General features: G+C 54.6%; 4 protein-coding genes across 24 annotated transcripts; 3 read left to right on the plus strand and 1 right to left on the minus strand.

Moving 5' to 3' along the window:
* Positions 1 to 2,292: 2,292 nt before the first annotated feature.
* ASXL2 (ASXL transcriptional regulator 2) lies at positions 2,293 to 60,643 on the plus strand. 3 transcript variants are annotated; one of them, XM_085057271.1, is made up of 12 exons: positions 2,293 to 2,486; positions 20,894 to 20,976; positions 30,234 to 30,342; positions 31,511 to 31,658; positions 41,586 to 41,698; positions 45,091 to 45,226; positions 47,624 to 47,761; positions 48,802 to 48,965; positions 49,727 to 49,823; positions 50,620 to 50,725; positions 51,887 to 52,535; positions 54,090 to 60,643. In XM_085057271.1, the coding sequence occupies exons 1-12, from the start codon at positions 2,430 to 2,432 to the stop codon at positions 56,253 to 56,255; spliced, it is 3,966 nt and encodes a 1,321-aa protein (XP_084913397.1). In that variant the 5' UTR covers positions 2,293 to 2,429; the 3' UTR covers positions 56,256 to 60,643. The 3 variants fall into 3 exon arrangements, with proteins under 3 accessions (XP_084913397.1, XP_084913396.1, XP_084913398.1); XM_085057270.1 differs by lacking the exons at positions 2,293 to 2,486; positions 20,894 to 20,976 and adding an exon at positions 25,279 to 26,055; XM_085057272.1 differs by lacking the exons at positions 2,293 to 2,486; positions 20,894 to 20,976; positions 30,234 to 30,342; positions 31,511 to 31,658 and adding an exon at positions 34,749 to 34,867.
* A 3,960-nt stretch (positions 60,644 to 64,603) lies between these two features.
* On the plus strand, positions 64,604 to 183,419 carry DTNB (dystrobrevin beta). 15 transcript variants are annotated; one of them, XM_085057279.1, is made up of 23 exons: positions 64,604 to 64,707; positions 65,278 to 65,344; positions 67,006 to 67,105; positions 76,526 to 76,593; positions 78,044 to 78,124; positions 79,741 to 79,954; positions 82,744 to 82,829; positions 87,068 to 87,222; positions 88,141 to 88,246; positions 90,528 to 90,694; positions 96,457 to 96,581; positions 110,761 to 110,838; positions 119,061 to 119,156; positions 124,788 to 124,875; positions 127,552 to 127,637; positions 129,518 to 129,631; positions 131,483 to 131,579; positions 136,907 to 136,927; positions 168,767 to 168,920; positions 173,111 to 173,200; positions 176,439 to 176,492; positions 180,178 to 180,210; positions 182,429 to 183,419. In XM_085057279.1, exons 4-22 carry the CDS (start codon positions 76,527 to 76,529, stop codon positions 180,180 to 180,182), a joined length of 1,884 nt encoding a protein of 627 aa, XP_084913405.1. In that variant the 5' UTR covers positions 64,604 to 64,707; positions 65,278 to 65,344; positions 67,006 to 67,105; position 76,526; the 3' UTR covers positions 180,183 to 180,210; positions 182,429 to 183,419. The 15 variants fall into 15 exon arrangements, 13 of the variants coding, with proteins under 13 accessions (XP_084913405.1, XP_084913408.1, XP_084913407.1 ...); XM_085057282.1 differs by lacking the exon at positions 67,006 to 67,105 and having other exon boundaries at positions 182,351 to 183,419; XM_085057281.1 differs by lacking the exon at positions 67,006 to 67,105 and having other exon boundaries at positions 182,411 to 183,419.
* Positions 183,420 to 186,133: 2,714 nt separating this feature from the next.
* LOC146440557 (uncharacterized) lies at positions 186,134 to 191,585 on the minus strand. Its single transcript, XM_085057292.1, has 2 exons — positions 189,636 to 191,585; positions 186,134 to 189,436 (listed from the first exon to the last, which is right to left on the minus strand). Exon 1 carries the CDS (start codon positions 190,874 to 190,876, stop codon positions 190,061 to 190,063), a length of 816 nt encoding a protein of 271 aa, XP_084913418.1. The 5' UTR covers positions 190,877 to 191,585; the 3' UTR covers positions 186,134 to 189,436; positions 189,636 to 190,060.
* DNMT3A (DNA methyltransferase 3 alpha) lies at positions 190,555 to 227,649 on the plus strand. Of its 5 annotated transcripts, none has more exons than XM_085057273.1 (23): positions 190,555 to 190,658; positions 197,712 to 197,887; positions 201,534 to 201,638; positions 207,613 to 207,937; positions 210,363 to 210,409; positions 211,303 to 211,449; positions 216,237 to 216,452; positions 216,534 to 216,692; positions 216,779 to 216,886; positions 217,443 to 217,599; positions 217,806 to 217,958; positions 218,155 to 218,199; positions 218,685 to 218,764; positions 218,879 to 218,991; positions 221,148 to 221,331; positions 221,549 to 221,633; positions 221,900 to 222,045; positions 222,317 to 222,407; positions 222,516 to 222,664; positions 222,776 to 222,861; positions 223,330 to 223,399; positions 223,644 to 223,762; positions 223,843 to 227,649. In XM_085057273.1, the coding sequence occupies exons 2-23, from the start codon at positions 197,819 to 197,821 to the stop codon at positions 223,982 to 223,984; spliced, it is 2,796 nt and encodes a 931-aa protein (XP_084913399.1). In that variant the 5' UTR covers positions 190,555 to 190,658; positions 197,712 to 197,818; the 3' UTR covers positions 223,985 to 227,649. The 5 variants fall into 5 exon arrangements, with proteins under 5 accessions (XP_084913399.1, XP_084913401.1, XP_084913402.1 ...); XM_085057275.1 differs by having other exon boundaries at positions 207,616 to 207,937; XM_085057274.1 differs by lacking the exon at positions 190,555 to 190,658 and adding an exon at positions 194,456 to 194,983.
* The last annotated feature ends 3,437 nt before the right edge of the window (positions 227,650 to 231,086 follow it).

Consider the following 231,086-nt stretch of genomic DNA (forward strand, 5'->3'; position numbering starts at 1 on the left):
GTATTTGAGGGAAGAAATGGGGATTTCTGTGTATTGTCCCAGAGCACAGCAGGTTCACACTGAGGGTGAGTCTTGTCACAGCTGAGCTCATGGCAGGGAGGGCTCTGTGTTCATCTGTTGCCTTTCCCAATGGGAATCATCAATCCCTGATTCTTAATTAGGTCACAGTCAATTCCATGACTTTTGTGAAGATCCTTGACACTGGGAGTAGACAAAACCATGGGATGTTGTACCACCCCACACAGAAGGGAAGATAAATCCCTTTGGAGGGAGCAGATGTCCTCAGCTTGTCATTGGCAAAACTCAAGGTATTTCCCTTTTTTCATTCATTGTCATTAGTTGTTGCTTCACATTGTTTAATTTATCATTAATGACTTATGTGTGGCTTACCCACACAGCACTGAGCTGTCAGAGGTACCTCCTTTCCAGTGTTCTCCAGCTGTGTCCCAGAATTGTGGTCTTCTGTGTATTTTCTTTGCTTCCTCCCTGTGCATTTCACTCTTCCTGTGCCCCAGCTTGTGGCACCACTCAGCCCTTGGATTTCCAAACAAAGCAGCTCAGCCTCCCTAAGGCCAGAATCAGTCAGAGAAACCTGGAATCACAGAGCTGATCAGATATTCAATATCTGATTCATTCTATATTAAACATCAGCTTTAATAACACAACTGTCAGGGAGCACGAGGAGATTCTGAGCTGAATGTGGAACAGGCTGTGCTTGGAGCACCCTGGGATAGTGGAAGGGAGTGGGACTGGATAATCTTTAAGGTCCTTTCCCACCCAAACCAGTCTGTGATTCCATGATTTTTTAAAAAATCCCTCAACCCTCTCTAAATTAATCCTTTTTGGAGCTTTCAGTGTAGCAGAAAGTGTAATGGCTGAAGTAGAAATCGCAGCTAATTTGGGATATTTTGGAGCCGTGGCTTGGGCACCAATGGCTCACTGGGGTCACACTCATTTTTCACACTCCTCTATCTGAATTTATCTCCTGAAGCTGCAGGAGAGGAAGTGAAGCCCAGTTCATTGTGAGGGGATCAGCTCATCCCTGAGGGAAAAGGAAGGAGCTGTAATATAATAATTATTATATTACAGCTGTCCCAGCACTATCCCACTTTGGGGAAACTGGGGGAATCTGGAAAGGGCAGGGGGACAGTGGTGGTGCTGATTTGAGCTCTCTGAACACACACAGGGTTTGGTTTAGAAATGAGACATTGTTTGTTCCACACAGAATGCACCTTGGAGGTTTCCACAAACCCACACCAAGGAGTGAAAATGGCAACATTTACACGGTAATGTTTTCATAAATCCACCTATGTAATGCAGGGCTGCCACCCACCTAATGCATATTCATTGAGCAATCTCGTGCAATACTCATTTCTGTGCCTGCTTGGCTTCTTTTGGGAGCTCTGGTGTCCTCTGGGGAGGTGAGGTGCCCTGGTTCCATTTTAAACAAAGCTCACCACGGGATTTCTTGCCAAGCAAGATGTGTCTGCTGCTCTGGGCCACAGCTGGTGAACAATAGTTACATCCATACTTCTGTTTATGACACACCAGGAGCCGACACTCAACAGGAAGACCCCTGACTGTATGATAAAAGCCCAGGTGGCCCTTTGAGGGAGCTCAGGCTCCCTCCCTTGAGGCTGTTTCAACCATAGGAAATACCCTGTTTCACAACCCCCGTTCTCCATGACTCCCTGGGTGAACTGTTCGCCATTTCTGACTCTTGAGATGTCACCATCGGGGTCACTGCGGGATTGGTGGGCAGCTGTGTCTGTGAGGGAATGGCTGTGGTTGTGAGGGAATGGCTGTGGTTGTGAGGGGATGGCTGTGGCTGTGAGGGGAGAGCTAAGGCTGTGAGGGAATGGCTGTGGGTGTGAGGGGATGGTTGTGGCTGTGAGAGGGGAGGTGTGCCTGTGAGAGGGGAGCTGTGGCTGTGAGGGAGCCGCCGCCATCTTTCCCCCTCGGGCACGGCGCGCAGGGCGGGCTGCAGGAACCGCCGGCGACCGGGGAGAAGGAAGCGGAGGCTGCCGGTGGCACTAGGTGGCAGCGGGCGAGGGGTGCTGTTGACAATGGCAGCCGGGCCGCTGTCGCAGGGGGGGACAAATCCCCGCCACAGCGGTACGAGAGCGCCGCCCCGAGCAGCCTCGGCCGCCATCTTTGCTGGCCCTCAGGCGGCGCCGCCATGTTTGATTCGCCGTCAGAAAGGCGGGAAGGCGGCTGAGGGGAGGTGGGCGTGGCTTCCCCAGGCTCCTCCCCCCGCTCGCTGTGGGCGGGGCGGGCAGGCGGGGTCACATGACCGCGGCCCGTGCGCAGCCCGAGCCAACATGGCGGCGGCGGGCGCTGGGGCTGCTGCTGTCGGCGCTGCCCGCGCTTAGGGGCCACAGCCCGGCCCGCCGCCGCGCCCGCCGACACCCAGCCCCGCCGCGTCCGACATGAGGGAGAAGGGCCGCAGGAAGAAGGGCAGGACCTGGGCAGAGGCCGCCCGGACGGTGCGCGGGGGGGCGGCGGGGCGGGTCGGAGGCCGCGGGGCGGGTCGGGTCGGGGCGAGCCCGGCGGGGCGGCTCGGCCTGCGCTCTGCCCGGGGAACGGAGCCTTCCGCGGGCCCGCCCGGCCCTGCCGCCGCTCCGCACGGCCGGGGGGCTCTGTTCGCCCCTTCTCCGCTTGCTTCACGCTTCCCGGCAGGAATTTCCCGGGCAGCGGCGCGGGGGAGGGATTGCCGCTGGAGTTGCGGTGCTGGATGAGGGTGGAAGTCACGGCCGCGGCCCGGCGACAGGCGCAGGGCTTTGGTGTGTTTGCCTGCCGTGCGGCTGCACTCGGCCGGGTGGGAGCTGCTGGGTTTCCCCAGAGAGCGATTCCCTAAAGAGTGGGTTTTTAACCCCCGTTTCGCGGTGTGACAGGGCTGCTGCTGGTTGCTGCAGGCAGTCCCTGCGCTGGGCGGGCGCGGAGGGTGGAGAAAGGGGAAGTTCAGCAGTGGGACAGGAGTGAGAGAGGAAACGCCACAAGTGCGACCTGCGGGAGCTGGGCTGAAAGCCTGAGCTGGGAAAGCTCAGCTCACCCTTCCCAGGTCGGGATAAATCCCCCTGACGAGGAGAGGGAGGAGTTGGGCTTCTGAGAACCCTCCTGGAAGAGGGATCTGTTCAAACAAGACTTGAAAAGTCTGGCTGGGAAGCAAATGTAAATAGAAACCTGCGGCTGAGACTTGCCAGGGATATTTTAATAAATAAATTCATTTGGACCTTGTGTTTACAGCTTGAAAGGCATCAGAATAGCTGCTGTGTTCAGGAGATGCAGTTGGAGATTTTAAGAAATAATTGACTAACCCACAGGCGAGCACTTTGGTGTTGCTCTGCGTGTGTTTTTGTGTATAATTTTTGTCAGTTTTTGTTGAAAGAAAGGTGAAAGGATCTCCAGTGGAGGATAGAAGTGGGACCAGCTCTTGTCCAGCCTCTGCTGTCCATCCATTGATCCCTTCCAGAATCCACTTAAGGGCTAAACCCTGTATTTAGCAAAGCTGCACTGAGACCTCTCCCATTGCCCAGAGCCAGGGCACAGGCAGACAAAAGCAGGAAAGGATGAGTAAATCCCTGCCAAAACCCTAGCTTTGGCAAATATTTCTATCAGTGTGTTCAGCAGGAGTGTTGAAGGACTCTGGTCAAACTCCAGCTTCAATGTCCCCTGAGTTTCCCTGTGTTTTGGGGTTGAGATGTGGCTGTGGTTCTTGTCCTGGGTTGTGTGCCAAGGTTGGCTCTGTGAGGGGTTTGTAGGGAAAATTGTAAAACCATGGTAAGGAATGAGCAGCTCTCAGGTGTCTTGTGCTCCTGATTTTGGAGATCCCCAAGCTCAGGGATCTCCCCTTGTGTCTCCAGGTGTCCCCTCTGTGTGGGAGGTGTCCTCACTGAGCTCTGGGGTGACCCCAGGAGTTGCTGGGCTGCAGGAGACACTCCTGGGGAGTCCTGGAGCTCTGTTCCTCAGCTTGTCACAGGATCAGAGTCATCCAGCTTGGCAAATCCCTCCCAGCCCATGGAGTCCAACTGTGTCAGATTGTGTCCCACCTCATCCCCAGCCCAGAGCACTCAATGCCACATCCAGGAATTCCTTGAACACCTCCAGGGATGGAAACTCCAAACCTCCCTGGGCAGCTCCTGCCAAGGCCTGAGCACCCTTTCCATGGGGAAATTCCTGCTGATGTCCAACCTGACCCTGCCCTGGCACAGCCTGAGGCCATTTCCCTTGTCCTGTCCCTGTTCCCTGGAGCACAGCCTGAACCCCTGGCTGTCCCCTCCTGTCAGGAGTTGTGCAGAGCCACAAGGTCCCCCTGAGCCTCCTTTGCTCCAGGCTGAGCTCCTTTCCCAGCTCCCTCAGCCACTCTGGGAAATTCCCAGCTCTCTGCACAGCAGCCTCAGGTCATCCCAGCTGGATTTTCTGGAGCAGGTCTGTCCCTTCTCTGCCTCTTCTCTTGCTCTGTCACCTCTCCAGTGGTGCTCACAGGCAGCTAAACCAGCATACAATTCTAGCTTTTTACAGTGAACTCCTGGTGCTGATCTGTTCTTGTTCCAGTTTGGTGTTCCTAGGCAGAAGTTTGGGATTTGGTGTCCTCCAGTTCTGGGGAGGTGATGGGAATGTGAGGTGGGGAGAGCACTGAGGTAATTAATTCTTGAATTAACTGAATCCATTGAAGAGCTCAGAGGTGAGACATGGAAGTGAAGCCTTGCTGTGGGAGCTGTTGGGATGAGGGAATTCCGTGGGACTGCAGCTGTGCTGTTTGTAGGGCTGTGGGGCTGCTGAGAGGGGCAGCAGAGCAGGGGGGGGTGAGGCAAGGGTCCTTGAGAGGGCAGGAAATTGCTGTTGATAAACAAGCTTTTCTCACTTCCTGCCTCACTGGCTGCCTGTGCAGCTGCACAGGGCTGGGATCTGCTGCCTCTGGCCTGTGCCAGTGGAGCTGCTGCTTGAGCTGCTGCCAGCCTCAGGTTGTGCTCCTGCTGTGCCAGGGTCTGTGTGTGCAGAGCCAGGGGGATGCCAGCAGCTCAGAGTTGTGGCTCTGGCAGGCCAGGGTGGTCAGAGAGCTGAACTGCTGCCTGTGCTGGCAGGGAGAGCAAATCCTGACTAGGGCTGGCCTTGGTCTGATGTGGGATGTGTTGTCCTGCTGCATCCCCTCTGCCCTGTGCTCAGGTGAGAGCAAACCTGCAGAGCTGCTCCAGCCTGGGGCAAACAGGAGGACCTGGAGCTGCTGGAGAGTCCAGAGGAGGCCATGGAGATGTTCCAGGGCTGGAGCCAGGCTGGGAGAGCTGGGAATGTTCACCTGGAGAAGAGAAGGATTCAGGGAGAGCTCAGATCCTCTTCCAGAGCCTAAAGGGGCTGGAGGAGAGCTGGAGAGGGACTGGGGACAAGGGATGGAGGGACAGGACACAGGGAATGGCTTCCCACTGCCAGAGGGCAGGGATGGGTGGGATATTGGGGAGGAATTGCTCCCTGGGAGGGTGAGCAGTCCCTGGCACAGGGTGCCCAGAGAAGCTGTGGCTGCCCCTGGATCCCTGGCAGTGTCCCAGGCCAGGCTGGACAGGGCTTGGGGCAGCCTGGGACAGTGGAAGGTGTCCCTGCCATGGAATGGGATGGAATGGAATTGGCTCTAAGTTCCCTTCCCACCCAAACCACTCCATGATTCCATGCTCACCACTGTCATATCCAGTGGGTCCTCCCAGGGCTCAGGCTGAAGGTTCCCTGCTTTTCCATTGCTGCACTTGGGCTGTGCAGCAGAGAGCTCTGGGGGTTGTTCTGACTCCTCAGCTTGTTGCTTTTCCTCCCCCTGTGTTCAGCACAGTCCTTGGGGTGCAGCTTCCTGAAACAGAGGGGGAACAGCCGAATGCTCCATCCCTGCTCTGCCCTGGTGGTGTCACAGGCTCTTGTCCCCATCCCCACCAGCCATCCCATTCCTGCCTGCAAACCCCAGCCAGGCTGTGGTGGTGCTTTGTGCGTGAGGAGGGAAGTGTGAGCTGGGATGGGCTGAGGCTGAGATTTGGTGTTTGTTTTTCATGGGAAGTTGCTGTGAGTGACCTGAGGAAAGAGTTTCCTGCTGCAGTGCTGAGGAGCTGGGGCTGTGTGGGAGATGAGCTCTGGAAATGCTCCTTGCCTGGGTCACCCAGGGACACAGAGTGCTTCAGTGACCTGTTTGGGATGGGCAGAGAATTCTGCTGTAGGGAATGCAGAATGTGCTTGAGAATGCCAGGCTGGTTTGGGTGAAGAGACCCTAAAGCTCATCCAGTGCCACCCCTGCCATGGCAGGGACACCTTCCACTGTCCCAGGCTGCTCCCAGCCCTGTCCAGCCTGGCCTTGGACACTCCAGGGATCCAGGAGCAGCCACAGCTTCTCTGGGAATTCCATCCCAGCCCTCCCCACCCTCCCAGGGAACAATTCCATCCCAGTATCCCATCCATCCCTGCCCTCTGGATGCCCTGTGTCCTGTCCCTCCATGCCTTGTCCCCAGTCCCTCTCCACCTTTCTGTTGACTCTTTTCAGGCACTGGAAAGCCACAGTTAGATCACTCTGGAGCTTCTCTTCTCCAGGCTGGACAATCCCAGTTTTCTCAGCCTTTTCTCATAGCAGAGCTGCTCCATCCATTTGATTACCTTGGTTCCTCCTCAGGACTAACTCCACCAGCTCCATCTCCTTCCTGACTGTTCAGTGGGAAAAGTCTGAAGGTTTATGAAAGCTCAGCACATCAGGCTCTCCCTGGAGAACCTGGGATTGGGATTTTCACCTCTCAGTGAGGTGTTGAACAAGGTGGTGCTGCAGAAGATTCAGGGATTAATCCCAGATTGTGGAATGAACCGATAGCTGGAGCTGGTAAAGGCTTCTTGGATGTTTATTTTTTTTTTCTGGAGGAGATTGATTGTTGCTCTGTTGGGCTTTTTGGTGGTGCTTTGTTTTGGTTTTAATGCCCTAGGGATTTTCACAGCTCCTTCCCTGTTCCCAGGCTGTTCCCAAGGACAAGTTTCCAGGATAGACATGGAGCAGTGGTGAGGGTTGTTCTGTCACAACCATAAAATGCCTTTGCAGAGGTTTCTGAAGGACAGGGACAGCGCAGGTGGTGGCAGCTCTGGGGACTGAGGCACTGTCTGGTGTCCTCCCAGCTCCCTGTCTGCTGGCCAGGGAATCACCTTGGCTCTGCTGCCAGGGAAACAAACTCGTGGCTGCACAGGGCTGAGCAGGACTTGGCACAGACTGTGTCACATGTTCATGGAGAAGGGCACTTTGCTTCACTCCTCACTCACCCACAGCCCTGATGGGCTGCAGCTCTTGGGTGTATTTCTCCTGAATTTTTTAAAGCTTTTCCTGAAGGGTTTCTGTGCTGGGGCAGCTCTGGGCTCCTTCTGACAGGAGAGACCTGGAGGGGCTGGAGAGTGTCCAGGGAAGGGAACAGAGCTGGGAAGGGAATGCAGAGTGTCCAGGGAAGGGAATGGAGCTGGGAAGGGGCTGGAGAGTGTCCAGGGAAGGGAATGGAGCTGGGAAGGGAATGGAGAGTGTCCAGGGAAGGGAATGGAGCTGGGAAGGGAATGGAGCTCCAGGAATGGCTGAGGGAGCTGGGAAAGGAGCTCAGCCTGGAGCAAAGGAGGCTCAGGGGGACCTTGTGGCTCTGCACAGCTCCTGACAGGAGGGGACAGCCAGGGGGGTCAGGCTGTGCTCCAGGGAACAGGGACAGGACAAGGGAAATGGCCTCAGGCTGTGCCAGGGCAGGGTCAGGTTGGACATCAGCAGGAATTTCTCCATGGAAAGGGTGGTCAGGCCTTGGCAGGAGCTGCCCAGGGAGCTTTGGAGTTTCCATCCCTGGAGGTGTCCAGGGAATTCCTGGCTGTGACACTCAGTGCTCTGAGGACAAGATGGGACACATTTGAGCACAGGATGGACTCAAAGGTCTCAGGGCTTTTCCAACCTCAGAGATTCTGGGATTCTGTAACTTCCCAGCAATACCAGCAACTGCAGGTGTGAGCTCAGCTTGGTCCTTTGCCACCTGCATTTCTGCTCCTAGAACTTGCAGTGAGCCAAAAGCCGCTTTAAGCTCACCCTGGGCATCTGTGGCAGACAAATGGAGGCTTAAAAATGGTTCCTGTGTGCAAACAGAACTTGTGCAGGATGAGGTGGAGGTGTAATCCCCTCTAATGGTTGGAGCAAACCAGCAGACTACAAAATCCTCCTTCCAGTCACCATAATCCAATTATTGGCCTGCCGTTTTAAACACTTAATTTCCAAGTTCCTTTGCTCCTGCTGGGAATTTTAACCTCTTGAGGGGCTCTGAGAGTTGCTGCAAACACCATCCCTGCAGCTGTGCTGTGCAGGTGATTCCTCTAGCTGGCTGGAGCTCAGTGAAGCCCATTTTTGGGGCTGGCAGTGCAGTGCTGCCCGAGGTGGGTTCACTTAATTGCTGTTACAATTACAATTAGCAATACACCTATTTTAAGAGCTACCCCAGGGCCTGGCAGTTGGCTTGGCAGAGGAGCCCACCCATCCCAGAGTGGCAGGGAGTTGGAGAAGTGCTGGAATGTTGTTTCCCTGTGCGGAGCAGGGTGGGGTGGGTGTGTGTGTGAGGAGCTGAGGGAATAGGGAACAGAGGCTGTGCCAGCTGGGGAATCCCCAGGCCTGCCCTGTGCCCCTCCCAGCAGGATCCCAGCTGGAATCAGGGCAGCTCGTCACTGCTTCCATGTGCCAGGAGAGGAATTCAGTGCTGCTGAAGGGTCTGAAACACGTTTTCTGTGTTTCATAGAGTTACAGAGTGGTTTGGGTGGGAAGAGACATTAAATCTGATCTCATTCCAGCCCTGCTGTGGCAGGAACACCTTCCATGGCCTTGGACACTTCAGGGATCCAGGGCAGCCACAGCTTCTGTGGGAATTCCATCCCAGCCCTCCCCACCCTCCCAGGGAGCAATTCCTGTCCTTGTAGAAAGCAATAAATGTGCTGTGGGTGTGGATTTCACCACGGAGCTCAGCTACACTTTTACCTGGTCTGTCTCGTTCATTTAATTTCAGCAGGAGGGGTTTGGATGTGAGGTGATCTGGTTTGGATGTGAGGTGATCTGGTTTGGATGTGAGGTGATCTGGTTTGGATGTGAGGTGATCTGGTTTGGATGTGAGGTGATCTGGTTTGGATCTGAGGTGATCTGGTTTGGATCTGAGGTGATCTGGTTGGGATGTGAGGTGATCTGGTTGGGATGTGAGGTGATCTGGTTTGGATCTGAGGGAGCTCCTCTGTCACACTGCATGAGCCTTGAAAGCACAGGCTGTGCTCTCCTCCCCAGGCAGCTCAGAGCTGCACCTCTGCAAGGCTGCCTGAGCATTTCAGAGCAAGGTTTTTGCAGTTAGAATGTCTGAGAACCAAAGCCTGTGGTGCTTCCTGGATATAAAACCCCAGATCGATTGTGTTGGGAGGGAATTTGGAGATCACCTTGTTCCACCCCCTTTGCAGCTCCTGCAGGAGGTGTGAAAGGAGCTTTGGTGAGTGAGAGAAATGGAACATCAGCCTCTATTCAGTGTGCTCTCAGGCAGGGTTTTGCTGTAAAAAGAGGGAAATTCAAATTGTGCAGAACCCCTGTGTGATACAGGCTGACTTGTGCACTAAATGTGATTTATTTGAGTACAAATACAGAAATTTGGTGTGAGGTGTTGCTGCCCAGACTCCCCAGGGCTGCCTGCACACCATGCTGTGGCTTTGGGCTTCAGTCCTGAGCTGCAGCTGCAGGTGTTCAACACACCAGAACCGGATGCTTGAGGTGCAAATTTGGTTTTTTCTATGATTATCAGGTTTTCTGCTTCTGTTTAGAGGAGCAAAAATAGAGGGCTAAGAGCAGCTGGGACATTGAGTCCAATTCCTGTAGTCCCTAAATCATCTCTGCTGTCAGCAGTGGCGGGATGTTCTTGGATATGTGATCTGAAAGAGCCTCAGAGGGACACAGTGACAGTGCTTTCAGTGACACTGAGCAGCCTCTCCAAGAAAATCTGGGGGTTGGATGATTGTGCTCATGTTCTGTGGATGGAAGCAGAGCAGTGGAGCTGCTGTGGAGCTGAGGAGGGATGAAAATTGGGAGGAGTAATAGGATCCCAGAATGGTTTGGGTTGGAAGGAACCTTAAAAATCATCCTGGAAGGGAAACCTTCCACTAGACCAGGTTGGTCCATCCACACTTCTTCTCCCAGGGAACAGGGACAGGAAAAAAGGAAACAGCCTCAGGCTGGGCCAGGGCAGGGTCAGGTTGGACATCAGCAGGAATTTCTCCATGGAAAGGGTGGTCAGGCCTTGGCAGGAGCTGCCCAGGGAGGTTTGGAGTTTCCATCCCTGGAGGTGTCCAAGGAATTCCTGTCTGTGGCACTGAGTGCTCTGGGCTGGGGACAAGGTGGGGATTTGGCACAGGATGAACTCAATGATCCTGGAGGGATTTTCCAGCCTGGGATTATCCAGGCATATGGGTTACACACTTACATGAGTTTTAATTGCAACAATTTGTTTTTCTTCACTAAAATGTATGAAACAATCGGGTGGCAGCAGGCTTGGGGCTCCTGGCCAGCTTGGGGAGCTCCCTGCTCTTTTATCTCCAGGTGGATTTAACTGGAAGGAGCCAAGAGCAAAGCCAGGGCAGCAGCTGGAGTTCTCCCAAACCTTTGTGACATGAGCTGTGTGTCTCCTGTGGACTCTGATTGCTGCTGGCTCTGCAGCAGCTCCATGTTGGAGCATCCAAAGGAATCCTTGCTTTAAAAAAGCTCTTCTGTTCCCTCTGATTCCTGCTGCTCACAGCAATCCCTGATGGCATTATAGGGATCCAACTGGAGGGTCTGAACTTGTGAGCTTCTCTCCTTGGGACACATGAAAGCTTTATTTCCAGGAGCACAGCTGGGAGCTGTGAGTTCTCCTGAAGCTGTTCTGAAGTGCTTCATGGATTTTAGACATAATATTCATGTTATTGATATTCTGCTAACTGGATATCCATCTCAGGGATATCCTGATGACTGCAGGAGCCTGAGAGCACAACTTCCTTGTGTTCCACTGGACCCTGAATTCAAAATTGATTTCACAAGATCACTTGGTAAAAATGATCCTATTCCTTCTTCTGGCAGGTCCTGCAGTTTGTGTCCTTTCTTTCCTCCTTTCTGTGTGGGGAAGTTGGAATTTGCTCTCCAACCTCTTACAAGGAGCAATAAATGTTCTTCCTTCTGGCTTGCAGAAGCTTTTCCTGAGCTCTGGAGGGCTGGAGCCAGGCTGGGAGAGCTGGGAGTGTTCACCTGGAGAAGAGAAGGATCCAGGGAGAGCTCAGAGCCTCTTCCAGAGCCTAAAGGGGCTGCAGGAGAGCTGGAGAGGGACTGGGGACAAGGGATGGAGGGACAGGACACAGGGAATGGCTTCTCACTGCCAGAGGGCAGAGATAAATGGGATATTGGGAAGGAATTGTTCCCTGTGAGGGTGGGGAAGCCCTGGGATGGAATTCCCAGAGAAGCTGTGCTGCCCCTGGATCCCTGGCAGTGTCCAAGGCCAGGGTGGACATTGGGGTTTGGAGGCTTTGAGCATAAAGCTGATCCATTGGACACCTTGCACTGTGCCAGGCTGCTCCAAGAACTGCCATGAGAACAGTGTGGAGTAAAGGATTCACTGAGGATTAAAGTCTCCCTGAGCTCGATAATCTCAGTTTTAAAGCTTTAACTCACCCCATCACTGCAGAAGTGTGCTCCTCTCTCACACAGAGTCTTTCAAAGGCAGTGACAAGTTCAGAGTCTCTCTGCTCCCCTCCTGCAGCTCTTCCCATCTCAATCTGCACATCCCAACCCTTGCTGGAAGGCTGAGCCCCAGACTGGGGCAGGAGGCAGCTGAGAGAATTGTCCCAGCTCAGCAGTTCATCCTTCAGCAGGCACTTCTCATTCATGTGTGACTGGGGTGGGTTTTGTTGTCCTGAATAACCACGTGTGGCTGTGTGGCTGTGTGTGCCCTGCTGCTTTGGGACACTCAGCAACTAACAGCCCTCTGGGGAGGCACAGCACTGCCCTGGCTCTTCAGTGCCTGGCTTGGTGCTTGGAGTGCTTCAAGTGTTGGCTTTCCTGGTTTTCTTGTGCTAGGAGGGCTTGAGGGGCTAAACTTCCCAGAAACTTCCCAGAAACTTCCCAGAAACTTCCCAGAAACTTCCCAGAAACTTCCCAGAAACTTCCCAGAAACTTCCCAGAAACTTCCCAGAAACTTCCCAGAAACTTCCCAGAAACTTCCCAGAAACTTCCCAGAAACTTCCCTGAAACTTCCCTGAAACTTCCCGAAACTTCCAGAAACTTCCCAGAAACTTCCCTGAAACTTCCCTGAAACTTCCCTGAAACTTCCCTGAAACTTCCCTGAAACTTCCCTGAAACTTCCCTGAAACTTCCCTTCTGCCACTCACTGCTCTTGCTGTGCAAATAGAAATTCTGCAGTGAAGGTTTTTTTCTGTTCAAAGTTTTGGGTTGTAGATGAGCATTTCAATAGCAAACTGATTTTATTTACAGTTTCTACACAAAATGCACCTCCCAAATGTGCTTCAAATGCCATTTACTGTGACATTCAGGCCACTGAGGCTTCCTGTCCATCTTTGAGCTGCTATCTCCTCCAGGCCTGGGGACAGCCACAGTGTTTCCCAGCCTTAAAAGGAAGGGATGAGTGTCCAGGCTTCTCCTCTGCTCCAGCAGGGAGGGAATTTGGGAGAGCAGAGGGTCAGGTTGGCTCCTGTGTCCTCCATGGCCACCTGAGCGTGGCAATCCAAGGGTCATCTTCACCTTCAGGGCACTGCATGTGGCACTCAGTGCTCTGGCCTGGGGACAGGGATTGCCCACAGGTTGGTCTCAGTGATCCTGGAGGGTTTTTCCAGCCTCAGGGATCTGGGGTTGTGCCAGCCCTGCCCTGCTTGGCCCCAGTCTGCAGTGCCCACGAGGGTGTGAAGCTGCTTGGCAAACACAATCACAGAGCTTTTCGTAATTAAACCAAGAGGTGATGCTATTTTTAGCTGGGATTAGATCCCTACTCCTGTTTCCCACTCTGCTGGCACACTGGGGAAGGAGCTGAGAGGTGTGCAGCACCTTCCAGCCCAGCTTGGAGCCTTGGGGACCTTGAGGGGTTTGGGACAAACCTTGAAGGGTTTGGGACAAACATTGAGGGGTTTGGGACAAACCTTGAGGGGTTTGGGACAAACATTCCTGGCAGAGAATTGAGGGAAGCAAAGTGTCTGAGTTCAGCAGCAGTGTTGGCTTTGCCATGCCTGAGCCTTCCTGCAGAAATCCTGGAATCCTCCCAGGGCCCTGCTGGGCTGCCTGGCTGAGCTCTGCTGCTTTTGGGGATTTCTTGTGGGGTTTCTGTGCAGATTTGGGACTCTGACCTCTTCCCTGTGCTAGCTGTCCAGCTGCATTCCTAGGAGTTTGCCAGTTGGGGTTGGTGGTGAGCTCCAGCCCTGTGCTAGCTGTCCTTGCAGGGCTTGAACTCAACCATTAATTTCATTCCAAAAATACCAATTGGGAGCTGAAGATTTGACAGCTCAGTATGCAAGAAATTGCTCCAGCTTTGCCTGATTTGTGTGTGAATCCTGAAAAAATAGAAATATATTTATATGTACATATAATTAGTAATTGATAATTCTCTCTTGCTGATAATTGGGACCTTCCCCTGTCACTTTTAGATCCTCTAAGCCCCTCAGCCTTCTCCCACCTTCAGGGTTTGTTTTTTTTGCAAAGGTCACTCTTTCATTCCCCACCAATTAATTTGTGCCACTCTCCCACCTCCTCCCCACGATATTCCTGAAGGGATGTTGTACTCAAGCCCCACTTCAGAGGTGTTATTCCACCTTATTTTCTGGTCTCTAAATTCAGGGATCTAAATTCCACCGCCAGAAGTGCTGAGTTGCTTTGTAGGAATGTAAACTCCTGGTTTTCCCCACAAAAATCCATCCTAGACAGCAAACCTCTGCTGGCCTTTGAGGTTGGTATAAATCCTGTTGGCTTCTTTCCAGCTGAGGAGTTGGACTCGATCCCTGTGAGTCTCTTCCAGCTCAGGATATCCTGTGATTCTCTGGAACTGTTTATTCTCCACTTGGAGCTGGGCTTGTCGAGTAGCTGGGTGGGAGGTTTGGGAGTTGCTGGCAGCTCAGGGCAGTTTGTAAAATCATCATGATGTCTTTTGGATGGACAAGTTTGCCACTGATCCCGAAATGTTCTGTTTGAAGAAGCTTTGAAATGAAACATCACAAATACAGGGAATTTGGAGGGCAGGGAGAGATGGGATATTGGGATATTGGGATGGAATTGTTTCCTGGGAGGGTGGGGAGGAGCTAGATCCCTGGAATTCTCCAAGGCCAGGCTGGATGGGGTTTGGAATACCCTGGGATGGTGGGAGATGTCCCTGAACATGGCAGAGATGCACTGGTTGGGCTCCAGAGACAAATCCACACCAGCACAGTGGGAAACATGGCCTTTAATGGCTGCTGATGACACAGGATTGTCCATCCCTCCCTGACCTCATTTCTCTAAAACCTTGGGCAGCATTTGGCTAATGGGATGAGTGGAGCAGATCCTGCAATCTGGGTCAAGTCCTCCATCCCCCCCGTGGCTCCTGCCGTGTTTTCTCAGCTGCTCTGGGGTGACTGAGCAGGAATTTCACATCCACTGGGGCTTTTTATAGCTGACCCACTTCTCTGGCAGGTTTGCATTGCAGGGGATGATTCCCTGCTGGAAGGAAATGTGCAGCTTTGCTGGTGGCTGGAGCTGCAGCTGGAATTCTCCTCCTGGGGATGGCTGAGGGCTCTGCTGGATGTCAGGCTGAGGTGGAACCAGATGAGCAGGTCTTGCTGCCTGTGTCTCCAGAGAGTGTGCTGATCCAGGTGGAAACTCCCCAGCTGCTGTGGATTCATGGATTTAGGAAGTTTTGAGTTCTGTTTGCCCCAGTGTAAGTGATGGTTGTGTTTACAGCAGTAGGGTGTCTGATTTTAAATCCTCCTTTGCACAAGGGAATAACCAAGAGCAAGAATTCCAAAGTGCATTTTTACAAACTCTTGCTGAAAGCATTCATGGGCTGAGGTGTTCCTTCAAATCCAGTCTTGGGGAATCTCTGGATTAAACATTGATGGGCTGATTGCTGCTAAAACAGCCCCAAGCACTTCAAACACACATTTCCACAAGGCTTTTGATTCTGAATTAAAATCCACTGTCAAATTTACGTGGGTAGAGCTTGGATCACTCAGAGCTGTCCTAAATGGAATAGTGGGACAACTCTTTCTGCTGGCAGGGCTGAGCTGAGAGCTGCCTGTGTGCTGGACTGGTCTGGATTTAAATCCCTCACTGAGGGAGTTGTGAGTCACTGTCCTGCTGTCACTTCACTGGGATGTCCTGCCTGTCCCTGCAGTGTCCTGAGGGACACTGAGCTGCTCTGCAGCTCCTGGGGAGCCATGAACCTCCTGCATGTGAGTGGAGAGGTGGATTCATCCCCCATGGGAAGTTCAGAGGATTCCCTGTCACACTGTTCATCCCTCTTAGCCCAGCAGTCAGCACTAGACATTGGGCTTTGTTCAGCTCTTGCTGAATTTGCTAAAAACCCAGCATGGAAAGTGGAAGGAAGGAGCTCATTCCCTTCCCTGGACACTCTCCAGCTCCATTCCCTTCCCTGGACACTCTACAGCCCCTTCCCAGCTCCATTCCCTTCCCTGGACACTCTCCAGCTCCATTCCCTTCCCAGCTCCATTCCCTTCCCTGGACACTCTCCAGCCCCTCCAGGTCTCTCTTGTCAGGAGGAGCCCAGAGCTGCCCCAGCACTGGAGGTGTCCCAGCAGTGCCAGCACAGGGGACAGGCACTGCCCTGGCCCTGCTGCCACCCCAGAGCTGGCACAGCCCAGGGGCCACTGGCCTCTTGCCCACCTGGGCTCATGTCCTGCCACTATCACCAACACCCTCAGGGCCTTTCCAGCCCCTCTGGAGCTCTGCAGGGTTGCTGTGGCCAGCATTTCCCTCTCTGTGGCCACTTCCTCTGCACTGTTAAAGCCCCTCTGTAGCTCAGGTCCCTTTGGGTCAGTGTTTTGGGGTTCTGGGTTGTTTTTTGGGGTGAAGCTGTGGCAGTTCCCATGTCCAGGGCTAACCTGGAGCTGTGTGGAACCCTCTGGTGCAGAGTGTGGCTTGCAGTGCCCAGGGTGTGTTGTGGTGCAGCATTGCTGTCACTGCAGGAGCTCCCAGGGACACAGAGGGAGAAGGGCTGTTGGTTCCACTTGGAAAGATTTGTGGTGGAGATGACATTGTTTTGGGTTTTTTGGTCGATGCCAAACTGCTCCCAGGTCAGGCAGCCCTGGGCAGTGGTGGTTGGAGGCTGCTTGGTTTGCTTTGAGCTTTCGCATCCCTCCTGTTTGCAGTTAACAGCAAGACCAGAGCATTGATTATTGTGAATATCTGTTGGGATGGTTTCTGTCCTGTCCCCCCAGAGTGCTGGGGAGATGTTGCAATCGGCTGACCTTGAACCTGGAAGCAGAAAGTGCACTTTGAGCTGAGTTCAGCAAAACCAGAATGTAAGGGAGGAATTGCTGAGGTGGGAAAAGCTTTCCAAGGCCATTGAGCCCAGCCATGATGTACAATGAGGAAATGGATTTTCTTCTGATGATCCTGGTGTTCTGGAACCAGAAAACAGGGTTGTCAGGGTTGGAATGAGATGATCTTTAGGGTTTCTTCTGACTCAGACCATTCTGTGATTCTTGGACCAGGACAGACTTCAGAATGCAAAGTGATTTAACTATAAAAGAGGTAACTGTTGCAGAGAGAACTCCACTGGCCCAGGGTGCCCAGGGAAGCTGTGGTGCCCCTGGACCCTGGAGGTGTCCCAGGCCAGCTTGGACAGGGCTTGGAGCAACCTGGGATAATGGAATGGGATGGATTTTAGGCTCCCTTCTCATCCAAACCATTCCAGGATTAATATTTTTTGTTTCCAAGCTTGTCTCAGTTGGTCAGAGCTGAGTTGCCTCTCAGACTCAATCCTGTGGCACAGCAGGGTTTTATTTATTTACACACAGAACTAAAAATGACTCAAGTGAAAGATCTGATATGGGATTAAAAGGGCAGAAGAGAGGGGAGAAGGTACTTAAGGTGTATCTGTTCTTTCAAGGTGTATCTGTGTTGTTGAGTCTCTCTAATCCTCCCTGCTGGTTCTTCTGGATCAGCTTGTCTGGCAGCACGGAGGGTTTGCTGCAGCTGGAGGTGTGAACTGCTTTGTTTATCTGAGAGCTGAGAGCTAATATTAACCTTGATTCCTAAAGAGCATGAGATGAGCTGGCAGCAGGGCAGTGCAGACTGGCTGGGGATCCACACTGCTCCTTTCTGGGTGTTTGCTGTGCTTAACATGAGCAAATTCCATCCTGGGGATCCAAACTGCTCCTTTCTGGGTGTTCCCTGTATTTACCATGAGAAACTTCCATCCTGGGGATCCACACTGCTCCTCTCTGGGTGTTCCCTGTGCTCAACACCAGAAACTTCAATCCTGGATCAGCACACAGTGAGCCAAGACACAACAGCTGAGTGAAACACAAACCCTTTAGGGTGGGAAAGACCTCCAGGATCATGGAGTCCAGCTTAATGTTGGAGTCTGTGCCTTGTCCTCTGAGGTGTGTGGGGTTTGGGAATTCTGGGAACCATCTGGAAACATGTTCTGTGTGCAGCACAGGGGTCACTGAGGGCAGGAGAGACCCTGAGGGGCTGGAGAGTGTCCAGGGAAGGGAATGGAGCTGGGAAGGGAATGGAGAGTGTCCAGGGAAGGGAATGGAGCTGGGAAGAGAATGGAGCTCCAGGAGAGGCTGAGGGAGCTGGAAAGGAGCTCAGCCTGGAGCAAAGGAGGCTCAGGGGGACCTTGTGGCTCTGCACAGCTCCTGACAGGAGGGGACAGCCAGGGGTGTCAGGCTGTGCTTCAGGGAACAGGGACAGGACAAGGGAAATGGCCTCAGGCTGTGCCAGGGCAGGCTCAGGTGGGATATTGGGAACAATTTCATCCTGGAAAAGGCTGTCCAGCCCTGACACAGCTGCCCAGGCAGTGATGGAGTCCCCATCATGGAGGGACCCTGTGAATGTGGCACTTGGGGACATGGCTCAGTGGTGGCCTTGGCAGTGCTGAGGTATGGATCATCAGATTGATGATCTCTGTGGGCTTTTCCAACCCAAATCATTCTGTGGTTCTAGGAATCTCCTGGAGAGCAGAGACACCTGGCAGAGCTGGTTGATCTCCCCAGTGTGATTTCCTCACCCTGCTGAGCTCAGCCACAGCCCAGAGCCCTGGGGAGGAGGAGAGGGGAAGGATTTCCTGGCAGAAGCATCCTGGGGCAGGCAGGGGTAGAGCTGGAGGAGCTTTTCTCCCCCCTGGCCTGCCTGCTGAGGTTCCCTGGTGGAACACAGACTTTTCTCACTCTTTGGTGACAAATTAATAAAATGTGGTGTTGCTGCTCTGCTCTGCTCTGAGAAGGATGGAGCTCATCAGGAGGGAGGGAGAGTGAGGATAACACAGTAGCCAGGAGGAAAAATGCAGTTTTGTGTGGGAGAAATAGCCAATGCCCTGAGTTCCCTGTGAATGGACTCAGCACTGCTTCACTTCTCTCCTGGTTTTGCCACCTGCAGTGAAAAGGTTGAAACCACCGACAGAAATTGAGATGTCCTGAATTTCTGACCTTCTCTGGGCTCCCAGAATGAGCTTTGGGATCCAGCTGGTGGTACAGTGAGCTGTGTCCTGGGCAGAGCTGTGTGAACACAATTTAGGGGTGATGGAAATTAAAAACTGCACTGCTGTGGCTCAGATCTCTCTGCAAACACCTCAGTTTTGGGGTCAGAACACTCTCAGTGGTGTGTGAAGTTACAGTAGAGCTGGAAGTGAGGTGGGATGAACCCCTGAGTGCAAGAAATCCCAGTTACATCTTACAGAGGAGCTGTGGCTGCCCCTGGATCCCTGGAAATGTCCCAGGCCAGGCTGGATGGGGTTTGGAGCAACTTGGGACAGTGGAAATGTCCCTGTCATGGCAGGGGAGTGGGATGGGATGAGTTTAATGTCCCTTCAACCCAAACCATTCCATGATTCTGTGAAAATCAGCCTTTAACATCACTTAACAAGAGATTTTCCAGGATGAGGCCATCAGCTGGATCTTCCAGAACTGCAGCTGGAGCTGAAGGCAGGGATTTGTTCTGGGATCAGGGAGATGCTGCAGCTCAGCAAGGACCTTGCAAAGCCCTTTCCAGGGAGCTGGATTGGGATAACCTGCTGGTTATGGGATAACCTGCTGGTTATGGGGTAACCTGCTGGTTATGGGGTAACCTGCTGGGTATGGGATAACCTGCTGGGTATGGGATAACCTGGTGTTCCTGGAGGGAATGAGGGGCAGGAGGAGCTGTGGTGTCACTGAAACTGCAGGAAAACCAAAAACCCTCCAACAACATTTTAATGTTTGAGAGTCAAGGCATTACTTTATTATCTGGCCAGGATGTTGTTCTGGCCATGATGTACCACAGAAATCACCTCATCCACACACAGCCCAGGTGTGCAGAGAGAATCATTCCATCACACAGCATTTTACTCAATTTTTCAGATATTTTATGCAGTAAAAATACACAGAAATGTATTGGGTCAGTGTTCATTGGTGCAGAGCTGAGCAAACCCCCAGTATTCAGTTTCCATTGGATCTGAATCTCCTCGCCTCTGATGTCAATTAGATTTTTCATTCTCCAATTCTCCTCTCAGTCCTTTCCTGCCCAGATGTCTTCAGCCCTGCTGGAGGTGCTCTGGGGTAGCTGCTTGTAGATAGTCACTGCTGTCTGCTGATGTTCTGCTGAGAGCTCTTCATCTTTTGGGTTACTTTATCATATCTTTTATCTTATCTATCTTCATCTTTATCTTTATCTATCTTGATATCTTTATCTTTTACCTTTAGCTTTGGGTTCCTCCAGTCTGTTGATATGCTGAGTTCACCAGACCTCACCTGGCAGAACAATGCCCTGGAAAGAAACCTAAAATTCCTTTTTTTGTGGTAAAGACAAGCAGAACCCTTTGACTGAAGTTACACAAATGTTTAAACTGGGATATTTTCCATCAGTGGGTCCTGCAGTGCTGCTCAGCAGAGGAATCCAAAGTGCTCCTCTCCTTCTGCAGAGTCACTGCTGGCTCTGTGCTGCACCCTTGGGTGCTTTTGGGCTCAGCCTAAGCCAGGCTGGGGTTTGCTGTGCTGAGTTTGGGTCAAAAAGCTGCTGATGAAGAAGGAAACGAGGCATTTCCTGCCCATCCCCCTCCCCAGCACAAAAATGGCCTAAAATATCCCAGTGACGTGGGGTGAGTGGCATCTGCCTGCTGCAGCCTCCAGCAGCTCTGACCACTGCTGCAGTTGTGGTGTTGCTGTCATTGCCTGGCAGGGAGCAGAGGGATCCCCAGGAGCTGGGGGAGGGCTGGGAATTCCACAGAGTTTAACAAAAACCCATTTTCGTGGAGCACATTTAGGAACTTTGAGCCTGGACTGTGTGCTGAGAGTTCCAAACAGCCCCAGCAGTGTCAAACCCCCTGTTTCCTTCAACACTTTCAGCCACACTGCTCAGTAGCTGTTCCAGCCTAAGGATTTGGGGTTTTGGAAGTGTGTCTGAGAGTTCCTGCAGCATTCCAAGTGGAGTTCCTGGCTGGGGAGCATTTAATCTGCAGGGAGTGCTGTCTGAGGGCAGCAAAATGGAAATAAAATTGGCAATTGCACTGAGAGAATCCAACCTCTGGATTCTCTTTGCTCTCTGAGTCCTTCAGGGGGTGGAGGTGAGGTGTGGAAGGTGTGTTGTTCTTCCCTTGGAGGATTCCAAACTATTCAGTGTAGGGTTTGGTGGAGTTGAATATAAATTCAGTTATTTAATTCCTCTCAATCTGCTCTTGCTTGCCAGGTCCTGGAGAAATATCCCAACACACCCATGAGCCATAAAGAGATCCTTCAAGTAATCCAGAAAGAAGGACTTAAGGAAATCAGGTGAGTTGAGTACACCAGGAAAACCCTCTGATGCTCTGGTTCCCAATTTAGTGTAGTTTTGCTGTTAATCCCAATCTCCTGAGGGATTTTGGGAGTGAAATGTTGCAGGTTTGGAGTCTGGATCCCATTTGCAAACAGCTCTCAGATTTCAGTTCTCAGTTTCCCAGAGCTTTTCCCCAGTGAGCTCTAGGAAATTGGGAATTTTCACCCAATTCCCAGGTGTGCAGGACTTGGCTGCAGCTCTTTTCTAGGATAACCCTGAAGCTTCAAGCTCCAGGCACTGAAGAAAACTTAACCATTTTTTATTTCTTCTTTAAAAAAATATAAAAGAATAGTCAGTCTGACCTAAGCCAAAACTCAGAGTTACCCAGGGAGCAACAAAGCAGCCTCAGTTAAAGATTATTGTATAGAAAGCTTAATTCCTGGTGCTGTTTTCCTCTGTACTGCCTGGAGGGGATGTGATTATTCCTTAGGGATATTCCTGAGCCCCAGAGCAGCCTGGTGGGATGCTGGGCAGAGCAGGGACAGCTCCATGGTATCATCTGGTTGGGATATGGAGCAACTCCAGTGCAGCTTAATTAACTCAGCTTAATTAACTCAGCTTAATTCCAGAGGTCTGTCACTCCCAGGGAGGAGTGAGGGACAATAATCCATGTGAAATACAAAATATTTCTTGTTTTCTAAAAGTGAAGAAAAGGAGAGAGGGATAAAGAGGATTGGCTGGGCCTGTTCATCTATTTTGGAATTAAGCAGCCAGCCTAAATTTGAATTAATTCTGTTTTCTGCTGCACTTTGCCAGTCTTTTCAGCAATCCATCTGCTTTGCAGGAAACAGTCAAGGGTCCAAGTGCAGGAATTGTGTTGTTCCAGCAGCATCTTCCAGTGGAGCTGAGGATGGCACAGTTTGCTCTGGGAAATTTGGGATTTATCCAATCATAGAGACACCAGTGTGAGACATCCAGGCAGCTCCAAGGGGCCAAACTGCACTTTTGTGCTAAATATGGTTAATCCAAATTCACAAAGTGCAGCTCAGAGTCCTTGTGCACCCCAGGGCTGGAGATGGACTGGTCAGGGCTGGAGATGGACTGGTCAGGCCTGGAGATGGACTGGTCAGGGCTGGAGATGGACTGGTCAGGGCTGGAGATGGACTGGTCAGGGCTGGAAGTTCACTGGTCAGGGCTGGAAGTTCACTGGTCAGAGCTGGTGGCAGAACACAAGGCCAGCAAACACCCAGCACTGACCCTGATGAACCCTTTTAGCAAAATTCAGTGTTTTTTGGGCAGAGCCTCAGGCAGGTGGGACCCAAAAAATCCAGTGTGTGGCTGGTCAGGGCAGGTTTTGGACCAAAGAGCCAGAAAAAGCAGAACAGAAATGCAGCTTTGCCTTTCATCCTCCTCCAGCTCCTCCTTCCAGAGCTGATCTGGGCTGAGCCTGAGCTCTGGATTTGTTTTTTTGTCTGAAGGAGCACCAGGATCTCCAATCCCAAAGGTGTTGGTGGGCACAGCCAGCAGGAAAACTCAAATTTCAGCTCTTCCCCTTGGCCACACTGGGGTGCTGGGCAGAGATCTTTGCTTTTAAATACTTCATTGGTGTCAAAAAGCTTTATTCAGGTGAAAAGCTGAAGGATTGTCACATTTGAGGCAATTAAATTGGAATCAATGCCAGGATTTGTGGTTGGATTGGGGTTCTGGTTAATCCCAGCCCATGGCAGGATGGGTTTAGCACAAAGCAGCTTTTATTGAAGGAAAAATGTTGAAGGAAAAATGAAAACTGCCAGGTGAGCATGTGGAGCTCTGCAGGTTTTGATTCCTCCCAAGTGGAAGTTCTGGGAGCCTCTGGGTGACACCCTGAGCTGATCTTAGTGCAATTGGCTTTTAATAATCCAAACTGCTGGTTTATTTGGGAGCAAAGGATTCCCACAAAGCACCTCCTCCTCCAGCTCTGCCAGCTCTGACTTTGGGGTGTTTGTTGTGGGTTTTACCTCCTCATCTGCAGCCTCAGAGCCTGGGGGGTGATGGGAGGGTGAGTTAACATCACCTTCACATCAGGCTTTGGAAAATCCCTGATAAAATAAATCCCTGATGCTTTCAGTGAGCTGCAAACAGCTTGGGAAGTGACAAGTGGCTTTTCCAGAGGCTGGGAATGAGCACAGGGAATGGGGAGCCCAGCTGGGGTGTTTTTGCTGTTTGCCAGGGTAATTAATCCCTCTAATTAATGATCCCTGGGATGTGCTTGGGCAGGAGCTGCTCGGGGGGAGAGCTGAGAGGATTTGGAAGCTCCAGGGTAGGTGTGGAGAGCTTGGAATTGCAGTTGAATGTGGAAAAAATCAGTGATCGAGGGATTTCTGCTACCTGCAGGACAATTTGGGGGATTTTTGGACAAGATCAGGGCTTTCCTGAGATGGTTTTGTGGCAGTGCAGAGCCCAGGGGGATCCTGGCTGAGCTCACCTGTACTTGGGATTTTACCCTGTTACTCAAGGAATTCTAGCAGTGACATTTCTAAAGTGACATTTCCAAAGTCAGCACTCTGAGGAGTTTTGGGATTGCAGTCCTCAGACATCCCAAAGCTAAAACTCCATTTTTTTTTTGTGATCAGCCATCCCACTTTCCCCAGTTTCCCTGCTGGGAGGAGCTGCCCTGCTCCATGAATTACCTGTCCTACCTGCAGGTCACTGCTTGCAGCCCCAGTGAAATCCATGGAGGAACACCCAGGGCTGGGCAGAGTGCCCAGGGCTGCCTCCAGGACCTGCCCAAAAAAAAAAAAATCCAGATTTGTGATGTTATCTCTGCTGCCATCAAGGCTTGAGGAAGGCTGGGCGTGTTTGGCAGTGCCAGGGGAGCCTTTGAAGGTGTGTGGGATAATAGCTGGGAATATTCCCTGCTCTGGGATTCGGGGGGTTGGTGGCACTGAGAGTCAGCAGCAGGGAATCACTGCTGTCTGGTGGGAAGTAGGTTTTTTTTAATCACTATTTTTAATTTGTTGTTGGATTTCCTTGCTCTCCCTGGGTGTGTTAAAATCAGTGGAACAATATCTAATCAGTGCAACAATGTCTAATCAAAATGAACTTTTTTTGGAAGATTTTTCTGCTGGATTTTGCTCTCAATAGCTGTGGATGTTTGGTTTTCCTTGGATTTTATGCAGAGCACCATCTGACCAAACCCAGGAGCTGCTTTTGTCCAAATAATTGTTAAACAAGGAAATACAGCTGACCACAGGTCAGAAATCAGGGCAGGCAGGTGCTCTGACCACTTGAAATATCCACAGAATTTCTGACCTAAACCAAACCAGACTCTTGAACCACTTTTCTGAGGGGGAAAAGAGACAGAAGTCAAATTTCTCTTTGGTGTTTGGACTAGAGAAGGAATCAGAGAATCCCAGACTGGGCTGGGTGGGGAGGAACCTCAAACCTTAATCCTGAAGGGCAGGAGCACCTTCCACTGTCAGAATTTCTTACTCACAGCTGGGATTCTGTGGCTCTTCCCTGATGTTTTACCAGTGGGAAAGGAGAATTTGTTGGAAGCATTTGAGTTGTGGGATGGATTGGTGTTTATCTCAGAGTTCCTTTTGGGATTTGGGCTGCAGCAGGGAGTTCTGCAGGGAATCCCTGCAGCTCTCAGGGGGTTTGGCTTTCTCTGGAGCAGCTGAGGAGTTCCCAGGTGATGTTTGTGACTGAGCTGAGCTGTTCAGAGCTGCAGGGACGTTCAGGATTTGTCTGAAGCTTGGTTTAGTCTCCAGGTGAGATCTCTGCAGGAGCTCTGTGGTTCAAGCACAACTCAGAGCTGTTCAGTCCCAGCTGCAGGTTAATGTTCAACAGGGTTTGTTTGGTGTCACCTCTGGCCACTCCTGGCTATCTCAGTGTTCAACATTTCCTGCTCTGAACCATAAATAAATACATTTATTGTGTGGAGGAGAAGCTCAGCAGGTGACTCCATATCCCTCTTACAAAGGTATAAAATCCATAATTAGCAGAATATTCCCTTCTCTCATCCCAGCCCAGCCTGGCTGTAGCAGTTTTTGGTAAAATTGCCCAGAAGGTTTCCTGCTGTGCAGGATGTTCACAACTGCAAGGAGCAGTGTGGGATGTCACCCTCTGCTCAGGAGGAACCTGAGAGTTTGACTTTCCCTCCTGGAAAACACCAGAGCTGAGGCCTCAAAAAACACCTCAATCTGGAATTTCTCTTCAGTGCAAGCTGAGCTGTTCTGTAGCAGAAATACAGACAGGAGCCCAAAAATGTGGGAATTTTAACTGCAGGCCCCAAAAACCTCAGAGGAAGGAGCTTCACTGTTGATTCCTGCTGTAAAATCAGGAATTGCTGGTTGACATTCCCTGAGGATGAGGATGAGCTGTGGAGCTGTGGAGACCATGCTGAGGTGATCCTGGAGGTGCTGCCTGCAGCTGGAAAGGGATTTGTTCCAGCCAGGGCTTGGCATTGCCCAGTCTCTGATGTTCCTGCAGCTCAGATCCTCTTGTTGGGATAACAATTAAATTAAAGCTGTTAATTAGTCCAATTTCAGTGTCTCCTGAACTCCATCTCCAGCTGCACTCCCCTTGATCCTGAGCCCATTCCAGCTTTTGGGGCATCCAGCAGCTCCAGGAACCTCCAAAATCCTGCAGTGCAAGCAGAGATCCCACTGGGAGAGCTGCTGTGTTGGGCTGGTGCAGAGTGAGGCACTGCAGGTGTTCCAGGGCTCTGGGGAATATTCCAAATGTGCTTTATTTGCAGTTTTGGGATCACCCCTGGGGTGAGGAGACTCCTGCTTCATTAAACCACTGGAATTTTGGGGTGCAGGGCTGCTGTATCCCCTGGAATTGGGATCAGGGCTGAGGAGAATAAAGGAGTAAATTCCCATTCTGTGGTGTTTCCACATGGCAGACAAAGCTCATTCAGGTGACAGAACCAGCACCTGGCAGGTGTTTCCCTCCTCACCTGGGCTCAGGATTGTCCCCAAAACCTCTGGATTGTGGTTGTGGTGGGAGGGAGGAGGGTTGCTGTGGGTTGCTGACAAACCCAATGTCTTGCTGAAGTTGTTAAAGGAGTGTTTCTCTCCTTTTTTTGGGCTGCACTCCACCTGCAGAAGGTAAGACCAAACCCAGCACTGCTTGTTCCCAACTCCTAACCCCCTCCTGCAATTCCCTAATGCAGAACTCCCAGCTTTCCCTACTCCTGGGAGTAACCCTGGTGTAACTTTGCCCTCGCTGTGCTTGCTGGGAATGCCAGCTGGGAATCCTGGGGCTTGGGAGCTGCTGGCTGTGCATGTGGGTTTGTGCTTCTTGCCTGGGGCTGCACGGGGGGAAAGGAGCTGCTTCCCTAACCCTGCTGTGTCCTGCTGCTCTGCTGGCATTCCCAGCCCCTGGAGCTGGAATGTCCTGAGTGGAGCAAAGAGCTGCTGGGGAGAGGGGAAATGGGAAATCTCCCCCTGAGCAGAGTCCTGGCAGCTGGGTGGGAAATGATTGGCTTTGGCTGGAGCTTCCCTGGGGCTGAGTGACCTCGTTGGGGACAAAGCAGGACATTCCCAGAGGGTTTTCCCTGCCCTGCAGCTCCCTGTGCCTGCAGGATCCTGGTGGGGAATCGATCCAGGGGGATCCTGCTGGGATCTGCTGGGCAGGAGAGCAAAGTCACCTTGGGAGAGAGAAATCCCAGTGGGATGAGCTGGGAGAGAGCTGGAAAATCCAAATACATCCTGAGGGAGGGGAGGGTTTGGCCTCAGTTTAGTTGGTGAATTGGAAAAGTCACCTCAGTCCCTGAGGAATGGTGGGAAGGGATATTGCAGAGGGATTGCAGTGGGAGAAGGGATGCTCCAGAGGGATTATAAAGTGGGAATGGATATTCCTGAGGGATTGCAGAAGAAGGGATTCTCCAAAGGATTGCAGAAGAAGGGATTTTCCAAAGGATTCCACAGTGGGAAGGAATGCTCCACCTCCTTCCTCCCCTTCCCCAGCACACTCCTCACCATAACCTTCCTTTCCCACTCAAACCTCTTTTTCTGGAGTTTGAAATGTCCTGGTGAGATGGTGGCTGCAATTTGGGAATTCTGGGATGGTTTGTTGAGGTGTTGGGTAATTCAGGGAAATCCTCAGCAGGGCAGAGCTCAGAATATCAATTCCTTGTGCCTTGGGTTGGCCTCAGAGCTCCTCTTCCCTGCAAACACCACCAGAAGTGGTTTAGCCCTTCAGCAGCCACAGTAAATCAGGAATATTCCTGTCCCTCCAGCACAAGGGTTGTCACCTGCTGGAGATCCCCTGGGGAGCACTTTGCCAGCTCACTAGGGGAAATGTGGATATGGAAAAAGGTCATTTTCAGAACAGCAGAAAGATTTAGAAGTTACCAAAACCCCTTGCTCAGTCAACAATGTAAAAACATGTAATTTAGGTGGAAATCACAGGTTTGTAAATTCCACAAATCTCTTAAATTGGTTTTTTTAGTCGGATTAGGAGGGAATCTTGACTAATCCACCACTTCCTGTGGCAGGCAGCATTGGCAGAGATCCCTTTTATTTGTCAGTGACACTGGGTGATGGTTAAATGTCATCATCCCACTCCTTCCCACATCAGTTCAGTCAGGTTTGCTCTCCACTCCCAGGGAATTCCCAATTGCAATAAAGCTGGGATAGCACAGGCTGGGAGTGCATCATGAAAATACAGCTGGAAGCACTTTCTGCTCACAGCACAGCCCTGAAATCCATATCCTGAGCAATATTTGCATGGAAAAGCAGCTGTGGGTGTTGGAAATCCCAAATCTGGGATTCCTGCCAGTTGTGTCCTGAGCAGTGTCCTTGCCATCCACTGCAGGAATCCTCTGCTGGAAGTTTGGCCAAAAATGACTTTTGTTAGCATTGAATGATGAGATGTCAGTTATTTCTGGGGGTGGAGGATGTCCCAGTCAGCTCTGTTGTGTCAGGAACTGATCCAGGTTTGATCAGGGAAATATTCCTGTGGGGTGGAGAGGCAGCTCCATCCTGCTGCAGTGGCTTTGGGAAGGACAAAATCCCAATATCCTGGAGGTGCCTGGAGTCACTTCCCAGTGCTCAGGTGAGATTTGGGATCAAACCAACCCAGGCAGACAAAATCCCAATATCCTGGAGGTGCCTGGAGTCTCTTTCCAGTGCTCAGGTGAGATTTGGGATCAAACCAGCCCAGGCAGATTGGGGAAATCAGCCTCAGCATGAGCCAGGCCTGCTCTTCCTGCAGTTTCTGGCATTTTGATGGAATCCTGGAGTGGTTTGGGTGGGAAAGGAGCTCAGAGCTCATCCCATCCCAGCCTGGTGATGGAGCTGGGATGGACAGAAATTCATCTTCTCCATCACCTGCTTCTCCAAGGGCTGCTTTGGAGTGGGAATTGCCAGTGTGTGTTCCCAGGAATGGCCTTCACTATTAAAATAAGAAAAAAAATAGTTATAAGAAAAAATTAATATTTAAAGGTATTTCCAGTGCTCTTTTCTTGATAAAATCAAGGGAATCTGATTCCTGGGGCTGCTGCATTTCAAGTAGCCAGAGGTAGACCAGAAGACAGGGAATGGGAGAATCAGGGAATGTTGGGAATTCTGAGCTCAGGGGCAGCAGAGACCCAGCAGGAGATGAAATCCTCCCATCCCAGCAGAACACCTCTCATCTCCAAGGATAAACATCATCCCAAAATCCCGTGGGATGGATGGATGGATGGTGAGCAAACTGCCAGGGCTGAGGGTTTGGGATCCCAGCTGGGATCCAAGGAAAACACCCTGAATTCTTTCCCTTGGGATCAGGCAGGTCCAGCATGGCTTGGGATTCACCCAGGCTCTGGGGGAGCAGCTGGGCTTGGTTTAATTTTATTTTTGGGGATGGTTTGGATGGTTTGGTGGGGTTTTGTCACTTTGGAGGTGCAGCTCAGCTCAGCTCTCCTGTCCCCCTGCAGCTTTGGGGACACTGGGCAGACTGGGAATTGCCACCCTGCAGCCAGAGTGGGCTGTAAAGTGAGGGATGATCCTGGAATTAGGAATTCCTGATGGAACTGAGTGCCCACAAGAGGCAGAAAGGATGGGATGTGACAATGCTAATTCCTCCCAAATCAGACCAACTGAATTTCAGAGTTAATTGGGATTTGTTGACTGATTTTAGCCATAATTGTCTGCTGAGCTCTGGCAGGCTGGAGCAGTGCCAGGGCTGGGGGAGCTTTCAGGAGATCCCCCAGAGCCAGGCAGGAGCCTGGAGATAGCAAACCTGGGAAAAGAAGGAATAAAAACTAGGGAGAAGCAGTTAAACAGGGAATCAGTTCTGTAGGAGCAGTGGGGATGCCAGAGGAGAAAAGCTTTAATGAAGATGGTTCTGCCAGAGCTTTGTTCCTTGGGAAGCTTCCAAAGTGTGGCTCTGGACACTCTGGACTCTGTGGAATGCTTGGATTAACACTGATACCCTGCCTGGTGCAGATTTGATCCAGGATGAGCTGGGGAGGCACAGCTCAGCTCCCTGGCACTGCTCTCCTCCCCTCCCTGGGGCTTCCCGGGAATGGGAGGAATTCCAGGTGATCCCTGCTTTTCACAGGCTGGGAAAAGAGTGTCAAATCATCAAATCCCAGGGTGGTTTGGGCTGAAGGGACCTCAGAGCCTGGGTTTGCTCCTGTCTGCAGCAGGATGGGTTAAAAAACCAAACAAAAACCAAACAAAAACCAAACAAAAGCCCAACAAAAGCCCCTCCAACAGTGGAGAAAAGATGAATCTCCTGTTTCTGCTCTCCTGGCTGGGATTGCAGATCTCCCCTCCTCCTCCCAGGGGGAATTGCACAACTGCTTTCCATTCCTCATCCCACAACCCTCATTCCTGGTCCTTTTTTTGGGGGAAAAAACCCTCAACACAACTTTCAATCCCTCTGGAGCCAATCCTTAGCTCCCCAAACCTGCTCTGAGAGCAGAGCTTGGAAACTCTGGGATTACTTTGGGACTCTGGGAATTTCCTGCTTTTCCACAGAGCTTGGAAACTCTGGGACTGTTTTGGGACTTTGGGAATTTCCTGCTCTTCCAAAGAGCTTGGAAACTCTGGGAATACTTTGATGTTTGAGAATTCTGGGGAGCCTGAACATGTGGGTTTCTGTTTGCTTCTCCCTGGGATTGGAGCCTCCATGGACTGATTTCCCTGTTGCTTATTCTGGCAGCTTCACCCTGTATTCCCCTGGGGAATAGGATTTGGCTGTGGGATGTCTGGCTGTGCATGTAGGGCTGGGTGAGGGTTTGTGGTGTCCCCAGTGTCCCCAGTGTCCCCTGGCACTCACAGGGTGTTCTCTGCAGTGGGACATCACCCCTGGCCTGCCTGAATGCCATGCTGCACACCAACTCCCGGGGAGAAGAGGGGATTTTCTACAAGGTGCCAGGTCGGATGGGAGTTTACACCCTCAAGGTGAGTGCCTGGCAGCTTCCTGGGGGCTTGGAAATGGTTTGGGGCAGGATTCCAGAGCCAGTGGGGATGGAAAAACCCTTTTTGATGGAAAATTATGGGTTGTGGAATCCAAGCTGTGCCAAATCCCCACCTCATCCCCAGCCCAGAGCACTGAGTGCCACAGCCAGCAATTCCCTGGACACTCCAGGGATGGAACTAAACCTCCCCTGCCACTCTTTCCATGGAGGAATTCCTCCTGGCATCCAAATATCCAGGATAATCCCAAAAAAATGATTATTCATTGGCAGCACAAACAATCCCTTTGGATCTCAGCAGCTCCTGGGTGTGAAGGTGCAGCTGGAGATGTTCCTTTTTACCCACAGTGCAGCTTGCTGATGTTAATTACTGTCCCAGAAATGAAAGAGTAATTAAAATGGTAATGAAATTTCAACCCTAAAAAGGGTAACTTCCTCTTCAGTGCTCTCAGCTTGTGTCTGGAGATGTCAAATCACCTTATCCTCAGTGTCAGGCAGAGAGCAGAAAGGGGCAATTGTCTGGTTGGCATCTTTAAAAATAACCTCTATTTTAAATACTAGAAAAAAGTATTCCTGATTGGGTGTGGATTTGTCTCTGGAGCCCAACCAGTGCCACCTCTGCCATGACAGGGACATCTTCCACTGTCCCAGGGTGTTCCAAACCCATCCAGCCTGGCCTTGGGCACTCCAGGGATCCAGGAGCAGCCACAGCTTCTCTGGGAATTCCATCCCAGCCAGGAATCCCTTCCCAATATCCCATCCATCCCTGCCCTCTGGCACTGGGAAACCATTCCCTGTCTCCTCTCCCTCCATCCCTTGTGTTGGAATTGCTGATCAGGGATGAGGAATTCAGGGAAAGGCAGGTAAGGAATCACCTGGGAGGTTTTGATGGGATTTGGGTTCAGAACATCACCTGCATTAAGTGTTTCTAGGAGTTATTAAATGTTTCTAGGAGTTATTAAGTGTTTCTAGAAGTTTTTAAGTGTTCCAGGAGTTTATTAAGTGTTCCAGGAGGTTACAGAGTGTTTGGGGCCAGCAGTGAAGCAGCATTAAAAAATCCCCAATCAGTGAAACAAAGCCGTGTGGCTTTCGGGGTTTTGCTGTGGCTGTGAGTGTCCCTGTGCCAGCAGTGACTGTGCTGTGTCCCCTGGCAGAAGGACATCCCAGACGGGCTGAAGGAGCTGTCAGAAGGCTCAGAGGAGAGCAGTGATGCTCAGTCTGACTCGCAGAGCTCGGAGCACAGCAGCTCCAGCAGCGACGGCTGCGCCAAGGACGGCAGGAAGAGCAGGTGGAAAAGGAAAGGTGAGTTTGTGTTTTGGGAGGGATGGTTTGACCTGGGTGGGGAGGTTTGGGGGTTTTTGTCATCACTGCTGCCTCAGAAGGGTTCCAAGGATTTCCTCAGAAGGATTCCAAAGGTTTCCTCAGAAGGATTCCAAGGATTTCCTCAGAGGGATTGAGAGGATTTCCTCTGAATGATCCCAAGGGTTTCCTCAGAGGGATTGAGAGAATTTCCTCAGAAGGATTCCAGGGATTTCTTCAGGATTCCAAGGATTTCCTCAGAAGGATTCCGAGGATTTCCTCAGAAGGATTCAGAGGATTTCCTCAGAAGGATTCCAAAGGTTTCCTCAGAAGGATTCCAAAGGTTTCCTCAGAAGGATTCCAAGGGTTTCCTCAGAATTATTCCAAGGATTTCCTCAGAAGGATTCCAAGTTTCTTCAGAAGGATTCCAAGTTTCCTCAGAAGGATTCCAAGCGTTCCTGCTGGTGCTGTTGCAGGTGGGATGGCCTGGTGTGGGCAGGGGACAGATCCCTGTGACAGATCCCTGTGACAGATCCCTGTGACAGATCCCTGTGACAGATCCCTGTGACAGATCCCTGTGACAGATCCCTGTGACAGGTCTGTTCCAGGCTCTGACACCTCCCAGGTCAGCACACCCTGGAGCTGATGCCTTAAAGCTGATAAAAATGTGAGACAGACACAGCAGTACAGGGAAAAAGGGAATTACCTTGGGTTAATAGGTGCACAACTCATAAAGGTGGAATCACCCTGAGAGCACACTGTGTACAATGTGGATACAAATTTATGGACCTCACAAATCAGCATATCTACCTGAAATCCCCCAATAGGAAACTTAACAAATGAAGTAATTGTTCCCCTATTCTAATTACCCCTCAAGTGAGACTCCAGCCTGGTTTACACAAACATGTTCCAGAGAGGAGCTCTGGCCAAGGTTGGAGCCTTTAGTTTTGAGGTAGTTATGAATATTTCATTTTTTTACCCTGGAGAATCCCCAAACCAAGCTAAATATCAGAGTACAAGGGTTATAACCATGTGGGGCTGAGGTACAAGGAATGTTTGTGAGGGGTAAAGGAGAGGGAAAGGGTATAAAAATGTATAAAAATGGTATAAAAAGAAAGCACAAATACCATCAGGCATCAGAGCTGCCAGGCTTTCTCTGCCCCCTGGGTCAGCCCTGCCCTGGAGCCACAGGCCAATAAAAAATTGTGTTATGTAGAGTTGTAAGCATTGAAAGCACCAGGAAAGTACAAAATGTTAAAAAAACCTTAAAAATTAAACTTGACTCCAAATCCATCCTTTGACAGGAAAGCTGTCTGGCTGGAATATTTTCATTTCTAACAGATCCTCTCAAAATGTTTGGTCAAAAAGGAGTTTTTGGCTGCTTTTTCTACACCTCCAATGTTACAATATTAAATAAAAACTGTGAGGGGATTTAGGTATCTTTTGGAGAGAGTTTTATGTAGAAATACATGTAGAGATTTGAGATAAAAGCTTTATGTACCAAAGGGCTGGAAAGGCAGGAGGAACCCAGGTGAGAAAACATGGAAATCTTACCCTGAAACAGCTGCCAAAAGAAGCCAAAACAAGACAATGTGAAGAAAATACAAATACAGAAAAGGATCTTTGCTCCTCTCTGAGATCTGGGATTGCTGGCTTTTCCTGGGAATGATTTTTGACCCTTTAGCATAAAGTCCTGTTTTATGGGTGTTAATGCTCTGCAAGCTGTGAGCATCCAGTGAGGAATAAATCAGAAATGATGGGGAAATTAGAACAGCAGCTGTGGTCAGTGTTGTTCCTGCTGAGTGTCCTGTGTGTGAATAACTCTGAATTATTGATGTAAATCCCATCTTCACTCACTCCAAGGAATTCCCAGCTGGATTTCTCCTTCAGATCCCTTTCAGAATTCCATCTGAGAGCTGTTTTCCAACCTCAAGGATCCTGAGGTTCTGTAAAATCCAACCAATCTCTGCCTGAAGCATTTTTAAATCCCCATCTCTTCTTCAGGCACTCAGTGCTGTTTTAGGGTGATTTTCAGCAGTGGAACACTCAGTTCTCTGTGCTGGAGCAGCTGCACTGGGGAGCTGCAGTTTATCCCAGAGAGGATATAAGAGTTGTGCTGGAAATGTCCAAGGCCAGCCTGGAGGGGTTTGGAGCAGCCTGGGACAGTGGCAGTGTCCCTGGCCATGGCAGGGTGGCACTGGGTGGCTTTAAGGTCTTTTCTTCCAACCCAAACCATTCTGGGATTCTCCAAAGCCTGCAGGGAAGGTTTTGTTTCATTTTCAGTATTTCATTTCCTTTATGCATCTGCAAGGATTCTGTCCGTTTCCTCCTGCAAACGCTGCAGCTTCATGATCTTGCTGGGTATAAAAAGTAACATTTAATATCCAGAAAGTTGCCAGGAAGAGCAGAACTGAAGCAGAAGGTGAATCAGCTCAGTGCCAGCCTGGTTCATCACCCTGTCCTGCAGTCAGGGAGCAGTGGAGTTGGGAATGAGGGAATCTGCAGCCCTGGCAGGAGCCATCCTGACTCCAGCCTGGCTTTGGAGAGCAGGAGAGGCAGGGTTGGTGCTGAACCACTCAAGGTGTTGATCCTCAAGGTCCTTCAAGGCTTTTCCTGCTGCTTTTGCTTTCCCTTGCTCCATCTGTTTGCTCTTTTCAACCAGCAGGGCATCAATTCCAGCTAGGAAGATTCCTCTGGAGCTGTGGAGCATCAGCCCTGGAATGCTGCACTCCTCCTGTGCCATGGAACACCCAAAAACCTCCTTCCTCTTCCAAAAAAATCCCAGATTTGAGCTGGAGAACATCCCAACCCCAGCCAGAGCTGTCTGACTGCCAGCCCTGTGTGAGGCTGAGGTCAGCAGCATCCCCATCCCTCGGCATCCAGCTGATCCCAAGGATTTGGGGATTGTTGTGCTCGTTCCTGCAGAGCCTGGGCAGCAGGGCTTTGCTGGGAGAGCTGGCAGGCAGCAGGGGATGCAGAGTGGGGAGCCCAGGGATGTGCTGAGCTGGCCCAGGCTGTGCTCATCCCCACTGACACAGGAAGTGTGTCAGGATGGCAGCAGCTGCCACTTCCTTATATGTGCAAAACCAAGTGCTCTGGCAGCACAAAGCAGCACTTTGATTTTGGGAGGGAGCACAGAGCCCTGGTGCCTCTGCAGAGCCCATGGAGCACAGGAATAGTCATGGAGCAGCTCTGGGCTGTGCCCTGTGCAGGTAAGGGGAGGGAAGATCTGCCAGCAGAGCCTTTTGGGGTCACACAGCCCTCGTGTGGTGGGGCTGCAAGTGGAGCAGCTGCTTGGTGTCATCCCTGGGGTGTCATCCCTGGAGTTTGGGGATAAAAACAGCTTTTGGAGATGCAGGGCTCCTGGAAAAGGCCTCAGTTCAACATGGGAGGCTCAGGTTGGATGTTGGGAATAATCCCTTCATGGCAAAGGTGCTCAAAACTGGCACAGCTGTCAGGGCAGGGGTGGAGTGCTGTCCCTGTGGATGTGGCACTTGGGGACATGAGGCAGTGGTGGCCTTGGCAGTGCTGGGGATGGTTGGACTCCCTGGTCTCCAAGAGCTTTTCCAACCCAAACAGTTCCATGATTCTCAAGGACTCCTGGGGTTCTGTGGTGTTTTAAACCATGTGAGGCTGTAGAAAAACCTCCTTCAGGTGCTTTTGGCAGCATCTCACCACTGCTGGGTGGCACAAGGTGCAGGAGGTGATCATGAAACAGCTGCACTTCCTCCAGCAAAACCCAACCCAAGTTTGTGTGTTAAAAAGGAAAAAAATGAGAAAAAAAAAGAAACAGTAAAGCCAACCTTAAGGGAAAAGGGAAAGCAAGCTAGGCAAGACTCTGGATAAACCTTCTCCAATGACCAGCTTGTGTGAATCTTTGCACAACTGAGGAGTCTCTCCTGGCTCCCAGAATTCTGTTTGACCAGCTCAGTGTTCAGAGTGAAAAATGTCTACATTTGGTGTCTATAAAATCTCAGGTGCTGAAAAGAGGTTGGAAAATTTGGGCAAGGTTGGAATAATTCATGAGCAAAACCTCTTGTGGAGTGGGACAGGGATGGGAAATCCCTGCAGTGATTAAAATCTCCACTGTGCCTCCTGCAGTGCCCTGAGCTGGAGAAATGGGAATAATGGATGAAACACTGTGAGGAACTGGAGAATTTTGCATTTTGGCACAGAGGAAATGCCAGGTCACAGCTGGAGGGTGACACCTGCTCTACTGGGACAGCTTGGTGTCCTCCAAGGGCCAAACCTGCCCAGCCTGCCACCCTCCAGAGCAGCTGCCAGGAAGATGAGAAAGAATTCTGTTTGGGTTCTGTCACTTTGTTTCTCCTGCTGAAGATGAGGTGGAAATATCAATATCAGCTTTTCTAAATGCAGCAATTCTGCCCCTGCATGTGACTGGGGGGAAGAGACTTCCTGAGGATCCCATTGTGCAATTCAGGAGGGATTTCAATGCACAGAAATGTCCTTTTTCCCTTTTTTAGTTCATTGAGCTTCTCTGCAGACCATGGAGTCCAACCTGTGCCTGATCCTCACCTCATCCCCAGCCCAGAGCACTGAGTGCCACAGCCAGGAGTTCCCAGGACACCTCCAGGGATGGAAACTCCAAACCTCCCTGGGCAGCTCCTGCCAAGGCCTGACCACCCTTTCCATGGAGAAATTCCTGCTGATGTCCAACCTGACCCTGCCCTGGCACAGCCTGAGGCCATTTCCCTTGTCCTGTCCCTGTTCCCTGGAGCACAGCCTGACCCCCCTGGCTGTCCCCTCCTGTCAGGAGCTGTGCAGAGCCACAAGGTCCCCCTGAGCCTCCTTTGCTCCAGGCTGAGCTCCTTTCCCAGCTCCCTCAGCCACTCCTGGGGCTCCAGCCCCTTCCCAGCTCCATTCCCTTCCCTGGACAGCCAATTCCCATTTCCCTGTGCTGAGCAGTGCCCTGGCTGAGCTTTGGGCACAATCTCCCACCTTTGCCAGCTCTGTCCCTTTGGCCCAGGGGCTGTTTGGGCAGCTGGCAGTGTTTGTGTCACTCTGATCTGTCACCAGCATGTCACACCCCAGTGGTGGCAGCAGCTCCATGCAAATGGTGTCTCTGATGGGACTTGTTTGTCAAAAATGCTCTGAGTGTGATTGAATTTCCTGTCCAACTGTTATTTACAGTAGAAGCTTGATGTATAAATTATATATATATATAAAATGTACATGCAAATACAGAGTGCTGTGTGGTGACATGAGGAGTCCTCAGAACCATTGGGGGATTGCAGGGTTGGCCTGAGTGACCCAAACCAGCCAGGGGGGTCAGGCTGTGCTCCAGGGAACAGGGACAGGACAAGGGAAATGGCCTCAGGCTGTGCCAGGGCAGGGTAAGATTGGACATCAGCAGGAATTTCTCCATGGAAAGGGTGGTCAGGCCTTGGCAGGAGCTGCCCAGGGAGGTTTGGAGTTTCCATCCCTGGAGGTGTTCAGGGAATTCCTGGCTGTGGCACTCTGGGCTGGGGACAAGGTGGGGATTTGGCACAGGTTGGACTCAATGGTCCTGGAAGGATTTTCCAGCCTCAGTGACTCTGGGATTGTGGGATTTCTCCTGCTCTTGGCTGCTCAAAGCAGCTTTGCCTGTAGCAGCAGCAGAGTCCTGACCTGCAGTGACCTCCCAGCCCAGCCACCTTCACCTCTAGAGGCTCTCAGCAGCACAGAACCCACTTTTTACTGTAACTCCTTCCTGTGGTTCTCCTCTAGCAGGAGGAATCTCCCAATCCCTGTTTCCAGGTGATGTCATTCCCTGGAATTCCTGATGCTCTGAGCTCTCCTAAGGAGCTGCAGTTCCCAGTTGGGCTTCTTGGCAAGGATTTCTCCCAGTCAGCTTTGGTTGTGTTTTCATCACTTGTGGGAAATGAGGCGAAGGACAGGAATTATTCATGCTGCAGACATCTCTGCCCTCACTGACAGCCCAACACTCTCCCTGTGCCCTCAGGATTTTGGCATCTCTCAGGCCAGGAGATCAGAGAGTTATGGAATATTTTGGGATGGAAAGGACCTTAAAGCTCATCCAGTGCCATGGCAGGGACACCTCTTACTGTCCCAGCTGCTCCAAACCCCTTTCTTGGACACTTCCAGGGATCCACAGCTCCTCTGGGAATCCTGTGCCAGAGCCTCAAACCCTCCAGGCAAGAATGAGTTAATATCCAGTGAATTACTCAATAGTTAAAGAATTAGTTAATAGGTAAAGAATCACTTCATAGTTAATCTTTCCCTCTCAGAACCCACAGCAATGTCCTGACTTTCAGAAGCACCAGAACTGCTGGCTGTGGGATTTCCCTGTCACTCCCTCTGTTCCCACAGCTGGGGAAATCTGTGCTGCTGTTCCCCCCTTGGGCAATCTGCTCTGAGAGCCTTTTGCTCCTGCCAGACTCCACCTTGGGGGCTCTGCTGTGTCTGTTTGGGGACAGGGAGAGTCTGACATGGGCACAGCTGTGGGTAGAGCAGAGGGAAAGGGATATGGGGTTGGTGCTGTTCCCGGCTGTGGTTTGCCAGAGGTGGAAAATCAGTGTTGAAATCTGAGTTTTGGACTCTGCCTGGGACTGAAATGTGAATTTTGGACAGTTCCATGGCACTGAAATGTGACTGTTGGACTCTGCCTGGGACTTAAATCTGAGTTTTGGTCACTGCCTGGGACTGAAATCTGAATTTTGGACACTGCCTGGGACTGAAATGTGACTGTTGGATATTTCCCAGCTGTTTTTGCTGCACCTTTGCAAACGAATGGAAATGAGGCTGGGGAGTGAGCTGGAGCTGCTGCTGGCAGGGAATTCCACCTGCAGGCTTTGCTGTGATTCCTGCTGTATTTTTTATTTTTATTTCTTTTTTACGAGAGTATTCCCAGGAATGTGCTGAGCAAGGCTGGCAAAGGCACAGAGAAGGTTCTCTCTCTTCTCTCAGTGTCCATTTGGTGTTGCTGTTGTTGAGCCAAACAGGTGAATCAAAGCCAGGGAGCCTCCAGAAAATCCATTTATTGCATTTATTCTCCTTCCCAGTGGATTTGCCTCTTTCCTGCTTCCCCAGTGCCTCATTGACCCTTAAATGGATGGAATCAGTGAATCCCAGAATGGTCTGGGTGGGAAAGGATCTCAATGATCATTCAGTTCCACCCCAAACCATTCTGGGATTCTGTGATTAACCAGAGACATCTCCACTCTCCTCCAAGTGTGTTTTAATTACTTCCCTCCAAGTTTTTCCATGTCACACATCTGCATCCCATTTAAAACTGGGATATTTTAAGCTCCTGACTGCACAGCTGGGGAGGAAATTTCTATTTTTAGTTCAGCTTGACTTTCCTTTGAGCCCAAAGGAGTCAAGTGCAGCTTTTCCTTGTGGAGCTGCAGAGCCTGAGGAGGTGAAGCACTGAGATCCTCTGCAGGGAATTCTGGGGAAATGGATGTTGCTGCTTCCCCTCCTGCCCACATTCTGGATTTCTGTGTTGAGGAGAATTGTCTGACCATGGGTTTGGGGTTTGCACATCTGGTCTGCAGCCCTTTGGGCCCTGCAAGGTCTCTGAGGTTTCTCCCCTCCTCTCTTCCAGCATCACTTCTGCCAATTCTTTGTTTTTAAACAATAGCCAAACCAAGTTTTAGGAGCCTTTTGTCGAAATTCTCTGGAAGTTTGAGGAAACTCTTTAACAACAGATTATTTTTGCTCCCAGTTCTCTTTATCCAATGTTGAGAGAATCCCAGGGAGTTTGGGATCTGCTTTGCCTCTCAGGGGCTGAGCAGACTCTGAACTTTTCCAGCATTTATTGATCTACATTTCCACCCAGAGCAGGACACAAATCTGGGTTACAAACATTGCTGAGGTTGTTTCCAAGCAGGGACAGAGTTTGCTCTGGGAGCTACATCAGGGTTTGGGGTTTTTGGCCCCTGCAGTGGTGATTTTTGTTTCCAACTCATCCACACCACACAGGAGAGGTTTTTGTCATTAATTGTTCCTGATCAATTAACTTTTGTAATGAATTGTTCCTTGTTCTGTGTGTTTCATTGGGATGTTGGTCTCTGCTGCTGCATTATTCTGGGGAGGTTCCCTTCTCCTGCTGTTAATTAGGATCTGCCTCGTTATCTCTTGGCTCCTCCTCTGCCTCATCCTGCTCAGAGCTGATTGCTGGGAAGTGTTAATGAATTAATTAATTCATTGGGCTCTGTGTGACCCCATTGATTATCCCCCATGGGACAAACCTCCCTGCAAACCTTCCCTGGTAGGTTTCCCTGATCCCACAGGGGTTTGTCATCTCCCCAATCCAGGGGTGAGACGTTCAGGAATTTCCTGGTTTTTGTTTTTAAGAGAAGAGAAAAATCCAGGGAGAGCTTGGAGAGCCTGAAGGGGATTGAGGAGAGCTGGGGAGGGTTTGGGACAAGGGATGGAGGGACAGGAGACAGGGAATGGCTTCCCATGGCAGAGGGAGGGCTGGGTGGGATGTTGGGAATTGGGAATTCCCAGAGCAGCTCTGCTGCCCCTGGAGTGTCCAAGGATGGGTTTGGAGCACCTGGGAGGTGGGAATGTCCCCAGATCCTGGATTTGGGACATCCTGTGCCACACCAGCAGTTGGAGCAGCTGCTGGTGAATTCCCATCCTAATTAGCTGCTCCTAATGAGGCTCTTGAAGGATGAAATCACCTGGAACTGGAGCTTCACTGCAGAGACTCCATCTGCCTTGGGCTGAATACTGTCCATGTACATTTACATCTACACTATCTATATCTATATTTTAAATTTTATTATTAAGATTATTTATATATTATTAATATATTATTATAATAATATATTAATAATATATTATTAAGATTATTTATATCTATATTTTTATATTATTTATAGTTTTTAATATTTATGTGTATATTTATATTTACATTTACATCTACATCTACATTATTTATATCTATATATTGATTTTAATTTTCATATTTTTATCTTTATATTCTTTATATTTATGTTAATGTTTGTACTTAGATTTATATATATTTAGATTTAGATTGTTTATATTTATATTTATATATTTTTATGTTTACATTTACATCTACATCTACATTATTTATATCTACATCTATATATCTATTTTTTATTTTTATTTTTTAATTTTTATATTGTTTGTATTTATGTTAATGTTTGTATTTATATTTTTATATATTTAGATTTAGATTGTTTATATTTATATTTACATATATATTTATATTTATGTTATCATTTACATCTACATCTACATTATTTATATCTATATTTGTATCTATATTTTTCTTTTTTTATGTTATTTATATTTATGTTAATGTTTATATTTACATCTATATTTACATTTACACTTATATCTATATTTATACTTACATATATATTTTAATATATATTTTTATATTTCCAGTCATATTGTTATTTAGATATATTTATGTACATTTGTATTATCTATGTTTATGTGTATATGTGTATTTATATGTATATTTGTATTTGTATTTATATTTATATTTATATGTATATATTTTGTGTTTACAATTACATTTTCATCTACATTATTTATAGCTATATCTATATTTTTTAATTTTTATTTTTATTTTTATATTATGTATTTATATGTATATGTACATTTGTATTTACATTTATATTTATATTTATATATTTTATTTGTGTTTACAATTACATTTTCACCTACATTATTTATTTCTATTTCTGTATTTATTTTTTATTTTAATTTTAATTTTTATATTATATATTAATATGTACATTTATAATTACATTTATAATTACATTTATATTTATATTTATATTTATATTTACATTTATATTTGTATTTATATTTATATTTATATTTACATTTATATTTATATTTATATTTATATTTATATTTATATTTATATTTATATTTATATTTACATTTCTATTTCTATTTATCTCTTTCTCTCTCTCCCAGTCTCCTCCCGCCTGGCCCCTGCCGCCTCCCCGCAGTGCAGCTCTCCCTCTCCCTCCCTCCCAGGCAAAGGTCTCTCCTCCTCCCAGAAGCACAGCAAAAAGGCTCTCAAACAGGTGAGCAATCCTGCAGATCCTGGCAATATTCCCTTGGTTTTCCCTAAAAAAAATCTGGTTTTTAAATTATTACCCTAGAGAAAAGCTGTAAAATGTGATTTTTTTTTTTCTTTTTTCCCCAATCCTTTGAGGAGTTTCTGTGGTTTCTGCTGTTGGAGGAAATGGGTTTGGTGAATTTAGACTTTGGGGGAAAAGAGTTCAGTGAATTCTTCCCCTGGTGGGGAATTCCTGCAAATCCAGAGGGAGGGAAAGGGATGGGAAAAGCAGGAATTCTGGGGATGCTGCCTGGGTGGAGAGCAGGAATTCCATGGATTCTGAGTGTCTGGAGAGAAGGAAAACAAAACAGGAATTCCATGGATTCTGAGTGTCTGGAGAAAGAAAACAGGAATTCCATGGATTCTGAGTGTCTGGAGGAGAAGGAAAACAGGAATTCCATGGATTCTGAGTGTCTGGAGGAGAAGGAAAACAGGAATTCCATGGATTCTGAGTGTCTGGAGGAGAAGGAAAACAGGAATTCCATTGATTCTGAGTGTCTGGAGGAGAAGGAAAGCAGGAATTCCATGGATTCTGAGTGTGTGGAGAAGGAAAGGAGGACTCTCTGCCTTTCTTTGCTCCTCTCCTGGCTGCTGAGGACACAGCAGGAGTGACTTTTCCAAGCCTGTGGAATGGGAATGCCTGGGAATATCTGGATTCTGTTCCCTGTGTCCTCAGCAAGGCTGGGAGGCTCTTTGTGCTTCAGATTTGCTCCTCCTGATGAAAAATTCCAGCTGGATTGTTCCCTGGATTCCCAGGTGTTTCCCCACTGCACTGTTTGGGTTCCCAGGATCCTTGGGAAGGAAATGCTTTTTCCAGGTTGGATTTATTCCTTAGGAAAGGGAATGTTGTGAGGAGTGAGGGGTGAAGAGATTGTGGATATGGAATCACAAATCCAGACAGGATTTGCCTCTTCCCACCCAACCTGGCTTTTCCCAGTCACTCAGGATGGCATTCCAGAGGTGTCCCTGGAAAAGGATCTGCAGGGAGAGAAATTACTAATTAGTGACCTAATTAGGGCTGTAATTGGGGAGAACACACAGGGATGAAGGATGAACTGGAGTTGTGCTTGCAGCCCTGGGGAGCTGAGGTGATGCCAGATTTGGGAATTTTCTGTTCCCACGTGGCTGTTTGCCCCCTGGGAGCTCAGGGTGTTGCACTGCAGCCAGGTTTTCCTCTGAACTTCCAAGCTTCCACTCTCTTTGAATCCCCAGAAAATTGCTTCCCACTAATTGAGGGGATATTAATTAAGGAACAGCCTCTGTGTGTCCCTCAGCCCTCGTTAATCCTGGCTGGCAAACATTCCCTGCAGCATCCAAACAGCTCTTCCCTTCCAAAGTGGCTCAGGTTTTCCAGAGAAATTGTGGGAATCCCTGGAAATCCCTGAAGTGTTCCAGGGCAGGTTGGGCAGGGCTTGGAGCAGCCTGGGGTAGTGGAAGGTGGGATGGGAAATTATAAAAAGGAGCTAAAAAGAGGAAATTGGGATAGTGGGAAAGGGACAGGACTGGAAAACACCACGTTAGGAGTGAAAGGGGAATGAAAGGAACTTCCATGTCCTTCATCCTGTCTGGGCTCTGGATTGTTGCTCAGGGGCTGCTTGGGCTCAGCTCTCCCCTCTGCAGGAATTCCAGCATTCCTGGAGGGAAGAGGGAGTGGATTTCTGAGGGAGAAGTGGGAATGGGAATGGGGCTATTCCAAAAACCAGGATTTAACTCATCCACACAGCAGAGCTCAAGCTGAGCAGTAGCTGTGCCACCCCCACACCCTGGAGCAGGGGATCAGGCTGCATTCCCAAAATCCTCTGGAAAAATCCCACCCTGGAGGTTTGCAGGGTCTGAGCTGGAATTGGCTCATCCCCCTGGAGAGGTGGAGCAGTTGGGAGAATCCATGGGAATCCATGGAATGTGTGCTGAGGCTGGGATTCAGAATCCAAGGATTGCTCCAGTGCTCTCCTTGGATCCCTCCAGGCCACTGAGGGATCTCCTCCTCACCCAGCCTGAGGTGAATAACTGGAATTCCCAGGATCAGGGAAACCCTGAGTGCTGGGAATGCAAGGAGCCTCTGGAATTGTGGGATTTCCAAATCATTTGGGTTGGAAAAGCCCTCAGAGCCCCCAGAATCCAACCATCCCCAGCAGGGTCAGTGCTTCCCACATGGTCACTGCTCCCTCTGCTTCTCTGAAAAGCTTCCCTGAATTTATTTGTGGGTTTTGGTTATTCCTGGAAATGCCAGCTCTCTTTATCTCTTTGAAAGCTTTTGCCCTCAGTGACAGGAGGTCAATTCAATTTGGCTGTTTCCACCTGGCTGAATCTTCTCCAGGCTCTGGGAGAAGTGGCTAAATAGGAACTATTTGATGAAGGGAAAAGAGGATCTGAGGAGTCCCTTGGTTATCCCAGTCCTGTTGCTGTCAGTCTGCCTCAGGTGTGACAGTCAGCTGGGCTGTGCCTTCTGAGCAGATCTGCACCTTCCTGCAGGGACTCATTCCCTCTCCTGGGTCTGACTGGGTTATTGTTATTGTCCTTATTGGAAATATTGTTATTTAAGCTGGTGATGATCCCTAGTTAACAGATTCATTCCCTCTCCTGGCTCTAACTGTGTGACAATTATTATTGTCATTATCATTAATATTATTATTTATTGTTATTCATTGTTAATGTTATTATTTATTATTTATTGTTAATATCACTATCTAAGCCAGTGACAATCCCCAGTTAACTGCCCCCCGTGCAGCACAGCATATCCTGTCACTCCTAGTCTGAAATTCCATGGAATTCTTCATCTGTTGTCATTTCTTCTGCTGCTGAGGTCAGCTGGGTTTGGATTTTGGTTTTTTGCAAGCAGCAACTTTGGGTTGCAGTTCAACCAAACCCCTCCTGGCTGAGTCCCTTTGGGGCTCTGCTCTGATCGGTGCTTCAAGTCTTTTCTGAAACAAAGCCTTTTGTTTTCTTTTCTTTAGCATTGCATTTTTGTTCCTCTGCTAATTGAACCTCCATCCCTAATGGGCAGTGTCTGCTGGAGGGATTTGGGAAGCTGCTCTCTCCAGGAGATGGGATGAACTCCAAATAACTGAAATTCTTTGTGGAATTACCTCTGGAGCCAACTGCAGCCCTGGAATCCTTTCCCTGTGTTTCTCTGGAGATCCTTTTCCCACAAGGAGGATGTTCTGTGACAATGAACTCCTGCAGAGGCAGGAGACGTTTGTTCCTAGTAGGGTGTTGGTGTTTGATCACTTTGTCACCTGTGTGTCACCTGTGTGTCACCTGTGTCACCCTGAGCAGGCAGTGGGGATGTGCTGGGGAGCTCAGGGCTGATTTAGGATACCAAATCCCAGTCCTGATGTGGTGCTCTGTGTCCCTCAGGCCCTGAAGCAGCAGCAGAAGCAGCAGCAGCAGCACTGCAGGGCAGGAATGGCTCCAGGAATGGCTCCAGGAATGGCTCTGCCCTCCAACCAGCACGTCCTGCTCAAGGCCAAGGCTGCTGCTCCTGGCAAATCAGGTAAGTGCAGCACTGGGATTGTTCTGATCCATGGCCTGGAGGGGAAATGATCCTTCTGAGGGTTCTGTGGGTGCTGAAATCATCAACTGCTGACTGCAGGGCCTGGGTTCTGTCAGGGAGGCACCAGGTGGGGATGGAGCTTGGATAGACCTTGAGAGATCTTGGATAGACCTTGGATAGACCTTGGTTAGATCTTGGATTGGTGTTTGGTTGTTTGGGTGTTGGTTGTTGGTGTTGGTTTTTGGTTGGGTGTTGGTGTTTGGTGTTTGGTGTGGTTTTGGTGTTTGGGGGTTTGGAGAGATTTTGGATAAACTTTGGATAAACCTTGGATGTTTGGAGATTTCTCCTGGTGATTCTGTATGGGAGTTTCTCCTGGTATTTCTGTCTGGGGATTTCTCCTGGTATTTGTATTCTGAGATTTCTCCTGGTATTTCTGTTTGGGGTTTTCTCTTGGTATTTCTGTTTGGGGTTTTCTCTTGGTATTTGTGTTAGGAGATTTCTCCTGGTGTTTCTGTTTGGGGATTTCTCCTGGTATTTATATTCTGAGATTCCTCCTGGTGTTTCTGTTTCCCAAAGTGGCTGCTCACCCTGCAGGTTTGGTTCCTTGTCCTGTTCTCACCTGAAAGGGTTCCCAGAATTTGTGCTGTTGGAGGTGGATGAGGTCACTGCTCTGCTCTGGCTGCTCCAGCAGGGCAGGAGCTCTCCTGCCAGCACCACATTGTCCATGGAATCCCGAACTCTTGGCAGTAACTCCCAGAGTGACTGATTGCCCTGGTGATGTCCTGGTTGTGCCACCTGAGCCACAGAACCTCAGAATCCCAGGCTGATTGGGGTGGGAAAGGAGCTCAGAGCTCATCCAGACACCTTCCACTATCCCAGGGTGCCCCAGATCCCAAAAAACTGCATCTCCAGTCCCAAATCCCAGCCTTTTCCAGCCACTGAGCTCTCCAGCAAAGCCTGTGCTGTGGGTAATTCATTAATATTAATTACTGACCCCAGCCCAGGCCCAAGCTGGCAGTCCTTCAGCCAAGGAGCTGTGCTGGAAGCAGGGAAAGCTGCCTGTGGAGAGAAGGAATTCTGCAGCTGCCTCCTGGTCATTCCCTGCCAAAGAGGCAGGAAGGAGCTGGGATCAGGCAGTCCCTGCTGAATTCCCTGGCTCAGGAATTCCCAGGACAGGCTCAGTGTCCCAGACAATCCTGGCAGAGCTCAGCATTCCACACTCACTTCCTGCAGGGATGTGGAACACTTCCAGTTAGTGCCAACCCCTCTCCAAGCCAGGGGAATTCCCAGTGTCCTCATTCCATCCCTGCTGTGGATCAGCCAGAGAGGATAACTGCAGCCTCAGTGTTGGCATTAAAAACATCTTTATCCTGGGAGCAATTATGGGAAAGTTCCACTGAAATGCCCTGAGCAGGGTAAGGGTTTTCCTGGAGCCACGAGGAGCTGGGAGTGCCTGGGAGCTCCCTGACCCTCAGGCTGTCCTGGGCAGGATCTGGGATTCATTTCTGAGTTCATTTTCTCCTGTTCAGACTCCAGTGGTGCAAAGGCCACAAACTGCCAGCCAGTCTTGCCCTTCCCACCTTAGGATGCTCTCCTCAGGCTCAGGTCAGGATCTTCTCTTGGCTCCAGGCTTTCCCTGGAGTTCCTTGGCTGGTTCCAGGTGGGATCAGTGTTCAGCAGCCCCACCAGGCTGCAAATCCATCCCTAGGGAGGTTCTTGTGACACGAGTGGCTCTTGTGTGTTTTTGTCCATGAAATCCCTTTTCCCAATCCCTGTGATGCTGCTCAGGGACAGTGGGATGTGTGGAGAGCAGGAAATTAAATGGACAGGTGGGGAGGAACAACATTCTGGTGGAAAGCAATGGAGATCCCACAATTCTGGGGGTTTAGGCAGAGCTGGGACAGCTTGGGAAGGGAAGGGAAGGGAAGGGAAGGGAAGGGAAGGGAACAGGATGGGAAACTCTCCTGAGCATTGGGAAGAGGAGGAGAATTCCCCAGGATGAGCTGATGGAACAAAAGGTGTGACAGAGGGGAGCAGTTTAGCAAGGATGTGTGAGGTGTGGAGAGATTTCCCTGGCAGGAGCTCTGTTAACTCTGGAAGTGCTAATGGGATCCTGCCTGGGTTGGATGTAGGTGGGAAATAAATTGGGATTGACTGAGAATAGACTCAAAGCACTCCTGATGTGCCTTCCATGCCTTTAATTTGGGATGTTCTGGTGGCTCCAAGGGGTCTCCTGCATTCAGCTGTTGGGCAGCAAGTGCTCCAGGAGCACAGGAATGTCTGTGGAGGAGTTTCTGGAGCTGCAGGGTGGGTTTGGGTGTTGGACAACCTTCATTCCACGCAGGAATATCCTCCTGCTGTGCATCCCTGTGTTCCAACATGTCCTTTTCCCTGCAGGCTGGGAAGGGAAGCAGGCAGATGGACATTCCAGCAGCCCAAACTCCACGTCCAGCTTCTCCCCCTCAGTGAAACTGGAGAATTCCCTGCCAGGGCTGGGCAAGAAGCCATTCCCAAGATCCGACAGGCTCCACGCAAGTAAGGATGGATTTCCCAGCTTTTCCAAAAGCCTAAAGGAGCAAAATGGAGTGCAGGGTGGTAATTCCATTGCTGAGGGACTCTGGAAGGAGCTGCCAGTCTGCTGGGAATTGATTGGGATAAATAATTCAATTTTGCCATCTGCACATCAGCCTTTCCCAGTGCTCACCAGCAGGGATTTCTGCTGGGATTCCCAGCTGTTGGGGATCACAAAAGGAGCTGCATTATTTATGGGTTTTTTAATGGATTTACACACTCTGATAACATAGAAAAGGAAGAAGAAATTCCTTCCAGGATCTCCATCCCTCAGGCCTCACTGGATTTGGCTCCCAGCCCTTCACTGGAGTCAGAGCTTTCTCAGCCCTCCCAACCTTCCTGGTTCCTTTTGCCTAGGGTGGGATTGACCCCAGTGAGCCCCAGGGAACCCAGGAGTGTTCTTATAGAATCAAGGAATGTCCTGAGTGGGAAGAGACCTCAAGGATCATCCAGTCCAACTTCTCTCCCTGCCCAGACACCCAACAATCCCACCCTGGGCATCCCTGGCAGTGCTGTCCAAACTCTCCTCAGGCTGTGCCCATTCCCTGGGCAGCCTGGGCAGTGCCTGACACCCTCTGGGGGAAGAACCTTTCCTGATCTCCACCCTAACCCTGCCCTGGCACTGCTCCAGCCATTCCCTCAGTCTGAGCTCTCTATCCCACATCGTGTTGGGGGAAAACAGACATTTCCACAGAGCTGGAAAGTCCAAAAGAAATCCCCAGGAGCAATCTGACCTTGACTGGAGCTTTGAAACAGAAAATTGCTGTGGCCAAAAGGAGCTGCAGAAATGCTCCTGAGAAGCTCTCCTTGCCAGGATCCCAAGTGAGGTGCACTGAGTGGGTTTGGAATGTTCTGTGCTGGAAGGATCTGCCAGGCTCTGTTTGTGGCTGTGTGTGCAGAGATCAAAGAGGGACAGAATGGCTTCCTGGGTGGCCCTGGGACACTGCTGTGGGACAACCCCCAGAGCAGAGCAGTGAGGCTGAGGCAGCTGTGCTCCATTGCAGGGCAGCTGAAGAGAGCTCGCTGTGCTGAGATCGATGTGGAGACTCCAGACTCCATCCTGGTGAACACCAACCTGAGGGCTCTGATCAACAAGCACACCTTCTCTGTGCTGCCAGCCGAGTGCCAGCAGCGCCTGCTGCTGCTGCTGCCCGATGTGGACAGACAGGTAGAGCTTGGGAAAGTCCCCTGGGGCTGCTGCACCCTGCAGGGCTGCAGGGAGCAATTGGGGTGGAGATGCTGGGGTGGTACCCTGGGTGCCCATGGGGAGAGGGGCAGGGGGCTGGGGGAGAGTGAATTCAGCTTCAGGGGGATGTAATTGTGGCTTTCCAGGACCTGGAGGGACCAAAAGGAAAGATGGAGAGGGACTGGGGACAAGGGATGGAGGGACAGGACACAGGGAATGGCTTCCCACTGCCAGAGGGCAGGGCTGGATGGGATATTGGGAAAGAATTGTTCCCTGGGGGGTGGGCAGGCCCTTGGATGGAATTCCCAGAGAAGCTGTGGTGCCCCTGGATCCCTGGCAGTGTCCAAGGCCAGGCTGGACAGGGTTTGGAGCAACCTGGGACAGTGGGAATGATCCCAAATCTTCCAGAACTGTTGGGAGAAACAAACCCCCCAGCAGCATGTTTTTAGTGTCACCCACTGAGGCACTGCTTTGTCCTGGCTGGGGGAATTGTGTGACAAAACCCCACAGAGCCTCCCCAAGACAAAACTTGTTCACCACAACCTCCTGGGTTTCACCAAACCAGCTGGGTTTGGGCTGTTGGTTCTCCCTGGAATGAGCTCCAGGCAGCATCCCGAGGGTGTGGGCAGTGCTGGACACTGCTGTGCCCAGGGGGGACACTGGCACTGCCCAGGGGGGACACTGGCACTGCCCAGAGGGACACTGGCACTGCCCACAGGTGACCCAGGCTGTGTCTCTGGCAGGTGGGGGCAGATGGACTCATGAAGCTCAGCAGCTCTGCACTCAACAACGAGTTCTTCACCTCAGCTGCCCAGGGCTGGAAGGAGAGGCTGTCAGAAGGTAAAGCTTCCCCTCACATCCCCACGGCTGGGGAGTGCCTGGGGAATGGCTGGAGGATATTCCTGCAGCTCTGGAGGGACTCACTGCAGGCTTTGAGCCAAAAGGAGCCCAGAGCTGGGGGGTTTGAGGTCAGAGGGGCTGCAGGAGGAGTTCTGTGTTGAGCTGACAGAGCAAATCTCTGCAAGAGGTGAGCAAAGAAGGAAAAAGGTGTTCAAAATCTTCTGAAGTTTTGAGCTCTGAAGTAGAGCTGTGGCATTCTGGAGTTGTGGCACCTAAACACAGACACTGCTGAGGGGGCAGAGAAGGGAAATGCTGTCCCAGAGCAAAGCATGGTGTCACCAGCACTGGGTGCTCAGTGCTTTGAGCTCAAACTTTGGGTGTTTACTGCGATATTGGGGAAAAATTCTTCCCTGTGGGGGAGGTGAGGCCTTTACTAGGCTGACCAGGCTGTTCCCTCTCCTCCTGTCCCTGTTCCCTGGGAGCACAGCCTGGCTGTCCCCTCCTGTCAGCAGTTGTGCAGAGCCACAAGGTCCCCCTGAGCCTCCTTTGCTCCAGGCTGAGCTCCTTTCCCAGCTCCCTCAGCCACTCCTGGAGCTCCAGCCCCTTCCCAGCTCCATTCCTTTCCCTGGACACTCTCCAGCCATTCCCAGCTCCATTCCCCTAACTGCCCCCTTGCACCAGAGTCCCTGGGGCTCAGGGAGGTGCAGCACCCTGGGCTGTCAGGGCTCCTGGTCACTCTCCTGTGCCCCATTGTCCACCCCTTTCCTGCCTCACAAATCCCTTTTGCATCCCACAGGAGAGTTCACCCCAGAAATGCAGCTCCGAATCAGGCAAGAAATTGAGAAGGAGAAGAAGGTGGAGCTGTGGAAGGAGCACTTCTTTGAGAGCTACTATGGGCAGAGGTGAGAGCTGAGCTGTGTCAGGAGCTCCTGCTGGGCTTTTCCATCCATGGACACTGAGTTTCATCAGCCCTGACCCCTGAGGAAGCTCTCTGGCTTCACCTGGTTCCAGGAAATGCTGGCAGGATGCAGGTCAGGCATGAGGGGTTTGCTGCCCTGATGCCTCACACTTTAACCAGTGCAGGCTGTCTTTGGGATTTGCACCTCTTCCCACTCCTTGCTTGGAGTAATTCCCACAGTTCTGCTGGGCTTTGGGCTCTGGAGGCCCTCAGAGCTGTGGTGGCCAAGCTAGTCCCACTCAGGGTCAGCCACTTCATTCCCACACAACCTGCTTAAACCCCCAGATGTGCAAAACCTTCATTCTGTGGCTCCTCTTGCTTCAGGATTTTCTCATCCTTTGGGGCTACAGGGAGGGTTTTGGGTTTCTGAGGGAGTTACTGAGAAACCTGGACAGGAACACAAACGTGGAAAGAACTGATGAGGGATTTCTTGTCCTGCATTGTGCCAGGTTTGTGTTTTGTCCTCACCCTGCAGCCCCTTTGCCTCCCACTCCTGCAGGGTGTTTTAACCCCTCTTTGTGGCATCCCATGGTGTGGTTGGGATGAGCAGGGGCAGGGGATGTGTCCAGACAGGCTGTAGGACCAATTTCAGGGAGGCACCAGGCTGGGAGTGCAGCTGAAAAAGCTTTATCAGCCACCCGACCCAGGTCCATGCATGTGGAAAGGTGACAACAGGCACAGTCTTGGAGCTTTAGGGGGACAGGGGACAGCATGGAGGGGACATGTGCAAGAGCAGCACCTCAGTTCCCTCCAGCCCCTAAGGATTTGTGGGGTGCGAAGCAATCCAGAGTCACTGGACCTTCATGGGGTCATGTTTGGGGAAAAACCCAATGTGACAGATCGTGTGCAGCCTGGAAAATTGGTGTTTGGAACAGGGCTGGAGCTACCTAGTGTTCCATTGAGTTGGTTTTAATCTGTGATGCTGATTTCTGTTTCCTGTGGAAGGATTGTCAGCAGGGAAGGTTCTCACTGACTGTGGCACAGAACTGGGTGCAGGAGATATTTATTTTGGGAGTTCATTTACAGAACCCTGCCTCCATTTCCCCAGGATGGGCTGGTTCTGCAGGGATGTTTCACAAAGCAAACCCTCTGTTTCTCTTGGCAGTTCTGGGCTGAGCCCCGAGGAGTCGGAGCGACTGACAGCACAGCCCGAGGCAGAGCCAGCCCAGCCCTGCAGCCCCTCAGCCCCGCAGCAGGAGCACAGCACATCCCCATCGGAGCCCAAAGCACAGCCAGCCCAGGGCTCAGCTGGGAGAAAAGCAGGAGAGGAGGGCAGAGAGGACCCACAGCCCAAGGCAGCCTCAGCCTCCCCGGAGCGGCGGGCGGTGAGAACCGGCGAGCGCTCCGTCCCTGCCAGAGAGAGAACCCACGGAGAAGCCCTGCAGGAGAAACCCCAGAGTGCTGCCAGCCAGAAGCCTGAGGAGCAGAGGAAGCCTGGGGCAGGGAAGGAGGGGCCAGGGAAGGACACTGTGGGTGTCCCCAGCAAACCAAAGAGCCCCGAGGCGGCCGAGGGAGCGGCGAAGGCGCAAAGCCCCGCGGCAGCTCTGGACACGCCGCAGAAGAAACCCCCCGGCAGTGAGGCCATGGAGGTCGGCGTGGAGACCCTCAAGAGGAAGTCAGAGAGCAGGGAGGAAGCTCCAGGCAGCCCTGAGAAGAAGGCCCGGCTGGTGGAGCCCTGCCAGCACCAGCAGGCGTTTCGGAAGCAGCCCTTTCCCGGGCCAGGGGCAGCAGTGCCTCGGGTGCCTCCGCTCAAGGTGAGCCCAGCAGGGACAGAGCCACGGCCATGCCTCACCTGGGCACTCAGGAGCCACTGAATGGTACAGAGCTCTGGGTGAAGGGACCTTAGAACTCATCTCGTGCCACCCCATGGCCTGGGCAGGACACCTGCTGCTGTGCCAGGCTGGGAACAGGGAGAGCTGCAGAGGCTCTGCAGGGCCATGGTGACAGAGGTGCAGGGAGCCTGGCAGGTGGGGACATGCAGGGCAGGAGGAGTGGATGCCATCCAGAGCTTCCTGCAGCCAGCCCAGACACTGGGTTTGGATCCAGACCCTCTGGCAGCACTGTCTGTAGTGCAGCAGTGCCAGAGCTGGAGCATTTTGGGGAACATCTCAGCTCCAGAGCCCTTTGGCTGCTGAGGCTTTGCAAGAAGCCACCTGGGAAAGGAACCAGGGAGTTGTGTCCTGCTTGGATGGGCAGGGGGAGGCAGCAGGACAGAAACATTCCAGGCTTTGGGATCCCTTGGGTTGGAGAGCCAGGCCACAGGACCAGGCAGCTGCTGCTGAACCTGCTGGTCTGAGGCATTAGACAGAAACTTAATTCCTGTGTTCCTGTAAGTCCTAGGAATTCTTCTCCCCTGTTAATATCCTTTTGTACTAAAAGGCTGCAAACTCAGACCTTTAAAAGCAGCTCATCGTTCTCACCATGTTAATAAGAACAGCACAAAGGCAGGAAATCATCCATGAAGTTGTCAGTGACACAGAGCTGGGGAATCTGTCCATAAAAGAGGTCTGGAATATTGTGCAGGAAGGAGGGTTGGCCAGCCAGGGCAATAAAGGTGGGATTTAATTTAACAGCAGAGTGAGTGGAAGGTGATTGTGAACAGTTTCTCTTGCAAAGCAGGGGAAAATAGGGACAGAAATGTCCCCAAGACATGCCATTCCCCAAAAATGAAGTGGTGGTTGATCAGTGGGATCCAGCAATGCTTTTATGGATACAGAAAATCAACATGACCTCAGATAAACTCTCTGAGATCTCTGCAGAGGGAACAGGGGAACACCAGACTCAGTGCAGGGCTCAGCACAGGGAAAGTCAGCTGGAATGTTGGGGGAAATGTTTTGGAAGGAAAGAGTAAATTATTTTTTCTGCAGCTCAAGGGATCATTATGGCTTTGTACAAAGGCACTGAGGAGGGTGAGGGTGGAAGAGCAAGGCTGAGTCGAGCAGGATGGTGACACCTTTCAAAGGACAGAAATGACAGCAGAATCATGTGGAACAGAGGGACAGGGGCTGGCAGGGCTGAGCTCTGGGTGAGCCCTTCAGGGAGGGAGCCTGGGGGCTCTGGGGTGGAGGTGTCCAATGTTGTCACTTCGAGAGATGAGCTCCACTGTGAGCCACAGGGTTTGTACCACCCTAAATCTGCCTGGGGGGCATCCAAGGGTCAGATATGGGATCCCAGGGGAGGGAGAGGAGGGGTTTCCCCAAAGGGATTTCTCCACAACCACAACCAGTTCTCCAAGATGAAATTGCAAACACTCCAACCTGTGGGTCGAACGTTCCCCATCTCAGCCGTGCTTTTCTCCTCTCTTGCAGATCCCCGTGTCCCGAATCTCCCCGATGCCATTTCCTGCCGGCCAGGTCTCTCCCAGGGCACGATTCCCCCTCTCCCTCGGCAGTCCAGGCAGGACAGGCGCCAGGACCTTGGCCGACATCAAGGCGAGAGCCCAGCAGGCCAAGGCGCAGAGGGCAGCGGCCGCAGCCGCCGCAGCCTCGGCCGGAGGGGCAGTGCCAGGGCCGGGCCCGGGAGGGGGGAGACCCCCGGGCAGTGGGGGAGACGGGAGAGACACCCCTGGAGGCACCCAGAGCACAGCTGGAGCCAACACACTGCAGCTGGCAGGAGCTGGAAGCGGGGGAAGTTCGAGAAGGGTTCTTCCCCATTGCCAGGGCTCTCGTGCCCCAGTGGAGAGCCAAGCCCCGGAGCAGGGAGCTCCTCGCCATCCTGCTGGAGCACAACTACAGCCAGCTGCCCCCGCGGCAGCCCCGGCGCTAGGGAACGGCGCGGGGACCGCGCGGGGGACAAGCGGCCCGGGGTCCCCAGGGGCTGGCAGTGGGGAGCAGGCAGGGACAGCCCCTCCTGCCCCGGCCCGGGGGGCTCCAGCGGCTGGGAACGGAGCTGCCAGCGGAGCCCCGGGAGCACCCGCGGCCTCTGACGTTTCCAAAAGCAAATCTTCCCCTCTGGTGTCCTCACTGCCACCCGCGGGCCCTGGAGCCCAGGCTGGAGCTGTGGGCACACCCGTCCCACCCTCCAGCACCTCCTCAGCAGCACCCAGCCTTAAATCCCCTCCGGGTGGAGCCTTGCCCAGAGCGAGCTCCAGTATTCCTGCCAACAACCCTTTGGTCACCCAGCTGCTCCAAGGCAAGAGCGTTCCTCTGGAGCAGATCCTGCCCAAGGCGCTCACCAAAGCAGAGATGAAAACTGTTCCCGTGGCCCCTCAGGAAGAGAAGGGGACGGCGGGGAACGGCGCCGAGGCAGGGGACAGACCGTCGAGTTTACTCCCCCAGCAGCTTGGGAAGTTCTTCTGCCACACCAGGCCTCTGCCTCACATTCCAAGGACCTTCCCGCTGCCCTCGGGAAAGGAGCCCAGCGCTGAGCAGCACCAGTGCCACGAGGCGCTGAGCAAATCGACGCAGGAGCAGATCCTGCAGACTCTCATCAAGAGGGTGCAGAGGCAGAACGTGCTGCCCGTCCTTCAGCCCTCCCAGCTGAACCTGCCGCACTCAGGGTTCCCAGCGGAAAACACCAGCCAGAGATTCATGCTGGGCTTCACGGGCAGGAGGACATCCAAGCCCGCCATGTCTGGGCACTACCTGCTCAACATCTCCACCTACGGCCGCGGCTCAGAGAGTTTGAGAAGGAGCTTCTGCCTGAACCCCGAGCCCCGCCTGGGGCTGAGCAGCCCTGCCGACGCTGCCCAGGCAGAGTTGGGGGAGTGCGAGGAGATGGGCGGCCAGGGCAGCAGCAGCAGCGAGGAGGACGCAGATGACGAGAGCTCCGGGGATGAACGGGAGCGCGTCAACATCAAAGAGGAGCCCCAGGTGGCACAGGGCTCCGGGCAGGGGGAGAAGGAGGAGGAGCAGAGCTCACGCTGCACCGGCCCTGCGGATCGCGGCGCCCTGGGGACAAAGGCCGGGAGGGCCGAGGCAGCCCCGGTTGTCCCCAAGGAGAACTCACCAGCGCTGGACGGCACGGCGCTGGCCCGGGGCCTGCTGCAGGCGGCACAGGAGCAGATGGCCCACGCCATGAGGGGCAAGGGCAGCACGGAGCTCTTGGGGCCCCCGGACTCTGCGCAGCCACAGCCCCCTCTGCTCCCCGCCCCGCACCCCCCGAAGCTGGCTGGCGGCGCCGGGGCGCAGCTGCTGGGGCCGAGCTACAGCGGCACCATCAACGTCTCCACCTCGCCCGACGTGCAGGGCTCGCTGATGGGCGAGTGCAACCAGCTGGCCAGCTCCATGGGCAACGTCATGTCCTTCTCGGTGACGGTCACCACCATCCCCGCCGGCCAGGCCGTGAACTCTGGCGGCCACGGGCAGAGCCTCCCGGTGCAGGCGTTCGCCGAGGAGGGCGGGATGGAGGATCCTCCTTCCAAATGTTACTGCAGGTTGAAAGCCATGATCATGTGCAAGGGCTGCGGTGCCTTCTGCCATGACGACTGCATCGGCCCCTCCAAGCTCTGCGTCTCCTGCCTCGTGGTGCGATAACCGCAGCGTGTGGGAAACACTGTGGCTTCCTCTGGGGGTCGCTTTGGGAAGTATCTTGGGAAGAAACAGGAATTTTACTGCCTTGCACAAGAGACACGTTACTGAATCAGGAATACAGAGTAGAGTCCTTCTTTCATTAACGAAAGAGCACCTTCTTGTACAGGGAGTCGAAATCGCGCTCGACTACGTGAATTGTGACAAGAGTTTGCACTTAAGGAATTATGTAAATATGCCACATTATTTTGTTTAAAGATATTTTTTCAATCTTTTAGGAGGTAGCGTTTGACTTGTACTGCAGTTCCAGTAACCCCAGCCTGCTCTGAGCACGTTTGCTGAGCTCTGCTCTCCCCATCAGTCGTTGTTGGAATTCTCTTGGCAAAGGGAATGGGATATCCAAGTCCAGCCCTGTGTGGTGATGGAGCACCAAGGCAGAGCCCTCAGTGGGTTCCCTAGGCTGCTCCCAGTTCAAACCGTGGGGAATTGGGAGGCACCATGAAGTCGTGCCAGCCTTTCCATCCATTGCCTTTCCCCGTGAGCTGGCCGTTCCCAGAGGGCTCCTGGGCTGTGCAATACAGGCTGGTGTTCCTGGTGTGCAAATCCACCCCTCTCCAGTATCCCAGCTGAAGGGAGGTGGGGTCTGGTGTGCTACTGGTGGAACTGAAAGAAGGAGCTGTCCTGACCATGGGGTCACTGGAACAGCTCAGTCACTGGGGCTGTTGGTGACCCACCGAGAGCAGAGGTCACACAGCTGTGCTCAGCCTGGCAGGACTGGGCAGCAATCTGCCCTGCTGGGCATTCCCTGTGAGCTGGAGCTGCCATCCCACGGCCCAGAGCCAGCAGGGGACAGGTGAGGACACAAAGTGTCACCCTCAGTCCTGCTGTGCTCTGGGAAGCGTTTTGTGCTCATCCAAACCCCCCCCATGGTCAGACATCTCCAGTTTCTAGCCAAGATTTTCTATTTCCTGGGTGTAGGGAAAGGCAAAGGAGTGTCTGCCTGGGGCTCGCTGGGCGGCTCTTTGTGTTTGAAATACCGAGTTGGGCCCAGCTGAGGGAGGGTGGGCTGGGGCAGCCCCTCGGAGCTGAGTGGGGACACGGCTGGTGCCACCTGTCCTCGCTGTCAGCTCCTGGATTCCTTCATTGGGTTGATGGAAACCCTGTGTTCCCAGGAGCTGAGGATGCTGACAGAGCACGAGTCACTCGAGGGCTGTTCCCTCCTGGGGTAGGCAGAGGCCTTGCTGCAGCCTGGTCAGGGAACAGAGCTATGTATGTTTTTGATGGAAAAGCACTGAATTCACTTTTAATCCAAAGGCCTTTTAAAGCTGAAGCAATATTCCCACAGCAGTGGGGCAGCTGAGTGGTGCACGGGGTCCTCAGCCTTCCCTTCCCCTCTCCTTTGTACTACTGCTCCCCTCCCCTTCTCCCTGGGAGCCTGGCACTGGTGGTGAGGAGCAGAGAATTCCCTGGGTGATTTTCCAAGGATCAAGTGGCGCCCAAGGCTGCCAGAGCTCCAGGAGCATTTGGACAATGCTCTCAGGAATAGGGTGGGATTGTTGGGGTGTCTGTGCAAGGTCAGGAGTTGGACTCTGTGATCCTTGAGGATTCCTTCCAGCACAGGATATTCCATGATTCCATGATTTAGTTGGTGATGATAAGGAAAAGGGAGATGCAGAGTTGATGCCGTGGTGACAGGGAGCAGCAGGAGCTGCAGCATCACCTGCTCTGGGTTCTGGCATCTTAAATTTATTGCAGAGCAGTGACCCCCACTGTCGTGATTCCACATCACTGCTTAGGCATCCCGTGGTGAGGAGGATTTAGGGATTAGAAATTAACTCGATTTTTTTCAGTCTAAAACTGAAATCTCAAAAAAATTGCACAAAATTGTCCCCATGAGCATCTTGCACCTGTGGTGGTGGTGGTGGTAGCCCAAGAGCCCCTGCCTGTGTGTGTTCCTGCCACTTCCAGCTCATGTTTGGGAAAAGGAATTCCTGCATTTCTGTAAACTTTGGATGCAGTGTAGGCTGGCTTGGACCTGAGAGCAGGATCTGTTCATTCCTCCCTCAGGCCTCATCTAGACAGGAGGGACATTCCTGTGATCCTGACAGGCACTTCCATTCCTGGCTGGGACAGCCTGGCAGTCTGATGTGCAGGTTGGTGCTGGTTGAACAACAAACTGACCAAGTGGTTCTTGCCTCAGGAGAATGAGAGGTTTCCCTGCACACTTGGGTCAGTTCTGCTCACTCCTTGCCTCCTCTCTGTTTTTCCAGGCTGCTGGAGAGGGGGAAGCAGAGGATGAGGAGGGAGCTGAGACCCTGAGCACTCACAGGCATTCCAGCTGCTGCAGCTGCTGCTGGAAAGGTTCTTGCAGAGCTCCCCTGGCATTTCCCAAACTGTCAGAGCCCCAGCTGTGGCTCCAGCTGGTTCCTCCCATTGGATTTCCCCTGTGTCCTCTGCTGAGCACGGATCTGGGTTGCTGTGCCCTTTCCCTGGCAGTGCAGGGAGCTGCTGTTCCCACAGGAATGTGCCTGTCTGGTGTCACCATCCCGGGATGGTGATGTTGGCAATCGGTGACAGTGGGGCATTGGTGATCCTGGACATGGAGGTGGCCCCAGGCTGGCACTGGCCAGAGCAGGATGGTGTTGGTGACTTGGGAGTTTACACCTGTCAGTGCCTTAGTTCCATTTCATGGATCAACACTTTGCTTGGGCTACTTTTCTTCCATTTCTTCTTAAGGAAATCAATTCTCTCGGTGCCCATCTGAGGTTTGAGCACTGCTGGTACAGCCTGGTGGAGCAGAGGGCACTCAGTGTGAGGAAATCATTCAGGATTGGTGTAATAATCCCTGGAACTACTCCCTGGAATAGGGATAAAGTCCTGGGATTTCCCATGTGCTGCAGCTGGGTGTGGGATGATGGTTTCACAAGGGGGAATCCTGCAGCCTGGGGTGGGATCAGCCTGCCCCACAGCCCAGGCTCCTTCCCATCATCCAACCTTCCCCCAGACAGTAATTCCACCTCCACAGGATTTATCAATAAAGGCATGTCGTGGCAGAGTTTAAACCATTAGACTTTGTTCCCCCAGGAATGAATTTAACAGCACTGCAGGGAATGCCAGCATCAAAAATCCAGGATTTCCAAAGGCTGATGTCAGAGTGTTTGCGGCAGGGAAAGGAACCTGAGCGAGGGAAGAGGTTTCAGTTTCCCTTTTCAGGAGACAGAACTGGAATTAGAGCGTGACCAATCCTTCACTTCCCCATGTGAGGGTTGTGGCACCGAAGGCGCCAGCACAGCTCTGGGGGTTCAGGTTTGGAGCCAGGTCGGGAAGGAATTCTTTGTGGAATTTCACTGAAATCTACAGGAGAGAAGAGGTTTGGAGCAGTTGCACTGGTTGGGGAGTTGGATCTTTTTTTGGTTGCACAAAACAGCTGCTGGGGCAGCAATTCCTAGTCAGGTCGTTAACGGGAGGGATCCTCAGGAGGGATCCTCAGGAGGGAGGCAGCAAAGACCATCCGGGGTGGGAGGGTGGATTGGGAGCAGGTTTGGGGCTTCTCTCCTCGGGGAGGCTCAGGGAAGGGGTGGAGAGCAGGACCAGGCTGGGGTTTCGCCCTGCAGGATCCCACAGCGGGAATGTGGGAGGCTGTGGGGCCATGGGAGAGCCCCAAATGATCACTTTGATTAGCACAGATTCATTGCAGGGCTGGGAAGAGCATTGTGGGGCCCTGAGGAGTGGACTGGGTACTCTGGGCTGTGTGTCACCTGTGTGCCACCCGAGTGCCACCCGAGTGCCACAGGGCCAGCGGCTCCAGCGTGTGCCGGGAGGGAGAGACCCGCAGTGCTCCCTGGGTTGTTTTTAATGCTTCCGTTTGCTATAGGTGCAGAGCGAGTCTAAGAGCTTACAGTAATATATTTTAAGTAATATATATTTTAGTATGGGTAAAGAGCGGGCAAAGCAGGGGTTGGGAGGAGGTGACAGGGTACCGGAGGGCAGTTCCTCGGCGAGGCCAGCGGGGGTTACTGCAGCACAACTGAAAAGATTCAGTTCCTGCCGTTAATGCAATAAAAATGGGAATTCTCACAAAGAAGCAATCCAATACTGTTTCCCAGAGGCTTTTCCTATGTGGACAACAGGCCTGTAAACACAGTTCCAAAAATCCTAAACCTTTGTCTTTTGCCTTTTTAAAAGGGACTTCGATTGGGCTTGAGGGTCTGTACAGCAAAATCGAGGTGACACCATTTGAAAATGTATTTTTACACAAATAATATAGAAAAAAAAATCATATTTTACATAAGAATTTTAAGTATTTGAAATATGTGTATATATATACTGTATGTACTTCGTATATGCTTTATTTTACATTTTCAATGTATTAAAAAGTATTTGAGCTGGTTGGATCTGAGATGTAATAATGTTGAAAACACAAAAACAAGGGAAAGGAGCCTGGGGGGAGAGCGGGTGGGAGCTGTGCAGGGAAGCACAAGCCAGGAGCAAAGGCTTTGGGGAAGGTTTTACAGTTGGAGAGCCTTCAGGACACTTCCCAGTCCAATGTCCTGCCTGTGCTGCCAGAAATCATTCAGTTTCCTTGTGACCACCTGGGATGAGCCACGTGGGAAGAGGAGGAGCTGGGATGGATCCTCCCTGTAATGATGATCCTGCTCAGCCAAACCAAACCCACAGCGACTGGGTTTGCTCCAAACCTGGAATGGGAATAAATGGGTGGATTCTCTACAGAATCATTTAGGTGGGAAAAGACCTCCAAGCTCATGGAATCCCACCTTTGACCAACACCACCCTGGGGGAGCTTCTCACAGTGCTTACAGGGGATTTGGACACCAAACTTCCACCAGTGATTTCATGGGAACTCCAGCAAAGCAGGGGATTTCTTTACTTTGCAGGGCTTTTGGTGAAAATCCCCCCGAATGGGACTGAGTTCCCATGGGGATTGGAGTCCCACCAGGGCACTGAGCAGGTCGGGGGGTCTGAGCAGACACATCTCCATGTGCTGCAAATCCCAGCTCCTGCTGGAGCTCTTCCTTGGGCCAAGCAGCCACTCCTGCCTGCTCTCAGGGTGCCCCTTTGGGAAGCAGGAGGTGCCTGGCCCCAGCCTGCCCTGGGAGTTGTTTCCTGTTTAAGGTACATGGGTACCTTCAGTGGGTGAGATAAAATAAAAAATGGCAAAGCATTGGAGCTGCTGCACTTCCAACCAAACATTCCTTATTGCCCTGGTACTGCTGCATGTCCCAGCCCTTCCCTCCCAGTTCAACACTGAACTGAACTCCTGTCCCTCTCAGTTCAGACTTCTCCAATCCTGCATTGTGGATTTTGTAATGGAAACGCCAGGCTGAGAACTTCACCTTTGGATGCCTCTGGGCTTCTCCAGGATGTGATCCCATGGGCAATGAACTGCAGCTACCACAGCTTCCCCATGGATGGGATTTACCTGGGATGGATGGGGTTTTACCTTCCTTCCCCACAGTGGGATTTACCTGTGCTGATGGATGGGATGGGATGGGATGGGATGGGATGGGATGGGATGGGATGGGATGGGATGGGATGGGAGCTCATGGCACAGGTTTTAATGTCTCCAGCACTGTCCCAAGGATACACCCACAAAGTGACTCCAGGGCACTTCAGCCCCTTCCAGCCCACCTCATCCCTGTATAAAATTCCACCTTGGCATCTCACTCAAGGGGATCCCAGGGCTGCTCCCAACAGCCCATTCCCAGCCTGGCACTGGAATATCCATGCCCTCAGGACATGGCAGCAGACAAAATCCTTCCCTGTGGCTCATGCCCTACCATGGATTCTGTTCCTCCCACAGCTCCCTCTTCGGGAATGAATGTACAATCCTGTAGTTCCTCAGCACATGGACAAACATGTTTCACTGTCATGATTCATTTTCTGCTAACTGAAAACATTTGGGGTTATGGCCTTGAGTCCTGCTGATGGTGGTTTGCAGGGATTTCCTTTGGCCTGTACTTCCTGGCTCTACAAGCTGTGGACATCTGTTAAATTTTCTTTTGGCATATTTTAAGGAGAAAACTTTGGTTTACTACTTAGCCTTAATAAATTCTGCAGTTCCCTCACTTCTTGGGGTTCCAAGACACTTCAGGAGCATGGAACTGTAGAATTGGGGAAAAGAAAGAAACAGGAAGAAACCTGAATCAAGTGATAGGAACTTGATTTTCCTTAAACTGAGAGATTTAGGAAAACTGGTGTGTAACCAATTCTCCTGACAGGAACACTCTGAATGCACTTAACAGCTCGGTAAAATCAGCAGCACTGAGGAATGTACAAAAGCCTGGGATTTCTTTTCCCCAAATACATTAAAAGTATCAACAATTCTGTATTTCAAGTATGGAAGGGGCTGGAAACCTGCCAGTGGGAATAATCCACCCTAGCCCTCAGGTGGCAGCTTGGTGGCATCACTAGACTTTAATTTATCCTCTTTTTTAATCCGTGTGACTAATTAATGGCTCTGTCTCATTGTTAAGTAAGTAAAACCCTTTTTTTCCCCAGCCAGGCCGAATTCCCCTGGGACCCTTAGGAAGAAGGAGGATGGGCACAGCCCACAATTAGGGCAGAGCGAGCTCCCAGAGTCGGAGGCATAAAGAAATCACCAAAGCCATGGCACCATCTGGTGTTTTTCCAGGTTCCAGCACTTCTCCCTCCAGCCCACGGCAGACGGCTTTTCCAAATGCTGCTTTGGCTGCTGCTGGGTTTAGGATGCGAATGCAGCCAGCAGGAATCACCCTCCCCACCAGCCCTCCCTAACTCGGTTCCAGTGCCACCCGTGGGCTTCACTCCGGAATTCCGGGACAAATTCCCTGTCACTGGCACAGACAGCTCGGCATGAGCATCGGCACAGCACCAACCACAGCGTCCCAGCAGCGCTTTTCCCTCTCCTTTCCCTATTTCCTGACCAACCATCTCCCTCCCACTCATGCAAACAGAGCGGTGCCTCCTCTCCGCACTCGCTGTAGGAATTCTCCTCCCTTCCAGCAGGCGCAGACAACACTGAACAGAAGGATCCGTGGCATTTCCACACGGGGCAGAGGAGCCCGAGACAGCTGCTCGTCCTGCCGGATCCTCAGGAAACGCCGCCGGGACCGCTTGTGCTCCCGCTGGCTGCCAGCAAGGCGAGCTGTGCCATCCCGGATTGCCAGGGAACAGTGCTATCCAGGCGGATGGCCACCCCGTGGAACGGGGATTGCAAACACGCGTGGTTCCTGCGGCAGGAGCTGTGAGCAGCCTGCCCTGGGAACAGCGACATGTCCTCCAGGTGCTTACAGGGCTAAGCTGTCCTCCCAGTCCATAGAAACACAGAGCCGTGGAATGGTTTGGGATGGAAGGGAACTCAGAGCTCATCCAGTCCCATCCCTGCCATGGCAGGGACACCTTCCACTGTCCCAGAGTGCTCCAAGCCCTGTCCAGCCTGGCTTTGGACACTGCCAGGGATGCAGGGGCAGCCACAGCTTCTCTGGGCATCCTTTTCCTCCCAGGGAAGGATTCCTTCCCAATATCCTATCTATCCCTGCCCTCTGGCAGTGGGAAGCCATTCCCTGTGTCTTGTCCCTCCATCCCTTGTCCCAAGTCCCTCTCCAGCTCTCCTGCAGCCCCTTTAGGTACTGGAAAAGGCTCTGAGCTCTCCCTGGATCCTTCTCTTCACCAGCTTGGCCATTCCCAGTTCTCTCAGCCTGGCTCCAGCCCTCGGAGCTGAGGGGAAGGAGCTGAGCAATGGCTGTGGCTGGATGCTGAGGGAATGGAGCTGAGGGGAGGGCAGTCGCTCGCAGCTGTGAAAGGATTGTTCTGAAGGACGGCGTATTGCTCACAGCTGTGAGGGAGTGGTTGTGGCTGGCATGATGCTGAGGGGGTGGTGCTGAGGGATGGCTGTGAGGGGATGGTGCTGACGGGATGGCCATGGCTGATACGGTGCTGAGGGATGGCTGACACGGTGCTGAGGGGATGTTGCTGAGGGATAGCTGACACGGCGCTGAGGGGATGTTGCTGAGGGATGGCTGACACGGCACTGAGGGGAAGGTGCTGAGGGGATGGTGCTGAGGGATGGCTGCAAGGGAACATCCGTGGCTGACGCAGCCCCCAGATTACCCGCCCCGCTCCCCTCACGCATCCCCATCCCCTCAGGGCGGGCAGGGGGCGGGGTCACCCCCTCGCCGGCTCGCGCTGCGCCTGCGCAGTCCCGCCGCGCCCCGGGGTGAGCGCCGCGCGGCGCGGGCGCGCTGTGGCGGGGGCGGGAGCGCGCCAGGCTGCGTAGGTCGCCGATTGGCTGCGGCGCGAGAGGGGGCGGGGTCTGGCGGGCTCCGATTGGCGGAGGCCCGCGCGCCCCCGGCGGAGGCGGGCCCTGATTGGCCGGGGCGCCGCGCGGCGGCGGCCGGGACCGTTGGAGCGCTGAGGCGGCCCGGGCGGCCCTGGAGCCGCGGGAGCTCCGCAGGCACAGGTGGGAGCGGCGGGGCGGCGGGCTGAGGGGCGGCCGGGCTGAGGGAAGCGGCGGGGCTGAGGGGAGCGGCGGCGGGGCGGCGGGCTGAGGGGAGCGGCGGCGGGGCTGAGGGGAGCGGCGGCGGGGCGGCCGGACTGAGGGGAGCGGCGGCGGCAGCAGTGGGGCCGCCGGGCTGGGGCTGGGGCGACGGTTTGGCCGTGCCCCGGTGCTCCCACCGACCGCGGAACAGCTGGCGGCAGGGACCGCAATGTGCAGCTCCGTTGCCTCGGAATGAACGGGATACCCGCAATGTGCAGCTCCGGTGCCTTGGAGTTAACGGGAAACCCGCAATGTGCAGCTCCGGTGCCTTGGAGTTAACGGGAAACCCGCAATGTGCAGCTCCGGTGCCTTGGAGTTAACGGGAAACCCGCAATGTGCAGCTCCATTGCCTTGGAATGAACGGGAGGCTCAATCAGGGCAAAAGCAGCACCGTGTTGTAGCTGTGAATTAAGGGGGTGGAATTCTTCTGTGGAAAATCGCTGCTTTCTTGGAGAAAAAACCCCTCACTTGGTGTTTTCCCCATCTTTTTAGGTTGTCGTTTAAATGTTTGAAGAAAGAAAGTGGAAGTTGCCCTGAGAGACTTCTCAGTGTGATTCAGGTAATGTGATCTGTTGGGACTGACTGACTATTGCCCTTAAAAACTTGTGGTTTGGATGTTCAGTTGCCTTTTTCTTAAACTCACATAACCGATACTGACGTTTTTCGTTCATGACAAACTTGTATCATGAAGCAGTGACTTCTACATTTTCTGTTACATTGTGGACATGTAAAAATATTCCTCTGTGAGATGCAATCCTTAATTTAGAACTCTGACAGAATTACATTGTTGTGCAACACACCCCTTGGCTGGGGAAGAAGTTATGGCATGGCTTGGGTGGGAAAGAACTTTAAACAACATTTAATTCCATTCCCCATTCTAGTGCTCCATCCAGCCTGGCCTTGGGCACTGCCAGGGATCCAGGGGCACCACAGCTTCTCTGGGCACCCTGTGCCAGAGCCTCAAACCCTCCCAGGGAGGAATTTCTCCCTTAGGTCTGATGTAATCCTGTGGAGACCCAGCAGAGCCTCAGGGGGCTGCAGAGCCCTGACATGGTGCTTTCTCCTTCCAGAGGGGTTTGGTCAGCCACAGGGCTGTTTTGGAATTGCTCTGAACTGTATGAAAACTCAGGCAAGACAGAATCCAAGTCACTGCAGGGTGGTCAGGAGTTGTGTGTTGCTGCCTTGAACAGTGGTCTGTGCTTTCACTTTCCTTTCCTGCTCCAGTTCCTCAAATTCTCCCTCTCTGGCTGATGCTGGGTGTCCAGAGAAGTGTTCCAGGCCAGGCTGGATGAGGCTTGGAGCAGCCTGGGACAGTGCAAAGTGTCCCTGCCATGGCAGGGGGTGGCACTGGATGAGTTTTAAGGTCCCTTCTCACCCAAACTTTAATCACTCTGTGCTCTGTCTGCTCTATCTGCCCAGAGACAAACCATCCCACCTGCCTGAACAAGGGGTTTAAAAGGTCACAAGTTTGAGTTCCAGGTTTCCTTTGACCCTTAAACCCTCCCTGTGCTTCCATGTGTGCAGGGTGCTGCTCCAGAGGTGTCTGCCTTAGGCCTTTTCCTTGTCCATGTTATGCTGTTAAATCCTCTTTGGTTTTCTGCTTGCTCCCATCATCACACTCAGGATTCTTGTCTCGTTCTGGAGCTGTTTGGTGCATCCCAAATCTGCTGCTGGGGCCATGGTGAGTCCCAAGGCAGCAGCTCCCTGCTCCAGGGTTGGGTGGCCAGAGTTGGTTCCTGGCAGTTTCAGGATCCCACATTTCAGGGGACACATCCAGGATCCTGGGAGCTCTGTGGGACACCCCTGATTGCTCCCTGCAGCTCCTGTGTGCTGAATGCAGCAGCTCTGCCAGTATTGTCCCAAACTCCCTGGGTTTGGAACAGCCTGGGGGGTTTTTTGGAGCAGTAAATGGTTTAATTTGTTGTCTGTGCTGCAGCTGATGCAGTCAGACCTCTGCTTTATCCCAGCACCCAGTTTGGTTGTTCCAACAGTATCACACATTTCAGGAAGTGCTGGATGGTAGAGAGGATTTAGGAAGGAGCCATAATCCAGGGAAAAGGGCTTTTGCAGCAACAGGAAAGCATCACTGCCCACCAGTTCAATTATATCCCACAGGTAAAGTGGCAGTGATGATTTCCAGTCCTCTGCCCAGGTGGATGTTATCAGTTGGACCATCCTCTGCCCAGGTGGATGTTATCAGTTGGACCATCCTCTGCCCAGGTGGATGTTATCAGTTCCCTGCTCTGGATCTGTGACAGTTTTTGAAGAGGAAAGGAGCCAAGTGTGGAAGTTTGAAGCAAAGCCTTGGGGCTGAGCCAAGGTGAGCTCCACACTCAGCTGGGCTGCGTGGGCTGCTCTGGGGGAGCTTTAGAGAGCCTGGAGAGGGATTCAGATAAGGTGATTCAGGTGCTAAGGATTTGAATTCATCATATTTTGATGAAGTTAATTGGTTTCCTCTTGGTACCAGGGAGAAGCAGTCATTGTTTTGTTGTCTCTGTTTGGTTTAGTGTTGAAACAGATTTCCACTGATAAACTGTGCCTGAATTTAAATAGTTTCATGGGCCTTTCCCAGTCCTGTGGGCTTTAAGGACTGAAGTATTTTAACTTCTCAGCTGTGCTTAAGTAATACAGATTTATTAAAAGACTTATGCTAATGAAGACTTTTCAGCAGCCTGGATCTGGAAGGAACAGTAGGAAACCTTATGATATTCTGTCTGTTGTGGGAGTTTATTTGGCCAGGTGTGTCTGTGGAAACAAATGGGATTAGGACAGCAGGTGCCAATTCATCACTAAATTTTGAAAGAATTGGATGTCTGAAGGATGTGTTGTGATTGCAAAATACTTGAAATCATAGTAACTCTTAAGTAGTTCCTGACTGCCTGCAAGGTGGGATATTCTTCAGTCTTTGTCAGTGCAGCTTTTAACTTTTAGGTCAAAGGTTGGACTAGGTGGTCTTGGGGGTTTTTTTCCATGCTCAGTGGGTCTGTGATTTAGGAGGTGGGGGGGAAAAGGGGTGTCCTGGCATAAGCAAACAGGGAGGGAGCTGAGGCCCTAACTTGATTTTTAAAAAATTAATTTTTTTAAACAGCAAGTGGCAAAGCTAAGGGATACAAACTCCAAGTTTTACAGAAGGCAATGGCAAAGTGTCATCAATTAGACTTTTACTTCTGGCTTATTTAGTTCTTACAGAAAGCAAACCCTTTGTTGGTGAGCACAGCTGGTGGGACTTTGGAGTGGAATGCCAGGTGCTGAGGAATCCCCTGAGCTGGGATCTCCTGCAGGAGGGCACTGAGTGTTCCCTCAGTGAGCTCCTGGGCTTACTGTGAGTTATCCTTGGTTTATTTCTGAAGAGAATGATGCCATCCAAGGCAATCCCGGGGCAGTAGGGAGGCACTGAGGAGCAGTTTGGGTGCAGCCAGGCTTTTGAAGAAGGTGTTGTGTGTGTCTGGCAGCTCAGACAGAACTCAGGTTATCAGGGCTCTGTGGGTGTTCAGCTCCCATTCCCTGGGGCAGTGGCAGAGACTTTTAAATGCAGATTAATGGCAGTTCCTGGTTCTGTACTCTTCTACCCTTTCAGTAACACCTAACACTTCACAAGCTTAGAGTTATTTTATTTTAGACTTGTGAAGCTGGTGAGGAAGATTTCACGTTGTAAGTTAATGTAGGAGGTAAAATTAAAGAATTAAAGCTGGGCAAGCTGTTTTATCTTGAGTTCAGTTGTGGTGAGGAAAGCAGTTCAAGTTCCCAGGTGTTTCTCACTGCCTGGAATTTCCCTCCTGCCCAGGTGTGCCAGGGGAGCACTGAGAGCTCTGCTTTGGTTGCTGGCAGTGCTGCCAGGTGTTCTCCCTGCTCTGCTCCATCTCCAGGCTGGGTTCAGGGGCAAAAGGGCAAGCATGCAGCTCAAAATAATGAATATTCTCCTAATAATGAATATTGCACTCAGGTGCAGAGTGCTGTGCTCTGTAAGCACTGCTGGGAGCTGCAGGGTAAGGTGGAGAGGGAAGGGTTTGCCAGGTCCACTTTGAGGCACAGAATGCTCAGAAATCCCCTCCACTTGTAGCAAAAGGAGTCTTTGCTTCCTGAGAGGGAGTGGTAAGCTCTTAATTAGACTACTTCCAACTTCTTGCTGCTTGGAAATCCTCCTGTGATATTTCATTTGTCTTATCCAACAGGAGCACTGCTTTATTTTAAGGAAACAATTCCAGCTGCTGGATTTGCTCTTGTTTGCAAGGTAAATCCCAAATACAAACATTAACTTCAGCCTCCAGACCAACAGGCAGGTTGTAAAAACCCATTTCTACTCCTCAGGCTTTGGGACAATAAAAGAAAATGAGAGTTTGGCTCTCTGGTTACTCCAGAGGAGCATTTGAGTGTTTTGGGCACTGAGTGTCCTGACAGCTCTGTGTTTGCTGGAGAAAGCTCTGACTCTGCCAGAATCTGTGCTGAGACACTGTGTTGTCCTTCAGAGCCTAAACGATTCCCTGGGGGCTGAAAATGGATATATAGAGCTGTGAACTTAAAATAACACCTTGGGAACTGGGCTGGAACCTCCAGTGCCACTGTCACACTTGTCACTCTCTGCAGCCTGACCTGCAAATTCCTCAGGGCTGGGACTTCTCTCTGTTCTGGGCACTGAACTGACACTTACAGATGTGAAGTGACAGAAACTCAGATGGTTTGGAGCTCTACTGGGTTTGAACTTGTTTTATTTTGTCTGGAGGGAACCTGGAGTTTCTTTTTAAAGCACTCTTAAAAGTTGTGGAAGGTTTTCAAAGAGACCTCTGATAAAATATTGTTACTTGTTCCATCTTTGTTTAACTTGAATCCAATACAAACTTCACTCTCTGACCAGGTGGGTAGGTGAGGTTGTTGGGCTCACATTGGGGTTTAGACCAGATTTTTGGGTTTTTTTTTTCATGAAATCACAGAATCATTTTGGTTGTAAAAGTCCTTTAAGTCCAACCTGTGCCTGATGCCCACCTCGTCCCCAGCCCAGAGCACTCAGTGCCACAGCCAGGAATTCCCTGGACACCTCCAGGGATGGAAACTCCAAACCTCCCTGGGCAGCTCCTGCCAAGGCCTGACCACCCTTTCCATGGAGAAATTCCTGCTGATGTCCAACCTGACCCTGCCCTGGCCCAGCCTGAGGCCATTTCCCTTCTCCTGTCCCTGTTCCCTGGAGCACAGCCTGACCCCCCTGGCTGTCCCCTCCTGTCAGGAGCTGTGCAGAGCCACAAGGTCCCCCTGAGCCTCCTCTGCTCCAGGCTGAGCTCCTTTCCCAGCTCCCTCAGCCACTCCTGGAGCTCCATTCCCTTCCCAGCTCTGTTCCCTTCCCTGGACACTCTCCATTCCCTTCCCAGCTCCATTCCCTTCCCTGGACACTCTCCAGCCCCTCCAGGTCTCTCTTGTCAGGAGGAGCCCAGAGCTGCCCCAGCACTGGAGGTGTCCCAGCAGTGCCAGCACAGGGGACAGGCACTGCCCTGGCCCTGCTGCCACCCCAGAGCTGGCACAGCCCAGGGGCCATTGGCCTCTTGCCCACCTGGGCACACTTGGGTTCATGCCCAACCTCTGGCAGCAGCACCTTCAGGGCCTTTCCAGCCCCTTTTCCCCCAGTCTGGAACATTCCATAGGGTTGGTGTGACCCCAAAGCAGGACCTGGCACTTGGCCTTGCTGACCCTCAGCCCATGGATCATCCAGCCTGTCCAGATCCCTCTGCAGAGCCTCCCTGCCCTCCAGCAGGTCATCCATGGAGCTGTTGAGCAGCACTGAGCAGCACTGACCCACTGCTGCTCATTCCCAGCTGGATGTGCTCATCCCCAGCTTGATCCCAGCCAGGTTTTTCCCAACCAGGTTTATCCCAGCTTGATCCCAGCCAGGTTTGTCCCAGTTAGGTTTTTCCCAACCAGGTTGATCCCAGCCAGCAGTGTCCCTCCCTGTCCATGCAGTGATTTTCCACTCCAGCAGCTGCAGGCACTGAGGAGGCTCTGGGCTGTGCTGCCACATGCCATGTCCTGCATGAGCAAACCAGATGGCATCTTGTGCCTTGGAAAAACCTTGCAGTCCCAGCAGAAATGGCAGAGCATAGAGGAGGGAAAGCTTTATGCTTTAATACTCATTTTTTCCCTAAACTACTGGGTTGCCTGCTCATTTTTAATTAAGTTTCCTGTGTTACATGGGCATGTTTTGGTGGAATCTTCCAGAGCAGCCTTGGATCCACTGGATTTATAGAGGGAAAAAAAAAGGAACCATTGACTTATTTAGAATTTCACTGCAGAGTTAAAATCACTGAGGAGTTCTAATCCCTGGCCTGGCTCTTAGCCAAGTGGGTTTTTCCTTACACCCTCCTAGGCTGGAGTCAGTTTGGGTTTGTAAAGATCTTAACAATCATCTGAGCCCAGGAGATGTGAAAACATCCAGAGAGATCCAGACCTGTGGGTTTTGGGGAAGCTACTGCTGGAAGGTGCATGTTGGTTCCAAAAGATGCTCCTGGACTTGCTGGAGGTGCAGAAATAACATTTTAGAGTCTTTTTCATACTTTTGTGCAGAGTTGCTTTTGCTTCAGTTACTTATCCTATAAATGATGCAAACAGAGTTGAAAATTTTAAAGCTAAATTAGAAGAATTGTCAGAAATGGTTAAAATGAGCTTTAAAAGGTGTTGCCAGTCTACTTGAATAAAGGTTTATCTTTGCTCTTGCTGGGGTTAGATGTGTCCCCTGAAATCACTTCTAGATCACTTCTCTTCCCAGGAAGAGGCACAGGGGAACAAAGCAGTATTTTTGATTAATTTTGGATATTAATGTTTGTCTGCTGAGGAAGGAGATTCCAAATATGAACCAAAGGAGGATGGAAAACAAAGAAACGAGTAAGAGCATCAGATATTTTGGACAGACAGAGGGAGAGGAGGGAATTAAATCAGTCCTTGTGGGGTCCTTGTTCACTTTAGGAAAGAAAAGGAGAAAGTACTTCATATTTTTATTGAAATCAAAGATGAACAAATAGAAGCACCTTTTCATTGTGAGTTTAATTTTATACTTAAACAAAACATTTCTGACAGTTCAGAAATTATTTTAAATTATTTCAATCAAGTGTCAGTTGAAGCCAGATGAGTTCAGAAGCCCAAAGCAAGGAAATGCCAAACCAGATGGACACCAGTAACTTTTTCTGCCAGCACAGGTATGCCCTCAATTTTCATTCAATATCTACATCCCACTTGTGTTATCAATTAAAGTTGTTTTTAAGAGTGACTGAACTGACAAGGGAGGAAATTTCCTTGCTGCACCAGGTGTAGTTGTTCCTTCTAATCAGAAAAATGGCAGAAAGTCACTGAACTTCCTTTTTTTGTCAGCTCAGATTAACCTGTGCCCCAAACTGGTTTTCTGATATATTTTATTTGCAAGTTATTTCTGACCATGAATAGTTATGGACACAATTTTATCCTCATGAAGCAACTGCACTTTAATCAAATCTTATTTCTGCTATTGAAATGCAACACCAAGAATCTGCACCAAGTCAAATTTAATAATTGGTCAATGAACTTTTCTTTCTCTCTCCTTGTCTTTGGCTGCTGAGGCTGCAGTGCAAACCAGTGTCTGGAAATGCTTATCAATTATCAGATTTAATAATTGGTGAATGAACTTTTCTTTCTCTCCTTGTCTTTGGCTGCTGAGGCTGCAGTGCAAACCAGTGTCTGGAGATGGTTGTCAAGTGCTTAAGGTCAGAACCTCCTTTGGAGTGTAGCTCAAAGGTGAAAACACAGATGCAAACCAAATGGATTTCAAAGCAAACCAACCAATCTCTGGCTCATGATGTCCTGAGGCTGGAGCTGTGCAGGATGGGGAGGCTGACTGAGCCTCTCCCAGCAGAGGAGGAGGAGGAGGAGCTGTTCTTAGGCCGTTACCTACAGCTGATGAGCTCCAAGAAGAGCGAAACCTGCTAAGCAAGGTCCTGTAGTATTGGCCTAAAACCCTGCAGCACCTGGGCAGGAGAGGCAGAGAGCAGCCAGCAGGGCTTTCTGGGTTCCCAGGGCTTCTCCTGAAAGGGAGAGCCCTGGCACAGAGCAGGGGGGTAGAAATGGGGAGAGAAAAAAGGTATCAAGCTAGAGAAATCAGAAAAACGTGAGTTTGTTAAAGATGTTTTAGATGGTGGCTGAGTGTAGGATTTTCCACAGCAGCTGGTGTGGAATTGATAAATTAGCTTTTCCATTCTCTCTGTCAATGGGTGCTCCTGAGGCCATCCAACTGTTCCTGTTGGAAGGCAGAGAAGGTGAAAGGGTGAAGAAAAATGATAAAATTCTGGAAGTTTGCATCAAACATACTCAGCTGCAGTTTTCTAAGGTACTACCTAGTTTTCTGCTTTAAGCTGAACGTTATTTTTCAATAATTATTTTCAAATAGCTGGACTTGCCATCCCTGGAATGTCCAAGGTCAGATTGAATGGGGATTGGAGCAACCTGAGACAGTGGAAGGTGTCCCTGTCACTGCCGTGGCAGGGGTGGCACTGGCTGCACTTTCATCTCCATCTCCAGCCATTCTGGGATTCTCTGTGTGAGTTGTTTCCCCACTCTGTGCTCATGGAATTCTCAGCCACCTCAGGAATTCTTGGCTGCCACATCATTCCAGCCCATGATGTGTTTCCTGGCACTTTGCTCATGGCTTGTGCTACAAACGTTTAAAAAACAAGGCACAGCGAGCAAACCAGCAACAGAAATCCCAGAGCAAAACCCAAACTCAGCCTCCCCACCCCCCTGAGAGATCCCAACCCAACAAACCAAACGAGCTCAGGCCAAGCTGCTGCTTCCCTTCTCTGTTTTGGGAGCTGAGCACTGTAATTTGCATCCCAAACATAGTTGCAGTTCTTGTGGGTTTGGTTCATTCCTGTTTTGAACTTGAGAAAGACTTCCCATCCTTCTTCTTCTCAGCCTCATCACCGAGGGATCCTGCTGGATCTGATGGCTCAGGGATTAAAAACAGGTTTGTCAATTATTCTGATAGAACCTAATTTCCACCACTTTTCCAAATATCTGCCAGTGATGTGGGAGTTGATCTCTTTTCCCAGGTGACAAGGGACAGGAGAAGAGGAAATGTCCTAGAGCTGTGCCAGGGCAGCTTCATGTTGGATTTTGGGAACAATTCCCTCATGGAAAAGGCTGTCCAGGGCAGGGCTGGAGTCCCCATCCCTGGAGGGATTTAAAGCCCTGTGGATGTGGCACTTGGGGACAGGGACAGTGGTGGCCTTGGCAGTGCTGGGAATGGTTCTGAGGCTTTTCCAACGTTAACAACTCTGTTTCTATTCCCTGATTCTCTCTCTGCTCTGTTCAGAACAGCTCTGCTCCACACAGATCATTCCCAAGGTGCTTCCCCCTCTCAGACTGGAGCAGGAAAGAAGCAGCAGGGGCAGCTTGTGAATCCAAAGAGCACCTTTGATGGGTTTGGTGAGCAGTTCAGAGCTGCTGAGCTGTTCCCCCAGGGAAGGAAGAGTACAAACCTTGTCCTTTTGAGACAGGCAGGGGATGGCAGGAGATGCTGAGGCTGCATGGTGAGTCCTGGGAGGAGTCGATGGGGAGCTCAGCCTGGAGCAAAGGAGGCTCAGGGGGACCTTGTGGCTCTGCACAGCTCCTGACAGGAGGGGACAGCCAGGGGGGTCAGGCTGTGCTCCAGGGAACAGGGACAGGACAAGGGAAATGGCCTCAGGCTGTGCCAGGGCAGGGTCAGGTTGGACATGAGGAGGAATTTCTCCATGGAAAGGGTGGTCAGGCCTTGGCAGGAGCTGCCCAGGGAGGTTTGGAGTTTCCATCCCTGGAGGTGTCCAAGGAATTCCTGGCTGTGGCACTGAGTGCTCTGAGTGGGGACAAGGTGGGGATCAGGCACAGGTTGGACTCGATGCCCTTGGAGGTTTTTTCCAGCCTGAAGGATTCTGGGATCATGGAGAGAGCTCATCCCTCATTCAGCTCTCATTTCAGAGGCAACTGGAGAGCTCAGTCACTGCTTTTCCTTGCTGAAAGCACAGAGGGTAACACTTAACTCCTTTGAAATGCTAATTGTTCCTGTCTTGGTCACTCTGACCTCCTTAACCGTGAATTCTGTGTGGCAGCATTGGCTGCTGTGTCCCTGGAATGACCTCTGGAGTGATCCTGGCACCAGGACAGTGCCCAGGCTGCCCAGAGAAGCTGTGATGCCCCTGGCAGTGTCCAAGGCCAGGCTGGACAGGGTTTGGAACAACCTGGGACAGTGGAAGATGTCCCTGTCCCTGGCAGGGTGGCACTGGATGGGCTTTAAGGTCCCTTCCCACCCAAACCATTCCATGATTCCATGACTGAAGTGTCTGTAGGGAAGGAGGTGGAAGTCATGGTGCTGTCAGGTGCTGAGAAAGGGTTGGAAGCTGGGGTGGGATGAGGAACATGAGCCCAAAGCCCCAACTTTTACAGGTCTTTAAAAATGCCACCCAAGCTTTCTCCTGTTAAAAAATTATCAAAACAAACACAGCAGCAAGTTGGTTCTATGGTTTTCTAAAGTAGGAAAAAAAAAGGAAATTCAAGGTATTTTCAGGTCAGAGCCCATGTGCTTGTTTCCCTTTTAGAAAAGGAAAGAGGCTTTGGTGGGTTTCAAGCTGTGGGGAGTTCAGCAGGAAATTGGGAGCAGTGCTGGATGGAGCAATGTTCCTCAGGGCTGTGAGTGAGTGCCAAGGCACGACTTGGTGTGCCTGCTGACATTTGAGGCTGCTGCAGCCTGGGCTGAGGAGGCTGAGCAGCAAGCCAACTGCCTCCCATAGCTTTGGATGGGATTGGAGAGGAAGTGGTTGGGATTTTAATCTTTGGACAGTCAAAACCCGTATTTAATGGGTTTTAAACCATTAGTTGGTGAATTTGGTAACCAAAGAATAATGTAGCAATTAATTGCATTATGAATTAGATTTTATACTGGTACTGAATTAACTTGCCTTTTTTTGCTTCAGTGGACTGAAATTTGGCATCTTGTAGGGTTATATAAATAAGTCCTGAGAGCTGCCAGTTGTCCCTGTGCCCCCTTACCTTGGGGTACAAACTCCTCCCTGGTGCTGTCACAAATTAATCTGTTCTCCTGGGAAAGGGAGGCCTCTGTCACCTAACTGGTTTTATTTCCAATTTATTTCGTTTTAAGTTCTTTACTTCCCTGACAAATCCCGTTTGACCTCTGGCATTGGGGTTTAAAGTTAAATGAATTTTTATGAGTTTTCTGTAAAGCCAACATTCCCCCACACCCCAAACCCCCAAAAGGGAGGTTTTTTCCAACCTAAAGGGTTCTGTGATGCTGCAGTTGTTAACCTCTGGCAGCCAGGGAAAGGAATGGGATGAGTTTGTTCCTCCTGAGCCCCAAAGTCTCTCAGAAGCACCTTTTTGGCTCAGCTGCTCCTGGAGAGGCCTGACTTGCTCTGAGTTTTGCAAACAAAATCCCTTGGAACACCAAGGAATTCCTTATGGGATATTTCTGCATTAATGCAGCTCTGAGCTTTTCAAACTGAAGCAATTAAAGGGTTCAGAATTAATGTTTCCTGTGCTGTGCCCCACCTTGGAAGGTGCTGACAAACCTGGAGTGTGTGTGTTGTGGAATGAGATAATGATGGAGAGATGTCTTTGTCCTGATTTCCCAGTTCCCAAACAGAATCACTCTGTTTCCACTGAGGGATAAAATCATATTGTTCACAGCAAGTTGCTCTGTAGCAGGAATTCTAACACAAACAGTGTTTGCCATTTTTGTCTCCAGAATGATTGAGGAGAGTGGGAAGAGGAGGAGGACCATGGCAGAGAAGAGGCAGCTGTTCATGGAAATGAGTAAGTAGGAAATCTGAAGACATCATGTCACTTATTTTTCACTGTGACAGCCACACCACACCATTCCCATCTTGTCCCACAAGCCCCATGCAGGGAGAAGCATCCAGGGTGCTCCTGGGGCTGCTCAGGAGGAGAAATGCCCAAGGGGAGTCACAACTGCCTGGGAAGATCCTTCATTCCTAGGTTTTGGGAAGCTCCTTTCTCAGGGCAAGTTCACATCTCTCATCTGTGCCAATACCTAAAGTTTGTGGACAACTGTTAAATCAAATAATGACAACTGACAGAGCACCTTTGGCCTTAAAAAAGATTAAAACTGGCCCTGCAATGCTGGTGTGCCTCGAGGAATGGTTTGGAGGTTGATTTGTGCAGTCTTGTTCTCTGGAAGGGAATTGTTAAGATTTTGTATTTGCATGGCATCACCTTGTTCTGCTGTCCTGCCAGGGCTGAAGGGAATTCCTGGCTTAGGCCAGCATGTCCTGAATTCCAGGGATAGACTGAGGGAGGTCTGACTTGATATGAGATCTTTGCACTGTTTTCTTTCCAGAGCAGCATTATTATGGAATCATGGAGTGGTCTGGGTGGGAAGGACCTTAGAGCTCATCCTGTCCCTCTGACACCTCCCTCTGTCCCAGCCAGCCCAGAGCTCCACCCATGTGCTTTATAAGCATTTTATAATTTCAGGAACACTTTCATTCCTGGCTTACTTCTCTCTGCCCTCCCATGTGGCACCAGGCTTGGACAGTCCCTCCCCAGCTCCCATGGTGTTTGGGGTCACAACCTTGGCCCTCCTTGGCTTGCAGAGGCAAATTCCAGTTGTTTCCCAGCTGGATTCCTCCTCTCCCACTCTCCTTTGCCTCTGTCCAGTTGTGCTCTGAGAGAGGTGACTGAACTGTGCTGATGGAGAATCTCCAAGGATGGAAAAGAGCTCTGAGACCATGGAGTCCAACTGTGCCTGATTGTGTCCCACCTTGTCCCCTGCCCAGAGCACTGAGTGCCACAGCCAGGAATGCCCTGGACACCTCCAGGGATGGAAACTCCAAACCTCCCTGGGCAGCTCCTGCCAAGCCTGACCACCCTTTCCATGGAGAAATTCCTGCTGATGTCCAAGCTGATACCCTGGAGGAAATCTCAGAACCTTTCCCAATGGCAATTAGCTCATCTCCACCAGAGTCACTTTGGTGCCTCAGGGCATCACTTTTATCTCATCACTTCCCATCTTGTGATCTTTTAGTACAGAAATCGACCTGCTGAGTTATGGCTTTGACTGAATTGCTAAAAACATTCAGAATTCTTGTGGTTATCTCCATCCGGGGTGTCTATTTGGGGCAGAATCCCCATGTGTGCTGTGCTGGGGATGTGTGTGAGGAAACACTCATTTCCCAAGTCCTTCTCCCAGGTGAGCTGGATGCTGCAGAGGGAAGCAAAGCCCCAACCCTTCTGTTTGTTGCAGGAGCTCAGAACTTCGACGTGATTCGGCTCTCCACGTACAGAACTGCCTGCAAGCTGCGCTTCGTGCAGAAGAGATGCAACCGTGAGTTGTGTGCAGCTGGAGCCCCAAACCCTGCTCTGCATGGCTGCTGCACATCTGCACCCAAATGCATTGCAGGGAGAGGGGAGCACTGCTCTGGTACTGACAGCTGCCACTCAAACAGAGATTTATTACAGAATTAAATACAGAATTCAAACAAGGCAGCGATCCTTGCCCTGTACTCTGTAATATCTTCACCTTTATTCTTTATGAAATGTGAAGTCCAAGGGCAGCTGTGGTGTTTCATTGCCCTCAGGGCTGGATGGAGATGGTCTCAAGCTGTGTGAGGAGCTGTTCCTAACAGAGCCCTGGGGGCACAGGGAGCACAGGGACAGTCCCTGTGCATGGAGCTCTGTGGGGACACAGTTGACACCAGTGACCATCACTCTGTCATTTCACACCACACTGGGCAGGGCAAGTTCTCTGCTCTGCTGTGGGTTGTGACCCAGAGGTGAATCCCAGGTGAGCACTTTGTGCTCTGCCTGTGCTGAGCTGGACACAGCAAAGAGCAGAGCAGGACAAGGTGTGTGGGAGGAGATCCCTAATCCCAGAGCCAGGAGGGATGTGTGGGCTGAGGAAGGTGCCCCACTTGTGCCCTGGGCAGCCTTTGCCACCCCTGGACTGGGGGTGAGGCTGGCAGCTCTGGGCTCAGGGGGTGGGGATAGCTTGGCTTTGGTCCTTGTGGGGTGGTTTGTGTGAGAAATATAAAACAAATTCAAAGTAAGAAAGACAGAAACTCCCACTGACTGCAGACCCTCCTGTGGGAGATCAGGAGTGAAGCTCACAATGTCCTTCTGGACTGCTGGATCATGTCTGGGTGGCTGCTGATCCTCAGATGTCTTCTCCACTCTCCTGCAAACCTTAAAGCTTGGAAACATTTCAAAATACTCTTTCATGTGGTTCTGCAGATCACTTAACTGTGGTTTGGAAAAGGTTTTCTCCACGTTGTTAACACTCCTTAGATAGGGCAGGGAAATTCAGGGGAATGCTTTGGAGCCCCAGACCTGTGTTTATAAAACATTCTGCTCTGGGTTTGGGAACTGGATCAGCTGGAAACAGCCAGAGTTTAACTGGAACATCAAGTTCCTCCTTCAGTACTCCACGAGTCAGCATGATGGTGTTCAAAATTCCTGTAAACAGTTTGGAGTATCATAAAAGCCCAGAATGGTTTGGGTGGAAGGGAACTCAAACCTCATCCAGTGCCACCTCCTGCCCTGGCAGGGACACCTGCCACTGTCCCAGGCTGCTCCAATTCCTCTCCAGCCTGGCCTTGGACATTTCCAGAGATCCAGGGGCAGCCACAGCTTCTCTGGGAATTCCGTCCCAGGGAGCAATTCTGGCTGATGTCTTTCAGTGTCTAACTCTGCTAACACACTGCATGCTGGGGGGAATGGCTCTGCTCCTGCAGGAAGTGTTTCTGACACAGCCAGGTGTTGAAGGTGCAGTAAAAGCCACCTGAGGTGTCTGGGCACTGCTGTGTCCTGAGAATGACCTCAGAATCTCTCACTTGGTGTACAATAAACCAAAGGAGAGCAACCAGTGTTGAGCAGCAGTGCCATCACAGTGAGCTTGGCATGCCTTGCAGGACAGAAGTTGATTTTTTTCTCCTTTGTTTCTAGTTCACCTCGTTGACATCTGGAACATGATTGAAGCCTTCCGAGACAATGGCCTTAACACGTTGGATCACAGCACAGAGATCAACGTGTCCCGCCTGGAAACCATCATCTCCTCCATCTACTACCAGCTCAACAAGCGCCTGCCCTCCACCCACCAGATCAGCGTGGAGCAGTCCATCAGCCTCCTCCTCAACTTCATGATAGCAGCATATGACAGGCTAGTATTGCCTCCTGGGTCCTGCCTGGGTTTTCTCTGAGGGAGATCAGTGGGTGCTGCTGCTGCAGCAGTGCTGGGATCAAGCCCTGCTGCTGAAGGGAGCTGGAGCCTCCTGGGATGGGTGTGAGCTCTGTTCTGAGCTGGGCCTGGAGTGAAACCCTGCTGGGACCTCCTGGGGGTTTAGCAGTGCTTGGAAAGTGAATGTGTTTTGTTGAATTTTGCTCCAAAAGACCCTTTTTAAAGTCAGCTTGTTTGGGCAGTGTGTTTGCAGCCCCCTTTAACATGCTGTGACCCCACAGGGCTGATTCTCATTTCCTGCCTGCAAGCAGTTGGGTTTCTTGCTCAGGGTTCTGTCCAGGCACTTCACTTTTGAGTTTCTCTCCCAGCCTTTTCCTGCAGGGTTTGCTCAGCTGTGCCTTTCTGTTCCCTGAGCAGCAGCTGCAGCTCCTTGCTGTGCTTGGCACTTTTACTTTTGCTTTTCTCCTTCTCCAAATCAGCTTTATTTCAGTGGGACTTGGCTCCTGATTTACCCCACGGAGGGGATTTACCCCAGCACTGAATGTGCCAAAATTGTTCTGTTTGTGACGTCCAGACTTTGATCCTCTCCTGATGGGACAACTTCTGATTGTCCCCAAACAGGAGCTGGGTGTCTCTCTGTCCCACAGACAGTCCACACTTGGGGACAGTCCCTGTCTCACTGAGGACAAATAAACCCAACACGAATCTCAGAGCAGTTTCTGTGGCAGCAGAACCCAGTGGGGCTGGTTTTAGTTGAGATGAGTTGTAAAGCTTGCCTGAGGGTTTAGTTATTCTCAGCTCCCAGTCAAAAATCCAGGATTTAAACCCAGGAATGGTCATGTGTGGAGGAGCTGCCTGAGAAGGTCGAGGTTTAGTTAGAGGTTTTTATCCCCCACTTTCCCCAGCCCTGCAAGCTCTGCCTTGGCTGAGCCCCAGCAGCACTTGGATCCAGCTCAGCCCAGCAGCTTCTCTCTGCCTCCTGAGCCTGGCAGGAGGGATTGAGGGAGAAGCTGCGATGTGGGAGAGCTGGGAATGGAGCAGAGCAGGGCTGAGGCTCCCTCTCCAGGAGCTCAGCAGCACGGCAGGCAGGGCTTTGGTAAAAATGCGCGTCGTGCAGGAGTTGCCTGCCCGGGGCTGCAGGAATGCAGAGTTCTTACAAAGGTTGCTGGTGGCACCATGAGAGCCTTTACTGTTCCCCCAGACAGGTACAACCCCAGAATCCTGGAGGGGTTTGGGATGGAAGGGACCTTAGCAATACCCAGTGCCACCCCTGCCATGGCAGGGACACCTCCCACTGTCCCAGGCTGCTCCAAGCCCCATCCAACCTGGCCTGGACACTGCCAGGGATCCAGGGGCAGCCACAACTTCAGCTCTGGTGCCTTTCCTGGGAATTCAGCCTACCTGGGTGCCCCAAGGAGGAATTCAGGGCCTGATTGTGGTAGAGAGGAGGTGGTGGGAGAGCTGGCACAGCTGGAATGCTGCAGAGATTCAAGATCATGGAAAGGTTTACCTTTTTTCCTTCAGGTGGCAATTCAGATGGAATGGCACAAAGGGTTGGGCAAATTCCTCAGCAAATGCTCCTCTGGCAGACTGCAGGGAGGAGTTTGGGGCTTTTGGTGATTTATAAACACAGTGTCAGTGGGGCACCAGGAGAAAGCTTTCCAAGGTCTGTGTCCTGGGAGGAGACACTGATGGCTTTGGGCTCTGGTTTTTCTGGGCACAAATTCAAAGCTGAACCTTCCTTTGATGTAAAATTAATGTCTATTGAAGAGTAAAAGGGAAGAGGCTGTGAGGCTCTGGCACAGGGTGCCCAGAGAAGCTGTGGTGCCCCTGGCAGTGTCCAAGGCCAGGCTGGACAGGGCTTGGAGTGACCTGGGACAGTGGAAGATGTCCCTGCCATGGCTGGGGTGGCACTGGATGAGCTTTAAGGTCCCTCCAACCCAAACCAGTCTGGGTCTTGTCCCTCCAAAGTCCCTCTCTACCTCTCTTGGAGATTCCCTCCAGGAGAATTCTGGTTTTCCAGATCTCCCCACACTCCTGTGTTTCCCCCATCACTGTATTTTCCATGCCAATACAAATCACCTTTCCAGCACAGGTAGTCACAGTTACTTGAAATCATTTGGATTCTGTTTCTCATTTTTCTGTCACTCTGAGCTCAGGTGGCACTGCTGGCACTGCTGATCTTTCCCTCCCCATCCTCCTGTGCTGGGTGGCTCTGACCTCCTTCCCATTGCAAGAAATTCCTGCTGCTGCTGCTGGCTCTGAGCCCAGCTGTGCAGCACAGCAGCTTCACTCACCTCACGTGCAGTTAAACCTTGTTCCCATTGTCCCTGTGCCCTGGGTGTCTCCAGGATCTCACACAGTTCTCTGCTCCTGCCAGCTGTGGTGGTTTTAGGATGAAAGTTGTGTTTGAATGTCAAAGTTGAGTTAAGGAGTAAGAGCTGAAGGAGCTAACAGGGTAGCAGAGGAATGAATGAGGAGATTTGCAGTGAGCAGATGTGTTTTGCTGGAGCCATGAACCAGTTTGGGATGGACACACAAAGGGCAGAATCTTCATCCCTGAGTCTCTCCTAATCTGTGATCAGACCCTTGTTAACCCTTCCAGTGCAGTACAAATGCTATCCCTGAATGTTGCATTGAATATTTGGGGCAGATCTCAGTAATTAAGGCATTTATTGTTATTATTCCCATGATTTATGGTTTCCTCCCCAGGCATTAGGTGTGTTTGGTTTCCATTCCCTTGGCAATCCTCACGTGTGTTTTTCCCACAGCGAGGGCCACGGGAAGCTGACAGTGTTCTCAGTGAAAGCCATGCTGGCCACCATGTGTGGGGGGAAGATCCTGGACAAGCTGAGATGTGAGTATTCCTGAGGAATCCCAGTGCTGATGGGATGTTTCCTTCCATGTCTCTTGGTTGTATTAAGTTCTGGAGGCTTTTTTTTTTTTCCTGATTCAGTGGTGATTTTTTTTTTTTTTTGCTGATTCACTAACCTGGAGCTGTGCTGGGAATCTCAGAATTCCAGAATCCTTCAGGTTGGAAAAGACCTCCAAGGTCATGGAGTCCAACCTGTGCCTGATGCCCACCTTGTCCCCAGCCCAGAGCACTCAGTGCCACATCCAGGAATTCCTTGGAAATCTTCAGGGCTGGGGACTCCACATGTTTTGTTCCATATTCCAGCTCCTGCTTATCCTGAGCCTGGGGCTGAGGAGGCTTCCCAAGCCCATTTCTTTACTTTGGAGCTTTTGGGCATTTTAAATGGAAAGTTTAAGGGCTGACTTTCCAATAGGAATATCACAGTTTGTCACCATTTCCCTGCTTTGAGGATGTTGGAGGCTCCTGTGAATCTTCTCTTTCACCTGAGCCTCTCTGCACCTTCTCACTGTAATTCCAGCTTCTCAGGTGGAATCCTGGGATGGTTTGGGTTGGAAGGGACCTTAAAGGCCACCCAGTGCCACAGGCAGGGACACCTTGCACTGTCCCAGGGTGCTCCAAGCCCTGTCCCTTCCCCTGAGCCCTGCTGACTCCTGGGCAATTCCTTTCCCCCTTTAAACTGCTTCCCACCCCAGATCCTGCTGGACAAGGACATGGAGCAGAATTCCTCAACCTGGGGAGAAAACTGGTGCTGAAAGAGTGTTGTATAAAATCCTGAGCAGCATGGGGAATAGCAAACAGCTGTTCCTTCCCTTCCAGCTGTCCCTTCCCCTTCCAGGACAGGAACTGGACTGAGCAGTGGCAGATGGAGAAGCAGAGGCCAATTGTGCTTTGAAACCCACCACACCCTCTGGGAAAGTCAAACACTCACAGCCCTCTGCTGCTCCTGGAGCCACTTCTTGACCCATCAAAGGCTGCTGAGAGCCCAGGGATCTCAGGGAGGGAGGAACAGGCAGGGAATGTTCCTGCCCAGGCCATCTGCTCTAGGGAGGAGCAGCCTTCTCATCTCCCTGCCTCAGCTGCTCCCTGATCCTTGCTTTTCTCCTAGCATTGCAATTGTGCTGCTTTGGTTTTCCCCTTTCTCTCCCACTTGACCATCCCAACCTCCTGTTTCCAGGCCCCTTGTCTGGAAGGATCCCAGCCCAGCCTCCCTTCCCTGAGCAGGCTGCAGCACGAGGCTCTCAGGAAATGCTGGGAGTTGCATTTTCAGTGTTTTCCCATCCCATGATCAGTGGGAGCTCAGTCCCTGCTCTTGCTGGGGACAGGCTGATGTCCCAGGATGTCCCCATGGCTGGTGGCACAGAGGGTCTGGGAGGTTCTGTGGGGCTTTTCCTGCCTCTGGAAGAGCTGATTTCCTGGGATGTGCTGCTCCATGCAGAGCAGCTCCTTGTGCTAGGCAGGATCAGAGAATCCCAGGGTCACTGAGGATGGAAAATCCTTCCCACACCATGGAGTCCAACCTGTGCCTGATCCCCACCTTGTCATAGGGCACTGAGTGCCACAGCCAGGAATTCCTTGGACATCTCCCACCTCCCTGGGCAGCTCCTGCCAAGGCCTGACCACCCTTTCCATGGAGAAATTCCTGCTGATGTCCAGCCTGACCCTGCCCTGGCACAGCCTGAGGCCATTTCCCTTGTCCTGTCACTAGTTGCCCTTTGGAAGGATATCATTATATCTTATTTTTTATCATTTCCAGTTTCACTGCTAATTCCCCATGTGGAAATTTCCCCCTTTGACAATAAACCTATTTTTTTCTACTGCAAGACAAACATTAGTGGGGTTTGGAGGGTTTTTGATTTACCCTTGGCAGAGGCTGATCTGTTCTATCTCATTTTCAGTTGATTTCCATACCTTTAATTTCTCTCTCCTTAGGATCACTTGACTCCTGCAGCCTGCTCAGCTCACATGAACGTCCTGAGCACACCCAGGAGGTGTCAGTCCATTTTAAATACAATTTAAATTTAATTGTGTCCATTTTCAATACAATTGTGTTGTGTTCTGCCTGCCCCACCCTGCCAGATTCATGACAGACCTTCAGAATCTGGAGAGATTCTGCTCCAGAATGGATTAGGAATCTGGAATTTTGGCTCCCTAATTAGTTTTGGTTGTTTCCATTGTTTTTGTGTGCATTTTCATCCTGACCTTTTCTTCCACGTTCAGTTTTCAGGTTAAATCTAATTTTTCTGGCTGGCTTATTTTCCTGAAATACAGAAATACACAATTTTAAAATTTTTTTCTTCTTCCCCTGCTTTTTCCTAATATGTTTTATTTTGTACCGTTATTCAAGAGACCTTGAATCAAGTTGAAGCTGCTCTGTTTAGTCAGTGATACAAATTCCAGGTGGCTTCATCCCTCTTAACTTAGGCATTGCAGATTTCTTCCTGAGCTCATTCTTTCAGGAAATTGGAGTAATTTCTCCAGTTTACTAGAAATATACCTTTCTGAAAGTGGCTTTTTTTTATGAAGCTAGTTTTGATCACTGAAATGAAGGTTATTTTCTGCCAGCATGAGTTTTTTGATGTTTAATTGCTGATGGTGCCTGAAATAACAGCAGAGAGGGTTCAGAGCTGCTGAGGAAATCTGGGATTTGTCACAACTTGGGGAATTCTAGGCCTTTTTGGTGAGATTTTCCTTTAGGGATTGCCCTGATCTGGGAGTGCATCAGGGGCTCAGCTGGCTGGTTGAGAGATCTGTTTTCCAAGGAGACTTTGGTTCCCAGGTCAGTTCTGTTTTCTGGGACATCATGCTCTTGTCCTGCTCTCTGCATCCCTGCTGGGATTTGCCTTTCCTGGGACATGAGAGCTCTGTGGGGAGGGGATGGATGAACTCAGAGCCTCAGGAGATTCTGTCCATCCAGAGAGAGGAGATTGGACAGGGATTGGAACATCTGGAGCAGGATTGGAACATCTGGAGCACCTCCTTCCTCTGCATCCATCCCTAAGACATCAGGGAACATCTGTTCAGCCCCTTTGGGTTTCAGGAACACCTTTGCCCCCACAGAGCTGATTAAAAGTGTTCACACACATCTTGGAATCCCAGAATGGTTTGGGCTGGAAGGGACCTTAAATCCATCCCACTGCCACCCTGCCAGGGTAGGGACACTTTCCACTGTCCCAGGGTGCTCCCAGCCCTGGCCAGCCTGGTTCTGGACACTGCCAGGGATCCAGGGGCAGCCACAGCTTCTCTGGTCACCCTGAGCGAGGGACTGCCCACCCTGCCAGGGAACAATTCCTTCTCAGTATCTCAGATCTAAAATGGAATCTGATTCTCCTTCCCACTTGCCCACCTGTGCTGTACCTGGGGATGAGGTCAGTGCTGTCAGCTTCTGATGACTCCTGGTGAAGATGGGAAGGAGAGTGTGCAGGGAAGGGAATGGAGCTCCAGGAGAGGCTGAGGGAGCTGGGAAAGGAGCTCAGCCTGCAGAAAAGGAGGCTCAGGGGGACCTTGTGGCTCTGCACAGCTCCTGACAGGAGGGGACAGCCAGGGGGGTCAGGCTGTGCTCCAGGGAACAGGGACAGGACAAGGGAAATGGCCTCAGGCTGGGCCAGGGTAGGGTCAGGTTGGACATCAGCAGGAATTTCTCCATGGCAAGGGTGGTCAGGCCTTGGCAGGAGCTGCCCAGGGAGGTTTGGAGTTTCCATCCCTGGAGGTGTCCAGGGAATTCCTGGCTGTGGCACTCAGTGCTGTGGGCTGGGGATGAGGTGAGGATCAGGCACAGGTTGGACTCGATCTTGGAGGGATTTTCCAACCCCAGGAATTCTGGGCTGTTGGGCTCCTGCCATCCCCCATGCCCTCAGTGTGCTCCACATTTCCCTGCAGTTCTGCCAGCTTTGACTCTGCCACTGTTAACAATTGGTTTTCATTTTTGGAACCTTCTCTGGGGGCTTTCAGTGGTTTCAGGTTCAAGGTCCATTCCTGTGGAATTTTCCTGCCTCTGCTCCCTCCCTGTCCCTGTTCAAGCACTGGCAGGAGCTTTTCCCTAGACTGGGTGAGATGGGATGGAGGAAACAGGGAGATTTGTGGGAATTGTGTGGATAAATCCTGTCCTGGTAGGAATGAAGGTCAGAACAAAGCACAAAGAAACAGCTCAGGGTGCAAAGAGCTGCACATTTCCCCACAGTGCTCCTGTATTTACCAGGGGGTTTTATTGTATTTTCTTACAGATATTTTCTCTCAGCTCTCAGATTCCAACGGGCTGATGATCTTCTCCAAGTTTGATCAGTTCCTCAGGGAGGTGCTGAAGTTGCCCACGGCAGTGTTTGAAGGTCCTTCCTTCGGCTACACCGAGCACTCGGTGCGCTCCTGCTTCCCTCAGCAGGTCAGGAGAATCCACAATAAACCCTTTGTTGCTTCCCCTCCTTGAAAGGCCACCCCTGTTCCCCATCACAGCACCAGGAATGACCCATTGCTTTTCCAAAACATTTTTTGGAACATTTTTCCATGCTGTTTTTGCTATTTCCCTGTGATTTTTCAAAGCTTTTTCGCTGGTTTAAGATAATTAATTTCAGCAAGTTGCTCCCTGGATCTACTGGATCATGCAGAAATTTGTCTCTAATCTGGGAGAATATTAAATGAACACTTGCTGTACACAAGTTATTTTTAAATCCACTGCAGTTGTGTTTTAATTGTTCCAATGATTTGTTCCTTGTTTGACGTAAATAATATGAATAATCCTTAAATCAACTGTAAACATGAACTTGATTGGTCTTGGGCCTAAAATTAAATGTTTAGACTCTGGGCATGATGATGCTCCAGAAGAAATATTTCTGCAGTATTTGATGTGAAATTTATAGCAACTAAATATAAGTTAATTAGCAATTAGCATATTTGGAATACAACGCAGTAGGAAACAGCCTTTGATTTCAGAACCAATGAGGTTCCAGATTTGCATTTGATGTTGGGAAGGAATTGTTCCTGGGAGGGTGGGGAGGGGCTGGGCTGGAATTCCCAGAGAAGCTGTGGCTGCTCCTGGATCCCAGAAGTGTCCAAGAATGGGGTTTGGAGCAGCCTGGGACAGTGGAAGGTGTCCCTGCCATGGCAGGAGTAGAAAAACATTGTTTTTGAGGTCCTTTCCCACCCAAGCCAGTCTGGGATTCCACAATTCTATGACAGTATAGGAAATATTCCTGCTATGCACAGGTTATGTCACAGAGAGGTTTGAAGGCAGGAGTAGCCCTTGCTGTGTAAAATGGATGTTTTTCTCTACAATGCAGGTGTCTGTGTGCTCTCTCTGCAGAAGAAGGTCATGCTGAACATGTTCCTGGACACACTGATGGCTGATCCCCCTCCCCAGTGCCTTGTGTGGCTTCCCCTCATGCACAGACTGGCCCATGTTGAAAATGGTAATTGGAATTCTTTAATATTGGAATTGTATTTCATATTGGAATTGTAATATTTTCCTGCTGGGGACAAAGCCCAGGGCAGAGCTTTGCTCACACCTGGAGATGTTCTGTCCTTGCTCATGTCACCAACACCTTGTGCCTTCAGCAGTTCTGTCCCAGAGCTGGCTGGGGTTGGGCACTGGCTGTATGAAAGCAGCAACAGTGCAAAACCAGTGGGTTTTAGAATTTTAGCATTTAGTGGAGGAAAAACTACATTCTGTGAATGTTCTTGAGGCTGAGGAGCAGCTGAGGGAGCTGGGAAAGGAGCTCAGCCTGGAGCAAAGGAGGCTCAGGGGGAGCTTGTGGCTCTGCACAACTCCTGACAGGAGGGGACAGCCAGGGGGGTCAGGCTGTGCTCCAGGGAACAGGGACAGGACAAGGGAAATGGCCTCAGGCTGGGCCAGGGCAGGGTCAGGTTGGACATCAGCAGGAATTTCTCCATGGAAAGGGTGCTCAGGCCTTGGCAGGAGCTGCCCAGGGAGGTTTGGAGTTTCCATCCCTGGAGGTGTCCAGGGAATTCCTGGCTGTGGCACTCAGTGCTCTGGGCTGGGGACAAGGTGGGACACAATCAGGCACAGCTTGGACTTGATGATCCTGGAGGGATTTTCCAGCCTCAGTGATCTGAGATTTTTAAATGAATTTTTTGGGAGGCAGTTTCCTGGAGTTGAATGATGCCCAGAAGGTGAGGAGGTTGATCAGGTAAAATGTTAGGTGAAATTCAGGGAAAAAGGGAATTTGTGCATTGATCCTGCAGTTCCCTGGCAGCAGCCAGGAGCAGGAGGGACCTGCTTGGCTGCTCCACTTCACTGGGGAGTTTCCCATCCAAAGCTAACCTTTGGCTCTTGCAGAAAAATGAAAACAAACAAACAAACAAAAAAACCACAATAAAACCCTACAAACAAAAACCTAAACAAACAAAACCCACAAAAAACAAGATGACAACAACAGAAAATTAAAAATGCAAACAAAAAAACAAGAAAGCAACGAGAAAATCAAAACAGACAAAAACCCCAAAATAAGAAAAAACAAAACAAAACCCCTGCAGCCAGCCCAAACAGTTTCCATCTAATAATCCCTGCTCCTGCTTGTTCTGATCTTCTCCTTATCCCTCATTTTGAGGCTGTGCAGTGTGCAGGACATGGAGTGCTGTCAGTTCTTGTTGTTCCTTGTGGTTTCTGTTATCACAACGTTGTTATTGCTTCTCCACATCAGGATATCAGTGTTTGCATTCTGTGCTGCTCCTGTTCCCTTTTATCAGCAGGAACCTCTGCTGCCTGCAGAGCCAGGGGGGAGAAGGGACAGTTCTGAAAAGGTGGGGAGGAATTTCATGGAGCCAGGCTGGGAGAGCTGGGAATGTTCACCTGGAGGAGAGAAGGATCCAGGGAGAGCTCAGAGCCTCTTCCAGTGCCTAAAGGGGCTGCAGGAGAGCTGGAGAGGGACTGGGGACAAGGGATGGAGGGACAGGAGACAGGGAATGGCTTCCCACTGCCAGAGGGCAGGGTTGGATGGGATATTGGGAAGGAATTGTTCCCTGGGAGGATGGGGAGGCTCTGGTTCTGCTCCCTGTGCCTCACATTTCAGGAAGCATTTGCCCCAGGAAGGTGTCATCTCCTCACCTCATTCTCACATTCCTCTTTGGTTTCTTCCAAAGACTTCACTGGAGCAGGTCTGGGATTGTCAATCCATGGGTAGAACAGGGAAAAAGCATTTATTGGTGTTTTAACCCAGCTCTGATGGTGCCTCTGCAGGTCAGAGCAGTTTGAGTTCTCTGGATGTTCAGACTCAGAAATTCACTGGGAATTCCTCACTGGAAGCTGTGCAGATGCAGAGGGGAGGAGCAAAGGGTCAGAGAGGGTTTGGAACAGGAATTGGCCTTTCTGAGGAGGAGATTGGGGCACAGGGATCTCCCCAGGCACAATGCAGCCAAACCCACCTGGAGTGATGCAGCTTTGCTGCTTCCCTGCCGTTCCCACGAGTTCCCTGGGGAATTGTGTGCCCAGGGAGGACACATCTGGAGAGGGAACAGTCAGATGGAACTGCTGTGTTATCATCAACTTCACCTTAGGGTCAATGGTGCCAAAATTCCCTGCCCTGTGCTCAAAATCTGCCCGGAATAACGAGTGCTGAACAACCTGGGGGTGCTTTGGGAAGCTCCAAATGCATGAAACCAAACGGGATGTTAAAGGTTGACCTGAAATGAATCAGAACTTTTCCTTTGTTTGGTTTTTTCCCCCTCTGCAAGTCTTCCACCCCGTGGAGTGCTCGTACTGCCACTGTGAGAGCATGATGGGCTTTCGCTATCGCTGCCAGCAGTGCCACAACTACCAGCTGTGCCAGAACTGCTTCTGGAGGGGCCATGCCAGTGCTCCACACAGCAACCAGCACCAGATGAAGGAGCACTCCTCCTGGGTGAGCCTCTGAGGGGGGTGAGGACATTTACTGTGGGTGAAGGGCCCTCAGTGTGGGTGTAAGGGCATTTACTATGGGTGAGGGCACTGATGGTGGGTGAGGACATTGCTTGTGGGTCTAATTCTCCCCAATCAAGCCCAGAGACACTTCAGAGACCAAGTCAGAGCAGTGGGTATTTGCTTTATTCGGTGCACTGGATGTGTGGGGAATTCTCTCCCCCGAACACACACACCTCAGTACTTCCAAAGGCACAGTGTTATAGGTAAAATTCATGAATATTCATTACATTCCCCAGGATAGGAGTGCTTATACAAATTATTTCTCATAAGTCATTAATATTATTCAGGAATTTATTGTGCTTGGCTTCAAAAGGAATCTTTTGCCCCCTTTTGTCTGGATAAGATTAAGGAAATCCACAAGGCCAGAACTGTTATCAGCCTTCAGCCCTGGATGGGCACTGTGCTGGTGGAAGGGGCAAAAGATCAAAGAAATAAGGATGATTGAAGTGTAAATAGATTTGGGTTTTCTATTTGACCACTCCTTTCTCAGGTGAGGGCACTGATGGTGGGTGAGGGCATTCCTCGTGGGTTTTAGGGCCTTCCTTGTGGTTTAGGGCCTTTTTCCTGGGTGGGAGCATTGCTGCTGGGTGTAAAGGCACTCCTTGTGGGTGAGGACATTGCTTTGTGGGTGTGAGGGCATTCCTTGTGGGTATAAGGGCCTTTTTCCTGGGTTAGAGCCTTCCTCGTGGGTAAAAACCTTCCTTTTGAGTGAAGGCCTTCCTCATGGGTGTAAAGGCATTGCTCCTGGGTGTAAGGGCCTTCCTCATGGATGAGGGCATTGCTTGTGGGGATGAGGGCATTTCTTGTGGGTTAGGGCCCTTTTCCTAGGTAAGGGTATTGATTGTGGGTCAGGGCCTTCCTCGTGGCTTAGGACATTGCTCCTGGGTAAGGTCATTCCTTGTGGGTTTTAGGGCCTTCCTCCTGGGTGTAAGGGCCTTCCTTGTGGGTGAGGGCATTGCTCATGGGTGCAAAGGCCTTCTTCATGGGTTAGGACATTGCTCGTGGGTGTAAGGGCATTGCTTCTGGTTTAGGGCCTTGCTTGTGGGTATAAGGGGCATTGCTTGTGGGTATAAGGGGCATTTCTGGTGGGTGAGGACATTCCTCCTGGGCAGCTGGGGCTGCAGCAGCCACTCTGGGCTTGATGCCTTAGAGCTGGTAAAAATAAGAGGCAGACACAGCAGGATAGGGAAAAAAGGGTATTACCTTGGGTTTGATAGGATTTTAGGTGCTCAACTTGGCAAAGGTGGAATCACCCCGAGAGCACACTGTGTACAATGTGGATACAATTTGATGGAGCTCACAAATTAGCATATCTACCTAACATCCCCTAATAAGCAACTTAACAAGTGAAGTAATTGTTCCCCTATTCTAATTACCCCTCAAGTGAGACTCCAGCCTGGTTTACACAATCATGTTCCAGAGAGGAGCTCAGCCAAGGTTGGAGCCTTTAGTTTTGAGAAAGTTATAAATATTTCATCTTCTGCCCTGGAGAATCCCAAACCAAACTAAATATCAGACTACAGGAGTTATAAACATATAGGGCTGAGGTAAAAGGAATGTTTGTGAAGGGTACAAGGAGAGGGAAAGGGGATAAAAATGTATAAAAAGGGTATAACAAGAAAGGACAAAGGCTTTTTTGAACCCTCATCAGGCTCATCCCTCAGGAGTGGAAGTGGTCTGGAGCAGAGCTGCTCAGTGAGGTTTTCCCAGTTCTCCAAATCCCAAAGGATATACAAACAGGGCAGTTCCTGGCTGTGGCACTCAGTGCTCTAGTCTGGGGACAAGGTGGGGATCAGGCACGGCTTGGATTCAGTGATCCTGCAGGTCTTTTCCAACCTCAGTGATCCTGGGATTACACATAATGTTGATTTGTTGCAGTGCTTGTTCTGCCCAAAAAGCCAAACCAGTGACCATGTTCTGTATTGGACAGGAACTTTACCCTGTGGCATCTTTAAAGACTGTTATTTTGACAATACTACATTTTTCTCTTATTCTCCTGCCAGTTGTAAATATATGCCTGGAAAACTTTAAATTAAAAAGCCTTCCAGAGATGATCTGAGCAATACCCTGCAGTTTGATGGCTGGATAATAATCACAGCTCAAGAAATAATAGACAATTTTAGGGACAAAAAGCTATTTTATGGCAAAGGATTAAGCCCAACCTTTCACTTATTCAAAGAGAAGTTGAGATGATGATAGGATTATAATTAATAGTTATCTTCATAAGGAAAAGCCATTATAGCATTACTGGTTCATTTAGAAAATTGGGCTGAATAGCAGGCAGGAGTTGGGAGGCAAAGGAAAATTCTATTGTCCTTTTTATAACTGTGTGGGTAATAAACTTCTGGAATGTTTAATCCGAGCTAACAGCAGGTTATTATTCCCTTAAATGCTTGTAAATCCAGTTGGGGGTTTTGAATACAAAGACAGGTCTAAATCACAGAAATATTGGAATGGTTTTGGTGGGAAGGGAGCTCAAAGCTCATCCAGTCCCATCCCCTTCCACTGTCCCAGCTTGTTCCACATCCATCCTGGAACATCCCAGGGTAGCTCCAACTCCACTCCAGGGTTTCCTTTTAATGTTTTTTTTTTAGCTTCCCCAAGTATTGCATGTTAATTTTATGAGAAATGAAATTGAGTCTTAATTTATAAAAATAAAATATTCTAGTTTTGGCTTTGGGCTGTGCTGGTGCTTCAGGGAGCTCCTGGTGAGTTCACTCTGCAATAACTGCTGAGTGTTATTGCAGGGAAACAAGAAATGCTCTTTCCTGGCTTTTCAGTGCAGCCAGCAATAATTCAGATACTTGTTATACTAACAAGTATCTCCATAGTTATGATTAATATGATCAATAGACTTATTAATACATTGTTTATATAAATATTATTATTATTTAGATAGTTATAGCTTCTTTTCCCTGCAATTGAGGTACCTTTGATAATTTTTTATACCTGTAGCACTGAGATATTTTATATATATCTGTATATTTAATATAGTGATTAAATAAATTATGCAACCACAGTGATTTTAGATGGATTAGTTCAGGTAAAACACTGTTTTTAAGGAGGTTTTGCAGCATGAACCTGCTGCTTGTTGGGGTCTGTTTGGAGGGATGAAAACCTTGAAACATTTCCCAAATTTTGGTTTGATTAAAGAGCCTCAGAGAGAGGCTGTGAGTCACTACACCCAGCAGGAGCCACACTGCAGAGGTTCCTGCTGGAAGGCTGAGGGTTAGGCAGGGTTTGCTCTGCTCTGGAACACTTTAGCAATCTGTCACCATAAATTCCAGGATAAAACATCCAGGGCATCCTGAGCTTGTCCCTGGGATGGGTTTGGGGTGTGTCAGCCTCCTCCCTGCTGGAAATAATGGAATTTTGGGGATTTCTGTCCCCTTCCCCGTGCCTTTGGACACCCATGAACAAACCCAAGGCTTGGCCAGGGGATTGCTGACATCCCTGGCTGTGCTGGGAAATGTTTCCATGGAATAACAATCAGATCTAGAGCAAACTCAGCCCCTCCCACCTGCAGCTCTGCTGGAAGAGCTGCTGAGGAGATTTTGCTCAATCTTCCCTATTCCTGCCTCATTTAATTTCTTATTTAGATGCCCTAAAGTAATGAAGGTGTTGTGAGGCTGTTTGTGTCCAGCCCAACCCAAGGATATCCCTGTCCCCATCCCTGTCCCCATCCCTGTCCCCATCCCTGTCCCCAGCACGTTCCCAGCCATGTGCAGGGACACATCACGTGGGGATGAATTCCAAGTGACCTGGAAATCCTCAGAGTGGGACATTTCCCAGCAGAGGGCATGCAGACACCAGGAATGGGCTGCATGGAGCTCCACAGCCCTATGGAATGCTCCAGGCTGGGAAAGAGGAGCTGGAAAACTGGAAACTGCTGTGCTAGAGGCTGGACATGAGCCCAGGTGTGCCCAGGTGGGCAAGAGGCCAGTGGCCCCTGGGCTGTGCCAGCTCTGGGGTGGCAGCAGGGCCAGGGCAGTGCCTGTCCCCTGTGCTGGCACTGCTGGGGCACCTCCAGTGCTGGGGCAGCTCTGGGCTCCTCCTGACAAGAGAGACCTGGAGGGGCTGGAGAGTGTCCAGGGAAGGGAATGGAGCTGGGAAGGGAATGGAGCCCCAGGAGTGGCTGAGGGAGCTGGGAAAGGGCTCAGCCTGGAGCAAAGGAGGCTCAGGGGGACCTTGTGGCTCTGCACAGCTCCTGACAGGAGGGGACAGCCAGGGGTGTCAGGCTGTGCTCCAGGGAACAGGGACAGGACAAGGGAAATGGCCTCAGGCTGTGCCAGGGCAGGGTCAGGTTGGACATGAGGAGGAATTTCTCCATGGAAAGGGTGGTCAGGCCTTGGCAGGAGCTGCCCAGGGAGGTTTGGAGTTTCCATCCCTGGAGGTCTCCAGGGAATTCCTGGCTGTGGCACTGAGTGCTCTGGGCTGGGGACAAGGTGGGGATTTGGCACAGCTTGGAGTTGATCTTGGAGGTTTTTTCCAACCTCAGGCATTCTGGGATTTTACTTTATCCTGTGCATCCATCCCAAGGTACTATAAACCCTGTAAATCCATGGACAGGAAAACCTCCTCACACATGAGCTCTCCAAAAAGAGTTTCTTGTTATCCTCTGGTCATGTTGCTAAAGCCAAAACTCCCAGAGCTGGGAACTCTTACTGGTTTATTAATTTCTAATAGTTTATTGCACTGGTAGTTAATGGTACTAATTGTTAGTAATTGTCGGTTACTGGTGCTGCTTGCTGTAACTATGGGTGTGACTCCTGTCCTGGGGAGCCCAGGCTCTTGTTGGAACCAAAACTGATCTGAATTTTAATTTGAATGTGACTTGAGAATTTATCCTAATTCTGTTTTGGAATGTCATACAGGAGCAGTAATGAATTCCACAGGAGCAGTAATGAATTCCACAGGATTAATTAGCCAGGGGTTGCACTTTCCTGGAGTGGCAGTGAGTGAGAGCAGCAACAGGAGCTGCCAGGGCTTGGTTCTGTGAGGGAATTTGGGAAAGGAGATGAAGAAACTGCTCCTTCCTGCCTGTCCCAACCCTGTGTCCCACCTTGGCTTTGCCTGCAATGCACAGGAATTTGGGAACTGACTCCTCTGCCCTCCCCTCAAAATACACCCTCTGTGCTCAGAGAGTGAGTGCAAAAATCCCTTAATGGGATGGGATTTCCCCTGAGCTTAATTCCTGATTGAACCCCCAGGTAATTGGTTTGTTTCTTAATCTTACATAATTTGGTTAAAACTTTCAGTTTTCAATAGTAGAGCCCTTTGAAGCCTCCCAGAACTTGTTCCTCAGGGCAGGAGAAGATCAAGTGGCCATTCCTGGGTATCCAAGTTCTGTTGGAGGAGTTGCTCTCCAGGGTCACCAGGCCTGGCTGTGGCACTCAGTGCTCTGGGCTGGGGACAAGGTGGGCATTGGGGACAATTCTGCTGCTTCACAGGATGGAGCTGTGAGCTGATAATTAAAGATTCCAGAACCTGAAAGGAATTAGGCTGCCTGGGGAGGTTCAGGTTGGACATCAGGAGGAATTTCTTCCTGGAAAGGGTGCACTCTGCAGGAATGGTGTAACAGAATGGGATATTTCTGGGTGCTCTGTCCTCTTTTGACCCTTGTGTCATTTCTCACACCTCTCTCTGATCACACCCTGCTCTTGCCAAGCCTCACCTGGCTCCTGTCGTTGTTCCCAACCCCAGAAATCCCCGGCCAAGAAGCTGAGCCACGCCATCAGCAAATCCCTGGGCTGTGTCCCCAGCAGGGAGCCACCGCGGCCACTGTTCCCCGAGCAGCCCGAGAAGCCCCTGGACCTCTCCCACATTGTGTGAGTATCTCCCCAGCCTTCCCTCCTCTGCTCTGGGCCTGCCTGGGCTGGGATGAGGGACAGGAAACAGCCCTGGGCTTGGGATGAGGGGCAGGAAGCAATCCTGGGGTTGGGATGAACATTTTGCAGTGCTGTGTTGGAAATGTTTGTCTGGAAAGTCGTTGGAAGGTTGTGTGGAGTCTCCTCTACCAAGGGAGGAGCTGCAGGGGTTTGGTGCAGGCCTGGCTGTGTCCTGCCTGCAGCTCTGGCATCTCCCTGTCCCCAGCAGTGACCCCCATCAGATCCCCAGAGTGTCCCCAACACCTCTCCCTCATCCCTGTGTTGGATCAGACTGTAAATTAAATTATCTAAACAGAGCAATGCCAAAAACACTGACTTGCTGACACCAGCAGGGCTCACCTGGAGCTGCCTGGGCTGTTGGCTTTCCATCCATGTCCTCCTGCTGTGGCTCCTGCTCTGTGGCATTGTTGTCACCTCACTGTGGGGCTGCTGGGATGGTTTGACTGGAAAACCATCTTTGAAAAACCATTTAATGGAAGACCATTGCTCTGCTGTTGGTTTGAGCAGCCTGAGGTGACTCTGCTCCCCCAGTTTGTTGGTTTTCACCTTGAAAGTAAAAACTGAGAGAAAAACCCAAACAAACTGAAGTCAATCTCCAAACAAATCTGGTTTAGTGTCCTGCAGAGGCTGGAGAAAACTTCCCATCTGTAGGTGAGAGTGAGGAGGAGCAGCACTGGGATTTGATTTCAGGGAAATGGAGAACTCCCATTTTCATGAGTATGGAGCCATTTGCAGGTCTGAGAGTGAGGGGAGTTGATGCTCCTCAGGTTTTGTCTGACATCAGGAGTACCAAATTCCTCTGGAGGTTTCTGTGTCCCAGTGAATGGAGAACAAGCTGTTGGGATGTGGATTTCCTTCCCCTCTGCCCACACCACGTCAGGCTGTGCTGCTCTGCCCTTCCCACACCCTGATGGTTCCATTGACTGCCTCTTCTGCTCACTCCTTTAACAGTGTGGCATTCCTTAAGGAAAAGCTGGAGGCTAAATTGCCAAAATGTTGGAAAGGTGAGACCTGCAGAGCTTCTCGTAGTGTGGCTTCCTGGTGTGAGCAGTGTAGAGCTCCAGAGCTGCCTGCAGCCTTAGTTGCCACTCTGGGCTTTTCCCAGCCCAGCTTGGAGCTGATTCCTGCTTTGCTCTGTGCTTTTTCCCTCCAGTTCTTACCTCCCTGAGGATTCCCCACCTTTCTCCATGCTTGCTTTGGTGGTGTGAGTGAGGGATTGATCTGATTCCATGGAATTATAAATTCTGTTCTGGTTTCCTGGGGGTAATTGCCCTCAAATTGGGCAGAATTCAGGGCTCAGTTCTGCCTCTGTTCATTTCAGAGCTGGAGTTGGTTCTCCTAAGGAATTAATTCACTTCTCCAAACAAATGGATCATCAGACCCCCTAGGACAGGGCTGTCCATTGCCCACAGCACTGTCTGTTCCTTCCCAACTTCTCATGGCTTTTTCCTTTCCTTATTTCATAGCCTTTTCCTTTCCTTATTTCATAGCCTTTCCCTTCCCTACACTTCACTGCCTTTATCTTCCCAATCCAGCACTGCCTTTCCCTTCCCAGCTTCTCATGGCTTTTTCCTTCCCTACTTCATTGCCTCTCCCTGCCCAGCCCAGCCCTGCCATTCCCATTCCCAGAGGTGATGGATGGAGGGTGCAGCTGGCACGTGCCAGGGGCTGCAGGGTGCTCAGGGCAGAATCCCAAAAACCCAGCAGGAATGGATGGCCCTGGGGACATGCAGGGGACAGGGCTGGACACCTCCTGCAGGGACATGGGGACAGGGCTGGACATCTCCTGCAGGGACAGGGACATGGGGACAGGGCTGGACATCTCCTGCAGGGACAGGGACATGGGGACAGGGCTGGACATCTCCTGCAGGGACAGGGACATGGGGACAGGGCTGGACAGCCCCTGCAGGGACATGGGGACAGGGCTGGACATCTCCTGCAGGGACAGGGACATGGGGACAGGGCTGGACACCTGCAGGGACATGGGGACAGGGCTGGACATCTCCTGCAGGGACAGGGACATGGGGACAGGGCTGGACATCTCCTGCAGGGACATAGGGACAGGGCTGGACACCTCCTGCAGGGACAGGGACATGGGGACAGGGCTGGATAGCCCCTGCAGGGACATGGGGACAGGGCTGGACATCTCCTGCAGGGACAGGGACATGGGGACAGGGCTGGACACCTGCAGGGACATGGGGACAGGGCTGGACATCTCCTGCAGGGACATGGGGACAGGGCTGGACATCTCCTGCAGGGACAGGGACATGGGGACAGGGCTGGACACCTCCTGCAGGGACATGGGGACATGGGGACAGGGCTGGACAATTCCTGCAGGGACAGGGACATGGGGACAGGGCTGGACACCTCCTGCAGGGACCAGGAATGCTGCCCGGATGCTCCTGGCAGCAGCTCAGCAGCTCAGAGACATCTGCTCTGTGCTGACAGCTTTAATTAAATGTTAAAATTGCCCTGAAAAGGCCAAAGTGTTGGGAAATAGAGCCTGATGGTCCAAGGACAACTGTGGGAACAACAGACACTGGCCTGGTGCAGAAATACTGGAAGCAGGTGATTTATATCCAACAGCAAATCACATGGAAATCAAGGGGATGTAGGACAAAAAGGACTGCTGGGGTTTTACATAAGGGACATGAGGCCTTTGGGGCTTCTGTGATAGCACTGAAAGAAAAAAAAATAACAATAAAGTCCTCTCAGAGGGTTTTTAAGTGTGAGAGGGGCTGTAGTGAGTGGAGATTTTCTGGTGGAACTCAGAAACTCCAAACAGGAATTGCTCTGAGTCCCAGACAGTCTCTATTGGGTGTCAGGGACCAGGGTTTGATTGTATTTGATTCATGTAAAGGAGAAACAACATCAACACCTACAGATAAATGCTGGGGGAGGGAATCTGGAAAAGCTGAGATCAGCTCCAGCTGAGTCAATAAAGCATGAAAATATTAATAACTAAGGGCAGTTTAACAATACTTGGCCAAAGGATCCAGGGAAAACAAGGCTTGGAAGGAAAAAAAAACCAGCTGTGCTCTTTGAGGGAGAGAGGAAACACAAAAATTAGTAGCAAAGAATGTAAATAAATGTGAGAAGTTGTTGGTGAGTCCTTTCCAGGCTGTGGTTTGGCAGAGGGGAAATGATTGTGCAATGAGCTGGTGGTGAGAGACTCACCTTCCTGAGGGGCTGGAGAGTGTCCAGGGAAGGGAATGGAGCTGGGAAGGGGCTGGAGCTCCAGGAGTGGCTGAGGGAACTGGGAAAGGAGCTCAGCCTGGAGCAAAGGAGGCTCAGGGGGACCTTGTGGCTCTGCACAGCTCCTGACAGGAGGGGACAGCCAGGGGGTTCAGGCTGTGCTCCAGGGAACAGGGACAGGACAAGGGAAATGGCCTCAGGCTGTGCCAGGGCAGGGTCAGGTTGGACATCAGCAGGAATTTCTCCATGGAAAGGGTGGTCAGGCCTTGGCAGGAGCTGCCCAGGGAGGTTTGGAGTTTCCATCCCTGGAGGTGTCCAAGGAATTCCTGTCTGTGGCACTCAGTGCTCTGGGCTGGGGATGAGGTGGGGATTTGGCACAGTTTGCCCTTGATGGTTTCAGGGAATCCTTTCCATCCTCAGAACCTCAGATTCCGTGAGGTGACCCAGCAGGATTGCACTGTCTGTTTTCAGTCCCAGCTGCACTTTGAGGTCATTTCCCCATTTCCACTCTGCTGGTGGCTGATGTGGCTCAGACACTGCAGAGCTCCCGAGCCCTGGCTCAGCTCTGGGTGATGTCACTGCCTGGGGACACAGGGATGAGGTCACCAGGGCAGCCTGTGACACCTGCAGGGCAGTCAGAGCTGCCAGGGAAAGCTGCTCTGCTGAACACTCCAGAAGAAGGTGCCTCGTGCCAGTGGGGCACAGCCTGAGGTCACCCCAGCCTGCAGGGTCCTTGCTGCGGGGTTTGTTTGGGGTAATGACCATAATGATGCCATAATGTGTTAATTATGAGCACTGGAATACTGAGGAAACAACAAACAAAGCTCCACCCAGACAGGAGATGGGGAGGAATCTGTGGCTTGGGGTTTGGAACGAGATCAGCAGGAAGGTTTCTAACAACCCAAACCATTGTGGGATTCTGGGATTCCATGGAAATTGTTTCTCTCCTTGGCCTCAGTGTGGCTGCCACAGGAAAGGTGAGGAGGAGGTTTTCCAGCAGAGCCCTGCAGAGTTCTGTGCCATCAACACTCATTTGCAGGAGGAGCAACACATTAAATAAAGGGGAATGGGAAAATAATGGGAATGAAGCCAATGGAAGGGGAAATGTGCAGGGCAGAATGGCTCAGCAGCAAGCTTTGGAGGGCATTTTGGAGGTTTTTTTCAGCTGCAGTTGGCTGAATGTGCATTTTCAGGGTGGTTTTGTAACTAAGGATGGTGACAAGAGCCAGGACGATCAACAGGAGAGGCTCCCTTTGGTGGTGGATCCAGGGCAGCCTGGATTTTTGAATTTATTTTGAACTCTTGTTTATTCATTGCCACAGCTTCTCTGAGCAACAAAACGATGTTTTTAACGATGAATGTAAGGAAATAATAGTTAGAATTCCCCAATAGTGCTGGAAATTCCACCACTGAAGCTTTACCACCAGGAGAAGAAAGTTTAAAATCCACTCAGAATTCCAGTCAGGCTGATGTTCCCTGTGTGATGGAAGCTCCTTTATCTCAGTGTTTCTCACTGCTTTAGGAGATATGAGAAATGCAGTCAGAAATGGCCTCAGAGTCAGTGATATTGTGGATCCACTGGAGCCTCAGATGTACATCCCTGAGGGAATGAGGGATGTTGTCACCTCACTGCTTCACTCACATTTCCAGGAATAACTGAGAGTTTCTGAAGCCACCTTCACCTGCATTCCTGCAGCTGGGCTGGGTCAGTAATAGAAAAAAATGGAAATTCTGCAATTTCCTGCTGGTTTGGTGCATTCTGCTTCTCCTCCCTGATCTCCCTGCATCCTCCTGCAGGTTGTAGCTGTTCCTGTGCTCCCAGGGAACAGGGACAGGACAAGGGACATGGCCTCAGGCTGTGCCAGGGCAGGGTCAGGTTGGACATCAGCAGGAATTTCCCCATGGAAAGGGTGGTCAGGCCTTGGCAGGAGCTGCCCAGGGAGGTTTGGAGTTTCCATCCCTGGAGGTGTCCAGGGAATTCCTGGCTGTGGCACTGAGTGCTCTGGGCTGGGGACAAGGTGGGGATTGGGCACAGCTTGGATTCCATGCTCTGGGAGAACTTTCCCACCCCCAGGGATTCTGTGTCCAGGTGGGAATTTCCTGGCTGTCAGCAATTCCATGCAAATCACATTTGGGTTTAGCTCACTGACAGTCACTGTGGAACTCACAGGCTCTCCTTTTCCTGGCGTTACAGAGTGTGTGATGAACAAGAACACCTTTTTGTCACATCCTGGTGAGGCAGAGGTGGTGTTTGCAAGGATCAGTTTTGCTGGGAGGAATCCTTTCAGGAGTTCCATCACCACAGAGGGATGTCAGGAGGTGCCATGGCCCTTTTCCCCTTGCTCTGCACCCACCTGACACAAACTTCTGACATCAAATCCTGGATTTAAGGTGCTGTGGAGGTGGCACAGGGTCAGGTGGGATATTGGGGAGGGGCTGGAATTCCCAGAGAATCCCTGGAATGTCCCAGGCTGGACAGGGCTGGGAGCAGCTGGGGACAGTGGCAGATGTCCCTGCCATGGCCCTGTGGGGTTGGTTTCTCCAGGAGCATTTTCCCCTGTTGCACTGCAGGGCTGAGAGCAGCAGGGCTGAGCTGAGCTGAGCTGTTCCTGCTGTGCTGCAGCTGCCCTGATTCTCCTGATTCTCCTGATTCTCCTGATTCTCCTGCCAGAGCACAGCTTGGCTGGGCTTTGAGCTCCTTGCACGTTTCCATGGCAGGCTGTGTGCACAGGGCTCTGCTGGGAAGGTGGCTGATGATACTGTGATGATATTGTAGCATCACCCAGCAGGAACCCCCAGTGCTGGGATTTAATTCTGGGGGGGTTTGTTTTGAATTTATTTGGAATTTATTTTGAATTCTCGTTCATTCATTGTCACATTCCTTTCCTGGTGTGACAAGGCTGCTCTCAGCAGCTCCTGGCTGTGACATCACCCAGGTAGAGGATGTGGCCAACACTGATTTCATAACCATTAACAGCCTCTAATCCCTGTATTTACAGCCCTGGGGCTGGAAGTGAGCCAGGGACAGAGCACAGAGCATGGGTCAGAATTCCTTTTGTCCTCCAAAGGAGCTAAGCCCTGGTTTTAATCCTTAGGCTGAAGCCAAACAAGTTCCAGTTAGGAATCTTCTGATCAAGGCAGAGCTGGAATAAACAACCTGGAGAAGTTGTTGGAACTTTTCCTCTTTGGTGCCATAAATGCTCTGGAAGTGTCTCTGCCAGGGAAGGGGTTGGAGCTCCATGGGGATTTCAGGTTCTTTCCAGGGATTGGAATCCAGTTGTGATTCTGTTACTCAGACTTGTTGAAATGGGGTTTCACACAAACCTCAAGAGCTTCTCCTTGCTGGAGGTTTGGGTGTTTATTTGCTTGGTTGGATGTGCCAGAGGCCTCATTTCATGGGGCAATAATCTCTATTCTAGCGGCAATTTATGAATCATTTGTTAATTTAATGGGAGGAATCCTTGCCTGGGAGGGTGGAGGAGGAATTCTTCCCTGGCCCAGGATTCCCAGAGAAGCTGTGGCTGCCCCTGGAGCCCTGGGATGCCCCAGGCCAGGTTGGAGCAGCCTGGGGCAGTGAACTGGGTGGGTTTGAGAGAACCTCGATGTTCCTCCCCTAAACCCCAGCATTTCAGCTCAGGGTGGTGCTTTCTTCAGCCAAAAGAAAACCTCATTTCTCTTGATGAATATTGGGTTTGGAGGAGCAAGTTTTGTAATTTTATAAGAATTTATTTTACATTAATTTTTTAATTAATCTATTTTACATTAATTTATTTTATATTAATTTATTTTGTATTTTATTTTACGTTATTTATTTTACATTATTTTCTATTCATTTATTTTCTATTAATTTAATAATTTATTTTCTATTAATTTATTTTTTATTAATTTATTCAAGGGAAAGAATGTAATGAAGTACACAGTGGTGGTCAGTCACAGGTTGGACTCAATGATTTGGGGTTTTTTCCAGCCTAAGCCATTCTGTGACTCTGTTTTTGTTTGTTCGTTAAAAAACTTCTCGCAGGCAGCTGCAGGCTGCTGGTGCCTCCTGCCTCCAGCAGAGCAGAACGGGGTCGGTTTTAAAAACACAAAAACAATTACAACTTGAGAACCAATGAAAATGAGAACTTAGAGCCAAAACCGGAAAATCATTAAAAAATGAATAATAATATTTAAAAACAATAAAATGTGAGAAGCTTTGAAGAAGCCCTAAGTGCCGGGAGCAGCCCGGGATTTTGGGGATGCTCTGTGGTACCCGGAGATGCGTCACGTGCCGCCCGTTGCCATGGAGACGGCGCGGAGCGGAGCAGAGCATCCTTCGGGATGGAGCGGCGGGCGGGGAGCGGCGCCGCAGGTCTGTGCTCTGTCCTGCCCTCTCCTTCTCCCTGCCACCTCCCTGTCCTCTCCTGTCCCTGTCCTGCCACCTCCCTGTCCTGTCCTGTCCCTGTCCTGTTCTCCCCTGTCACCTCCATGTCCTTACCTCTGTCCTGTCCCTATCCCTCTCCTGTCTCTGTCCTTATTCCTGTCCCTGTCCTTATCCCATTCCTGTCCCTGTCCTTATCCCTGTCCTGTCCCTGTCACCTCCCTGTCCTGTCCCTGTCCCTATCCATCTCCTGTCCCTGTCCCTGCCTCTGCCCTGTCCCTGTCCTTATGCCTGTCCTGTCCCTGTCCCCTCCCTGGCCTGCCCCTGTCCTTGTCCCTCTCCTGTCCCTGTCCCTGTCCTTGTCCCTCTCCTGTCTCTATCTCTCTCCTGTCCCTGTCCCTGTCCCTGCTCAGCCCCAGGGAGGCTCCTCCGCTTTGTCCCGGTTGGGATCAGAGCAGGGTCGTGGGAGTTGCCAGGACCTGTGGGAATGGGGACAGCCTGGAATGGGAACAGCCTGGAATGGGAACAGCCTGGAACGGGAACAGCCCCTGGAACAGCTCCTGGAACAGCTCCTGGAGCCACGGGGAGCCTCTCTGAGAGCTCTGTAGGATCGGCTCTGGTAGCTTTGTGGGATCGGCTGGGAGCTTTGTGTGATCAGCCCTGAGAGCTCTGTAGGATCAGCTCTGATAGCTTTGTATGATCAGCTCTGAGAACTTTGTAGGATTGGCTCAGGGGTTTGTGGGATCGGCTCCAAGCTTTGCAGAGTCAGCTCCCAGGTTCGTGGGACAGGCTCCCAGGTTTATGGGATCAGCTCTGAGGATGCAGCAGGGACACAGGATTGCCTTGGACAGGAATGCAGGAACGGCGTGGAGGGATGGAGGAGCCACCTGGAAAGGGATGCAGGAGAGCTGGGAAAGGGATGGAGGAGCAATGTGGGCAGGGATGTGTTTGGGGTGTGTTTGGGATGTGCTCAGGTTGTGCTTGGGATGGGTTTGGGATGTTCTCTGGATGGGTTTGGGATGTGCTCAGGGTGTGCTCGGGATGTGTTTGGGATGTGCTCAGGGTGCCCTCAGGGTGTCTGGCTGGGCAGCCTGGCACAGGAACACCCCAAACACTCCCTTTGCCTCCCCGGTGAGTCAGCCCAGCCCAGCTCAGCTCAGGACACAGCAAAGTCCTTGGGAAGTAATTCTCATCCCGCGCTGTGTGTACAGCGAGTTGCTGTGGATCCATCCTGCATTCCCATCCTGCATTCCAGAGGTTTCCCAGGACACCTTGTAGGATCAGAGCAGACAGAGGCACAGTGACCTCTGCCCAGGTGCTGCTGCTCCACTTCCCAGCTGGAAGAGCAGCTGCTCTGTGCCCTGCTGGACATGTGGAACTCACAGCAATTGCTGTTATATAAAATCCAGAGTGCTTTGAAACTCTGCAATCTATGCAAGAAATTGTGTTTATCATCACCATTTACCATCACTGTAGTCCTCAGGGATTGATTTCCCTCAGTTCTCATCTGTAAAATCCCAATTATCTGTTCGCATTCTCATGTTTGTGGTTGTTTTTTAACTTCTCTTTATGTTTCATTTATTTCTGACCACCTGAACAGAATCACCTTCAACTCTTATAAAAATGACTACAAACCCTGTAAAATTACCATTGAAATGTGTCATTCCTGCTGCTAAAATCCCCTCAGTTTGCAGCTTTGCAGAGCACAGAGATCAATCCCTGAGCCTCCTGCCCAGGCACATCGTGCCTCTCTACCTGCCTCCTTCTGTCAGATCCAAACACGTTGGAAATGCTTCCCTTTGGCAAACATTCAGGCTGCTATTTTTGGATTAGACGGTTTTTAACCTACATTGTTGGTGGATTAGAAGTTGTTTGTGATTTTTCTCTGCCTGCCTTTGTCGGGGTGGCTTTGGGTTGGTTTGCTCTGAGTGGCAGCAGGAGCAGCAGGCATTTCTCATGCCCTGTTGAACAGTCTTAAGTGCAGGAATGGATTGTTTTCTACTGTTGAACAAAGCAGGAGTCAATCTGCCAGATTTCCTTATTTTCATCTTGCTTTTCCTGGAAGTTGCTCCCACGATTTGCACTGGGATGAGGTGATGAGATCCACATTAGTACCACACTTGTATTTATTCCCTTTTTCTAGGGGAAAAGGTTGCTGGCTCAGCATCCCCACGGCTGGGTTTGCCCTTGCTGCTCTCATTGCAGGAATGTTGGATGCTATTTTTAAACAATCCCTGATTTTTCCCTACAAATGCCCTGTCAGGAAGCAGTGAGTTCCAGGGAGGAGCTGCTGGCAGGTGTTTGTGCTTGGAACTGCAGAGAGGCTGAGCAGGGAAGTGGTCATTGCCACCTCATTCCAGCTGCAATCCAGGAATTCTTTGGGAATATTCAGTCAATCCCTCACTGTGGTGTTTGAACCAGAACTCCTGGAGGAGCTGAAGGAGCAGGTGAGGCCTGCAGGGGTTTTGTCCCCTGCCTCCCAGGGACACCACAAACACCTTTCCCTTCTCAAGTTCATTCCATTTGCAGAATTAATTGGTTTGCACAGCCTGGAAATCCAGGTTACCCCGATTTTGGGATTGTTCCTGGCTCAGAAAAGAAACAGAGGAAGTCCCAGCAGCCCAGAGCTGCTCTGTGCTGCACTTTGAGCAGATTCTCTTTATTGGACAGGAGAAAGGAGAGGTAACAATTTCCCCCTTTTTGCTGGAGGTTTTTTGAGGGTTTTATTGGGGATTTTTTGGGGATTTCAGAGGTAATTTCTGAGCTCAATGCGTGTTCTCACTGTGGCAAAGCCTTTTGCTCTCAGGGTTTCCTGATGGAGGAAGTAAGAGAGGAGGAAACAGAGGAAGACTTGAAATTCTCTGTGCAAAGGAAAGAGGTGATTTCTTATTTCTTAATCCAGGCTGTGGGATTTCCTGTGGAGAGGCTGCTTGGGAGTTTTCCCCTCGTGTTTTTGGGCAAAAGAGCTCCAAGCACCACCTGTGTAGTGTTCCCACAGTTATTTCCTAACTCCAAGTTCATGGAGTAGCTCTTCACAGATATTTGACCTCAGCCACAAGGACAGCAGAGATCAGAAGATTTCTTTGCATTACAGCCTGTGCAAAGTGGAAAATCCCAACAGAAAGTCAGGTGTTTTATAAAAGAGTTTTTAAAAGATTCCAGTTAAGAGCTCACCAGCCCTGGCAGCTGTTCTGGGCTTTGCTGCACTTCCCTCATTTCCCTTCCTGCTCTCTGGGTTTGGTTTTGTCTTTGCTTGTTCACTGTGCTTTGGTTTTATTGGAAATAAATCCAATTTGTGTGGAGGTTGCCATCAAAGCACCACATAATTGGCTGCTAAAGAGGAGGTTTGGGATTACAGTTCTGCCAGTGAAAAGAATATTTTTCCAGCTTTTAGCCATTCCTCTGCCTCTTGCCTGAACCATCCCTGCTTTTCAGCCTCCCTGTGGAATTGCAGCTCCTGAAATGGACTGGGATCACATTGGTGCTGGGGAGAGCTGAGCACACAGCACCCCAAATTCTCCAGGTTGGCTCAGGGCTGTTCTCTGGGGTTCCAGCATCACCCCAGGGCTGTTCTCCAGCTCCAGCCATGGCCCTGGGCAGTCATTTTATCTGAGATTCATGGGATGTCCTGAGTGGGAAGAGATCCACAGGGATCCTCAGTCCAGGTGGACATCCCAACAATCCACCCTGTGCATCCCTTGGTCTGTTTTCCCAGGATGAATCCAATTTGTGTCCTTGCTTTGTTCATTCTTTGGGAAAGGCTTATCCCACCCCCACCTCTCCCCTTTCTGGTGTGAGCTTTATTGTTCATTATCAGCTCTTGCATTTTCCAGTCTGTTTTTCCCTTCCTTGCCTCGGTGCCTCCCAAGGAACAGGGTGTTGATCCTTATCCTCCACCCTCGGGAGGAGGGAGAGGCAGCAGAGATGCTGCTTTAGATTGGAATAATAAATCCAGAGCTGTGGTTATGGGTTTGTTATATAATATCCAAGCACAAAAGAAGCTGCTCCTTCATTTCCACCTCCTTTGTGATCCCTTCTGAGTGCATGGAGGGATTGGATGGGATTGGATTGTTTCTGGGGTAGTTTGGGGAGGTGGTGGAGTTTCCATCCTCGGGGATGGGAGAATCCTGTTGGACATCCTGCTCTGGCTTGGCCAGGGAGGGTGGATGAGGTGCACTCCAGAGGTTCCTCCCAGCCTCGAGGATCCCATCACCTGAAATTCCCAACAAGAAGCTGCAGAAATTCCAAAATCATCGTTTCCATTGTGGTTTTGTGCTCCCTGTGTGAGGTGGGGCTGAGCAAACCCCATCCTTGGCACATTCCTGGTGGGCAGCTCTGTATCCATGGGAAAAGAGGCTGCAGGATCCAGGGAATGAGGCCTCGATGGCTCTGCTGCCAGGGATTTTTGGGATGTCTGTTTGCCAGGGCAGCACTCAGCTCTGAGCTGTGCCATCCACACTGGGAATCCTTCCTGCCTTCCAGGATGGAATTCTCACCTGAATGCTCCCTGGAGTCATTCCTGCCTCCTGTGGCTCCCAAACTGCTGCCAGGGATTGCTTGGGAAAGGAATTGTTGGACAGGAATCTGTGCTGGAGCCTGCTGACCCTTCCATGCCTCTGGGGTTCCTGGGGAGGCCATCAAGGCACAAAAATGCCTCTTCAGTAGATGAATCCAGAAGATTTTGGATTTAAATATTCAATTAAATAGTGAAAAGCTGATTTTAATATTTTTTGGTGTTTCCAGGCTGTTTTTCAATGACTCAGGAGTGTCTCAGGTGGGCAAACCCAGTCATGTCCCTTTGGCATGTCCCTTTCAAGGCAGTTTTGGGGAGCTGGGGCTGAGCTGTGCTGCAGGCTGAGCTCACAAAACAATCCCTTCTCCTCCAGGGCTCCTGTGTGTTTTGATTCCATGAATAATTCAGTTTTTATCCTCGTGGTTTCCCGAGCCAGGCACGTTTCTGTCCTGTTGTTCCAGCAAACACAGGGCCATCCTGACAGGTGTTTTCCAAAGATATTCCCTAAAAACAGATCAATGGAATCCTCAAGAAATCCTCAGGCCTGGGAAAGGCGTTGTTGGATGTAGTGAGAATGTGGAATCACAGAATTGTTTCAGTTGGAAAAGATCTCTGAGTTATTCAAGTCCAACCTTTGGTGTTCACCTTGGAATCTTTTATCCAGATGTTCCTGAGTTTTTTCCTTTGTTTTTATCCCTGTTAGTAAGGATTGAGCTGGAAAACTGGGAGCACCCTGGTGGTTACAGAACCATGTGGAAACGTGCAATAATTACACTAAAACCAGATTTCAAATGGGGAATTAACACCCATTGTCTCGTTAAAAAGAGTCATAAAAAACACTGAGGAGGTGTTTGTGTGTTTAGGGAAATCATGGATCTCTCCCAAAGGAAAATCCCAGCTCTTGCCCTCCAAAATGGGGCTGGAAAATACCATTTGGGCTGCAAAAGCTGCTGCTCTGGCAGGTGTTTGTCTCAGAGCCACACTGGGCAGTGCAGGGCAGGGAATGTTTGGGAGACAAGGAGGGTTTGGCCATGGAGATGGGAATGGAGAATTCCTGGTGCTCAGCCAGGGAGAAGTAACTCGGAGCTGAAGGGGAGGGAGAGTTCTGTTAATGAGCTGCTCATGGCCATGGATGGAATTCCAAAATTCCACTGCTGGACTGCAGGGAGTTCCTTGTCCAGAGGAGCAGGGAATGTCTCACAGCCACATCATCTCTGGGTGAAATATCTGTTTGGAGGAGCATTAAATGCACATTTGTGGTTATTTCAGGGCAAATCTGCCCTGAGTGAGGATGGGAAGTGCTTTTCCCTCAAATGCTGCCTGGAGAAGGAGGCAGCAGTTCCTGGGGGGAATTTGGGCTGTGATTTGAGGTGTTTCACATCCAGGGAATTTCTCTCCGTGCTTGGTTGATTCCCTCATTCCTGGGCTGTGGGGTGGAATAAGGTGGGAATGAGGAGTCTGAGGACATTCCTGGTGTCTGAGGGAGGAGCAGGATTTGTGGGAATGTTGGGAAACAAAGGCTGGGAATGGCAAACCCTGTGTGCCACACAGTGCTGGAGCTGCCAGGGAGGAATTCCAGGATTCACTGGAAGGACAGGGATGGATGGGATATTGGGAAGGAATTCCTGGCTGGGATTTATGGGATCCATCCATTCCTTTAGTCCAGCTGCCTCACTAAAATAGTTGGAATAGTTGGAATAAAAAGGCCAAGCTCCTCAGGAGTTGGGTGAAGCAATTCCTGGTGCTGCTCCTGACCTGACACAGGACACAGGGATGAGCTTTTCCCAAGTGCTGGGTTGTTTCCTTGTTGTTTTTCCTTCTCTCTAACAGTATCCTGTTTATCCTGGATTTATTCCCTGATTTCCCTGCTCTCTAACAGGCTCCCAGTTTCTCCTGCATTTATTCCCTGATTTCCCTGCTCTCTAACAGGATCATCCCAGTTTCTCCTGGATTTATTCCCTGATTTCCCTGCTCTCTAACAGGATCCCAGTTTCTCCTGGATTTATTCCCTGATTTCCCTGCTCTCTAACAGGCTCCTGTTTCTCTTCCAGCCCCCCCAGGCCCGTGGCTAACATGAACGAGGCCATGGTGACCCACGTGTCCTCCGGAGCTCCCACGCCAACCAAAAGGTACAGGAGCCTCAGGCTCGGGGTTGTTCCTGGGGAAATGATGGAATATTCATGGAATTCTCATGGTTTAGCTCTGCTGAGAACCCCAAATCCCCCTGGCCCTGCAGAGCAGGGTGCAGCTCTCCTGAGGGAAGATCCTTGGCAGGAATCCTTCTGTTCTCTCCAAAGAGTGATTTTGGTTTGTCGAGTTGATGTTGTTACCTGAGGAAACACCCGAAGAGGTTTTGGCTTTTCCTTGTGACTGGAATGCTGGAATTCCTTCCTGAGCTGGGAGAGGCTGGTTTGTGTCCTGGGCTGCTCCTGTGGCCTGCAGGGCTGCTGTTCTGCTGTCACCTCTGATGGTCACACATTCTCCACCTCATCTCAGAGATGTTTGGGGTTGGATTTACAGTGAGCTCTGTAATTCAGTGTAATTCAGTGTAATTCACACATTCTGAGTGTGAATCCTGCTCTGGATTGGGGCTGTCAGTGCACAAGGAACCCCTGAATGGTGACTTTCCTGCCCTGCTGAGGTGGCTCAGGGGGAGCAGTGAGGTGCAGGCTGTGCTTGGCAGAGCTGGGGATGAATAAATCGAATATAGGATGAATAAATAGAATATAGGATGAATAAATTCCTGCAGGGAATGAGGAGCTGAAATGGCTCAGTTTCAGTGGCCAGGGGTGCTCCAGAGGCAAGGCAGAGCCCACATCCCCAGCAGCTCCAGGCAGAACTGAGATCCATGGATTTTCCTTCTGCTTCCCTTGACAAAACAAGTCACCTCTGTGGGTTCAGAGTGCCTGGACTGAAATTCTCCCCAAAACTGCCTGTAAATCCTTCTGTGGGGTTTCTGCCATCACTGCTCTGTGGGCATCTCTGGCTCTGGGGATCTCAGGATGCACCTGGACAAGGAATCAAAGATTTCCTATCCTGCCTTTGCCAGGAAAGGTGGGAACAGACAATCCTGGGATTGTCTGCCAGCCTGGGCTGTTCTGGTTGATCCAGGAGGAATTTCCCCATGGAAAGGGTGGTCAGGGATTGGCAGGAGCTGCCCAGGGGGGTTTGGAGTTTCCATCCCTGGAGGTGTCCAAGGAATTCCTGGCTGTGACACTCAGTGCTCTCAGTGCTCTCAGTGCACTCAGGACAGGGTGGGCATCAGGCACAGTTTGGAGTTGATCTTGGAGGGATTTTCCAGCCTCAGGGATCCTGGGATTTCAGGATTCTGGCTGCTGAGGGTGCTCTGCACTCCTGTCTGTGGCATTTCCAGCCTCAGTCACTCCCTCTCACCCTCTGTGGCCCCAGAGCAGGTGGGAGCAGCCCTGGGGACTCAGGAGGAGCACAGAAATTCCAATCCTTGGCTCCTGCCTCAGCTTGAAGAGTCTCTGTGAGTCTCAGCATGTCCCCACCCGTTTTTGGGATCATCTTTCCCAGGGTTTTGAGCAGAGCCTGGAGAGATGGGAGCACTGCTGGGTCATCCATCACCCACCCTGTCAGCAGGAGCAGCACTGCTTTGTCTGCTTGGATTTCCTTCCTCCAACCTGCAGAACATGCAGCTGGCAGCTCTTGATGACAGAGTGAGGTGAGGGAGGAGAAAGGGGCTTTTCCCCCTCGGAAATTCAGTGTATTCCTGTTTTGTCAGCTCCATCTGCCTGATTACAGTGCTTCCCCAAGATTTACTGCAGCTTCTCTTGCCCCAGGCCAAGGCTCATCACTGGGTGAAAGGAAGGAGCTCATTTCATTTCCCCTGCTGGAGGCTCTGGCACATCCTGGCAGCTGGAATGGCAGCTGGAGGGGCTGCTCTGGGGAGCAGGAGGGCTTGGGAGCTGCAATTCAATGGCTGGAGCTGCTCAAAGTGGCCACTTGTCCCTGGGCTCCTCTGGGAAAGCCAGCTTTGTTCCTAAAAATACAATATATAATTTATTACATATTTATATATAATATATATAATATAGTTTTTATATTAAATATATGATACATATGATATTTATACCGTAAGAAATGATGGCTGAAAATGCAGAAAGTTGCATTTTTGCCTGTGAGGGACACAGAATTCATGGTGAGGACTGGCAGGGTTGGGCTCAACCCATCCCTGAGTGTCCTCAGTGCTGGAAAACACTGCAGAGGCATCAGCAAAGCACAGCAGAGCTTTGAGATCTCCTGTGATTTACAGTGGGAGCCAAAGGTCCTCTCCTTCCTAAATCTCCATTCTGAAGAGCATTTTGGGTTGTTTATTCCTTCATCAAATGTCCTTCCCTTGTGCTGTGAGATTCCAGGTCCCACCAGGACACTCAGGCAAGGGGAAGAGTTTTCCTTGTGCTTTGCTTTCTTTCCCCAAAATCAGAGCAAATATGGATCAAAGTGTTTGAAGGCAGTTTGGGGGGAAGAGTAAATGGACATCTGGAGGGGAATTTGTAGGAGAAGAAAACTGCAGAGGAGAATCCAGGGAGAGCTCAGAGCTTCTCCAGTGCCTAAAGAGCTTCAGGAGAGCTGGAGAGGGACTGGGGACAAGGGCTGGAGGGACAGGACACAGGGAATGGCTTCCCACTGGGAAATGGGAGATTGAAATGGGATTTTGGGCAGGAATGAGGGTGGGGAGGGGCTGGGATGGAATTCCCAGAGAAGCTGTGGCTGTCCCTGGATCCCTGCAGTGTCCCAGGCCAGGCTGGACAGGGTTTGGAGCAACCTGGGACAGTGGAAATGTCCCTGCCATGGCAGAGGTGGCACTGGATGAGCTTTGAGTTCCTTTCCCACCCAAACCAGTGTGAAATTCCATGATTCTCTGGGTGGTTTCAGCCATTCCTTGCCCCATGGAGCCCCAGGGACAGCAGGACAGGACAGCAGGACAGGACAGGACAGCAGGACAGGACAGGACAATCCCAGCTGCTCTGGCACTCCTGGGATGCTCTGAACACAGCCATTCATCAGCACAGAAAGCTCTTTGTGTGATTTCCCTGCTGTTAAAAACATGAAAATAACCTCCCTTTGACAAGTGTTTTTTCGGAGCAATAAGCCTGAGCTGAAAGAAGAGGATTTTAATGCCTGAATTCACTTTTTCTTGTGACCTAAAAAGCCCAAAACAAGCAAAGCAAAGGAGTCCTTCCCAGTCTCCTGTTCAGTGTCTCTGTCACTTCCAGCCTCCTCATCCTCAGCTTCCAGGGGGAAAACATCCAGAGGGGCTCAGAGCTCAGATCCACCCTGGCAGAGCTCTGTGCCATCCCAAAGTGCTGCAGACAGAATGGGGTCAGAGAAAGGATTTCCTTGCAGGAGCTGAGCTGGGGGAGCAGCAGAGCCACCTCAGCTGGGCTGTCCCCACCCTGGGCTGGGACAGGGCAGGTGTCACATCCCTGCAGGGGAAGAGTTTCCCAGCCCAGAGCTGAGGGATTCCCAGCTGGAGAGGTGAATTCCCAGCTTGGGGCAGAGGGGAGCTGGGAGTTGTGTTTGCAAAGGGGATATTGCAGTGCAGCTCTGATCCCAGAATTCCAGGATCAGTGGGGATGGAAAATCCCTCTGAGACCATCCAGTCTGACCTCATCCCCAGCCCAGAGCACTCAGTGCCACAGCCAGGAATTCCCTGGACACCTCCAGGGATGGAAACTCCAAACCTCCCTGGGCAGCTCCTGCCAAGGCCTGACCACCCTTTCCATGGAGAAATTCCTGCTGATGTCCAACCTGAGCCTGCCCTGGCACAGCCTGAGGCTGTTCCCTCTCATCCTGTCCCTGTTCCCTGGAGCACAGCCTGACCCCCCTGGCTGTCCCCTCCTGTCAGGAGCTGTGCAGAGCCACAAGGTCCCCCTGAGCCTCCTTTGCTCCAGGCTGAGCTCCTTTCCCAGCTCTTCCAGGGCCTTTCCCAGCTCTCCAGCCCCTCTGCCCCAGCCTGGAGCATTCCATGGGGCTGTGGTGACCCAACTACACCAAACCCCAATATTTCTGTGACCTTCAAAGCCAACGAGGCCTTCTGAACCAATGAGATGTTCTGTCTCCTCTGTAACACCAGGCCAAGCCCATTAAACCTTATTTGCTTTAGCTAATTTATTTTAAATCGCTTCAGGAATGGATTTTTTCCCTCCTGTTGTGGTCACTGTGCTCTGTTCTTGTCAGTAATTCTGTTCCCAGAGACAACTTGTCCCCAATTAGGGTAATTAGGTGTCTTTCCCTCTCAACACCTCACCCTGGTTTGTTCCCTCAGCAGCTGAGCTCAGGCTGTGCTTTGGAGAATCTTTTACCTCCAGGAAAGAGCTGAATGTAGTGAATTCCAGTTCTGTTCAGGAGGATCCAGGGAGACCTCAGAGCCTGAAGGAGCTCCAGGAGAGCTGGAGAGGGACAAGGGATGGAGGGACAGGACACAGGGAATGGCTTCCCTGCCAGAGGGCAGAGATGGATGGGATATTGGGAAGGGATCCTTCCCTGGGAGGAAAAGGATGCCCAGAGAAGCTGTGCTGCCCCTGCATCCCTGGCAGTGTCCCAGACCAGGCTGGACAGGGCTGGGAGCATCCTGGGACAGTGGAAAATGTCCCTGTCCCTACCAGTGATGACCCTGGATGGCTTTGAGTTCCCTTCCCAGCCAAACCAGCCTGGAATTCCTTGGTTCTGTTAGTTATTAAAGCCAAGGAAGGTTTTAGGGTCAGGAGGTGACACTGGTGTCCCTCAGGCTCCATGGAATAAATCAATCCCTCTGCACCTGAGCAGGAGGGCAGGGAATAAAAACAGCTCCTCATCCCTGTGGAGAACAAACCATTTATTGCTTATTTCCTCATGGTTCTGGATTAGTTCTGACAAATACTTCTTGCAGTTGATCTCTTGGTAAAAATGCTCCAAACTGCAGCAGCTTGATTTTTGTGAGTCCTCCAAGCAAACCAAAGCATCCATCAGCTGCTGAGTCCCTGCTCTCCCTCAGGATGGAGGGGAATCACTGATTTTCCGTGGATTTCCCATGGATTTCCTATGGATTTCCCGTGGATTTCCCGTGGATTTCCCGTGGATTTCCTGTGGATTTCCCGTGGATTGGCTCAGAGCTGCTGCCTCAGCCCCAGCTGGTATTTCCAGCCAGCCAGCCCCGTGTGATTCTGAGCTGTGTGGGTGCAGCAGCAGCAGGAGAGCTGCAGGAAAGGGAGGAAAACATCAATATTTTGCTGGCAGAGGGAGCACATGGCAGGTGGGATCCCACGGGATCAACCCCCAGCTCAGCACTGCTCACTTCCTGCCTCTGATGGTGACACTGGGATGGTGACAGTGGGGGGCTGGCATTCTCCAGAGGGGCTCTGGGGGGACTTTGGGGCTTTTCCCAGAGCCTGGAGGGATCGCTGGAGGTGGTGGGGAGAGGGAGGGGAGGAGTCAGCCTTGGGGTGGGAGGGGCAGAGGCAGGGAGGTGGCAATTCCCAGGTGATCTCAGGTGATCCAGAGTGATTCCCAGGTGGTTCCCAGGTGATCCCAGGTGATCCATGGTGACTCCCAGCTAATCTCAGGTGATTCCCAGGTGATCCAGGGTGATTCCCAGGTGATTCCTTAGTGATTCCCAGGTGATCCCAGGTGATTTCCAGCCCAGCCTAGGTGATTTCCAGCTGATCTCAGGTGATCCAGGGTGATTCCCAGGTGATCCAGGGTGATGCCCAGCCCAGCCCAGGTGACTCCCAGCTGATCCCAGGTGATCCAAGGTGATTCCCAGGTGATCCAGGGTGATCCCAGATCAACCCAGGTGATCCCAGGTGATTCCTCAGTGATTCCCAGGTGATTCCAGGTGATCCCAGCCAGGTGAGCCCTGCCTCAGTGCTGTGGCTAACTCCATCCCCGTGCAGCAGCAGCAGCAGAGGCACAGCAGCACTGTGGTGTCCCTGAGGTGTTCCTGCTCCTCAGGAAGGTGCCAGGGGATGCTGCAGGGCACAGGGAAGCTGCAGGGACACAGGGATGCTGCAGGACACAGGGATGTTGCAGGACACAGGGATGCTGCAGGACACAGGGAAGCTGCAGGACACAGGGATGCTGCAGGACACAGGAGTGTTGCAGGACACAGGGAAGCTGCAGGACACAGGGAAGCTGCAGGACACAGGGAAGCTGCAGGACACAGGGAAGCTGCAGGACACACTGTTGTTTCCCATTTCCCACCATGACATCCATGCTGAAGCCTCAGGGCCTCACTGCAGGTTTGGGGTTTTCCTGCCCTTCCAGCTGCTGGCTGGAATTCCCAGAGGAGCTGTGGTGTCCCTGGATCCCTGGCAGTGCCCAAGGCCAGGCTGGGGGGGGTTTGGAGCAGCCTGGGACAGTGCAAGGTGTCCCTGAGCATGGGACAGTGACAGGGGGTGGTTTTGAAGGTCCCTGCTGACCCCAAATGTTCTATGACTCCTGAATGTCTGGAGGCAGCTGAGGGATGCTCTGGAGGGGGTTGGGCACTCCCAGGCATCGAGAAACAGGAAAGGAAAAGCAGATCCAGGCTGGGAAGTGTCCAACCTCACGTTAATTTAATAGAACTTTTATTTCCCTTCCCAAGCCCAGGAATGCTGCTGATTATTGCAGCTATTGCCCTTCATTTCTGATGGATTTTTAATGAGCCCTTGTGATGAGTTAGAAGGGAATGTGGGAACCTGTTGTGGCCACAGCTACAGAACACTCCCAAAATGAAGCTTTTCAGCATTTGCTCAAAGATTCCTTGAATTTCAGTGGTGAATTTCGGTGATGAATTTCAGTCTCCTCCTCACACCCCCTGATTCCACAGGCTGCTCCTTGCCCGGGGGCTCCATGTAAAATTCCTTTTTACCTCATTTTCACAAGGTCTGGCTCTGCCTCTGACGTGTTCCTGCACATAACTCAGGAGAAAAGGGTTTGTGTGTCTAAAAAAAGGGGATTGTTTGCCTCAGTCTCTCCAGGGGAAAGCAATAAATGCCCTGTTTAGAAAAACTCCTGAAGGAGAAACTTGCTGGGCGTGGGAAGGAGGAGCTGACTGCAGGTGATGGAGGGAGGGAGCAGCTGGAATATCCACCAGGAGTGACAAATGGAATTGTGCTACACTAACAGTGATGTCTGCCCAGGAGACATTGCCCAGGTGATGGTTTGGTTTGATCCCACAGTGCTCAGGAATTTCCACCTCCCAGGGGAGATTCTCCTCTGCCTGTGGTACACAAACCACCCCCTGGATCTGGAATGCAGCAGAGCTGACTGGCTGTGTCTCCCTGTGGCTGGAGAAGGGAAGGTTGTGCTTTGTGTGCAGCGGCTGGGCTAAAAAAAGAACAATTCTGCTGCATTTTCCTGGGGTTTGCTCCATTCCCTGACACCCTGCTGCACAAACCAGCACCTGGCAACTGGATAGCACAGAAAAACAGTCATTTATTGCTTATTTAGTCATGCTTCTGGATTAGTTCTGACAAATATTTCTTGCAATCGATCTCCAAACTGCAGCAGCTTTATTTCTGTGAGTCCTCCAAGCAAACAAAAGCATCCATCAGCTGCTGAGTCCCTGGCAGAGGCAGTGCTGGAGACAAACCCCTCATCTGTCAGATGCCATCACTTCCCTCCTGCTTTGGCTGGTTTTTGGGGCTTTGGGGGCTCTTTGCCCACAGGAAGGTTTGGGTTGTTTACAGACAGAGCTGTCAGCCTTGGCAGGAGCTGCCCAGGAGGTTTGGAGTTTCCATCCCTGAGGTGTCCAGGGAATTCCTGGCTGTGGCACTGAGTGCTCTGGGCTGGGGATGAGGTGGGCATCAGGCACAGGTTGGATTCCATGGTCCTGGAGGGATTTTCCAGCCTCAGGGATTCTGGGATTTTGGGATTCCAAGAACAGGGAATGCTGTTGGGGTTGGATTCTCTCATTCCTAGCCTTGCTGGCTCTGGCTGTGACTTCCTTAAAGATCAAGGATCCTGCTGGGAATTCCAGGAGCTCCATAGCTGGACTCATGGAATATTTATAGAATTCCAGAATCCCTCAGGCTGGAAAATCCCTCCAAGGTCATTCAGTCCAAGCTGTGCCAAATCCCACCTTGTCCCCAGCCCAGAGCACTGAGTGCCACATCCAGGAATTCCTTGGACACCCCAGGGATGAAACTCCAAACCTCCCATCCTGCCAGTGCTCAGATGTGCCTCAGTTTCCCCCTGAGCTGTTTGCCCCTGAGCATCAGCAGTGTCCTCATGTGACTCACACAAACCACTGACATTCTGAATGTCCCCATGCTGGTTTTGGTTTGTCCCCTTGGTTCAGTGCCCATGGCTCATCCCTGCTCTCATTCATGTTGTTTTTTATGTTGTTTGCTCCCTCCCCTGCCAGGTGCCAGCAGAGCAGCCCTGACCCTGACCCTGACCCTGCCCACGAGGAGCACAGCCTGATTGCCAGCTTTGTGAGGCGCCTGCAGAGCAGGGCACGGTCAGTGCCACCACCCCAGGGGACACCCAGAGCCCTGGGGACACGCAGAGCCCTGGGGACAGTGGGCACAGGGAGGGGAGGGCAGCAGTGTGCCCTGGAACCTGCTGGATCCCATGGCCATCCCACCCTGGGCACCCCTGTTGGAGAATCCCTCACAGAAACCCTCTTCCCATTCATTAACCCTGTTTTAATTCATTCACTTTGCTCTCCATGACCATTCTGGACTCTCATCTCTCGCCAGCTGGATGCTAATTTCCCCCTGATTTTCCTCCCCAGGCAGCTCATGCCCAGCTCTGTGCTGTTCTTCTGAAGGAAGGAGGAGGATGAGGATGAAGAACTCATCCCTGCTCTTTCTTCTCCTCCCTTCTTTCTCTCCCCAGCCCCATCCTGGCTCTGCCTCTGCTGCAGGATCCTTCCAGCCCCTCCATGCAGCCATTTCTGGCTCTGCCTTTCCCAAAAAACCTCATTAACACTTTGAAGAATTAATTCCTTTTGTCTCAGCGTTGCTGTTTGTGCACATTTGTATTTCATGGCTCTGTCTGTGCAGGATTTCCCCTGGAGAAAGCTCTCCCATTTCATCCCAGGACACAGCCAGGGCTTTCAGTTTCAGCTTCAGCTCCACTCATGGACCCAACTGAGCTGTGGCTGTGCAGAGCCAGGGCTGGGCTGGGAAGGAGAGGCAGGGTTGGGATTTGGGGCTCTCTGTTGCTCCCTCTAGCCTCTCTCTCAGCCCCTGGACAGTGTTTTTAGAGCTCTATTTCCTCCCTCTGTCTCACAGAAACTGCTGTTCCATGCTGTGTGGATGAAGGGATCTCCTGGAAAGGCCAGCAGGGAATCACTGCTCTCACCTGCAGCAGCTCAGAGCCCAAAATACTTTCCACAGGACTGTAAAACCCAAGGAATTTCAGACTCACCTTCACTCAATTACTGCATTTGGACACACAGAGAAATCTCTCTCCAGAATGCATTCCAGGCTCCTTGGAGGGAATGTGACAGGCTGTGTGTGTGTCCCAGAATCCCAGAATCACTGCCAAGGTCATGGAGCCCCAGCTGTGCCCAGTGCCTTGTCCCCAGAGCTCTGAGTGCCACATCCTGGTGTCCCTGGGACACCTCAGCTCACAGGTGCCACCAGAGAGCCACTGGAGTGAAGCTTCCCAAGCCCTGCAGGCCTGTAAGGAAATCTCTCAGTGCTGTTGGCAGAGCAACAACAGCTCCTGGAGGAGCAGAGGAGGGAATTGTTTAAATCCTCATTGCATCAGGCACAGGAGTGTCTTCCAAGGCAGCACCAGAGGCTGGGGACATCTGTGCCCCTCTGTCACTTCTCTGGGTCTTCACCCTGGAAAATGTCACACAACAGCATCCTTTGGCAGCTTGGGGGATTCCAGTGGCTCCTGCCAGCCTGGGCCAAAGGCTCCTGGTCCTGGAACAGTCTGGAACATAGTCTGGAATAGTCTGGTCTGTCCTGTCCTATCCTATCCTATCCTATCCTGTCCTGTCCTGTCCTGTCCTGTCCCATCCACTTACAGAATCCCAGAGTGGTTTGGGTTGGAAGAGACCTCAAAGCCATCCCATTCCAGCCCTGCCATGGCAGGAACACCTCCCACTGTCCCAGGCTGATCCAAGTCCTGTCCAGCCTGGCCTTGGACATTGCCAGGGATCCAGGGCAGCCACAGCTTCTCTGGGAATTCCATCCCAGCCCCTCCCCACCCTCCCAGGGAGCAATTCCTCCCCAGTATCCCATCCATCCCTGCCTATCCCATCCACCCCTGCCTGATGGGAAGCCATCCCACAATCCATCTTCCTCTCTCTCGCCCATCCTGCTGCCAATCCCGTTGTCCCAGCTGGGATTTCTGTCAGGATTCCCCAGCAGGGCAAGGAGTCCCAGCTTTCCCTGTGGTGCAGGATGTGTTTCCATGATCCTCCAGGCAGGATCAGATCAGCTGGGCTGAGTTGTCCCTTTCCCTGTCACCTGCTGTGTGACTGGCTCGTGTCCTGTCCCGCTGGGCTGGGCTGGCTCAGGCTCTGCCCTGGCACAGACACCTCGTGATTCTTGGCTCACACTCATCCCAAGCCAACTCAATTTCCTCCTCTGGCTCCTCACCCTGTGCTGCTGCTGCTGCCAGGAGGGCAGAGCTGGTGCTCAGCCCTTTGCCATTCACACCTCCATGCCATCCCTCCCTGACTCCTGGCTGAGGCTTTGGTGGATTTGGGTCTCTCCCAGTGTCTCAGCACCCTGGGGCACTGTGGAGTCTCTGCCCATGGCAGGGCTGGAATGGGATGAGCTTTAGGGTCTTTTCCAACGCAAACCATCCTGCAGTTCCCTGTTCCATTCTCTGCCTGTGTCACCTGCATGTCACAAGCTGCAGCTCACAGGGATCAGAGGGATCAGAGGCAGAGCTGCTGGGCTGACTGAGTGCTGTGGGAGGAGCTCAGCGTTGGCAAAAGTCACCTGAGCAGTGTTTTTAGCACGGGGAAGGAATTCTGTGTGAGCTCTCTGAACTCTGCCATGTATTCTCCCCTCACCTCAGCTCCAGGTTTATTCTTCCCCTTTACTCCTTTCCTGTTCCTGACAGCTGTGAGTGTTCACTTGTAGAAGAGGAAGATCCAGGGAGAGCTCAGAGCCTCTTTCAGTGCCTAAAGGGGCTCCAGGAGAGCTGGAGAGGGACTGGGGACAAGGGATGGAGGGACAGGACACAGGGAATGGCTTCCCACTGCCAGAGGGCAGGGATGGATGGGATATTGGGAAGGAATTCCTGGCTGGGATGGAATTCCCAGAGAAGCTGTGGTGACCCTGGATCCCTGGAGTGTCCCAGGCCAGGCTGGACAGGGCTGGGAGCAGCCTGGCCATGACATGAGCTAGAACTCCTCTTCCTTGTCACCTGTGAAACATTTCCACAACAAACCCAAAGGGATTATTTTTTCCTCTATAAATTACAAGTTGTTTTCAAGAAAGCCAGAAATTGTCAATACTTATTTTGTAAATCACTCAGATGAGAAGAGGTGGCAGTTCCAGGAGTTGGGAGATAGCAGATAACAGAAAGGGTGGGAGGGAAAAACTCTTACAGACAGAACTGCAGAGCAAAGCTGCAGGAAAGCAACAAGGAGTTCAGAATGTGGGAAGGGGAAGGTTGTTGTCCTTTTAAAAAAAAAAAAGGACAATAAATCAGTGTGAAGGTGTCTGTGAAGCTCCTCAAACCTGCTGTGAAAGCTCTGGTTTGTCTTCTCTTAAATCTGTTTAACTCAGCTTTCTCCAGCTCCTGCCTTTGCTCTGTGCACTGGGATGTCTCCAGGACTGAATCCAGCCGAGCACAGTGCAATTCCTGCTGCAATTCCTGCTGCAATTCCTGCTGCAATTCCTGGTCATCCCAGCCCCACCTGTGTTCACTGTGTTTTTATTCCATCCCAGAACCACCTGGCCAGCTCCAGGGGCTGGGAGACTTGGAGTTGTTCAGTTTGGTGTTCCTGAAAAGAGATGAAATCTGCATTTCTAAATAACCACCTTGGCAGCATAGCTGGTGAACAAAGGAAATACAAATCCTTGGAATGAAGCTTGAGGGAATGCAAATTGTCTCCCGAGGTGGGGATTTGGGCTGGGAGTCATTTTTGTGGTGCCCCAGGAATGTGTCTGCTTTGATTTGCTGAATTTCCCTCACTGCCTGTGGATCCCATCAGGAACCTCAGGAATGGCACTGGGAAGCTCTGTGGCCTCAGGGAGCAAATTCCTCATTCCCACATTGTTGTTCCCATTAAATACCAGTTTGGGTTCCTCCACCTGACCCTTGAGGAGGGAGGAGGGATCTCTGCTCACCCCAGGGACAACCAGCAGCTCCCAAACCCAGCGCTGGGTGTTGAATTAAAAGTTGCTCTTGCAGTTGTCATTTCCTTCCCAGCTCCTCGAGGCACCAAATCCAGCCAGGAGTGGATCTCAGCATGGTCTGGTTTTGGTTAGAACAACCCAAAAATCCCCAAATCCAGCCAGGAGTGGATCTCAGCATGGTCTGGTTTTGGTTAGAGCAACCCAAAAATCCTCAAATTAATCTGGGAGTGGATCTCAGCACGGTCTGGTTTTGGTTAGAACAACCCAAAAATCCCCAAATCTAGCTGGGAATGGATCTCAGCAGAGTCTGGTTTTGGTTAGAACAACCCAAAAATCCTCAAATTCATCTGGGAATGGATCTCAGCACGGTCTGGTTTTGGTTAGAACAACCCAAAAATCCTCGCTAGTCCCCCAGAGTGGTTAGAGTTAAAAAGGGAATTATTTGGGGTAGCAGCACTGTATTAATTATGTCAGTAATTAACTGAGGTGAGGTGTGGTGTGAGATCTGAGTGAGACTCAACTGCTGCCTCCTCCCACCCTGCTCTGTCCTCTGCTTTTCCTGTCCCTCTGTGCCACCTCAGGCTTCTGTCACCACTGCTAGAATGCAATCAGTAGTGCAAAAAATGGGTTTTAACTCTCATTTCAGCAGCATTCCCAAGGCAGCTGCAGCCTGGGATCCTGGGCTGCTTGGGGAGCAGCTCATCCCTGCCAGGGCCTGGGTGTAAGTCAGGTGTAAATCAGGTGTAAGTCAGGTGTAATTTAGTGTAAGTCAGTGTAATTCAGGTGTAAATCAGGTGTAAATCAATGTAAGGCAGTGTAATTCGGGTGTAAGTTGGTGTAAGTCAGTGTAAATCAGGTGTAAATAAGGTGTAAGTCAGTGTAAATCTGGTGTAAGTCAGGTGTAAATCAGGTGTAAGTCAGGTGTAAATCAGTGTTAAGTCGGTGTAACTCAGGTGTAATTCAGTGTAAATAGGTGTAAGTCCGTGTGAGTCAGGTGTGTCAGTGTAAGTCAGGTATAAGTCAGTGTAATTCAGGTGTAAATCAGGTGTAAATCAATGTAAATCAGTGTAAGTTGGTGTAAATCCAGTGTAAGTCAGTGTAAATCAGGTGTAAATCCAGTGTAAGTCAGGCTGGCTCACTGAGTCCCCCTGCACTAACCCCACGGTTTGGGTGACAGAAGTTTCTCCCACAGGCCAGCAGGTCTCTCCCTCTCCCTCTCCCTCTCCCTCTCCCTCTCCCTCTCCCTCTCCCTCTCCCTCTCCCTCTCCCTCTCCCTCTCCCTCTCCCTCTCCCTCTCCCTGCCTTGGCTCCTCCTGCATTCCCAGACAAAGATTTCCTCCTCTGCCCTTCCTGACCTGCAGTGACCAGCAGGTTTGTCCTCAAGAGCCTCAGAAACAAATCCATCTGAGCCCAAACCAAACCATTTCCACATCACAGCTGGAATGGTGAATCCTGGAGGAAAAACTGCTTGGAAGGAAGTCTGGGGAGTGGAAGGAATGGCAAAGGGAATGGTGTGGATTATTTCCAGTGGGAATTTTGTGTGGATTATTTCCAGCGGGGCTCTCCTCTCTCCTCTCTGCTGTCCCTGTCCCTGAGTGTCCCAGAATGCAGAGCTCAGGTCTCTCCTCTCTGCTGTCACTGTCCCTGAGTGTCCCAGAATGCAGAGCTCAGGTCTCTCCTGTCCCTGTCCCTGTCCCTGGGTGTCCCAGCAGCAGAGCCCAGGTCTGTCCCTGTCCCTGGGTGTCCCAGCAGCAGAGCTCAGGTCTCTCCCCTCTCCTGTCCCTGTCCCCTGCTCACTGTGTTTGTCCCCGCAGTGTCCTGGACAGTCCCGGCCGGCTGGACGAGGAGCATCGCCTCATCGCCAGATACGCTGCGCGCTTGGCTGCTGAGGCCAGCAGTGCTGTAAGTGAGGAGCTCAGCTCTGAACCTCCCCAAATTATCCATTCCTGCTGCTCCAGAGCCTCAGGAGGCTGCTGGTTTCCCGGGAATCCTGCGCTGTTGGGAACGGGAAAGGGAGAAGGTGGTGGGAAATGAGTTTGGGGGAAACAGATTAGTCCTGCTAAGGGTGGAGCAGAGAGAGATGTGGATAGCTGAGGGAAACATCATGGAGAGAGCTGGGAGGTGGAGTTACTCCAGAGGGAAAGGAAGGAAGGGAGGGAGGAAAAGGAGGAAGGAAAAGGAGGAAGGAAAGAAGGAATGAAAAGGAAAGGAAGGAAGGTTTGTGTTTGCAGTTCCTGATAGAAGAAAATAAGGGAAACACAACCATGTTGCCAGCTGGTAAAAATCAGTGCTGCTCTGACAGCAAATGGCTGCAGGAGCACCATAAGGATTTGCTGAAATTCCCTGGAATGTTTGCAGGCTGGCTGGATGGATGAACTCCTCTCTTTGCTGGTTTATCCATAGGGAAGGAAAGGAGAGTTTGCAGGAAGCATCTCCCACATTCCTGAATTTCCCTCAGGGCGTGTTTAGCCAATGACCTACCTTTGGCAGAGGATGTGAGCAGATATTGGGGTAAAACTTGAATAAAACCAGAATTATACTGCTGAAACACTTTCAAGTGTCAGTGCCCACTCCCTCTGTGCAGTTCATGTCCAAAGTCATTTGGTTCACCAGGAATCTTGAAATATTGAGAGGACACAGTGCCAAGTTTGAGGTTCAGATGGAAAAGGAGGAAATTTCCATGTCATCCTGTAACATCCCAGCTGGTGAGACAGTAAGTGCTGAGTCACTGTCACGCTGGAAGGTGCTGGAAGAACTCTTAATCATGACTTGACTTCTGGTAGAGACAAAGTGCTTTGGAAGCTTCAGGAGTCACAGGTTGGGGCTGAGAGGACTGAGCTGTTAAAAACCCACAAATCACCCCAACCTGTCGTGTGGCCTTGGCAGGGTGAGAAGTGGAGCAATGCTTTGGGTGTCCAGGGAGCAGAATTTGAGTTTGCTGAGGCTCCTCAAGGAGCTGTGAGAGATTCCTGCTCTCCTTTCCTAAATCCCATCCTGGAGCAGTGCCAGGGACTGATGTGGGGCAGAGAGAGGGAAAGGGGAACAGTGCTGTGTCCGTGGGGATATTAAGAAATAAAGAATTTTATATAAAGACAAAACCTTGGAGCTGTTCCTGCAGGGCTGCTGCTGGACAAATGTCCCTCCTGGTGTGAGTGACACACCTGGGGACATCCCTGGGGAAATCCCTTGGCTTCAGGGCTGCCTGGGACAGAAATGTGAGGCTGATCTGGGAATTCATCCTTGGAATCCAGGAGTTCATCCTTGGAATTCAGGGCTGCTGCTTCCTGAGGGAGAGGAGAGGAGAGGAGAGGAGAGGAGAGGAGAGGAGAGGAGAGGAGAGGAGAGGAGAGGAGAGGAGAGGGAAAGGCAGGAGGGCACCATGGGCAGAGTGAGGAAATCAACAGAGAACAAAATCCAAACTTGGATTAAATCACAGCTTTCAGGATCACAGCTTCATCTGTTTGTCTCCCTCTGCTGCTCTGCTCACACTGTCAGCCTGAGGTGAGGAATAATCTCCCATTTCCCATCAAGTGTCAGGCAGGGATGGCACAGATCTGCTTCCCCTTCAGAATCCCTTCCAGATCCATGCCAGATCCCCCGTTATTAATTATTTAATACAGTGTTTAAATAAAGACTGAGTGATTCAGCTCTCCTGTTAGGTAAATCTGAAATTGATTCTTGGATCATTTCTCCTCCTCCTCAATAAAGCAGGTAAATGAGCCATTTTTGTCTTTGGGGTTTTTTTTAGTATTTTTGGCTGACATTGTTGACTCCACGAGGTGTTTATAGTAAAGCCCCTTGTAGGAGTGGAGTAGAGGGGATTCATCCCTGGACATTCAAGGGACACCTCACACTTTATCCCATGGCCATTGTCACCTCCCACCATCCCAGTGCTCCAAGCCCCATCCAGCCTGGCCTTGGACATTTCCAGGAATATTTGGCATCCCTTTTGCAAACGTTCAGCCTGAGCCTTTGAGATTTAAGAACCTGGAAGGTTTAGGCATTGCTGGAGAATCCACAGCCAGAATAATTTTTTCAGGACTTGTGTAGCTTTGAGAAGACTTTGGGGAGATGTTTTTGTGTATCCATGGGTGATGTTTGCAGTTTTCCCTGGCACAGTGGCTGTTCCACCCCTGGCAGTGTCCAGGGCCAGGCTGGCTGGGGTTTGGAGCACCCTGGGATGGTGGGAAGTGTTCCTGTGCATGGCAGGGCTGAGGTGAGCTAAAGAGTGAGTTATCCCTCAGTGCTGCACCAGAGGAGTTAATTAGAAAAGGAATGAAAAGAAAAAGAGTGGAGCTGTTCCCAGCAAGACCCCATTGGTGCTGGGGTGGATTGTTTCCTGAAGGGCTTCAAAGTGTGGCTAGTGAAATTGCTGCTGTGGCCAGTGAGGATGGGATGGAGTCAGCTCTGTGTGAGGATGGGATGAGCTCTGTGTGAGGATGGAGTGAGCTCTGTGTGAGGATGGGATGGAATGAGCTCCATGTGAGGATGGAATGGGATGAGCTCTGTGTGAGGATGCAATGAGCTCCCTGTGAGGATGAGATGCGATGAGCTCTGGGTGATTCTCTCTCTCCCCAGCCTCGCCCTCCAGCTGACCTCTCCTTCAGCTTCGATGCCAACAAGCAGCAGCGGCAGCTGATAGCAGAGCTGGAGAACAAGAACAGGTACAGCCCTGGGTGGGGTTTGTCACTCTCTGCACCTCCCTGAGGGGTGCCTGTGGGCAGTGAGGTTTGGGGGTTTGGTCTTTTTCTTTCTCTGACAGACCAAGAGGACACAGTTAATGGGAAGTTCAGTTTTTTACTGAAAGAGTGGCAAAGTTCAGGAATTGTCTGCCCGGGGAGGTGCTGGAGTCACCATCCCTGGCTGTGTTTAAAACAAGGCAGGATGTGGCACTGAGTGCCATGGATTAGCTGAGGTGGAGCTGGAGATTGGGTTGGACTTTTCCAACCCTGTGACTCTGTGGCTCTGTGGGGTTGGGGAGCAATCCTGGGGCTCTGCTGTGCACCTCTTGGATCACATTAACCAGATTGTTCTCCCAGAGCTCTTGTTGAGGTGTAGCTCCTGGTTAACTGATTAGTTAGTCATTACCACCAGTTAATTACCGTGGGGAGGAGCTGCTCTGCCCCTGTTCCCCAAGGAGAGGGTTGATCTTCACTAATCTTCTTAAAATCATCTTCCCCATGGCCTGTGGCTCTCAGCACATCAGCAAACCTCAGAGTTGGGATTTGATCCCAGAAATCCTCAGCCCTGGGCTGATCCCCCAGCGTGGGCAGCAGGAAGGGGATTGGGATTCTGCCCCTGTGCTCAGGTGAGAGCAAACCTGCAGAGCTGCCCCAGCCTGGGGCAAACAGCAGAAGGACCTGGAGCTGCTGGAGAGAGTCCAGAGGAGGCCATGGAGATGCTCCAGGGCTGGAGCCAGGCTGGGAGAGCTGGGAATGTTCACCTGGAGAAGAGAAGGATCCAGGGAGAGCTCAGAGTCCCTTCCAGAGCCTAAAGGGGCTGCAGGAGAGCTGGAGAGGGACTGGGGACAAGGGATGGAGGGACAGGACACAGGGAATGGCTTCCCACTGCCAGAGGGCAGGGAGAGATGGGATATTGGGAAGGAATTGTTCCCTGGGAGGGTGGGAAGGGCTGGGATAGAATTCCCAGAGAAGCTGTGGTGCCCCTGGATCCCTGGCAGTGTCCCAGGCCAGGTTGGACAGGGCTGGGAGCAACCTGGGACAGTGCAAGGTGTCCCTGCCATGGCTGGGGTGGCACTGGATGAGCTTTGGAGTCTCTTCCAAAGCAAACTGTAGGATCCTTGTTGCTCCAGAGGGTCACCTGTGGCCTCTCCAGGCTCTCCCAGCTGGCATGCAGAACCTGCTGCCTGTCCTCCCTCAGCACAGGGAAAAGCTGCTCAGGGAGGTTTGGAGCAGAAGCAGTTCCTGGAGAGCAGGAGCAGCTCAGTGCTGGCACTGCTGTAGCTTCAGTGCTCTACCAAGAGCCCTTGCAGGTATTTGGAATGATTCCTGGAGATCCTGGATAAGGGAGATGCACTCAGTGCTGCCAGCAGAGCAGCTCAGCAGTTCTGCAGGAAGGAGAGGTGGAGGTGACACTCTGCTCCTGGAGGGTTTCAGTCCCTCTGCACTGAGTGAGTCCTTGGCCATCCCTGACCTCAGTCACCTCAGAGGTCACTGCTTTGTCCCTTTGGGACACCTCGAGGTTTGGCTGTGCCCCTCGGGAAGGGGATTGGGATCTCCCCAGAGCTGCTCTTGCTGCAGCACCTGCAGGGCAGGGAGGGCTGAGATCAGAACCTTTGTCCTCTTGGAGCACCCTGAGCCTGCTGGGTGTGCAGGGGGTGGAGAGACATTGCAGGGAGTGATTTCATCCCCAGGAAGGAATAACTTTTCCCAGGGCAGTGGTGGGAATTTGTGCCAGGCTGTGAGCAAAACCCCTGTGCCTGGGCTGGGAATGGACAGGAGGTGCTTGAAGGGCTGCAAAAGTGTTCCAGAGCAGTGCAGACACTGACTTTGTCCTTCCTTCTCTCCCTCTGCCTCCTCCTCAGGGAGATCCTGCAGGAAATCCAGAGGCTCAGGCTGGAGCATGAGCAAGCCTCTCAGCCAACCCCAGAGAAGGCACAGCAGAACCCAACGCTGCTGGCTGAGCTCAGACTGCTGAGGTAAAGAACCCTGGAGTGGGATGGGCTGGGATGGGCTGGAATGGGCTGGAATGGGCTGGGGACACTGGGAGGGACATCTCCTGCAGGGCCATTCCACACCAGGGCTCCTAGGGCTGCAGCATCACCTGGGTTTAGAAGAAATAAAAACTTCTCCTAAAATGAATCCTGCTTGTAGCGTTCAGGGAAGTGTTTGTGGAGAGGAAATCGAGAGGACTGGGTGGTTCCAGAGGTGCTTTCCAGCCTCAGTGGTTCTGTGATGCTGAGATTTAATGTCCCAAGTGGCCTCCCTGGTGCCACAGGGACAAGGAGCAGCAGCTCTGTCACTCCCAAGGGATTCCTGCAGTGGAGGTCACAGCTGGCAGGTTTTCTGGGAGGAGAAGGTTCTTCCCAGCTCCAGGTGCTTCCCAGCCTGGGCAGGATGGATGGGATGAGATTGTCTGTAAGCACCAAAAGAGCTCAGTTCTGTGTGGAGTTCAGGCTGGGAGAGCAGGGCAATGACAATCCATGGCAAAGGGTGTCCCAGGTTTGGAGCTCTGCAGGCAGCCCTGGGTGAGTCAACTGCAGCACTGCTGGCAGGTGTGACCTTGGAGGTGACACTGAGTCCTGGCAGAGCCCTGCCTGGCATTCAGCTGTGCCTGCAGGACCAGGAGAGCCTGGAATCTCAAGGAGGTTTGGGCTGGAAGAGACCCCAAAGCTCATCCAGTGCCACCCCAGCCATGACAGGGACATTTCCACTGTCCCAGGGTTCTCCAGCCTGGCCTTGGACACTTCCAGGGATCCAGGGGCAGCCACAGCTTCTCTGGGAATTCCATCCCAGCCCCTCCCCACCCTCCCAGGGAACAATTCCATCCCAAAATCCCATCCTTCCCTGCCCTCTGGCAGTGGGAAGCCATTCCCTGTCTCCTGTCCCTCCAGTTCCTGGTGAGGATTCCCTCTTCAGCTTCCCTGTAGATCCCTCCAGATCCTGAATTTAAGAACCACAGTCTTCAAAATACAAAGAGATACTGAAAGAAATACCCAGGGTGGTTAATATTTGTTAATATTCCAGAGTTTTCTGTACTTGAAGGAAATGCTCTGTTGTTAACATTCCCAGGATGGTTTATCCTAATGTGTCACATGACAACATCCAAGGCATCCCAAGGTCCAGCCTGTGATAGGTGATGTTTTAATTTGGGATTGAGACCTCCTGGTGCTACAGAAATCACTGCAGATGGATGAACAATCCCTCCTGTCCTGCCTGTCCCCGTGGTCACTGATCCCCTGCCCTGGGTGGGATTTGTGGCTCAGCAGAGCTCAGCTCACTGCTCAGGACACACAACCTCCTGACGTCTGCCTTTGAGCTCCTCCTGCCATTACTCACTCCTGGCTTTTTTTAGCCACAGGGAGAATTCCTGAAATAGCTCCCAGACAGGTTTTGTGCAGCCAGGGGGAGGGAAGGTCACTCCTCCTGTGCTGCTGTTGTCACCTGCTGCTGGTGGCCCAGGAGGTCACAGGGACAGCTCTGCTGGCTCTCCCTGCACACAGACAGCTGCAGCTTCTCCTCCTCTTCCATTTCCCTCTTTCCTCCCAGAGCTCATCCTGCTTTCTCTGAGCTCCACAGCTGCCAGGCTCTGACACTCAGAGAGTTCTTAAAAGACAGAAAAAAGGTGTTTTGGTGGTTTTTTTTTTCTCAAAATGCTTTGCTCCTGAGCAGGGCTTCCCCTGCCCTCAGCTGGGTTTGGCTGAGCAGAGCATTGTCACCTCCAGGTCCTCTGAACTGGGGAGCAGGACAGTGGTGAGACCCAAAACCACCACACAGTGAAGTTTGAAATGCCCCAAGCTGATGTTGTGCCTCTTTCTCCCCTGGCACAGGCAGAGGAAGGATGAGCTGGAGCAGAGGATGTCAGCACTGCAGGAGAGCAGGAGAGAGCTGATGGTGCAGCTGGAAGGGCTGATGAAGCTGCTCAAAGTAAGGAATCTCCCACATCCCTCCTTCCCTGGGTGCTTTGGGGTCCCAGCTTTGCTCTCACACCCTACAAACCCTTCATGAGGAGTTTAAAAGCCATTTCCATCCCAGCCCCGTGGGGTTGCAGGGGTTAATGGTTTTCCAGGTTCATGTGGGTAAAATATCCAAAACTTGAGATTTGGAGGAGTTTAAAGAAGAGTTTGATTTGGGAACTGAGGCACCAGTTTGGTTCTTCCCACTCTCCCTGGGAAATAAACAGAAATAAAAGGCTGTGACTGCCAGGGCCAAGGAGGTGACCCTGCACAGCCCCTGCCACACCTGGGGTTTATTTGGGGGTTTTGGCTTTGGCTCTGAGCTCCAGCAAACCTTGGCTGGGTTTCTCCTGAGGTTCCTTTGCTGTTTTTATGGAGTTTCCCCTCAGCTGGTGACTGCAGTGGGAAATTGTGTCACACCTTTATTCTCTCTCTGCCTTCAATTAGACAAGAGCCTCTCTGTAAAGGAAAGGGCAAAGCCTTGGCCTTGGAGAGGTTTTGAGCCAAGACAACCCAGAGGTGCTGTGGGAGTGGCAGAGGGGACAGTGCTGGCAGTGGTGGCAGTGACACAGAGGGTGACAGATCAGCTGGAGGCACATCTGGATGCTTCCAGGAAAACTCAGAGCCTCTCTGCACTCAGAAGGGACAAAATTCCCAGTGGCTGGGATTCAAATCCCCCTCAGCTCTGCCCTGTGTCCTGAGGGAGGAGTTCCTCCATCTCTGGGCAGAGCTGTCCCACAGGGGCTGAAGGTCCCACAGGAGTTGAAGGTCCCACAGGAGGTGAAGGTCCCACAGGAGGTGAAGGTCCCACAGGAGCTGAAGGTCCCACAGGAGCTGAAGGTCCCACAGGAGGTGAAGGTCCCACAGGAGCTGAAGGTCCCACAGCCCTCAGCAGTGGCTGCTGTATTCCCTCTCCCTGGGCACAGGAGCACAGCACTGCCCAGGGCTGGGAGTTCTGGTTTTCCTGAAGCCTGTGGTTCTGCCCTCTGTGCTTTTCCTGCTCTGCCCATTGATGTGTGACTTCTAAAATCAAGGAAATCATGGAATCCCAGACTGGGCTGGGTTGGGAGGAACTCCAAAGCTCATCCATCCCACCCTGCAGCTTCTCCTGGATTCAGGCATCTTCCACAAAGACATCTGCTCTGGAGCTGGAGAAATCCAAAGTGGAAAATTCCCTGCCAATGCAAATTTGCCTGCACAGATCAAAACTGATGGCTGGTTTTCAGTTTGAGTTCAGCTTACACCCCTTGGTTCTCCCTCCTTTGCCCCCTGAGCTTTGCCTGAGCTGGCACTTCTCACTCAGGGTGAAATCTCTCCAACAGGTTCAGCTGAGCTCCTCACAATTCTCTGTTCTGGACAGGTTCTTTGCCTTCCCCAGGTTTTTAATACCCATTTTTTATATCAGGGAAAAGCAAGGTGGATGTGGAATTGTTCCCTGGCAGTCAGCAGAGGAGCTTCACTGCTCTTCCTCCCTGCTTTCCCTGCTGTCTTTGGGAGCTCTGAGTTCCCAGAACTTCCTCCCTGGGTTGGTTTTGGTCTCTGGGCAGTGAGGATGTGGTGAATCCTCTGCCATGCAAACCTCCTGCAGTGCCTTCAGCAGCCAGGCTTGGGATTTATTCCAACAACAAAATCAGCTTTTCTTGGCCAAGCTTTCCTTCCCATGGAGTTGTAAAGCTTCTGTGTTACCTTGAGGTGGGTCCTGGGTCAGCATTGCTGATAGATAAATACAAATAAAGCAATGGCAGGGTTAGCTCATGGAATCCCAGAGTGGTTTGGGGACCTCAAAGCTCATCCAGTGCCACTCCTGCCATGGCAGGGACACCTCCCACTGTCCCAGGCTGCTCCAAACCCCATCCTGGCCTTGGACACTCCAGGGATCCAGGGGCAGCCACAGCTCCTCTGGGAATTCCATCCCAGCTCCTCCCCACCCTCCCAGGGAACAATTCCATCCCAATATCCCATCCATCCCTGCCCTCTGGCAGTGGGAAGCCATTCCCTGTGTCCTGTCCCTCCATCCCTTGTCCCCAGTCCCTCTCCATGTTCCCTGTAGCCACTTTGGGCACTGGAAAGTCCCAGTCAGGTCACCCCAAAGCTTCTCTTCCTTAAGTTGTCTCACCTCCCTGTTTGAATCTCCACAGCCCAGCCCTGGGCATTCCAAAACCCATTAAAAATTCCTTTCCCTGCCCCAGGTAACTCCTCACTCAGGTAATTATTTTAAGCTGCAACTTCCCCAGCCTGCCGATCTAAAAATATCCTTTCTAGTAGATCCTTTTGACACCTTTTCTCATTATTGGTGTCAGTGCTTCCCTGTCTGCAGCTCCAGGGGGAAGGGAGGAGGCAGAGACAGGAATCCCTCAGCCCTGGTCAGGATTTCACCCCCTGACCCTGAGCAGCAGCTCTGCCTCCAGGCTCTGTTTTCTTCCTGCTCTTGGTGTTTATTTCCAGCTCTCCTTTTTGGTGTCTCCAGCCCTGCCAGACATGATTTTTCCCCGCCAGGTTTTAGCTTCTCTCATCACTTGGAGCTCTTCAAAACTGTTCATGTATAATTTACATCAGCTGTTAAGCTTTTATGGGGTTTTTTCCATTTTCTTATGCAGTATTTTTTACATTTTTAATGCTGCCTTCATTTCACCATTTAGGGCTGGATTGAGCTCACCCAGCTCTGCTGGGCTGGGAGTTTGGAGCCTCAAGTCCCTCTCTGAGGGGGTTTGTGATTTCTGACCATTCTGGGTCTGTGATTTCTGACCATTCTGGTTCTTTGATTTCTGATATTTTTGGGTCTGTGATTTCTGATATTTCTAGGTCTGTAGTCTCTGACCATTCTGGTTCTTTGATTTCTGATATTTTTGGGTCTGTGATTTCTGACATTTCTGCATCTCTGACCATCCTGGGTCTGTGATTTCTGACATTTTTGGGTCTGTGGTTTCTGACATTTCTGGGTCTCTGATTTCTGACCATTCTGGCTCTGTGATTTCTGACATTTCTGCATCTCTGACCATTCTGGGTCTCTGATTTTTGACATTTCTGGGTCTGTGGTCTCTGACCATTCTGGATCTGTGATTTCTGACATTTCGGGTCTGTGATTTCTGACATTTCTGGTCTGTGATTTCTGACCATCCTGGGTCTGTGATTTCTGACATTTCTGGTCTGTGATTTCTGACCATCCTGGGTCTGTGATTTCTGACATTTCTGGTCTGTGATTTCTGACATTTCTGGTCTGTGATTTCTGACCATTCTGGTCTGTGATTTCTGACCATTCTGGTCTGTGATTTCTGACCATTCTGGTCTGTGATTTCTGACATTTCTGGTCTGTGATTTCTGACCATCCTGGCTGGTTTTGCAGAGTTCATCAAACTCCCCATGGCTCTCCTGCCCTGGTGTTCCTGAGCTCTGCAATTGAGAGTCACTGCTGGGGTTTCCATCAAGTGTTTTCCACAATTCATCCCCAATGTTCACACTTCTGCCTGGGGGTTCCAGTTATGGGAATTTCATAGAATCACAGACTGGACTGGGAGGGAAGGAAGGGAGGAGAGGCTGTGGCTGCCCCAGGATCCCTGGCAGTGACCCAGGGCAGGCTGGATGGCTCTGGAGCAGCCTGGGGCAGTGAAAGTTTCCCTGCCATGGATCTGAGGTGCATTTAAGGTTCCTCCCCACCCAAACCACTCTGGGATTTTGGCTCCATCCAGCCTTGGCTTCCCCTTTTCCCCAAATCTCCTGCCATCCCTGTGTTCCATAGCTGGCCTGGCTCTGACCAGCATTCCCCAGGGAGCACTGTCTGCTCCTGGCAGGGCTCTCTCTCCCAGCTCCACGGAAATCCAGCAGACAGATCCCATTTCGCTGCTTCCATTTCCTCCACGGCAATTTCCTCGTGGCTGCTGTGTGATTTATCCCTGCCTGCTCAGCCCCAGCCAGCTCCATCCTCCTCACAGGGCTTTTTCACATCTGCACTCGGTGCCAAAGCCCCATTTTTCAAACCAACAACTTTTTTTTGTGGGGTGGAGATCATGTAAGATCTTTTCCCTGCCCTGGCTCCCCATCTGGTCCTGCAAGTCCTGCTGCTGGTGGGAGGCAGAACTGGAAACCTGTGGGGTGTGGGGAGGGCAGCAATGACCCCACATCTGCCAAAGCAGCACCAAAACACCCCTGAAGGAACCCCAAACCTTGGGAGAAAAACCCCAAAGTATCTGCTCAGAAATGTGAATTTCCCCCAGGTTTCTCTGCAGGGCTCAGTGGGAAAACAGCTTTCAGTGGTCAGTGAGAAGAAGCTGCTTTGAATTAAGGGAAAGGTTCTGGTTAATCCTGCTCAGATGGGAGATCAGGGAGGGAAGGTTGATAAATGGGCTCATGGATTTCCAGGCCAGAAGCAGCTTTTAGCCCATGAATTTTAATTCCATGACCTGAATTTCTGGGGGGCTGTGCTTGGCTGTGTCCTGCTGCCCCCTGGGCTGCAAGGGAGTCACCTGCAAATGCTGGAATTGCTGGTTTGGGGTGGGAAAAGGTCAGCAGCACCACCCTGCAGCCCTGGTGTCACTCACAGGGTTGGACCCATGGGGGTTCCTGTCTGTGAGAGAACAAAACCATGGAAATGTCTGAATTACCATTGAAACTCTGGACTTGGTGACATTTTGCTCATTCCCAGCAGTTCTCCTGTAGCTGACCAGGCTGCTCACAGTGGGCATTTCCCTGCTGCAGAAGGGGATAAATTCACCTGCATTTCACCTTGTTTTGTCCTCCATGTCAGGAGGGATCTGTGCTGAGATGCTGCAGTGCAGGAATTGCTCTCTGCACCTCTTTCCTCCCTCAGCATCTTCTCCTAAATCTCTGCAATTCCCACTGCCAGAGGTCCTGGAGTGCCCACAGGGATTCCAAAGGGCTGTGGTGGCACATTGGTGTGTTTGGACACTCCTGATGGCAATTCCAGCTTTTTGGGGGTGGATTTGGTGTTTTTGGGTTTGAGAGCAGCTCGAGAGGCCTCTGAGTGTGGGGAAGGAAATCCTGGAATGGTTTGGGCTGGAAGGAACTGTGAAGTTCATCCCCTGCAGAAAGGAGCAGAGATCCCCTGGACATCCTGTCCTGTCCCAGGGATCCATCCTGGGACCTCCATCCCACCTGGGTGACTTTGGCCACCACCAGAGGCCATTTCAGTGGGACAATGTGACAAATGTCACCTGTGCTCCTCCCCACAGCCCTGGTGTTCTGTTCTTTCACTGTGTATTTTGCCTGAAAATCATCATTTTCACACGATAATTAATCTTCCCTCTCTCTCTCTTCACCTTTTTCTTTTGCCAACGTTTCTAGGAAGAAGAGCAAAAGCAGGCAGTAAGTTGACTTCACTTTGTAGGTGATCCCAATTCTTTTCTTCCTGCATGAAATCCATTTTCTGTTAATTGTATGCAAATAAACCCTGGGAATGGGGGGCTTTTTCCACCTGGGAGTTGAGCACAGCCTCCCTGAGCTTCCAGCAGAGCATGGTTTGTGTGTCCTGCAGTTCTGCTCTCCCTTTCCAGGGAGGTTTATTGCCATGGGCACAGAGTGGCTGCATTGATGAGGTTTTTGTGGAATCATGCATGACCAGCCAGGGCTGCAAATGGGGATTCTCAGCTGGCTTCACCCCTGCTTTGGTGGGAGATCCTTGGGAGTGTTTCCCGGGCTAAGAAAGCTTTCTTGTCTCTTCAGGAATCCTTTCATTTGCCTCCTTGCCACATACAAGTCCATGCATGAAAACTAATTAATGACTTAATATTCTGGGCATGGATCCATATGGCTGAGTGCTGACAGAGTCTCCTTGAAGGAGTCCCAGAGTGCTCGTTGCAAACAGGAGGAGTAAAGAGCAGGAGACAAGAACGCCTTGCCTGGGTTGCTGTTTGATTCCCATTTTCTCTGCTCCAACCCAAATCCTGTGTTAATTTCGGGATCCACTCCAGAGGGAGCCCTTTTGCTTTCCTCAGCAGCAGCCAGATGTTCAGTGTCTGCTCTCCAGCAGAACATTTGCAGCATTTTCAAACATGGTTTCCTTTCCACCCAAAGCCTTAATGACCATTAATCCGTGGTTTGCACTGCTGGGGATTTCGGGGGTTGTTTCTCACGGCTGGAATTGGATATTGGATACAGTGACTGGGAATTCTGGGGACCTGTTTTCTGTAGGGAAATGCACATTTTTGGGGTAGCTTCTGCTGCTGGAAACACTTCAGTTTTGCATGTGTTGGAATTGGTATTTGGGGACTCCTGGAGGGCTTTTTGTTGCTGTTGTCACCAGTTGGAGGTGGTGGTGAGTGGAGCCCAGTTAATTATTAGGTGATCATGGAATCTTGGAATGGTTTGGGTGGGAATGGAATTTAAAGCTCATCCTGTTCCATCCCTGCCATGGGCAGGGAAACTTCCATTATCCCAGGCTGCTCCAAACCCCATCCAGCCTGACCTGGGACACTTCAGGGATCCAGGAGCAGCCACAGCTTCTCTGAGCCTCAAACCCTCCCAGGCAGGAATTTTTCCTGCTCTCTAACCCAAACCTCTCCCTGGCTTTGCTGAGGCAGCTGGCAGTGATTTGGTTTCTTGAAGGCTCCAGGCTGCAGCACATGGCAGGAGCTTCAGGGAATGTCCTGGAGGAAGGAAAACACCCAAGACACAAACATTCCTGTTCTCCAACTCCTAACTGTGCCAGGGAGATGCTGGATTGTGTGTTCTTCTCCTGCCCAGCTCCATTCCTAGCAATAACCCTCTGCAGGGAAAGGCCACACGTTGTATTAGCTCCATTTTCCTGAGCTGTGCTTTCATCTGGATTGAGGATGTAGGAAATGGTAAAGATGAGATCAGGGAAGAAGCTGACCAGTTTCACCTCCCTTTTTTCCCTGGAACACTGGGAGGAGAGTGATGAGCCAAAACTCAGCTTGTGACAGTGACATTCTGGCTGGGCCATTCCTTTGGAATCAGGAGTGAAGGAGCCAAAATTGACTTGAAGCTCAGGAAAGGTAGATTTTGAGCAGCTGAAGGACACCTTGCTGGGCTGTAGGAATTGAAGCTTTGCATCTTCCCTTTGCCTGGACTGGAGTGGCTGGAGCTGCTCTCCCCTGTGCTGGAAAGGTTGGAAATCCCAGGATGTGCTGCTCCACTTGGCTGAGAGTCACACAAGTCACGGAGCTGGGCTGGAAAGGCAGCTCTGGAGAGCATTCAGACCATCTCTGGAGTCAGAACATCCTGCTGGTTTGTCCATCACCACAGAAACATCAAACCCCAGGCTGGTTTGGGTGGGAAGGACCTTCAATCTCATCTCATTCCATCCCCAGCCCTGGGCAGGACACCTCCCACCATCCCAGGCTGCTCCCAGCCCTGTCCAGCCTGGCCTTGCTGGAGGGAGAATGTGGAACAACCTCTGGGTGTCCTGGAAGAGAAAGCCCAGGAGCCTGAGGGAGCTGAGCATCCTCTCAGCCCCAGCGAGGTGGGTTGGTCCTGTGGGGCTCAGAACTTCTGTGCAGGGTGAAGGTGAACAAAGCAGAGCAGCAGACCTGGGTCAGGAGCAGCAGCACATGGACAGCAGCAATGTTGGCATCCACTGTGGGAATCTGCTGGGGCTGCAGGTCTCTCTGCCTTGGGCAGGAGTTTGTGGCAAGTTGTGAGGAATTTATATCAGGAAAGAAATTTATATCCTGATCCTGGCAGTTACAGGGAAGTGCAGTAACCTCTGTGCCCCGTGTTCAGAGCTGCCTTCCCATCAGGTTTGCAGCTCCTGCTCTGTCCTGGGCACAGCCAGGAGGGACAGAGCCTTGTGGAGATGTCACTGCAGTGACGGAGTTGGGAGCCACATGGCATTCGTGGCCACCATGCTGGGATTGTTGTGTCCCAGCTAGTAAAACCCTAATTTACACCAGGAGCCTTTCCATGTCACAGCTGGTGAGAAGCTTGGAGAATCTGCTAGATATTAAGCCCCTTTTGTTTTGCAGTGGAAGGAACAGCCGTAGGAGCTGCTCAGTGTCCCAAGGAACGGCGCAGGGATTCCCGAGGATGTGCATCACAGGATGATGTCCTTGGCGTGTCCTACAAACCCCACAGCAAACCCCAAGCACCACAGAACAGCCCTAATGCCAAACAGGCACACAAACAGCTTCCAGAGAGAGGCTGGGACACTGGAATGGAATGTTTTCCCTCAGAAGATGGTGGGAGCCATGGGAACAGCAGAGCAGAGGGGCTCAGGAATTCCAGGCTGTGTTGCCCAGAAGTGGTTGCACTCTCACCCATCAGTCCCTGTGGATCCCTGGGAAGTTCCTCCTCAGCCCCATGGAGAGGCAGTCAGGAGTTCCCACTTTCCTGCTCTGGTTGCCTCAGTGGCTCAGATTGGGTGTTCAGAGGAAACCCCAGGGCAGCAGAGAACATTCCCTTCATGAGCTGAACCTCCTCAGCCAAGCTGGGGCAACAACCCTGATGAGCCCTGAGTCCTTCCCACAGCATGGAGAGCCCTGGGAGTGAGGAGTTCCCAACCTTCCAGAGCTCTGTGCCACCTGAGGGAGTTTCATGTCCATGTTGGAATCCAAGATGCTGCTCAGCTCTGCATCCAGCTTTGCCTCAGCCGAAGGACCAAAGTGGAGTTTCCATCCCTGGAGATGTCCAAGGAATTCCTGGCTGTGGCACTGAGTGCTCTGGGCTGGGGACAAGGTGGGCTTTGGGCACAGATTGGACTCCATGACCTTGGAGGGCTTTTCCAGCCTCAGGGATTCTGTGACATCCCTGGGAATGCCAGGGAAAGTACTCCCTGAGTTGTGTCACAACATGAGCATTCCAACTCCTGGATCCTGAAAATCACCTTGTTCAGTGCCAGGAGCACTGCTGGGCACAGTCCAGCCCAGTGATGGGACAGACAGAGCTCTGGGGTGAGCCTGGGGCTGCTGCTCCACTCCAGCAGTGTCCATGCTCTCCTGGAGAATCCTAGAGTGGTTTGGGAGTGAAGGAGCCTTACAGCTCATCCAGTTCCCCTCCTGCCATGCAGGGACACTTCCACTAGCCCAGGCTGCCTATTCCAACCCCAGAAGGGCTCCCAAAAAGAGACAGTGGGATTGAGGGATTGAGGGATTTAGGCTGGGCAGGGATGCAGTTCTCCACAGCGATGGAGTTTTGCCATCAGCAGACATTCCAAAGGGACAGGAGGGAAGAAGCTCATTAGCTGGCAGCTCTGGCCCTGCAGGTGACTCTGGGATGTGAGGAGGAGGCTTGGCAGGAGCAGCCATGGGTTGGTGTCAGGATTGCTGTCTGGAAAGGTTTGCTCTGGAGGATCCTCACTGTCCTGTGGTGGTTCAGTCAGCTAAGAGACAAATCCCTGGATTGTTGTGGAGCTTCCTGGAGCTATGGGATGAACAGCCTGGGGTGGAGATGGTGTCTGCAGGAGACCTGCTGTCCATCTGAGGGGGAAGAACCTCCCTGTGGCCTCACTCCTGGATAACTCAGGATTTCTCTGGGCTCAGGGAGTCATGCCCAGCCCCTCCTGCCATCTGTGCCAAGCTCAGCAGGCTGAGCTAAGAGGATTGGAGAGGGACTTTGGACAAGGGATGGAGGGACAGGACACAGGGAATGGCTTCCCACTGCCAGAGGGCAGGGAGAGATGGGATATTGGGATGGAATTGTTCCCTGAGATGATGGGGAGGAGCTGGGCTGGAATTCCCAGAGGAGCTGTGGCTGCCCCTGGATCCCTGGCAGTGCCCAAGGCCAGGCTGGGGTTTGGAGCAGCCTGGGACAGTGGAAGGTGTCCCTGCCATGGCAGGAGGTGGAACAAGGTGATCTGTAAGGTCCTTGCCCACCCAAACCATGGTGGGATGCTCTGGGTTGAGGTCCCTGCTGCCCCAGAGGCTCTGTTCCCATTGTCCCGAGCACGAGGGAAGGAGGGAGAGTTGTGCAGCTCAGGCTGGAGCAGCAGAGAGCACCTGGATGGGTTCAGTGCTGCTCTGCAGCAGGCAGAGGTGTTTTCCAGAGCAGGGAGAGCTGTGTGGTTCCCCTGGGCTCTGAGGAACAGCCAGCAGGCAGAACGGCCTCTGCCCATCCTGCTCCATTCATGCCTTGCCTGAATCACATTCCTCTGCCCTTAATCACAGCTTGGATCACTCAGCTACAAACAGGCAGCAGTTTGTTCACTTTCTTCTCTCCCAAGCCCTGCCTTTGCTGTGAGTTGTGGCTGCCAAGTCGCAGCTCTGGAGTTGCTGCCCTGAGCAACAAAGCTCTGCCTGCCTGGGCTGGGGGGGAAAATACCCCTGGGAAAGTCCTTGAAGCCCAGCTGACAGGGTGGGATCCATTTTCTGAACAGCTCCCCTTGTCAGGGGCTGCCTGCAAAAGTTTCCACTTTAACCCTCTGGAGGTTTCTGATTATTTTTGTACTTTTTTGTTGTAATATGCATTATTTGTGAAGCGTGGCTGGGAAATGAAGTGGTGTGAGAGCATTTCCAGCAGGATGTGCAGCTCCTGGGGGTTTATTGGGATATTGTAGGGTTTGGTCATGTGGCCCTGAGGGCTCATGTCTGTTCAGGGTATTCCCCAAATGAGGAGACCTTGCTGGAAAGGACTGGAGAGCTGGAGAGGGACTTTGGGTAAGGGAGGGAGGGAGGGACAGGACACAGGGAATGGCTTCCCAGTGCCAGAGGGCAGGGTTGGATGGGATATTGGGAAGGAATTCCTGGCTGTGAGGGTTTGAGGCCCTGGCACAGGGGGCCCAGAGAGGCTGTGGCTGCCCCTGGATCCCTGGCAGTGTCCAAGGCCAGGCTGGACAGGGCTGGGAGCACCTGGGACAGTGGCAGGGGTGGAACCAGATGGGCTTTAAGGTCCTTTCCACCCCAACCATGCCATCTCTACGATTCCACATCATGCCAAAGCAGCATCCAAGGACATTTGAGCTCAAGGCTGAGCTGACCTTGGATGTGGAGGTGCCTGGGGCAGCTCTGGAGCTGAAATCCCCTGGGCTGAGCTGTCCCCTGGCTCTGACCAGGACAAGCCATGGTCTGACCATGGCCTGGGGGTGCCAACAACAGCTTCACTCCACCAGGCCCCTCTGGGGGAAATTTGGCTTCTCAGCCATTTCACAGCATTCTCAAAGGCTCTGTCTGTGTCCTGCCCAGGGCTCAGTGTCACAGTGAGCTGTCTGTGACACCAGAGCCAGCCTGACACGCTCCCTGTGCAGCCTGGCAGGGCTGGAGGCAGCAGCTCCTGTGGCTGCTCCATCCCTGTTTGACTCACCAGGTCCCTGGGAGGTGCTGATCCAGCCTGGATGTGCTTCCCAGGGCTGATGGGTTTGTCAGCCGTTATTTTGGCAGAAAACAGGTGGGGAAGGAGGTGTGAGAGCAAAGGCACAGCAACCCCAGAGCCTTCAGAGCCGTGAGAGGAGAGGAGAGGATGGTTTGTGTCAGGGCAGAGCTGGAGGAACATCCCAGAGGCTGAGCAGCATCCCTGCAGAGTCACTGAACATTTAGAACCATGAATTCCCTGCTTAGGTTGATCTGGTGGGATCAGCAAACCCCAGAGTGGCTGGGGTTGGGAGGAAGCTCAGATCCTCCATCATCCCACAGGCAAGGACACCTCCCACCATCCCAGTGGTGCTGCTCCAAGCCCATCCAGCCTGGCCTTGGACAACTTACTGATCACCATTACAGATCTCATTGGCAAGATCAGAGTGGGGTTTTGATTAAAGATCCTCTCCCACTCCGTGGGTGTTTCCACCCTTTGTCCCCTGCTCCTGAGCATTTGCTGTGACGTGTTGGTGGCATTTCTCATTCCCCATCACCACATTTGGGGACAGATATTCCTGAGCCAGATATTCCTGAGCTGCGTTTCCGTTGTGGGGAGATCACTGCGATGACTGGAGAGATGTTCTACAAGGATTTGCATTTGTTTTGGCAAGATCTGCTTCTCCTTGGTGTTTGTTTAGTCCCTGGGAAATGCTGCTGATGAGTTTGGCAGGACTGACGACAGAATTCTGGAATAATCTCCCCAGTGTTATTTTCTTTGGGCTTGGGCTGTAAGTGGTTAAATGCTCGTCCTTGTGGAGTCCAGGATGTGAAATATTTATTGCTTCCCTGCTGAATTTCATAGCCATGCTGAGTCTTCTAAAACAATGCTTTCTTCACTCTGCAGTCAAGTGCTCCAGCACGTAACTGAGCTGGAGGAAGTGCAGACAGTGCCTGCTCCTCCTTCCCGTGCAATCCAGCACAACTCCTGATCCTTCTGCTGGCCTGAAGCACCAGCTTGGCTCCCAAACACACCTGATGGCCATCAACAGTGCAAATGAGCAGCTTTTCCAGAGCATTTTGATCTTAACCAAAGCCCAGAACTGAACATTTCACACCGTTTGGTGTTGAATTGTGTTGGTTTCAGAGAAAGGAAAAGCAGACACTGTTTTAGGTGCTCAGGAATGTCCACCAAGATGTCAGTGAAACTCAAATAAGAGCCTTTGCTGGTGTCTTGGCTGTCACCTGTAGAGGGGATTGCTTGTAGAGGCCCAGACTGGTTTGGGTGGGAAGAGACCTCAAAGCTCATCCCATCGCAGCCCTGCCATGGACAAGAACACCTTCCACTGTCCCAGGCTGCTCCAAGCCCTGCCCAGCCTGGCCTTGGACACTGCCAGGGATGAGATGTTCACCAAAACTTCTCTTTCTGTGGACTTTAGGAGAAGTTCACCAAAATCCTTCCATCCACAGTCATGGAAAACCCAGCAGAAGCCAACACTGCATTGGCAGCTCTGCCATGGCAGAACATCAGGGCACTGAGCTGCACCCACCCCACGGGCTGGGGGTGAAAAATGCTCTTCATGCCCCCTAATTCAATTGCAGAAGAATTAATATCAACCGTGTTTCTCTGGGTGCATCTGCAATACTTTCCCTGGGATGATTATCCAGCCTGGAAGGCTAATCAAAGCCACGTGAAGGACATCTGGATCCACTGCTGGTTTATGTGGCACCTGGCCCTTATTAATAGTAATGAGGAAATGGCAGTTTGGGATTTCTTGACCTCAGCTGAAATTCATTTCTCTGGGCAAAGGTTGCTAACAGATGGCAGCAATTTGGGGCTCCGTTCATCATCTGTTCTACAGGCTTTATTGGCCTTTCCTCTGCCGGGAAAGATCCCCTTCTCCACCTCGTCTCTTTATCAGGGTTGTCTCTTTCAAAGGCAGCCCTGGGACATCTTGTTAAAGCATGTTCAGTGCAGCAGCAGGCTTTGGCTCTGGCCTGACACAACCCAACCATCCTGTCGAGCATCAATCACTCTTTTACTAACTGTGTTGTAAACTTTTTGTCTTTTTGAAGTTGGTGGTTTCCTCGGCGCTCTTGGCCTCTCTCCAGTTTGTTCTTTACCTCCCCAGCCCACAAACACACTTTTGCACTCAGGCTTGGAGCAAAGGGAAGAACCACAGGGAGGCACAGCCCAGTGACTGTCAGCACAACCCTGGAACTACTCAGCTGCAGGAGAGAAGCTCTGAGGAGACCTCACTGCACCTTCCAGGACCCAAAGGAGCTGTGAGAGAGCTGGAGAGGGACAGTTCATCAGGGGCTGTGGTGGTAGGACAAGAAATGATGGTTCAGACTGAAAGAGAGGATATGTGGGTTAGATATTGGGAAGGAATTGTTCCTTGGGAGGGTGGGGAGGGCTGGGATGGAATTCCCAGGGAAGCTGTGGTGCCCCTGGATCCCTGGCAGTGTCCAAGGCCAGGCTGGACAGGGTTTGGAGCAGCCTGGGACAGTGGGAGGTGTCCCTGTCATGGCAGGGGTGGCACTGGGTGGGATTTAAGGTCCCTTCCAGCCCAAACCACTCCATGGCTCTGTGGTTCAGGCTCAGCCTGGTGTTTGTGTCCCCAAGGTCTGAGCTGTGTCCCCAGGGAGCTCCTGCCACTAGGACAGGGTTGGCAGAGCTGTGACACCTGCAGCAAGGATTTGTCACTCTGGGGTTGGTTTGTGGAATCACAGAAACACTGAGTCCAACCACCCCAGCACTGCCCAGGCCACCACTGTCCCCAAGTGCCACATCCACAGGGCTTTAAATCCCTCCAGGATGGAGACTCCAGCCCTGCCCTGCCAGCTGTGCCAAACCTTCCCAGGAAGGAATTGTCCCCAATACCCACCTGAGGCTCCTCTGCTGCAGCCTGAGAGTTCTGTTCTCTCTGAAGTGACCCCAGCTCTGGCACAGAGATCTCTGCACCTTTCTGAAGGTGTTTGGGTCTCTTCTCTCTGGCCAAGGACCTCCTTGACAAATGGAACCATTTGTGGCTCTACTGGAAGGGCAAAACCTTTTAGCTGTGTTTTTGGGGTTATTTCTTTGTAGTTGCAGCTGATTTGAAGCAAGGTAAAGAAGCCCAGGAAGCAGAGGCACAGTGCTGTTTGGCATTATGGAATATCATGAATGCAAGGCCTTGGGAGTGGTGAGGTTGGGTGTTTCTGGCTCAGATGTGATAGCAATCACTCCCCTTGTTCATGGTGGCTACTGCACTGCGACAACACGGATTTACAACCTGCTATCAGAGCATCACAGCACTGCACGTAGTCAAACAGCAGTGTAAATATTACACTGTGCTGCAGAAGGGGAAAAACTGTACCTGGAATCAATTTATCCATAGTGCTGCATCGAAATAGGCCTACCTAGGAGCCTGGCTGGATGGAATATCAGCTCCAGCTGCAGCTTTGGCCTCTCGTGATGTTTTCAGCCTGAAGCCTCTTGGGGTTTTTTTATTTATCAAAGCGAAATGAAAGTTGTTCAAACGACCGAAATCGTCGTGTAATCCAAATTGGGTTTACAGAGAAGAGCTCGTATTGTATTTGTGATTTAGCCTGTGATTTACTGCTGTAAATATGCCTCCAGTTTTGCCAGCCTGAAGCAGATGTGCTTAAATCCACAAAGAATTAAAACGGCAGAGAAATAGAAAATCTCAGCAGTTTAAGTGATGCAGTTTAGGGAAAGTGTCCAAGGCCAGGCTGGACAGTGAAGGTGTCCCTGCCATGGCAGGGGTGGCTCTGGATGGGCTTTGAGCTCCTTTCAACCCAACCCATTCCATGACTGGATGATTCTATGCAAACCCTGCTCAGGTGAATATTAGTTTTCTTTTCTCTGACCCTTTTGCTGTTGAATTTCACCAAGTGGAGGTGAGGAAGGTGCTTTAAAATAGATCAGAGTTCCTGGGCCTGACAAATCCCCATCAGCCACTGCAGCCATGCTCTCCCCATGCTGAGGCTCATCTGGAATCATCACAGCTTTGCTTCCAGCAGCCTCCATTCCCCACATCATTGGCAGCTTAATCCTGCCTTCCTGACAGCCTTAACGAGTCCATCAGGTTAACTCCAGTACACAATTCCAGCAGATCTGCATCCTCCACGTGGGGCTGTGCTGTCATCATCTCTGGGCACTCACACGTGGAGAAATTCAGGCTCTGCCAGGCATGGCTGTGCATCCAGATTGGGATATGGGATCCCTGACTGCTCTGAGTGGGAGGGCAGCTTAAAGCCCAATCCATCCCATTAATGATCCCATCCCCTTCCCATTATCCCATCCCCATCCCGTTATCCCATCCCATCCCATCCCATCCCATCCCATCCCATCCCATCCCATCCCATTATCCCATCCCATCCCATTATCCCATCCCATTATCCCATCCCCATCCCATCCCATCCCATTATCCCATCCCATCCCAATCCTCTCTGGATTCCCAGGGAGGGGAGCAGGGAATCCCAGGAATTTGGATTTGTCTGCCCCTGGTGTCACACAGAGCAGCAGATGTTGCTGCACCTCCCAGATCCTCTTGTGAGCCACTCTGGGCATCTCCTGCTCCTGCAGGGCTCAAGGGATGCTTCTTGCAGGAACTTCAGGGGCTGTTCAGGGGCAGAGGAGGTTGTGTGGAGAACTCACAGCTCCTTCCAGTGTCTGAGGGGCTGAGAGGAAACCCAGAGAGGGAATGTTCATCGGGAGCTGGAGTGACAGGACAAGGGGAATGGCTTCAAACCAAAAGGGGAAATTTAGCTTGGATATCGGGGAGAAATTCTTCCCTAGGAGGACAGTGAGGGGCTGGGATGGAATTCTCAAGAAGCTGTGGCTGTCCCTGGATCCCTGGCAGTGTCCAAGGCCAGGCTGGACAGGGTTTGTAGCACTCTGGGACAGTGGGAGGTGTCCCTGCCATGGCAGGGTGGGATGGGATGGACTTTAGGATTCCTTCCCAACCAAAACACAGCCTGGCACCAAACAGCAGTGCCTGTTGCTGTGAGAGGAGCTAAACCACAGGTTTTGTTCCCAGTTGGTTTTTTTTTTTAATTTCAAAGAAGAAAAACCTTTCTTCCTGGTGCTCAATCCCAGCAGTGTCAGTGTCTCAGGTCAGGATGGTGTTTGCTGTGCTGCTTCTGTCTCAGCTCAGCACTGATGTGTTCTGTTCTCACTTTCCTATGGAAAATATGAGGAATAGGTCATATTATCATCACAGGGCATGGATTGTCTGCTCTCAATCAGCACAAATCTCCTCCCCAAAGCTCTGAAATTCCCCCAGTGGTGAGGCTGAGCTCCTGCGTGGGACGTGGGGTGGTGCAGCAGCACCTCGTGTGAGCAGCTCAGTGACCCACAGGGGGTTTCCAGCCAAAACCAGCCCTGAGAGGAGCAGAGCAGCCCTGGGCTGCTCCGTGGGCTCTCTGGCATGAAGATTTCAGCTCTCTCCCCTGCTCTGGGGGCTCTGCAGCCCCAGCAGGCCAGGAGGGGCTCGGGGTGTGCGTCACGCTCTGTCCGTGTGTTCTGCATTAGCTGCAGAGCCACTCCTCCCCAGATCAAAGGAGCTGTGCTGGGACACGAGGAGCTGCACTTGGAAACATGCCTGCAGCAGCTGTGCAGCTGCCCAGGGCTGCTGCTTGGATGGGAGATCCTTGGTCTGGGGCACAGCAAAGTGGGGAGAAAACTCTTCCAGTTCACATCCATGTGATGTCCAGCCAGAGCAGATCCTGCTTGCTCAGATGTCTCCTGGCTCTGTAAATCTGATGAATCTCATGTCCTCTGGTGAATCTCCCACCTCTTACTGAAGGTGTGGTCTGGGTGATGTTGGGTAGAAGATGTTCCTGTGGGATTCACACTGCCCTGAGCTGCAGGGAGGGCAGCTGGTGCTTGTCCTGCCCTCGCCAGGGCTGCTGGATCCATCATCATCCTTCCCATTGCTCCTTTTCTGAGCCCCCAGCAGGAACAGCAGTGCTGGGAGTGGTGTTGGTGCCAAGGGGCAGAGGGAGCCCAGGGTCACAGCCAGCCCTGGGCACCAGGCAAGGTTCCTGCCCAGAGGTGCCAAAACCTTTGGCACTGTGGCACTGCTGGAGGGTGAATATCATCCTCTCCTCTTCTTCTTCCTCTTCTTCTTCTTCTTCTTCTTCTTGGACATCAGCAGGAATTTCTCCATGGAAAGGGTGGTCAGGCCTTGCCCAGGAGGTTTGGAGTTTCCATCCCTGGAGGTGTCCAAGGAATTCCTGGCTGTGGCACTGAGTGCTCTGGGCTGGGGACAAGGTGGGGATTGGGCACAGTTGGAGTTGATGGTCTAGGAGGGATTTTCCAGCCTCAGTGATCCTGGAATTCCTTTGGGAATGCTGCCTGCCTGGGGTGCCACAGAGCCTCTGAGCATTGCTGGTAGTGCTGAGCAGGGAGGAGGAGGAGGAGGAGGAGGAGGAGGAGGAGGAGGAGGAAGAGGAGGAGGAGGAGGAGGAGGAGGAGGAGGAGGGCTGAGGTTTGCACCATGACGAAGCAGCTCTGCTGTGTCATCTTTCCCTTTCCCACTCCCTGTAGGCTCAGCCTGTGGGGGCAAACAGCAGAGAGGATGTTCACTGGGGAGGATCTGTGGTGCCCCAGCGTGATGAACCTCACAGGCAACTCATCTGCAGCTCGTGCTGCTGCTGCTGACAGCCAAGAATGCCAAAAAAAGGATGACAAATCCTGGGGTTTTGTAGGTAGCACCTTGGAAAAGTAGGGAATGCTGCTAGGTCCCAGCTGCTCCTTCCCCCTGGAAATGTGGAAATGAGAGCCAAGGGCACTGCAAGCCTTGATCTCTGCCTGAAGCACAGACATGTTTACCCAAAGAGCCACAAATGCCACCCATCCTTCTCAGTCCCCAAAATTAATATTCATTCACAGCCTTCCTGAAATAGGTTTAAAAAGTGTATTTTGATCGGTTTTACATCAGCAGTGAGAGATGCTTTTCTCCAACTGCGCTCCTCGTTGTGCTGAGCCTTGCTCATCAAACTCCTCATTTCTCCTTTAATCTGTTTGAACCACTTTATTCACAGAAAACTCGTAGGTACAGAAATCAAACCACGCACATCTTTCATCATTCAGCAGTTAGGTTTAAGTTTGTTGAGAGTAAAATCCACATTTCTTGATCCTGTTAGGACTGCATTTATCACACCAGGCTGTGGCCAGTGAGTGATCCATCTCCCTAAAGATCCTTTTGCAGTGCTTTGGCTGTGCCTGTCAGCTGGGGATGAACACCCCAGCACTGAGCAGGATTCCCTCATTTTCTGTCATTTTATCTTCATGAAGATAATGTATCCTGAGAGACTTCATGGCTGGAGAGGTTTCCTTCTGCTCTTGTCCCACCCCCATGCTGGAGCATCACCTGCAGTGTCTGGGATGCTCTTTGGGGTGTGCAGGAGCTCAGCACTGACATGGATCTGGCAGTTCCCAGGCTCTCCAATATCTGGAGTTTGGTCCCAGTCAGCCCATTCCCTGCCCACAGCTTGGAGGAGAGCAGGTTGGATCTCCTCAGCACCTGGAATTAATCCATTCCGTGGCTAATCCATTTGAACAGGAAGAGTTGTGCCTTCTGTGCTCATTTTCACAGCTGAAAACACCAGAGTGTGACTCTCTGTGGGTTTAGGTCTTTACTCTGGGAGAGGCTCAGGGTGAGAAGGCACAGTGTCCAACTTCAGCACAAAGAACTGAACCATCAGAGGCCACCAAAGCTGGGAATTCCACATTTCTGCCTCTCAAGGAGCACAGCCTGTGCTCCCAGCTGCTCAGTGAGGCTGGAGAGGTTGGTGGTCATCCCTCTCCAGGGGGTGAAAGGCTGGACATGAGCCAGCAGTGGGCACTGCCAGCCAGAGAGCCACCAGTGTCACCAGCACTGGGGAGGGTTTGAATTCTGGCACAGCATTCCCAGAGAAGCTGTGGCTGCCCCTGGATCCCTGGAAATGCTCAGGGCCAGGGCTTGGAGCAGCCTGGGACAGTGGGAGGTGTCAGGGGTGGGATGGGATGAGCTTTGAGGTCCTTTCCCACCAAACCACTTGGGATTATCCTGAGCCTCTGGATAATCCAATCAGCCACCCCAGACCCCAACTGCAGTGACTCCAATGAGGGAAGTGTCACAGACACTCTGTGCCTTCTCCACCCTGCAGTTTTCATTGCTTAAAGCCTCCCAAAAAGCCCCAGGAGGGAGGATTTGAGGCCTGAGCACAGATCCAGCTGAGGAAAGGCTGGAATCACACCCTCCATGCCCCACCTCTGCAGCCCAAACAGACACCACTGTCACCTTCCCTCTGCAGCTCCTGGTGCCAGCAGGGCCTGAGTCCCTCATGAATAATGCAGGATTTCCCCAGGATCTTTCCCATCCCAGCAGCTCCTGCAAGTGAGGATCATGCCCATCCCAGGATTTTCCATGGCACAGCACTGCACTGGGCTGCTTTGGCAGCAGGCTGGGCTACAGCAACACCTGCCCTGGCACTGTTCATCCCCAGCACACAACTTCCCCAGCACAGTCTCCAGGGTCCTTGAGGACTGCACAAAATATTGGGAAAGTGTTCCAGGAAATGATGGAAGCCACGAGGAATTTAAATATTTTCCCCAGTTTTCTGTCCTCGCCCACATTTCCAGCTCCCTCCTCGCCCTTTTCCCAGCCTGCTCAAGCCTTGAGCCGCAGTGTTCAAGGTCCTGCAGAGCCCTGGAGCACTGAGCTGCTTTCACACTTCCTCCCTGCTGTGTCAACCCTGGGTTTAAACAACAGATGAGCAAACCCAGCCAGTGTTTTCTCCCCTTTCAGCAGCCGAAGCCACATCATTAATTAATGATTAATCCTCGGGCGCAGTTAGTGGTTGTTTCCATCACCACCCCACACCACTCTCCCCCAGGATGACTCCACACCTTTGTTTCCTCCACGCACGTCAGTGGAGCCTCGGGGGCTCAATTTGGAAGCAGAATTGCTTTCCCCTCCCTCCCTGCCTCCCCCAGCTCCACCGTGGGTCCCTTCAGGAGATTGGGACATCCCAGATGTGTTCTCCTCACTCCTGAGAGCTCTGGAGAGCTCCTCTGGACGATTCTGCTGCAGGTGGGATGGATTTCTGGAGATCTGAACATCCCAAAAAAGGCCTGGATGTGACACTGAGTGCTCTGTGTTGGGGACAAGGTGGGGATTGGGCACAGCTTGGACTGGATGGTCCTGGAGGGATTTTCCAGCCCCAATGATTCTCTCCCTGCCCAGAGGAGTCTCTTCTCCAGGTGGCTTCCTTCCAGCTCTGTGGAGTAACACAGGAGTTGCAAGCTCAGAGAATTCAGATTGTGCAGTAATTGGGTGTTGCTTTGTGCAGCTTCTTCTCTTGAAAGGAACAATAATGTGCAGTTTTGTCATCTTTCTTGCCATGAATCAGGTGGTTTTCCCTCAAAGCAGCCTTTTCAAAGTGTCTGAAACATTTCCATTCCTCAGGAAGACAACTGCTCCTCTCCCCCTGCTTTTTATGCACTTCTCCAATTCTGTGGAGAAATTGGAATTTTCTAAATGTAGAAAATGGGGGTTTTGTATAAAAACTTCCTCTGCACTCTTCAGGGAGGGTTTTGTGTTGAGAAGACAGTTACATCCGGATACCAAAGGTTCTCAAATGCTCAGAAATGTCTCAGTTATGTTGCAAATGCAGATTTCATGGTGCCCTCAGGTTGAGGCACCACCTTGTCCTGAGGATGAGCTGAGGGAGAATCTGTGATGTGGGAAAAGTGAGATGGGAGTGTGAGGGTTTGAGGCTCTGGGATGGAATTCCCAGAGAAGCTGTGCTGCCCCTGGATCCCTGGAGTGTCCAAGGCCAGGCTGGACAGGGCTGGGAGCAGCCTGGGACAGTGGAAGGTGTCAGGATGGGAATAGGATGAGCTTTAAGGTCTTTTCCAACACAAACCATTCCAGGATTTTATGGCCATTTGACCAGCCTGTCTGATGTTCTTTATAGGACAATTCACCTGGTTAATTCAGGTTCTGAATGCAGTAGAATTCCATTCTGTAGTCACTGTTTGAACCAGGAATGTCTCTGGTGCTGTTATGAGAATGTGGTGATGCAAAGGATCTGTCAGTTTGAATTCCCATTTCTCCCACTGCTGAAGAACATGTTGTCTCCAGCCCAGGATGCTGATGTCTGCCCTCAGCTGGTTTTGATTTTACCTCTCCTTGCCCATCTCTGTTCTGTATTTCCATTCTGAACATGACCACCTAGAGCAGCCAAGTCAGCTCTTCCTGACCTGTGGGTACCTGAGAAGGTGGGATGTCCCCAAGTCACTTCAGATCTTTAATTAATGCCTCTGCTTGGCTTTTCTTTCCTCACTGCAGCCTCTCCTCACTGTCTGTGTGACAGATCTCCTCTAGAGGTGTTTGGCTCTGCTGTTCCACCTCCCCTCAGTATTTTCTGGCTCCACTTCCCTTTTCCACAGCCCACCAAAAGCTCCTGATGCTGATCCTCAGTTACAATCCTCTAAATGTTTGCTATTCCAAACTCCTCTCAGCTTTTCTGTTCTTTTTCCTGTTTTCGACTGATGTGAGCTTCCCAATCATTCAGCTTTTCCTCTTTAATATTATCCAGGAAAATGCTAATATGCCATCTGGAATTTTCCCTGTTCCTTCAAGATTTATGAGGAATGGATATCAATAGGCCAAAAAACTCTCCAAGCAACTCTTCAGGGGCTTTCAAGCCCAAGTTCCCCAGGCTGCTGCCTTTGGAAATGAGTTTCTCCAGAGGACAGGGTGTTGCTGCTGAGGCTGCAGGAAGTCAGAAATGTTGGTCTCTGGATCATGATGAGTTGCCCCAGTGGCTGTGACTTCATCCTTGTCACCAGCCTGAGGTCCAGGTGCTGATCCTGAGTGCACTTGGTAGGAGAAAACACTTGCAGGTCTCACCTGAGCAGGTCAGAGGTGGAGCATCACCTCTTATCACCACCCTTGTATTCTTCTTTATGTTTTTCCTCTTTCCCAAATGGGGAGAAGTTGGATTTTAAGCTGCCCAGCACTGCAGCTCCCAGTGATCACTGCTGGTGCCATTGGTTTCTACCATCTTGATAACCATAATTTCTGGGGTTTTTTATTCTTTCTTGGATTAACATTTTGGACACCCAAAGGAGTTTTTACATTCTCATCCCTGAGCTTTCCCCACACCATTGGCCTTCATGGCAACAATAGTTTTATTTTTGCTATGATGGAGAACAGAGCTTCTGTCTGCCCCCCATTTCCTCCTCTTCCATTTCCAGTCCCTCTCTCTGGATGGACTGATCAGCCACGTTCTCAGGGCATCCTTCAGGGTTCTGGGTGAGGATGGATTCATGGCAATGCCTCCAGAGTGTGCCCTGGTGACTCACCTGGAGCTGCAGCCAGGAGCTGGGAGCAGCCAGGCTGGGCAGCCCTGGGCACCGCGAGCCCCAGCAGGGCAGCAGCCTCTGCTCAGTGATCGTGAGCTCTCCCCACACCATGCCAGCCTCCAGAGCCTCCAGAGTGTGTGAGACTCTGCTCTGCCTCTGTGTTAATGATTCATGCTAACCTTTGTGTCATCAGGAAGTGTCATTAGTGTGGTTATTTTTGTGCTCGTAATTAGAATGTGAAACGGATGGATCCCTGAGGAATTCCTCCTGGATCCTCCAGCCGGCAGGTTGTCTTTCAGCAGAACCCATTTTCCTCTCACTTTCCCGGGGATGTAGAGCCACAGATCACAGCTTTGACCTGTGCTGACAAATCCTGCAGGGAGCAAACCCAAACACCTCGTTCCCCACGGGGATCCCAGAGCAGATTCCTCCTTTTCCGAGCAGGGACTGCCAGCTCTGAGTCCTGCCTGGTGGATTTCCCTCTGTCTCATGGTCACAAGGATCCTTTCAGACAATCCATCCCTTCAGCCTGCTGTCCCTGTGTGTGTCCCTGGCAGTGCTTGTCCCAGCCCCTCATCCTTTGGTGAACTGGGGGCTCCTGGATGTCTCTTTTGGTCCCCTGTGGCCCCCAGAAGCCTGGAGCTCTTTTTCCACGTCGTGAAAAGGCAGCAGAGCTCAGCCAGGATTACCGAGGTACCTCTTTGTTGTCAATCTGTGTTGTCATTCCCCCGAGCTGCTCGGGGAGCCTCATGCCCCAGCCTGCTCAGAGCTTCCTGTGCTAACCTGTTGGAGTGCCTGAGCTCTCCTTGCCCAGGAGGAATTCCATCCGTGGCTTTCAAAAGCTGGTTCTGATCAAAGCCATTTGCTCTGCCTCTTGTCCCAGAGCTCTCTGCTGGGATGGTTTCCATCAGCACAGGACCTGTCCTGCCCCAGAGCCACCAGGAGCAGCTCTGCTCCTCAGCACAAAGGTGATCATGGAGACAATTCACCAAAGGGCACCACAGAGAGGAGTTGGGTTTGCTCTTCAGGGCATTGTGTCACCCAACGGTGACATTGTGTCACCCAAGGCCTGCCTGACCCTCCTGCCATGGCCAAGTGCTGTGCAGCTCCTCCTGCATCCTCACCCCTGTCTGGCATCACTTTTTTGTGGTTTTCCTGAAAAGCCCTGGAGCAAAAGCAATCCCTTTGCCTGGATGGAGTACCCAGCATGGATCTGGAGCCCCTCTGCCACTGCAAGGGCCTGGAGGGACAGGATAAGGGGGAATGGCTTCCCAGTGCCAGAGGGCAGGGAGAGATGGGATATTGGGAAGGAATTCCTGGCTGGGAGGGTGGGCAGGCCCTGGCACAGGGTGCCCAGAGAAGCTGTGGCTGCCCCTGGATCCCTGGCAGTGTCCAAGGCCAGGCTGGATGGGGTTTGGAGCAGCCTGGGACAGTGCAAGGTGTCCCTGCCATGGCAGGGTGGCACTGGATGAGCGTTAAGGTCCTTCCAAACCATTCCCTGATTGCATGAATACAAGCTTGTGCTGTTTTCTGGGAGAGGAGAAGGCTTCTCTCTTCTCTCTGGGACAGCTCTCCTCACTCTGCTGCCTTTCAGCTTGGATGAACTCCTCAGGCTGCTGTTTAAGGACAGGGAAATCAGACTGTGGCACTTCCCATGTCCCCAGTAATGCCTGCAGAGCAGGGAAATCCCAGGGCAGAGAAGGCTGGAGGTTGGGTTGGATGCTCCCAGGATTGCCAGGTTTTGCTCTGGCCTCGTGCTGCCCTGGGCTGGGCTGCCTGCTGCACCCCCCAGAGCAGGGGAAAACCTCCCAGCCATGAGCTAACAGCAGGGAGGTGCCAAACGAGAAGCCCGAAACCAAAACTGGAGTAATTCTGAAAGATAACACTTTGCTTTTAGCCTTTGTAATCCAAGTCGGCGGCGGCACGGGGTGGGAATTGAAACCGCAGGAGTGCTGGGAACGCGGGGTGGGCGACGCAGCAGCGCTGGGGAACAATCTGGTCCATCTTGAGAGCAGTTTTGGGACCCCCACGTGAGGCCCCGCTGGAGAAGGGGAGGGGGTGCTGCCCCAGAACTGTGGAAATGGCGGATGAAAGCAAAAATGTCAGGCTTTGAAAGGAGCCAGGGAAAAGGCGGCATTCTGTGTGGTAACCAAGATTTTATTGTTTCCTGATCCCTGCTCTCGGTCCCACAGCTGGGGGGATAGAGAGGAATGAAAACAAACAGCGTTGCATGAATGAGGAGTTCAAACAGCTCGGCAGGGCTGGGGGAACAGACCTGCTGGGGGGGCCTGGGGGGCAGGAAAAGCCCAACGATAGCAAACCTCCCTGGAAAAGGCAGGAGCTGCCATCCCCATCACATCTTTGTACCCAGAAAAGGATTGGGGTGCTCAGTGGGAGCTGCTGCAGAACATGGATCCTTCCTGGGCTGACCAATGGAAAAGCCAAGTGGTGCTTTCTCAGCTTTCTCCCCCTTTTCTGTCACAATCCAGGCAGGATTGTCTTTCGTCCTGGGAGAGAATTGCTCTCCTCCATGATAAAACAGTGTGGAATCCTGCAGGGAGCAGACATGGCTCGGGGACGTCACTTGTTGTGCCTGAGGGGCAGGGAAGGGGCAGGGAGAGAGGGCTGGGAATGCAGCTGGCAGCTTCTGTGGGGACACAGTATGGCCACACTGCTGTCCCCAGGCTGCTCCCACCTTCATGGGGACACTGTATGGTCACACTGCTGTCCCCAGGCTGCTCCTGTGGGGACACGCTGTGGCCACACTGCTGTCCCCAGGCTGCTCCCAGCTCCCCTGGGGACACAGTTTGGTCACACTGCTGTCCCCAGGCTGCTCCCAGCTCCCGTGGGGACACGGCTGAAGCTCAGGCACGGCTGCACGGAGCAGCTGTGACAGAGTGCTGGGTTTATCTGCACGTCGGAATTAAAGCTGAAAAAGCGAATTGCAGAAAGAGCTGAGTAATGCCCGCGGCTGCCAGCGAGCGCTGGGAATGGCTGAGCCCAGAGCTGCCCGCCTGGCAGGGTGTGTGCCCATGGCCAGGGACTCTGCCCTTGGCCCTAATTCACACTGATGATGGGGCACTAACGAGCCCGGTGGTGTTGGGGGTCACAGCCCTGGGCATGGCTGTCACCTGCAGCGAGGGCTGAGCCCCTGTGTCCCCAGGAGAGCCACTGACACCGGGGTGCAGAACCAAAGCCATTCCATGTGCAGCCATGCTCCTCCTCTCCTCTCCTCTCCTCTCCTCTCCTCTCCTCTCCTCTCCTCTCCTCTCCTCTCCTCTCCTCTCCTCTCCTCTCCTCTCCTCTCCTCTCCTCTCCTCTCCTCTCCTCTCCTCTCCTCTCCTCTCCTCTCCTCTCCTCTCCTCTCCTCTCCTCTCCTCTCCTCTCCTCCCCTCTCCTGTGGATTTCTTGGTTCCCAGCTGAGGCCTTTGTGGGTCTGGTTAATGATCAGCTTTTGGAGGATTAAATGTGGATTTTTTGGTGGGATAGGCCCTGGGCCATGTAGTGATCCCATCACCTGGGTTGGATCATGAGTATCCCTGGCTGGCATGGCTGAGAAGGTTGGAGCTGGCAGGGATCCAAACCACAGCACAGAATCCCAGAGACATTTAGGTTGGAAAATCCCTCCAAGAGCATCGAGTCCAACTGTGCCAAATCCCCACCTTGTCCCCAGCCCAGAGCACTCAGTGCCACATCCAGGCCTTCCTTGGACACCTCCAAACGTCCCTGGGCAGCTCCTGAGCACCCTTTCCGTGGAGAAATTCCTGCTGCTGTCCAAGCAGCCACAGCCCAGCCTGCTCTGTTTGCAGCACATCCCCCTCAGCCCTCTCTGTCACTGTCATTTGTGTGCACAGGTTTGTCCGTGTGCATGTCAGGGTGTCACAGCACACTCAGCTTGTCCCATCCCATGCTCTCTGTGTCCCTCTGGATGTGGGGAACCCACAGATCAGATGGTGAAGGTCCATCCTGTCCGAGCTCAGCCTCACCCCTCGCCGCAGGGACAGGGGACAGAGGGACAGAAGGACAGGGGGAGAGGACACCCTGCTCCTCTGCTCTGTTGCCATGAAACTGTCCCTGCGTTAGGCTTTAGCCAGGGATTTTATTAATGCCTCGGAAAGGTTATTAGCCTTCCCCACTAATGAGCCTTTCATGTATTCCTTGGCGTGCTCGCTCCGGGAGGCGGCTGGAGCCGAGAGCCCACGGAGGACAGGGAAATTCAATTTCCCTGCAACAATCGGGTTAACAGCCCGGCCGGGGGGGCTCTGATTTAGGGGCCTTGTTTTCTGGTTTAAATATTTCCCTCAAAGAGTGTTTGCAGGGAGGGGGTTGGATTATTTTTAGCGCACGGCTTCGATCGAGCTGGAATTATTCAGGCAGCAGCAGCAGCAGTTTCATGTGCAGCTCTGGAAGGGCTTCTCCTCCCTTCCTGGTTAACGTAAATAATTGTTAAATTACTGCTGAAAGGAAAAATGGCAAATGGCAGCACAGCCCCGAATCCTGGAGAAATACCTTGCGGGGAAACTGCAGCCCCATGACTGCACTCGTGATGCTCAGTGCAGGAGAGGCTGAATTGGGCTCCCAAAAATGGGATTTGGGACCTGCAGGCGGCGGTGGCTGTGGCTCCCTGTGTCACTGTGCTTCCAGCACCAAGCTGAGCCCCGCAGAGCTGTAAGGACAAGAGCCACGACCTGCACCAACCGGCCCAGCAGCATTCCAGCTTTTATCACAGCTTCCAGTCAATGTGTGTTGGGGAAAAGCAGCCGAGGGGGAGAATCCCCTGAGCGCAGACACTCCAGAGCAAACTCCTGCTCCCTCCCGTGCAGCGGCGTAGGCTGGATGAGCCTCATGCAAAGCAGCTTTAAATGTGGTTGGAGAAGTTTTTTTTTTCCAAAAAATCAGTTGTCAAGGGTTTTCTGTTAAAATAGAAAGACGTGTAAATTGAAATTCCTCTGTAGTTCATTATTTCTGTCCTGAATTAATTACTATTCAGCCTTCCTGCGAGGGACTTGGATTTGCTCTTGGCATCAGGCAGGAGGAGATTGCTGGGGCTTTAGAGATGGGGATGAGAATTCAAAACTGAGGTATTTTCCAGCCTAAACTACTGTGTGGTTCTATGAAAAATGGCAGGAATATTTGGAAGAGAAGCTCTGTCCCTGGAAGTGTTCCAGGCCAGGTCAGGTGGGGCTTAGGGCTGGGAGAGTAAAAGGTGTCCCTGGCAGGGCATGGAATGGGATGAGCTTTAAGGTCCCTTCTCACCACAGCCCTCTGGGGTTCTGTGGCATCCCCAGGAGGCTGGAGAGGTTGGCTGATGCTCTGGCTCACCCAGCAGGGCTGGAGGACTGAGCAGGTTTAGGCACCTCCAGGCAGAGGTGATGGCAGAGATGGCAGGGAAGAGCTGCCCACCAGCCCCACGTGCTGCAAATTCACTGAGGACTGCCTGAGTGGAGAGGTTTCTCAGAGCTGTGGAATAAACATCTGCCAGGAGGGGATTATGAAGAGCAGAGCCAGCTGGGCTGGACGAGGTGTTTCCTTACAGCTGCATTCTCCCATGATTCTGTTCATTCCTGTGCCAGCAAATGACATCCTTTCTGCTCCTCACCTGCTGAACAGCAGCTCCCATGGCTCTGCAGAAACAGCACCTGAAACTGCAGGAAACACGAGTTTTGTTGTTATTTTAGTGGCAAGAATTGAGAGTTTTCTGTAGCCCTGCAGCATGTTGGTTCTGTGATCGTCTGATCATAGAGGCAGTGAGTTCTGGAATGGTTTGGGTGGGCAGGAGCCTTAAATCCCATCTCATTCCACCCCTGCCATGGGCAGGGACACCTTCCAGTGCCCCAGGCTGCTCCCAGCCCTGTCCAGCCTGGCCTTGGGCACTGCCAGGGATCCAGGGGCAGCCACAGCTCCTCTGGGCACTCTGAGCCAGAGCCTCAAACCCTCACAGAGATTATTCCCTCATGGAGAGCCCAAGGCTGAGCAAGGGGAGCAGCAGAGAGAGCCAAGGGCAGTGCTGGTCTGTGGGCTCAGCTCAGTGTGTTCCCACGGGGAGAACATCTGGGTGAGATGGTTTTTTTTCTGAGGAAAGCCCCTGGAAAATTCACTTACAGGGAATATGATAAAAGCTGTTCAGCCCAACAGCTCTTGTCGTGAGGCAGCCGAGCTCAGGGCCAGTCTGTCCTTCCAGAGGAAAGTGTGGAAAGGGGAATTAGGCACTGAGAGCACATGATGAGAAACCCACAGCATTTCAGTTTGTGCTGAAGACCCCTGGTTTCCTGGGATGCTGTTTGACATCTCTGCTGGCTCCTTCTGCAGCAGGGCTGCACTACACAGACCATGTGCTCGTGTTCTCCTTTTGGGTCTGTTTGTGCTGTATTTTGTGCTGTATTTTGTGCTGTATTTTCTGGAGTATTTGGGGCATGATGAGATGTTTACTTGTCTGAATCGCTTATCTGAAACCTGCTGGCTCTTGGGTTTGTGTGTGTGCAAGATCCCTTTGACTTTAATCTATTCCTAAGAATAAACCCCATTTTAAAATGGGACAGAGGAGCTGTGGCTGCCCCTGGATCCCTGGCAGTGTCCAAGGACAGGGCTTGGAGCAAACTGGGACAGTGGGAGGTGTCCCTGCCATGGCAGGAGGTGGAATGAGATGAGATTTTAAGTCTCTTCCCACCCAAACCAATCTGTGATGTTTCTGTGACAAAATCGATGTCCATTTGTTATAAAACAGGATTTTTAGTTTCTCAGTGACCATCTGTAGGTTCAGGGACTTCTGGGGGTCTTTAGTTCAACTTCCCCCTTGAAGCAGATGGACTTGATGGACTCAATGACCCTAAAGGTCTTTTCCAACCTAAACAATTCCATGATTCCAACATTCCGAGCAGGACTGCTGCTGGCACCAGATTGACTTAGTTCTGGCTTCGTGTAGCCCTGGAAACCTCTAAGGATTGGGGTTCTGTCCCTCTCTGGAGCTGCTTTTGCAGTGCCCATGGCTCACAAACCCCTGTGGTAAATGTGCTGCAGGAGCTGGTTGTGTGCAGCCTGGAGGGCTGAAATAAAAAAATAAATAAAAGGGAAATAAAAAGGAAATCCAGCTGTAATTGTCTGTCTCCTCCTGAATGAGGAGAAAGCAGAGCCAGAGCCTTTCCAGAGATGCATGGTGCCCATGGCTGGGGATTTCTGGCTGGATTTGGGACAGGAATTCCCATGAGGGGTGGTGGAGCCTCCTTGGGGGACTCTCCAAGAGCTCCTGAGCAGCACCTTGGAGCTGACCTTGCTCCCAAAAGGTGGTTGGGCTGCACACCCTCCAAGGCTCCTTCCAACCCAGATTTTTCAAGGCTTTTTTCATCCCATCCTCCTTTAAAACTCTCCTCTGTAACAGTGGTTGTAGGAAATTCAGCAGCAGATCCCCAGAGAGGTGGGGAACCTCCAGCCAAACTGCTGGGGTGAGGGAGGTGATGGTGAAGCAGTGTCTTGGAGAGCTGCTAAAAGCTCTTATGGGCACTTCTTCCCACCTCTCCAACCCCTCCCTGCACTGCTCCGTGCTCAGGGCACAGCTCAGCCTCTTTCCCTGGGAAATGGTGTTTTAGGTTAAACCTCACAGCTCTTGTGTACAAGGCTTGATAAGCTGGGGGCAGTAAATCGAGGTTGGCTCCCAAACATTTCAGGAGGCAGGGCAGAGGTTTCCTTCGTGGTTTTGCTAAATTGAAATCCATCTTCTGTGTCCTCCCCAGTGCAGTTTCCAGGAAGGACAGGCAACAAGGCAGTAATTCCTGGATTTTCTAAGGCTGCAGCTCCTAAACAGAGTCAGAAGGGAGTTCACAAACCTGTTCAGCTCTGTTTACAAAAGGCATCCTGGAGTTTCCCACCCTGGGAGCTCTGTGGAGGAGCAGAGCTGAGCACAGCCTTTCCATGGACCCAGCTGTGCCAGGGAAGGGAGACCCTGAACCACAGCTGGGGCACAGACTCACTGCACAGCCCCAAATCCACAGGGACACCTCAGCTCCAGGGGTTGTTGGACCTTGAAATGGCCTCAAGCCACACCAGGGGAGGCTCAGGTTGGGTTTTGGGAACAATCCCCATCCCTGGAGGGATTTAAAGCCCTGTGGATGTGGCACTTGGGGACAGGGTCAGTGGTGGCCTTGGCAGTGCTGGGGGATGGTGGCACTATGAGATCTCAGAGGGCTTTCCAACCTCAGTGATTCTGTGAAATCCAAAATTCTGTCCTTCCTTCCTCCACTCCCGTTGCCTTCAGCCATTGGAGAAGGTTTGAGGGTATTTGTTGGCCTCTGTGCAAGACCTTCCCATTCAGCCTCAGGAGCTCCCCAGGTGTCCCCACAAAGGGTCCCATGGTGGCTCTGGGCTGTGCCAGGTCACTGCCCAGCCCTGCAGTGGCACAGCTCTGTGTCCTCCCACACAGGGCTGGCACAGCCCTGCTGCACCCCCAGCCTGTGCTTTCTCAGTAGATCAGGTGCTTTCTAGGACTGGGCTGGTTTCAGGCTCGGTGCTGTGAGCCCAGCTGGGGCTCCTTGTCACTGGTGGTGTCACAGTGACACTGCTTTGGGTGGGAAGGGACCTTAGAGCTCCAGTGCCCGAGAGCTGGAGGCTGAGGGTGGCACAGAGATGGCACTGGGGAGGCAATGCCAGCTCAGAGGTTCTGATTCCTGCTCTCTGTGCTCATCACCATGGCCAGGCTTCTCTGCAGGCTCAGCACTCAGTGCCATGGGGACACCAGCATTTGGGGACTCACATGCTGCATAAAACACAAGAGAGGACATCAATATGGGAGAGAGATTCCTCTCTTTTCCTCTTTTCCTTTATTTCTCTTATTTTCCTTTTTTTTCTTATCTCTGAAAAGATCCTCCTGAGCCTCCTTTTCTCCAGGCTGAGCTCCTTTCCCAGCTCCCTCAGCCACTCCTGGAGCTCCAGCCCCTTCCCAGCTCCATTCCCTTCCCTGCACACTCTCCAGCCCCTTCCCAGCTCCATTCCCTTCCCTGGACACTCTCCATTCCCTTCCCAGCTCCATTCCCTTCCCAGCTCCATTCCCTTCCCTGGACACTCTCCAGCCCCTCCAGGTCTCTCTTGTCAGGAGGAGCCCAGAGCTGCCCCAGCACTGGAGGTGCCCCAGCAGTGCCAGCACAGGGGACAGGCACTGCCCTGGCCCTGCTGCCACCCCAGAGCTGGCACAGCCCAGGGGCCACTGGCCTCTTGCCCAGTTGAGTTCATCTCTGCTGTTCCCCTCCTGCCTGGGCTGCCAGGTTTCTGCAGAGCCTGGGAAAGCCCCAAATTCTCAGTCGGGGTCAGGTTGTGCCACGAGCAGGAAGGAGGTGTCACCTCAGAGATCCTCAGTTCTCCTTTCAGCCCAGAGAGGCTCTTGCAGGTCCCTGGTCCATCCTGGATGTGTTCAGGTGTCTCCTCTCCTGACAGATGTGGCCATCTGTGGAGACTTTGGCCTTGGAGAGATCATCCAAAGCATCATCCACAAGGAGATTGGATTATTTCCTCCTGGGGATGTAAACCTGGAGAGGTTGTGACAATCCCTGCAGGAGCCACACAGATGTGCAGCTGTAGCTCAGCCCATGGTCTTTGGGTCAGGCTGTGCTCCCAGGGAACAGGGACAGGACAGGGGAAATGGGCTCAGGTTCAGCCAGGCCCAGGTCAGGTTGGATATTGGGAACAATTCCCTCATGGAAAGGTCTGTCCAGCCCTGGCACAGCTGCTCAGAGCAGGGGTGGAGTCCCCATCCCTGGAGGGATTTAATGCCCTGTGGATGTGACACTTGGGGACAGGGGTCAGTGGTGGCCTTGGCAGTGCTGGGAATGGTTGGATTCAATAGGCTGAGAGGTCTTTTCCAGCCTAGATGACTCCACAACTACAATTTCAACCTGTCTTCTGGAAGATGCTGCAGGGAGTTTAATCCTCCACACTCTGCCCTCTGAGGGTCAGTGCTGGCCAGGAGCTGCTTTGTCACCTGGCTCAGGACTGAGGGGCTGCTGGAGCTGCAATGTCCAGCCCTGGAGCTGCTGCCAGCCCCAGCTGGGCCTGCACGTGTTTCTAGGAAGGACATTTTCAGTCTGCACTGAAGCGACAACTTTCAGATCCTCCTCTGAGCCCTGTGAGCCATGGGTGCATCACCCCAGGGGCTGCTCAGGGAGGGGAGAGCAGCCCTGCCCAGCCCTGCCCTGCCCTGCCCTGCCCTGTCCCTGTCCCTGTCCCTGTCCCCCTCAGGATGTGCCGTGGCTGTGACCTCACAGGCTGCTCTCAGAATCACTGTGTTTTCCAGGAACCACATCATGAGGTGGGCAAGGGACATTCTCTGCCCTGCTGCTCCACTGGCCGTGGAATGCAAATCAGCCCAACCAGCTGCTGCCTGGTGGTTAGAAAACAATTAAAATGAAAAATTCAAGTGTTCAGGCACTTTGTCTAAGAATATCGATGTGTGTCTCAATAAGGAATGTTGGTGACAAAAACATCTCCTCTTGCCCAGGACTGACAGGGGTGGGCACTGCCAGCCTGGCATGTCTGGGGGTCACAGTGTCCCTTGGTCCAGGGAAAGAGCAAACCTGGAGGGATTGGGGCAGGGATGGATGGGATGTTGGGAAGGAATTCCTGGTTGTGAGGCTCTGGCACAGAGTGCCCAGAGAAGCTGTGGTGTCCCTGGCAGTGTCCAAGGCCAGGCTGGACAGGGCTGGGAGCAGCCTGGGACAGTGGAAGGTGTCCCTGCCATGGCAGGGGTGGCACTGGATGGGATTTAAGGTCCTTTCCAACCCAAGCCAGTCTGGGATCCAGTGCTCTGCAAAACCCACCGTGACCAGCATGGGGACACGTGAGTTGGGCTGAGTTTGTCACACCTTGTAAAATCTGTCCCCTCACAGTTCAGGCAAATGTATTTTGGGACACAGAGTCAGGGCTGAGCTCTGACTCCAGGAACTGAGCTCTCACCTCTCTACCTGAGATGTGGTCAGGCACTGGAAGGGGCTCTCTGGGGAGGTTTGGAGTTTCCATCCCTGGAGTGTCCAAGGAATTCCTGGCTGTGGCACTGAGTGCTCTGGGTTGGAGACAAGGTGGGCATCAGGCACAAGCTGGACTCAATGATTTTGGAGTTCTTTTCCAGCCCCAGTGACTCTGGGATTCTAAATAACAGAAGCTCTGTGACTTTCCCTTTCCTCACACCTGCCTACCCCAGTCTCCAGCGGTAACAGGAGCCCTGCTGAGGTCCCAGGGCACAAGCTGAGACCTGGGGGACAAACTTCAAAACAGAAAATATTCCCACTCCCTCCTCCGACTCCTTCTTGGGGAAAGCAAGCTCTGGTTCCTCAGCCCATCTCTGATGCAGGTGTCAGTGCAAGGTTTCCTCCTCTTTTCCATCTTCAAGAGCTGTTTTCCCTCCCCTGGGCAGCTGCTGGGGCTCAGTCTGGGAGGAGGACAGAGCTGTTCCTCCAAACCAGAGCCATGGCACAGGTGACACCTGCCACTGTCCCTGTCAGTGTCCCACGGGCTGCACTGGGAGCACCCAAGCATGGGCATCTTTTGCCACAAACCTCTGCAAATTCAGACACTCCTGCCTCTTTCTGTGCCTCCTTGGGTGAGCTTTGGAGGTTTGATTTGGTGTCAGGGGCAGGGCAGGGCAGCTGCTGCTGTGGTACAGTTTTGGGTGGCTTTTCCTTGGCCAGGCTCCCCTCCTGCAGCCCTGTCCCCTCCGAGGCTGTGGCACGAGGACACGTGACACGTCTTTCAGTCCCCAATTATTAATGCAGTTTCAAAATGACAATTTTCCACACCACTGGGTTTTCGTGTTAATACAAACATCAGTGTGGGGCTGGGGAGGAGAGAGATGAGCCAGAGCTGTGGCCATGCTGAGCAGCGTTCTGCTCTGGGAGCTCCTGGGGCACCAGCAGGGGAGCTGGGGCTGTCACCTTGTGTGGGTGGGGCTGTCACCTTGTGTGGGTGGGGCTGTCACCTTGTGTGGGGTGTTATTGGTGTCACCATGTGTGGGGTGTTGGTGTCACCACGTGTGGGTTTTGGGGTGTCACTGCTGTGCAGGGTGTTGCTGGTGTCACTGCTGTAAGGGGTGTTGGTGGTGTCACCGTTGCACAAGGTGCTGGTGGTGTCACCATTCATGGGGTGCTGGGGTGTCACTGCTGTGCAGGATGCTGGCAGTGTCACCGCTGTAAGGGGTGCTGGCAGTGGTATGTCTATGCCAGGTGCTTGTGGTGTCACCATTGGGGTGCTGCTGGTGTCACTGCTGGTCGAGATGCTGTCGGTGTCACCATGCACAGAGTACTGGCAGTGTCACTGTGCACAGGGTCCTGGCAGTGTCACCAAGCACAGGTCTGGCAGTGTCACCATGCTTGGTGTCCTGGCAGTGTCACTGTGCACAGGTCTGGCAGTGTCACCATGCACAGGTCTGGCAATGTCACCAAGCACAGGCCCAGCAGTGTCACCATGCATGGTGTCCTGGCAGTGTCACCAAGCACAGGGTACTGGCAGTGTCACCATGCATGGTGTCTTGTCAGTGTCACCATGCACAGGGTCCTGGCAGTGTCACCAAGCACAGGTCTGGCAGTGTCACCAAACACAGGTCTGGCAGTGTCACCAAGCACAGGGTCCTGGCAATGTCACCATGCACAGGCCTGGCAGTGTCACCAAGCACAGGTCTGGCAGTGTCACCAAACACAGGTCTGGCAGTGTCACCAAGCACAGGGTCCTGGCAATGTCACCATGCACAGGCCTGGCAGTGTCACCGTGCACAGGGTCCTGGCAGTGTCACCATGCATGGTGTCCTGGCAGTGTCACCATGCACAGGCCTGTCAGTGTCACCAAGCACAAGCCCAGCAGTGTAACCATGCATGGTGTCCTGGCAATGTCACTGTGCACAGGGCACTGGCAGTGTCACCAAGCACAGGGTTCCAGCAGTGTCACCAAGCACAGGGTACTGGCAGTGTCACCATGCATGGTCCCAGCAGTGTCCCCATGCACGGTCCTGGCAGTGTCACCATGCACAGGGTCCTGGCAGTGTCACTGCAGCATCCCCACTCGCAGGCTTGTTGCCCTGGTAACAGCCACACGTCACCACCATGTGGCTCAAAAAGGCCACCAACCAAAGGCACAAACGCCAGGAGTGGCTCTGGGCCTGGGCAGCTCCCGAGTCACCGAGGAGCAGGTGACTTTTAAATATTGCTGAAATGTAAAGCAGTGACATTGTGAGTGCAGAGAGTGCTGAGAGCAGCCAGGGAGAGCTGGGGGTGCTCAGCTGGAGAGGAGAAGGATCCAGGGAGACATCAGAGTCCTTCCAGAGCCTAAAGGAGCTCCAGGAGAGCTGGAGAGGGACTGGGGACAAGGGATGGAGGGACAGGACACAGGGAATGGCTTCCCACTGCCAGAGGGCAGGGAGAGATGGGATATTGGGAAGGAATTGTTCCCTGTGAGGGTGGGGAGGAGCTGGGATGGAATTCCCAGAGAGGCTGTGGCTGCCCCTGGATCCCTGGCAGTGTCCAAGGCCAGGCTGGACAGGGTTTGGAGCAGCCTGGGACAGTGGGAGGTGTCCCTGCCATGGCAGGGGTGGCACTGATGAGCTTTGAGTTCCCTTCCAGCCCAAACCACTCTGGGATTCTCCTGCAAACATTCTGAAGGCCCAGCCAGGGCACCACACAGCAGGTGTACAAACCAGAGCCCATTTTTTGGGGACACAGAGCCAGCAGTGCCATGTCAGCCCTGCTGTGCTCCCTCTTTGCCCAGCAGGAGCCAAGGGCAGCTTTGCCAAGTGAACATTGCTCAGCTTTCCTCTGATCCTGTATGATTTTGGGGATTTGCTGTGAGATTCAGCAGGATTTGCACCTGACAGAGCCTCGGGGCTGTGCCTCACCAAGGGGGACACCTGAGCCACAGCAGGGGTGGCACTGTCACCTCTGGTGCAGAGCTGCTGTCGAGGGTGTTGGGATGGCACAGCAGGGATGGGGTGGGTTGGACTGGAAGAAAACGCAAAATGAAATCTAAAAGATCACTATTTCAGCAATAAGTCAAATTATATGAATATATATATAAAATACATGAGTGTAAATGTAAAAAAAAAATCAAATACATAAAATATCTATATCTGCAATCCATTAAATATCTGCATATGCAATCTATAAAAATGCATGAAATATACAGAGTATGTGATTTTATAAAAACGTCAAAATACGTAAAAATGTATACAAATATAAAATATACAGAAATATAAAAAATATCAAAAATATAAAAAATATTAAAAAATTAAAATATATAAAATATAAAAATGTAAAAATATATAAAAATAGATAAAAATAGATAAAATATATAAAAATACATAAAAATATGTAAATATATATAAATATATAAAAATATAAAAATATATAATATATATATAAATGTATATAAATGTATAAGAATGAGTTGCTGAAGCCCTGCACCCGTTGTGCCACCCCCTCCCACAGCCCCCCTGCTCGTGCCTCACCTCCCCAGCGCTCCGGGCACAAGCCTCTCCCCGCACGTTGCCCTGTGCCTGTTTGTTTGTTTGTTTGTCTCCGCAGAGCTGTTGTGAGCCCCCAGCCAAGCCCAGCTTGCCCAGGGCTCTGTGTGTCTCTGCAGGCTCAGGCCGCAGGCTCAGCCCAGCCCTCGCCCACCCACGGCCGCCCCCAGCCCGCGGCTGCCCGCTCGGCCTCGGCCGGCTCCACGCCCACGCACGGACCGCCGGACGCGCTCTCGGGGCTCGGGGGAGATGTGCACGACGCCTTCGCCCCAGGTGAGCCTGGCACTGCTGCCTGAACTGCTGGTGAAAATGGGGATGCAGAGAGGCAGAGTAGGAAAAGGGTATTGCCTTGGTTTAATGGGATCCCAGGTGCACCACGGCGAGAAGAGAGCGACGATATCACCTGTATACAATTTGTGGACCTCATTGATTAGCATACCTATCTCAAATTCCCCAATAAGAAACCTAACCAATGAGGTAATTGCCCCCTTATTCTAATTACCTCCCCCCAAAAGGGTTACAACTTAGTTTACAAAAACATGTCCCAGTGATGGGGCTCTGTTCAAGGCTCATGCTCTTGAGATTGTGGAGATTGTTTCATCCTCTCCAAAGAATTCTGAGCAAGGCTAGAGTACAAGGGTTATAAACATGTGGGGCTAAGATACAGGGAGTAAAAAGTACAGGAATGGGAAAGGGTAAAAAGTATATAAAAAGGGTATAAAAGTGTAATGCAAAAGGACAAAAAACCCATCAGGCATCAGCACCACGGCATGGAGAAGGGTTTGGGGAGGGATTGTCCCCTGGGGCTGCCCTGGATCCCTGCAGCTGTCCCTGCTTGCTCCAGCCTTGGGACACCTTGACTGTCCCTGGAGGTTTTGGGATTGGATGCTCTGTTAGGTCTTTCCCACCCAAACCATTCCCTGATCCCACATATAACACACCCTGTCAAGACAATCATTACAAACCCCTTTCCTGTGCCCCAGACCAAAGAGCTTGGGGGCACAAGATTTGGAATCCTTTGAACTTAAAGAAGTTAATTTCTGTCAAGATGATCTGCCCTGCAGGGAAAGGATCTCCCATCCCAGAAAGTTACACCCACAAGTAATTTACGAATTAGACCTTACAGACCTGTCGTGTTTACAAACCTGCAAGGGAAAACATAAGGGGTTTCAAGGCTCTTTTCTCCTCAATGGCCCAGCTTGGTCCAGAACTTTCCATCTTCAGTGCTCCAGGAGCATCCTGGGATGTGGAGCTGGGAGGAAAACAGCAGCAGGGTCTGGTGCTCCCAGTCTCTGGCAGACACAGAGGTTCTTTCTGGACATCACCTCTTTGAAGCTGGACATCCACCTGTCTTTGATGTTCTTCCCACTGACAGTGAGAGAAGGGAGGACAGAAAATCCTGCTCTCCCTGAGGCACAGATGAGGACTCACCTGTGTGAACAGATGGCAGCAACCAGCAAAGGCTGAACTCGATGATCTTGGAGGTTTTTTCCAACCTTACTGATTCAGTGATTATTCCTATGGACCTCATGGTGCTCCCTGGGAAATCCCACTGGAATCAGGTGCCATGGTCTGTCCTGGGCAGTGAACAAGATCTCTCACTGATGCAGAGGTGGTTTGTTTCCTTAAAAGCTGACAGGTCACCCCATGGGGCTGGAGGAGGTTTCTCATTCCAGGGAGGGAAGAGTGTGAACAGAAGCATCAAATCCTTTGTCAGACAGACAGGTTCCTTCTCCAAACAAACCAAACGTGGAAAGAAACCTCCCAGAACCGATGGTGCATCTCCAAACCAAGCAGGTTGAGGTAACAGTTTGTATTTATCAGCACTCACCAGATAGATCCTTCTGGAGTGATCTTCTGGAATGATCTGGAATGATCTCTGCCCTTGCCTAAACGAGCTGCTGCCAGAAGAAGGTGAGGGAAGAGGCTGTGAAATGGCAGCAGAGGAGCAGCAGTGCCAGGGAGCACTTTGAGCTGGCATTTTGGTGCTGCAGCAGGACCTCAGCAGGAGAACACTGCAGAATGGCCCCGTGGGGACCTGCAGCTCCTCTGGGACAAGGGGATGTCTTCTCCTCGTGCCTCCTTGAGGAACAAGCTCCTCAGGTCTGCACAGCCCCAGAGCTGAGAGCAGAGCAGGCATTTGCAGGGAGGCAGGATGCCAAATCCCAGAGGCGAGTCTCCATCTGTTGCTGTGGGTGGTCCAGTCGCCTCCTCTTCATCTCCACAGCAAGTGTGGTGGAGCAGCCCAGAGCTCTCCACTGATTTCTTTGGCAGCTGCCTCTCCTTCCCCCTGTGCAGGATCCCTGTCTTTCCCCAGGCGTGGAGCAGCAGCACCCTGAGCCTGACCAGGATCCACTCCATGGCTCCCCCTTCCCTTTGCTCCTGAGGAAAACACAAAGAGAGGGAATGATCTCCCTGCTGCTCGGAGCAACAAACAAGTGATTATGGCAGGACATGAAAATGCTGGATGTCTCTTCCTTTTCCAGCCTTCCCTGGCCATCTCCATTTGTTCTGTGTCCATCTGCCTTTTCCTGGGAAGATGCAGAAGCCGTGACAAGGCAAACCCCTCCTGCACAGCCAGCAGAGAGTCTTCCTCAGTTCTTGATGGAATTAATCAAGGGCTGGTTGTTGCCTCTCCCTAATGACTGCTCCTTCATCAGGACCTGCTGAGATCACCCAGAGTGAAAACTTGTGGTTTTTCCAGGTTTTTAACACCTGACAGCATCACAAATACGTGTTGCAAGGAGCCAGGTGTTGTAGAAAACAGTTCAGGGCTGGGCTGAGGGTTTTCCCAGCAGCACCATGGGGACCAAAACAAACCCACAGACACCCCTCTGAGTCTATTTCAACAAAATAGAGCCAATTTTGGTGACTCTATTTCAACAAAATATATTTCAATTATTTATGCTAACTTTTGCATATCCACCAGATGATTAAAAGTGTGAGAGTTTCACCTCTCACTGCCGTGAGCTTGGGGCAGGCAGGGACACCAAGGGACACCAAGAGACACCAAGGGACACCAGGGGACACCAGGGGACACCAAGGGACACCAGGGGACACCAGGGGACACCAAGGGACACCAAGGGCTCATTTCTCCTCCCAGGGCCTGAGTCCTCCACAAGCTGCCCCATTAGTGGGGGAAATTGTGGAGCAGGAAAGCTTTAAAGAACTGAATCCCAGAGATCTTGAGATTAGAAAAGTTTCCTCCTCAGATGATCTCTTGATCTTCCACTCGTAGAGGATTTACCAGGATTGGCACTTGGAAGGTGACTAATTATGACAGGTTTAGAATCAAACAGCCCGATGGTTTCCAGGTGAAATACTCAGATGCAGAGGCCACCATCTAATTAGAAAATCAATTCTGCTGTTGGGCATCTTGAAAGAGAAGAAAACAGTCCCTCAGGAATTCTCAGATCCACTGCTGCCAGCAGAAAGAGGGATGTTCCTCTTGTGATAACCATGGTGGGGCTGACTCAACGACCAGAAAAACTCCTGCAAGAAAAAGAAGTGATGGCCAGACTCTGTAATAAGTTTCCTGGAACGATCCTTCCGGAAAGGCAATCTGCACAATTAGTGCTATTTCATATTAATCACACAAAATCAGGCAAACCCGAGGCCAGTGGAGAACACAGGAAACAGGATAAAATGTCGATTTTTTCACTTAATAAAATAATTGAAAGGAGATGTCTGGGTGGGCTTGGTAACATCACCCAGCTGTTTCACTGGGGGACACTGCTTGCTCCAAGCCCCACACAACCTGGCTGTGGACATTCCCAGGGATGGGGCAGCCACAGCCATGATCCAAGAGGATTGTGGCTTTCCTGGCTCAAGAGGCAACAAGCAGCATCCTTTACCCAGCCCTGCATGGCAGCAGCCTGTGGGATGATCCCTGTGCCAGTGTTTGATCCTCTGTGCTCTCCTGGCTGTTCTGGCACAGCTCTGGCAGTGCTCAGGTCACTGGTGGGGCCACTGGTGGTCACTGGTGGTCACTGGTGGTCACTGGTGATGCTGTCCAGCAGTGGCTCACCAGGGAGTGTCCAGGCAGGTCATTGTCACCAGGGGAAGCACAGAGCCATGCCCAGCTGCAGAAAATTCCTTCCTCCAGCCATGCAGGAGGGTGAGAATTCCAGCAGCCTTTATCCCACTGAAACCTCAGCCATTACTGAGAGTGGCTCTGGCCAGAGGAGGAGCAGGGATGAGCCACCACAGGCTCCTGTCACAGGGACTGTCACTGTCCTGGTGCTGCTGTGTCACAGAGAGGAGCCACGAGGGTGAGCAGGGAGCCAGGCAGAGCTGAGGTCCTCCAGGGTAAACCTCCATCTCTTCTGCTGTGGTGGCACTGGGAGCATCCAGACACCACCCCAGGGGGATCCTGGTGGGGACAGTGAGGCTGAGCATGGGGACAGGAGGGCGTTGGGCAGTGGCAGTGCAGCCAGGGCTGATTCTGTGTCTGCCCTGCCCAGGTACGAGGAGGAATCTCCGCAACGACCTGCTGGTAGCAGCTGATTCCATCACCAACACCATGTCCTCGCTGGTGAAGGAGCTTCACTCAGGTAGGAGCTGATTCATGGCACAGGGAAAGGAGAGCTGGAAGCCACAGGTTGGAGATTTATGCTTAGATTTATTTTTTGTTGGAGCTGAAGTGCAGATTGTGTGTGTTCTCAGGGAAGAATCATTTTTGTAGCCAACATCACTGGCCTGGGCAGTGCTGGGGCATGATCTTGGATTCTGTTTTCCATTATTCCAGTTATATCATTGGGAACTCACAGCACCTCCTGAAGAGGCTTCCCTTTGGTTTTATCCCTGGTGGGGAGGGCAATAACTATGGATAAAGCCCTGGCTGGTGGCACTGCTGGTGATTCAAGGAGCCAAACCCTCATCCCCTCCCTCCTGCTCCCACTGATCCCAGTGTGCATCATGGAGTTGCTTTCCAGAGCATCTCCTGGGAGAGAGGTCACCTCCCAGCCCCACTGCTGGAAGCCAGAGCTCCTTAATGACACAATCACCAGCCAGGGCAGATTTTTGGAGTGAGTGTCCCCAAATTCCTGCTGAGTCCTGCAATACCTGGGCAGCAGGTGAGACCCTCAGCCATGACTCTGCATCAGATGCTGCAGCCACCTATCCAAACATGTACAGAAGGCCAATTTCATCCCTTGTTGTTCAACAACGATGTGGAAAACAGGTAATTATTCCCTCTGTGTCACCCAGGGATGTCACCTGGGGCCCTTGAGCCTGTCAGCAGCAGGGCTGTGGCCATTTAGTGCTCCAGAAGATTGTTTTCAGTAGGAGTTTCTCCATGGAAAGGGTGGTCAGGCCTTGGCAGGAGCTGCCCAGGGAGGTTTGGAGTTTCCATCCCTGGAGGTGTCCAAGGAATTCCTGGCTGTGGCACTCAGTGCTCTGGGCTGGGGACAAGGTGGGGACAAGTCACAGGTTGCACTCGATGCTCTTTTGCAATGTGATTCTGTTTCTGGGCTGCCTTGGCTGCTGAGGATCCAGGGAAGTGTCCAGGCTGACCCTCCTGCTCCCTGTTTCATGCCAGAGCTGGCAGTTGAGGCACAAAATTCCCCATAAAATTCCCGAGGCTGTGCTGCAATGGAGCCATCACAGGGAGGAGCTGGGTGGGTATTTTACTGCCCAGCAGTAAATCCCCCACTCCCAGCTCTGTCCTGCTGCAGAGGCAGCTGGGAGTTAATAAAGTTGTCCGTGGATGACACAGCACTGGCAGGGCCATGGCAGAGCCTCCTGCTCCCCATAAATCACCTCAGCTCTGCCCCCAAGGCTCAAACACCGAGTCTGCCCAGTCTGCACTCATTCATTTTTGCTTTCCAGAGCAGAGCAAGTGTTGTAGGATCATGGAATTGTGGAATAACCAGCGCCAGACCCACAGGGATCATGGATCCAACTCCTGGCCCTGCTCAGACATCCAACAATCCCATCCTGTGCATCCCTGGCAGTGCTGTCCAAACCCTCCTGGAGCTCTGGCAGCCTCAGGGCTGTTCCCATTCCCTGGGCAGCCTGGGCAGAGCTTGTTCAACCCTCTGGGGGAAGAACCTTTCCCTGATCTCCACCCCAAACCCCCCTGGCACAGCTCCAGCCATTCCCTCAGGTCCTGTCCCTGACCACCAGCCGTGCCAGGGATCTGTGAAGCTGTGTGGATCACCAGGGAGTGGGAATGGAATGAAAATGGAGTTGCTGACAGGCTCCAGCTCAGGGAGATGCAGAGACCAAGGAAGGCTCCCCTGGAAGTGTCTGCAATGGTGGTGTTGGTGTAAATTAGGAAAAGCATGAGTTATCCTCAGCTGATGGGAGCCAGCAGGATTTCACACGTCGTGTCCCAAGGGGAGCTGTGGGAACAGACACCTCCTCCCGCCCCAGCTCCCCAGGAGGGGCGTGGGGAGAGCCTGGGATCCTCCAGAGCTGCACCTCCCACCCTGCCCTGCCTCTGCAGGCCTGGAGAGCAGATTCCCAGGAAGGGAAACACGGAGCAGCCTCACCCCATCCTCCTGGGATGCTCTGATTGCCACCATCCACCTTCTCCTGCCAGGATGCTGGGAGAGGCTTAGGTGGATTCAGGGAAGGTTCTTCCCCCAGAGGGTGTCAGGGACTGCCCAGGGAATGAGCACAGCCCTGGGGCTGCCAGAGCCCCTGGAGGGTCTGGGCAATGCTCTCAGGGATGCTCAGGGTGGGATTGTGGGGATGAAAAGACAAAAATCATCAGGCAGCAGTTGGGGTTTCTGTGCAGAGACAGGAGGTGAATGTGATAATCCCTTCCAGCTCAGGGTATTCCATGATTCTGTGATGGAGTTGTGGAGTCACAGAACTGTGGAATCACAAAGTCAGTGAGGTTGAAGATCTCCAAGACCATTGAGTCCAGCTGTTCCCCCAGCACTGCCAAGGCCACCAGTGACCCATGTCCCCCAGTGCCACATCCACACAACAGTCCCATGCTCCCAGTGCTGCAGGGGGAACACTGATGCCATTTGCACTCCATCTGAGCTCAAAAGGATGTGCTGAAGGAGGGTTTCTCTGCAGGGAACCCAGGCAGCAGTGGCTGTTCACACCCAGTGCTGAGCTCCAGGCCACAGCTGTGGTTATTCCACAGGGTGGAATTTTTTATTCCAAGGTGTTTGGTTTTGTCCCTGATCTCAGCTCTCACTTTAAGGATCCACTGGAGCTGCTGCTGACAGAGCAGGGGCTGTGTGACCCCCAAGTGTCACCATCCTGCTCTCAAAGCCACAAAGGACATGTCTGTGAGGTCCCCTGTGGTCAGATCCACCCCAAACACCTCTGGTTCTCCAGCTGGGCCTTGCACTGGCTATTCTCTCCCTGCCTTGGCTCTCACACCATGTGGGGAGGCAGGAGCAGCACCACCCTCAGGAGAACCACCAGCTGTTTGCACAGGTCTCAGTGGAGTGTTGAAATGAGCCAAGAGCCACAACCTGCAGAAGAATGTGACCTTCTGCTCCTCTCTGCTGTGTAAATACCCAGCCAGAAACTCACCTGGCTTGTCCCGGGTTAAACAGAGCAAACCCTCAGCTCTCACCAGGAAACAGGTCAGATTCAGGAAGAATTTCTTCATGGGCAGGGAATCCCCGTCCCTGGAGGGATTTCAAAGCTGTGGGTGTGGCACTTGGGGACATGGATCAATGGTGGCCTTGGAAACACTGGGGGAACCATTTGCCCTGATGGTCTCTGAGGGATTTTCCAACCCAAACAATTCCATGATTGCCTCTCTTCTCTCACACACCTGTCTCTTGTCTGCTTTTTCTCTTTTTGGTTTTTTTCCTGAAGCAGAGGAAGAAGATGAAGAAGAAACAGAGAAGCTGCAGAATGGGAAGGATCGAGGTGAGGAGAGAAACCTGTGCCAGAGCTCTGCAGCATGTTCTGACTCACTGCTCTGTGGGTTCACATATCTCTGGGTGCAGGTGGATATCTCTGGGTGCAGATGGACATCTCTGGGTGCAGATGGACATCTCTGGGTGCAGATGGACATTTCTAGGTGCAGATGGACATTTCTAGGTGCAGATGGACATCTCTGGGTGCAGGTGGACATCTCTGGGTGCAGATGGACATCTCTGGGTGCAGGTGGACATCTCTGGGTGCAGATGGACATCTCTGGGTGCAGGTGGACATCTCTGGGTGCAGGTGGATATTTCTGGGTACAGGTGGATATTTCTGGGTGCAGGTGGATATCTCTGCTGGAGCAGTCCCCTCGCTGGTGCTGTGGCTCTGCCCTGGCACATGTCACCTCCCTACCCCACTCACTGTCCCCAACATCTGTCACAGCCATGGTCCCATCCTGTGCTCAGCTCCCAGGGATGTTTTTCTTCCAGCAGAGGTTACACATGGAAGTGTGTGAGAGGAGGAGGAGCTGCTCTGGGTGCTGTGAGACATCGAGCTCAGAGGGATGGGTCAGACCAAACCCAGAGTGGAGCAGTCACCAGGGAAGTCCCCAGGTGGTGGCACTGTCACCTGCTCAACCCTTGCCTGCGGTGACCTTGGCTGGACAAGTGTCCCTGTGCCAATGGCAATCCCACACAGGCAGTGCCATCAGTGTCACAAGAGGTCCCTTTCATCCCTGTGTCCTCCTGGATTTTCTCCCTGTGCTGACAAATCCATGCCACATCCCACTGGAGTTATCCCAGAGCTGGAAGGGATCCTCGTGGATTTTCAGAGCAGGGCAGGGTGAGGGAAGAGCTGCCAGTTTCTGCTCCTCACCTCACGTTCCAAGAGCCACCAGGAATCTCCTCCTGAGCCTTCCCAGGGACAGAACCTCTCTCAGGGTTCTCTTGGCTTCTGCTTTCGATGTTTCAGACCCAAACACGAGCAACAGCCTTGGATGGTGTGAATCAGCCCAGGCATCTGTCTGGCTTGAGCCAAACCCAGTTCCAGCATCAACAGAGCGGGATTTTTGGATTTTTGGATTTTTGAGCCTGGTTTTGTTTCACACACATTTCCTGCTGGCTCAGCTGCAGCAGCACAGCTCACGTTTCTCCCAGAAGAGCTCCTTTCCCTGAGTTTTCCCATCCACTGAGTCCTGCAGAGCATCCAGGTGTTTGGAAATGCTCTGTTCCTTTGCCCACCAGCATTTGAACTTGGTGGGAAGTTTGCTGTTGGCCGAAGCAGCAGTTTGAAAGCAGAACCGCCTTGGCTCCAAGTCACAGGACCCTCTTTGCCCCAGAACATTCCTCATCTCTGGGATATTTTAGATGCTTACCAGATGACCCAGATGGCTTTTTCCAAATATGCATTGTGTCTTGCATGGGAAATAGGGAAAGGGGGACTCTGAGGCACTGGAATATGATGTGGGAGCAGAGATGGAACACAAACTCGCTCCGTTACTCACTGCAGCAGCACAAAGCTGGGAAGGGACAACCCAGACGTGTCCAAGAGCAGAACTGGGTCCAAAAGCCTCCATGTGGAATGTAAATACTGTCCCTGCCAGGGAAAAAGCAGTTTCTTGCAGTCCCAGAGTCGGTGAGGTAAACGTCTGGCAGGGAACTGGAGGAATGATCAATATGGAAGTGCAGCCCTGCAGTGTGGGCTGGGGGGAGCTGCTCCAGACCTGTGGGGACATCAGGGATGGGTGACACCACAGCCCAGGTCACCTACAGGGGGCTCTGGGGCTGTGGGGACATCAGGGATGGGTGACACCACAGCCCAGGTCACCTACAGGGACCTTGCCTGGGATGCTCAGGGTGTGTGAGATCTAACCCTGTGCCCACAGTGAGCTCCAAATTCTGCCCCAGATTCATCTCTGGGAGCAGTCCTGGCCCAGCAGCCTTCTCCCACCTGGAATGAACAGGAGGAAGAAGCTCTGTCAGCTCAGGCATTCCCCATCTCCTGCACCCACACGGACAGGAGAGGCTGAGCCTCACAGGGACTCCACCAGGATGGTTCAGAGATCATCCTGGAAAGGTTTGGGTGGGAAAGGACCTTAAAGCTCATCCCATTCCACCCCTGCCATGGCAGGGACACCTTCCACTGTCCCAGGCTGCTCCCAGCCCTGTCCAGCCTGGCCTTGGACACTGCCAGGGATCCAGGAGCACCCCAGCTTCTCTGGGCACCCTGTGCCAGGGCCTGCCCACCCTCACAGGGAACAATTCCTTCCCAATATCCATTCCAAATCGACCTTCTTTTGGTTTAGAGGCACTCTTAGGGATGACATCACCCTTGGGCTTCCTCACAAGCTTCTTGATGAAGTTATTTCCTATTTCCCTGTGTCCCAATGAATCAACCCCAGCACTCCCCTCCCTGCTGGAGAGGCTGACGTTCAGTGGAGCAGGAGTGGCTTTAGGGGGATGAAATCATCCGGGAGGATTCCCAGCCAGCTGCATCCTTTGTGGCTGGGATCCCAGAGCAGCATCTCCAGAGGTGTCCCTGAGGTTTCCAGGCTCTGAGGAGCACAGCTGAGGGCTGGCAAAGCCTTGGTGACACCCTGGCAGCTCAGCCTCAGTGACACCCTGGCAGCTCAGCCTCAGTGCTCCCATCGTGTTTCCCATGGTGGAACCTGGAGTTGTGGATCCACATTCACCTCTGCCAGGTGTTGTTCCAGGCAGGACTCCTGCAGTCCCTGCTTGTGTGGTCAGATGGGTTTTGGTGGCTCAGGACAATATCACCTGAGACTCTCCATGTCCTTGTCCCTTCCTGAATTGACCATTTGGATTTTGTAACCCTGAAACCACTGGAAGAGGCACTGGAGACCTGGGTTCTGCTCAAACCGGTGGAAATGCAGAGTTTTCTGATCAATAACATTTCCTGGACAAAAATATCCGATTTGAAATGGGATTCCAGTGGCTTCCCCTGGATCCCTGGCAGTGTCCAAGGCCAGGCTGGGCAGGGCTGGGAGCAGCCTGGGACAGTGGAAGGTGTCCCTGCCCTGGCAGGAGCTGGAATGGGATGAGCTTTGAGGTTCCTTCCCACCCAAACCATTCTGTGATTCCCTGGCACAGAGCTGCCCATGCTGACCCAAACTGAGGTTCTGCATTCCCCCTGCTCCAGGAGGATCCTTGGTCATCCTTGGCACTGGGATCAAAGCAAAATGTGTGAATAACTCCTGTGGGAGACTCAAAACTGAGGCAGAATCTTCTCTGCAGTGCCTGGGGAGAAGACAAGTGACAAGGGACATGTGCTGGACTAAAGGAAATTCTGTTTGGACATAAAAAATATTTTTTTGCCCCAAGAGTGGTCAAGCACAGGTTGCCCCAACAGGCTGTGGGATTTGCACCCTGGGAGACCCTCAGACCTCCTGGGAGAAGATCCTGAGCAGCCTGTGCAGCTTGGGCTGGGCAATGCCTCCCCAGCCATGCCAGCATCCCTGGGCTTTGGGCATCAGCAGCACTTTTCTGCCTGCCTGGACTTTCAGAGGACTTCTGTGTATCCCCAGGTGTGCAGTGCTGGGGGAGATCCTGCTGGGGCAGTAAGAGATGGGGGGCAGATCCCTCATTTCATGGGAAATCAAACGCTCCCCTGCTAGCTGTGCCCTTTGTGCTACCACAGTGTGCTGACTCTGCCCTTCCCTGTGTTGCAGGTTAGCAGAGCTGCAGGCTGGACACCAACTCAGGTAAGGATGGACAGATTTCCCTTCTCCAGCAGCTCTTGGAGCTCCTGTCACCTCCTGCTCTGGTCCTTCATCTCCTGTTTCTGCACCAGGAAGGTCCCCACCTGCCCACCCCTCTGTAGTGTTCAAAAGGATGTTTTTCATACAGTTATGGAATGGTTTGTGTGGGAAGGGAACTCAAAGCTCATCCAGTGCCACCCCTGCCATGGCAGGGACACCTCCCACTGTCCCAGGCTGCTCCAAGCCCTGTCCAACCTGGACACTGCCAGGGATCCAGGGGCAGCCACAGCTTCTCTGGGAATTCTATCCCAGCCCTTCCCCACCCTCCCAGGGAACAATTCCACCCCAATATCCCATCCATCCCTGCCCTCTGGCAGTGGGAAGCCATTCCCTGTGTCCTGTCCCTCCATCCCTTGTCCCCAGTCCCTCTACAGCTCTCCTGGAGCCCCTTCAGGCACTGGAGTGGCTCTGAGGTCTCTCTGGAGTGGGAAAACACATTGACCTTGAGCAAGAGCAGCCTCCTCTCCCATTTACTGTGTCACTCCTGTAACGAGAGGTTCAGGCAGGAAATAGGAGCTGTGGTGATGGACGCTGTGCAGATGTACCAAAAATACAGTGTCTGCCCCCAAAAAGGCAGGGCTTCAAGCTCTAACAAGGCACAACAGATGGACAGACAAACAGGTGGAGCTGAGAGCAGCAGGGGCAGGAGCTGGAGCCTGGCAGTGTCTCCAGGGAGATCCTTATCTGCCCCACCTGAAAAGCTGGGGGAGGCACGGTCAGGTTTCTGCTCTCGCTGGATGTTTGCCATATTGCCCATCACTCCCCTCTCCCAGGGGGAAGGAGGGTTCTCCTGGCAGAAAATCCTGCCATGGATGCACCCAGAGAGGGATGGGGACAGCAGGGAGCTTCCTCTGGGACCTTCTCCCTCACACTAGGCTGGCTGACTGTGGGGACCAGGCAGGAGAAAGGTTTTCACCTTTAACTGAGCCCCAGCCTTGGTGGTCAGGGACCAGGAGAATCACTGGTGGATCCAAAGCACCATTCTGTGGGATAAATTCCCACCACCAGTTCCCACCAAGTGTCCTCTGCAGGCCACTGGCAAAGGAGGAAAAAGGGGATTTGCCCTTCCTGCCTCCTTCAGCAGCAGGAGAGAACCCCAGAGGGGCTCAGGAGTCTTTCTGACAGTTTTTACATTAGAAATTCAAGTCCTGCCTCATCTGGGAAACAATCTGGTAACTCAAGAAGGAGTGAAATTACAGCGTTGGGGAGGGAGGCAGCACGGGCAGCTGATTGTGCCACAGTGTGGCTTTTCTTCACATCCCCAAACTGCCATGGCTCTGGAGGAAGGGATGAGTGTCACCATCACCCCTCAGGGCTGATCTGGACAGCAGGAGCCCCAGTTCCCCCCAGAGCCCAGCAGGGACTCCCAACACCACCAAGGAGCAGCACTAAATTAGAGACCACTGAGAAGTGAGAGAGCAACCTGTCAGCCTTCTTTATCCTACAGAAAGAATGGGAAAAGACAAGAGAGAAAAGCAAAAATAATCCTTTAAACTGTGGTGGCTCTTCCACCAGGGAGAATTTCCTCATGGAAAGGGTGGTCAGGCCTCGGCAGGAGCTGCCCAGGGAGGTTTGGAGTTTCCATCCCTGGAGGTGTCCAGGGAATTCCTGGCTGTGGCACTCAGTGCTCTGGGCTGGGGACAAGGTGGGTGCCACACCTTGGCTCTGCTCTGAGCTTGCCAGGAATAGCCCAGGTGTGCACAGCCTCAGCCAGGAGGCTCAGGGAGTCACAGCTTCATGGAATCATGGAGTCTCTGCGGGTGGAAAATCTCTCTAGGACCAGAGCCCAGTCGTCCCCCAGCACTGCCAAGGTCACCACTGCCCCCTGTTCCCAAATGCCATTTATTTTGTTATAAATCCCTCCAGGGATGGGGAGCTCACCACTGCCCTGGGCAGCTGTGCCAGGGATGGACAGTCCTTTCCAGGGAGGAATTGTTCCCAATATCCAACCTGACCCTGCCCTGGCCCAGCCTGAGGCCATTTCCCTTGTCCTGTTCCCTGGAGCACAGCCTGATCCCCCTGGCTGTCCCCTCCTGTCAGGAGCTGTGCAGAGCCACAAGGTCCCCTGAGGCTCCTTTCCCAGGTCGCAGCACTCGTGGCTCTGCAGGATCTCTGCAGCTCTGCTCCCTGCGGGTTCTGACAGCAATCTCTGGTGCTCCAGGCTCGGAGGTTGTGTTTGCCATCGAGGGATGTCTCCCTGCCTTGGGCAGAGGCAGTTCCAGCCCTTCCATCACCATCGTGCAACTGTGACTGATCTCCACCACCTGCTGCCGACACAGCTCTCCCAAAACACCCGGAGGGCTCTCCCAAAACACCCGGAGGGCTCTGCCCCTCAGGCCATTGCATGTACCCTCGGTGTGTTTCCTCACGGTGACCAGACCATGTCCCACGCGGCTCAGCGAGTCACGGGAGGCTTAAAAAACAAGACAAAACCGGAAAGGAACCTGCTGGTGGCTGTTCCTGCTCCCTGTGCTGCTCCATCTGCTCCTCAGCAGTGCCACCACCACGCCCCACGCTGGTCACTCCCCATGGCTTCTGCCCCTCCCTGTGCATGGAACGAGGCGTGCAGCCCCTCCCGGGGTCCCTCCTGCGTGGCACAGAGGGGATTCAGCCTTCAAAAGCCCACCTGGAGGCAGGTGTGAGGTCGTGTCCTCCCGGGGGTGGACGGTGGGGTGACAGGGGTCCTTGATGGGCCACCAACCTCCACAATTCCCAGCCCTGCTGGGAACAGCTCTCCAGGCTCCTAAAGCTTCTCCATGCCGTTGAGGGAGCTGAGGAAGGAGCTTGGCCAGGCTGAGAGGAGCATCAGCACCAGGAGCTGGGTTCAGTTTTGGTTGAAATGTGGGAAATAGCAGAGCAGGGAGTGGCAGATCCCCCTGAGCCCTGCTGGGCTCCATCATCACTCCCAAAACGTGGCCACCAGTCCCAGCCATGAGTGCTTCCAGCGTTTTTCTCCCATGGTGCCTAGAAATGTTATTTTTAGTGGAAGGAGCTGAGGGCCCTGATGCATCTATAAATATTTATGGGGAGTGATGGATGGACAGAGCAAGAGACCCTGCAAGACCCCCAGCTCTGCCCCCTCCCCACGCCAGCCCAGCCCCGGGAATGTGCTCACCTCGGGACAGGGACAATAAACACCCGTGGTGGCCACAGCTTTGGCTCAGTGGAAATGTTGGGAACGAGCTGCCGACGAGGGAAGGGCAGTGATGAGAACCTGGAGCTGAGCAGCAGCTTCAGCCAGCCAAGGGGGACAGGGAGGGGGACAGGGAGGGGAATGGGGATGGGGATGAGGACAAGGATGGGGATGGAGATGGGAAAACAAACTGAGCCCAGGAAGCACCAGGACAAGCCTGCACGTGGCTCTGAGCTGTGCTGGAGGATCCAGGATGCCTGGAGTTATCCCAGTGACACCAGGCACCTCCACCAGTGCCATGCTGGGATGTGTCAGGGAAAAAAACACCCAACTTCCCCACCCTTAACTCCAAGCCTGAAATTTCTATTGCCTTCGGGATAATTGCCTTAACCCCAGAGGAAGGTTCCAGCCCAGGTGTGTGCAGAGTCCTGGGGCTGTGGGCACCAGGCTGGGGTCTGGCAGCTCCTCATCTGCTCCCCCCACTCCTGGCTCAGACCCCCAGACAGTGTCCTGCTAGGCTGCTTGGGAAATCTACTCCAAATCTCACCAACACTGACTAAGCTGCCCTGGGAACACCAGGAATGGCACATCTCCCTGGCCCAGGCCATCCTGGTTTTCCAGGGACACTGCTGTGCTCCCAGGGGACAGCCAGTCACAGTCCCCAGCACAGCCTCACACTGACTGAAGTGTAATTACCCCACTTTTTAATTGCCCCCTGGGCTGAGCACAGGCTGGGACAGAGCCATGGGGCTCATACCAGCTGCACCCTCCGGACTGCCATTTGTAATTCCCTGGGGCAAAACCCACCCAAAAAAAGCATTTTCCCAAAAAAAGTATTTTCCCAAGGGAAGTCCCCGGGGCAGAGCCCGCTGGGGTTAATGCCAGGAGAGGGACGTCCCCATACCCGTGGGGCAGGGAACAGGGATGGGAGCAACGTGGGGTCCCATGCCAGCTGGCCTGTGGGTGACACACACAAGGACAGTGGTGGCTTTGGCTGCTCCTGCCACTCCTGGCGCCCCGAGCCCTGGCCGGCGTGTCACTGGGGGCCACAGCAAGCTCCGGTGCCATTCCCTATTCCTGCGGGGACAGGGAGTGTGGGAGCGAGCTGGACTGTCCCTGGAGCTGGACTGTCCCTGGAGCTGGACTGTCCCTGGGCCTGGACTGTCCCTGGAGCAGGACTGTCCCTGGAGCTGGACTGTCCCTGGGAGCAGGACTGTCCCTGGAGCAGGACTGTCCCTGGAGCAGGACTGTCCCTGGAGCAGGACTGTCCCTGGGCCTGGATTGTCCCTGGAGCTGGACTGTCCCTGGAGCTGGACTGTCCCTGGAGCTGGACTGTCCCTGGCGCTGCTGGCGAAGCCACACCACAGTCGATGCCGTAAGCACGGGGAACGTTTCCAGCAGCAGCCTGCGAGGAGCCATGTTCTGTCATCCGCCAAATATTTAATAAATCCATCTCCTCCCCGCGGGGTGTCTTGTCCCTTCGCCATGTGGAAGAGGCAGGGATTTCACGCAAAAAGGGGAGCAGGGTTTTCCTGGGAGGCGGGAGCAGCTGCCGGCGCTGCACGGCGGGGCTCAGCCGGAGATCCCGCATTGGTCATGGCTGAGGGTCACGGCGAGCACACAGAGCTCACAGTGTTCAGCCCCTCGGCACGGCGCCGGCACAGCTGCCCCGCCGCCAGATGTGCCCCACCGCACACCCGCACATCTGGCGGCGGAGAACGGGCTGGGGACAGCGAGGTGGTGGCACCCAGAGCTGAGCCCCAGCTAGAGGCTCCCTGCGGTCAGTGTCACCTCTGCCAGGCCCGGCAGCCATGCCGGACAGCCGGACCCTGCCAGGCCGCTGCCGAGGGACTCCCTGCTGCCACCATCCCGGCGGAAACCTTATCCCTGGGAATCCGCGGGGTCCCGGGCTCAGGAGTGTCCTCTCCACCCCCCAGCCCCGATTTGGCACAGCGCTGCCCTTCCCGGTGCTCATTTGTTGTAGGGATTAGGCATCCCGGTGGGAAAAATCCAAACCCTTCCCAGAGCTGGGGGCTCCCGGCCGCGGGCCTGGGGCAGCTTTGTGCTCCTCGGCCAGCATGAGGTGACAGCGAGGAAACCTGGACAGTCCCGGGACGCCATGTGCCCTCGGACTGAGCATTGTCGTCGTGGCACCGGCAAGGGACAACGACAGGGACAGCATCGCAGCACTGGGCTCTGCCTGGCCCAGCAGTGGCATCGTCCCTGCCCACCCCTGCCCTCCGCTTCACCACCGCGCTGGGTGCCACTGCCCTGTCCCACCTGTCCCCCACCGTGCCCGCGGCACCCCCAGGCCCTGCCACCCACCCCGTCCTGCCCGCGCCCCCCGCCAGGCTCCGTTTGGGGACACAAAACCACCGCAGTGGCCTTGGTGTGCCCCGAGCTGCTCCCGGGCCCGATGTCCCCTCCCTCGGGAAGAGTCCCCCCCGCCCTGTCCCTTCCCACGGCCACAGCAGCTGTGCGGGCTCAGCCAGGTCCAATGGCACCGATGTCCCTGTCCCTGTCCCTGTCCCTGTCCCTGTCCCTGTCCCTGTCCCTGCCCCGCTGCTCATCCCACAGGCAGTAACCCTTTCACACCTCATTAGCGCCGTAATTAACCCCGATTATTCCCGGCTGCGGGGGGAGGGGCAGCTTCTGCTCGGCGTGGGAGGTAGCGGGTGGGTTCAGCCCCACGGAGAGCCCAGGAGCCCCACGGAGACCCCCAGGAGCCCCACGGAGACCCCCAGGAGCCCCACAGAGACCCTCAGGGTATCAGTGCACCCCAAGGAGAGCCCGGGAACCCCATCTGCCCCACAGAGGCCCTAAAGACCCCAAGTATGGCATGGAGAACCCACGAAGCCCCAGGAGACCCCAGGGACCCCAAACACCTCTCGGAGATCCCATGTGCACCCCAAGGAACCCTCAGGGACCCCCTGCACCCCAGAAATGCCATTCCTCCTTCCGTTCCCGGATCAATCCCTTTTCTCCTCTCCAGCCCTCCTGCTGCTCCTCCTGCCCCACCTTGGGCTAGCGGTGGCAAGCTCGGTGGCGATGGGACGCCACGCGTGTGGCCGCAGGTGCCCAGAGCCTGTCGCGGCTCCGTGGGGGCTGTGGCCTCTCCCGGGGGTCCCGGACCCTGCCGTCCCCACACGCTGTGTCCCCAGGGACAGGCCAGCGCCACGTGCTCTCGGTGCCACCAGCACTGCCACAGCCACGCGTGCCAGGGGTCGCACAAGGGTCACACTTGGGGACATGGCAGCAGGGGCACAGCCCCACTGAGCCCCTTCCGCCACCCTCCTCCCGGGGCAGGGCGGCGGGCTGGGCTGTCCGGGGCGCGCAGGGTCACCGCGGTCCCCGTGGCCGTGGGATGACAGGACTGTCGGCCATTTCTGCTTGTGCAGGAATTCGGCGGCGATTGCATAACGAGGAGCCCTCGGAGCTGGAAACGAGGTCAGGCGGGAGAGGGGGGAGCGGGGACAGCGGGGACAGCGGGGACAGCAGGGACAGCGGGGACCGGCCGCAGCTGCTCACCCTCCCCAGGCTGAGGCAGCAGGAGCCACACAGGAGCCCGGGAGAGGCACCGGGAATGGCACCGGGAATGGCACCGGGAGTGGCACCGGGAATGGCACCGGGAGTGGCACCGAGAGTGGCACGGAGGGCACTCCGTGGGGGTCCCTCGTTGCCACCACATCTGCGTCCCTTGGGATCCCTCTGGCTGTGGTGGCATCACACCTGTATGCCTGGGGTCCCTTGAGCCACGGTGGCATCATGCCTGGGTTCCTTGGGGTCCCTCAGGCCACGGTGCCATCAAACCTGCATCCCTCGGAGCCACCATGCCTTGGCCAGCCGCCCTCGTCACCCCGTGTCACCCCTCGGCTCACCAGCAGTGTGCCATGTCCTCGTGTCCCTCTGTGCCCTGGGAGGGTCACCCCCCACCCTGGCACAGCGAGTGCCACCCCGGCACACCGTGACGCTGCTCTGCATGTGACACCAGCTGCTCCCCGGGCTGCCCGTGTCACCGGCACCGCTTTAATTTGGTGCCCGCCCTCCAGGCGAGATTAATTAATCCGATCCCCGCCCAGAGGGACCTGCCTGTGCATTGGCAGCTGTCACCGTGTCACCGGGTCGCGGTGCCGCTGCTCTCTCGGTGACGAGGCTGAGCTGCCAGAGGCTGCTCGGGCGGGGTGACCCCAGGGACCCCCAGCTCTGCCGGGGTGGGCGGTGGGCAGCCGGAGCCTGGGGAGCACTAGTTCCAGACTGACCATCCCAGCCGTGCTGCTGCCCCATCCGCGGGACAGGAGATTTACAGGGGGTTGGAAGAGCCCTGCTGGAAGCTGCTGCCCTCCTCCAACCAGCCTGAGCTCCCCGGCAGGGATTATCCTGGGCGATAATTCCGCCTCGAACCAAAAGGAGCTGCCAGGGCAGGAGTGGCTGCAGCAGAGCTGCTGGGGCTCAGCCTTGCAGGGGTCCTTGGAGCACAGAGGGGATGGAAGCTGCCAGGAGCGTGGAGACACCAAGAGCTGGTGTGGAAGATGGGTGACCCATAGCCATCCTCCTCCTCTCCTGCCCAGCCCAGCCCAGCTGAGTGTGGGGCTGTTCCCCAGTGTGGGACCTGGGGGGTAAATCCCCATCCCAGCCCAGCAGGACCCTGGAATTCTGCCCATGGAATTTCAGTGTTTCATCCCAGCCCAGCGGGACATTGCCTGTAAAATCTGGGGGATCAATCCCAGTCTTCTGCTCTGGTCCAGAGGCACCTGCCCCTTTCCAGCTGGGATCCCCCGGAGGCTCCTGCAGGACACCCATGGGGGTGAGCAGGGCCTGTCCCACCAGGGAACACACCATTAATTAGCACAGTTAATTAATGCGTTATTTTGCAGTGCCCCCCTGTGCACCAGGAGCCTTCCAGCACTGAGGGTGGCCAGGGGGTTTCTCTCAGGGCTGCATCCTGGCTCAGCCAGGCAGGAGTGGAGCTGCCAAAGCACAGCCAGGTGGTGCTGAGCCCTTCCATGCCTGTGCCAGGGGTCTGTGGCACAACCCTGGAACCCCAGACAGTGTCCAGGTGGTGCTGGATGCTCCAAGGGTCTCCCCAAAGTCACCCCATCCTCAGCACTGCCGGTGCCCGCTGTGGCCTGGATCAAGCCCAGGCTTTTATGGACTGAAAGCAATACCTGTGCCAGGTGTTGGGAGTGGCACTGGGAGCTCTCTGCAGCCCCCCAGCTCTTCTGGGGTCTGCAGTGCTCCTCAGGTCCAGCCCTGAGCCCCCAGCTCCGTGAGCTTCCGAGCAGCTGCTGGTTGTCCTGGCAGTGCCTGGCTCTGCCATCCCAGCCCAACTCCCACAGACCACCCCAGACCCAGCAGAGGGAGTGACAAATCCCCTTCCCCAGAGACCCCCCAGCTCCCAAGGCCTCAGATCTGCTGCTGTGGATCTCTGCCTGCTGAAACTCCTGGGTGTCCATGCCCACCACCCAGCTCTGAGCTTCCCGAGGAGCTGCCAGGCAAACACCCTGCAGGGATGGGATTGAGGACACTCTGGTCACCCCTCAGCCCTGCCATCCCGCCAGCCAGGGAGGATCCAGGGGCCTCATGCAGCCCCAGCTGGGGTACCCAGTGGGCAGAACTCTTCAAGATATCCCAACCGTGCCCAGGGGTGATGACAGTACCAGGGACCAGGGGACACAGCTGGCATGAGTTTGGGGAGAACGGATGGGGCAAGAAGGGATGGCTTGGCTTGGCTTGGCTTGGCTTGGCTTGGCTTGGCTTGGCTTGGCTTGGCTTGGCTTGGCTTGGTATGGCACAGCCTGGCTTGGTTTGGCTTGGCAGTGCACAGCCCTTGACCACACTTGGCTTGGCACAGCCTGGCTTGGCACGGCACAGGTTGGCAAGGCTTGGCACGGCTTGGCACGGCTTGGCATGACACTGAACAGCCCTTGAGTGCACTTGGCTTGTCTTGATCTGGCACAGCCTGGCTTGGCACAGTACAGCTCGGCTTGGCTCGGCACTGCACAGCCCTTGACTCTGCTTGGCTTGGCTTAGCTTGGACTGGCCTGGCCTGGCTTGGCATGGCACAGGTTGGCACAGCATGGCATGGCATGATTTGGCTCTGCACAGCTGTTGATTGCAATTGGCTTGGTTTGGTCAGGCATGGTCTGCTTTGGCACGGCAGGGTTTGGCACAACTTAGCACAGCACAGCTTGGCACAGCACGGCATGGCTTAGCTTGACACTGCAGCTGCCTTGACTCTGCTGGGCTTGGCATGGAATGGCTTGGTCTTAGCATGGCAGAACTTGGCAGGGCTCGGCATGGCATGGTTTGGCATGGCATGGCATGGCTTGGCACTGCGCAGCCATTGACTGCACTTGACTTGGCTTCATCTTAGCATGGTCAGCCTTGGCATGGCACGGCTTGGCTTGGCTTGGCACTGCACAGCCCTTGACTGTGCCTGTCTTGGCTCAGACCAGCCTGGCCTGGCCTGGCCTGGCACAGCTCAGCTTGGCAGGGCTTGGCTTGACATGGCACAGCTCTTGACCACACTTGGCCTGGCCCAGCCTAGGTTGGCACAGAACAGCTTGCCTTGGCCTGGCTTGGCATCGCATGGAACGCCTTGGCACAGCTTGGCACGGCAGGGTTTGGGATGGCATGGCAGGGTTTGGGATGGCACACATGTTAGCACGGCTCAGCACAGCCCAGCACCAGGCTCTGTCCCGGCCGCTGGCCCGCGGAGCAGGAGCTCAGCGCCGTGCCGTGCCGTGCCGTGGGTGCCGTGACGTGCCGTGCCGTGCCGTGCCGTGTAGTGCCGGCGGTGCCGTGCCGTGCCGTGCCGTGCCGTGCAGTGCCGGCGGTGCCGTGCCGTGCCGTGCCGTGCCGTGCCGTGCCGTGCCGTGCCGTGCCGGCGGTGCCGTGCCGTGCCGTGCCGGCGGTGCCGTGCCGTGCCGTGCCGTGCCGTGCCGTGCCGTGCCGTGCCGTGCCGTGCCGGTGGTGCCGTGCCGGCGGTGCCGTGCCGTGCCGTGCCGTGCCGTGCCGTGCCGTGCCGTGCCGTGCCGTGCCGTGCCGTGCCGTGCCGTGCCGTGCAGCGCCGTGCCGGTGCGCGCAGCCGGCGGGCTCTAGGACCGCGCGGCAGGCTCGGTGCTGCAGTGGAGGCGGCGGCGCTGCGGGAGGAGGCCTGGCCGGGCAGCGCAGCGGCGGCGGCGGCGGCGGCTCGGCGGGGCTCGGCACGGCTCGGCACGGCTCGGCGGGGCTCGGCGCCGGGCCCGCACCGGCCCAGGTAACCGGGACAGCGGGACAGCGGGACCGCAGGGACAGCGGGACCGGCACCGCCGGCCCGGCCCGGGCGCGCTCGACTCCGCTCGGGCACGCTCGGCTCCGCTCGGCTCCGTTCGGTTCAGTTCGGCTGATGCGTTCGGCCGGGTTCGGCTCCGTTCGGTTCGGTTCAGCTCCGTCCGGTTCGGTTCCGCTGGTGCCTTCGGAAAGGTTCGGGTCCATCCGGAGGGGATTCGGGTTCCTCCGGCAGGGGTTCGGGTCCCTGCGGCTGAGGTTCGGGTCCCTCCGGCCGCGGTTCGGCTTCCTCCGGCGGAGTTCGGCTCTGTCCGGCGCGGTTCGGCGGGGCTCGGCCCGGGCGGACGCGGCCCCGGTGTCTCCGCCGTCCCGGGCCCGCGGCAGGAAAACGCGGCAGGGCCGGGCCCGCCGGGCCCCCCCGGCCCCGCGCCGCCCCCGCCCGGCCCGGCCCCGCTCGGCCCGGCTGTGCGGGCGGGGGTGGCTGCGCGGCCCGGCCGGCCCGGCCCCCGCGGCGCCGCCGTGTCCTTGAACGCCGCGCGGGCGGCTGAAGGGCAGCGGGGCCCCGTGGCACCGCCGGGTGTCCCCCCGGTCCCCTCCCGGCCCGCGGTGTCACCGCCGTGTGCCCCCCGGGGAGGCGCGGGGCCGCGCTCGCCCCTGCCCTGCCGCAGCGGGGCCGCTGGGCCCGGCCGGCCCTGCCCCAACTTCGGGGCTTTTGCACCAAAAATCCCCCCGGGGGAGGCGAAGCGCCGCGGGGCCGGCGGGAGGGGGCGGCGGGCAGGGGCCTGGCGGGGGACTGCCCATCCTGCCCATCCTGCCCGCTGCTCCCCGCTCCTGGATCCCCCAGCTGGGCCGCGGCTTGGTTCCCCCATTCCTCTTGCTTCTCCCCCTTCCCACTCACTTCCCACTTCCTGCTCTCTTTCCCCTACCTGTGCATTTCCCCCTACCTTCTCCCCTTCCCTCTCCTCTCGCTTCCTCCTTCCCACTCCCCACTTCCTGATCACTTCCCCCTTCCTGCTCGTTTTCCCATTCCTTCTTCCTTCCCATTCCCTCTCACTTCCCCCTTCTTGCTCACTGCCCACTACCCTATTGCTCCTCTGTTCCTCTAGCTTATGTCCCTCTTCCTTCCACCTTCCCCATCACTCTCCTTCCTTTTTGCTTTCCCCTCCCTTCTTGCTTCTCCTCCTTTCCACTCACTTCACCCTTTCCACTCACTTCGCCCTTCCCACTCGTTTCCCCCTCCTTCCACTCACTTCCCTCTTCCCACTCACTTCCCACTTCCCATTCACTTCCCACTGCTGTCTCCCTTCCCCCTCACTTCCCCTTTCCCGTCCCTTCCCCTTCCCCCTCACTCCCCTTTCCCTCCCACTGCTATTTCCTCCCCCCGCTTTCCGGGGTGTTTCGCCTGCGCAAACCTGTGGGCAAATGAGATTTTCCTCCTCGCTCAGTTCCTCTTTCTGTGTTTCTGCCCTTTGTGTGACGTCGCCGGTGTCACCGCGGGACCGGCCACATTCCGCACTCGCCGCCGCGCCGGGCACCCGCATCCCGCCCAGCCTGGCTGCGGGGAGACTCCCGGAGCCCCCGAGTGTGGGACCAGCCCTGCTGCTCCCGGCAGCTCCGGCCCCTCGTGCTGAGTCAGCTCCAAACTTCCCAGCGGAGCAGCTTCGGTGACACGCCGCTCTCTCGAGGAACGGCGGGATGCCGGTGCCCGCTGGCCAGGCCGCAGCCCCGGTGTGTTCCGGTGTCCCCCGATGACCCTGACCGGCCACGGCCCTGAAATCCAGTGGCAGCCACCGCTTTGCCCCTAGAGCCCCGTGCCGTGTCACACCGTGCCGTGTCACACCGTGCCGTGTCACACCGTGCCGTGCCGTGCTGGCCGCTCGGAGACCCTCGGGCGGTGGTTTTCTTGCAGGGAGTTTTATCTTGGCACATCCCTGCCCGGCGCCTTCCCACGGGCCGTGCCCCGGCGAGGCGCAGTGCCCCAAGGGAAGCGCGTGGGCTTGGCAGGTGCTGCCGGCGCGTGCCGAGGACACGCGTGTGCCAGGCGCGCTCGTGCCGCGGCGGGAGGAGCCGGTGCCGGGGCGTGGGATCTGGTGAGATGGCTCTGGGTCCCGCTCGCCTCGAGGCCGCCGGTTGGTTTGGGCTCCTGGCGCGGGAGGAACCCACGGGCAGATGCTGCTCACCTGCACCAGGCCCAGCCGCCATCCCGCTTCCCTGCCGCAGGGCTCGGCGCGTGCCGGCGGTGTTGGGCCTGTTCCTGCGGTTAACCGCCGTTCCCAGTTCACGGCCCATCCCCAATCCTGGTTTGGATCGCTCCAGCTCAGCTCCTGCCCTGGTTCGGCTCCCAGCCCTGCTCCCCGCCAGCCCGAGGGTCCCCGTGGGGCTCTGGGCTCTGCTCACCGGGATCAGATCATCTCCTGGACTTTTCTCCCCTGTAACTGAGCACGTGGAGCTCCTGGGCTCCCAGTGAGACGTTCCCAGTGCTCCAGCAGCTCCTTCATTATCCTGCTGTGTCCACACTGTCCCACCTGCAGAGCAGCACCACAGCCTGCCACTGGGGTCTCCAACACATGTCACTGTCCCATCCCAGCCCATGCCATCCCATGGGCAGTTTGGTCTTCTCTTGGCCTTGCCAGTGCTCCTGCTCTGACAGATCTGGGATTGCCTGTGGTGTGGAGCAGTGCAGGGCCCTGTGTCGCTCCCCGGGGTACCATGGGGTGCCACGGGGTGCTGTGGTGCTCTGGAGTGCAGGAAATCACTCCCCAGGGTGCCCTGGGGTGCTTTGGGGTGGCGCGCATCACTCTCAGGGGTGCTGTGGGGTACCTTGTGCTGCTCCCTGGGGTGCTGTGGGGTGTTGTGTGTTGCTCTTTGGGCTGTTGTGGGGTGCAGTGAGTCACCCTCTGGGATGCTGTGGGGTGCAGTGCATCACTCTCTGGGGTGCTGTGGGGTGCAGTGCATCACTCTCTGGGGTGCTGTGGGGTGCACAGCACCCCAGAATCGCTCCCCAGGGGGCTGTGGGTGCAGTGGTGCCATGGCGTGCAGTGACACCATCCTTGGGGTGCAGTGACACCATCCTTGGGGTGCAGTGACACCATCCTTGGGGTGCACCCCGGGGTTGGCTCAGTGCTGCTGACCACCCCAGGGTCTCCCCTCTGGACCAGGTCTATTTTTAGGACCACCCCAGCTCTCACCAGCACTTTGTCCCCCCAAGTCCCCCAGATCCCAGTGGCGGTGGCTCCCCGAGCTGTGGCACGTGTGGCCAGGCGCTCCTCCCACAGAGGCCAAATATTTCACCTCCAAATTACAACTCCGGGGATGAGGTCAAGGCCACGGTGGTTTCGGCACGACCATCTGTTGGAGGCTAAATTTCGTAGCCCGGGGACGCCCACCGTGTTCCTGGCCCCCCCGGCAGCAGCACCCACGCTGAGGGGGGCTCGGGGGGCCCCCCCGCCGTGAGTCAGGGGTGGGGGGCGCAGAGGGTGGGGGTGACTCACGGACGCCGCTCCTGTCCCCTCTGAGTCAATCCCGGAGTTGTTCCCTGGCGCTGGGAAGGAGGAGGAGGAGGAGAAGGAGGAGGAGGAGGAGGAGGAGGAGCGCGGTGGTGGCAGTGACTCAAAGTGACAACAACAATAATAATACGCTGCGGCACTTGTCACGGGAGAGGCGCTTGGCCGGGGTCCCTCGTGCGTCCCCACCGCCGCCGGCGCACGAGGGACCCCGGCCAAGGCGGGGGGTGTCACCGCCGCACGCGGGGTCACCTCAGGACGGGAGGGGGGGACTGCGGTGACGGTGTCCCCCGCTCGCCACCGACACGGGGGGCTGCGGGGGACCCCGCTCGCCGTCACCTAAAATGGCCGGTTAGGTCCCTGCAGGCTCCCGGCTGCGGCACGGCACCGCCGAGGTCCCTAAATATAAAAAAAAAAGGCGGGATTTCGGGTGGGTTTTCCATTTTCGTGCCGGTGGCTGCCGCGTGTCTCGCCCAGCCGGCGCAGGTAACCTACTTCGGAACGCCTCTGCCGCCGCGGCGAGCGTGACTCGCCGGTCCTGCCGTGCGGCAGCGGCACCGCCAGCCGGCCCGGGGCCCCCGGTCTCCCGGCCACCGGGTCGGCGCCGCCGGGGACACAGCCGGGCACGGGGGGCGGCGGCCGGTCCTTCCCCGCCGGAACGCCGGGCGAGGCAGGGTCCGTCACCGTGCCGAGCCGAGCGCCGGCCGGGGGATGCCGCGAAGGACGGTCCCGGCGGCCTAAGGCGAGGGCACGGTGCCGAGCCCCGCGTCCCATCCCGTCCCGCACCGCCGCGACGGGCGAGCGCAACCGGGTAAGAGCGCGGGGAGCGGGGCCGGGACCACCTCCGTCCCCTCCGGCGGGGCCCCCGGGGTGGGCAGCGGGAGGCGGCCGGGCCGCGGCGGCTCCCCGGCTTTGTTCGGCGGCCGGGGCTGCCGCGGGGTTTGTGCGCAGAACAACTATTTTTAGAGCATTTGGAGACCATGTTGGCTGGAAGCGAATCAAAGCCGCGAGCTGCCCCTTCGGCAGCGCCAACCGGGCTCAGCCGCCGCCGCACCGGGCGGCCGGGGAAGCTCAGCCGCCCCCCGAGGCTGCCGTGGGGGTCGGGGGCTGCGGGCGGTGCCGGCGACACGGCAGAGACCCCCGGCAGGGAGACCCCCGCGCCCCGTGGCGCTTCTGGGCTCCGGGCATCCCCCGAGGTGCAGCCGCGGTGTCCCCGGGCGCAGCCGGGGTGTCCCCGGTGCTTCCCGGCTGCACGTGTCCGCCCGTGCCCGTGCCCGTGCCCGTGCCCGCCCGGGGCTGTGCCGAGGCTCGGCGGGGCTGGGGGTCCCGAGGGCTCGGGCAGGGCGGGGGGCTCTGCCAGTGGCACCCCGGGAGGCAGCTTGCCTGGAGATGCGGGGCCGAGGTGCCCCGCCGTGCCGTGCCGTGCCGTGCCGTGCAGTGCCGTGCCGTGCCGTGCCGTGCCGTGCCCACAGCCTGCCGTGGTGCTGGTGGCACAGCCGCTGCCAGGGGGGCCAGGAGCTGTGGCCGGAGGGTGCGAGGGGCGCTGAGTGCCAACCCTGGCCCCTCACCGATCGGCATCGCGGTACCCAAGGGCCGGGCCGGGGGCGAGTGTGCCCGCGGGGAGCTGGCGGAGGCACCCCAGTGCCACCAAGGGGATGGTGCCAGGGATGCGGCCGGGGGCTTCCCCTGGGGCTCCCCGAGCTGCTGAGGGAAGGGGACGGGGAGCTCCTCCCCAGCGCCCGCTGGCCGGCTCAGGGCTGTGCCTGGGGGTACAGCCTGCACCCCACACCCCCGTCTGACGTGCTGCACCCCCCGGTCCCACCCAGCACCTCCAGGTCCTACCCTCCACCCCGCACCCCAACTCTGCTCCCCCAGCCTGCACCCACCGCCCCCACTCCCCATCCCACCCCCCACTCCCCCTGCCCACCTCCCCTCTCAGCCCAGCCTGCGAGAGGGGCCGTTCGGGGGCACCGGGCCAGGGAGGGCTGAGCTCCCCCCGGCAGCCCCCGGCCCAGCACCCCATATCCCGGAGGTCCCCGTGCCTGTGGTGGGGGACGGCTGCGCCCCCCCCCAGCAGCCCCCGCCGCTCTGGCCGCGGGCCGGGGGGATGTCTTAGGGGGGGAGTGGTGCTGGGAGCGGCGTCCTGCCCGCCCCGGCCCCCCCGAGCCCCCGCCCGAGCCCCCCGCCCGCCGCTGGGAACGGCTGCGGCTGGAAAGCTCTAGAAACAAATTACAGCTCCGGTGCCAAAGGCAACAGCAGCCCCGGCCATGGCGAATGCAGCGTTTGCCATAGCAACAGGTGCCGGCTGGCGCCTCCCCCGCGGCCCCCCCGGCCCCCCGCAACCGGCCCCAGGCCCCGCAGCCAGCACCCCGCACCCTGCACCTCGCACCCCGCACCGCACACCCTGCACCCTCCAGCACCCCGCACCCAGCATCCCCCAGCTCCCTGCAACCAGCGCCCACAGCCGGCATCCCCTGGCCTCCCCGGCCCCCCAGCCAGCTCTCGGCCCCCCAGTCCTGCACCCAGCAGTTTGCTGCCCACAGCCCCACACCTAACGGTGCTCCCAGCCCCCTGACTGCCAGCACCCTATACCCTGCACCCAGCACCCCACACATCCTACACCGTGCAGACCCCGCACCTGGTACCCCACACTGTGCACCTCACACCCTGCACGGTGCACCCCACACACCCTGCACCCCACACACCCTGCACCCCACACACCCTGCACCCCACACATCCTGCACCCCACACACCCTGCACCCCACACACCTTGCACCCCACACACCCTGCACCCCACACACCCTGCACCCCAAGCCCTGCACCATGCACCTCCCACACACTGCACCTGTCCTGCAGCCCGCACGCCCCACACCTTGTACCCCACACCCCACAGCCCTGCTGCGCCCCACACCCTGCACCTACACACTGCACCCCTTGCACCCCTCACTGCACATCCCCCTCCACGGTACACTATGCACCCCAAAACGTGCACTGGGCACCTTGCTGGCACCTTGCTGTGCAAAGGGCACTCCACACTGAGCATCGGTGTGCTGGGTGCTCTGCACCACACCGTACACCCCTCACCCTGCACCCTGCCAGGCACCCCACACCGTGCACCCTGTACCCATGCCATACACCCCACACTGTGTCCTGCGTCAGGCACCCCACACCGTGCACCCCACAGTGTGCCCTGCTCCCTGTACCCACACCGTGCACCCCATGCCGTGGGCCCTGTGCCCCACGCACTGCACCCCACTGGGCACCTCACACCGTGCACCCTGTGCCCCGCACCACTCTGCACCCTGCAGCCTGTGCCATGCACCCTGCGCTGACACTGCACCCCACTGTGCACCCCTCACCGTGCACCCTGCAGCCGGCACGGGCAGGGGCTCGGGCACCTGCCGGGCTCAGGCGGGGAAGGAGCCCAGCCCGGCCGAGTCAAGGCTGTGGCGTGTTAATAATTGCCGGGGCTGGGGCCGGGCCGGGGGGCGGCAGGGCAGGAGCACCCTCTCACCCCCGTCCCTCTCCACTTCCCACAGTGGCAGGAGGATCCAGGCAGGCGGCAGGGGACGGCTCCCGGACCCCTCCTTGGCGCAGCGGGGTCGCTCAGGTGCTGAAGAGGCGGCCGCCGCCCCCGCGCCCCACGATGCCGTCCAGCGGGACCCTGGACGCCGGCAGCCCTGCGCCCAGCCGCGAGGCGCTCGACACGCACAAGGTACTGCCCTGCTCCGCGGCTCCGGGGGCCCTGCGCCCATCCCGGCCCCGTGCCAGGCCATGAGGGGCTCGGGGAGCTGGCTCGTCCCGGCTGGCAGGAGAAGGGGGCGCGGGGCCCCTCCGCCACACCCCAGCGCCTTGCAGCGAGGGGAGCGCCGTGCCGGGCGAAGGGAGTGGCGGGGGTGAAAGAGGCCTGAGCCGCGGCCGGGATTAGCGCGGATTGAGCTATTCCTGGCGCTGGGGAGCGCGGGGAGGGGACGGGGACAGAGACCTGCTGTCACCTCCTGGCGGCGGGCAGGGCTGGGGCAAGGGGACTGGCAGGGTGGGGGTGACTCCAGGAGGGGGGTGTCCTGGCTCTGGAGCATGTGCTGGGTTCATGCCCTGCACTGGGGGGGACACGTGATGGTCCCATAACCCTTGTGCCATCCCTGCTCCCCCCTTATGGAGGTCCCTGCCTTTTCCAGGGGTCCCTGCACTCCCTTCATTTGTGACATCAGGCTCGGGAAGGACCCCTCTCCCTGGAGTCCCTGCCACCCAAGTTGGGAGGGCCAGGGTGGCCCTCAGTGCCAGGGCTGGCAAACCCGTTGTTCCCCCGTGGGGAGGAGTGTCCAGCGGCACAGGGCAGGGCTGGTCAAGGCGTGGGGACAGGGGCTGCGGCCAGCTGGACACTGTCCCACCGCGGGCACCGCCAGGTTGGGGGTCATCCCAGTTCTTTCTGGCCGGCTGGGTCACACTGTTCTCCCACAGTGGTGTTCCCCATCTGCCAGCCATTGCTGGCGGCTGCCGGACGGGCGGCCTGTGCGTCCGCCGGGATGTGCCCGGCACGTTTTTGGCACAGCTGGGGGCACGAGTAGCCCAGGGACGGGTCGGCCTCTCCTTGCCCCGCAGCGTGTCCGGCAGCAGTGGGAGCGGGGTGGATGTGCAGCCCCCGCCGTGCTTCGGGCCGGTTTTGGGCACGCGTGACACGAGGGGTGCGGGGAAGAGCCGCGGGAATGCCCGGTGCATCCCGGCACGCCCTCGGGAGCAGCACCCGCCGCCGTGCCCGGGCGCTGGCAGCAGCGCGGCGGCCGAGCGCTGTCCTGGGCTGACCCTGCGGGACGCGGCGTCGCCTCCCCCGCGGCCACGCGCCGAGGTCACCCTGCCGAGGGCAGCCGCTGCCCGCGGGGCCGGGAGGGCCGAGCCGCCCCCGCCGCCTCCGGCACTGCGGGTCGTGCCGGTGCCGGCGGCTCCCCGCACGGTCCCGGCGGGGCTCAGCCCGCTGCCGGCCGGGGCAGCTCCCCGCACCCGGCTTCCCCCCGGGGCCGCGGGCTGGGCTCCGTTGCCGGTGCCGCGGAGCGAGGCTGGCGGCGCAGCCAGCACTGCGTCATGCCGCAGCTCAGCCCGCTGCGCTCGGCCGCCGTTCCCTCCGGGCTGTTGCTTGGCAGCGGCGCAGGAGCAGCATCGGGGACGTGCCACGGAGCCCCGCGCCCCGGGCGACGGGCACGGGCTGATGGATGGGGGATGACTCAGCTCCCGGCGGGATGCGGGCTGGAGGGGCTGCGGCACGGGCGGGCTGGGGGGAGCAGAGCCCCCGCGGAGCCCTTTGCCCAGCCCTGCTGCTGCCCGGGCTGCACCCCCTCTCCTGCCCTGCCTTTGGGGTGCTGGCTGGGCCCCGGGGAGGGTCTCCTGTCCTGATGGGTGCTGGGGGCATCTCCCTGGTTCCACAGCAGGGACCCCACTGTCCCCCATCATTGCAGCCCTCGAGCCAGCTCTGTCCCACCAGCATTTCACCCTGGTGCCCTCCTGGCCTCTCTGGCACCCACTGGGTGCTCCCCAGCTGCATCCGATCCTGATCCTGGCTGTGGGAGGCCTGGCCACCACCTGGTGCACATGACACCTCCCCAAATCTTTCATTTACATCCACCATAAATGCTGCCAGGACCTGGACGAGTTGGACCTTGGCGAGGGATGACTGGCTGGGGCAGTGGCAGCAGCCAGGGTAGCACTGGGGCAAAAGGACAGGTGCTGGGGTCTCACCGGGGCTGGCCTAGACCCCCAGGCTCCTCAGTGCTGCCCTGGCTTTGCAGCGTGGCAAAGCACAGGGGGCTTGTGGGGCAGGGACCCCCAGAATCCCCCTTAGGGAATCCTGGAGGATGGAGCTGGATGTGGGATCCTGATGTCGTCCTTGGATCCGTCCCAAAACTTTCCAGCTGGGATGGCATGGGGAATGGGGCCCAGCCCTGGCAGAGCCCCTGAGTGCTGCAGTGCCTCCTGTCCTCATTCAGCCGTGCCATTGCAGTGCTGGCAGGTACCAGGGCTGGGGGGGTCCCTGCAGGGGGCTGGGGGTCCTTGCAGGGCTGGGGGGTCTGTGCAGGGGGCTGGGCACTGCCAGGACACCAGCTGCTGCCGCCGGCTGGGGACAGACCAACAATATTCAATCCCACACACACCAAGACCAGAGAGGGCAGACGGGCAGCGATGGGCACAGGGGGATGTGGCTGAGTCTGGGGTGGGTGGCACAGAGGGAACTGGTCTGGGGACCACAGCCAGGAGCACTGTGGCAGTGGGACACCAGAACCATGGGGTATCATGGCCCTAGGGCACCATGGCCCTGGGGCACCACAGCGTGTCCCAATGCTGTGAGACCTTGCTGCTGGACCCACAGGGATGTGGCAGTTGCACCCCAGTGGTGCAGCCAGCCTGGCTCAGGGGGATGCAGGGCAGGAATGCAGCTGGGGCTGGCGCCCGCCGGGGTGCAGAGCCACGCGGCTGCAGCTGGATGCCGGCGCTGTCTGGCTGCCAGCCCCATCCCCTCCCCGGCCTCTCCCTCGCCAGCCCCCCGCCGGCCTCTCCTCCTTCCCCTGCTCCCCCTCCGTGGCCTCTTCCTGCTTGGCTGCTGCCGCCGGGATCTTCTGGGGCTCAGGTGAAACGGGCCCCGCGCCACGCCGGGGCCTCGCGCACCCCTTGCCCTGCTGGGTCCCCCTGGCGCCGTGGTGCTGGGCGTGAGACCCCTGAGCAGGGCACAGGGCGCCTGGCTCGCCGCGCTCCTCGGGCTCTGCCGCGGCCTCAGCAGGTCCCTTTCCCAGGCCGCATTCCCGCTCCGCCGCCATGCCGGCACATGCGTGCTGCCAGCACCGGGGCTGGGCCACAGCACCGAGCACGGGCGCTGCCAGCTGCTCTGGGGCACAGCGCGGTCCCCAAAGGAAGCAGCTGCCTGCTTCGGGGTTACCTGGCTCTCGCTGCCGGCCCTTGTCCCCAGGGAGCCTCACGGCTGCCTGCAGGCCCGTGGTGTGACATGTCCACCCAGCCCTTGCCGTGTTCCGTGGCGCAGGAGCCCCCAGCTCGGCATGCGCAGGGCTCGGCGGGTGGCAGCAGTGGGGAGGTGGCCTGAGCCGGCTGTCACACAGTGGCACAGGGCAGGAGGGTCACCCACTGAGGTCCCCAGCCCTATGGCAGCCTGTGCCACAGCCCAAGCGTGGCAGGAGGCATTGTCACCCTTCTAAGTGTCCTGGTGCTGCTGGCCCGACGATGCCCCAGTGCTCCCAGTGCAGCTGGCTGTCCCCCTGCGGTGCCCGCGGTGCCAACGATCCCAGCGCCGAGCGGGAGCAGAGCCGTGCCCATCCCGGGCTGCCCGGCGGCGTAACCTCCTCTCTGTCTCCGGCTCGCAGGGGGAAGAGGAGCCCGAGGAGAACGCGAGCAAGGAGGAGAAGCAGGAGCCGGGGACGCCCATGAGGAAAGCCGGGCGGCCCGGGCGGAAGCGCAAGCATGCCCAGGTGAGCCAGCGGGCGCTGGGGCCAGGTGGGGGGCGGCGGGTGTCCCCCCGTGGGGCTGTCCCGCCCCGCAGCCACATCAGGGGAGACCTGGGCTCCCGGTGTGCCGTGGGCTGAGCCAGAGGAGACTCGAGAGCGGCGGGAGGGCGTGTCCCCTCCTGGCCCTCAGTGCTGCCCCTCCCCGAGGCCCCCGGCGAGCCCTCCTGTGCCCGGTGGCACCTCCTGTGCCCGGTGGCACCATCCCGCTCCGTGCAGCTCCGCTCCAGGCCCTGCTGTGCAGTCGCTCCCTGCCGGGGCACCTGGGACCTTGGCCCTTGCCCTGGGGCTGTTGGGCCCTGGGAGCAGAGCCCCCCGAGTCTCTGGTGGTCTCCCCGGCTCCTGCCATGTAGGCTGTGCCCACCCAGCACTCTGGGTTCACTCAGCTTCTAGCTCAGCAGCCCAGCTGGCTGCACCACGGGCACTGTGCCCTCTGGGTCCTCATTCAGTGCTGCAGTGCCTCCTGTCCTCATTTGGCCGTGGCACTGCAGTGCTGGCAGGTGTCAGAGCTGGGGGGTCCCTGCAGGGCTGGGGGGTCCTTGCAGGCTGGGGGGTCTGTGCAGGGGGCTGGGGGCTGCTTGGCCCCATGTGCAGGTGAGGGGGGCTGAGGCAAGCACGGTTCTGGCAGGACACTGGGCGCTGGGGACAGACAGACACGTGGCTCCTGGAGTCACAGGATGCTCGGGATTTTCAGGTGGGGTGCTGGGACAGGACACCCAGGGCTGGGGACACTCGTGGCTCAGCCCTACGGAGCCATGGTGTGTCCCAGTGCCATTGAGGAGCCATGGTGTGTCCCTCCTTGCGGGGCTGCCAGGTGGCACCTGGCTGCTGGCACCATGAACGCGGTGTGAGCAGAAGAGCAGGTTCCTCTGGATGCTGGAGGCCCAGAGGGAAGGCGCCCTTGTTATCCCAGGCTCAGACAGTGTCCCCAGTCCTCATTCCTGCAGGAGGGGACAGAGGGGTGACAAACAGGCCCAGGGGGATGAGTGAGCCAGGGGAACAAGCAGGGCCTGGGGGACAAACGGTGCTGAGGCACCTTCACTCTTAGAAGGTTGCAAATCCTTTTCGGAAAAGTTTCTGGCAGCCGAAAGGGTTAATCTTCTGCTGGGAAGTTTCAGGTCCAAGCTGCCTGTCCCGATGATCCTTGATCCCTGCCATTCCAGGGGCCCGGGAAAGCCGGAGCAGTGTCACCTGGGGCTGGGCAGGGAGCTGGGCTCCCCAGGCTGGCTGTGGCCCCGGGGGGCGGGAAGAACGTGCCGGGCGGGGGGAATGCTGTGGTGGAAGAACAATGCTGGCACGGGAACAAGTGGGGAACGTCAGGAGCAGCCGGGGCCTGGGAGCCAGGAGGGCTCCGGCCAGCAGAGCCAGCGGCCCCAGGAAGCCCCCGGCACGAGGAAGGGATGGCAGCAGTGCCAGGGCAGCAGGCTCATCCTGCCCCACAGCTGGGGTGGGTGCCCATCCCTGTGTGCCCCAGCACACCTGCACTCTGCCAGTGCTGCTGCCAGAGCTGGCCCTTTGGCCGGCAGCTCGCAGTGCCAAGAGAGCAGAGCTGGCATGGCCTGCCCCAGCCACTGCCAGGAGGCCAGGGAAGCCCCTCCGGGTGTGAGCTGCTAAAAATATCCTCCCTGTGGACAGCCTGCCGCGCTGGGGGCACCAGAGCGGGGCAAGGGGAGCTGGCATGTGGCATGGGCACCAGGCTGGCTCTGTGGGTGCTGGCTGGGGGTCCCCAGGGCAGTTCCCAGGGTCCTGGTGGGCAGGCATGTGGCCAGAGGGCCTGAGCACCTGCCTGGTCAGCCCTATGAGAGGACACAGGGGGCTGGAGAGGGAGCTGGCAGGGGGCTGGCTGGGGACAGCCGTGTGGGGACACGATGTCAGTGAGCCATGCCATGCCACACCGAGCTGTGCCGTTCTGAGCTGTGCCAGGCCTTACTGTGCTCCGTGCCATGCTGAGCCATGCAGTGCCATGCCATGGCTCCAAGACCAGTGTCCCCAGTCCTAGCCAGGCCTGGCAGAGGGACACCCCTCAGCGGGTGCCGTGGATGACAGAGGCACCTTCCCCAGGCTAGGATGGGCACAAGGGTCCCCAAGTGCTTGACCCCATCATCCCTCTGTGGGGAGTGTCCCCAGCATCACCCTGTGTCCCCAGGGCGGTGGGGAGGGCACAGGGCCCTTCAGCCCCGCAGGCTCCCAGCAGAGCAGCCTCCTTGGCAGGGGCCCAGCGGAGGGGAGGGAGCAGGAGAAAGGCAGCTCTTGTTTCCCAGGGCCCAGCGGACGGAGGAAGCGGGTGGGTGGGCAGGAAAGCTCCGCCGCCGGCCCTTCTCAGGGACTGGGATGGGCGCCGGGGCAGCTGGGGAGGGAACAGGCCACGGGGTGGGTCCTGGTGTCCCCTTGTCCTGCACTGCCCTGGCCCAGTGTCTGAGTGGCAGCACCGGGACGTGCTGGTGGCACGAGGGGCCTGGTGAGCTGGGGTCCGGTCCTGGCCCAGGTAGGGAAGCTGGGGTGCCAGGTTTGGCCAGGGCAGCTGTGGAGGGGCTGGAAGTGGGCGTTGGCTGGGTGGAATGGATGGGGGACATGCCAGGGCATTCCGGCCGTGGTGTTGGGTGGGCTGTGTATCCCTGTCCCGGCAGGACCACATGTGAGGGGACATGGTGCCTGTCCTGTCCCAGTGTTAACATCCCATGTGCCCCATTGCAGGACCCTCCTGCCCAGCACAGCTTCTTGGCATTGTGCAGCAGCACCGCAGGCCCAGTGGTGACGGTCAGTCCCAGTGGCAGTGCCAAGGGGATCCTGTGCCATCGTGTTCCCATCACCCCCACACCGGCCGAGCCCCCCAGGACCCATGCCAACAAGGGGGTGGGCTGAGCCCCTGCAGCCTCCCTGAACCCCACAGCCACCCCAAAGCCCCATAGCCACCCTGAGTCCCCTTCAGGCCCCCAAAGCCTGCAGCCATGCCTTCACCAGCTCCCACGCACCACCCGATCCAGAGCACATCCCGGCCTTCCCGTTTCCTCCCCTGCGATTGTTCTCGGCGCGGATGCAGCCCCAGGCGGAGGTGGGAGCAGGGCTGGGGGTGGCTGGGACCCCCATAAGCTTGGCTGGGGAACGGCAGCTGAGGTCCCTCAGGGCGAGCTGGGGATTCTGCCATGCCACGGGCAGGGGGATGGAACAGGGAGCAGCTTCCATTCTGCTCGCTGTGGGACCAGAGGGGACTTTGCTCCCTGGCATCCATCTTGCCTTGCCCACGTTCCAGCTCTCTGCACTGCTCCCAGGCCACACCGCGGTGTCCCCGCTGCTGTCCCATCCTGTGGTGGGTGTCTGGCCCTTCTGAGGCTGCAGTGCCCCTCAGCCAAGCACACTGAGCTCTGGCCTTTGGCCTCTGAAAGCCCAGGTGTGCCCTCATTGATGGACTGGCACAGCACCTCTGCCCTCCCAATGGCCCCGGTGTTAGCTCGGGGCACTGTGCCACGGCTGGAGCCTGATGCAGCCAGGATGGGGAGAGGCCACTGCCAGTGCTGCTGGACACCCTGTGAGAGTCCCCTGAACCCAAACACCCCCTGAACCACAACACCCCTCAGCACCTTCTCGTCCCTTCCTTCCCAGCTCTGGAGGAAGTGACAGTGGCAGCGCTGGGGCTGGGCTGAGCAGGAAGCGCCGTGGGGCTGTGGCAGAGGTGGCTGCATAGGCGAGTGGTGGCAGTGGCTGAGGGGATGTGCCACGGTGGGGACAGGGGAGGGATCCTGTGCCCTGTGGCACGAATCCAGGGAATGTCAGGTAGCGAAGACCAGCTGCCACCTCCCTGGAGCTTGTGCTTCAGCATCAGTGGCTCCTCCCCACTTGCTTGGCGGGCAGCACTGTGAGCCCCCTGGCTCATGCCAAGCCTCCCAACAGTGCTGTGTCCCCTCTCTGGGCTCTGCCACTGAACAGGCCATCGTGGGACCTGTAGTTTGCTGGAGAAAGCAGGAGGGTCCTTGTGGCCAACCACCCACCGTGCCACCCTGGCATAACTCTGTGCCACCCTGTCACCACACTGTGCCACCGCAGCACCCTCCTGTGCTGCAGGAGGACACCAGGGGCACCTGGAGGGAACAGAAGCACCTCCAGGTGTTGGGTGCCAGTGCGGGCTGGCACTAGGGTGGCACCCAGTGCCCGTGGCAGCGTGCAGGGTCTCTGGGGAGGCTGGTGCCAGTGCTCCATGGGGCTGCACTGGTGAGGGGCAGTGCCAGGGGAAGGGGCACCCAGCAAGGAGGGTCTGAGAGCACCGAGTGCAGTGACAGCAGGGCTGTTCCCAGCAGGGGTGGCTGTGCCCACCCTGCCAGGGCTGTGCCACCACCAGCTGTGCAGAGCCACAGCAGCACTTTCACTCTCCCTGGCCACGGAAACCACTGCGCTGGGCTGTGCCTCTCGCTCTGACTGCTGCTCCTGGTGCCGAGCTGTGCTGAGCTGTGCTGAGCTGGGCCGAGCTGTGCTGAGCTGTGCTGAGTGTGCTGAACTGTGCTGAGCTGGGCCAAGCTGTGCTGAGCTGTGCTGAGCTGGGCCGAGCTGGGCTGAGCTGTGCTGAGTGTGCTGAACTGTGCTGAGCTGTGCTGAGCTGTGCTGAGTGTGCTGAACTGTGCTGAGCTGGGCCAAGCTGTGCTGAGCTGTGCTTAGTTGTGCTGTGCTGCTGTGCCAAGCTGGGCCAAGCTGTGCCATGCCATGCCATGCCATGCCATTCTGTGCCAAGCTGTGCCATACAGCTGCCCAGGCTGGCAGCATGGCAGGGTGCCACGATGCCATCCCCAGCCCCATGGTCATATCCCACCCTGGGCACTGTCTGTGCCGTGGTTTGTGCTGGGTTGGCACATGTGACCACTGGCACAGCCACCGTGCTCAGGCTCTGTCCCTGCCATGTCACCAGGCCCAGCGCTGGGGACAGCAGCACTGCTGGTACTGCCTGTCACACACACACACACACACCTGGCACGCAAACACACCTGGCACACACATGCACACACATGCACACACACATGCACTCCGGTCACACACACACCTGCACATATGTGTGTTACAGGGTTGTCACAGGGCCTGGCTCTGCCTGTCCCTTACACGCACCTCTGTCCCATGTGCCCATGACAGTGGAGACAGGCCACACCAAGGGGCCCCCTTGCTGTCCCCTTGCTGTCCCCTTGCTGTCCTCTCACCCCAGTGTGGTGGCACAGGTGTGCCAGGCAGGATGGGCAGTGCCAGCATCCCCTCTGCCCACAGGGACTGGGCACCTGGGGCACATCCCAGCGTGCTCTGGTCTGGATGGCACCACGGCACCATGTCCTGGTCCCCAAGGTGTTGTGGCACCATGTCCTGCTCTGAAAGTGTCATGACCCAGTGTCATTCTCCTGCAGATATTGTGGTGTTGTGTCCTGGTCCTGAGGGTGTCATGGTGTTGTGTCCCAGTCCAAAAGGTGTCATGTCCTTGTGTCCTGGTCCTGAGCATTCTGTGGCTCCACGTCTTGATCCTCATGGTGTCACCTTTTGTTATGGTCCTGAGGATGTCACGGCATTTTGTCATTGTCCCAAAGGTATCTTCTCACACTGTCCATGTTCTGAGGGTGCTGCGCTGTTGTGTCGCAGTCTGAGGGTGTTGCTCTAACATGTCCTGGTCCTGAGCAGGCCATGGAAATGTGTCCTGGTCCAGGATGTCACACCCATTGTTCTAGTTCTGAGAGTGCCGTGGTGGAGTGTTGTCCTCAGGGTGACACAGCAGTGTGGCCTGGTCACGAGGGTGTCACATCCATGTGTCTTGGCCCTGAGGGTGCTGTGACACCTTGTCCTGGTTCCGAGGGTCCCCTCAGCAGGCAGCGGCAGCCATCACACCTGGGATGCAGGAGGTGGGACTTGGATTTTTCGGCATAATGTGCTGTTGTCCCCTCCTGCCAGCACCAACCACAGCTCCTTCCCCTCCTCTCAGCAGGTGGAAAGCAGTGACACCCCCAAAGACACCGCGGCCGTCCCCAAGTGCCCCCCGCCCTGCCCGGAGGCCAGTCCCGCCGAGCCGCTGCCCAACGGGGACGTGGAGGGCGACGCGGAGGAGGGCGGCGCGAGCCCCAAGGGCAGCCGGCCTGAGGAGGACGAGACGGAGAGTCTGCCGGACGGAGAGACGGGCCGGGCACTGGAGAACGGCCGCTGCACCCCCAAGGAGGGCCTGGACGCCCCGGCCGATGAGGGTGAGCTCGCTCCTTCTGACGCCCAGAAGAAACGCGGGAGGAGGAAACTCCTGGAGGCCACAGAGAAAAGTAAGAGCACAGTGCCGGGGGCTCCTCATTCCAGGGCCCCCCTGCTCCAGGGCTCAGCCCCCCAGGGACCCCTGGCCCCACTGTCCTGCCCTGTGAGGGCTCTGGGCTGGGCAGCGCTGCCACAGGAGGAGGAGGAGGAGAGGAGGAAGGGCTGAGCCCTTCCATGCTGTGCAGGATTTGGGGTGGGGGCAGCAGGTCAGAGCGGGGGGCTGTGCCCACATGCTGATCCCATCACCCAGCAGGAACAGGGATGCCAGTCCTAGTGCTCGGTGCCTGGTGGTGCCAGCATATCCCTGCCCACCTGTGACCTCCCTGGCGTGTGTGCCCTGCCACAGTAGCCCTGCCTGTGCTGGGGGTGTGGGGGGCACAGCCCCAGTCACAGGGCCTTGGTGCCCAGGAGATCCTGGCTCTGGTGCTGGGAAGCAGCGCCGCACTGAGGGTCATTCCCAGCATCCTGCTGGGGTGCAGCTCAACACAGGGCTTCCCAGGGGTCCTGGGGCATTTCTGGCTCATGTCAGGAGATGTCCAGGTAGTGAGGCCACCTCGTAGTGCCAGGCCCAGCGCTGGCTCTGCAAGACACGAGGGACAGGGACAAGCTGGGGAGAGACCCCGAGAGCCCTGTGATGCTGCAGGGCTGGAGTTTCTCTGCTCGGGTAAGGCTGAGGGAGCTGTGGCTGCTCAGCCCGGAGCAGAGCGGACTCTGGGGATCCCTGGCAGTGACACCTGTAGGGAGGTGTCTGGAGGTGAGCCAAGTGTTCCCAGGGGTGCCCAGGGACAGGAGCAGTGGCCACAGCACAGGCTGGACCCCGGGTGATCCCTCTGGACCTCGGGACATCCTTCTCAGAGTTCCCAGTACTGGGAACTGCTACTTGGGGCTTCCTGACTGGAATCATCAGAGAGTGACTGGCTGGCCATGCCAAGCCACTGCTGGCACCAAGGACAGGGGAGAGAGCTGAGATGGAGCTGCAAGAGGCTGGGATGGCTGAGGCAGGCAGGGGTGGCTGAGGCAGGCAGGGATGGAGCTGGAAGAGGCATGGATGGATAGATGGATGGATGGATGAGCTGCACGCTGCAGATGCTGCCGCAGTCACGAGGCTCAGCCGCGGGAGCGCCGCAGCCGCCGTCGGGGGGAGCGGGGAGGGCACGGCCGTGGCCGTGGGGCTGCCCCAGCGCCGGCTGACGCGGTGGCTGAGGGGAGCTGGACACCGGTGTGGGTGTGGTGATGGCCGGACGTGGTGTCCAAGCGGATCCCAGCAGGGCCCGGGGGAGCTGTGACGCCGCCGGGAGCTCATTCCCTCCCACCGGAGCCATTTCCAGTGCTCCGGCCATGCCCGTGCCGGGGTCACCGGCAGCGCTGCCCCCTCCAGCGCCAGGCTTGGCTCCTGCCGGACCTTCCCCTGCTCCTCCCAGCCGGCCAGGGCTCCCCGGGGATCCCTCACCCGGGATGAGCCACAGCCACGGGAAATCCCCCCTTCAAGTCGGTGCCCCCCAGTTTGAGCACTCCCAGTCACAGAGGGGACCAGCATCTCAGAACAGGCCAGGCCCCCTCTCTCGTGCCTCAGTTTCTCCACCTGAGATCCCTGTGACTGTGAGCAGTGCTGGGAGGATGGGATGCCCAGGCATACCTGGAGTACACACATACTCCTGTCCCCAGCATGGAGCTGGAAAGCTTCTGTCCCACAGTGTCCCCCACCACCCCACAGTGTCCTGCAATGTCCCCTCTTGTCTCCCATAGTCCCCCCTTCTCCCCCCGTGGCCCCTGCTGTCCCCCAGCACTCAGAGCAGAGCTCTTGGCTCCTCTCCTATTCAGGCCTTGCTGCTTTGGGGGGCTCCAATTGCCATGGGGGGCTGGATCCCCATGTGCCGAATGTGGGGTACTCTCCCAGTGTCACACAGGGCTGGGGACATCCTGGGGTCTGTGCCAGGGTGGGCAGTGTCCAGCAGGCAGGGTGACGTGCTGAGTGACAGCAGCAGTGGGTGGGAGCCCCCCTCAGTGCCCAGCAGTGCCCCCTGCTCCCCTGGCCGCCCCCGCTCCCCTGGCCCCCGGCGCTTCTCACCCCCCGAAACACTCGGGGTTATTTTTAGCCACTTTCCTGGCAGCGCCTCGGCACGACCTGCAGCGCGGATGTGCCGAGAGCACAGGAAGCAGCGGGGCTGCGCCGCTTCCCCTGCCTGCCCGGGGGGGTCACTGCCCCAGACCCCCAAACCCGGCCGGGGCGGGAGAGCAGCGGCAGCAGTGCCCAGCCGGGAGCAGGGCCAGGCCTTGTGTGTGAGCCAGGGGGCCCAGCCCAGCACAGAGTGGCCCCTGGATGGGCTGGGGGGTCCCGGGTGGGCCCCATCTCCCCCGTGGGACCCTGGGTGGGCCCCATCGCCCTGCAGCCCTGTGCCGACGCCAGCTGACAGCCGCTCTCTGTTCTGTGTGCAGGCAAGGACGAAAAGGAGGAAAACAACTTCGACACCCTGAAAATGGAGGCAAGTATGGCCTGGGGCCAGATCCTGAGAAGCTGTGCCCAGGAGATGGGCACAACCCACCCCAGGAGATGGGCACGGCCTCACAGCCCACCAGCCAGCATAGTGCCCCCCATGCCCACAGGCAGCATATCTCCCTGCTTCCTCAGCACCAGCAGCCGTGGGGGAGCAGCAAGGGCCCATGTTTCCTACACGATAGGGGTCCTGGGCTCCCATGCCACCACACAGCTAGACACTGGCAGCACCTGCTGCTGTGCTGGGGACCAGGTGGCACCAGGATGTGCCCCACCAGTGACCCCTTCCACCCCTGCATGGGACAGTGCCTGCCCAGGCTGACCCCTCGCCTCCCCTCAGATCTTTGGGCATGGTGTGTTGGATCTGCTTTGGGGTGGATCCGTGCCTGGACAGTGCCAGTGGTGCCCACCGAGGTGCAGCTGGATGTGGTGGGATGCCATGGCATCCAGTTCATTGAATCCTAGACTGGCTTGGGATGGAAGGGACCTCAAAGCTTATCTATGGGCAGGCACACCTTCCACTACACCAGGTTACTCCAAGCCATGTCCAGTCTGGCCTGGAAGACTTCCAGGGATGGGGCAACCACAGCTTTCATGGGCAACCTGTGCCAGGGCCTCAGCACCCTCACAGGGAAGAATTTCTCCCCAGTATCCACTTTCTGGACACCAGGTCCTGGTGCACATGTGGCCAGGCCATGTTCATGTGCATATGTGTGCCCAGCAGGCAGCACCCCCCTTGCCTGTCTCCCCACGCACAAGCGTGTGCCCCATTCCAGCCCCCAGGCAGCCCTGCTGTGTCCCCCCACTGTCCCCAAGCCCAGTCTGTGGCTCCCCCCGTGCTGCCATGGCAGTGCCCTGACCCCACTGTCTCTGTCGGCGCAGGGCTCTCGCGGGCGACTCCGCGGCGGGCTGGGCTGGGAGTCGAGTCTGCGGCAGCGGCCAATGCAGCGGCACACCTTCCAGGCCGGGGACCCCTACTACATCAGCAAGAGGAAGCGGGACGAGTGGCTGGCGCGCTGGAAGCGGGAGGTGAGGGCCGGCACCGGCGGGGGTTGGCAATGGTGGGGGGTTGGCACCGGCGGGGGGTTGACACTGGTGGGGGTTGGCACGGCGTGGCTGCGGCACCCTGAGCCCCAAGGCTCCCATGGCAATCGCAGCGATGTTGGTGGCAGGGAGCCTGGGCCGGGGGTGACCAGGCACACGAGGGGCAGTCGGCGCACTCGCGGGGCTTGGCTGGGCACACGGGACACCCTGGCACAGCCGTGCCCTGGGGCTGGTGGAGCGGGTGCGCCCCGCTGCTGGTGGTGCCACTGCCCGGCTGGCACCCGGCTCTGGCCCCACGGCTCTGCTCCGCGCCCCCCGGGGCTGCCCTTGCCCCGGGCCGGTGTGCGCAGCAGGGCCCCCATCCTTCTCCCGCGGGATGTGCCGCCCGTTCCTCCCGGTTTCCCAGGGAACCAGCGTGTGACGCAGCCAGACTTGTGGCGGGAGCCTGGCGCAGGCGCGGGGTGGCCGCGGTGCCGGCGGCTGCTTGGGGGCAGCAGGGACAGGGCTCTGCGGGTGCCCTGGGGTCCCAATCGCACCCTCCTCACCCCATTCTCAGCATCGTCCCCCACTGCCAGCGGGTCTCCCTGGCAATGTGTCCCCCTGTGCCACCTCCTTGGCATTATTTATAACCCTGCTGCCAAGCACCCTCATGCTGGCACTCGCAGGGACAAGGGAGACTGGCACAGCAGGGGCATCCCACTGGGCATGGCTGGCAGGGCCAAGCCATCCCATGGGGCACAGGGCATGGCTGATACAGCCGTGGAGTCCCCATGGCACACGGGGCACAGCTGGTACATTCACCATGTCCCCACAGGGCACAGGGCATGACCCCTTCCCTCGTCCTGGAAGGGGTCCCCAGGCACAGCCCCCATGCCCTGCCTCATCTCTGGGTGGATGGACTGGAGCCCTTCAGCACTGGCAAGTTCTTCCCAGTGCAGCTCCCCAAACCATGTGGGTCCCCAAACCATGAGGGTTTCCAAGCCTGTCTTTGGTCATTTCTGGGCCATGATTTTGGGGAGCAGAGCTGGCTGGTGGCCCAGTGACCATTCACAGCCCCCCCTCCATCCCCTGGCTGGTGCCAGTGCCATCCCCTCTGTGCCACTCACTGCTTGTGTCCCAGTTTGGTGACACTCCCCACTGTCTGTCCCAGCTGGGGTCACTGGCCCTGCTGCAGTGGGCACAGGGACAATCCAGCCCTGTCCAGCCTTCCCCTCCTCTTCCTTATCCCCATAGCCTCCGAGGGGTGCGGTGCAGTGACAGGGACACCCAGGGCAGGTGGGTGACAGGGACACCTGGGGACCGTGCAGTGACAGGGATATCCAGGGCAGGCGTTGGCCCTCTCCTGTCCATGCTGGAACCTCTCCAGCTGGGACCACCCCCCACCTGTGCCAGCTGTGGAGATGGGGATGGAGATGGGATGGGCATGGGGTTGGGATGAAGAAGGAGATGGGAATGGGGCAAAGGATGAAGGTGGAAATGGGATGGGGATGAGGCAAGAACAGTGCATGGGCATGGGATGGAACGGAGATGGAACGAGGAAGAAGATAAAGCTGGAGATGATAAAGATGGAGGCGCAGATGGGATGAAGATGCAGAGGGAGATGAGGATGGGGGTGGGGCAAGGACAGGGAATGGGGGTGGGGATGGGGATGGGGATGGGGATGGGGATGGGGATGGGGATGGGGATGGGGATGGGGATGGGGATGGGGCAGGAGCTGGGGCTGGGAATGCAGGTGGAATGAAGATGGAGATGAGGGTGGGGGTGAGGCAAGGACAGGGACTGCGGATGGAGTTGAGGATGAGGTGGGGGTGGACGAGGCTGGCAGAGCTGCCGGTGGCCCCAGGGCAGGAATCGCTTGGAACAATTGTCCCAGTGGTGATATCCAGACGATGTCCCTTAACGACCGGCGATGGGACATTTCCTGTCCCCCCGGGCAGAGCAGGGCCCCATGGGATCAGCACTGGGTGGGTGGGACACAAGGCCCTGCTGTGGCCCTGTCCCAGGACACTCCAGGTGTCACGCGCCCCGTGTCCTATGGCCCAGGGCCACTCGTCCCCAAATATCCTAGGCCCCCAGAGCAGCTTTGCTGCATTGTCACAGCCGAGCTGGGCTAGAGGAAATAGGGTATCCCTGCTGTCACCCTGCTGTCACCCCACTGTCACCTGGGAGCATCCAGAGGGTGACACTGGGGCACCGCCATGCTCAGGGTCCTTTGGGATCCCTCAGGGTCCCGGGATGAGGTGGTGGCCCGGGGACCCTCGGCAGCGGGTGGCAGGACAGGGGTCCTGCTGTCCCCCTCCCCGGGATGACACCACCCACCCCTTTGTCCCTCTCTGCACAGAGGGGTCCTGGAGCCACAGCGCCATGGGAGCCCCGGGACACTAGGGACCTTCGGGGTCCCCCCGGGCTGGCAGCGGGGACAGGGCCTGTCCTGGGGTGCAGGGACCCCTGAGGGTGTCCCGTCCTGAACTGGGGCAGTGGGGCTGCTGCCACCCCCACACCAGTGTCTGTAATGGCGTGAACTGGGCCATGTGCTACCAGAGCAGTGTCTGTGCTGGGCTGAACTGGGACAGCAGAGCCCAGAGCAGTGTCCATTCTGGGTTGAACTGGGTGATGTGACCCCGGAGCAGTGTCCATTCTGGGCTGAACTGGGTGATGTGACCCCAGAGCAGTGTCCATTCTGGGCTGAACTGGGACAGCAGAGCCTAGAGCAGTGTCCGTGCTGGGCTGAGCTGGGTGATGTGACCCCAGAGCAGTGTCCGTGCTGGGCTGAGCTGGGTGATGTGACCCCGGAGCAGTGTCCATTCTGGGTTGAACTGGGTGATGTGACCCCGGAGCAGTGTCCATTCTGGGCTGAACTGGGAGATGTGACCCCAGAGCACTGTCCATTCTGGGCTGAGCTGGGAGATGTGACCCCAGAGCAGTGTCCATGCTGGGCTGAGCTGGGTGATGTGACCCCAGAGCAGTGTCCGTGCTGGGCCGCACTGGGATGGCAGAGCCCAGAGCAGTGTCCATTCTGGGCTGAGCTGGGAGATGTGACCCCAGAGTAGTGTCCATGCTGGGCTGAGCTGGGTGATGTGACCCCAGAGCAGTGTCCGTGCTGGGCTGAGCTGGGTGATGTGACCCCGGAGCAGTGTCCATTCTGGGCTGAACTGGGTGATGTGACCCCAGAGCAGTGTCCATTCTGGGCTGAGCTGGCTGATGTGGCCCCAGAGCAGTGTCCATTCTGGGCCGCACTGGGATGGCAGAGCCCAGAGCAGTGTCCATTCTGGGCTGAGCTGGCTGATGTGACCCCAGAGCAGTGTCCATTCTGGGCTGAACTGGGTGATGTGACCCCGGAGCAGTGTCCGTGCTGGGCCGCACTGGTGCAGCGGGGCAGTGCCAGCGCAGAGCCCCCCCGTCCCTAACTGGTGGCCCTGGGGACGCCGGTGCGGGGGGAGGGGGCGGCTCCAGCCGTGCGGGGCGAGGCCCCCGGGGCGCCGCCGCCCCCGCCCCGTCCCGGCGCTCCGCACAAAGGCCGGGGGGCCGCGGCCCCGGGACAAAAGGCGGCGGGAGAGGCCCCGCGGCGTGAGGCACAGCTCAGCCCGGACCGGAGCGCGGCCGCGGGCCCGTGAGTACCAAGAGGGACGGGCCGGGACCGGAGCACCGGCGGGGTAGCGGGGCTGGGCTGAGAAGCACCGGGACCGGGGAGGACACCGGGCGAGCAGGACCAGCAGCGGGCCGGACCGCTCGGGGCCGTTCGGCTCCGCTCCGCTCCGTTCAGTTCCGTCCTGGCAATCCGCTCGGCTCCGCTCGGTTCTTCTCGGCTCCGCTCGGTTCTTCTCGTGTCCGTCCCGCGAAGGCCGCTCGGCTCCATTCGGTTCTTCTCGGCTCCGCTCGGATCCGTCCCGGAGGCCGCTCGGCTGCGTTCGTTCTTCTCGGCTCCGCTTGACTCTGTTCGGTTCTTCTCGGATCGCTTCGGTTCTGCTCGGGTTCCTTCGGTTCGCTCGGTTCCCTCGGTTCCGGCGCGGGGACCATTCGGGTCTCTTCGGCTCCACTCGGTACTTCGATTCGGCTGCACTCGGCTCCACTCGGGCCCCTTCGGTTCCGGTCCGGCCCGTGCCCCCGGCGCGCCCCCCCGCCGCCCCCAGTCCCAGCCAACCAGCCGGGCCGAGAGGCACCACGTGACCCGGAGCCCAGACAAAGGGCCGCCGGGCTGACCCGCACCGGCCCGGCCGGCTCCGCGCGTTCCGGCTCCGCGCGTTCCGCCCCGGCCCGGGCCCGGCCGGTCCCCGCGGGTACGTGACCGGGGCCGGGATCGGGACCACCGCGGGCCGGAGCGCCCGGACCGCGCGGGGAGATTCGGACGGGGACGGGGGGGCCCGAGGGGGGCAGCCGGAGACGTTGGCATGGACTGGGATGAGCTGCGAGGGTCCCAGGATAAGTGCAGAGGATCCCGGGATGGACGCTGGGGGTCACGGAACGAGTGCGGGGGGTCCTGGGACAGGCCTCGGGACTCTCGGGATGAGTTCTGAGGGCTCTGGGGGTCCCGGAGCAGCTCCCCGGGGGACACTAAGGCACGGGAACCACCCACGGCCGCGCGGTGGGCGGGAGGTGATGGCCGGCCGGGGTTCCTCAAGGCCTTGGGGGCAGCCCGGGGTCACCGGGCCCGTGCTGGGGCTGGGTGCGGCCCGGGCTGATGGCACCGGGCTGATGGCACCGGGCTGATGCCCTGACACCCCGCCTGTCCCTCTGTGCCGGTGCCGGTGGCCATGCCCTGCTCTCCCCCGCAGGCCGAGAAGAAGGCGAAGGTGATCGCTGTGATGAACGTGGTGGAGGAGCCGGCGCGGGCCGAGGCGCAGAAGGAGGAGGAGGCCAGCCCGCCGCCCGCCCCGCAGCAGCCCACCGACCCCGCCTCGCCCAGCGTGGCCACCACACCTGAGCCGGCCGTAGCCGACGCCGGCGACAAGAACACCTCCAAATCCGCCGACGACGAGCCCGAGTACGAGGTGAGGGCAGGGCTGGGCAGAGCGGGGGGCTGCAGGGCCAAAGCCCCGTGTGATCTCCCTGACCGCCGTGTCCCCCCGCAGGACGGGCGCGGGTTCGGCATCGGCGAGCTGGTGTGGGGGAAGCTGCGCGGGTTCTCGTGGTGGCCGGGGCGCATCGTGTCCTGGTGGATGACCGGCCGGAGCCGCGCGGCCGAGGGCACCCGCTGGGTCATGTGGTTCGGCGACGGCAAGTTCTCGGTGGTGAGTGGCGCCCGGGGGGGGTGGGGGTGGCAGGACCCCTCCTCCGGGTGTCTGCAGGTGTCCCCACAGCCTCATCCTGTCCCCAGGTGTGTGTGGAGAAGCTGCTGCCTCTGAGCTCCTTCGCCAGCGCCTTCCACCAGGCCACCTACAATAAGCAGCCCATGTACCGCAAAGCCATCTATGAGGTGCTACAGGTGAGTGGGGACGACAGAGGACACTGGGGGATGTGGGGACATCTGAGCCATCGTGGGTCTCTCCATGGGAGCAGCAGCTGCCTCTACGCCCTGCCAGGACTCCACCCTGCCTGCACTCCTGCAGCCTGGAGCTTTGCAACTGCCAGGCTGGGGAGTCTGGGGGACCCCCTAAGGATGTTTTTGGAGTACTCTCTAAGGAGGCTTTGGGAATGTCTGGGAATTACTTGTCCCTGGCAGGGGGTGTGGGGGTCTGGGGAGGAGGTCAGGGACTCCAGGGGTCTGTGGAGGGTTGCTGTAGTCCTTGTGAGGGGGTGCTGGAGTGTCCTGACATTCAGGGGACCTCAGCACTGCTAGGAGGGTCTCTTGTGGGGTGATGTGGAGAGGGGTCCTGGCTTTTGGGGGGTCTCAGCAGTGCCAGAGTTCTGTTGTGGAGGTCCCTCACTGTGTTGGTCCCCCTAAGGCTGGGAACTGCCTGGTTGGGCAGTGTGGGAGCAGCTGGGGGTCCTGAGGATGGGGACCCCCTCGTGGGGGTGGGTGACACCTGGATCCCTGGCAGGTGGCCAGCAGCCGGGCTGGGAAGATCTTCCCGGCGTGCCCTGAGAACGACGAGACAGACACATCCAAGGTGGTGGAGATCCAGAACAAGCAGATGATCGAGTGGGCCCTGGGAGGCTTCCAGCCCTCTGGCCCCAAGGGGCTGGAGCCCCCCGAAGGTGAGCAGGGATGTAGGCTCTGTGTGGGGCAAGGACATGTCCAGGGGTACTGGGGGGACACTCACCATCACCTCTGGCATCATTGGGGTGGGACTGGCGTGGGCAGGGAAATCATTGCAGGGCTGGGGGGTTCCAGGGAAGGGCTGGGATCCCACCCCAACCCACTGGGGAGACCCAGACCCCACTAATGCCCCCTGGTCCCGCAGAGGAGCGGAACCCCTACAAAGAAGTTTACACGGAGATGTGGGTCGAGCCTGAAGCAGCCGCCTACGCACCACCCCCACCCGCCAAAAAACCCCGGAAAAGCACAACCCAGGAGAAGCCTAAGGTCAAGGAGATCATTGACGAGCGCACCCGAGGTACTGGGGGGCTGGGGATGCCCCCATGCCCACCTCTTCTCTCTCGGGGGTTGGTTTGGCCATGCTCACTGGGGGGGGTGACAAGAGCTGCTCTGGGCTGGGTCCCCTTCTGCCTCGGGTGCCTTCCCTCCCTTCACCCCCAGCCACGAGGGGAGCAGGCTGAGGCTGGACCCCCCTGACCCCCCTCTTCCCCCAGAGCGGCTGGTGTACGAGGTCCGGCAGAAGTGCAGGAACATCGAAGGTGAGTGCAGGGCTGGGGCACATCCTGCACCCGGGATATGGGCTGGGGTGGGGGTCCATCCCTCCCTGCCTGGGCACCTCTGGGCAGAGCTGGGGGGCAGAGAGGGCTCAGAGGGGTGGGGGGCAGCCCAAAGCAATGGCTTGTCCCACCATTCGGCCTGGCTGGCAGTAGGGACAGCAGCTGTGAGAGTGGCAGTGGCCCATCCTGAATGATGGCAGGGATCCCCCAGGACACTGCCCAGGGTTGTGCAGGTTGTTGGGGTCCAGGGTGAGGCTGGGGGGCAGTGGGAACACTGTCTGCTGCTCTCAGGGTTGGTCCCCAGCTCTGGTAACCCCGACTTAGGGATGAGCATGTTCTGGGGATTGCAGGACAGAGGTCAGGCTGTCTCCACTCTAGGCTGTGCTAGAAGCTGCAGGACAGGGGACGGGGTTGGGGTGTCCCCACACTGAGGGGGTGCCAGGGTGACATCTCCTCTCCTCCCCCAGACATCTGCATCTCCTGCGGGAGCCTCAACGTGACCCTGGAGCACCCTCTGTTCATCGGGGGGATGTGCCAAAACTGCAAGGTACGGCATGGTGCCAGGGCAGGGGGCACAGCCTGCGGCTCTCACAGGGGGCCCGACCCCATCCCGGGGTCTGCGGTGTCCCCAGGGCCGCAGTGACACCCCGGCTGTCCCCAGAACTGCTTCCTGGAGTGCGCCTACCAGTATGACGACGACGGGTACCAGTCCTACTGCACCATCTGCTGCGGCGGCCGCGAGGTCCTCATGTGTGGCAACAACAACTGCTGCAGGTGCGGGGCTGGGGGCCTGGGGGGCTTTGGGGTGCCACAGTCCTGGTGTGGAATTGGGGAGCTTTCACTGGTGCCCCAGTTCTGTGTGGCATGAGGCTGGGCGAGTTCTGGTGTTGCCGCATTCCTGCCATGCAGTTTTGGCAATGCTAGTCCTGGTGTGGGACTGGGATGTTTTGGTGATGTCCCAGTCTCAGTAGGGGACTGGGAAGTTCTGGTGATGCCACAGTGGGAGTTCGGTGATACTGTCCTGGTTTGGGGCAGAGATGTTTTGGCAATGCTGTGGTCTGTGGCTCAGGAGCCTGATGGGTTTGGTGATGCCAGACCTGGCATAGGACTGGGAGGTTCTGGTGGTGCCACTGTCCTGGTGTGGGTCTTCGGTGATGCCCCAGTCCTGGCATGAGTGTGGGTAGGGGTTGGTGATGCCACAGTCCCACCATGGTCACTGATGCCAGTCCTGGTGTGAGGCTGGAAGGTTCTGGTGATGCCAAGTCCTGACATGGGAATTTGGTGATGTCAGTTAAGGAAACTTCCTAGTCTGACCATTCCTGAGACTCCTGGGCTGTCACACTCCCAGTGCCAGAGGCTGTCACTGCTGGGGCCAGAGCCCCTTCGCAGAGATGGCTCTGGGGACCTGATGGTCCTGCTGGACTCCCCACAGCCCCACTCCAGCAGTCAGACCCTGTTTCCTCTAGTTCCAGCCCAGGTTTCCCATGGCAGAGTCTCAGATGTCTCGTTCGGCAAAGCCATTTATTCCTGGCACAGTAACACAGGCACAGCCTGAGCTGCTGCTACACCAAGGAGGGATCCCTCGGTTTTATCCCCTCACAGCATCGCCCTCTAAAAATCTCACTCACTGTTCCTCAGAGTCCTTAGCTCCTGCCCCTCTCCGCTTGCTACCTCTCTCTATCTCCTTTGTTATGTTGTTGCAAAGGTCACTTCCCGGCTCCTGTTGTGTCTCTGTGTCCATTCACTTGGATCGATCACCCATCCTCGTGCCCTTTGTTATTCCAAAGTTCTGTGATTCATGATCTCTTGTCAAGGCTCCCACCCAGAGCTCAACCTGCAGCCCCGTCTGCATTTCAGACTCACTGCCTGGACCAGATTTATTCCTCAACACCAGTCTGGGGTATTCTATGATGCCTCAGTCCTCACGTGGAGCTGGAGAGGTTTTGGTGGTGCCACAGGCCTGGCGTGGAAATGGGGTGATGCCAGTCCTGGTGTGGGGCTTGGGAACATTTTGATCATGCCACAGTCCCAGCATGAGAAGTTCTGGTGATGCTATAGCCCTGGTGTGGGAATTCAGTGATGCCAGTCCTGGTGTGGGGCTGGAAGGATTTGTGATGTCCTGGTGCAAGACTGGAAAGATTTTCCTGGTGCCACGTTCTTGCCATGGGCTGTTAATGATGCCAGTCCTGGTTTGGGACTGGGATGTTTTGATGATGCCATAGTTCCAGTGTGTAGGGCTGGGAGGTTTTGGTAATGTCCTCATCCTGGTGTGGGACTGTGGGAATTATCACAATGCCCCAGTCCTACCAGGACAGAGCTGGAAAGTCCTGGTGATGCCACAGTCCTGGCATGGGAATTGGGTGATGCCAGTTGTGGTTTGAGACTGGGAGGTTTTGGTGGTGCCCTGGTCCTGGTTTGTGGGGCTGGGAGAAGTTTTGGTAATGCACCAGACTGGAGATGGCGTGGTCCTGCTGTGGAGTTTTGGGTAATGCCAGTCCAAGTGTGGGGCTTTGGAGGTTTTGGTGGTGCCAAGATCCTGTAGGGCTGGAGGAGGTTCTGGCAATGCTCCAGCGCTGGTGTGGAGCTTGGTAATTCTGGTGATGTCCCAGTCCTGCTGTGGGACTGAGGTTTTGGTGTTGGAGTTTTTAGTGATGCCACAGTCCTACCCTGGGGTTTTGGGTGATGTCAGTCGTGGTTTGGAGCTGGGGAGGTTTTGGTGGTGCCCCAGCCCTGGCATGGGGCCAGGGAGGTTTTGGTGATGCCACAGTCCTGCTGTAGGGCTGGGGGAAACTTTGGCAATGCTCCAATCCCAACATGAACCTGGGAAGTGCCGGCGATGCCCCAGTGCTGGTGTGGAGCTGGGTAGATTCTGGTGGTGCCACTACCTTGGCATGAGCCCCACTGCTGACCTTGGCTCCCACCTGTGCCAGGTGCTTCTGCGTGGAGTGTGTGGACCTGCTGGTGGGCCCAGGGGCAGCGCAGGCAGCCATCAAGGAGGACCCCTGGAACTGCTACATGTGCGGCCATAAGGGGGTCTACGGGCTGCTGCGGCGGCGGGAGGATTGGCCCTCGCGCCTCCAGATGTTCTTCGCCAACAACCACGACCAGGAGTTTGTGAGTGCCCCTTCCCCACTGACCCCCAGCCCCCCTTCCCCCTGACCCCCAACCCCCCGACCGCCAGCCCCCTTCCCTCCTGACCCCAGCCCCCCTTCCCTGCTGACCCCCAGCCCCCCTTCCCCCTGACCCCCAGCCCCCCTCCCACCTGACCCCCAGCTCCTTCCCTCCTGACCCAAGCCCCCTTCCCTCCTGACGCCATCCCTGTGGCTTCCAGGACCCGCCAAAGGTGTACCCTCCAGTGCCGGCTGAGAAGAGGAAGCCCATCCGGGTACTCTCACTCTTCGACGGCATTGCCACAGGTGGGTGGGGCTCCCTAGCCCCATGGCCCCTGCAGGGACCCCCCTCAGGGTGTGTTTGGGATTTTTGGGTGCTCTCAGGCCATGGGGTGTGACAGATCTGTGGGATGCCAAGTGGATGTCCCTGTGGGCAGAATCTTCTCCACTCCAGGAGTTCACACCAGAGGGGAGCAGGGAAGGGAGGTGGCCCTGGGGTGGTGTGACGGGTGGGGACAGGGCTGGGGGCCTGTTGTGTGTGCACATGGCCCACCTCCCACGGCTCCCCACAGGCCTGCTGGTGCTGAAGGACCTGGGCATCCAGGTGGACAGGTACATCGCCTCTGAGGTGTGCGAGGACTCCATCACTGTGGGCATGGTGAGGCACCAGGGCAAGATCATGTACGTCGGGGACGTCCGCAATGTCACCCAGAAACACGTACGTCCCGTTCTGCCACCCAGCCCCCGACCCCTGTCCCTGCTGGCACTGGGACCCCCAACCCCCCCAAGGCTGCTAGAGCTACAGGAGCATTTGGACAACACTCAGGCACAGGGTGGGATTGTCGGGATGTCCTGTGCATGGCCAGGAGTTGCACTCAGTAATCCTGGTGGGTCTCTTCCCACTCTGGGAGCTAGGCCACCGTCATCCCCTGTGTTCCCCTGGCCATGGCAGCGCCCGGCTCAGCGGGGGTCTCCTCTCCCTCTTGCAGATACAGGAATGGGGCCCCTTTGACCTGGTGATTGGGGGGAGCCCCTGCAACGACCTGTCCATCGTCAACCCAGCCAGGAAGGGGCTCTACGGTAGGAGAGGGCTGGGACTCCACAGGGGTGGGGCTGGACCCCACTGCTGGCCCCCCAGGGCTGACCAAGACCCCCAGCCCTTACCCCTCCCCTCCTTTCTCTTCCCAGAGGGCACGGGGCGCCTCTTCTTCGAGTTCTACCGCCTGCTCCATGAAGCCCGGCCCAAGGAGGGTGATGACCGGCCCTTCTTCTGGCTCTTCGAGAACGTGGTGGCCATGGGGGTGAGCGACAAGAGGGATATCTCGCGCTTCCTGGAGGTCAGTGCCTGCCTGGGGTCACCCCCCTCCAGCCCCGGGAACCCATAGGTCCTGCCCCCACAGGGAGGGGCTGCCCAGCCCTGCTGACCTTTCCCACTCTCCCTTCTTCAGTCCAACCCCGTCATGATTGATGCCAAAGAAGTGTCTGCAGCACACCGGGCACGGTACTTCTGGGGGAACCTGCCTGGCATGAACAGGTTGGTGAGAGCAGCCCAAAGCTGAGCCCCTGACTCTGGAGGGTGGGTTGCATCTCTGGGTCCTCCCCCAGCCCACATGTGGCTCTAGGGGTCCCCTGACCCTGGTCAGTGCTGGGCAAGAGCAGGAGTCTCACAAAGAGGTGATGGCACACCCTAGAAACCCATGGTGGTGCCCCCATGGAGCCAGGTGGTCCTGTCGCCACTCCCTCATGCTGGAGGGGTGGCACTAAGCTGTCCTTCGTGTCTGTCTTGGATGTTGGCTGTGGTGGCCCACAGCTAGTGGCCATGGCTGGGCTCCCACGGGAATTGGCTGCTTCTTGCCCATCACTTGCCACAGACCCCCAAAACAGCTGTGGCCACCTTGTGCCCCCCACAAACCCCAGCTGGAGACCTGCCCTGCACCCGCGGTAGGGGGACAGTATGGGGACACAGCGCTGCTACCTCCTGCCCACCATCTCTCCCCGCCAGGCCACTCGCGTCCACCGTCAACGATAAGCTGGAGCTGCAGGAGTGCCTGGAGCATGGCAGGATAGCAAAGGTCAGCCATGAGTGGGCAGTGAGGGGCTGAGGGGGTGCCTGAAGGGACAGGATGGGCGTCCCAGTGCTGTCACCAGCAGTCTCAGGCTCCCCGGGGTGCAGGGTGGGGGGTCTTGTAAGGGGGAGGAGGGATCAGCTGTGGTTCCCGGGGTGGGAGTCACCCGCCTGGCGTGTGTGGCCTTGGGGGCTCCAGTGTGCCAGGGGCTTCATCCCACCCTGGCCTGACCAGCCTGTGCCTCTTGCAGTTCAGCAAAGTGCGAACCATCACCACTCGCTCCAACTCCATCAAGCAGGGCAAGGACCAGCATTTCCCTGTGTTCATGAACGAGAAGGAGGACATCCTGTGGTGCACGGAGATGGAGAGGTACTGCGGGCACCGGGGCCGGGGCTGCCACACCCAGTGCCGCCCACACCCCTGACCCCTCCCCGTCTCGTGTCCCACAGGGTCTTCGGCTTCCCCGTGCACTACACGGACGTGTCCAACATGAGCCGCCTGGCCCGGCAGAGACTGCTCGGCAGGTCCTGGAGCGTGCCGGTGATCCGCCACCTCTTCGCGCCCCTGAAGGAATACTTTGCCTGCGTTTAGAGATGGGCAGGAACTGGTGACACATGGAGCGAGTCGGAAACAAACCCATCCACGCCAAGAGAAGTGAACACACGGAATGAGAGAAGAGTCAGCACCCAGAAGAGAGACGGGATTTCGCAGCCCGACGGGAACCCAGCACACGTCTCCCCGAGCGAAAGGGGTCGGTGTCCTCTCCTGAATTTCCAAGGGTCAGCTTTAGCTATCGAAAAACAAACAAAAACCACAAAAAGCAAACAAACAACGAAAACGGCGCAGAGAAACAAAAACGAAATGGAAAAAAAAAAAGAAAAAGAAAAGAAACAAAAACCAAAACCATTTTTTTTTGGTAACCTTTTAATTTTCCGCTCTTTTCTGGCTGGGTTTTCCTGTCGGTTTGGTTTCCACTTCTCGGAGCAGCAGGCGAGACGAGACGCCGTCGCCAGTGCCGCTCTCGGAGAGGGGGAAACAGCAGCGGGAAAGCCCAGCCGGGAGGGAGGCGGAGGCAAAGGAGATCCGCTCTGCTCTGAGACCCGCTCCGAGACCGCTCCGCTCCGTCCGCGCCAGCGCCCGGCCGGCCCGGCCCCGGCTCCGGCAGCGCTCGGCGGCTCCAGTGCCCGGCGGCTGAGCCTCGCTCTGTTCCACCAGCACCGCTCTCCGGTGACATGGAGCCAACCCGGCAGGGAGGCCGGGAACACACACACCACACACACACCTTTTCTACAGTATTTTGGGTGCCTACCACACGGAAACCTTGAAGAGAGCAGATCCTAGAAGCCGCTGTTACCTCTTGTTTACAGTTTATATATATATGATAGATATGAGATATAGATATATATATATATAAAAGGTACTGTTACTACTGTACAACCTGACTTCATAATGGTGCTTTACACAGCGGGGTGAGTCGAGACATCAGCTTCCACGTTGCCTTACGTGCCGGGCCTTTCCGAGCGAGCGGCAGGGCCGGGGCGGCCGGGCGGAAGCGTCTCCATCCCGAGTCATGCAATAACCTTTTTCTGTCCCAAACGGAAGCGCCTCGGCGGTGCCCCCTTGCCCCGCTGGCGCCACCCCACAGCGTACTGGTGCTCTTCTGCGTACGTGGCGTCCGGCAGAGCCGATGCTGGGTGTCCCCCAGCGGCACGGGGGGTCCTGCCCCCCAGCCGTGCCCCTTGCCGCAGGTGCTGCCCGCCGGGGCGGCGCGGGGCACGGTGCTGCGGCCGGGCTCTCGCCAGGGGTGGTGGCGGGGGCGCCAGCAGGGCAGGGGGGATGGAGCGGCGCCGGTGCCGGAGCGCGGCCGGGGCGTTTCCGGCATGGCACGGGGATGGCTGCAGGTCCCGGACCCTGGTGCTACATCCGCGGGGCCGGGCTGATGGCAGGAGGGCGATGCCCCGGCGAGCCGGGATGGGACCCCGGCAGCGTCACCGCGGCCGCCGGGCCATCGCTCCCCTGGCCACGCGCGGTTTGGAGCGAGCGCGTCCCCTCGGTGTCCCTCGCGGGGTGGCCCCGTGCCCCGCTGGGGGGTGACGGGTGCCCGCGGGGACACTGCCGTGGCGGTGGCAGTGGCGGTGTCGGGCAGCCCCGGCCGCAGGGCCAGGAGCTGCGGTGCGAGCGGAGCGCGGGCAGGTGCTGGCAGTGCGGTGGATGGTGCTACTGGTCTGGCGGCTGCAGTGCCGCAGGGTCCGGCCCGGTGCAGCCCCGGTGCCCGCGGGGCGGCCGGACCCGGTGGGGCAGGGACTGGTGCTAGGGCACGGGGAGGCTCCCGGAGGGTCTCGGCCCGTCGCTGTCTCTTCTCTAACTGTGAAAGGTGCGGGTTCCGGGGGCCGCGCTCGCTGCGGGGTGCTGGCTAATGGCAGCGAGCCGCGGCCCGGACACTCTGAGGTGCTGGGACCGACGGCGGCGGGGCAGGCGAGGGGTGGCCGCGGGGCCCCCCCACCTCCCCTCCCTCCTGGTGCTACCGGGGGCTCGGGGGCCCCTCTGTGGGTGCGGGGGGCGCAGGGAGTTGAGCCGGAGCAGGTGGCCGCAGTGGGGGCACCGCGGTGCCTGGCTTTGCCGGGGGGTGAAAGTGGCAAGGAGGGATGGTGCTGACCCCGGGCACTGGGCAGGGCGCTGGGCTCCCGCTCGCTCCCGGGGCCAGATGGCACAGGATGGCACAGGATAGCACAGGACCACTGCACCAGGCACAGCTCCTGCCGGCTGCTGTGTGGGCCTGCACAGCCCCTGACCCCCTCTGTGGGTCTGGCGTGGCCCTGGGCATCCTGTGTGGGGCATGGAGGGCACTGTGGGTCCTGTATGGCTCTGCAGCACTGCTGCAGGTCCTGCACGGCTCCACGGCACCGACGGTGGGTCCTGCATGGATCCACAGCAGCGGCTGTGGGTCCTGCACAGCCCCACAGATCTGGATGCAGGTGCTGCATGGCCCTGCAGTGCTGTTTGCAGGCCCTGCGAGGCCTCACCGTGACAAATGCGGGTCCTGTGTGGCCCCACAGCATCATTTGTGGGTCCTGCGTGGCCCCGTGGCACTGGGTGCTGATCCTGCATGGCCTTGAGGTGCTGGGTGCTGGTCCTGAACGGCCCTGCAACGCTGTTGGCAGGTCCTGCCGTGTTCCTGCACACTGGGTGCTGACCCTGCATGGCCCTGCAGCTCCAGGTGCTGGTGCTGCCCCATCCTGTGGCACTGTTGGCGGATTCTGCACGGCCATGTGCTGGGTTTGGGGGTCCTGGCGGACCCCCGGGGCCACACTGGCTCGGCCCAGCCCTGCAGCACTTCCTGGGACCCTGTTGGCCCTGCTGCACCTTTGGGGGGCCGGGTCCCAGCAGGTGCTGTGGCACAGGGGAACGGCCCGGCGCGGTGTTGGCACAGCCCAGGCCGTGGCACAGCCAGTGCCCGCGGGAAGCAGGTTCCTGCTGGGAGCAGGTGCCGGCGCTGGGGGGAATGTGGGGACGCCTGGGGCAAGAGTTCCGTTTTTAACGTACCCGACTCACGTCTTTTATTAAAAACAACCAGACAAATTCTGTTGCACAGCCCTAGATGAAAACTCAACACAGAAAGGCCTAAATTCCTTAAGATCCGCCGAGGGAGTGGGGACAAACACGGTGCTAAAACATTTTATTAAAAATATATATTGTTAAATTAAGTCTGCTGTCTGGACAATGACTGTTTTGTTTCTCGTAGTGGAGTTTCAAAGAGCACTATTATTTTACTCTTATATATTATTATTAAAAAAAAAAAGAAAAAAGAAAAAGGCATTTTAACTTTGTACTTGAAAACTAAACAAGAGATTTCATGTGTTTTAGCCTAGACATTGAAGTAGCTGACGCTTAACTATTTGTGGGAATCATGTACTCATCATCCCGAGGAATACGCGTGTAGAGCTGGTACCCTCCTTCCTCCCTTTGATTTGGCTCCGCCGCCACATTCCCGGCGCCGCCGCGGCCGCCCCGGCTGCTCTCCCTCCCCTTTTCCCACCCCAAGCCCGAACCCCCCGGTTTATTTTCTACTTCTCTCTCGGTTCGTTGCCCCTGTTTTTTGTTGGTTTGTTATTTTAGGGTCGCTTCTCTATTTATTGCCGCTGAACTGTGCATTTCACGGCCGGAGGTGCCGCGGGCACCCGGCGCTGTTGTATCTGTGTGAGTATTGCTCGTGACATAGCTGTTCTGAACTAATAAAGGTCAATGCGTGCAGCAGATGTAGGAAGTCTGTCCGTCCCGCTTTCATCCCATCCTCCTTATCTTTTTCTTTGGTGCCCAGAAGAGTATAATACAGACGAGCTCCTTTCTAATGTACTTGTGCTGGAGAACACTTGAATAAATGTCCTGTTTTGTGCAAAAAAAAAAAAAGAAAAAAAGAGGAAAAAAAAAGAGAAAAAAACCTCTCGCTGTGGTTGTGTGGTCTGTGGCTGTCATGGTGGCTGAAGTGAGGGTGGGGTGCTGGTGGGTGGGGGGATCCCAGCATTGGTGTTGGGATCCAGGTGCTGATGGGGTCCTGGTGGTGGTGAGGCCCTGGTGGGACTCTGGTGACTTTGGGGACCTGGAGGGCTCAGTAGGTGATGGGGTCCAGGTGGCAGTGGGGTCCCAGTGCAGTGAGGTCCCAGCCCAGAGGTGACTGGGGTCCCGATGGGGTCCCAGGGGGTTCCCAGTCCCGGGTGTGGGGGGCTGTGGGTTGAGCTGAGCTCCCTGGGGCATTAGGGGCCTTGGCTCACACAGCCCCAGGTTGGGGGGCTGCAGAGCCCCCAACAGAGTGGGAGCTTCCATTTCTGCCCCATGAGCTGTGGGTCAGGAAACTGCTCTGTGCAGCTCCTGCACAGCTCCTGCCTCAGTTTCCCCTCCAGGTGGACAGTGAGACTCCTGGGGTCTCCCCAGTCCCTGTGCCAGTGCCCGAGGTGATGGGGTCTGGAGCATGGTCAGGGGGGTGTGGGGTTGGTGGTGGGCATGGGGTGGGCTAGCAGTGGGTGTGACAAGTGTGACAGCTTTGGGACCTGTGCTCTGCTGGGGGATGGCCGAGCAGGGGCCGCAGGGCACTGTGCCAGAAGAGCCTCCAGGCTGATGGGGGCCAAGGTAACCTCATGAAGGACAAAAAGGCCAAGTGTCACCTGGGTCGGGACAACCCCTGGGGTCAATCCAGGCTGGGGCATGAATAGGTTGAAGAGCAGCCCTGGGAGAAGGAATTGGTCAGTGAGAAGCTGGACACAACCCAGCCCAGAAACCCCTCGGTCTGGGACTGATCTCCCAGCGTTGGCAGCAGGAAAAGGGGGACTCTGCCCTGCTGTCCCACTCAGATGGGACCCCACCTGCAGAGCTGCCCCAGCCCTGGGGCCTGTTCAGAGTTAAAGAGCACAATTATCTGTCTCCAGCACTGTTAGGGCCACAGAAGGGAGGAATTTGTTACAGGAAGGTGTTAATTCCAGACCTGGAAGGGGCAAGATCTGGTCAGCACATCCTGGTTAAACACATCCAGGACAAAATTTCCCCACTGTGGCAGTGTGTGGAACTAAGCAGCTGCAGGTATACATATCACAGTCAAACACCACCCAAGTTATGGACAGACTGCAGCTGAGACCACCAACAGCCACTGAAGCTCCCCAAATATGCTTCTGTGTGTACCTGAGACCAGGACTGTGTAAAGGTACTGCCATCCAGGTGGTAGGAAGATAAATTCCATGATCTCAGGCCTGGGGGGGGCTAACAAAGCTTGGGAAGAAGGATGTGCCACTGAGAGTGGATACTAAGAATGGAGAACTTACCAGCCACAAGGACATTTGGCAGAAACCTGAAGATAAGGAAAAAACTGATAAAACCAACTCGGGAAATGTGCTGAATCAGCTCCAGCTGGGGAAATGGTAACTCCAGCAGGGGCAGATTGCAACCACTGACTCACAGTCCAGCCACCCGAGAAGCCACCGACCCAAAGGAAGAGAAAGACTTAGCACAGGACTAATGAGCATAAGAAGCAAAGGACACATTTAACCAATAGAAGATACAATACTAATTAAAAAGAGTGACTTGTAGCCAATGAACACTAATTCTTTTGTTTGCTAAAATGCGTAAATAGTGAAAATATTTGATAGTTGGGGGTGAATTTTGTGGATTTGTCATCCAGTCCCCCTTTCTCTGCACAACTAGGAACCAGGACCTCCACCCCACCACTGAGGAGCCCAGGGTGAAGAAGGAGCAACAGGACATTGCTGGATCCACAGGTGGGACTCTCTCCCCATCTCCACTTCTCTATTTCTTTCTATTTCTCTACCTCACATTAATTGTTAAGTAAAATCCATGTTGTTGTCTTTGGCATATGATCTCATTTGCACCTTAATTCAGGCAGAGGTATCTCTCATTAATTAGATTTTAACAGGGCCAAACATCAGAAGGACCTGGAGCTGCTGGAGAGAGTCCAGAGGAGGCCACAAAGATGCTCCAAGGGCTGCTCTGGAGCCAGGCTGGGAGAGCTGGGAATGTTCACCTGGAGAAGAGAAGGATCCAGGGAGAGCTCAGAGTCCCTTCCAGAGCCTAAAGGGGCTCTAGGAGAGCTGGAGAGGGACTTGGGACAAGGGCTGGAGGGATAGGACACAGGGAATGGTTTTCCAGTGCCAGAGGGCAGGGAGGGATGGGATATTGGGAAGGAATTGTTCCCTGTGAGGGTGGGCAGGCCCTGGCAGAGGGTGCCCAGAGAAGCTGTGGCTGTCCCTGGATCCCTGGAAGTGTCCAAGGCCAGGTTGGACATTGGGGTTTGGAGCACCCTGGGACAGTGGAAGGTATCCCTGCCCATGGTACAGGGGGGCACTGGATGAGCTTTGAGGTCCCTTCCCACCCAAACCAGTGACTGTGATGACCAAAGGTGTGAGGATATCTCCCTGTGCCCAAGGGCAGTGCTGCTGCAGTGGGACCAAGCCTGGCTGAAGAAGGGACCAACAGGGACCTGACAGGGACAAATGCCACATCCTACCCTGGGGAAGGAAGAGCCCCTGGCAGCGACATGGACTGGGAAAGCTCTGTGGGAAGGACCTGAGGGTCCTGGCAGAGACGGGCTGAGCATGTGGCCCCAGTGCCTCTAGCAGGGGAGACAGCAGAGCCCAGGAGACACCAAGGTGCTGAGTGGACAGGACCAGGCAGTGCCCAAGGACAGGGTGGCACAACAGGGACAGGATGGGACAGCAGGTGGACATTAGGATGGGGATGAGGCAGCAGGTCCCCCCAGCTCCATGACCCACCCCACGTCCCCACGGCTGCACCAGCTCCAGTGCACAGGCCAAGGGCCACATCCAGCCAAGGGACACTCCAAGTGTCCAGTGCCACCAATCCATCAGGCTGCTCACAGGGGATGGGGTGGGATGGGATGGGATGGGATGGGATGGGATGGGATGGGATGGGATGGGGACAGCACCACCATGTCCTGTCACCACATGTCGGGAGCCTGAGGCCACTGAGATGGGCTGTGCCAGGAGATTCTGGGGGCTGCCAGGAGAATTCAGGGGATATTGGGCTGGGTGCTGATGGGATATGCTGGACCATGCTGGGCTATACTGGGCCATGCTGGGCTATACTGGGCCATGCTGGGCTATACTGGGCACCACTGGGTGTTAGTGGTCACTGCTGGGCATTACGGGGTGCTGCTGGACTTTACTGGGCG

The sequence above is a fragment of the Lichenostomus cassidix genome, chromosome 3 (assembly GCF_008360975.1).
Source record: "Lichenostomus cassidix isolate B80296 chromosome 3, HeHo_3.0, whole genome shotgun sequence".
Lineage (NCBI taxonomy): Eukaryota > Metazoa > Chordata > Aves > Passeriformes > Meliphagidae > Lichenostomus > Lichenostomus cassidix.

What these genes read in the sequence shown, in the direction of transcription:
- ASXL2 (XM_085057270.1), top strand. Translation starts at nt 25,844, where the DNA reads ATGGCAGACAAAGCTCATTCAGGTGACAGAACCAGCACCTGGCAGGTG. An exon ending in TGCCCGATGTGGACAGACAG is followed by an intron (nt 48,966 to 49,726) that starts GTAGAGCTTGGG and finishes TGTCTCTGGCAG; the next exon opens with GTGGGGGCAGATGGACTCAT. An exon ending in GAAGGAGAGGCTGTCAGAAG is followed by an intron (nt 49,824 to 50,619) that starts GTAAAGCTTCCC and finishes TGCATCCCACAG; the next exon opens with GAGAGTTCACCCCAGAAATG.
- DTNB (XM_085057279.1), top strand. Translation starts at nt 76,527, where the DNA reads ATGATTGAGGAGAGTGGGAAGAGGAGGAGGACCATGGCAGAGAAGAGG. An exon ending in CGTGCAGAAGAGATGCAACC is followed by an intron (nt 78,125 to 79,740) that starts GTGAGTTGTGTG and finishes CTTTGTTTCTAG; the next exon opens with TTCACCTCGTTGACATCTGG. An exon ending in AAGAAGAGCAAAAGCAGGCA is followed by an intron (nt 136,928 to 168,766) that starts GTAAGTTGACTT and finishes GTGTCTCTGCAG; the next exon opens with GCTCAGGCCGCAGGCTCAGC.
- LOC146440557 (XM_085057292.1), bottom strand. Translation starts at nt 190,876, where the DNA reads ATGGACCCGAACCTTTCCGAAGGCACCAGCGGAACCGAACCGGACGGA.
- DNMT3A (XM_085057273.1), top strand. Translation starts at nt 197,819, where the DNA reads ATGCCGTCCAGCGGGACCCTGGACGCCGGCAGCCCTGCGCCCAGCCGC. An exon ending in TGGCGCGCTGGAAGCGGGAG is followed by an intron (nt 211,450 to 216,236) that starts GTGAGGGCCGGC and finishes TCTCCCCCGCAG; the next exon opens with GCCGAGAAGAAGGCGAAGGT. An exon ending in GGATGTGCCAAAACTGCAAG is followed by an intron (nt 218,765 to 218,878) that starts GTACGGCATGGT and finishes GGCTGTCCCCAG; the next exon opens with AACTGCTTCCTGGAGTGCGC.